This window comes from Phalacrocorax aristotelis, chromosome 1 (genome assembly GCF_949628215.1).
Source record: "Phalacrocorax aristotelis chromosome 1, bGulAri2.1, whole genome shotgun sequence".
In the NCBI taxonomy this organism is placed as follows: Eukaryota; Metazoa; Chordata; class Aves; order Suliformes; family Phalacrocoracidae; genus Phalacrocorax; species Phalacrocorax aristotelis.
The window spans coordinates 20,579,597-20,867,954 of NC_134276.1; the positions used below are offsets into that span (position 1 = coordinate 20,579,597).

Consider the following 288,358-nt stretch of genomic DNA (forward strand, 5'->3'; position numbering starts at 1 on the left):
CCTGGGAAGTCAAATCCTGCAAATGGCAGCAAGGCTGAGTCATTCCCTTTGGTAATAAAACGATGATATGCTATAACTTAATGTAGATTAAAAACTGTACAATGCTATCCAGGCTACCACAAAAGGAAGTTAATAAAAGCTGAGGGTGAACTCTAATAGGCTTCTGGTTCTCTTGTCTTGTATTAGGTGTGCCAGAAATCAACATTTTAAGCCAAATGCTGTTGGTTATATTAGAGGTGAACTGAGAGAGCTTTTTGTTTTTTATATATAGTGTGGACTCATAACTCTTTTTTCTTCTTTATGATGTATACAGAAACCTCAGAGGTGAATATATTTTTATGATTTTTTTTCCCCTTGCTCAGGCTGAGAGAGTTGGGGTTGTTCAGCCTGGAGAAGAGAAGGCTGCGGGGAGACCTTATTGCGGCCTTTCAGTACTTAAAGGGGGACTATAGGAAGGATGACGACAATCTCTTTAGCAAGGCCTGTTGTGACAGGACAAGGGATGATGGTTTTACACTAGAGGAGGGTAGATTTAGACTGGATATAAGGAAAAAATTTTTTACAATGAGGGTGGTGAAACATTGGAACAGGTTGCCCAGACAGGTTGTGGAGGCCCCATCCCTGGAAAGTTTCAAGGTCAGGCTGGACGGGGCTCTGAGCAGCCTGATCTAGTTGGGGATGTCCCTGCTCACTGCAGGGGGGTTGGACTAGATGACCTCTAAAAGTCCCTTCCAACCCAAACCATTCTATGATTCTGTATTTTTAAAATAAATAATACATTGGAAAGATAAATCTACAGTGTTTGGAAATGTGAAACCAAACCCCGACATCACCCTTAGAGCCCAGGTATTTCAACCATTACAATATCTCATCAAGCATATGCTTTTTTCACAGTGCAGAATTTATTGTATTTATTTCTCTCTGACACTATACTTGAGAAAGCAATCCAGTGCAGATGTAAATTCACTGTGGATCTCCTTACTCAGAGAAGTACACCGCAGAACAGGGACCTGGAGATGCAGCTTTGGTGGCATGTAGTTCTGTCTTGTACTCTGCTCCAAGCATCAACAGAAAATTATACGAGCGGTACAGGAACCCTATGACAATATAGCATCAAATAGAGCTTAATGGGATGGTTGAGGGACAGGAGCATGTCACATGAGGACAGGCTGAGAGAGCTGAGACTGTTCAGCCTTGGGAGAGACAGCTCCTATCACTGCATCTGGCAGGAGGGAGTAAAGACAGCCAGGCTTCTCAGCGGTGCCCAGTGACAGGAGAAGAGGCAACGGGCACATACTGAGATACCAGAAATTTAATTTAAATATAAGAAGAAAAATAAGCTGACTTTTATGTCTTTGGGTGAGGGCAACTGAGCACTGGAGCAGGCTGCCCAGAGAGGTCTCTATCCTTGGATGTACTCAAAACCCGGCCAGACCTGGCCCTGAGCAACCTGCCCTGGCTGATGCTGCTTTGAGCAGGGGTTTGGACTAGGCAGTCTCTTCCAGAGCTCCCTGCCAGCCTCAGCAATTCTATCAGTCCCTTATTTTGTACCCGCAAGCATATACATTTCTGCATCGCTTTACAGAAGAATTTGTTTTACTCTTGAAATGAGAAATAAATTCACAGCACTTGAGGAAATAATGTAAATTCTGTGAAAACAAATGAACAGCCACTGATTCCAATATGAGTAACAACTCTCATCATTTAAAAAAAGTTATCACAGCAGAAACACAGATCTCTCTCCTACTTATTCTGTAAGACACAACCACAGACTCAAATATAACCTAATACGAGGCTTTATTATCGGAAAAACAAGACTATAAATGGAAAGCATTTGATGTTTGCTCAATGTAATATTAAGGGAATCTAAATTCTAAATATCATTTACCCTTTTCTAACTTATTTTTATCTACTGCTAGTTACAGTGGTTGATGATAGTATTTACTTATGTTAGACATGTTTAAACTTGTCTCCAAAGAGAAAGAGGTGGCTTTTTTCCAAGAGACATCAGTACCAGTAGCTTATTAAAAGCTTTTCTAGGTATTAGAAAACACAGGCAACAAATAAGGGAATACGCAAGCATCACACTGCACAGAACAAGGAGAGAAGCTGACAGCAGCGCATCCTAAACCCTGCCGCTCAGAGTCTGAAGCGTGCAATACTCTGCTCAAACCAGCAACTCCATGCCAGACGTTTACAGGTTTTTGGAAGAATTACGTAAAACCCTGTGAGGCAACTCCCAAGCACCACGGTGCCCCACAGTAAGGCAGCCGCCAGACCTGGGTCCCCAGACCCGACTCAGGCAGCCCATTGTGGAACAGGAGCGGGAGCTGCCCTGCTCTGGCAGGTTCACCTCAGGGGCAATGCGGAGGCAGGCGGCAGAGACAGGCACCCCGGTAGCTACCCCCCTCCCGCGGGCGCCGGGCTGAGGGCCGCCCCGAGCAGGGCCGCCCCGCTTCCCCTCAGGCCCTCCTGAGAGCCGCCCCTTCACCCGGTGTCCGCCCGCCCGCCCAGTCCCTCTCTCGGGCTCAGATGACACCGCCCTCCTTCCTGCCTCCCCTCACACCTCTCCCGCCCTGCCCGCCCGCGCCGCGAACGGCCTGAGCCGCGGCGTGCGCGCGCCCAGCCCGGTTCCGGCCCTCCCTCCCTGCCTCCTCTCGCGAGCTCCGCGGCGCTCGGCGGGACATCCGGGGCCGTTGGTTGTTTGTGCGGCGGGACAAGATGGCGGTGGAGTCGCGCGTCACGCAGGAGGAGATCAAGAAGGAGCCGGAGAAGCCGATCGACCGGGAGAAGGTGGCGGGGGTGGTGCCGTGAGCCCTCTACCGCCGCTTCTGGGCGCGGCAGGACGGGCACCGGGGGGCTGGCTGGGGCGGGGGGAAGGGTACGGCGAGGCCGTGAGGCCTCGGTGGGGGGTTGGCGAGGGGCGCCTCACCTCGCCTCACCCCCGCCTCGCTCCGCAGACGTGCCCGCTGCTGCTTCGCGTCTTCACCACCAACAACGGACGGCACCACCGCATGGACGAGTTCTCCCGCGGCAACGTGCCCTCCAGCGAGCTGCAGATCTACACCTGGTGAGTGGGGCGGGGGCGCCCCCGGCCCCTCCGCCCGGCCCTCGGGCGCGGAGGCCAGCAGGCCCGCGGGCGGCAGCTGCGGGCGCTGTCAGGGAGCTCGGCTGTCTTGAGCTCCTCGTCTGGTACTTGGCTGCGAGGGGTAGCTCGACAGGCGCATAGAATCATTTAGGTTGGAAGAGACCTCTAAGATCACCAAGTCAGTCCGTCAACCCAGCACCCCCATGCCTCATAAACCATGTCCCGAAGTGCTACATCTACACTTTTTTTGAACACCTCCAGGGATGGTGACTCCACCACCTCTCTGGGCAGCCTGTTCCAGTGCCTGACCACTCTTTCAGTAAAGAAATTTTTTCCTAATATCCAATCTAAACTTCCCCTGGCACAGCTTGAGGCCATTTTCTCTCGTCCTATCGCTTGTTACTTGGGAGGAGAGACCGACACCCACCTCACTACATAGACCTCGTTTAAAGCAGGAAACGTGGGGAAGCTTTCCTGGGGGCAGTTGTGCTGCTCCGCTGTGGTGGCAGCTGCATGGGGAAAGCAGTTGCCGCTGAAATAAATACAGCTCCTCTGCCTGTAGACATGGGAGCTTAGACGTGGCATTCATGGAAGCAGATCTTCAGCTAAGTGCTGGTTGCTACACACTGAAACTTACTGTGGTTTAATTGCCCAATGACTGACGCACGCCGAGGCTTGTGTTGTGCATGTCTTTGGTTATCACAACACATCTGTTCAACACAGAGATTCTTCTTTAACTGATGCTTAAATTTTGTTCCAACAGCCCTGTTTTTTCAGTAGTTGTTCCAGAAAGCTTGAGCTGTTGTGTGAGTGGTGGTATGTTTTGGTTCAGAGCCTCTTGAGGGTGGAGTAGTGTGTTTCTTTTTGTGTGGTCAGGTAGCAGTGCTCTAACAGAGAGGTGCTTTTTATTGCTTTCAAATTTAGTTTGGAGAACTGCTTTAGTCTGTGTTGTAAGCATGTTAGGTTTTGTTTATAATATCTTGAAGAATGCTTTTGAAAGTGAATTATGCTAGTTCGCAAATCTTGTTTTTACCTCACGGTGCCTGTTAGATTTATTCAACCATATGACATACAAGTTATAACCCTATCTTTGTGACTAGTAAAATGCAGTTCTAATTTAGTTCTTAATGGGATTTATGGACTCGGTCCAGGCTGTTGATGGTGTCTGAGCTGTTTGCCATCTGCAGAAGTCAGAATGGGCATTGTCTGTTAACACACTGCTCCTTGGTTGCTCAAAGCTTGGAGTGATTGTTCAGTTTGTGTAATTAGAGCTGCTTTAGCTGCGATGATTGAGTCTTTTTGTTCTTGGCATTCTGGAAATCAGCTTTAGCTCTGGTCTGGTTGACAGCTGGGAAAAGGAGTGCTGCCTGTTAGGGCAGTAGTGGAAATCTTGATGGAAATAGAAAACTACTCATGATATATATATTTTTTTTTATTTCTGCATTTCCTCTAGTATTCAGGAAGTTATTTTAACATAGACACTGACTTAGGGGAGAAAATGCTTATGGTATTCACTGTATAAACAACATTAATGCATTAAAAAAAAAACCCTGCTGTTTAAATAGTAACTCTGTTGAGAGACATGGAAGAGCAGATGTTGAAATGTATAGAGGGGTGAAGAGACTTGTCTAATATTGCAATAAATTAGAAGTTACTACAGCTAGAATCACATTCACATTAGACTGCTTTGTCTCCAGGGTACAGTAAGTGGTAGATTCTCCCAGGTGTTACAATCCATAACTAGAGCAACTTCTTGTCACTTAATCATTAGACCAAAACATACTGTTTGGAATGCCATGTAGTTGTGAAACCAGTGGTCACTGTGTAGTTGAAATACAGGATCTTAACCATCTTCAGGTGTCAACAGAAATTATGCAAAGGTAAGGAAATGTGTGGTTAAGTTGTAGCAATATATTGATTCCACCTTAAATGGGTTTTGAGAAGCTTGTTTTATTGTTGTTGCTTTCAAGAACATGGACCGCTTTGGTTTGTTTGTTTAATCCAGGATGGATGCGACTCTGAAGGAGCTGACCAGCTTAGTGAAAGAAGTCTACCCAGAAGCACGGAAGAAGGGGACGCACTTCAATTTTGCGATTGTTTTTACAGATCTCAAGAGGCCTGGATATAGGTAAATGGCATTTCTTCTCTGAGTTAGAAGAATTGAGGCCCTGGAGCAGAGAATTATTTTTCATTAACACTGATTTTAAAGTTCAGAACCCACAAATCAAAATTATAAAGTTCTTGATAACAGACTATATGATAACCACAGCAAACTCTGAATTTTGCTTGGCGACAGCCATCGTTAATGTGTTCCCAAAACAAATTGTTTTGGATTTTTCTGTTCCCAAAACAATGAACTTGTGTGCGTGAAGGCTTCAGTGGCTGTATTGGCATCCAACCAGAACATGGACCTACAGCCTGAGATAAAGGTTTGTTTCTGGTGTTACGAGGCGTGGTAGATCTTGTATGAGAGTGCATTTGCATTTTAACAGTGATCTTGTTGAAGGTATCTGTTGTTCAAAACAATATGGGCTAAGCTTTGTCAGCAACCTCTAGATAAATCCTGCTCTGTGATCTGCAGGGTCTTGTTCTGTCTGTGTCTGGAAGGGGGCAAGGGGTTCTCTCTAGTATTTAACTTCACATGGTAGCAGGTTCCCCTGCCCCTCTGCCCCATCAGAAGGAGGATTTGGTGTAGCTTCTCTCGATGCACCTGGTACTGGAGGGAAAAACCCCCTGCACCCTATGTATGTAGTGAAATGCTAAATAGAGTGCAGTGTGTCACAGGGAGGTGGTCGTGAGCTGATACAGCCCCTGTTTTGGACATCTAGAGAGATTTGCCTCTGATAACTGCCTTGCCTTTTTCTCTCCTGTGTGCAGGGTGAAGGAGATCGGCAGTACCATGTCGGGCAGGAAGGGCACAGATGATTCCATGACATTGCAGTCTCAGAAATTCCAGATAGGAGACTACTTGGATATAGCAATCACTCCTCCAAATCGTGCACCGCCCCCATCAAGCCGCATGAGACCGTACTAAACTACAGCTTCTTTGTGTGATTACACCTTCTTTTTATTCCTACTTGCTGTTCTAAAGCAGGCTTTTTTTTTTGGCTTTTGTTGCTAAGCAAGAACACCTGATGACAAAGCTAAGCAGCATCAGAAATGACAGTTAACTTTTAAACCTTACCTTTTAGTTTGTTTAGAAGAAACGTGTCTTTAGCAGTGCCGTCATCCTATCCCTGATTGTTAGAGTTTGAACAGTAAGTCAGTGTGTCCAGTGTTTCAAGATTTCTGTAAAATATGACCAGAAGGATTACAGTTGTTCTGTAGTTCTGTCTTGTTTGGAATAAAGATTGATGTTATTAATCTCTGATAGTGTGGTGGTGTTCGGTGTGGTTTTTTTTACAGTGGATTTCTGCAGAGAAATTTGGAAGTTGGCTTTTAAGCAGAAGCTGAAATTGGAAGGAGGGCCAAAGCCTTTATCTGGTAACTTTTGGGCTTGTTAAGCAGAGGTAGATGGCCTGTCAGGCGCCTCACAGGGATTCCTTGTACAGGAGGATTTCTTAAACCACTTTTGGCTGAATTTTGGAGGATGAGCATGTGCACGGTGTGGTTGAAGGCAGGCAAACTCTGTGTTGTGCTCCCTGCTGAGGGAGTGTGGGGAGCCCAGGTGGGCCACTGAGGCTTCCAGGGGCTGCTCCATCTTGCGCAGGCGATGCCAGTCCATGGGCAGGGCATGGTCTCAGTGACACCAGCATATCCCAGGAGACTAAGGAGCTGCTGAGTGTATGTGAGGAAGATGTGGTTCAGCACATGTGCGCATCAGCCTTACCTGAGTTCTGAAGGCACTGGTGTCTTCAAGGTATAAAACTGTCTTTGAAGGTCTGGCTTTTCTTAGAACAGTGGTCTCCAAACTTTATTTTGATCGCACGCCCCTATCAGTAACAAATTTTTGAGTGCATGCTCCTGAAATTGTTTATAAAATACATACATCTATTACTCTACTAATATATTGCATTTTAAAACTAGACAAAAATAGGAATCTAAAAAGAAAGGTGAAATACTTTAATAAATACAATTGAAAAATATTTTTAATGGTACAAAACCCCATTTTCTTCCTTCACCCCACTTTTGCTTCTACCACTTTGGAGATTGTCCTGTCCTTGGCTTGTCTTGTGCACCCCGCTTTGGAGACCACTGTCACAGCAGACGGGAGTGTCTGCAGAGTCCTGGTCAGAAGAAATCTAGTGTTTTCGGATCGAGGTGGGCTAATGTGCTCATTTCCTAATGAACACATAATGGCAGGTGCTCTGGCTGGAGATGCTCCTGCCTGCAGCTCAGATGAACTGGGAGGAGGTGAGGGAGCAAGTCTGCACTGGCAGTACCTGTGGGAGTCCTGACCCTGGCCAACCGCTTCTTCCCGGCCAAGCGAGCCTGCAGGCTGGAGGCAGCTGTCTCGCCTGCCTGAGTGGCAGGCGATATATTGTCAGTGTACGCTGACCAAGAGGAAAACATGCAATTTTGGCTTCCAGAACTCGTAGAAAGGTGAATGCTGTAGCCTCTTTTCCTTAGTTATCTTCATCTAATGAATACGTATGATTTTGGACACTACACTGGCCAGTCTGAGCTGGGTAATTCTTGCTGCTTAGCCCTCTGTAAGATGATTTTTCACAAATACTTGCAGCTTGTACTGAGCACCAGTTTCTGAATTTCCTGTAACCCTTGGGTGTCAGGGCGAAGCCAGGGACCAGTAAGCTGTCAAGGTTCAAGGTTGTTCTGTGTTAAAAGCTGCTGATGAAGCTGGAGGTCATTGGGGGTGGCTAGTAGTGAGCTTCCAGAATCTCAAAAAGGAGGAAGGGATAGCGAATGGGTCTCAGCTGTCCATGGGGAAACTGGAATGCTGGTCTATGTGATGGATGCTACTTTCTGGGAAGCAGCTGATGTTGCCTGGGACCTTCTTAAGGAGCAGGAGAAAGAAGGGGTGACCTAGCAAATGGGGATGGGGCCTGTGGCTTCCCAGAGCTCAGTGGTTGCTTCGGACACATGCGTGCCTCTGGCCTTACAGCATGCTCCTGTTGTCCCTGGGCTGGGTGCCTCTGCTGGCTGACCCTGAGCATCCAGCTGGTCTGGAGAGAGCCAGGCACTTGTTTTCTGCACGTTGTGCCCCGTGTGCTGAGGAAAAGGCAAAAGCAGAAGTAGGAGCTGTAGGTGCTCCTTAAAGCCTTCAACTTCCTCACTTAAGGCCTTAGAGCAGAGGCTAAGACTGAAGTGTTTCTGTCTGCTGAGGACAAGGCATGTCTTCTTTCATAAGCTGTGATTTGTGCTTTTTTTTCTCTGCAGTACAGCCTGAGGGATTTCAGGTTCAGTTCTGCCTACGGTTCACTCTCTTCTGTCCCCACTTCTCTGGCTTCTAAGTTAGGGAGTTGCGATTTGAGCCTTCATATTCACCCTCATTGCAACGACCTGCATCTCAGTCACTTTTTCCCCTAAGACTGAGGAGGTTGAAAAGTGCTCCCCACCCTTTTTTAAAGACAGCTCAAGAAAAGACAATATAAATGCTGCTTTATAAAGGACTGTGAGCCTGGAAGTGGCAATGGAGCTGGTCTAGCATGGCCAGAGGTGGGATGTTTTGCCAGGGTGAAGGCAGTCACCTCTGGTGTGAGGGGGAGGCTCCCCGCGGTACTGCTGCTGCAAGGAGCCCGTGTGTTGTAACAGATCAGTGACTTCCGTGTCACCAGGGGCGGGTTTGGTCAGGCCTGGGACCCCCTGCCGCCTGCGCACTGGGTCTTGGCTGGCAGATCAGCCATCTTGTTTTTGACACCTTATAGACTTGGGCCGACAGAAAAGTGAAGGCCACTGCTGAGTGGCCTGCTTGCCACAGGGCATCGTCCATGCTGCGAAATGAGTGAGGTGAGGCCTGCAGTAACCAGTGTGCAATTACAGCGTTGCACAGCCTCCCACCAAAGGCAAGGACAGACCTGCCATTAGAGGCACACAGGAATACGGGCATTTCCTCATTTTTGTGCCCTGGTTTTTGCTTTAATTGCATTTAAGGATAATTCTCAAAATTAAATGTAGTTAGTATATAAGGCAACAGCAACAAGTGAGTCTGTGTCTGTGACTCAACTGCTCTGGCAGGCGGCTTGGCTTTGCTGCTGGAGCAGGAGACAGGGCCCAGTGAGCCCAGTGAGGGCTTGTGCCTGCCCAGCCTGGGGCAGGTCTTCACATACTTCAGAGAAAAAGAGGAGCAACCTATTGGTTTTGTATTTGGTGGCCCATGAAGCAAAAGCACCGGGAAATGAACATGCAGAACTGCCTTCAGCAGCAAATACTTCAGCTCAACTGCTTGGGTGTGGAGTTCACCTTCACATGACTGCCATGGAAGTATAAGCTTCAGCTGACCTCTTCTCCATCTGCTTCAAGCTAAACAGCTCTTGAGAAAGAGATTTGCCCTCAAACGCAAGTACTTCACACAGAAAAGTAATGCAAAAGTGAGGAGAGTTCAACTTTCTGTACCCATTTTTATGGGAAAAGACACTTGAGAGAGCAATGCAATTAGGGTTGGGTTACATCAAAAATCTACTCCTACTCAATCAAGGCCAATGACAGCTGTTTTGAACGCAGACACTGGGATACACTGAGCAGCTGTGAAAGCAGACAGCACCAGGGTACAACCATCCAGATGGTGCAAGAGGTGGAATGGTAAGTGAAAGTTGTCACCTGCTGAGCTCCTACTGCACAGGAGGGAATTTACTCACAGTAACGAGGTTGTGTGTGTATCTTCTGAAGCTAATATAAAAGCTGAGGAAGGCTGTCAGCCCCTAAAAAGAGCAAAATATGTACAGCACCATGGTTGGGTGAAATTAAAATATGGTCTCAAAACTCGACAAAAGTGAACACTACATCCAGAGCTGTCGATCTACAGGACTCGCTTTGTATGCAGCAGTTTCATAAGGAATTTTTGTCTCTCATCAAGGCAGCTGGATGAGGTGGGGTTATTTTTCTCTTTTTTGATGCATTTAGCCCTAACAGCCGCAACTCTCATATGTCTGCTTTCACCAGCAGCCAACCCTCCAAAGTGCTTTTTATCTCCTGGTTGCATAAGGCAAAGAACTAGGATAGGAAGTAAGGTGATGATTGTTTTCAAAAAAAGGTTTCCAGTCTTTGTAACTTCTTAGAGGTAACCCCTCCCCCCCCAGCACTGCAGCCATCAGGCAGCTCTTACCTCCTGCCCCGGCCCCTCCAGGGATACCACACCTACCCCACTGCCCCTCGCAGGTGTCCCTCCAGGCCTCACCTTGCCTCTCTTCCTCAGAGGGGCTCAGTTTTTCTCTGCCTTTAGCTGGTGACAAACACCTGGGCCACCTGTGCAGGTCTCCAGCCTCTGCAATCCCCAGCCCCTCTGGCTGCAGCAGTGAGCTGGGTGTGCTGGGCTCCCTGGCAGCACAGCCAAATGGACCCAGCTACAAAACTGAGGCAACTTCCCCTAATTTCTCTTTTCACCCTCAGTAGCAGCTATGATGGGCTGCTCTGCTCCTATAGATTTGGCTTCATGTGTCTGTGTTCTTTCTGGTGTGTCTTTCCTGCCTGCCTGCCCAGGTTTGCAGGTTTGCATGTCATCTACCGAGTTCCTGGAATGTATAGAGGACTGTTTCCTGATACAAATGCTAGACGTGCCAACCAGGAAGGAGGCGCTGCTGGACTTGCTATTCACAAACCGAGAAAGCCTGCTTTGTAATATCTCGGTTAGTGATAGCCTTGGCTGCAGTGACCACAATATTGTGGAGTTCGGGATCCTGCTGAGTGTGCTGAAGGTCACCTCTAAGACAAGGGGTTTGGATTTTAGAAGAGCAAACTTCAGAGGTCACTCAGGGCTCACTTGGGAGGGATTTGATGGGAGGCTTCCATGGAATACAAAGGAGCTAGTGAGAGCTGGGAATTCTTCAAGAACTCTCTATTTGGAAGCACAAAAACAGTTTATCCCCTACAAAGGAAAAGGAAGTAAGCGGAGCAAGAGGCCCCCGTGGCTCAACCATGACCTCCTGGGTCTTCTCAAATCCAAAAGGGAAGCATACCAGAGATGGAGAAGTGGAGGATTGTCCACCGAGAACTACAAGGGCATAGCCAGAGAGTGCAGAGATGCAGTCAGAAAAGCAAAAGCCCAATTTGAATTGAAACTGGCTGTAGATGTAAAAAATAACAAGAAAGGGGTCTTCAGGCATGTCAATCATAAGCAGAAAAAGAAGGAAAACATAGGCCCACTGTTAAACGGAAGAGGAGAATCAATCACGAATGATGCAGAAAAGGCAGAGGTCCTCAACACCTCCTTCACCTCGGTCTTTACCAGCACTGTAGGGTCCCAGGCTTGGGGAACAAAATTGCCAATTGAACCAAACACCGACCCACCATCGGTGAAGGAGGAGTTAGTATATGAACTACTACAGGAGCTTGACCCCCACAAATCAATGGGCCCTGATGCCATCCACCCGAGGGTGTTGAGAGAGCTGGCTGACATCATCGCAAGGCCGCTCTCCATAATCTTTGAGAAGTCGTGGAGAACAGGGGATGTCCCAGAGGACTGGAGAAAGGCAAATGTTACCCCTATCTACAAGAAGGGCTCAAGGGAGGATCCGGGTAGCTATAGACCCATCAGCCTTACTTCAATCCCTGGGAAAGTTTGGAACAAATCCTCCTGGGGGCCATCACAAGTCAAATGAAGCACGTGATTGGGAAAAGCCAACATGGCTTCACTAAAGGCAGATTGTGCTTGACAAACCTGGTGGCCTTCTATGACAAAGTGACTTGCCTGGTTGACATGGGGCGGGCAGTGGACGTTGTCTACCTGGACTTCTCCAAGGCCTTTGATACGGTCCCCCACAGTCTCCTCCTGGAGAAATTGATGTGTTATGGCCTAGACAAGTGGTCTGTGCAGTGGGTGGGGAACTGGCTGACAGGCCGCACCCAAAGGGTGGTGGCAAATAGCTCTCTCTCAAACTGGCAACCTGTCACTAGTGGAGTCCCCCAGGGATCGATATTGGGCCCAATGTTATTCAGCATCTTTATAAGTGATCTGGATACCGGCATCAAGTGTAGCCTGATGAAGTTTGCTGATGACACCAAGTTGAGTGGGGAAGTAGACACTCCAGAAGGGAGAGCTGCTTTGCAGGGAGATCTGGATAGGCTGGAGGAGTGGGCCAGCAAGAACCTTATGAAGTTCAACAAGGAGAAGTGTAAGGTCATGCACCTGGGAAAACATAATCCAGGAGCGCAGCATAGACTGGGATCCACCTGGCTGGAGAGCAGCTCTGTGGAAAGGGACCTGGGTGTCCTGGTGGACAGAAAGCTCAACATGAGCGAACAGTGTGCTGCTGCGGCCAAGAAGGCCAACAGGATGCTGGGTTGCATCAAAAAGGACATCGCCAGCAGAGAGAAAGAAGTCATTACCCCACTCTACTCAGCGCTTGTCAGGCCACACCTGGAGTACTGTGTCCAGTTCTGGTCCCCGCTGTACAAAAAGGATGTGGACAGGCTGGAAGGGGTCCAGACAAGGGCCACCAAGATGATCCAAGGACTGGGAAGCCTGCCATACCAGGATAGGCTGGGAGAATTGGGTTTGTTCAGCCTTGCGAAAAGGAGGCTCAGAGGGGATCTCATCCCCATGTACCAGTACTTAAGGGGCAGCTACAAAGAAGATGGAGACTCCCTTTTTACAAGGAGTCACATGGAGAGGACAAGGGGGAATGGACACAAATTGCTCTTGGGGAGATTCCAATTGGACACCAGAGGGAAATTTTTCACAGTGAGGACAGTCACCCATTGGAATAATCTCCCCAGGGAAGTGGTTGACGGGCCACGTTGGACACCTTTAAGAGTCGTCTGGACAGGGTGCTGGGCCACCTTGTTTAGCCTCTGCTCTTCCTAGAAAGGTTGGACTAGATGAACCCTGAGGTCCCTTCCAACCTGTGATTCTGTGATTCTGTGTGATTCTGTGGTTTGTCCTGAAGGACTCCCTGCTCTGCTTCCCCAAGGAAACTTGGGTCTTAGAACTAAATTTTTTTCTTCCTCACTTTATCCACTTAAACCAACGCTTTTTTCAACTTAATAAATAAATAAATAAAGGTATATAAAAGCTTTTTTTTTTTTCAAGCCAAGAACTCCCCCATTACCTCGTTAGCCTTACATAACTATTGCTGCTGCTGTTGAGCATTAGCCAGGCCTTCATTTAACATGGTGGGGGAGGCAGGGAGGGGAGATTCCTCTTTGACCTGCTCAGGCCTTAAATGAAGGGGTCTGTTTTTGGTCCCCCCTTTGAGTTCAACCCTGCTCCACTACAGGTTCATGCATTTGTGTGTACACACATACAGGTGCATGTACAGGAGCAGAAGCCATGGCCTTGCAAGAGCTGCCATTTCCTGCCCTGCAATGGCAGCACGATGTGTATAAAAAAATTTCTTCTGCACTGCTTTTGGGAGAGGTTGCCTGCATCTCTGGTGGAGGACCTGGTGTCTGGGTTAATTCCCTCCCTAGTTAAGCAGAGAGGACAAAGCTCATATGCACACTTTGTCAATAGCCTGGGCTGCATCAGACATGCTCCTTGCTCTGGCACCATGGTCACCACCTGACTGCAGCAATGGTGGAGGCTTAAGTTTTGCGTTACAGCTCTGGCCAAAAGCAGAACCAGTTGTGATGCAGCAGGAGGACAAAGATCCATTGGTGATGAAGGGGACGGCCTGGCTGTCATACCTAGGCAAGGTGGTGGAGATGGAAAATGGCTAAGGGCTGGGTTCAGAGGGGTCGGGGTGTTCAGGACCCTCCCTCTGGGGTATTTCTAGGCTCCCAGAACTGACAGGCTTAAGGAGAGACACTCTGCCCAAAACCTCACTTGACCTCTTCAACACAGCAAGAAAAAGCCAGTGAATGCTGCAAGTGACAGCTTCAAGGCCATCTCTGGGCAAGCTTCTCTTAGCGCTGGCTGAGGCATGGCTTCCCCACCCCATCCTTCAGTCATGCAGACAAATGTAAGTTAGTGTTGTCATGCTTTAAGAGGCTTGGGGGGGGCTTTAACAGGGCCTAAAACTACACCTGGCCCAGACACCCACGCCGTGTATGCTGTTTGACTCCAAGTGTTCCTTTCCTTGAGTCATCAGTGAACATTTGGGAGATACAGAAGACCTCCCAGCGCTCCACTGCTGAACAACAGATAGGACCCAGCACAGCTGACCCCTTTCCTCCTAGGCTTCTGCTGAGGTCTTGTAGCCAAAAGCCATGAAGCACATACCCCAGGATCTGCGGACAAGAGGGGAGAGCCCCAGCAGCAGTTCCAGGCGGGGCATTTGAAGAACAGCCCCAGGCATGCGGCTTCCCACACCAAACCCGCTCACTGCCTGCCTGCTCAGCTGGGCTGTGCACCCTCCCACAGGCACGCCACGCTCCTGCTGCCTTGGGTTTAGGACTGCACTGGAGAGCAGGAGGCTTATGCTTGGAAGGGGAAGGGAAGCACATGCATTTAGAAGTACTAAAGCTTTGAAATACAGTCCCACTGGCACCACACCACAACAGCCTACATGGCCAGTAATGGCCACCACCCTGCATCTATAGGACCCTCTTCCTTGGGTGAGGTTTGCCCTGGTAGCTTTGGCCCCTCCAGACTAATTCATGCACAAGCACCTGAAGGAGGGTGGTGGGGTGAAGAAGAAGAATTGCTTCAGCTGCCATGGAGGCGCTCACAGAACAGCCTCAGGGAATCTTACCAAAGCAGACAGACAGGCTACAATTCCCCAAGCAACTTAAACTGCCAGTGAAGGAGGATGTCCTGGCTCCCACCCTTCCACCCATTCCCTTCTCGTCTGTCAACACCCCTCAGTGCCCTTGCAGGTGGGCAGTGATTTGGGTCCACACACAGAGTCCATGAATAATTTAACCTTGGAAAACAATAATTAGTTCCTGGTGGCTGGGCAAGCAGGAATGGCTTCCCATGCAGCCACAACTACGGTGACACAACCGAGGGCGTGGGACCTGCAGCTGGGAGAGAGGAAAGGCAGGGCCGAGGGGCAAGGCCTTAGATTGGTTTACAACAATTGCGTCAGCAGTCGTTACGGAACGGAACAGCAGGGCTTTAAGCCAGGAACACATTATACCAAAAATGATGAAAGTATTTGAACACCTTCCTGCTGGGTATTCTGCAGACTATCCTTTGCTTGGCCTCGCCCCAGGAGAAACACTCATGTAGCAGAGCGTCTTCTTCCATGGAGCATTTCCTGTGTGCATGTGTGGTCCGAAAAGCAGCTCCGGCGCCCAGTGTCCAATGAGCCAATAACCACACGCTCAGGAGAGATGTTGCTTATTTACTTCAGGGTTGCGCAAACCTGGGTGCTCGGTGGTTTCCCCCAAATCAAGCACACCAGGTGAAAACCGCAGTAGGTTTTTATACCGTTAAGTGTGTCCACAGCCCCCAGCTTAGTCATTGGTCAGTTTCTTTCTCACTTCAGCTTAAAGGTACAGCTCCTTTTATATTTACTATGCATGCTCAGAGAGGAAGTGGCTTATTTGATTAGCGGGCTTGCTGACCTATGGGCATGATTTTTAGTATTATAATGAGGATAGTTCATCCAAAGGACACTTTGTTCTTACCAAGTTGGCAACATCCATAAAACATGTTCTCCTTTAGGTCTAATTGTCCCAGAATTTCCTTGGTTAAAGGATACTGACTTCCTACTTTACCACCCATCTGAAGTGGGAGTTTTCTCAGTCCTTCTCCAAGGATACTGAATGTTTGTTGCTCTAATCAGAGATAATTAAGTGTCCTTTACTTGTTAGCTTAACAGATGCAAAGAACATCTTTGCCTAATACGATGTTAGCTAAGTTTCTTCAACGTGTGCATATTTGTGCTTATTGTTTTTTAAACTCTTCAACTTGAATTAGACAAGATCAAAGAAATTCATGGGTCTGGTCAGCTCCCTACTATGATATCAGCTGCCCCTTCTGTAAAAGTGGATATTACCGTAAGAACAGCATGAGGTTTCACATTTAAGTTGATAGATAATATAGCCAGCAGTGACTGATGTCTTCCCCGTAGAAAGCTATATTCCTGTGGACTAATGTACATGTGATTCCATAGCACGGCCACTGGATGTTGTCATTGCTCCTTATAAATGCTATAAATCTCTATTACTGTCCCATGGGGAAACAAGGTGCTCCCAAAACACAAGGAGCTCCAACATCAGCTACAGCTGTTGATGGAGCACCTGCAACCACCGCAAGTACTGGAACATCTGAATAGTGACAACAGGGAACAAAGCAAATATCACATCTTACAGAAAATTTAAAGCATCACAGATGCTTTAAATAACCAAAGCAGCCTGGACTCCAGTGATTTATAAAAACATCCATAAAAGCGCAACGGGAGGCACTAAAAGCAATGCTTGTTATTTATCCATTTGACAGCCATCTGGGAAGTCTCGTTTCACTGTGAGATCTATATTTGTATTTAACCTCAGGCAAAATATTTCCAAGATAAGGAAGCACAGACCACCTTAAGGGGCTTCCTAGGCAGAACAACAGAGACACTGCTTTGACAATAAATGGGATTATGGAGAGAAGCTTGTTAGCTTTTGATGTACACATTTGATGTACTTTAAAAGAATGGAAAAAATATTAAGAACCACAGCAAAAGAAGGGAAGCTAAAGGCTATACTTTTTTGGTTGCTTCCCAGATGTCCCTAAATACTGAAGTGCAATTTTGTGCTGGGTTCAATCTTTTCTGACCGCAGGCTACTGCTAGGAGATGTGACCCGATACTCACCCTGCCCTTACACCTGATCTAGTGCTCACACAGGCAGAAGCTGAGTTTGAGATTGCTATTGGGGAGGGCAATCTGGAGGAGAAACCAGAATTAATTAGCCTTTCAGTGGCTCAGCAAATGGAAGGAATCCATCATAAAGCTGTAAAACCCCTGTATTCTGTGCAAAAGAAAACAGCCTCTAGTGGAAGCAGCCTCCAGTTAAACTAAATTAAGCACAACACAGAACCATCCTCTGAGTCGATTTTGCCTGTTTTCGGGTGATGACTGTTCGTTACAGAATGACTGCATTTACTACTTATTTAGCTACTGTTTATCCAAACTATGCTTTCTGACAGGCCAATGCTGGTATCAGATTCACCCCAAAACAAACCAACATGTAACTTAAGTTCTTTTGCGTTATTCCTACTCTGACACATTATATTACTTCAGCGCACAGCAGGATGAGCCTTTCTTCAGCAGCAACACTGGCTTAAGTGGAGTGTTACCCTATTCCACCCCCATGGCTACATCCTTGGTTGGTCCAGTATTTGAACTTGTGCAGTTTATCAGATGGCCCCACAACCACCTGCCTGAGAGAACTGATGGGGGGGGGGGGGAAGACAAAACGCAACCTTCCCTCTCCAGCTTATTTTGAACGCAGATCAGTTTCCAACACTGCTTCTGCTTCTGCCAGCTTTGTCCTCCTCCACCCCAAATACTCAAACTACTACTTAAGCCTTACTGAAACCTAAAAGGTTTTAAAGGTAAAGCACTACAAACTAAAACTAGTTTTTGTTTTGCTGCTTTGATTATATCCATCTCAGAGCAATGGTCCCGCTATAAAGGATATAAGTACAAACAGCAATATTACTTGTATTAGGGTAAAATTGTAGGCAAGAAAAAACTAAGTAGAAAAACTTAATTTCTAGTGTCTAAAAAATCTCATGCCAGCATCATGTCGTAATAGCTCGGGTAGATCAGTTTTTAAGATTTCAAGTTGTCATCTTGAAGATAAGTTGTATCTCAAAATAATAACTGAATTGCTTTCATGTTAGTTAATGGAATGGCTATGAAATGTAGCAGCAAACATTATTTAATAGGCAAGAAAAATGATGCAAGTGGCTTACGCTGAGAACCCCAGCACTGCTAGGTACAACTCTGCAGTTCCCCAGTGGAGGAAAGGACAGTGGAGTGTAGAGTTGTTCTCAAGTTTAGGGAAAAGACATTCATAAGCCCTTTTAGGAATTTCAGTAGTTGAAGGGGCAGGGGGAGGCATACAGTAAGGCCCAGGACAGTATGTTCCATTTCATGTTAAATGGAGTCTTTCAGGATATCTGGCTTCCTTCAGAGCAAGAAAGTAGCCATGAAGTAGTGTGGATGGAGAATGCAGGCTGCGAAACCCCTCCTTCTCAGTGCTGGTAAATCTGTCTGATTTTTGCACTGTGGCAGAATACTTTGTACCTTTTTAAGACCATGAAATTCTATGACTAGCACCCAGCCCATTAAGTGGTCTTGGTCTGTGAAGAGGGCAGAAACAGGTCTGGCCTTCACTCCCCAAAGAGTTGGGTAGAACAAGTAAGTGCTTTTATAGCAGCAGATAATTAGTTTTCCAAGCAGCCACCAAGCATCTGAGACAGATTTATTTAGTATTCAGAAGTGTTGATCAAGCTCAAAGACTGACATGTAATAATACATACATATTTTTAAACAGGAACTAGCACAGAAAAGTGACAGTGTAGCCAGGCCGGAGCTAGTAGAAAATCAGCTTCTCCACTTAATTTGATGTGCACTTATTCTGGAGAATGACTGGAACAGCAGGGAAAAAGGTACCTTTAATTGCTAGGTTTTAGCCAGGATAAGTCCCTCTAAGCAACTGGAGAAATACTTTTGGGCATCTCTAGATGTTTGCATATCCTGAGGATGTAAAAAAAAAAACATGTGGAGCTGTGTTAAGAAAAGCACACACTTCTCCCCATCTCCTGGGACGGTCTCTCCCTTCTCATGTGTTGCACATGTTGCCTGCCCGCATATAAATTGACAGAATTTTAGCCATCAACAGGAAGACCACGTACCGCTGGTAAGAGCAATCCTGCAGTCACTCAGAGGACTAGCTGACACTAGAAACAGCAAACTGGTTCCAAACAAGGATATGTAGCTGGGATTTCTTGCAGACAAAAGTAGAATTTCTGGTAGAAAAAAAATTCCTAATTACTATGACTACCAGGTACCAAAAAAGTGCCCAACAACTCTGAGAACTTAAGCTTGGCCAGCTATTACAGGGATAGATGTGCACGTTTAGAAGTGACACCACAGCTCACAGAATGCACATAGCAGCAGCGGAGAAGAGCAGGCAACCACCTACAAGCCTGCCAGCAAACCAGTACTAATTGCACAATATATTTTAAAATAATTTATATTTGAGCCAGAGTCACCTTTTAGGGCTAGAGATTAGACTGTCAAAAGGAAAACAGATGTATAGCACCTAATACAATGTCAATGTAAGAAAACTATAGTAAGAAAGAAGGAGCAGCATAAGAAATACCTGCCCTTCAGAGAGGTAACAGAGAGCCCGATGGAGAAATGTGTGTGATGTGTCTTAGTATTGCAGACGTGACTAATAGCATAGAAGTGCTTTAAACAGTAAAGCAGGAATTACTCTTCATAGAAAAGATGACTTCTGTTGAAGATGCCAAATACTGTTAAATACTACACTTCAAACTCAGCCCTGAAAAGGTGTACAGTGTCACCAGAACAGCCAGAGATAGCCACTTTCTGGGGCAATATACTGGACTTTCCCTTTATTGCAACTTAACTGCACTTCTCTACAGCCTACTGCAAACACAAGCACACACAACAAACATGAGAATCAGGCGAGACAACTGAAGTACTACTTCATACATGACCCCAGTCCTCTCTGGAGCATATATACATTTATATATATTTTGCCAAGCACAAGTTGTTAGTTGAAACAAGTTTATCCTCATCAAACTTTCTCCATTAAAAAGAACTTTTCCTTTGGATGTCTCTTTCCTCCCACCAGTTTTTTTTCTTTTGCTTTTTGAGCTAGTTATGATTTGGTGATAAGATCCATGAATATGAAACAGTCTCAACGTGGTCTTCACCTTGATTTCAGATGTTTGTCTTGAAAAATCCAGGATATCCTCTGCAAATATATCCAGAATAGTTAATGAACTTATTATCTCAATCATATTTCAAATTAGCAGAAGACACAAAATTGAGAACCTTTTTTTTTTAAATTACCTTGACAAGAAAAAAAAAGTCAGCTAAACAGCTTTATTCTATTTGATTACTCAAATGGATTCCAACTCCAAGTATATTAAGATGCCTACTTTTATCAATGTCATTCTGGGTTGTTGTGATTCTTATCTGGCTCCGTACATGCTCCTTGTACCTCTTACCTAAATAATCTGTACTGACCTCAAGTTGACTGATCATCAACAGGTGTAATATACATTACATTGAATCAGGAATACCTATACTTGATCAAGTTGTCACAAAAATTTCTTTCTATTCAAATCTATCAAGTTCTTTTTAAAGCTCGTATTCCATTGTTCAAAAGATTACTCATACTTATTATAGACTAATTTCATCTCACATATTGTTCATAAGGTGCCTTTGCATTTGAAAGAACTTTGTCTTTGCTAAAATGACCGTGAAATTGGTCATGTCACTTATATAGTTTTCTACAGTTCCTTAGTTTTATTGCCTATATGTACTCAGAAGAAAGTATTCACTGGTGCTTTGATTGCTGCAAAGTGAAATATACCTACAGATAAAAATAGTAACACTCTACTTTCATTTATTTTTTTTTGAAGTTGGGAGGATTCAAACACACAGCCAATTATAATATTTTACTGTAAAGAACAAGGCAGACAGATACCAAAGAACAGTTATTTAGTCACAGCAACAAGATCTATTTTGGTAGCTGAAGAGCAAGCAGCTGCATGGATTTCTAAAGGTGTTAAAGCCTCTTCGTAGCTCCTCCAAATTATATTACTTAACCAAATTTGTAAAATTTAATCATACCTGTTCTCTTTGTTGCAGTAATCATTGAAATCACTTTCATGTTTTATAGTATTTCCTGCCTTGGTCCCCATTTCCTTGGCTTTAGAAGGGTCTACTTTATGATTATACTTGGACAGAATCTAGAGGAAATATTAAAAAGTAATAAAAAGAATTATCTATGAACTCAAACTAGAATACACTTCATACCTTTTTAATAAGTAGCAGAGAATTCTTATTGAAGAACAAACTTTCATAGAACTAAGCCCTTTTAATTTTACTATTTTGATATTAAAACTATTTAGGAGAAAAAAGTATATTAGCTGACCTGTAGAACATCATCTGGTATCCTTGTTATTTCTGGAGGTGGAGGAGTATTGAGTAACTGGTCATAGTGTTTTATTTTGGGAGGAGAAGGGTCTCCAAAATGTTTAAGGTACTCATCAGAGTTCACAGCAAAAGGAATGCTATCTTCAGTGTATTGCTTATCTGTTGCATTGTTCATTGTCACCGACTCAATTTTTCCCACCTGCTTTATCTGCTGCAAAAGAAGTATTAAATGCCTTCAGTTAATTTACTTACCTTAGGTAAAGTATTTAATAAATGTTCTTACAAAATTACCATTAGAAATATCTTCTACAACAACAAAATGGAAAATAATCCCAAACTGACATTAGAAAAACTGCTTATGGCAAGAAGCGTATGAAAATGTACGTAACTGCTATTTACTACCTTAGCTTCCGTTTTTAGCCACCTTGTTTCAAAATCTGGAAACCGTGGTGTTCCTGTGTGACTTGGAGGAGGTGGGTCATTTGTTTCTGGTGACCTTGATAATACTGTGCTATTTGTTCTGGAAGGGACTTTCACATCAGGAGTACAGAGCACAAATACCATAGGAGAAGCCATCCAGTCAGCTAATACAATTAAGCAGCGGGGAGAGGGGAAATAAAAATAAATATATATACATACAAACACACACAGAGAAATATTATCAGTTCCAGTGCCCCAGTTTAGTTTTATTAAAGTCTATTAGCTTTTAATAGATTTACATATTCTAACACACCTGTATCATTTTAGCCAATATTTTTAGTATCAAGAACCATCCAAATTACAGAATCCCATAAAAGCAGCAAATACAACTGTAAAAACATCCAAAGTAATAAATCTAGTCCCACTACTGAATATCACTGAAAAAGCCCAACTTAAATCGACATTGCCTTAGCTTCTCATATATTCAATTGTCACTATGTTTGCCCCAAGATCTTCACACATTTTCAAGGGAACATGTTTTATCTCCTCTCAAAGAAGTTTTAGCACTGCTCTTGAAAGACCTAAGTTACTGTCTTGTAAGACTCTTTCAAAGCTGTTTCTTTCCTATCTTTAAATGATCTAATCGGTGCTGTCAGGGAAAAAACAAAGGTAAGTTGACAAAACAGTATTTTTATTTAAAATAAGAATAAACTGCATTTACAAAATTATAGAATCCTCTGCATAATTCTAGATGGATATGAGTAGCAGAATGAACAAAAATTTATACCGAAGTGAGAAACTTTCCCACAGAAGCTATCAACATTTCATTTTCTAGACATTAGTACTCATACAGTGACTGAAGTAACTATATTTGACAAGGAACACAGTTTACAAGTTTACCATGTGTCTACAATGCATTTACACATACATTATGTGAAAATGCATATGTATATTTATTTCACATATTTTTAACTTACCATTCCTGGCTGTCACTTTTGGTCTTGGACCAGGAGTAACCATGATTTCCCTGGATGTCATTTGTGGTACGTTCACTTCATGATCATCTTTTTTAACCAACCTGAAAAACAAACCCCTCAATTAGCTCTCAAGTAATACAAAGAAATCAAATTAAAGGAATAATGTCAACCCAATCACTATTCTAGTATTTGTTCATCAACATGCAAGTCAAAAATTCATTTCCCCAAAGACGATTTTTTTCGTAGATTTTTCATCTAGGGTTCTACTGCATCAATTTGTAGCATGCAAGTGTTCAGTCCATCCACAAATTATCAAATACACTGATACTTCAATCCAAGGCATAACCCCCCCCCAAAACAACAACACAGGCAGACAAGCAACCCAAACAACAACAAAAAAGCATCCAGGGTAGGATCAATTTTCTTTGACTCAGATGATCAGTTCTGTGTTAGGGGTAAAATATATTTTATTTTTAATTGCCCGTTGACTAAAAAATTCTAAACAAGAGGAAATCTTTTTAGCTCTTAACCTAACATTGTTGTTAACACTAGAAAATCTTTAATTCAATTTTTAAGTTTGAATAAGATTACTTATGTTAATTACTAGCTGACTTCAGAGCAAAAAGCCATTTAATATCAATTCTACAAAACTAGAAACTGAAATTATTAAAGTTATTTTTTCATATCAACACATTCTAGTGGAAGAAGGGTGTAGACAGCTAAAAAACAATACGAGACAAGAAGTGGAAGCTTACCTAAACCCTACACAAAAGTGTGCCTATAAGAAAATTATTTTAAATCTTTAAAAAGTTATCTTGATCATAAGAACAAGATATAGAGCTTCTCTACAAAAAGCCTAAGCTCAAAAAAAAATAATTGAGGCAGTGTAATTTACTTAGATGAACACACCTACAATTTTGAGGTGTTTTTTTTAAAAAAGTAATTTCAAGTCAGTTTTGCCTTGGAAGTATTATAGATACCTGAAACCATATTATTTTTAGTTTTTAAAATGGAAAAAGAACAAGTATAACAAAAACCAGTTTGGTTCAGGCACCTTCCTCTTTTTTTTCCTTTTCTAATTATTTTTGGTTTCAGTTTTGTAGTAGGTGCACCGAAGTATATAATTCTTTTCACCTGCTTCAAAACTGAAAACCTGAAAAACAAAGTTGGAGGAGTTGAGGTCTACTAAATATTTTTACAAACTCTGAGATGAACTTTTAAAATGGTTTTCACACAAGGCACAGCTCCTACACAGATTTCAGCTAGATACAAGACCTGGCTGGCACAAGCAAGGGATATGAAAGGGCAGGGCTGCCTCCAAGAAAGTAAAAATTATGACTGTTCTTTGTACCTGGAAACTAGAGGTATAGGTTAGCTCATTTGTACTAGGTTTTTTGCTTATCTGATCCTCAGGGAAGAGATTCTGTGCATTATCCAGTTAAAAAAAAAACCCAACAAAATCATCCTTTTAAAATTAATTTTCTTTCGCCCAGTTTGCTAGCTTAGTGGTCTGCCCATTTAACACACGCTTCTCACCGAGAGGTGAGATCAGTGCTTTTCAGAGGTAACAAGCTCTTTGTTTAAACCTTTCCGATTAAACCTCAAGCTAACTCTAACTTAATATTGCAAAATAAACAAAACAAGCTAAAAGAGGGTTAAACAACATTTTAACTCTAATGACTTAATGCCACGACCTTCTACATATGCCACTAATTCTGATTCCATATGCAGCTTTAACTTTAGTCACAATTAGCGTGTGTCCATCTGTTTTGGTCATTAATAATGACGTTAAGAGCAATCATGCTGTAACTAATTCTAATTCTAGTAGAATTTTAATGTCATCATTGGTGGTATGGAAGACTGCTAGCGTCATTTTGGGTTTTTTGTATTATATATAAATATCACTAGCAGACTGTCTAACCATGTCACTAGAAGCCACAGAAATAGAATCTACATTTGTGGATGTATCCACCTATAAATTAAGCCATAATTGAATCTGAAGATCACGTTTAAAACATTTTTCATTAAATAGAAAAAGTAGTACAAAATGACAAAGTGTTATAGATATCAGAAGAACTTTGTGCGATAAGCTGAAACTATTTTCAAAATATTGAGAGGGAACGATTTTTCAATTAATATCTTTTTAAGGATTCAGTAACAGCTTTCCTGTTGCTACAATTCCAATACTATAAAGCTTTATAGACATTACAGTATTTACATAACTATTCAAGAGAAGAGATCCCAAAACTATTTTAAAAGTAAAAGTATCTTTTCACTTTCACTTCCCCCCCCAGTAATCTTAAAATAAAAAAAACAAAACCTCTCGGCATTTAAGCATTGCAGTAAACTGGACCTTTGAGGGACAAAGTCACTGAAGGTGGCATGGTTATCAGGAACTTCACACCTGTGCCTATATTGTAAATATTAGGGGGGGGAAGTGGAATTATTACTTCCATAACTTATTTTGAATATGGTTCTTGGTTTTTTGAATAATTTAGCTAAATACCAAATACTTAGCTGCAGAACAGTGAGTTTCTTTTAAATACTGCCAGCTTTTAAAATTGAACATGTTGCTAATACTAACTATAAAAACATGATCTAACAACCTTTACATTACCTTAGGATAGAAAAATACTTCTACTGCTAAGGTGTTCCACACCTCACAGCTGCAAATTCTTTAATTTTAATTAGAATAGTGAAAATCTGGAAGTGTCTTTTCAACAGAAGACTGGAACAAAGGGAGCGAACTGAGGTGGGGCTGGATAACATAAAAGATAACTCACTGTTTCTACAATGAAGCATTTTACTGAATGCTTCAGAAGTTTTTTTCCTGGTCTATATTCCTAAAGCTTTTGAAACCTTTAAATTGACTATGTAATATCTACTGCGGGCAACATGTCCTCAAATCCAAATCCAAGGTTAAAAAAAGCAGAAGTTCACAGATCTACCGTGCATTTTCCCTTTGTAAATAGATTGTGTATGAAAGATTCTTATTGTGGTGCAGTCTAGTGAAGGAGCATGTCAGAACCGTGTTTCGTGGCACTGTTTGGCACTGCGAAGAGTACTTGAAAAGACATGTAAAGAGGTGAATAAAGACACAGAACTAACCAGCTGGCAGGTGATAACATATCACCTGCTTGAAGAAAAAGAGAAGGGCAGTAACAGCAAGAAATTAGTACAGTAAGAAGAAACTACAGAAAATTCAATAGAGAAACAATCTGAACTTAAGTAATTTACTCACTTCTTGCTTGCCTGAGCAGTTTTACGTATAAGTGACATTGTATAATCTTCATTCATACACATGGTATGTTCACTAATGCCGAAGTGTTCGAGCTTTGGTGTTATACACTCATAATCATCCATCTTCAACATACATTTTGGTGTTTTGGGCAAAATACTGGGGGTCTGTGTTTTTAGTGGAGTCCTGTTCTTTGAATTTTCTTGATGTGCATTTGTTACATGTTGCCCTTTCACTGCACTCCAAGGCCTGGAGAATGCATATTGTGAAAGACCAAAATCAGCAAGCTGGGGGTTACGCAGGGGGTCTTTGGGCGTCAGTGGCTTCTCAGTACAAGCAGGAAGATGAGGTACATCATCTGCTTTTTCTTCATCAGATTTATTCTGGACAGACATTGTTGAATCACTGTTAATTTCTTCCTCTTCTGTTTGAGAAAAGTAATAATAATTTAAGAAGTCAGAAGTTTCCATTAACAATTTATGAAATAAATTGGTATGTCCAACCCAATTAATTTTTTTTATTATTGTAGAAAAAAAATATCCTTCTTTAATTTTAAAATACTGAACCTGAAGCTACAACAGATCCAAAAGCTCATATCAGAGGAAGCTATATTTAGAATATATTAGAAATAAAATGTTAATGTTATAACATCATAAAACACATATGTTAATGCAACATATAATGTCATATTATAACATTAATTTCATTAATAAATAGCCTATTATATATATTTAATATATTTATAATATAGGTCACATTTACTGAATTTCGCTTTATTGGTAAATAGTATTTCTAGGAAAAACAAAATTGAAAGATTTTTACACAAATGTATTTTTAATAGAATTCATCTCGCTGCATAAAGCGGGCAGGAAGCGCTGATCTTAAATATATTTCTGTGTTTTTATTTCAGTGCAAGAGTTGAAATTCATTAAAAATGTACAACATAAATGACAGTGAAAACAAAATTCATATAGAATGAAAATGTTTTTGGGGAAAGAGCAAAGGCCGCGCACTGCACATTCATTCTTCAGAAAAACAGTATTGAAGAAAGGCTATGAAGCAGCAGCTAAAAACTTGTGAAAGACGGTCACTTTTTAGATAACAATAAGAGTCCACTGCAGAAATAAGGAAATGTGTAATTTGTACATTTCTGTAATTAGATAAACTGAAACACTCCAAAATATTTGTAAATTTCTGCATGTCAGAAGTGGGGGGGGGGGGGAGTGCTTTTTAAAATAACATGGCAGAGGCATTACCTTTTTATTGGTATTGGTGTTACACACTCAGATACACTTAGCTTAAAAATATATCTTACAAAAATAAATTATCTCTGTACCTCTGTTTGGAGTGTTCTTTAAAGGCAGAGAGGGGACAGGGAGGAAGGTGCTATAAAATCAGAGCCTTCTGCCCTATCTTTGTAAATGAGTCGTAATAGCTTAACTTGGAGATCAATACAGTCCACGACAATTGTTTTGTGTAATGAATGGATAACGCTCAGGGGAAGGTTAAGGCATGCCCTGCCAAAGGCTTCTCTAAGATTGATTAGGCCCTTGATACCAAAAAGGGTATGTGTAGTACTGACATATGCAGTTATTTTAAACCCATTTGGAATATCTAGATTTTTCACACAGGTGAGAGTGCACTTTGACTGGATTAATGGCCCTTCCCCCTCCAATGATCAAGGCACTACCCCCTCATAGATGGCCAGTGTCACCTGATCCCTGTACGTGCTTCTCTTGTCCCATCTGTGCTATGGAGCACATTATTTTAAGATTTTCTCTACAGTGATTTAAGTTAATGGAATCATCACATATGAATACGAACTAGTTTAGATGCATCTACAATAGTTTCCCAATGCATGAGAAGCTGAAGCAGCATAATTCTCTGGGTTATGAAAACACGTTTGCTACCATGGTTTCTGAATATAACGATTACTGGAGGAAGAAAAACCCCACACGCTAACTTAAAATCATGCCACGAGATCTAACTCAAAGTTTTTGTATTTTGGTTTATTTTTATGGCACCAATCACAACAGAATCTATTACCCTCTGGATATTATTATAAAGCAAAAAACATAGAGGTAATTGATCTCTTAATAGAAATATACACATAGCTGGAGAAACATTTGTCTTCACATACTGTATTGCCAAGAAATATTACCTGTAGAGTCTTTCACATGTGGTTTGTAGCCATATTTCTGGAACAGCTCTCTTATTTTTCCAAGATCTGCTGCATTTCTTTGCATCAATATTTCACTTGCCTTCATAAAGTCATGAATCGCTTGTTTTTCAGAGCAGCTCTTACTGAGGCTGGCATTGACGTCTTCCTTTGGGGGTGGAGCAGGGGAAGGAAATGCAGAAATATTGGTTTTCAAATCACCACATGGTAGTTGTTTATACATTATTCCAAGTGTTTTGGGAATAAGTATTGAACTTCAATTCAGATGAGGATAAGCAGCAAATTTAGGTCTTACCTACACCTGAAAACTAGGTTACAAAATATCAGGAATATATAGGGCATGAGAGTACAAAAACTTATAAAAGTTAAACTAAGATGACAGTTCACATTATAATAACTACTTACTGGTAAGCATCAGACAAAAATATATGCTTTTACTGCATAAAAATATGAGATAACAGCAATTAGTTTGGATTCTTCCTCCCTATGTACAAAGAATTAGTGCAGACCAGATGGTAAACCTCAAGTTTATATCCTAGCTTACCTCTCAATTATTTCTATAGCTCATTTTTCCTACTTGTATTAAAGAAATAAAGAACATTCTTGACAAGTTTACCTGAATGGTTGAAGGTACTGAAACTTTTTGTGAATATTTTCTTTATTCTAAGCAGTAGCCATTGAACACAAGCAAGCATACCTCTTCTGTAGGAAGCTGCTGCTCCTGAATCCTTCTCCCCTATATCCATTCCTTGGCACAGCTACGACTTCCCTGTTACCTTTGTCCCCTGCTGATCTGGGCAACCACAGTGACTGCAAACTAATAAACACTGCTAAATCTACTTTAAGTCACCCACAAGTTTTTGGGCACTACCCTGACATCCACAGTCAGTATGAGGACTTGGAGGTAAATGAGTAAAAATAAGGGTCAGAACTACTGACTAACAAAGATTTATTGTGGCTTAATGATCAAAAGTGTGTCCAGAGCAGGGCAGGACATTGGAGCATGTCCACAGAAGGGCAACGAAGCTGGTGAAGGGTCTGGAGAACAAGTCTCACAAAAAGTGGCTTGGGGAACTGGGCGTGTATAGCCTGGAAAAGAGGCTAAGGGGAGACCTTATCACTCTCTACAAGGAGGTTGTAGTGATGTGGGTGTTGGTCTCTTCCCTCAAGTTACTAGTAATAGAACAAGAGGGAATGGCTTCAAGCTGTGCCAGGGAAGGTTTAGATTGGATATTAGGAAAAATGTCTTTACTGAAAGCATGGTCAGGCACTGGAACAGGCTGCCCAGAGAGGTGGTGGAGTCACCATCCCTGGAGGTGTTCAAAAAACGTGTAGATGTAGCACTTCGGGACATGGTTTATGAGGCATGGGGGTGCTGGGTTGATGGTTGGACTTGATGATCTTAGAGGTCATGTCCAACCTTAATGATTCTATGAAAACAGAACCATAAGTTTACGGAACTTCCCCACCTCAATTTTTCCAGAAGGAAGAGTTAAGATGTTACCTTGAGAGACCTGAGTTCACAATGGAGGTCATGCAAGACTCTTATTGGAGATTCTTCTTCATAATCTTCGATACACATGTTCACATAAAAGGTTTTGGAAAGAAAAAAGGGGGATTAGTATTTTAGCATGCAAATACATTCTACATCAGAACATAGTCTCCGATATTAGAGATGCCAGAGTCATGTTAGAGAAAGACAGTCAGGATAGAGAACACCAAAGAGAAACTAGTTCACAGCAGGTACCTTGCACAGCATGAGGCTGCAATTTGCACAGAATGTTAGACTACACAGAGAAACTGCACAGGCTTCCATTTTACTGTTGCATCTAATACTGTAAAAACTAATATATAGCAAGTGTTGGTACAATAGGTAGGTCCCTGGGCTATCAAAGATTATTTATGCTAAATTTTTACCCTTAAAAGAACTTCAAGTCAAAATAATAATAAATATTGAAAAATGTAGACACCACTGAAAAACACACACCAACAAAAAGCTGAATTATTCCACCTTATTTGCATGCGGGCAGATGTTAGCATTGTTCACTTACACATGCAGCAGTCATTACTCCTTTCACTAGCAATCAGGGTTAATGCAAATAGTGTAAAAAAGGACACCTGCTACGTGGCAAGACAGCACAGCAACAAATCCAACAAGGAGCTTGAGCTATCTGTGCAGAGAACAAGCCCTGCAAATGTGTTTTTCTGTCTGCATCCATAAAAAGAGTAAAGGCAAGAATGTGACTCCTTGTTCATCCCATTTTTCCCCGTGATAAAGGCTCACCTACACATCCACAAAGGAGCTCTGAGACAATGATAAGAGGGGCACCCTAAATAATTCCCTGCCGAGCTACTCCCAGGCCCATCCCTGGAGTCATCAGCCCACCAACGGCCTACCTCCCCGTGCCCTGAGGGACACAACGGCAGGCGGGAACCTAGACCAAGGACATCCCCCAACCCCCGGGCCATCCCAGCAGAGCCATCAGCCTCAGCGCCCAGGCGCGACACCCACCACCATCGGGAGCAACAACCCAGGTCACCTCCCGGGCTCGGGGCGGTGCTGCCCGGGTACTGGGACGGACACGCCGGCGGGAGCCCCAAAGCCGGGCCGCGGCCCCGGGAAGGAGCCGAGGGGAGGCCCGCACTTACCCGCGTCCTCCCCGCGCAGGGCCCGCTCCAGGTGCCTCGCCTCCTTCTCCAACGTGAGGGCCAGGGCGCGCAGCCTGGCGAAGAACTCCCTCGACACGTCCATGGCCCGCCGGGAAGGGGACAGCGCCAGCGACACCCGCGAGAGCAGCCCGAGCCCCGCTCCCCCCGGCTGGCTCCGGACCACGCCAACGGCCGTTAACGGCTGACCGGGAGCTGGGGCCGCTGGTGCGCGCTAGGAGCGGCCCTAAGGAAAGGAAAGGAAAGAAGAGGATGGGAGAACCGAGCCAAGCCGAACCGAGCCCAAATAGGCCGCACGCTACCTAAGGAGGACAGTTACTGCCCGCCAGCAGCTTCGAAACGCGGGCAGCGCGCGCGCTATTGGCGCCGCCGGGACCCGCCCGCCGCGCGCTCTCGCGAGACGTGCAGCCCCCCGCCGCCGCCATCTTGCTTCCCGCGGCGGGGCTGGAGCCGTCAGCGGTGTCGGTGTGTGAGGGCTGAGCGGTCCGGTTGTTACAGGGTTCGGAGCGCTGCCGTGGCCTCTCGTGGCGTGTCTTCACCTGGAGCGCGAGGTGTGCCCTGGGGGGTTGGCCCTGGTGTCGCTCGGCTGGCCTGGCCCCGGGAGGCAGCCCTGGTGGTGAAGGGCAGGGGATCCCTCTCCCAGGCAGTAGCGCTCCGCCGTGCGGGCCGAACTCGCCGGGAGCTGTCGGGTACCTAGCGGCTCGGCCGCCGCCTGGGGCACTGGAGAGCCCCGGTGGGCGGTTGTGCTGTGGCGGCTTCGCTCCCGGCCGAGGCCTGAGCGGCCGCGGGCCCGGGCCCGAGAGCGAGCAGCCGGCACTGCGGTGCCCTGCTCTGTCGTGCGGGGGAGGGTAACCCGAGGCTGAGGCATCGGTGGCGCCGCGAGGCCCCACGGCCTCGTCTCTGAATTGATCAGAAGGGAATATCAGCATGCAATCGCACAATGGGAGCGGCTGGCTCCTCTCAGCAGCGGTGCTCGTTTATGCTGTGTTCAAGTGCCTGGCTGACTTACTGATGAAGATACTGCATAATGAGAGACCTGGGAGTTAGGCATGCTTAGGAGTAAGAAACATGTGTGTCAAATATAAACGTAGCTTGGCCTTTCTTGCCTCTTTGTTACACTGTATTGTCTCAGAAACTGCATTCTTTCTTTCTACATACCCTAGTTGTTCTAATGTAGTATATTGTTTCTCTCTACAAACCTGATTTCCCATAGTTAAAATACAAGATCGGGTAACTGTACTAATAAGTTTATGGAGAGACTATAGCTCAAAACTCGATACTGAGGAAAGGCCAGATCTAGAAGACAGACCTGGAAACAATGCGGTTAGCTGTTTGAAGAAGGAATGAATGAATCCTTTGTTTAGTAGTATTTGGGACTGGATCTTTCATAAATAATTTATGGAGGACATGCTTTAATCTCAGTATAAAGATAACTGAGTAAACTCATTAACGAAATAAATGTTTCCGTTTCTCTTTTCTGGTCTTAAGCTTCTAATATGTCTGTCATTGTACTGTCTATGCTGTGTGGTTGGTCGTGAGTATCAGGTTCTGAACTTAAAGCTTCAAAACAGCCAGCTAAGAGGCAGTGCAGCATGTGCAGATTTTAAATTTCTTGTTAAATTTTTAAATTTTATCCCTAACAAGTATTTTATATTTTTGCCTATATTTTAAGGCATAATGTTTTTAACAATGATATTACTCCGAAAGAGAATTCCTGGAAACCAGTGGATTGGGAAATACAGGCGACCAAGAATGATTACCCTTTCCATGAAGCAAGGCATGATCCGAAGGTTGGAAATTGAAGCTGAGAATGAATATTGGCTGAGTCGACCATACCTGACACGGGAACAGGAGTACAAGCATAACACAGAAGGGAGGCGTGCAAGATGGGAAGCTTTCAAAAGCCTGACGAAAGCGAAGTTTCCTGAGCATAGATATATGAGTGATCATTTAAACCACTTAAATGTGACAAGAAACTGGACATCTTGAACAATATGGTGTATTTATATTTGGCATGTATTCTGCACTACCATGGGATCTGCTGTTGTACCCATTATGGTTTGTAATTCAGTATAACAAGGGTAGATGACAAATGAAACTTTGCTACGATATACAAAATCTTGCATTAAAAGTAGTCTTAGAGAGCAGACTGTTTTCTTATTGTCTCTTTAGAAAAAGACAGTTCTGTGGCTTTCTACCACCTGCCTGCCTTCTGTTCTTCAGGGGTTTTGCAGAGCACAACGTGAGTTACCAGGTACAGTGGTGACTATTTGAACCAGATCTATAGCTTCACTCATTTCCTTTTGAAAGCCAGAACACACGTGCCTTGTGGAAAGGGACTATCTGCTGGCACTGACCAGACGGCTCACACGGGTCGCTCTCCCTTCCGATACATCAATACTGGAGACACAACTGACGCTACTTACATAGTGCTCGCTTCATCAGGCACACACGGACCGAGATGAACTAGAATTACAGTCAGGTGAACGAGGCTGGAACTCATGGAAGATTGTAAAAGGTTCCAGTTTTTCTAAACTTTCTGGAAAGAACTGTTAAATGTAAATGCCAGTGTGATTGTCATGTCAGTGTTGGCTTGGGTGTTATCTAATGGGAACACGGCTGATTCCTGTTTGAGTGGCAATCTGATCTCTAAGTCATCTGTAGTGTCCCAAAGGAATATGTAGTCATCCACAGGCCAAGAGGGTTTTTTTTATTTCTCCTCTGAAGACCAAGTGACCCAAAGATGTGTCAAGAGTATAATCTTAGGTTTGTTGCAGCTGGAGTGTAAAAACCATGGGACAGTTACAAAGCATTGCCTAGGTAGGCAGTTCTTCGCACTGGTCTAATACACACATGCTACAGCTAAGCAATTTTCAGATTCTTTCACATACCTTTATTAAGCTGAGATTGCATTTACTGATGAATTAAAGTGTCAAATCCATCCATATTTTATCACTTTGGAAAAGAGACCTAAAATGATACAATTTTTTTTTTTTATTTAAATGTGAACTATACTTCAGAGAAGCACGAACAGGTCTGAACACTGATGTACAAAACCTTGAATGCACTTCCAATGGTTGTAAATGGCTTAAGATAACATTTATGGAAAAGTACACGTATAGAGAAATTGCACAATACAATCAAAACATGAAGGAACTTCCAGGCAAAGTAATGTGATTTTATATTTAATTCATTTATAAAAGCCCATTTAAAAAAGTTACTTCAAGTATTAAACTATAAATGGCAACATGTTTTCTCTGTGCATAGGACTAGTCCTATCTGTAACATACAAAAAATAAAATAAATGTGTTATTACATAGATCTTTTGCACTTCACCTCAAACTTAAATACAGCTCATTACAAGTTTAGGCAGCACAATTAAAAATAACTCTGTGTCACAATTAATGCTTTGGCGCCAATAAAGGTGATCTCAACACATCATCCTCCACACATCCTGACTGCTGAGCACGTGCTCTCTGTTTGTTGGGGCAGGGGTTGGGAAGAAAGATGGGGAACCCCTCCAAAAACAAAGCAAGCGATCCTGTAAACATTGTCAGACTTACTACCTAATGGAAACAAGATTCAAGTAATTGCTGCAGAAAACCAACAGCCAAACACCAGTTTTAATCAACATTAGAACTAACTAAACCTGCAGCTTTGTGACGTTTCATGACAGTTACATAATTAAGAAAAATGCATATAAAAAGCTGTCTATATATACAAAATAAATTGATAGAAATGAGTGTAGTAAATGTGTTCAGTATAAATCACTTCATATGCAGCTGCTCTCTTTGGTGCCATTTAGGGATAGCAGAGCCTCTGATGTTGCATACCTAGCTATTTTTTAGGTACTGTCAAAGATGTGTCCTCAATCTGCACTTAAAGTAGCCGCTATCTGGAGCCTCTGTAAATGCATACCCAAATCCCCCAATCCTGTACAATTTTAGATCGGTGTCCTCAGAGAACATACACTATGAACCTCAAAGTTGGGTTTTTTTAGTTTGTTTTTTAGTTTTTAATAACTGTGGTCAGTCAGTGCCCCAGATCTAGGCAGATCTGGTTAATCTATGTCAGAGTCAAGACACCGCTTGGTAAATCTGCCAGACACTAATGCTGTGGCAGACGCTCCTTTTTTTCCCTCGTCTTGGGGCTCTGGTGAGCTACAACTGGACCATGCTTCAAACAGATCAAGAAGTTCTTGAGTGGATATCGAATGGTATTGAACTTGACCAAACCCTCCAAACCCCAAAAGATTGTTTACAATACAGACGAGCAACACAAGATCAAACGAGGAAGAAATGGTACCTGCAAACTGCAGGCATTTAGCATTCTGGAGGCCAGGACCAGCTTCCAACAGCAGCATGCCAAAACCAGCTTGGTACTTGCGAATTGCACACCCAAGGGCCAGCTTTAACAAAAGTGTTACCATAATTTCTACTCAAGTCACTATAAGTGCCCAAACTCCCTCTAAAATAACCCTCTGAATATTTTAAGTGGAAGTCTTCAATCAAAGAATGCATCTAACTTGTGATGTTGCAATCTCAGGGTAATACTGTAGGAAATCATTTACAGCAGAAACCTACGCCTCTTCCTGCCCTCCTCCCATAACATGCCTTCAGTAGGAGCAGCAATGATGTGCACGTTCTAGTGTCTCTGAATAAATTGCTGTAAGAAAAAAATAGTATCAGCTGTGTAGTTTTAAGTATTCTTTTCTATTTATGGCTCTCCTTGCCGCATCTTTACAGGGACAGGTTTATCATCCCAAGACATTTCAGAAATCTCGAGGAGATACCACACTGAAATCTTGCCCTGCTTCAGGCTTCTGTCCTCACACTGGGAGTTCAGTGTCATTTTGTGTGCATGACTCGTGTGTGGATTCTTCTAAAAGAAAAGAGTAGTAAGAAATATAGAATCACAGAATCACAGGTTGGAAGGGACCTCAGGGATCATCTAGTCCAACCTTTCTAGGAAGAGAAGAGTCTAAACAAGATGGCCCAGCACCCTGTTCAGACGACTCTTGAAGGTGTCCAACGTGGCCGAGTCAACCACTTCCCTGGGGAAAATACTAAAGCACAGTTCCTAATTCCAGCCAATGTCATCTATCCTATGGTAACTACAATATTATTTATGGCTTGCAACACTATTTTGATGGATTTAAAACCTTAAGGGCTGTTATTTTTAGTGACAATCTAGGTATTTTCAAGATTTGCCGATACAGAGTAGGTTAAAGCACAAATGCAGCACGTACCACGTGACCCAGCACCCGAAGCAGTTGTTTTCTCAGGATCCGTCTCCCTTCTGACCTCCTGAGCAGGCAGGTCTGCTCTTCTCACTGCACTCTCCTGAAGTTTTCAGCTCTTCAAGTGCATTGGCCAAAAGGACCTATATCCTGGAGCAGCCCTACAGCCCCCCTGCCTCTGCTGGCAGTGACACCCAAGCCTGCCTGCAACTCAACAGCCAAACAGCTCTTTGTCCTCACCAACTTTTTAATTCCTGGCTTGCTCCCTCATTTGGCCTATCCTACTCTTTGATAGAGCACAGAATGCCCTTGTTTATGGCTAGGGAGCTGTCACGACAGAACTCTGAAAGACAGAAGACGTCATCCTGCCGCCTTACATGTGGTACCTCCACAGCCAAAGCCTGCCAGGAAAACCTGAGCCCCCCATCCCACTCACCAGCGGGCCCTTAGAGTTCACTCCCTTGGAGAACATAATTCCTTTGTAGCAGCCTGGCGTTTCTCTTAGTAACCAGTTCCTGGGGCAGGGAGGGTTGGGGGCGGGAAATATTCAAATCGTTTTACTACATTTCATATTTGTCAAAGTGACTTCTCAGTAATGCCTGCTTTTATACCAACAGTAACTCTGGCCTCAAGAGTATCTTAAGCTCACTGCTCTCTTCCTTTCCTCATCTGAAACATGAGAGAAATGTGGGACAAAATGCACCTGTGATCTGCATAAACACGTCAGAAACATCAGCTCTTCATGAAAAGCCACAAAAACGTCCATCAGATTATGCAAAAAACTGCTTTCAGAAGACCAGCACTTGCCAGAGAACACACATGGACTTAGCCCAGTCTCTTTACATGCAGTTTTTCCTGACTTAAGAAATCAAACAAGTTATACTGATGTTAGCCTACAGTATATATACATTCATATGGGGGTATATTGAGTACTTTGGGGGTGGGGGTGAGCAGAGACCATATTGCTGAATCAGTGATATTCACCATATTAGAGCCATAGATTTTTGCTTATAGTTCTGCCAGACAATGACTGTGCATGTATGCGTTACTGCAGCTGTAATACGCTGATGCAGTAAACGCCAGATGATATCCTGGGCCCTCCATTACAGTTCCACCAGTGTTTGGGGCTGCAGATTTTGATATACGGAATGAGCCATTTCAACTTGCAGTCTTCTGTCTCTGTTGTCTTCCCCAAGAAATTTTGCTGGTGCAGTCCTGCTGAGAGCTTGTATTCAGATGAGTACTTCTCACTTGATGTTTGAGAAGAAAAAGCTAAACCTTTCAGATTAATATGTAGCAAATGTTTTTGTTAAGTTTTGAACTTGGCAAATGCAAAATTTCTTGTACAAAGTTTGAAGAAACATTCTGCAACTTTCGTAAAACATGCAGCTTTGCACCATTACTTCTGTCCCAAGAACATCCAACAGGGACCAAATCATGTTCATACATTCTCAGAGTGTTCTTGTTCTAGCAGATTAATTTTAAAGAAAAATTTATTCTTTCCAAAGACAAAAAATACTGGTTCTAAACCTTACACTATGTTTGTTACCTTATTATTTCCATCATAAATGTACTTAAGTAGCAATCACTCTGGGAGAGAGACCAAAGAGGTTCTTTTGGTCCAGATCATCAGCTCGGCTACAACCTTCAGTCTGCATCAAAGGGGCTTTGTAGGGGCTTTGCTGATGTAATCAGCATCAGCTGAACATCAGAAAAATTACAGACAGGAAAACAGTCTTTATCACTTTTTCCAGGTGCAGAATTCCAATACCACCCAAGGATGAGTCAGCAATCTTCTCTACAGAGGACACAGGGGAAAAAAACCCCATGTTGTTTGCTGTAGGTCTTGAGCTTAGGATGGACTTTATTCCTCACACAGGAAACAGATTTTGCCTTTTGTGCACAGGTACATCACTGCACAAAGCATTAAATCTTTAGCAATTTCAGCATCACTTAAACTGGACTTGAAATTGGCAGGCTAAAGCATACAGATTTTCAGTGTGTTAACACAGATGTATGATCCAACACTAATTTTCTCGTAAGTACTCATAAGTACTTGGTATTTGTTTAAATGGTACTTTAGAACCAATAAAAACTTGTGCCTTTATTAAAAAGATAAAACAAAAGTATAAAATAGTATTTATAAACCATCAAGAGTCCCACAGAAAAAGCAGTACTCCTCCAGTTCCATCTTCTAACAACACACAAATGCAATAAGGTTTTTCTCGGGGTACTTTATCATTTTGTTATTGCCTCATACAGAACACTGCAGACATTAACAGAAAATGTAACAATTGTTAATTCCTTTTTGGACTGGCTTTTCTTTGCATGCTGACAGACAATTGCTGGAGAGTAATAATCCATGTTTTTTCAACTAAACCAGAGTTCCCTTCTCTGAGCTCTGTTCTCGATATAGTTAAATAAATCAAATTAAAATTGTGAGGGGGCTCAATCCTATAGCAGAAAAAGCAACACCCAAGTAAAAGGCTTTTATGTTGTTGGCACTGCCTTGCTCCAAAGCACAGCTAGTAGAAGGAATCCTCAGTCTCAAAAGACTTGGAGAGCTATGATCATGGGGCAGGTTAATAGGAAGAGGGGAGAAGACATCATCCAGTCACTTCCCCATTACCTGGTATTTGAACTATGTATAGTCACACTTCAGACTCACTAGCCGTGCTCTATGTTGATTTTACCACACACCCCCACCCCCCACCTTTTTTTTTTTCTTTTCCTTTTTTCTTTCCTTCTGTACCCTGGAGACCTGCAATGGAAGTGACTTCTGCAGTGCCTAAGGTATGAAGTTTGCCCATGGGGAGGCAGGAGTCTCTGCAATCTACCCCCACCACTGCAGCATAACAGAAATGCATAGTTCCCACTCTGGACCTTTGGACCTTGTGCATCCAAGCAGGGCACTTCAGGATTTGGCCCTTTGGTAGCAGTATATAATTCAGTGTTGCATAAAATGCACATTAAGAATCTTAAGGCATCTGTCTTAACTTCCCTGCTCTGCAATAGTGCTTACAAGAATCCATTGTACTGTGCAGAAACTTGAATTTCTTGTCTCTTCCTAAAATGTTCATGTTCCATTTTTTACTAATCAACTTCTTCCAAACAAAACTAAGTAATATTCAAGCACAAAATGTGTTGCAGAAACCTAGTGAAACAAAAAGGGTAGTTAGTGGAATTGTACCATTAGCTTTGAAAACAGATCATAGTGCATTACAAGAATGCAGTTAGGTAACAGGTAATTTACAGACTCCTGATTCAGGACAGCTGTTATTTAGCCTTCTGGCAGGTATGGTTTTTTTTGTTTTGTTTTGTTTTTAAACCTCATATGTTTTAGAAGATTATCTTCACAAAAATGTCAATCACCACTTCATTCACCACTGACCTGTGCCTGAAGTCTCTTGGATGCCTGACTGGCAAGAATTGCTCATTTTGAATTAAATTGATAGATGTGGGGACACAAATGATATTTGCCTAGGTGAGGCTGGGGGAGTGGTGGCTGGGGCATTGGCCACCTTTTGCAAATCATGCTCTTTTCTCTAGAATAATCTGAGAATTTTATTAGTCAGCCATAACTTTGCTTCTTCTGCATGTTATAGCCATACAATTGAAAAATACAACTATCAGTCTGTTACAGGGTACACAAAAGTGCACAGAACAGATGCTGGTACTCACGGCTATTGCATAGTTGCTTACAATTGCAGAGGGACTGGAATTTACCACCTTGGCCTGCAGAAATTGTAACCAAACCCAACTGAACTCAGAATGGCTGAAACAGCATCCTACTGAGTTAATCATTATATGAGATAACACATACCAAAATGCTTTTTGTGTTGGATGCAATTATGCACTATTTATTTACGGAACTTTTAAAACTATGGCAGTTTGGGCAAGTGCAACACAAAGTACACAATCTTCCTTTATTAATTTTGGCTTGACTTCAGGAAGAGAGGGAGGATAAAAGGGAATTCAACCCAAACTATTATCAGTTAATTGTTGAGCCTAAGCCAGTCACTTCTGGTTCCTTTCTAGGTCAGTGGAAAGAAAGATTAAGACCTTCCTATAATACCCTATCAAAGGCTGCTGGGATGAACTGCTCTGAGAAGATATCTATTCCTGTGTATGAAGAATAGAAAAGCCTTAGTAACCTGTTTAGATCAGATTAGTTTTTATATAGCTAGAGTCTGAAAGGAGCCTCTTGCTGGGACATTCATTTGCACATTTATATAAAGTGTCAAGAAAAACTGCAAAGGATAACTCATCATTGGTGGGTTCTCATGGTTGAGTAGGTTTTTCAGAAGGACCAGTAACTAGTTTAATTTTTGTTTTAAAGTTTACACTGAGCAGTCTGACCAACATCAGTTGAAGCATCACACCATCCCCACAAAGACAGTTGAGCTGTTCCTTAGGAACAGTGCTTCCTCAAGACAGCGCTTCATCTTGAAATTGCCTATTTAGCAAATTAAGGTACTTCTCCCCAGTCAGGTAACAAATCCAGCACTACCCACTTCAATCTCAGTTACAGGATTAGTCTGACTCATCTCAGATCTAGCCAGCCCATGCTTCCTGTGCCGCAGCGTTACTCCCATTCTTGTCTTCTGGACATTCTGAGTTTTATTTAAACTTTTCTATTACTCATCCAACATCAGAGGACTCCTCTGCATTCCATGACTAGTGACTTTTGACTCCAAGATGTCTATTTTAGTTTACTCATACATACACAGAAATGGCAATCAGTTATGTTGGTCTTACCTGTTTCTCATTGAGATGGTTGGTTGGTAATAAGCTGAGATCAGCTTTCCAAGGAAACTATAATATGCTTTTTTGCACCTAAAATATGAGAGAATCTCAATTATGTGTTTTTGCAGATTTGCACAGCAAATAGCAAAGACTTCAAACCAGACAGCACATTTATCGTATTGTGCCTATTTTTAAAAAATATTTTCTTCCTGCTAATCAAACATAAAAAGATCCAAAATCTCAGAATAGGAAGTGCAAAAGCGAGAATTATCTATCCATTACCTTAGTGTAATAACTCGTTTTGGAGCAGAGCATGAGACACAAGTTAGCCTTAACTTCTAAACATGCTGACTTGATTCTGTGGAACAAATTTTCTTCTACTTGACTCCAACCAATTCCTAAACACTATTTAGGCCTAAACAAAAAATGGAAAAACCCACCACAAACAAAACCAGAGAGTCATCAAAGTGTTATGGTGCAGGCTACCTGATTTAACATTTTCCTCTTCAGGGCCACTTTCCACCCACTGACTGTCGCTGGCTAGCAATCGATTTTGTGATTCACTGAGTGGTCGAGTAGGAAAGGACTGATTGGTTCCAGAGCTGAAAAGTAAGCAAAGTCAACAGGAATTCTGTAATAGTGGTAGCTGCTTGTTTCAGACATTTGTAGAGTAGTGAAGTTAACTTAAGAGTAAAGCAAACAAAAAACCCTACACTGCCAACTAAAAATGGCCCACGGCCCTCAACCCCAATCCTCCTATAGGCTTGCTCCAGTCATCAGTCTAAACCCTTACCTGACACAGGCCACTCACAGTTTTAATGGGGAAAAAAATAAAAAGCACAGACTGGTAGACAAGAAATGGCATACTGACAACAATTCTACTGCCACAGAGTTTAAAAGAAAACCTAACCAGTACTGTCTGGAAGAACAACCTAATGCCATCTTATCCCATCAGTAAATGCTATGGCCTTATGTTGAACATACTCCTAATGCAGAAGGATACTCTGCTGTTTGCACAAGGGTGCTGCTCTTGTGTAAATTCCACAGGTTATGTTGCACTGGAAGCAACTTCTCAGTTTGCCTTTGGACCCCCCCTAATGCCTGATAACTCACGTGACTACTGTTGTCAACAACCTTCAGCTACAAATTCACCAAACTATACAAAAGACTTCTAAAATGGCAAATGTAAACACCCCCAGAAGTTTCACATACTCCTGTGTCTTTGAATCTAAAGTAGGCTTCCTGAAAATACAAAACATGCAAATTTGGAGGGATAAAAATTAATGAGCTAAAACCCCTCCAGTGCTAAAATCCAGCAATAGACACAGTGATCTACCTCTCTGGTAAACTGTGTCTCAGCATCCCTTATTTAAGCATGCTAGAGGAGGTGAAATATAAATAATACCTTGCCCTTCTCTCATTCAAAAAATATGTTAAATTTTATTTTTTCCATGGACCAATATTCAGTCTTCTCTAGGACTTTGTGATTGTTGTTAAGAGCCAGTAAGCTCTATTACTTTCTGTACTGTTTTCTTAGAGCCATACCCTCTCTTATAGGTCAAAACCAAGAAACAGACTTTCTGCATCAAGCAGCACCATTTTTCAGTCAAGACTGTCCATTCTGTCCTTCTCTGAAGTCTTACAAACTCACTCTGAAGATGACATGAAAAATAATAAAAAAAAAAAATAATTTTGACAAATTTTTTTCTCCAGATGAAGTATAGAACAGTACAAAATCAGTGTCCTAAATGCTATACTTACCTTTTGGCAGGTTCATTTTGGCTTGAGGCAGTAAGTTGCTCTGGATCCATAATCACCAGACGAGTTGGAAAATTACACCCGTCACCCAAACTAAACCAGAAACAAAGATTTAAATCACTGTAGTTGACTTAAACGAACTGAACAAGTACCCATGCAAAAGGCAAATGCTACAAGCTCAAATCAATTACTTCAGTGCAGTGTTGAACTCCAGACTTGAGCAAGGTAGTTCTACCACTAAGCTGGATGATCAGTTAATTAAATCTTGGAGCTCAAATGATTCCCACCCTGCCACTCCATATGGATTGTTGAGCACAGCACTGGTCTACGTATTTCAGAAACATCGCTGTGTTTCTATAGACAGTAGCTTTAGTCTTCCTCCAAACTACTGTGCACATGTAGTCAGACCTTCTGGTATTTACAACCCCAGAAGCTGTAGCATAAATAATGTTCTGGTGGCCATGCTTTCCCTTCTGCCCATCATTCTGAGGTTAGCTAAGCTTTCTTTTAAAGCAAGTTTAATCAGAATAAAATGTGGTAGCAAAAGAGACTGATCCATCTACAATACAGCTTCTGTCTTTAATCACATGAAAAGTCATGGTAGTTGAGCAAACAGCTGAGGCAATTTAAGATCTTGTTATTACCTCTGCTATTTGCTACCAGACCTTCACAAACGTGTTCACCAATATTTTAAACTGATACACAACCCCCCCAAAGCAGTGTTGAAACACGGCTCCTACTTTGTTCTGCTGACTTTTGGGAGTGGTGGGAGTGAGCAGCAGGTCAGTCTTGCTTCAACAAGCTTGTCTGATACTTGTGTGCAACTCGGTAACACTGGCTCAGCTGAAGTTTTAAAACCAGTATTTTGCATTGTATCAGGTTTTTTTCTACTGCTGCTTATTTACATGTACTTTCTCAGGTGACTTTCAACACTGAAACTGTCATCTACAGCAAAAGGAAAGCTGTCAAGCATTTTCAGGGCAAGAGGGGGTGTTTTTAAACTGATGTTGTTTCAATGCAGCTGAAGTTCAAAAGCATTTGGATCTCCTCTCAGTTCCTGCTATATAATCAGACACTAATACTACCACCAAAAGGTGTACAATTTTTGAAATATGCTTCTCAAAGCTTTCCAAACTCTGTATTTAGAAGGCCCTTGTCAATGAAACCCTTGTCTTTGAATGAAAATTCTGTGCAGTTTGCTCAGTTTCCTCCTGCATGTTTTCCCAACACCAGTATTCATTATGTAGGATTTACAAGCTGGCTTTCCAGTTGTGCTTTATTTTTTAGGAGAAGGGGAAGCAAGGTGAAAGTCATGGAATCAATTTATTCCCTAATTCATTCCCATTCAGACTGAATACCTGGTAAAAACAGGGAGTAGCCAATACTTCTTTTCATCTCCGAAAACCTCCCTCAGATTTTTGCTGCATCCAAGAGAAAACCCATTTTTATCAGGGCCATTTCGAAATGTGGGTGCACGGAATGTTTCTGTAAAAGAAAAACATGCGGTATCTCTAAAGTGATAAGGAGTTATGGAAGATGAATAAACACACTCAAAATTCTCTATTGTGAAAACAGTGTTGGGCAAGCTGAGACAATCCTGATGCGTATTATGGGCAAACAAAAGTCACCTCAATAATCAGCATTAAAAAAAATCACAGGGTTAATGACAAAAATAGAAATGAAAGGTAAGAACGTCACGTAAGCAGAACAGTTATCTTTCTTTACATTTAACATAAGGTCTGAGACAGAGCTGTGTACCATCAGCATGCCAGAGATACCACATCCCTTATTCACTGATGGCTAGCTCTCTCTTTGGCCTGTGAAGCCTTCTTTGAGCAGATTTCCTCTTCTAGAAGCAATTTCCCAAAAGCACTACTGGACCTAACTCATACAGGATAGTTTTTTCCACTTCTGCCAAGGTCTGAAGTTGAATTAAGAGCATCCCATGGTATCAGAGAAAGATGAGAGCTGTTACGTTAGAAACACAGACACATCACGAACTGTAGCAAACCACCACCATTTTTCTAGTCAGTCCGATTACACCCTTGGCCAAGAACTGAGAGGACTCATACCAACAGCTTGTCTTTTTACAAGCATGATCCAGAAAGTAAATAAAGTACTGACTCTGTTGCCAATTATGACCACTGACTTTTGGGCGAGGAACGTGCTAAAATTTTCTTCACAGCTAAAAAAGAGACTGTGAATATTCGTTAGCTTTAGATATGTCAACAGGACTCAAACAACCCTCCTGTCAAGCAATCAGAAAAAAATCCTTTTCCTCCATAAAAAAATTCTAGCTAGCTGAAAATTATTTCACTTTTAATCAACTCACTTCTGAGGATAAAAATTTAACTTCCACTGAAAGGTATAAGATTTTGACTTACGGAAGTGTGGGAAATACCCACCAGTCCCCATCCCCCCCACCCCGCAAGTAAGACTTTCAAAAATGCTTTAGCAAGAACTTCAGATATTTTAACTAATGCATGTAACTTGCTTATGCTGGTCAATGCCATTTAAAACATTTAGGCATAGAAATTATGGGGGTCTCTTTTATTATTTAGGAAAAGTGCATCAGTGTTTCCATTTTTATTGCACTGCTTTTATAAGCCACTTCCTAACAGTGAGGTTCATTTTATTTCATGATTTAAGAACACTCTTTTGGATCTAGTTCAAAATATACTATGTTCATATACAATAGAGCCTTCACCTAGGCTGGGGCCACCCAGCTACTCAAAGTATTAGAACAGCAGCGTTACTGGCAAGTAGCAATTGTGGTACATAATTAACACTATATAATAACACAACCAAAATGCAGTGCCTCAGAGATCTCAAAAATACAAACACAAGAAATTAACATTCATCATGAATCTGAATGCTTTGCTCCGGCAGAGGACCCCTACACATACTTGATTTCCCCATATGTTTCATCCTTAATTACTTTCACCAAATGTGCTTCTTATTGCACAATATTTAAGAATTCCGTTTATATGTGATGGTATATCCTGTAGGTCTCACATTCGCATCGACTTGTTGGTTTTCTGGACAAGAAATAGTTCCGTATTCCATTTAACTGACCTATGGTTGATCTGTTTTTGCCAACTAGCCAGCAGTGGTAGCTGAAGAGTGAGAGTATGCTGATGAAGAACATGGCTGCCACAAAGAAAAGGAATAGTACGTGGAATTTTGCGTGGGTATCTGGCAATTCATTCTGAGGAGAAAGAAAGAGATTAATACGTTAACAGTTTTTAGCAACTAATGCAGCATTGTCACTAAACATTTTCTGCCCCACCCATTCTGCTATATGTCTTTCACCTCACTTTTCACAAACAAGCACAAGCCCAGCTTTCATTTCATGTCACGTTAAACTGGTATACAACAGCATTTAAAGCTGATGGGTACCCCTTCCACCTGAGTTTAGTAGCATGAGTGGATATGTTCATCTGTTAGTTTTTAAATGCACAGTAAGGGGCAAGGAAAAAAAAATTCCTACACTCAAAAATGTTAACTGGGCAGCCACAGCCAAAGAGACACAGGGAAAACATGTCCAAAATCACTTTACTTGAAGATAAGAAAATACAACCAAAAAGTCCAAACCCATTGCTGGCAGGGTAATAATACTGAACCTACTTCTGAACTGATGTAAGGAACGTAAAAGGGGAATGGCTCTCATATTGTGTTTCCAAGGCTGAACAACTCCTTGATAAGACCTGGGACAGATCTTCAATTTTTGATGACCTCTAAGATTTAGGCAACAACCAACATGTACCTAGCAAAACAAATTTGCCATGTCTGACTAGGTAGAAGTGATTCACCAGATGATCTACATGAAAAACAACAATTTCAGTACAACCACCATGTAAAAAATAACCTCCCACCTATATCGGATAGTCAATTCCACCCCCAACCCCAACTATTTTTAGGCTTGCACTTTCAAGCAGCCAATGGAATTTGTAACAATACTATTCCAGTTCTATATCCTCAAAATTACTGTACTTTTAAGTAGTTGACCTTTAACAGCACTATGGAAGCAGATAGGCTATTTTTATTCAGGTAGCATTATTGTCATTACTTTTTCCATTAGCTCATTCAGTATACCCACTTATCTAATGCTGATTTTTTCTTAGACTAGAACACATTTCCATTAAGATCAAGTACACATAGGTGCATCTGTACCCCTGTACACTGCCTATATTCATAGGCAAGAGATTACAAGTCTCCCTCCTCCTCTGCTGAGGTAAGTAGCTACCATGAATGACTGAAAAATTATAGTAGGAACAGTACTTAAATAATTACAGCAATATTGGATTTTACCTTTGGACAATTCTCTGCAGCTTTCCTGCGGCAAAGCTTTGCGCAAACAAAGACAATTTATTAAACACTAGTATTATGTTAAGATGAAGTGTCTGAAAACAGCACAGGCTTTGTTAATAATGGATGGTTGGTGTGCACACGTGCTCTCGGACATGCCGAGTTCCAACACCCATCAGCAGCCTTAGCCCTCATTCTCCAAGAGAATGGAGGAGAGAGTACATAAGAGCACGCTAACTTCCAAGGCATGACATTTTCTACCGAAGCATAGAAGTACTGCTATTCAGATTGTGGCTGGATCACTTTCCAGTGGTTCGTCACCTTGAACAGCATGACTACACCACGTGCGTTCCTTGCTAGTTGTTCCCATAACAAGTAAGGTTTATGTGAATATTCTGTACGATGAAACCATTCATAAAGGTCTGAAAAGCTCAGAATACTCCAGAAATATAAAGCAATGGTTTATAAATTACAAAATCTTTATAACTTCAGAACATATCTATTACCATTAGATGTAGTTTCAGGCAAAACCATAAAAAATCTTGCCATTCTTTGCACAAGTTTCTTTGTTTAAAAAAAGAACCCATAGCACATCAGTACAGTTTCTCTTCCTCCCAATATCCTTCAATACTGAGATATGTTTGTGGGATGTATCTTTAGCATAACATCTGAAATTGAGTGAGTATTTAAGAAAAAAGAGCAAGAAACAGGAAAGCTTGGTTTAAATTAGCTTTTAAATTCCAAACTTTATACCTGAAGAGTGGTATTAGCTGTCTTAGCTAAGATGCTAGCATTTAACAAATCTGTTGTAGGCAAGATGTATGGCTTTTAAGTTACACTAATCTGTGCAGAAAGCCTAGGGAGAGCCCAAGCATTCCCCTTGGAGTCAGGCAGATACACGCAGCATTTTCAAAAATCCTGGCATCAGATCATGCTACAGTAAGCAAATTATAGCAGAGTCCAGCTCTCTGACTGCCATCTAAGTTGTTTCCTTATTTACTGCCTTTTTTTTTTTTTAATGCAGTTTTGCTTACACAATTTGTGCAACAGTCCTTCTTCCCCCTTCTGTAGGGATACGTTGTGTTTTCTAATCCCTTGAAATCAAAGCTAGCAAAATACATACTCCAATTGCTGCTTAATCCTAAGCTTCGTGTTAAAGCTTTTCCTACCTCAGAGCATGCTGCAGTGTGCCCCACTTTCCTAATTAATTTTTGCAACTTCTATTTCTATGACTTTTTTGGAATTGCATATTTAAACAAAATAGTTCTATACAGAGAACTCTCAGGCCAGTTGATTCTGAAGCTCAAAGAGCAGTAGCAGCTTAGTCTTTGTGTCTTCTGTGGGCCAGAAAATATAGTTTTTTGAATTATGCATGATTAATCTGCATGATCCCCAGGGAGCGTTTACCTCTTCTGACTACCCAGTTTCAGCCACTGGTATTAAGTTCTTGAATGACAGCTGCAGAACTGAAGCACCTTTCAGAAAAGGCCAATTCCTTCCTGGAGAGAAGCATGCAGGCTTTGAGTGCATATAACAGGCTTATTCACAGTTGTGTTCTAGCAGCAGTCTGCATGCTGCAGCATGTGAAAAGAGAGTGAAACTTCAGACATTATTTAAAATCATTATGCTCAGCAGCAGCAGCACCGAAGCAGAGACTTGCAAGTGAGAGAGCTGCAGACCTTACAAAGGGAAGCAATTTGCACAATAAAATTTGGGCTATTTAGTACACGTAATAGAATGAACCCAGTCACTATTCTAAAGAGTCCCCTACAAACTCCTTCACAAGCATAGAGTCACTCGAGCATATATCAAGTCACAAAAAAACCCCAAACAAAACCCACAACAAAAAAAGTGCTGCCAGGGCTTGACTCACTACTCATCTATGAGTAGTTAGGTCTAGCTTAAATCTGGAAAAATCTCAGAAGATCTTGTATGTGTCCTTATGTGTATATGCAGGAGGAATGAGTTCTAACTAAGGATCTGGAATCACTCTATTTTTTCCTGAGGGTTTTTTTTTCAATTTTTGTTTGTGTGTTTGTTTTGTGAATACAACCAATGTTTTGCAGAGGTGTGTCCCATCTACCCAGAACACATATCACATCCTTGAATTAGCTGCACTCAGGATTGCCAAAATAATTTGGAGGACAACGAAAGACACTGAAAACAGCTGGAAAACATACAGGTTTCAAGGGGGAGGGAGTGCAGCAAGAATTAGAGTAGATGCAAACATACACTGGGAAGTACCACCATGCACTATGTAAACAAGGCATCGAGGACTGGGCGTTCAGCCAGTGCTGGTGTTTGTGTCAAATACATTTGGTTAAACTGAGGTTTTATCTGCTCATCTTTAACAACTTCCTAGGTAGAAATAAAAAATTTCATCAACACAGAAAAAGTAGTTATGAGTGAAAAAAAAAGTCATTCACATTCCCTTGATCTACAAAACATTTTAACATCCACATCAGCATGTAAGTCTGTGGTAGACATTTACAGCCAGTGTGGTTGATCCACCACTGTATGAACAGTATCAAGATCTTCCTTCAGCACTTCTGCATAGAGCATGAAAGATGCTATGTAAAAGACTTGCATGTGCAAGCAGGAAACACAAAGACTTTCTTCAACAGAATAGTTAGGTAGGTGTGTATGTCTTGCAATGTCTGCAAGTATCTGCGTGTGTCGTGTCTCTATGCAAGAATTATCAACAGTGCAAAACAATGGATTGCTAACATTTGTGTAGTTAGCACATACACGTTACAACCTCATCACTGCAAGTTCTGAAGTGACCAAGGCTACATTCCCCAAGAAGCAGTTCACCTTTCATCCCGAAACTGGATATACAGAACAGTTTGTTGCACACTTCCCTGAAAAACATCTCTGAGGAAGCAAAAAAGAAACGCTACATTTTGAAGGTATACTGTAACATTTCTGATAGTCAAGCTTGGGAGGAAAAAACCAACATCTAGAGAGCCTTAACAGAAAACGTCAAAACAGTCATCTGTCTGATGCTGTGAGAGTCAAAGCTGAGCATTAGCAATATACTGAAGCAGTCTACAGGCAGCATGTGTCAGCAGTGCTCTGCTCTGATCTGGATACAGATGTAGAAAGAAGCTTCCAGGACTCTATTTTGCAGTCAACAGCACTTGCCTAAAAGCGTACATACTAGAGACATACTAAATTTTGCAAGCCCATATGATTATAGTGCTGCCACCTCCTTCTGAAAGTGTACTTTAATCGGGCTATTATAGGATCAGAGGAATATTAGCTTTGTGGAATGAGTGATTTAATATGAGTAAAGTGAGTCAGAGACCTACTCTAATGGTAAGATCATGGCATCGCCAGATTCTGTCTCGGAAGTAACCAGAAAAGAAGGAAAGACGTGCAAGCACAGCACTACATTGTCTCTTGTTACATTTCACAAGTAGCTCATTCTTGCAGGAAGCATTTTTAACAAATAAATAATTTAAAAAAATCCCTCTTAAGTTTACTTTCTCGTCTCAAGGGTCCACTTCAATATCATGACCAATGGGCTTTGGAAGAGCCTTGCTGCAAATGCTGGTATTAAATGTTCATTGTGTTCAGATATCCTATGGACTTTTGTTGCACTCACACTTACGAAGTGAGGTGACAAAACAAATTCATTGTTTTTGCTCAAGCACTGACTGGTAAATATGTAAGAGCGCATCTACAGTTTAATTAGAAATTGCATACAAAGCACTGGAAAGCAGCCAGGCAGATGTTTGGGAGTGGCACATTCACAAATTAAAAATTTAACTATTCACAGTCAAGCAAGACTGAACAGCAGAATCAGACCATTCCATCTGAAATATCTGTCAATCCGCAGCTATGACTGACAAATACATTTATGACTTTCATCTCACACAATACTGACAGCTCAATTCCCACACAGTTCCTTGCCCTCCAGTGACAGGCTGCTGTACAGAACTGACAGAATAAGAGAAACATAATACTTCGGCAGATCAGACCCATACACTTAGATGAACACAAACAAACATACTTCTTGCACCATTTATCTTACCTGTCTAATGCCAACTGTCTCTAAGTACAACTATTCTGAATACATGATCAAGCTTCTCTTACCGACATGGCAACATCTTTTTGCTCCAATAAAGATTTCTACAGCTACAGATAGTGTCTGCTTTTCCCAGTTACTCTGACAGCAGCTAGCATCTAAGAAATACGTGCTGTTATTTACTTATAAAGGTGTGATGGAGAGCCTTCCATTACGGTGAGTTTTCCCATGCTAGTTAATGGAAACTGATAAAGGGAATTCTGATGCTAGCTCTTCTGCCTAGAGACGGGCAGGCATAGTACAAGGTTTTGGAGATGCAAGGGAACAACACCAGAAGACACTCTGTTCAGCCTGTAATGTGACTGGAACAAAACTGATAGGAGGAATACAACACTGATGTGTAAGGATGATTGCCCTTCACATAAATGTTATTAAACCTACTAAGATGCGTGTACATACGTTCATCATTTGACAACTGATAAGTTGCAAGGAAGATCTATACCATTAACACTGTACATATCTTAGCATTCTACCCATATCAGATCGATAAAAGCCACTAGTATGAAGTTCAGCCATGCCCATGAGGGACTCCAAAATAGAGCTCGGTCAGTTCCCAATAAATTAATCTGCCTTATCTGGTAGTAGATTATCCATAGACAAGTCTAGGAAGATACACAATTTTTATTTATATTTCACTTTTGTCAGTATTTTCATATATATGTGTGTGTGTATACAGACACGCACTCATATATATAATTGTTGGATACAGCCAGTTATTTCTATATCTACATATCTATAATCCAGTAGCGTCAAAAAAACCTGAGCTGTGCCACTGAATTTTGATGGAGCAGAGAAATTGCAGTGTCCTCATCAGAACTTCTTCCCCCAATTACTCATCCTGGGCAGTGTAATACATTTAATTTATTAATATTTGGAAGGTTCTCCTGCTTCAGTCACTTCGATTAATGCTGTTAACGGTAATGAACTATGGAACAGAGTAAATGGTGAGTGACAACATGCTGATGCAGCCTCCAATAACACATGCAGGATTAAACAAATCAACAACAACAAAAAAAAGCGTTAGAACTTACTGTCCAAAACTTTATGAAGTACTGCAAGACTGTAGCAGCAACAAACAGACAGTACAGTAAGGAATACATTAAAAACAGGAGGAAGAATTTGTAGTTAGAAAATCCCACACAATTATTCACCCTAGAAGGAGGGGAAAGAGAAAGAGGTTACTATGATATACCAAAAAACCCCAAAAAACCCACCCAATACATTCAGCTTTTGCAGAGCATAACATGTGTATGATGTCAGTGTTATGTCCAAAACAGTCTGGCACTAGCGTTTCAGAAGCATTTAATGCCACCATTTTGAATGAAGTCTCTTTCCTCAGGCCAAATGATTGGGGCCCCTCATATATTTTGCCCCCCCGGAAGTTCAACAGGACAGGACATGACCTGGCAAAGCATACATGACACATACAGTCTGTATAGGAAGCGTCTCACACACTATGAACTAACTGCAGTCATCGTAGAAGGTACTAAAAGCCTCTCCATCAGTTTTGGTGGATGGTCACAAAACCACCTTCGAGTGAACTACTGATAGCAGTATACTTATAGTGACAGCAGGTAATATTTTTATTGACTACCAGTGAATACACACTGCAGAAGAGCAACTGTCTGAGTGAGTATCATTTAGAATCAAGAACTGATTTTCACAGCGTAGTGGGTATCTCCTCTCCTGGTAACAATACCAAACTAAACAGAAGAAATCTGATTTCTCATAGGTCTCGTTAACACCAGGTTTTCTCCATATAAGGAGAAACTGCATGATTTGGGCTACTGGGCCCACAACTCTATGTTGTGACATGTATTAGGAACAAGATTTATTTTCACATATTAAAGCCTCAAGAAATTCTGTGAAAATTAAGTTTTACTTCAAAGTTGCATTTTTGAAGCAGCATCTTATTCATCATGTAGTATCTAATTCATTATTATTTAACCAATTTTTTTGTTTTTATAAACTTACCATGGACAGTGGTGATCCATTTTTAATACACATCTGAAAGAGATAATTTCCAGTAAGTTAAAGCAAAAAACCACTTTTTTTTTTCCCAAAACACATACCTTTAGCTTCTACAGGTCCAGGGATTGCTTTTTATTTACTATTTTTTTTTAAAAAGTATTTTGCCCCACTGTACCTTTTTCAAGTTCTTCTCAATCATGCCAATTCTCCATATTACAGCAATCATCCTTTCACCCAAAAGGACCAAGTGAGATTCAGAAAAGTGATGAAGAGAGTCTCTTAAATTAACATGGGGAGCATTACTGAGCAACACCATGTAATAGTTCATTAAGCCAAGCTATTTTTATGAGCACATTGAGAGGAAACAAATCCAAAGGACCCTTCAGAGTTGTGTGGATAACGTCCGTTAGCCTGGCATTCACTTCAGCTAAGTCTTCCTCAGGGCTATTTTTGCTACCTTTTTTTGTTTGCTGCTTGCTTGCTTGTTTTTTAAAGCTAATTGAGGAAAAGAGTAGCACAGTGGGTAATTTGAATACCCCACATGCCATTTTCATCCAGTTTTAGTATAAGGACAGACGCTAGACATTTCAGACACACAGACATTCACTCTGTTTGCTAATAAATTTGATTTTAGCCAAAAGATGTGTTCTTCAGTTAACTAGATTTCCTCAAGCTCAGCCTACTGAAGTCTCACTCATAGCTCAGTCTTCAGTGCCCTTACAGACTTCTCTGATGGTTCAGAATGAGGCTAGGGAATAGCAGCAATGTCTTTGAAATGGTTAAGGCATCTCATTGCACTGTCGATCTTTGAGATAAAGGTTTTTAGCGTTATTAGTAGCACGCATCTGTTTCAAGGCTGCAGAAGCAAGATATAATAAGCATTTGCTGTGCTGGTATCTCAGACCTGCCTTTCCTTACTTACAACTGCTGACTTTTTAATTAGTTCTGCCACTTCGGACAATGGGGCTGCAATAATAATATTGCACCAACAGGAGGAACTTTGCTTTTTCATGAAATCCAGGTACTGAGAGTCTGAGAGAGGAACAAATAGTAAATTCTGCTGTTATACAAGGACTGACACACTGAAGACATGAACACACTAAAGCGATGCTTGCAGGAGAGACAAAATCGATCATTTCAGATTCAGTAACTTACATGTCACATGCAGAACAGTGGTGGCAGCGGTCAGGTTTGATTAGCTGGCATCGATCACAGTATCTGATTGCTGCATTCAGGTAGCAAGGGTCAAGTCATTAGAACTCATTTAATGTTACAATGGTTTTCCCCCTTAATATGAACTGAATCTTCAAGAGCTTTCTGCCCTCCCTTGCCACACCTGTTCTCACAGACCTTCATGTGCCTGCTCTCATATGAGATGTACTTCTCAGTTTTTTAAGAAATGTAACATATGAAAGTGTTTAAAACACTTTATTACTACTGTACTAAGTCTGTTTCCATTTACTGTTTGGCTCCCCAGTCTTCCCATCCTTCATCCTCCGGCACTGATCCCCTACCACTTGGGGTTTTTTTTTTGCCTCTGGACAGGGTACTCAGGCATCCCACTGTGAAACTATACTCTTTCAGCAAGCCAACTTTCTGCATTAGCTTTCTCTATCCTCCTCAGCAAATAGTGATCTAGCAGACTGTTCAGTAAATTAGCTCTTCTTCATCTTTCCTGGATATTTTTAAACTAGCCTTCAGGCTCTTCTCAGTGGAAATAAGACACCAGCACAGGCAGTTTGAAAGGAGGAAAGCCAACACCTACAGCTAAGCAAAACTGCTAGGAGCTGGCAAGAGCTTCCCAGACCACTTCAGGAACTTAAGACTGGGATTCCCTGAAAGGGAGGCTTGTATTCAAAAAAGCCAGGTGTCCTTAGACTTTGTTTGGAAAGTCACAGTGAACTTTGATAACAGTTATTCTCAGTAGTTTATGTTTCCAGAAAACTCTACAGCATTGCTAGTTTCAAGAAAGAGAAACAGTTATATTCACATATAAAAGCTAGACTTTTAAAGAATATACATATGTATAAGACAGCAGTTTTGCAGATCATTCATGTATAAGTTGGAATAAAAATGGGTACACGTATTAAAGGCAAATACAGAAATAGTCCATGACTAGCTTTGTACTGAATTACTGATGGGAATGAAACAACATTAATTCTTAAATTCTAGCCTGAAGTATCATGTTTCTCCTCCTGCTGAACTGATACAGCTCAGAAAAAGAAGTTATAAAATTGAGTTAAATGTTGAATTTTCTCTATTTCTAGCTGTATTTATTTGCTGTAATTATTTTTATAGCCACAATTAGAGATATATGTTGTCATCTATCTGCTTGCTAAAAGAGGATTTTTTTTTTTAGTTATTCCAAATACTGGCTACATGTTAAGATCCCTAGATGAAGGACTCCAGTTTCTCTTGGGGGAAAAAAAACCCAGCCCAAAATAATAACAAAACAAGGTCATGGCCTTTGCAATATGTGCTTAACAGATTGTTCATGACATCAAATGAATTTCACTGAATTAAACTAGCAGCTTCAGGAGCACAAATTTATTTTTGTATCTCACCTCTCGACGCTGTTGTCGTATAGATAGGCAAGTCTTTAGCAGCTCTTCTCAAAATCTCCTGCTGGGATTCTGGTCTCTCTTCTTTTTCATATTGTTCTTTATCAGCTTTTGACAAGCAGAACTAGGAGGGAGGGAGAAAACGGAATGAAGAGATTAATTATGACTTTGTGTTCTAGTCAAGCTCCATGGAAAAGACCCTATGTATCTTAATCCTGTGCCTTTGGACAACCTCTACCCACTGACCCAAAAAGCCCCACACAAAGGAAAACAGAACACTACAGGAATTACAGGGGATCCTCAAAACTTCATAATGGTCCTGGAGATATTTTAAAAGAAAATAATCTTTATCTCTGTTCCATTATCTATGGCATTTTCCCATCAACATGAAGCCAGAGACTCAGGGGAGTTTTAAGAAGGCGTAACCTTTCCTTTATGCTTAATCAGGAGTTAAATTTGAGTGATCTGTGAGCAAGAGGAACATGCAACAGTCCTTTGCTGCTACAGGGCACTAAAGTTCTCTTGTCCCAGTTCCTCTTTCTGACCTAGAGAGTAGTACAGGCAGGGCCGGGGTGGGGTCCAGAGCGAGGAAGGGGGATGGCTTCATGGCTTCAGCACAGAAGTTGGAAGATTTTAACTGGAATTTTTACTTGGGAGTAGTCAGCACTAGTCTCAAAATCTATGAGCTGTATTGAAAGCGACTTCAGCAAAGCCTGTACAGTTTCAGAGAGAATTACAATTCTGAGTAAAGCATGAGAAGCATTCCTGCTGAAGCCTCACTGAAATGTAAAGCTTTACCACAACCTGGAGAACTTTTACTCGCTTATGAAACATTTAGTTTGGTATCTACTGAAATTATGAGCTTTACCATTAAGCCCCACAAAACTCAGTGGGCTGACAAGCCCCTGCGGAGTTGGGGCTGAGCTCACTATTTCCTTTGGTATTTTTCTGTTATGAAGCACTTTTAAATTCTGAGATTCCTGAATGGACTACTACAGCCCTTTTTATGAGCACAGACAAAGTATTCATGGTAGTGAGTGGAAAATGCTGTGTGCAACTGGAATAAAAATTGGCTTAGTGTGGTTTAATATGACCATATTTTCCTACCAAGAACACGTATATAATTATTTCACATGGATTTTCCTCTCATCCTGTACTTTTTCCTCTTTTGGATTACAGTCAGTTGGCAAGCAACAATGAAGGCTTCACTTACAGAAAGGAGGAAGCAGTAAGACATTGCTGCAATTTTTCGGCATTATTTCCTAACCCAGAATGCAAATAAATTGCCTCATATCCCACAGAATCTAGTTAAGTCTCCTGTTACATATAGTATCATCCCAGTTATTGAGCCTACCCACCATTCAAGGGTGAAACATGAAACATAATCCACTTTTAAATAGCCAGAAACTAGGATCAATCTATGCAGAGAGGGAAATTGAAGTTTAACGTTTCAGTCATCACCAAGAGTTTGACCTCATTTTTTTAATATCCATCTCTAAGCTAGATATTTACTCAAATATGAAGACTGGAGATGCTCACATAAAAAATTTAAGACAGATATGAAGCATCATGCTAGCAAACAGCAGTGCAATATGCCTTCCTCCCTATTGCTCTTGCGAGTCTGCTAGGTGACCAAATGCCCGTCTCCATGACCTGCAATCAAGCAGAGGTGGCATTCAACATGAAATACTACTTCTAGATGACATTTCTATGGCAAACCATTAATGCACAGAAAAGGAACTAAATAATAAGATTTACAAGTTTTTTAATTACTCCAAGTAACATTGTAATATTACTCCAAAAACCCTGGACAGGATTTTGGTTTTCCAAACAGCTACATTTCTGTTCTAATTTCAGAAATTAATAGGGCCATGAGACCACAGCCTCTTTGGACAATGGCAGGATATGTTCAAAGGCATCAAAAGTTGTCTGTTACCACATAGCTAACAGAATTTCCAATGAGGTTCCAGCAGTTCTTATTGAAAACAGAAAGAATCCCTTTGTTTCCTTCCTCTTTCTGGATCTTGAATAATGTTGATTGTTCTTTCTTATGACAAATGTACAGCGATTACACCAAGACAACAGCAGCTGCAGAATCTTTTTTTTAGTTCAATAGTAAGATCACAGGATGTTATTTGTTTTGCAAGAATGGCTAATTTGAATGACTGAAAATATATCTGATTACACTCTCATACAATGGGGAGATTCTGAAGTCAGGTTTTGTTTTAAGTAAAACCAGCATAAATTATTCACTGGTACATGAACAGAAGGGACTTGCCCAGAGAGAGAAAAAGTGGTGGTGGGTCTTTTTTGTTTGGTTGGTTTTTGTAGTTTTCTTTGGCATGTGGTTTTTGTTGTTTGTTGTTTTCTTTTTTTCTTTGTAAAGTTAGCTGTAGAAGAAAATTGTACTAAATCTGATCTACCCCCGCCCTTGATACAGGAAATATTAATGACATGCCATATGCTCAAACCATCCCTTTCACTTACCAAATATGAAAAGTTTTCTACAACATTACTGTAAATACAGGATAAGTACTGTCAGAAGTTTTCTATTATTGAAGAATCCAAGAAGACGGTAAAAGTTACTAGGCACTAGCTTTATGAGCAGCTCTAATTCATATACCTTTACAAAACCTGGAATAACACGGTTTCAACCACATTTTAATTAGCTAAACTGCTTAACTTTATCATTAACTGCAGAACCATCACAGATAAAGACAACACAAACCATCCTGGTAACAAGCCCCTTTGAATATTTAGGTTTAACAATTCAGTACTACTCCTTTTGCCTCACTAAACATCAGAGTCGTCTTTAGCTTTTTTCAGTTTATATTCTGTAGCTTTCTAAGATACAGATCTCTAAGCCATGATTATGCACTGCAGAACAGTGTTTGCTTTTCCTTAGAAGAATGGTTTTAACTCTTTTCAAAAATGTTTAAGGTTGACATTAGCACTGAAAGTCAGTCCTGCCAAAAATAGAATAAAAATTCAATCCCCACAGAGCAACCAAAACCTCAAACAGTTCAGCCAATTTAAAAGCTTTATAAAACCAAGGAAAGGTAGGAAAGTATTTTAAATTTGGTGCCAGTATTTAATCCTTACATACACACACCTTAGAGAAAATAGGAAAAAAGGTAATCCATCTCAGAGTTCCTGCAATTAATACTGTTTTTCAAAACAAAACTTCTTACAGTCATCATGCATTCTCTTGCCATTATGTAAAGCTCCTTTATGTATTTACTTCTCAATTGTCACTAAACCTTAACCCTTGACTTAGCAGTAAGTGGTTCAGTCCTCCATGTTATGAGTATACATTGCATTGCTACTTTTTTCTTACCCAAAGGTCAAAACTGTCTAAAATGGAAATATAAAAATGTTGTCACTGTATTTGATTTATCCATTTTAAAAATTGCAGGTTTCAAGCAAGCTACTTCATAGCAAAGCACTGTGCATAACTGTCAAACTTGTGATGAATTAAATGTGCATTTCATATAAGGAAATGTCATTACACAAAGTATACAGTATTTTAAGAGTAATTTGATAATTTTCATTCATGATACACTGTCATGCTGTTCTATTTTAGATAATGAGAAGTGAAAGGTGAATCATGCAGTACTGCAAACAAGTTTCATCACCAAAAACAGTTCAGCTATTTATAAAAAAGGCATTGACATTTTTCTAACATTTTATTTACCTCATTAGAGGGGGATGCAGGAGATGTGAAAATTGTCTTCCAATAGGACCATACAAACATGACAAATGACAGATGAAAAACCACAAGGTAGACAACTGCAATAAAATACAAATAAGAGTTTGGTCAATATAGCTGAAAAGGATACAAAATAAAATCCCTGATCTTTGATGATGGCTAAACTACTACACTATGAATCACCTGATAAAATTAAGTTATATTAAACCCTCTTCCCTGGGCAGACTTAGCACTCTAGGAGTGCTCACTTGAAAAAAAAATAATCACCAAATGTGCTGGTTGCTATTCCTCAAGGAAATAATATGCTTTCATGTATGGCTCCAGAACAGACTTTGAAGGGAAAAAAACAAACCAAACAAAACCCCCTCCATTTCACCTGTGACACGTAACTAACCCTTTTGTATATAGATGATGCTACAGTTCAGCTCTGGATTAAAGTGTTTGATAACTGACTTAACATAACTCAATTTAATTTCTCCTTCTAATAAAACCAGCACAGTATTGTGCCACTGTAGAAGGCACTGGTCATCAATGACAGTAAAAACTTCAAACCAGGGGTTTGAAGAGGACTGCACTCTGACAGCTGTATGTGAGTTAAAAATTGCCTGGGTATGTCCTTTCAAATCATCTGGAAGAGTCCTGCTATTATTGTCACGGTGGTAACAAAATGTAGGTGGCTTTAGTAGGGAGTTCAATCAATTTATGAACATGTCTGTGAGATATAGTTGCCTTAAACACCAGAGGCCCAGCCCTTATGACCTAGGAAGCTTCTTCTGACCTTGTTTCCTCTAACAGCTTCTTTTACCACTCGTCAAGAGGAAACAGAGCAGTTGTCCCAGAACAGCAAGACTTAGAAAAGAAGTCATACTAAATATTTACATTAGCTTCACTTATATTCTCTTCAGTTGCAGGAAGAAGGAAACTTGACCTACTTTCCCGTGCACATAAATAGTGTCCTTTAAGAAGCCGTAAGACATACTTCATGGATGGCATGATGGCTCGAAATGTTGGGAACTTCCAAACAGCTCAGAAAATTCATGTGCACAGTCACATCACAGATAATGTGGTCTTAATTAATTGTCTTTCAGGATTTTCAGCACTTGTTACATTAAAAAACCCACACAAACTGTATTTGAGCTTTCCTCAGAGAATTATGCTTTTTACCTTTGCCTCTGACTCCTCCAACCTTACAGACAGATTTGGCAAATCTTCAGCTGTGGAGCTAACTGAAATGCAAGAAGCAAAACCTTTTGCTAAAGCCATCCTAAAACTGTCATCGTGATAGGAAAGAACTCGTGTTATCACTGTACTAGGCACTGCATAATTAGAAATTGTCTTTTATTAAAAACATACTATACACATTCAAACAAAATGCAGTTAAGCAATTAAAGCATGAGAAATGGTTTGGAAAAAAGGAGAAATGGACATAAAATTGCAGTGGAATCAGCTGCACAGACCAGAGCTTTGGGAGAGAAGAAGGTGAGAGGAGTTGAATAGAAGGAAAGAGGAAATGAGATACAGGGGAGGGCAAGGCACAGCAAAGCTAACTTACACAGTAAACAGTTCTATTCTGCCCATAAAAATCACCGCTAAAATTCAAATTCTTTTGAAGGATTATTTTTAGTGTGCACACAATACTTCAAACAGCAGAACCTCAAAAGTCTTGTCACAGGCTGTAAAGGCCCAGACAACACACAGAATAACAGGCACCAAGGCTGGCGGCAGCAGAGGTACAGATCTGTGGCAGTGCTACCAGCATTTACTAGAAAGGGGCAGCTGTTAAAGTGCTTTTGCACTCTTGCAATAACTGAGATCTTGCAATATGTCACCATCGTTAAAAGCCAAGGACCTGTCCTCAGCAGCCAAACTGGGGCAACTCACAGAGAAGCAAAACTTTCACAGCTGTTCTAGTGATGGGCACCACCCAGTCTAGAGGAGAAAGAGTCTGCAATCAGCAGTCTATACTGCCCCAGCACTGAGTAAATTCTTGCTTCTTTCCCACTCCTGTGCTACCAATCCTACTGCGATTTCAGGTATCTGCCCTGTCAGTGCTCCCAAGAAATGAGAGGGAGGGAAGATACCATTTTTGACGGCTTTACTTCAGCAGTGCCACTTAGGAAGACTACTTCCTGAAGCATCTTGCATCAGTTTCCAGTACAAATATAAACCAGCTTCATTCCTCTTCAGCTAATTTTCTTGTAATTATGAGCTAGATGGAAAATATGACAAAAACCTTAAACCCCAATATCTGCCAATTTAGCCAGACTCAGAGTCATGAGGAAGTCCCAGCTAAACTAAGGAAATCCGGAATTCTTGGTGCCATGCTGTGATCAAGTGAAGTCACTTCTCTTTAAAGTCACTGATGCATATTAGACCATAATTTATGCCCTCCGGAGGACAATGTCTTAAGACATGCTTTTAGTATCCTCCTAAAATATGCTAAGCTCTCCTAAGATTTGTCCTTAACATCATTTTCTGAATTATTCTTAACACTACTTCCAAGACAGGTTACAAAGAGGTAATAATATATAACAGAAGTATATTATATCATTAAGAGAGGTTCAGAGTTGACTTTATTCCCCTATCCTAATGGATATAAATCTACACAAGAATATGAAATCACAAAGAAACAATTAGCCTTAATGGGGTGAAGAAATCACCACTAATTTAATCAAAAGTTGTAATTAAGTACTGGAGTAAAAGGATTTGGACACAGTACACTGAAATATGGAGCAAAATATATTTACTAAGATGTACGTTATTGATTTACATAGCAACATTACTGGTACTTTGGCCTTGTGACTCTTCTGATGTTATTTCCTGGCTATTGCGAATTAGCTTGTAAGAACTTTATAAAACTTACAACATCTTCAGTTTCAAATGAAAAAAAGACTTCACATATCATTTTAAGAACAACCTCCATGGTAAAGAAATTCATGCATGCAGGGTGCCTGTGACATGGTTTAGAATTGAAGGTGCAAAAAGTGTGCAGGTGACAGCTATTAAAAGCCTAATAGCCAGGTTCCAACTATACTGTCAGTCTCAATTAATTTTTCTTCTCTGACAGATTTGCACCTGCTTCAGTCAGACAGGCACCACATTTGTATTAAAGTCAGTGATCTGCCTATGCAACTCCAACATCATTGCTCTGCCAGGCTTCCTGAACTGACACATGGATCTTGCCTTTTCAGAAGAAACCAGGAAGTAAAACTTACTCATATACAGGTCAACAATAAAGTACAACAGCAATCTGCAGAATTTTGTGAAGTCTAGGTGAAGCCCAGCTATGCAATGTGATGTAAAAAACCAGGGTAAGACACAGCTCCCATTCTGAACAGCTTAAGAGTTTGTTTTGGAAGTTTTCCCACCCTTTCACCGCTTCATTAGAAGATGAAAGAAGATGGAATGCATCAAGGTTTCTTGCTTTCACAGTGTTCTCCCGGATGTTCCCCACCAGGAAGAAAACTGCTAGATTAGCTCCAAATCCTATGCTGTTTTGCAAAAATATTTAAGAGAGCCTCTCACCCAGGGTCTTACACTCTGAAGACAGCCCTGTGTGGATAGTAAAAATGCAAATCTATGCTTAATCTAACATGTCCCCCTGTAAACTGAGATAACTCTGAAACAAATATCCCATCAATCATTTGTATTTCTATGGGGTGGGGGTGGAAGGAGTTTTATTTAAAAAAAACTGTATTTTGAACTTCTAGAATTGAATCATTCTTAGACTAGTTTTTCTTCACAGTTAAAAGAAGTGGCAGAGCAAGAATGCTGGCATTTTTCTGGTCAGTTTGTATCTCTGTAAGTACTACCCACCATGGCATATACTTGCCAAAGCCAATACCAAGACTTAAGTGATCAAGGCCTTAATGTGCAGCCGCCTTTGAAATGGTTGTTTTGCACAGTTCTAACCAGCCCGAAAGAATGGAGTTCTGAAGGATCGGGTAAGCTGTTTGGAAAATAGCAAGCAGTAGAGCAACAATTCTTCCTCTTCCAGGAGTTGTTCAGGTCACAGGGTATGTTCAGGAATAAACAGAAAATGGACTTGTGGATCTGCTGCTGTTCATTCTCTCCTCTCCTTTTCCTGTTCTTAGAAGGTACCCATTTAAAAATACTTGCAAACCTAAATCATAGTAGCATTGCTCACAGGTCTTGTCATCATCCCAAGCTTGTGGTACTAGAAGCTAAACAGACTCAACCTCACAATATTTACCTTGTTTCTTAGCACTGATCTACTCACTATACAGAGCTTAAACATAAAGGAGTACATTTAAATTCTATGTCCCATAAGACTCGTGTGCAACAAAACTATTCACATCTTCAAAAAAAAAAAATTACCTTTTTCTGCAGTTGAAGAAATAGTAACTGGAAAAGAAGAAAAAACGATATATGGTAAGTAAATCGGTATTGAATCACGTTTGGCTAGAAGTGAGATATGAGATAGCTGATTTGTTCCAAAACATACTTCAGGTGTTAGTAGAGCCTCCCTACCCCACTCTGGGCTAAAACAGGAGTTAGTATTCCTCCTGCCAGCCCCTGAGGCTTGGTGAGTCAGTGGAAGAGCTGAAGAGTTCCAGTTCCCTGCACAAACCAAGCAAGCACACTCCTTTTCACAGACAATAATTATATCATAATTTATGCATGTTCCTCTTCAGATATGCACCTAGCAAAGTCTTCTGAGGCATGACAACAACTAGGTCAACAGGTGTACCATTGGAAAGCAGAAAATGAAATAGAAGTTCTTACAGAGGTCCCTGTGAAACTGTGTGACGTAACCTACTTCCCTCTCTCAGTTTTTTCCTACCACTTCTCTCTTCCCATCACATGCTATGTTTTTACTTTTCTTCCCTGACCTGAATGCTTCAGGCATAGTTAAAACCTTTCCACTTCCTTCTCTCCTACATCCTCATCTCCTTTTATCCCAACAGCAAATTCTACTGTTCAAATCTACCTTGTGTACTGCCTGACTAGTACATCCTCCTGCCCTTGGGCTTCTCCAAAACCTTCACACTTCATTCATCAGTTCAGGTAAGACGCTGAACAGACAGCTGCTGTACCTAGTGGGTGGCTTTGTTTGTATTATTCCACTTGCTGGATTTCTTCCTTAGACACTGAATTCCTGAAATTCAATGAGGGAAGGATATTCTCCCGCCTCTTTATCTTATACAGCAAATTTAAGCTTCTGGTCATCAGCATGAGCAAAAGGTTAACAGAACACACCCTGCCTACTGCAGTTCACCTCACTCCACACAGTCTCCTCTCTCTCAGCTCTGGCATTTCTAGAGTCATAAATGTGTGTGCCAGCTCAAAAGAGCTTCTTCCTGATGAACACTAGAGTCTTAAATCTGCCAGGCTTTAGTATGCATTGCAGACTTCCTTCTGAAGGGTTACTTTGGTCACAGAGGAGGCATGTGTCTCACTTAACTGCAGATATCTATAGTAAAAGGGCTGCAACTGTATTACGCAACCATGCCTCTTTACAGTCAACAAGAGACATAATGAGGTGATATCTCAATGTACAGATGACCTCTTTTTGTTCAGGTATGTGTTTTTTGTTTGGTGTTCCTCCCCACCTGCCTTCCCCCCCTCCAACTTCCTGAAAATATTCACTCAGCACTGTCTATCCATCCACGGAAGCCCCTGCAGAGTTAATGGAAGAGGTTCTGGTTCCTTCCACCTAAAGAGGGAAGAAATTACCATTTAGAATAGAACAAGGTTGGCTTTAAACTAAAGGAAGTAAATCCTAAACAATAGCTTAATTTCATATTTTTTATGCATACTTGCACATCCTCCTCCCACCTTTCTGTCTGAAACAGGGACACAATCCACACACAAAACCAGCCCTGAAGCACACAATTACCTGCAAAGTACACATGTAAATATAAGAACAGGCCCAGTCGTGTCATGATACAGTCTCAGTACTACTTCATTGCATGCTACAGGAGTCTCAATATTTTTAAAGTAAATCCTATGAGTGTTTTTGCTTTAAGTTTTACTACTACATTATTTCTCCAGTTAAAACTTTTTCAACAATACAAGGAAAAGATAAAATAATTAAAAGGTGAAAATTAAAACAAGCTTGCTGAGTAGGGTTGTTTGCTCAACTTCAAAAAAATACTAAAAGCACTTTAGATTAAGCTTTGTCTTTGGTTTCTCATATATCTTAAGTAAACACCTTTTGCACACAGCTGGACAAACACAGAATCTTAGAATCATTTTGGCTGGAAAAGACCTTTAAAAACAAATCCAACTGTTATCCTAGCACTGCCAAGTCCATCAATAAACCATGTCCCTAAGCACCACATCCAAAAGTCTTTTAAATACCTCCAGGAATAGTGACTCAACCACCTCTCTTGGCAGCCTGTTCCAATGCCTGACAACCCTTTTGGTGAAGAAATTTTTCCTAATATCCAATCTAAACCTCCCCTGACATGACTTGAGGCCATTTCCTCTTGCCCTATTGCTAGTGACCTGGGAGAAGAGACCAACACCCACCTCACTGCAGCCTCCTTTCGGGCAGTTGTAGAGAGCGATAAAGTCTCCCCTCAGCCTCCTTTTCTCCAGGCTATACACCCCCAGTTCCCCCAGCTGCTCCTCGGAAGACTTGTTCTCCAGACCCTTCACCAGCTTTGTTGCCCTTCTCTGGACATGCTCCGGCAACTCAATGTCCTTCTTGTACTGAGGGTCCCCAAACTGCACGCAGTATTGGAGGTGTGGCCTCACCAGTGCCAAGTAGAGGGGCACAATCACCTCCCTACTCCTGCTGGCCACACTATTCCTCATAAGAGCCAGGATGCTGTTGGCCTTCTTGGCCGCCTGGGCACACTGCTGGCTCACGTTCAGCTGCCTGTCAACCAACAAACACCCCCAGGTCCTCTTCCACTGGGAGCTTTCCAGCCACTCTTCCTCAAGCCTGTAGTGCTGCATGGGGTTGCTGTGACCCAAGTGTTAAACCTTATACAGTTGGCCTCAGCCCATCGATACAGCCTGTCCAGATCCCTCTGCAGAACCCTTCTACCCTTAAGCAGATCAACACTCCTGCCCAACTTGGTGTCATCTGCAAACTTATTGAGAGTGCACTTGGTTCCCCCCACCCAGATCATTGATAAAAGACGTTAAACAGAACTGGCCCTAACACTGAGCCCTGGGGAACGCCACTTGTGACCGGCCGTGAACTGGATTTAACTCCATTCACCTCAGTTCTTTGGGCTCAGCAGTCCAGACAGCTTTTTACCCAGTGAAGAGCATGCTTGTCCAAGCCATGGACAGCCAGTATCTCCAGGAGAATGCTGTGGGAAATGGTGTCAAACAGTGTCAAATACTTATTTCCCTAGACAAGAAATATAAAAAAGTTCTTAATTAGCCTCTAACAAGATGGGAAAGCGTAATTATCTATAGAACTACAGGAGATTTTTGTATGTAATTCTGGTTAAAGTTCCCCAGAATCTGTAGCATCATTTCTGCTCTCTGTACAAAACAAAATTGTGAGCCAAATTTGATGTTTGAAGACTCAAAATAATAAACAGTCTTTACACACAGAAAAGCAGCTTAAGATTATATTACCTGTGAGACTTCATCGAAAAGATTCCTAAATAAACTTCATAAAAATTAATTAAAGCTTCACAGCACCAGGAAGATAATTTTATCTTTCATACCTAGGTCCCTTAGGTCAGAATGCAGTTAGATGTGCAGAACAATTTTAGTTTGGCAAACTCCTGCAGTTTGAGGTAAAAGCCAATGCTGAAACACTTCTGATTTTCATCCTGTCTTATGATCCTCAAATGAAATATAAAAGATGGCTAGTTCTCTTCTGCCTCAGAAGTTTGTGCAAATTATGTGTTTCCTCTTCTATCTCTTTCACTATTGTTATTCCCATCGTCAGATAGATTAAACGAACAACAGTCCTACTACTTGTCCAAATTCACTAAGCAAAGGGCAAATGAACAGATCTTTATACTACAAATCAAAGCCTTCCTTTAAATAAATTAATATTTAACCTTTAAATAGAACAGACCTGTAAGTATTTGCTAGGCTGGCAGTGTAACAAGCACCTTTATATCATAAAGAAGTCAATTCTAGCTTTTGAACTTTGGTTCAGGTAAAAACACCCACAGAACAAGACATTACCATTGTGGCCCACCATCCCTGGCCTGTAGTTTAAGTTACAAGCTTAGCTTTCTATTGCTTTTTTCTTCTACTGCCTCTACTTAGAGACACTGCCATCACCTTCCACTAAATTAATATCATTTTAACTTTAAAAATTTCTAAAACACAGTTTCTTGTTTGGGGGGTGGGATGGGGGAAAAAGCAGGGCTGCCTTTTTGCCCTTTTTTTTTTTTTTTAAAGAAAATAAGCACTGCATATGATTTGTATGCTAACCTCAGGGTGCAACAGTACTATACACTAGATTAGATGCATCAGCACAAGTTAGTGTCTTCAGCACTGCAGTCATCACAAACCTGTCCATATTTCAGAAATGTAAGCATTGTAAAACAGCTGTTCTTTTGACGATTTTAAAATATATCCCCATATCAGTCTACTGCTCAGCGACAGAAGGAAAAATAAGAGCAAAAATATTCTTAGGATTGGCTTCTTAACATTAAATTTCTGTTTTCTCAAGAAGACTTAAGAAGTTCTAGCAAGATATTGCTAGGGAAGGATAAAAATATGACTCAACAGTGAAAGCTGCAGTTCACTTCATTGCAAAGAGCTCAGAAGTAGGCATTTATGCGCACAGTGAGTTTCCACTATGGCCTCATAATTTCAAAGGATTCAATATGTCAGCGTTACAGCACTGAGCAAGTCGAACAAAGTGAACGAGTCCTGTCTGTCTGACTGCAATGCAGAGCTTTACCTTGGCTACCTCAGGGTTTCCAAAATTGTCCCGACTAAGGAAGGAGCTCAGCAAAGCCTGCCTGTGAAGAGATGTAAACGGGCCTATGCTGAACTTCATGCTGCTGCAGCTTGTCCAGGGATGTACAGGCCAGATATGCTTTGCTAGCCGGCCCTGCACCACTGAGCAGCTTACACACTGGACCTCCCAGCGCTTTGGGGTCACTGCAATATGAAGCACACAAAACTAAGTATGTGGTTTTACTTTCTACAGACTACTACCTCCAAAATACAGAATACAGCCTTTTATTAGGCTGTTTTCAAATGTAGTTTTTAACTTGGTCGGCCTAGAGGACAAGCAGAAATTCCAGGTTTGGCTTTAACAGAGGGAAAAGTTGTCTTTGTTTTGATTTAGACTCCTAGCATCACCCCTGGCAGATCACCTCTTTCTAGATACTCTTACTTACATTGCTGTCAGTTATCTTTCATCTCACCTATGTCACAGGAATGAAAGAGGCGGAAGCCTATAGATAATCACAGGAAACAATCCTGCAGGCAGAGGGACATCATTATTGTGTAACAAATGAGACTGGGGGGGGAAGTGTCAATTGTTGGAAGCATTCTTCTTGGAGTATGAACTGACAGAGGTGCAAATTTCAGACGGCTTTGGACAATTTTTGAAGCTGCCTCAAGGAAATGCCCCAGAACATCTTGGAAGAACAAGTATGTTTAGGGAGCTGGTTTGCTTTGAGTTTGAGGCTTTCTGGATTGCTATGAAGCATTCAAGCACCTTCCAAATCACTGCATAATACGAAAAAACCCAGATCTCTCTATTCTGAGGCAAGGAGGTGGAGTGATCTGCCAAGACCTTGCAAGAGGCATGCTAAAATACAACACGTTTGCCTTCAACCTTGCAAGAAAGAAACCCCACCACTCTACAAAACCCACACACCACATCTCCCTACTCCCCTAAAAAGCATATTCCAATCAAAGCCAGATAATGCTCCTTGCAGAGCAAGAAATTCAACTGCAACTAATGTAGAGGTATAGAAAAGAACTAATCTTGTTACTGATATGCTATGTTTATTTCCCCCTGTCCCCTCCCACGATGGCTCCTCGCAGGAGTCATACTTCGGGTATTACAGCCTTTTGACGAATCTCAAGAGTAACATTAACATTTTGGCTGACATTCCTCATGGGTGGGAAGAAAGAGTGACAAATGTGCAATTGCATTCCTTCACCAGATGTACAGCCTTAACTTTTCTCAGTTTTTAAGGAAAAGGGTTAAGAGATATATATACACACATAGGCATACACACACATATACATATTTCCAGAAGTTACCAGTACTGAAACTCAACAGAAACTCCCCAGAGGCACTCCCCTATCTGCAAAGACAAGCACCACTGACATTATCCCAAGTTCTTCATTTGTTCAGAGAATGGCATTTAATTGGAAGTATAACTTATATTTATGGTAACATAATTCCCATTTGCAAATGCAAACCTTAATCACTAACAAGATGATGGTAGAAACATCACTTACTGACACAAGTGGGACAGACAATGAGAGAATTTCCTTGAGCAAACACTCATTTTGACTTCTGTTACAGGGCAGTGCCAGAGCATGAAGACCGTAGCACCTCTCAACTGTTCTCTAAATGCCATAAATCTGTGACCTTTTCACACTGAGCTATTTCTTATTTCCTGATTGCCAGGCACCCACTAGGTGCTTTCCTCCCTAAGCAGCAGGGAGTTGTTTTTAGACAAATGACTCAAGAAGACTGAGTTGACAGCATCACGTAGCCAAAAGCCAACGCAGGAAGATGCTGCCAGGTCCCTGACAAAAGGCTACGGGACCCAGGAATTGCACACATGACTTGCCACCAGCTGGAATGAATGTCCTCTGCAGAAATTTGAGCCATATGAACCTATAACTGTTTTATCTTCATATAGTACTACATTGATGTATTTTTTTTACTCCATATCTCCAGGAATAGGACACATTTCTCTCCAGTACAGTGCTAGGCAATTCAGAAGGTAACGTTTTATAGAACGGTGAGGCAGGAGAGGTGGCTCCCCAGGCCGTTATGCTGCACCGGCATGAAGAAACTCGCGTTGCCACACTGCATGCCCCAGCAGTAGCACTGCCTGGGGCTGCTCTGCAGCATGGGTGTGCCATTGCCCAGGTCTAACACAATGCTTGTCTTGGAGGCACAACCTGCAGCGGACAACTCTTGCTGCAGGGGTGTATGAAGTTACCCGTCTTCACCATGTACCTGTTCCCCTATGGCAGACAAACATAGCAACAGCGAGCACTTGCCTTCCCAGACACTTCAGGTCAGGTTTGAGCTACTAATGAAGGCTAGTTTGAGTGACCACAAACAGCAGGGAATTGCAGCGATGAAGGGTGAATGACAGTGAATGGCCTCTCGATGTCCTGGGTTACGCACAGTCAGTCATGAGAGGGAAAAGAAAGCCTGCCAGGGCCACCAATGCCTTAAAGCAGCGCAGCCACTTCCACAAGCACATGCGCTTGAGTTCAAACTCCTCACACACGCAGTGTACAACAACATCACTTGAGTGAGCTACTTTGTGACTTCAAGTGATCACAAAATGATGCTTTCAAAGGCACTGCAGGGCATGGGGGGAGAAGGGGGGAAAATCTGGGGTGGGAGGAGCAGGGTGGAAGAAAATGAAGCCAAGGAAGAGACACCTTGCTGCAAGGGGGATGCTGTGTTGTTTATAGCCACCAGATTTTCTGTGTTCATGATCGCCATGCCCATTGCTACAGGATTCAAAGAAGCATTATCACAGGGACAGCTAAAATGAATTAATATTCAATTCAAGCTGCACTGCAGACCTCTTCTGTTATTTGTTACCAGTCATTGTTATGATTTGTCTTATGGTTAAAACAATATTAACATAATTCTTTCACTATAACAATTTAGAGCAGCCAGAGGCTTGCTGCCCAGAAAACATTCCCTTATCACAATAATAAAGGAGTTTTTTATTTAGGCAAGGTCTTTTCAGCCTCAGTGCAGACAGTATGTGCATAGATACAAACAGGGCTACAGCAGAAATTAGCATAATCAATGCAAGATACTCCTTGGGTACTAAGTTACATTTAGCGATGAATTAAACTATGACAACTGAAAGGATTTCTGCCACGTATTCTGGGAACAGTGAATTCTGTGCCACCACTTCCACAGTTCAAAAACACAGCTATGAAGGCAGCTGACTTCTGGAACCCACAAAATCCTGCAGACGGCTCCTTACCTCTACAAAATATTCCAAAAAGTTATACCAAAGGTCCCCTCATGGTTTCCTCACCAAGGGTGCCTCACGTTTTAAATTATTTCAAAACCAAATATTACACTTGCAGGACACCTTACCAGGTCTTTACAGTCCCACACCTGAGATGGCACTAAGAACCATAATGTAATAAGAGATATATCAGTCCAAATGACTAAAGGCTTTTTCTGCACGTGAAGTTAGCATTCAGCTGCAGCAATGTACCAGGTTTGCTGTCCCTGAAAAGCCCTATTCCCTGAGAAGCACTATTCACTTTCAATTTACCATAAGTGCCCAAAGAATCCTTATGTAACTTGATGTTGTTCAGCTATTTAATCACTATTGCCACTGCTAATTCTATTTGCATTTTGATGGATTTTAAGCCCTAGCATTATTTCTGCATGCTTTCCTCAGCTGCTTACTTGAATTATTGGACTGTCTTCATTCAGTTCTTTCCCAAAAATTCTACTTTATCGTAACAATAACAGCTTTATCACTCAGTTGTTTGGAAGTGCTGCACATAAGTCGTTTCCAATATTGCCTTTAAGCTATCAGATCCAGCCAAAAGAAAGCACGTTTCTTCCTGAAAGACAAAGAGAGCTCTTACTTGCACGAGTCAGTGAGCTCTGCTCCCTCTGGCACATCAGGGAATAGGAAAAAACAGAATCGGCAGAAAGGCATGGAAACTCAGAAGCATCCAAGTAGAGCTAGCTTATATCCACACCACTAATTAATTATATTTACATTTGAAGGAGGGATATTTACACTCGGACTGGCCAGATCAAGTTTGTAGTAACACTATACTCTAGTATCTAAATACATGAAAGGGCTTTTTGTGTTAGGAGTAACTCCAGTGGTTCTGTAGTTAAGACACTACTAGGACACTTGCAAGAGATAGGAGAGACAAACAGGATAATCAGCTAGTGTTGACAGAGTGCTAGTATTGCATGTTGTACGGAGTTGTCTTATACACCCTGTACAAGATAAGGTGTTCTGCAGGTAATACTAGAAGCCATCAATATATTTAAAGTAAAAAAACCAAAACAAACAAAAAACACCACCTAACCAAAACAACAACAACAACAACAACAACATACAATTCATGCTCGTAACAGAATTTTTCAGGTAATTAAGGAGTTACCATTTCTTTTCAAAGAAGAACACTCTTCACTAATTCACCATTGTAACTGCCAGTCGATACCTGCCTTGAATATTAAGGTCACTCAAAGCTAGCGTCTTATGGCTCAGGATGCTACTAGTAAATCCATTTACTTCCACTCTAGCCAGATGAAAATAGAGCAACAGTCTTTCCATGCAGCTGTGAAGTATGATGGCGGGAGAGCAGAGGTGTCACTTCGTGGGGAACAAAAATTCCAGACACAGCTGCTGTGGACTGCAGACATGAACCATCGCCAAGTGGCAAGAACCATCAGCAGACTGTAGGGATCCACTTTGTTAATCACGTACCCTTCTCTGCATTTGGCCTCGGACTCTGCCAAAATCAGTTGTCTCCTTACTTACTTACTGACCCTGTTTGCAACAAGTGTTTCCTCAAATACTAGGATAAAATCTCCTTCCAAAACTCTGTGGATAAAAATCTCCTTGTAAATCTCATTACAAAGTATTAGGCACTCTGTTTTCTGAGAGAAGGATTTTGCTGCTGCCAAGTTCATCAGGTAATGGGAGAAATTAAACTGCCCAGCAAGGTGACCTCCTCTCATGCATTAGGTCACTGGATTCCTCAAATCAAGTTCAACTTTTCTGTAGCGCTGGTCTGGTTCAATTGGTATTTGCCACCTGAGATTAAATACAGAACTACCTATGATGAGAAGAGCTAGTTTCTGCCAGCAACACAATAACGACATAGCAGCCAGCGATGTAATTTACACGAACTCCCATCAAGACGTTAGTAAGCCAAGCTTTTGAATAGAGCCCATTAAGGAAGCCTTGTTTTGAAAAACATGTCATTTAAAAACATGTCTATTAATAGTGGAAAAGTTTAATGGTGGGGAATTCATGCCTTCAACATACCTAACTTGTAAATATGAATAAATATTTAATACTTTATTATTTTTATTATTAAAATATTTACAGAATAAATAAAGGTTCAAAGACTTCTCATGGCGATTTAGGGACTCTGTCCACATATGACTTATCAGATCGGTTGATAACAAATGCTGCCATCTTTTGATGCTGGAAGCTTTCCCGCTTGTTCTTCTTGCAAAACAAGATGTCACCCATTAAACCCTACTTGGACTGAAATACCTCAGGACAAACCTTGACTACAGCTAAAGCTACTTCCTCTAGTTTCTTTGCAAAATGGAAGAAATAACCAGTGACTCCCCAGGAACATAACAAAAGAACCAGGTGCTGCAGAGGCAAAAATACCCAGAAAGCTTTAGCTAGAGGACAGGATCAGAAGGACACGTTTTTGTTGCACCAGGTCTCATTTAGCTACCAGACCACTTAGGCACATAAAAAAGTAACAGCGCAAAGATTGCACAAGCCACTGCACATGGATTTTTGGATACTCCAGAAGTCCTATACTAAAACTTAGAAAGTACTGCAGAGTAAACAGAGATGCAAGCATACAAAACAGCATAGCCTATCATCCATATAGCTCTCACTCAGTAAATACTGCTTCTGATAAATAAATAAATAAAATCTTCAGAGTTCACCTGCCTGCTGACAGTTCACCACCTATTCTTGGAAAGCATTAACGCAGGACTCTGTACAAAGGTCAGCTGAAGTTCTACAAATCCTAATGCAATGTGCACCAAGGGAAGAAAAAGCATGCCTACTACATGTCAGAGATGCATTAAGGCTCCCATGGCAAAGCACTGGATGTAACACAGCAGGCCTGGCAAACTGCCTAGCAAGAAACGAGTAGAGTTTGATGTATGCATGACACCTACTAAGAGAACTAACTTTTGCTGTCATCTTCCCAGGATATCGTGTTTTGTAATACAGTTGCACAAATATCTGCATTTGCAGGTGAAATACTGGAGAGTGGTACGCTGGTGGGAAATAATGTTTGTGAAGAACGAGAAATTATTGTCACTGGTTAACACAAGTCAGGAACCACACAGAGTTATGGACAGTTAAATCAGGAAAGCAATTACTTCTAAACATCTACAACTAAATTCAAGGTGACCCAGACCCTTAAACTTGCTATCTCCTGAGAAGCCACACAGAAACATAAACCAGGATGGGATAAGGAGGTGCAGCTACTTGTCTGAAAGACTCCAGAGAAGCCGTGCAGCATGAAAGAGAGCACTGTCACACTGAAGGAGACTACCACAAAACCAGGCAGCTGAGGCATGGCAGCACAGCTCCTGATGCCCTCTATGTGCCTAACAGCTCTCCCAGACATTCGTTTCTGCTCACAGATTCCTTTTTCCACTCCTAATGGCTCCTTGGCAATAGGGTTTCCCAAGTGGCTCTGCAAGTGTGGGAAGAAGGGAGAAACATAGGATCTTCGCAAGTTTGAGAATGTCAGTAGAAAAAAGCCACACAAAAAGAGAGAAAATGACTGAATCTAGTGCTCAATGGTCTTTAAGCTTCTCTTTGGCTAAATTAATAATTTTTCTAAGTTATGAATTATTAAAAAAGTTCAAGCCTACCCTCTGTACCAGTTCCTGCTTTAGCTTTATCTCAGCAGGTATCTAACCCACAACACAGCAAGCAGTATCTCTGTATGCAATTACCAGGCAGAACTCAAGCTTTTTTATATATAAAATTATTTTTAAAAACCCACATGAAACTTGAGGAGCAATAGATTAAACTGATAAAAATATACACACACAAGATCCCACAAAAATCCTATGCAAAACTTGCAACCTTTTCCAGATACTATAAAAAAAGATCTGCATGTTAGTTACATAGGATTTTTCAAGACAGAACAGAAACCAAATTTTGCTCTGCTTTGCGCTCCTTTGCAACATTCAGGTAAATCTGCATGTCCCAAACTGATAGACGTGAAAGCCAGCAAGTCCCATCAATCCCAGCATTGTGGAAATACACTTCACTTCTCTGTTTTTTTTTAATCCAAACTTGACAAACCTAAAAGCAATGACTACTTGTCAAGAAGAATGGTACAATAACAGGTTCTCTGCATTCACACTATGACAAGGCAGTAGCTGAGGCACCTAATGTAAGTTTTAAGTCAACCACAGACAACTGCAAACCAGCTTATAAAATAACTGTTTAGGTTGCTTCAAACAAATCATGGCTGTCCTCTTAATGTTACTTAGATTTAATCTAAATTTTGTTTCATTTTCTCTGCAGGAGCAGCTTGTCTAATTGATGAATTCTTACTTCCATCTCTAAAATTTTTTTTAAAAAAAGGCAAGGGAAAAAAAAAAAAGAGCTGTCTCCCTGCTTAGTCCTTCAGAATGCATAAGATATTCCCTGCTCTGGAGACAAACACACATCAGGATGCACAACTGAAATACCACAAACAAAAAAACCCTGCATAAAACCCTCACTTGATCTTTCTGTAAATCATATAATTAAAATGGTTCCACGCTTCACATTTAAGACAATGCTGCACCATATATAGCATCAGAGTGTGTGCTGCAGAGACTGCAAAGGCAAAGCATGCTGTTCTTGTGATCCGGTTCTCTTCCACAATCTCATAAGACAATTTTAATAGTCAAAAGGGAACATGAATAAGGAACGGATGAGCCATTTGGTCTTTTGAAAAAAAGGAAAAGCAGAGGCTTGAAATGCTGCAGAGGAGGAACTCAATTTTTAGCACAGATAAGAGAAGAAAGTCAAAGGTTATGTAGGAGGCACTTCACTGAAGATGGGGGGGGGAGACGGACAGGGAGCAGAAAAGGGGGAAAAGTCTGGGTTTTTTCTTGACCCAGGACAGGAGTTGTTAAGCACATTCTACAGGAAGCAATTAAGTGACAGCAGAAGGATGTAATACTGGGGAAGCGGCTAAAAGAGCAAATGTATTTATTGTGGTCTCATTATCCCTTTTACATCTGATTTACCTTGGTGGAGATTTAGCTGACACAGAAGAGTAGCCTGTGATTACTTCTCAAATGTTTGAATTAAATTCCGTACATACTAATGAGACAAAAATGGATACTCTTGTCCTGTTACAGGAAGAATATGCACCGGGTGCAGAGGAGTTAACGACTGAGTTGAAAAGTCCATAAAAGCTGTTTCAGGAAACCCAGAAACCTATAGTTTAAACAGTTGTGTGGAAAGTACATGTTAAACCAGCACAAACTCTTACCATTGTAGTAGACTGTTGAACAATAAGAGTTGGATAAACACTGACGTATTGAACGGGTGAAAAATTAACCCCATGAACCCTCAGTATTAACAGGCACAATTTTAGACAGGCAACTAGGACTTCTACTCCCGTTTTTCCACCACAGGCACTCTCAAGTAAGTCTCAAGCTTTTACTCAAAAGTAAAAGCAGGTACAGTGCCATCCAAGTGTTTCACCTGCTGCAGGTGAATGAGAACTCAGCTCAGATACCCATCTTTTTAACACTGTAAATTCTTTGGTTATGGAAAGCACATGCACATCTACATTAACTCATAAAAATAGGAGCTGCTAGAGAAGAAAGTTTTAATTATTTAAATGTCAATAGACAGCGAACCTAAAATGTGCAGTAGGCAGAGGGTCAATGGCCTCAAAGTAATGTCTACTGAAAACATACACTTGACATGCTGGTCCTTTTACCCATAGCATCTTGTAGGAAAACTGGGAGACTAGTAAGTGATAAAGTAACATAAAACTCCTGATTAAAAATGGAAGTAACTTTTTAGTTCACTGTTCTAATTCTAAAGGCACACATAAAGCCTCTGCTGTTGTTACCACAGAAAAATCTGAGAGTAGAAAGATTTGAGAGAAGTTATTTTTCATAACATTAAATACTCATATTATCTAAGCCCTTTTCAAGTTTTATAGTCCACATCTAAAAGGCAATCAGGAAGTGTTGCAGCAATGAGTGATCACGGCTACAAAAAAAGAGTAACACCATAAGCGGGGTTCCTGCTTCGGCTCAGGTACCCATGCTCAGCTCCCTGCCGTTCCTTCCCTCTCCTACTCCATGGACTGGTTTCAGCCAAGCTTTGAAGCTCTGAGGAGGTCTCATGCTAAGTATATGTCAGCAAGTTTCACCAAAGCTTTTGTACAGGTAGAAGAGACAAGCTCATGCTCCCTGTTAGGAAACAGGTACTCATTTTCTGCCTGGACCCTGGCAAGCTAAACAACGCCAAACTGGCCACCGCAACACACTTCTTTCTGACCAAATGGTAACTAGGGATCAAGGAAAGGTGCTGACTGCTGCAGAGTTGTCAGGTTTAGCAGATACAGGGGAAAACTGATGAGAGGGTTGGGGAGGGCACTGCAGAAAGAGGGCTGGGAGGGAAAAGAGAGATGGAGTCCTCTTGCTGGCAGAAGGGTAGGAAGACCAGACACAAGACAACTCCCCAAGAAACCAAGCTGACTAGTTCTGTTGCTCTTGGAACATTTTTCATTAGAGGACTGCCAAGAGATCAGATTTCATGCCATATAAAGGGCATGTGCCTACCCATCGTTATAAACGAATATGACCAATACAGTGCAAAGTACCATATAAGAAGGTAGAGATTTTTCTACTCAAGCCAAGCATCTAGCTTTCCAATACATTTGTATCCAGTCTGAGCACCTGAACAGGAATTCTATTTATTTATAACAGAAAAGGTTCTTATTTAAGATGATAATATGCATGCTTGAGCTGAGACACCAAAACACAACTAAGTGCATCCAAAGCGGATCAACTTCTTTATTTTGAGATTAATGAGGCATATAAATATAGTTAACTGTTTAATTTGCTGTCCTTTTCTTGAAAGGTAACCCTATTTTCCTACGGCAATGCTTTTTGCATGCTTGACATGCAAACATTGTACTTTAGTGCTTATAATTTAGCTTCTTCTGTAGCTCCAAATCAGAAGTTACTGACATACTGCTGTTAATACCACCTTGCCTTTGATTGATAGCTACTGCATTAGCATTTTCAGTAGAGATTTCTGCTGGAGGAGGCAGATGGAGCTACCTTATCTCTGTTTATGCAACAGACTCTTCAAATGGGAGCATTACAACAGATCACCACATGCTTCTCACGTGGACTGTGCTTTTGGGGAACCAGAGCTATCTCCCTACTGACAAGAGCTACGGCAGTCCCTTGGAAGAGAAACAAGTTCAATTTGTACGACTAACATGAAGTTATGTATTTTAAATTACAAACTGCTTCATTTGCCCGGATTGTGATGTGTAATGTGAGACATTACACTATTAAAAAAAGCAAACCCTTCTGCAAGTAGATGCAGCATGGACAACAAACAGGAGGAGCTGGAAGCCACTATGCAGCAGGATAGCTATGACTCAGTCACCATCACAGAAACATGGTGGGCTGACTCTCATGACTGGAGTGCTGCAATGGATGGCTACAAGCTCTTCAGAAGGGATAGGCAAGGAAGGAGAGGCGGTGGTGGGGCTCTGTATGTTAGGGAGTGCTTCAATTGTATAGAGCTTAATGACGGTGATGACAGGGTAGAATGTTTATGGGTAAGGATGAGGGGGAAGGCCAACAAGGCAGATATCCTGCTGGGGGCCTGTTATAGACTGCCCAACCGGGATGAAGAGGTAGATGAAGTGTTCTACAAGTGGCTGGCTGAAGTCTTACAATCACTAGTAGTTGTTCTCGTGGGGGACTTCAACTTACCAGATGTCTGCTGGAAATACAACACAGCAGAGAAGAAACAATCTAGGAGGTTCCTGGAGTGGGTGGAAGACAAATTACTGACACAGCTGGTAAGTGAGCCAACTAGGGGAGGTGCCTCGCTTGACCTCCTGTTTACAAACAGAGAACGACTGGTGGGAGATGTGGTGGTCAGAGGCCATCTTGGGCTTAGCACCCATGAGGTGAGAGAGTTCTTGATTCTTGGGGAAATAAGGAGGGGGAATCAGCAAAACCACTACCGTGGACTTCAGAGGGCAGACTTTGGCCTGTTCAGGACACTGGTTGACAGACTCCTTTGGGAGGCAGTCCTGAAGGGCAACAGAGTCTGAGAAGGCTGGATACTCTTCAAGACAGAAGTCTTAAAGGCAGGCCCTCCCCATGTGCCACAAGATGAACCTGCAGGGAAGATGACTGGCCTGGCTGAACAGGGAGCTTTTGCTGGGACTCAGGAAAAAAAGGAGAGTTTACCATGTTTGAAAGAAAGGGCAGGCTACTCAAGAGTACAGGGATCTTGTTAGGTCATGCAGAGAGAAAATTAGAAAGGCAAAAGCCCAGCTAGAACTCAGTCTGGCAAATGTTGTAAGGGATTACAAAAATGTTTTTACAAATACTTCAACAACAAAAAGAGAGCCAAGGAGAATCTCCATCCTTTATTGGATGTGGGGAGGAACATTGCCACCAAGGATGAGGAAACGGCTGAGGTACTTAAAGCCTTGTTTACCTCAGCCTTTAATAATCAGACCAGTTATCCCCAGAGTATTCAGCCCCCTGAGCAGGAAGGCAGAGATGGGGAGCAGAATTGAGCCCCCAAAATCCAGGAGGAAGCAGTTTAGGACCTGCTGCTCTACCCGGACACTCACAAGTCTATGGGGCTGGATGTGATCCACCCAAGGGTACTGAGGGAGTTGGCGGAAGAGCTCGCCAAGCCACTCTTCATCACTTATCAGCAGTCCTGGTTAACAGCAGAGGTCCAGGATCACTGGAGGCTTGCCAATGCGACGCCCATTTACAAGAAGGGCCGGAAGGAGGATCTGGGGAACTACAGGCATGTCAGCATGACCTCAGTGCTAGGGAAGATTATGGAGCAGCTCATCTTGAGTGCGCTCACCAGGCATGTGCAGGACAACCAAGGGATCAGGCCCAAAAAGCATGGCTTCATGAAAGGGAGGTCCTGCCTGACCAACCTGATCTCCTCCTATGACCGGGTGACCCGCCTAGAGGATGAGGGAAAGGCTGTGGACGTTATCTACCTGGACTTTAGTAAAGCCTTTGATACTGTCTCCCACAGCATTCTCCTGGAGATACTGGCTGTTCATGGCTTGGACAAGCATGCTCTTCACTGGGTAAAAAACTGTCTGGACTGCTGAGCCCAAAGAACTGAGGTGAATGGAGTTAAATCCAGTTCACGGCCGGTCACAAGTGGCGTTCCCCAGGGCTCAGCGTTAGGGCCAGTTCTGTTTAACGTCTTTTATCAATGATCTGGGTGGGGGGAACCAAGTGCACTCTCAATAAGTTTGCAGATGACACCAAGTTGGGCAGGAGTGTTGATCTGCTTAAGGGTAGAAGGGTTCTGCAGAGGGATCTGGACAGGCTGTATCGATGGGCTGAGGCCAACTGTATAAGGTTTAACACTTGGGTCACAGCAACCCCATGCAACACTACAGGCTTGAGGAAGAGTGGCTGGAAAGCTCCCAGTGGAAGAGGACCTGGGGGTGTTTGTTGGTCGACAGGCAGCTGAACGTGAGCCAGCAGTGTGCCCAGGCGGCCAAGAAGGCCAACAGCATCCTGGCTCGTATGAGGAATAGTGTGGCCAGCAGGAGTAGGGAGGTGATTGTGCCCCTCTACTTGGCACTGGTGAGGCCACACCTCCAATACTGCGTGCAGTTTGGGGACCCTCAGTACAAGAAGGACATTGAGTTGCCGGAGCATGTCCAGAGAAGGGCAACAAAGCTGGTGAAGGGTCTGGAGAACAAGTCTTCTGAGGAGCAGCTGGGGGAACTGGGGGTGTATAGCCTGGAGAAAAGGAGGCTGAGGGGAGACTTTATCGCTCTCTACAACTGCCCGAAAGGAGGCTGCAGTGAGGTGGGTGTTGGTCTCTTCTCCCAGGTCACTAGCAATAGGGCAAGAGGAAATGGCCTCAAGTCATGTCAGGGGAGGTTTAGATTGGATATTAGGAAAAATTTCTTCACCAAAAGGGTTGTCAGGCATTGGAACAGGCTGCCAAGAGAGGTAGTTGAGTCACTATTCCTGAAGGTGTTCAAAAAATGTGTAGATGTAGCACAGCTTATGAGGCATGGGGGTGTTGGGTTGATGGTTGCACTTGATTTTAGACGTCTTTTCCAACTTTAATAAATTCCATGAAAAGAACACAGAACTAGTTACTCCTGTAGCTTTCAAAAATCACATTTTTCCATACTTTGCAGAGTTTGATGCATGAAAACACTCACTCATACATTTACATGACTAGTAAACCTAGAAAACCAGCCATTGTCCTTATAACTCTCAGCCCAGGAGAAGAGCCAGCACTATGCTTTTCAGAACATACAGTTCTCGCTATTGAAGTAAAACCCAAACCTGAAAGGATTTAAAATTATTTTTTTATGTTGTAAAAATAAAACCAGACAATACACCTTAGTTATGATCTGCAAGCAGCTCAGCTAAAGTTAACTTCTTTCTCTTTTTCTCAGTGCAGACCACACTACCAGATTCTGATAATGTTTTAGCAAAAAGGTTGCCAGTAGGAAACAAGCTGGCTTCACCCACCAACTCCTACCACGGGGTCAGAACAGTATCTTCTGACCATCTTCTAGCCAGTGTGTGTTACAGCTGATCGCCTACAAAAATGTTTGGGATAGGTAATAAGGTAAAAGTCAGCGTAAGTGAAAACAAACCACAGGAGAAGAGCTCCACTCTTTCTAATCTTCTGAGGGATGTGGTAAGCAGACACAGTCAGCTCAATTCACTAACAGCATAATACAGTCATTGTTTACAAAAGCAATGTTAAAAGCAAAACATGTGTTGATAACAAGAAAGAACATATGAAATGGTTTTAAACTAATGAAAAATTATTTTACAACATCCTTCATGTATTTCTAGGTGTGCTTCCTTGCAAGCAGAGCTCTGGGCAAGTTATATGTGAAAAGAAGAACTAATCTAGTAAGAAAGTGTTTATTGATGTTTTTCTACCTCAAAACATTAAAAAAATATGAATGAGATGTTGCCTCCAGTCTTTTAAAGTTTCTTCAGTTACACATTTGTGTTCAGTTACACATTTGGTGAGAAACTGCTATTTTCATCTTTCCAATTAGCTGAATAGCTAAATTACTTAACAGATCACAACTACATAGCAATAGTGATCTAAATAAGCCACTGTTCACCAGCACACAACATCAGTGCTTCAGAGAAATACAACGATGCTGGCAGTTTCCACGGGAGGAAAACAATACACTAGCTCATGAATCTCCTTTCATCTTATCCATACTAGTCCTCCTGTGTTCACAGCCAGTACATAAGTAATATAATTTAGGGTTATAGGAGAGGCATAAGCAAGTAAATACATACTAGCAGTGAATTACAGAGTAAGACTGAGTCCAGACACCAAAAGCAAGACATTGAGCAACACGTGAGCAGAGGAAGGTGGGGCAAGCAGTACAGAGAAGCAAAACCGAAATGAAAACGATGACGTGACGAAAGAAGCAGCCCCAACTTTACCATCTTCTCCTTTGATTATTAGGAATGTTTGATGATACTACATTAAGCTTGGCTTCGCACTTCATCTACTAGTTGTATACATATATTTAACCTTTAATACATGAGCAAGGACTACAAGGAATGAAGAAAAAAAATAGGAAGAAATAGTTGGGGGAATGAAGGCTTTCTCTCTTCCTGTTTCTGTGTTAGCTTTACATTTTAACAGTTATCTAATGTTTAAGAATAACCTTTGAGAAAACACTGGTGTCTGTGGGGTTTCAACTTCTCTTTTACATTCAGCATTTACTTGAAGTTTTCTACTGTGTTTCCTCTTTTCTAAAGCTTCCCTTCCTCCATCTGTCTTACCTTTACCCAGGCACACATCAGCTGCATATTGTGCCCTTTGCCAAAGCCACAGAAGTGCAACAAGCCATAATCCCCGCTCCTGCACCCACTGTATGTGAACATCTGCAGAGACCAGAGTCACCTCATTCATTAGATGCGAGCTAAAGGCACATCCTTGCTCTTCTTCATAGTACACAGTGCGGTGGTTCTCAAACCAGAATAAAATATAAGAAGGGAGAAAATGTAACTACAAGTGGGAGAAAGTAAACATACCTGCCAAGAGAAACAGAAAATCCTGTATTTTGCTACAAATCCTCCCTATGCCAGTTTGAACTCAACTGCAGTGTAAAAGAAAAGCACATGAAGAAAAAAAAAAACAACCCAAAACTCCAGACACAAACCCCCTTTCCTCTCCATTAATGAGCTGACCTTTCATCAAGAGTGTAAACAAAATTCAGCAAGTTAAACCCAACCAAACACAACCCCCAAAAACCAAAACCCACAACAGAAAAAACTCATAGGAAAATAAAATCCTTGGTCACCAGGTATGATTTAGACAGGTAACAACTGTAGAATTCAGTGACTCCAATAAAAATCAGTAATTTCCTTATTAAACAACTGCTTTTTCTTACTAGTCTGTATGTTCAGACGTTAAGAATGAAGCTGATTTGTGAGCAAAAAGTGCCAGACACCTAGAAACCAAATTTATAGATGTGAAAGTTCTCGCACAAACAGGAGCCAACCTTTTCAATAATTTTCACACAAAGGAAACCCTAATGAACCCAGAAGGACTCTCTGCAGCTTCTCTGTGCCTGCGAAGGTGAAATAATTCACTAGCACCCAGCCCTGGCCCACTCTGTGATCAAGACACAGAGTGTCTTGACTGAGTGTCTTGATTTGGGAGGTTGAGGTTCTGTTCCCATTTCAGCCAGAGACCACCTGTGCTACTCTGGGCAAGTCTCTTCATCTCTGGTTTTTGTTCTTTACTTAAGAGAAGAAATGCATAGCCCTAATCTGCCTTTTGTCATACCAGTCAGACTGTAAAGGTACAGACAACCTTAATGTCACACCTGTAAAATGTGAGTCTATAACCACACGATTTTCCCAGAAAACCAGTACTAATTAATCACACAAACAGACTGCTAAACCATAGCAATCTCACAAGTTTGGATAGGCTGACATATTTGAAACTCTCTCATGTCAACATTTCATGTAACACCTCAACAAGCGTTATTTTACAACTATAGTTCTACTACTTTAAGTCCAAATAACTTTTTGCCTGTGGTTTATGCTCATCCACATATGTAAAGCTAACACAAAAGGCTGTGAAATACCATGGGCATTCAGAAAAGTTACCCAAAAACCTAAGTCCTGCAGAAAAAAATATAAAGTAGCCGATTATTTCTAATGGAAGTATGTCTTTACAAGTTTGCCCAGATATGAAGTATATGCAAGCCTTTTATTTCTAGCTAGGGATATCGAAGCACATATTTTACACAAACAACAAGAAGTGCAAGGAGCTACAAACACTAGGCAGACCTATATGTAGCTTAAAATAGTTTGTTGTACTTCTTTTTTCTTTTTTTTTTTTCATTTCAGATTCTTTACTTAAACATGCCAAACGCTTGGTAATGCATTCCTTAGTTTTCCTACACTGCTTCCAAGTTTTACCAAGTCTGGCAAATACAGCGCATCACTGTGCTGCTCTGTTTACCCTGCCCAGAGAAAGCCCACATCCTCCTGGACTGAAATTTCCTCCTGAAGACAGAAAAAGGGCAAATATAATCCTGACCGACACTGTCTGCAAGTCAGATTTACATAACCCTGAACCCTCGTCCAGAAAGCCTTGACGCGGTCTGACAAAACCCCATAAGCCCTAAATCCTTTACCCTGCCTGTTTAAGCAGGATGTTTTCAGCCTTATTATTCTTCAGTGATAGAGGACTTCTTAATTAGAAGGGGGTGGGGGAATAAGTGCACCCATAAGGTGGTCAAGGAGTCAGGGAGTTATGGATACATCAGGAAGACAGATGAACAACAGAAAAATAAAGAGGAGACCTCACTCGGGGAGACACGAGGGGCAGAGACCCCACGAAGGCTCTGGCAGCCCCTCGTGGGATCTCTGCCCCTCGCCGCCTCTCTGAGGGGCCTGTCCCCAAACGAACCGCCCCGGACACCTCGCCTGGGCCTCCTCTCCCCCATCCCCGTCCCTCGCTTCGCCACAGGCGACTCCGGACCGGGACCCCGCCGCCCTGAGACGCCCGAGGACGGGCTCCCGCCGTCCGCGCCCGCGGCCCCAGGGGGGCGCCTGAGGAGGAGGACAACAGGTAAACCCGGCCCTGGCGGGAGCGCCTGCGGGTGGGGGGTGTCTCCTCTCGCCCGCCCGAAGGAAAGCCTAAGGCGGGCGAAGGGAAAGGAGACCTCACCGGGGCGCCGGGAAGAAGGTGGCCCCGGGGAAGGCGGGTGGTGAGGAGTCCTCCCCGCCCGGCTGGCAGTTCCCGGCTCCCGCAACCCTCGCCGTCTACTCACACACACACAGCTCCACCACGTAGGCGTAGTAAGACCAGGCCACGACCAGGGCGATGAAGGCCACGGGCACCCAGGCCAACACCTTCTGGCAACACTTGAGGACGTGGGACGGCGCCATCTTCCCTGCCGGGCAGCCGCAGGAGGCATCGGCGCCGGCGCTGCAACGGGCGGCGGCGGCTGCAGCTACAGCCGCCGCTGCGGAGCCGGAGCCGGAGCCGGTCCCGGGCGGGCGTGCGGGCAGGCCCTGGGCGGGCCGCAGTGGGCGGGAGAGGGGCGGCCCCGGCGTCCGCCACCGCCTCCTTCCCGCGGGCGCCCAAACGCCTGAACGTCCAGCCGCCTTCCGCCGCCCTTCGTCCTCCGCCGGGCAGGAGAGAGGGGAGCCGGCCTCCGTCTCACGGCACCGGCCGGTCACAGAGGTTTCACCCTGCACCGGCGGGGCTGTTTCTGGGCTGGATCTTCCTCCAGCCCTAAAAAATGGCCTCAAACCTCAGCGTTGCTCTTTCGCGGTGCTGAGCGGGAGGGCGGGCGGGCGGGCCGGTGCCGGCCGTTCTGGGCGTAAAGGCGCTGGACGGCTCCGGGCAACTATAACGGGGCCCTGCCGGGCCCTTGCCTGCTCCTGCTCATCAACTCTGTGTACGTACAGGGCTCAAATAGCTTGTTGTATGCAGCAATGTTTATTTATTTATAACAACTTACTGCGCTGCTGTTTGAACTTCAGTTAATGCCCGACAACCGCAGGCAGCACCACGACCTTCCGGAAAGGCGCATCGCCACAGGCGCCGCTTTGCGGGGCTGATCCTCTTTAACGCGGACGTTTTTAACGCTTGACATTTTTAGCCGTACGATAGCGTTACTATCGCCTGGGATCGCGGCGTTGGAACGGCCCGCGGCATGACAAAAATCCCCATTTTTCTTCAAAATCAGAGGACGCTTGTGCGGGGGGGGGGGGGGAGGCTTCCCCCCATCGCGAGGCGGTGGCGGCGGCTCCCGCGGGGTTGCGGCGCCCCCTGGCGGCGGCGGGAGGGGCGGCGGGGCCGGCCGAGGCTGAGCCGGGCCAAGGAGCCGGAGCTGACCTGCCGTGCCGGCGGCCGCGGCGGTGGGGAGGGAGGGAGGCTCTCCGGCCCCGGGAGCGGCCGAAAAGATAAAATCCATAGGGCGAGGGGCAAGGCTTTAACGGCCGAGAAGTGCGGCGTGGGGAGAGGGGCGCCCCGAAAGGAGAAGGTTCGGAAAAAATGGCAAGGGGGCCGGCTGGTGTGGGTGGGCAAGCCCCGGACTTGGGGGCCGCGTAGTCCTTTGGAGTACGAAGAGGCCCAGTGGGTGGTGACGACGATAGGGTTGCCTTGATAGAAGGTGGGGGCAGTTATTACGGCCTTGCCTGCTGATGGAAAAAGTAGTAAGTGGGTGATGAGTAATTCAGAAGGCTGTGCGCCCCTAACAGCTAGTAGGGAGGGATGCCCTGGACAAATGCCCAGGCATGGGAATGTGTGCGCGCGCACGTTCATTGGGGTGTTAAAGCAGGGGAAGGAAGCAATGACCTCTGATCTTGACATACACGGAATAACGGTGGAGCAGGGAGATGTGCCCAGGGACTGTAGAAAGGTGGTGATCAGTTTGGGATCAACTCTAACTGTACGGGCATACTAGAACATCGGAGCAGGTCAGGGTGGTAAGGAAAGGGGTTGCGAAATTGTATGTGGTAATGAAAGGGCTGTTAAAGAAGAGGATTATAGGGGTGGGAGAGACCTGGTGGAACTTCTTGGTCTGGCCCATTCCTAATGGAGAGCTGGAAGGCATGGGAGGAGTGACTGATTACATGGATGGCATCTTGGTTATGGGCACTAGTCACTCTAGAGAAGTGCTGATGAGGATAGAACAGTTTGGATTTAAGCCGAGCTAGGAAAATCTTGGGCTGATGTGCTTGTTAACACATCAGGGATATTGTTAAAGTATTCCATCTCGTCTAATTGTCATTCTATTTGTTAAAGGTGTACAAACATGCAACAGCTGCTGGCATGTGCTTTCTCTCAAGGGAGTTTTAAAACTTAGTCTCAAGACAATGGGAACAAATTTAAATGCTTAGTGTCCTAGTAGTGAATATTTGTCAATAGGCCTCTCAGAAGTAACCAATTTTACCTTTGAAGAGGTGTGGAATGAATAAAATATGGAACAAATAAATTAGTTTTTTGGACTGGCGCACAATATGGGGCAGGCGCAGAAGTTGCATGGAGCCTGCATGGTACCTTTGCAACCAGAGTGATACTAGAGGGATGCAGTTATATCAGGCTATGTATGCTGCAGGTTAGTTTGGGCCACTGAGCATATCCAAACAAAATCTGGTATTAATTCTGTCAATTATGGGATGAAATGAGGAATGTCAGAAATAGGGAATGATATATGGAATGCCAGAAATTAATTATTCTGGACTACATTCACAGTGTGCCTCTTCTGTACTGCCTGCCAGGCAAAACTTGCCTGGCATACTGGCTCCTGGCAAGCATCATGGAAACAATACAGAAGGTATGGGCACATCTGATATTTAACAGTCCTAAATTCCATTGATGTTGAAATCTTCTCAGCTAAACTCAGGAAGATGGGGGCGGGGCATGGAATTCCAAATCCCATACAAAGTAATTCAGTAACAAACTTGGGATAGTTATCTGATACAGTGACAAAGATAACCACCTGGGATAGCCAAATGTGGCATGTGGCTAAAAGGACTGCCAATTTAATGGAGAATACCTCTGAGGTGTTCACCTGAGCAGTATCTCTGGCTATTTATTGTACCAAGCACAACTGCTGGCAACTGAAAGAGTGAACCAGTGGTTAGATGCTTGTTGTAAGGAGTTAATTCCTTTCTCATGGGTTATACAGCAGAGACATCCTGTGTCTGGAGGGTCACCAGATGAGTGGTGCCAATTTTTGTCTTGGGGGAGGGATGGATCTTCGATGATGGGAGGGTGGCTTGGGGATTTACTAAAGGAGGGGCATGAGCAGTGGGATGTAAAACCTTGCGTTCGCCTACTGACAGTCATGGGTATGAGGATGTAGGAACCTGAGTTGTAAGGGAATGTGTACATATAATAAGACCTTAAGTCTAACCAACCACTGTTGGAAGTGAACAACTTCACAGCACATATGTTCTGCACCACCTATCAAACTCTGTGGGGCACCATGGGTGCCACCATGTATGGCTGGGAAGGAGGCAGAACGGGAATTCCACAGGTGGTTGGTAGGAGCAAGGGTTGTATGCGCGCTGCCTCACTGCTAGCAGTAGTGTGGGAGGATAACACAAGTGTTTGTTTGGGAGGAGCTTGAGTGGAGAAAGGATGGTACAAGGGCAGTGAAAAAGTGCGTCCAGACATAGATGAAGTGTGGAAAGGTAAGAACAATGGAGGGGGATCTTCTGAATTGTCAGAAGATTCTGACAATCTTCTGATTGTGGATGCCTCTATGCTGCAGGGATGCTGGCCTGCAGAGCCGAACCCACCAGGACACTGGGGGGAACCCCCTCGGACAGCCCTGCTGGACTGTCCATCAGCTCTCTCCCACATGACTTGGTGTGGGAGGGTGGAGTTAGGAGGGGTAGGCTTGCACCCTGATACTCAGCAGCAGGGGTGCAATGCGGGTAGGATTGTAATGCAATATCATTGTGTGTAATTTGCAAGTTTTAAGAATGATAATTAGTTTTAGAGTTCTGTGTGCTTTTAATCATTTTATCGCTGTTAGTTTCTCAGTAGCGTATTTAGTGAATAAACTGTACTCTCAAGCCTGCAGTTGAAAGGGAAGGGAACTGGACCTGGGAAGCAAAGCTACAGCTTTTACCAAGTTGTCCTGTGTGTGGCTGGCTGTTACTGTGCACTGACCCTCCTCTCGTCCCTGCTCCCTCCAACTTTCATAACAAAGTCCCATGACCTTTCACAATAAGCGCAATTCCTAACATGAAGACCAAGAAGGACAGCCATGTGTAAAAATAGGCTTAACTAGTAAACGAGTCATCGTCCTAGGAAAGATGTGATGTGATCCAACACGACTCCCCCTATCCCGGCCTTCATTGCTGATGCTGACTACAGCTTTACCTGCGGGAGTATCGGCAGGGCCACGCGCATGTTGACATGACACCCTTTTAGCACGTGTCGGTACTGAGCTGCAGGAACAGCCACTGCGTGTGGTTTGGAAGGAGTCTGATGCTGCCAAAGTGGGAAGCTGTGACATGGTCAGTATTTCTGTTCTGGGTCAGATGGGTGCCTTGGGTAGGACAGAAAGCCAGTGACAGCTGCATAAATCCAGGACAGATGATTTTTGACCAGCTATTGTCCAGTAACATTTCTGTGCAATGTTTCCATACTGACAGGAATTGAAGTGAAACTGGATTAAACAAGGACAGCTTCAAGTTTGGCAGGTGTCAGAGAGGGACTATTCATCCCCAGATAGCCCCCCCGAGGAGTTACACTGCATGAGGTGCCCCATGGCACAGCTGGCAGGAATTAACATCTTCTACTTCTCAAAGCCATCTGGGATGTCTCTACAAGGACCTCTTGAGAAGAAACGAGCTCCTTGAATAGAAGCCGAGCAGGATGGAAGAAAGCTGTGCTAGAAATCACCGAGCACCTGTTTGGCTTCAAACAGCCGCGCTGCAGCTTATGCAAACTCCCTGCCTCTGGTGTGGGGAGGGACAAGTGATGACACATGGAGCAGACCATGGGAAGCTGAACTGCAACCAAGAATGCCATGTCATGGGAATGGCTGCTTACCTCACTAACATCTGATCCTGTAACTGTAAAATAGTGGAAAAAAAGGTGACCCCTGTCCATTTTCACATTTCACACCTCCATTTCTGGCTGCCCACCTGCTTTAGCCACAGGAAGAACCGCATGAGAGAAGCGAAACATTTCCCCTTGCAGACTCTGCATCGGTTAGGGTCTATTGCAATCTTCCAGACGTTTGTTGGTCTATTTGCAATAAATAGTTCGTGCAGGTTGGCAAGAACAGGTGGCAAAATTTACTGCACTGTAAATTACTGTATCATCACTTTAAACTTTTTTTTTTAACATCAAAAATACAGCTGCCAACATTTGCTGTGCTTTTGGAAAAGTATCTTAGAGCAAGACACTGCAAACACTCCATTTTTTCAGAATTTCTATCTGTACTATTTAGACCTCATAATCTACAACAATTTCATCTCCATTTTGCTGTATTTTTTCCTCTCAGAATAGCTCATCTTAAATTCCAGGAGTGTGCCATCCCCAGGCAGAAGCATCCCAAGAAGCTCTTAGATGAAGGCTGATGCAGAATGATAATTTGTCTCATTAGGAATCTTATTTGCTCCTGGTAATATCAGACAATTTTTTTTGGAGGCTTCATGGTTCTGATATACACATAAGCCCAACTGAGGCTGTGTAAGGATTTGCTCTTTGCATTCCAGTACAGCTCATAGAATCTTGTATGCACCAACTGTGAGTGATCGGTTGCCCTTGTTTGTGTTAGGGCACATTTCTAAATTGTGAAGACACGCTTTTGCTCAAACAGCACCTTGAAAGATTTAATTTCAGCCATATTGATTTATTCCTTGCTTTCATAGTGTCCTTTTGTTCAGTGATATTCATGTCTCCTAAATTATAATTTCTTCCAATAGCATTTAAAACAGCTTTTGTTTCTTTTAACTTTAGGACCTATCATTTAATTAGTTTCCTTTTTTTTTTTTTTTAAATCAGCTTTTCTAAAGATTAGTGGCAAAGCATCACATTTTGATATCGTCCCTTTTCAACAGTGAATATAATTGTCCTGTGACTCAGCTACCGTTGCTCTAGGAATTACGTTCTGTGCATTGAGATGCACACAATGTTTTAGTGATGTTCACTCATTCTAAGAGTATCAATTTCAAAGTAGATTAAAATACAGTAAGATGCCACATAATTAAGAAAATCTGTATCCAAAGAAAAAGAAGAGCATTTTAAAACACATTTACAAGTATTAAGAAGAATTGGTTTTCCTGGGGGTGATTTAGAGCTCCTAGTTGCTCCATGGGGTAATATTAAAATTGACAAATTTCCCCTAAAGTAGGGGACCCGAGGCATACAGGTTTGCAGTACAGCACCCCTGAAGTATTTTCTTTCTCCAGGAAATTGCTCATTGGATGGTTCTGATTTCAGAATCTACTTCCTTTAGGTCCAAATTTATAAAGGTTTTAAAACAGCTCCTCTCCAAGTTTTCACCCTTCACATAAAAAGCACATCTATTTAATAAATAATATCCAAATGCAAGTACTTGTATTCAGGGGCTGTTAAAGACGATGAAGAAACATGACATTCACAAAGCACAAGTTTAGTTCAGTGAAGCTCAGCTTCCGTGCGCCCTTTGCAGTTCCTGGAGAGAGGCCAGGTCCTCCAGAGGATGTTTCAGAGCAGCTACCTGGTGTCTGAAATCGCATGAGGAAAAACCCAGACCTTTCTCTGCATTAATTACAGGATACCCCTCCTCCCAGCTTTTCAAACCTGTGTGTCTGAATTGGGGCCAACATAAAGCCTACATTTGCAAGGTGCAGTGTCTGTGCTCCCACAGCCTGCTGCCTTCCCTCTTACTTCCACCACCTGGTCAGCGTGGTAAGGCAGGCCACCCTCAGCCAGGGGCAGAAGAGGAAAGGACAAGCTTCCCATCGGCTACGTGGGTGTGGAAAAACACGGCTTTTTGCTTTTCAGGACATGAAGATTTCTTTCAAAATCATGCAGGTGGGTGCACTGTTAAGCAGCTTCCCTGCGGAGGCCGGTGTGCAGGAGCAGCAGCGTGGCTCCCGAGGATGGCGAGCAGAGCTCTGTGCTAGGGCACTCCAGTTAATGACCTGAAAACGTTACAAACTAAGCCAATACCAGCCTAATGGGAAATCAGTCTCTGCATATGTTGCATAATTTTTATATTATTAAACCAACTAGGAACTGTTTAATCAACAAAGCCAGCAGGAAACCTTCAAATAGCAGGAGAGCTGAGAGACATGCACTTGTTTGCCGATTAATTTTGTGCATGCCAAAGGCTCTCAGGTTCCCTGTCCTGAACAGGGCTTTCCATTTCTTGTCGGGCAACATCTTCAGTTTCTCTAGGAGGAGTTTCTGTGGTCAGCTGGGGGCTAAGTGTGCCTACATCCATTGCTTTCATCTTCATGCTTCCCTTGTGACCAGCCGCGTTACAGGAGCAGCTTGCACTTGTACTTACCCTTGTGTATCCTTTTTGAGACATGTTAAATCCATTTTTGAGACTTCTGCAATGTGCAATGTATTCATCTTTATTCCACATAAGATTCAGACGTGATGTTGGAGATTTTTAGAAAAATGAATTTTATTTAGTTTTTGTATATATTTCTGTTCGGAGGAAGAGTTAAAAAAAGTCAGAACTGCTAAGTTTAACTGATAGATTGGCAGCAGATTAACTAAACTGTGTGTGAGTAATGCTGACAGGCAGGTTGCAAATACCATACAGCTACTAAAAGAAACTAAACCTTCTAATGATAAAACTACAATGGATTCCTTAAAAGACAAGGTCAATCTAAACATGTAAACAGCTCTTTCCACCTAAGGTTGAGAAATCAGAACATGAGAAATTATTTAAGACAGTTTTGTAAAGCCTTTAAGTTAAGACAAACAAAAACAGACTATAAAATTGAAGAGGCTGATTCTTCAACCCTGATGGACAAGTCTTCCCTGGTCTTCAGAGTAGTTCTTCCCAGCTATACTTTCAGGATAGCTTGTGAGAATGTTTCATAACTGTATTTTAACTCCTATTCAATAATTTAATTTCTTTTTTTTTACTACAAAGTTAATTTAAAAATGCGCGTATCTCTTCTCATTTTCCTCTGAACTTGACACCAAAGCTCTTGCTAAAAAATAAAACCTGAAATCCCATTTTTAGTAACTTGCTGCCAAAAGCAGATACTGCTGATTGCACAAACCCAGATACAAATGAGCAATGAGGAATTAAACTTCTAGATACACTAAAGCTAAATGAATTGATTCTTCCAAAAGAAAACCAAACAGCTTGTAGGAAGCAAGTAATTCGTAAATGAAAGAAACCACAAAAGCAATAAAGAACATCACAAACCCATTAACATTACACAGGATAAAAATGTTAAAGAATAATCTCCATTCCAAAGTAAAAATGATTTGCCAAAATATTAACAGCAACAAGTAAAGGCAGCCTTGCATTAAAGGCAGAGCTGGAACTAAGCACATGTCGGGTGAACACAGACTTTTGTGATACAGATGCATCTTGCTCGATTGTGTCCTTTACTATTTGGTGTTGTGAAGCTGGCTGGGGTACTTTGATGCCAGTCCCACCACCCCGCCTTTGCTCCCGTTAGCTCTTTCTCATAGCTCCCATCACCAGAAGCAGCAAGCAACTTCCAAACACACAAAGTAAACCAGCTACCTGATTTCCTGGTGCCCCCTGAGTGGGGCATATGTTAAGTTTGATGGGGCGAGGCTGAGGCACTTATTGCATTTTATTTTATTCTGATGGTTTCCTGGGGAACTAAAGGATCCTTGGTGGTTACCAGTGCCTGATCTTCTAGACAGGTCTCAGGACACCTGCATAGACATGCTCTTGTTCTGGTGGGTGACTCTGGGTGCACTCCACAGATGACGAGTACAAGCATTTTCTCTATAACACAATTTAAAGCTGCAAGTGAAGGCCGTGGAGGGAAGAGTGGCACAGTGCTGCTTTGCTACCTTCTCACTCTATTTCCCTACATGAGACCACCGGACTGAGGCTCAGGTGGGAGGACCCCTCCTCAGCACAAGCTTGCCTGGCAAGTACTGACATACCAAATACATTCTCTGTAATCTCAGTACTCCTTAGGTGGCATCCTTATGGCTTCCTAATGCAGTGTCTCCTGTCCCTCATCTGAGTGAGGGCTGCTCTGGTATCTATCATGGAAGGTTCCCCTCTTCTCAAGGCTCCCCCATTCAAACCCCAAAGAAATGACAACCAAACGCCTCCTGTTGAGCTTGTATACAACTTTGAGAATAACACGGCTAGTGTCATGCTTAAAAGGGATGGATACTTCCTCACAGAGTGGTGAGGTTTCTTAGAGACATTTCCCCAGTCCCTCTTGAGTCTGTTATCACAAACCCATCTTGGAAGGTCAAGCTTTCACCACAGCCAAGACAAGTCAGACAACTGGGAGGGGGAAAGAGGAAGAATCTTGAGAGCTTTATGGGTAAGTCTATCTCCTGTATAAAATGGCCAGCCAGGAAGACTGATCTGGACCTGGGACTATCAGCTCCTAAGGCTGTAAGAAAGAAAAAACATGTAACATGCACACGTGTATATACACAGATGTGCACTGTGTTATAGCTAAAAAATATTAATCTATAATTGCTAAATGTTAATTTTGATGTGTTCCTTGCTTTACTGTTTAAGATCTTATGTCTAACTTTAAAGTTTGGAATAATAAACATTTTTATTTACTTTTCATTGGACTTATTTTTCCCCAACACTTATTATGATCTTGAATTCCTGAGATACTGCAGCATTCCCTGTCACAACCTTTACTAAGATAAAGAAACTATTTGTTACACATTCACCTTCTGCAGTACAATTAAAGCAACACAGTTATGATTCAAATTGTAGTTACTGCTGTTTATGATAGAATGAGGATTTCTGCTTCTCACTTATACTCTTTGTTGAAGAGGTCTGAGAGACTCTGCACATTCATAGATCCATGTACAACTTTTAAAGATTATATCAACAGTCTTATATTTCCAGTTTAATATTATCATCATGAAGGTAGACAAACCAAACATCCACACAGGATCTGGTGGAATCATCCACCAGGAACTAGCACATGAGCAGTTCACAGTAATGAGGGCACAGACCACGTGAATTTTCCTTTCTGATTTAGGATAACTTGATTTGCATGGATTGTGCAAGTGGTTTTGTGTTTTGGACCTCTGTCCCTGCCAGGGAAAGAGAACTGCCGTGTTAGTGGCTAACACGGCTAAGAGCGGACATCTCAGATGCCCGCTCTTCCAACAGGAGATGATATTGCTGTGACGTTCCTGCCAGTGGCCACTATTAAGCCTGGTGTATCCTGTACGCTACAGTGCAGGGTCAGACTCCACAGAGGAGTAAACAACACTATTCCCTAGAACAAAAGTACTTCTGTATGGAGGTCAAAAGCGATAACAGTTCTGTAAACCAAACTGATTGCACTAGAACGATATAAAATTATTGCATTAGAAACTGGGTTCATTAAAGTTTAACGATAGTAAAAAAAAGTCTTTTTGATTTAGCTCTTATGTAAACAGGACAGACAAACTCCTCTAAATAACAACATTTATAGCAAAAGAACAATGGACTGCTTTAAAAAGGACTTTTCCCAGTTTGCTTCCACACTTCTTTGGCTCCTTTAATGCTTTCTCTTTTCACACATTTCCAGTAACCTTGAATGCCTTGCTGTTGTGGTACCTGTTAATAAAGTTAAAGTATGTTTAGTAATTACACAAAAAAGACTCTTAGTCACAGACTGTGTAAATATAATACGTAATGCAGTGCTGCTGCTCCCATAGTTCACATGCATAATAACAAGTTCTTGGTGGCAACACTCCTCCCAGGTTCATAAGCAGTAAGGAATCTTCAGTTTAAAATATAACTTGTTTCTATTTATTATCTCTATTTGTGTTTCTACAAGCATTAACAAGACGGTTGTAGCAATCATCTGTGGTATTTAAAAACAGTGATGTCAGCTTGTTACCCTCAAACCTCGATGAATTCGGTTCCTCAGGACTCCAAGAAACTCGCCATGGCTCAGGCAGTCATCTCCATCTAGATCAAAAATCTTGAAGATGGTATCCAGAACATTATCTGAGAGCTCCTGCCCTGTTGCCACCTTCACTGCTCTCTTGAACTCAGCTAGTAAAGACATAATATTGCATCATAAGTGACTGTGAATTTGTGAAGAAATTGGAAAGCACATAAATAGCAGGGTTCTGTACAATTTACAATGTCTCATGGGTATCCTAACTGGAGAATTTGGGATGTGTGAACTAGTAAACTATTAGGAGGCCTCAGTTCATGTGTTCTTGAGCTTACTTCATCTTTCGTAACACAATTTTTATTAATTGTATGATAAACTTTTGAAATGCATCACTTCTCAAGCAACAGTAAAAGTGATAATTTTTGTGAGAAATAGCTGCATGCTGAAAACTTACATACTTCTGGCTGATGTCTGTACAGATGAAAGGTAAGTGTTTGCCTCACTACAGTCTCATAAAAATATTACCGTTTTATCTCAAACCAGTTTCATGTCAATTCATTCTACAAGAAAACCCCTCTCCTCAGAGATCAGCATTTTATGATATACTCCACCTCAACCAACAATCCCCTCAGCAACTCAGAAACACAGATGATCAAATACTCAATACACGCTTTACAGCACATGGCTTTATATACCTGTAGCTCTGATTTTTAAAGAAACAGGCTACCTTATCATGATTTTGTGAGGATTTATGGCAGAAAAAGCTGTCATACCTCTCTGGAGATCTACTTTCCTCTTCAGCTTTTTGGCCTTCTCTCTTTACAGTACCATGTGCATTATAGTAATACTTACTATCCGCGCTTTTGGTCTTGTGGTATAAAGAATTTGGAGTTTTGACTCAAGGAAGATGAGGAAATGTGTGGGGTTGCCATAAACCAGCAGATACTAAGAGTGAAATGATTATTGTTTATTTTAGCAAGCACAATCACAACACAGGAATTGGATGCATTTTTGAATGTATGTAGAGATGTCATACGGTACAGTGTATGTATGTATGTCTCAGAATACTGCAGCCTTTCAGTACTTAAAGGGGGCTTATAAGAAAGATGGGGATGAACTTTTTAGCAGGGCCTGTAGCGACAGGACAATGGGTGATGGTTTTAAACTAAAAAAGGGTAGATTTAGACTGGATATAAGGAAGAAATTTTTCACGATGAGGGTGGTGAAACACTGGAACAGGTTGCCCACAGAAGTTGTGGATGCCCCATCATTGGAAGTGTTCAAGGTCAGGCTGGATAGGGCTTTGAGCAGTTAATGAAAGATGTCCCTGTCCATGGCAGGGGGGTTGGACTAGGTGATCTTTAAAGGTCCCTTCCAACCCAAACCATTCTATGATTCTATGGTTTAGTCTGCTGTGAGCATTTCAGCATATGATAGCAGATTAGAACTTAGAACATTTTGGGAACTTTATATTACTATTTTTTTAATGAAATAGAATTAATTTAGAATAAAGAGCAGTATACTAGTTTTGGACTTCATAGTGCTACTTTGGCATACTTTGGGATAACTTATTTACATTAATTCTGTAACGAAAATGCATTTTTCTCTTAAAAAAAAAACATAGGAAAGGTGTGCAGTACTTACCCCGTTTAACAGGACGATTGGCTACAGTAAACATCTGCATGGCAATAGAAAAGTCTTCCAGGTTGTTTGTAAACTTGCAGAAAGTCTTGAATTCTTCCAAACTGATATTCTAGAGTATCACAGAATTCAGATGATATATAGTGAATGATAAATTAAAACCCCAATAAATCTATTTCAGTAAATCTGGTGGGACCTAGTGTTTAGGTGTGATTGCTTACTCATCATCAACAGTCACATTTCTCAGATGGCAAATTATAATTTTTCTTATTTGCATAAAATTCAAAAGCTGCAATAATTCACTTGGAAACTAGTTACATTATTAGATACTTAATAATCAAATGAAAACCTGTACATTCAAATGAGGAAGCAAAACAAAGCATGCTTTATGTACCAACCTCTCCAGCTTCAATTCTGTCTTTCACATTCTGCCAGTAAATTTCATTGTTTTCCTCATCGGTGAAGTACAGTAACCACTCTGCAAAGTCTTCTTTTCTCATGACATTCAAACCCTTTGAAAACTTTATGAATTCCATTTCTTGGACTTCTGTTTGCAGATCTTCCATGAATCTAAGAGTAAACAGATATTATCCAACAGCTGATACTTGCATCACTGTATCACTACTGCTACCTTAGCTACTAAATGCAGCAGACACTAACTCTTACTCACAGATACTATCAACATTATTGTTTAAATTGTCACTGGTTTAATTTTACCTGTGTGTGCAGATGTTTCCACAGCTGCATTTCAAGAATGACACCAGCAGGGTGCTCTCTAAGCCTGCATTCATGGGTTGCTGCTGCTAAGACAATTTACAGATATACTTGGCATGTAATTTTTACTAACGTTTAAAAATGTGTAGATAATGAGATAAAATGATTGGTAAGGCAGTATTACAATAAATGAATGAATGAAAAAGGATATGGTAACTAAAGCCCTGACACATGATTTATGACATTTCATATTAATAAGAGAAGAATGACAAGCTTGGAAAGTGCCTAGAAAGCGAGGCCCTAATAATCACAAAGGTGAAAGAAAAGAGGAAACTTGAAATCATCACTGCAGGAAAAGATGACTAAAAACCTCAAAGATTATAACTGCAAAGAGGGGTTTGGCAAATCAGTTCTGCACTCACTAGAGGATGGATTAGAGAGGATTATGATTGACACGTACAGAGTTCAGAAGAGCACAGAAAATTATGTTGCAGGTGTTAAGGAAGGTATGAAGAGAGCTGTCTCAAAAAGGAAGGGTGAACATTAAGGTTTTTAGGAGACACCCATTCTTTTCGGAAGAAAAAAAAAGTAGCATGAGAAGCAAGTAACAACCCGCAGGTACAGGAGCTAGAACTGTAAGCAGAGTTGCAGCTTTCAGTTTCCCCAGTTGGGCCCATGTGGCCAAAATAATTTCTTCTGGCCTGAAATGAATTTTGAGAAAAATAAAAAGACAATACTGTGTGATCCATTTGGTAATTTCCATTTCAGAAATGGGACAATCCAAAAAGTCAAAAATTTTAAATATAAATGAAGGATAAAACATGCTGATGCTTGCCAGAATCCCTTTTTAGTACCTGAGTTGCAAAACTTATTGACAGGAGAGAATGAAATACTCAGTTGGTGAGGCACGCAGCTGTGGCAATGGTAAGTTCTGGGGCCGGGTCAAGATCAGAGGGGTCATCTCCAAGGGGGATCTTACAGTAGACATCTGCTACTGACCTCCAAACCAAAATGATAAGGCCAACGAAGCAATATTTGGGTCACTTAAGCAAGCTTCAGGTCAACAGAACCTGGATTTTATGGGTGACTTCAACTACCCAGACGTTTGTTGGAAGAACAATACAGCAGCTCACGTCATCCATCAAGTTCCTGGAGTGCGTAGAGGACTGCTTCCTCATACAAATGTTAGATGTGCCAACCAGGAATGAGGCACTGCTGGACTTGCTAATGACAAACCAAGAAAACCTGCTTTGTAATATCTCAGCTAGTGATAGCCTTGGCTGCTGTGACCACAATATTGTGGAGTTTGGGATGCTGCTGAGCATGCTGAAGGTTAGTACTAAGACAAAGGTTTTCGATTTTAGAATAGCAAACTTCAAAGGTCAGCTGGGAGGGGTTCTGTGGGAAGCTTCCATGGAGGATAAAGGAGCTAGTGAATGCTGGGAGTTTTTCATGAACACTCTCCTGGAAGCACAAAACCAATTCATCCCCTTTAAAGGTAAGGGAAGTAGGCAGAGCAAGAGCCCCCCTTGGCTTAACTGCAAGCTTCTGAGTCTGCTCAAAACCAAGAGAAGTGTACCAGAGATGGAAAAGCAAACACCCGTTGAGAACTACAAGGGTATTGCCAGGGTGTGCAGAGATGCAGTTAGAAAAGCAAAAGCTCAGCTCAGATTGAAACTGGCCAGAGATGTGAAAAACTACAAGAAACAGTTCTTCAGGTACATCAACAAGCAGAAACAGAAAAAAAATACTGGCCCACTATTAAACAGGAGAGGTGAATTAGTCACCAACAACACTGAAGAGGTAGCAGTTCTCAACACCTTCTTCAACTCTGTCTTCACCAGCACTGTTGAGCCTCAGCTCTTGGGAACAAGAATCCAGGTTGATGCAAACATAGACCCACCTGGAATACTGGAATACTGTGTTCAGTTTTGGTCCCTGCCATGCAGAAAAGATATGGACAGGCTGCAGAGGGTCCAGAGAAGGGCCACAAAGATGGTCAAAGGACTGGGAAGTCTGCCATGTGAAATGCTTAGGGGAGACCTGCTCACCATGTTGCAGTATTTAAAGGGTGGGTACAAAGAAGATGGAGACTCCCTTTTTACAAGTAGTCACATGGAAAAGAGGGAGGGTAATGGGTCAAGTTACTCCTGGGTAGATTCTGATTGGACACAAGAGGAAAATTTTTCACAGTGAGAACAATCAGCCATTAGAATAATCTCCTCAGGGAAGTGGTAGATCCCCAACATTGGATGCTTTTAAGATTCAGCTGGACAGGCTGCTTGGCCCTCTTGTCTAGATTGTGCTTTTACCAAGAAAGGTTGGACTAGATGACCCATAAGGTCCCTTCCAACCTGGTATTCTATGATTAGGACAAAGCAATCATCTGGAGAAGAGGACAGCTAAGGGTCTATGTAGCATATATCAGTAGAGACTCATTTGCTCATCAGTGTGTTTGCAAGGCCTCACTGGGTTTGAATTCTTTCCCCTGAAATTATGGCATTTTAGTCCGCACAGCTATCTTTAGTTCTTTAATGAGATCACTTGGACAATTAGTAGCTTGAAGCTCTGTGAAGTCTATAAGGGGATAGCTGAAGATTGCTGTTGCAGCATAAGCTCTCTCTTGTATTTCTTCCTCTAATAATTAGGGCTGCACACACAAATAAAGGGCCAACAAATGTTCCATGGCTCAGGACGTGCAGGTGGATGAAAGCCTGACAGGGGAAGTGATATTAAGTTTCAGGCTAGAGTTTTATTAGGGTAATACTGAGGAAGGGTATGATATGCTCTCACATTTTATATGGGCATTTTTCTTGTCCAGTAAAGGGGGTTACCAGGCTTCCACAGCATAGTCAAACACTGAGGTATCTTCCTCCACAGCACACCTTAAGACCTGGCTCGCTTTCAAGTCCCCCGACTCTCCCTCTCACAAGCGGATGAAACACCAAAGGACCTGTTTGTGCCACCAGTGTGAAGGGGAGGCCCCTTGTCTTACAGACCAGCAAGAACTTACTTGCACAGCTTGCAAACCACTCTTCAGTTTTCAGACACAGCTCCTGTCCTTGTAACTCGTGAGATGACTGCTGCCTCTGGACAGCCCAGCAGTCACCATGTGCCAGGGGGACTGGCCAGCGCGGGCTGGCAGGAGTAACAGACTTAAGGTCTATTATTGAAAGTATGAGTTATTTATCTTGGGGAGCTAATGCTCAGTCATTTGCTGTACTGGTCAGTAGCCACAGGTTATGACAAACTACATATTCTTCCATCTTTTCTAAATATTGTATTTCCTGAAGCAGAAGACCCTCAGTGACCTGCCCCCCAGCCACACCCAGCAAAGGCAGGACAGCTAAAGACCAAGCACTTCTACGTGCTGAGGAAGGAGCAGGTGGCCCACCTAGCCACACACATCAGCCAGCTGAAAGGTGCAGCGAAGCCAAAGAGGAAGGTGAAGGGTTTGGCTGTGGCATTTTTGATGTGTTCTTGCTTCTGCACCCTCTTCTAGTTGGTCAGCAAATGAAGCGTTATATGTCCCCGGCCCCACTGTGGGTTTTCCACTGCCTTTTCTCAGGCCTAGGTTCTTGCCCTCTCCAGTTGCTTTCGGGCAATGGCACTGCACCCTTCCTGCAGCACAAGAGCTGTGCATCTTGCTGCACTGCGCAGATTAGGGAGGGGAGTGGGAATTACTTATTTAGGTGCAAAAAAATTTAATGGATATTTTATCTCAAATTGTAGGCTTGCTCCTGGCAAGCCAGAGTGGGAAGATTTCCTGCTGTACCAAATAATACTTGGAGCAGCAGCTGAAATGTGCAATTTAAAATTTATATGTGGTAGTCTCCCGTATTACAAAAATTAAAATACTATGAATCATCACATCAGCATTCTAGGTCACTCTTATTCCCAGATGTGAGAGTTAAAAATCCTAATGAGTTTTTTTAAAGTGAAAGTTATTAAAAGTTATTAAAAATAACTTTCTGGTTAGGAAGTAAAACTTGATATTTAAATGCCAAGACACCACTAGGGATACTTGCTTTTGTATCTTCTGGATCACGGTGTGATGAGTTTCAGCTGGAAATTCCTTAAAAATTTATCCAGATATTAGGAAAAACAAGCATAGGAATGAAAATCCTGCTCTCCCAAAGTCAGAGGAGCTTGGCTGGGGACTTTGAAGGGAGCCATAATTCAACTACGGCAACAGGATTCTGACTGTAGATGTGCTCTACAACTCAAAAATAATTACACTGGGAATACTCTTATGCTACAGTAGCTTGAGAATAAAAGCAAGCCCAAGTTTCCAAATAACAAAAAGAAAAGGTAAATCATAAATTTATAGATGGGAAAAAGGCTGGGAACAGATAGTACTTTCTTTAAGATAGCCTGTTCTGTCCACACTCTCTAACACACCCATGTTGAAGGCCAACGGCCGAATCTGTTATCATGTTACAACAGCATCCAGAAACCTTATCAGGATTTATCCCTCATTTTGTAATGCGCTTTACAGATCTATGGCAAGAGGGAGTCTCTCAAGACTTTTTGGCCATTCAGCTTTAATAGAAGTGAAAATGTAATAAAAGTGGGGAGACCTCAGGAATGCAGCTATATCCCCTCCAACCTGAGGTGTTGCAATGAAGTGCTAGGAACACAAAATGATAGACTGAAACACAGAAAGAGAAGGTTAGGGAGTTTTCCTTCCTATACCTCTACAACAGACTGAAAGTCTTGTAGAGCTTTAATATGCTAATACAGAACTGACTCTTTCTTGTTGCACTGATTTATAGGAAGGAAACTTAACAACAGAGACGGTGGATATACCACCCTGGCATCTGTACTCTGCTTTGGCTCCTCTTTAGACAATGAAGTCCTTCTGAAGACCTGATAATCCACTGTGCACCAAAGGACTGTTGCAAACCAGCTGCAAGGTTGCCTTTTTGCAATCTGACTTTCCAACCAGAATACAGAAAATCTAACAGGGGTTTTTGACCATTAACCTCTAGAGAACATCTACATCTATGCTTGGAAATTCGATTTTGCAACTGGTAGGACAGTTAATCAATCTTACCATTTTCAGAATTACAGGCAAAACCCCCTTTGATTTACTGTCCTCAGTGTTTCCAAGCCAAACATAACAAAACCACTCACTTTCATTTATAAGCATTCTGTATAAACTAATCAATCTATTTCTTCGCTAAGTATATAGGAAAGGAAGAAACAGAGATTCTTCTCAACATCACTACTAAATATATGGGAAATATTCAGATTCAGTTCCGATAGGAATATATAGTCACGAAGCCAGATTTTGTTCCCATCTTTACCTCCTGACTGTCTGATCCTGGTTGCATGAGCTGTAATCTCCACATGTATTAGGGGTCTATATATACACACACATGCATAGATGCAAGTGTAGGTACAGAGACAAATAAGTAGGCAACCATATTCTATTTCTGCAAAGCAGTTCAAAATCCCTAGATGAAAATCACTGAAAATGTGCAAGCTATCATCACAGCAAAAGCACTCCTAGTTGATGATGCTATCTGAAAGGGATCCTGCATCTGTGTGTTGGCACAAACATAGAACAGCCCCAGATGAATGTCAGCACTAGCAGTGTGGTTCAGCCCGGATCATTCCGGTTTCTTAAATGCAAGTTTTCATATGAAATGTACCATGGAATTCAAAATACCAAAGGAAAGAAACAGGACAGGTAGGGAAAATGCATGTTTTGTGTATGGTTATACAATTTGTGACCTTCAAGCTAAAGCAGAAAATAAAAAAGAAACCATGATTACAGAATATTTCTGGTGCAAAATTCTATTAACTGATGAGAAATTTGGAAGAAACAAATCAGATAAGAAAATGCCATAAACTGGATTTGAAATGCTAATTTTCCTTATATGATTAAAATATGCCCGTTGTTTAACCATACCAGGGAGTACTTTTTTTAAGCCATCTCAGAAAAAAAATAAAACAATCAGAAAGTTTTTTGAATATCCCATCCATACTCTCTGCCTTTTTCTTTTTTTTCCCTTCAAGAAGATTGTGAGAGATTTAAGCTTGCTTGGGGACAGATTAGAGAAAAAAATAATAGCAGTTGTAAACTGTTTAGGGGGTGAATTACTGTCTCCTCTTTTACTTGGGATTAGCCATACTTAAACAAGATCAGTAAGGGACTTTTTCAGGGGAAAAAACGGTGGCTGTGAAGAAGAAAAAATTTGCTATAGCTAAAAAACTAAATAGTTTTCTACTCAGAATAAAAAATAGTACATACAATATAGGTGGAAATTAAAGCACAAGTGAAACATTTTTTGGAAGGAAAAGACCAAAAATAATTTGTTTCCAAAACCAAGGGAAACTGCTCTGCATAAGAAAAAAAAAAAGCCTGGAATCCCAAGAAACTTCTGTCTTAATGTTTGAAATCTGACATTCTATAAGATGGGGCCTGGTATTAGAAGATGACATTATTATTGAGGTGCAAAACTCAGTGGTGGTCATCTGAAACAGAAATTTTTTCAGGTCTTCTGAGAAGAAAGTCTCACCTGGTTACAGCTTCTTGTATTAAATTTACTCACCTTTGTTACATGACTTTGGGTTTGCTCCATATTTTTCTATGTTTTCTTAAACTGATAAAGGATAAAAATTATTCCAGCTGCATTTGACCAGGAGGCACCACCTTTGCTAGTGATGTACATAAATATAATCCAGAACAATTTAAATTCCTAACCTTTGCCAGTGAAACAAGCTGTCGCTTTTGAAGTTGTGAATTAGTATTAATAATTAGCATATTGTTCTTACATCAAGGACAATACAACTGGGAAGGAAACATGTAGCAGTCTGGAGCTGAACATGTGCTCCCTGAGTCCCACCTTAAGATCCCTGAAACCACCTTGTTACTATGGGAAAGACATACGATGGTGTGCTTCCTGGACTGCTTCCACTACTTCTCCGCAGTCCTTGCAGAACGAAGTGGGAGCCCCACCACTGCTGCTCAGCAGAGAATGAAAAGGAGCAGCTTTGGTTGCTGTTTTGACAAAATACCTATGAAAAGGTTACTCCTTTACTTTCATGCTCCTAGCAGCCCAAGAAAGGTTGAAAAGGGATCTGACATTCTGTTTTGTAGTCTCATTCCTTATGTCCAGTAAAGAACAGCCTGAGGATTGTCCTTGTGTGTATCGCCTACCTATGATTTCCAAAGAACCATGCACCAGGTGGAGACAGATGGAGCACCGCACGCTTAACCGTTTTCCCTGCCTATAATCAGTGTGCCTCCTGTGCTCGGGGCAGTAGGAAGGGAGGCACAAGTGCTGGCTTACATCAGCTCCACATTACCTCAAGAGATGTAGATGGTTTCTGTTTTCTGTGTGCCATCTGAATGCAAAGAAAGGAGAACAAGGCAAATTAATTGCCTTGATATATTGACTGTGGCTGTCCAACACGTTTTAGATGTTTCGACTGTGGGCCAGAGGGTTGGACATCACTAGCGTACATGTAGATATAGACGGTTGTACACTTACAAAAGGATTTTTTAACATCAGCCAAACTGAAAAGGAGGAAGCATGAGGAAAATATATGTAAGTAATGAGGTAAGAACACTAGTCTCAGCTTTCTAAATTCCCATGTAAGTACAGTGAAATTTCACAAAGAAAGCATTCCTGCCTTTTCTTTTTTTTTTTCTTAGTTTCAAGGACTCTACAGCACAGCAATACCTGTGTATTTAACTAATGTGACAAGTTTCAGTGTGTCCTAATCAAACCTAATCACCCCTACTTTCTACTAGGTACTACACTGATCAATGGAAAAGCTTTCTAGGCAAGAACTTGGAAAATGATAAAAGCATTTGCCATCATTATTTTCTGCTTTTGACAATGATCTATGTCTGTACAGCTCATCAGTCATCTCTTATAAAAACAGTGTGGCACTTTGATCAAACAGCCAACAATAGCTTCCCGCGTAAGGTAAAACGTTATGAGAGGCCATCAGATAGAAACCACATTTTCTCTGAACAATAGGAACCTAGAAATGATGTGCTTGATTTACTTGCAAATAAAATAATGTGAAAGGTGATATCTTCACACAGGTTAAAAAGACAGTGATCCTTTTATTCACCTTTCTGCATGTTAAACAAACTTCACTATCACGTTGCAACTGAGATGGAGTGTCTACTCAGTGATAAAGAGGCACATTCCAGCTCTACGAAACATAACTGCCACTGTTGAAAAATTACCTGCATTAAACCTTACACTTACACACAAATTTTAAGAGCAACATGTGGGAGTTTGATTTTGATTACAGGCCTCTATCTGTGTGGCAGGCAAAGGTCTTTAACCTACGCGTTCTGAATGTACTAGGTACATAGTTTCATCAATGTCATGCCTCATTGTGTCAATGTAGGATTTTATCTAAAACCTGAGGCTTTTCAGTTTACACTGTATATGCAAACACAACCTTTTACTGGTGCTCTCTGCCTTCTGTTTCACTGAAAGGATCTATGGTATTTACAGAAAAGGGAGCTGGCGACATCTTGAACTTACTTTACTCACTTAGATTCCTATTGAGTTGAGGTCTTCAGAAGAGAAATTTTGTTTATTTGAAGACCAGTGTGTGCCAGAGCCAGTGGAGCCAAACACATTTTAGTGTTAGAAAAATTGTCACTCTTCCTTTTCTACTCTGACTTTCCCCAGACCTCTACTGATTGCAACAACATTCATTTTTAAGAAGGCTGACGCAGATTCCCCTGCTTCTGAACATAAATTGAGGTAAAACATATTATCCCAAATTTTTTTTTGCAATCTGTAATTGACTGATTGTATTTGTAGAAAAGGTAATACCGATATAGATAATCTTCTCTTGATATGGTGCTACAAGACACGCGTCAAGATTCACACAGGTGTTTAGACACTTAACTCCCATTTATCTCAAAGGCAGACTGTGCATTTGGATTCTGGGCTCAAGTTCACATAGCAAGATGTGTCTGGAGTTCATACTAACAGGAGAAATTGATCTCCCAAGTAACACAGAGTTTAAACCAATTAAGTTGTGATGCTGTGTAGGTGGTGGTCATCATTACTGATTGAAATAAACATTGGAAGAAAGAATCTCATCCAATTAAAACACTAATCGCTGATACCTGTTTGGGTTTTCAAGTTGAAAACAACCACAGCAGAACTTCCTACTCTGACGCAGACAAGGATTACACCGTCTTTCTGACATGTATATGACACATAAACTAGAACCATTCCCTACACCAGTTTTAGAACATTCTATTAATCTCTGATTTTGCGAAGCTTACAGTGAAATAGATGACTATCCAATGTTATGTTTCTGGGAGTAATGGCCACTTGGTATTCCACTGTAGTTTCAGTCTGATGTGTTGTTTGCCATGACTTAATTCCCAGTTCTGACATAAGTGCCACGAAGTATCTGCATAGTCCCATTGCAAAAGTAGTTCAAAGGGTAAAGGCAAAGGCACAGGTAAAGTTTCAACAGAAGCTGGAATTTGAAACAAGCAGAGAAGTTGCCTGTAGCCTACCATGACAGTTGTAATGGGGATGGGGGTGTCTCAGCTCAGAAAAACTTTTTAAATTGATTAGCACTCCCTTTTTTGGTGATTTGATCAAGAAGAAGAAAAATACTCATGAATCATATTGTCTAAAGGCATGCTATCGCACAGCTGCCAAGAATGGTAGTCTGAACCCTCACGGCCTCCAGGTCCATTGCTGCTTTGGAGTTTTCATGTTGCTCAACTCCTGTAGAGAGCAGACTCAAAGAGCTAAACCAGAAATTTAAACATGCAAAATCATTAATAATCTTCTGCTTGATCACCTGATTAACTTTCTGAAACAGCTCGGTGTGAGGTCAGATTAATATGCCAGTGCTGGTGCAAAGTAGAGGGGATAGGAACAGGACTGGTTGCTGTTAGGCTTCCCTAGCTGAAAGAAATACCTGAAAAATTCAGAATAGCGAAGTTTTTCTTTTCCTTCTTTTCCAAAGAAATGTACCAGCAACATGGTATTAACACCAGAGCCTTCCAGTTCTGATCCCTATAAAACAAAAAAATTGCATGATTAATTATTATGCATTGTATGATTAATAATATATATTCACCACAAATCTGGAAACATTTATTTTAACTAGAATTTCACAAGACACAGTTGCAATTTAATTACTGTTCCCAAAGCTATCACACCGGATCTCACAGCTGAATAATTATTTCACACCAACTGGTAACAGCGTGTTATATGTTCTGCTTCTAAATATTCTGTATGAAAGATGAGTACAATTTACAACCACCTTCAGTGAATTTTATGATTAGAACTGAGAAGGTTGTTAGTTAGATCTTTAAAAATCTTTATGCTTAGGTCCACAGAGGCTTTAAATAAAGTTAACATCTTAGTAAAAAAGTTTTTGGTCAGATATTTCTAATCTGATACAGCCATTTAAAAACATTCACGATAGTCTAAGAAACAAAACTAGAAAAATACATTCAGAGTGCTCTGTTACGGTCTTACAAGGCTTCTTGCAAATTTTCAATGTTAGTGACTTTTCTGTATATTTTTAAATCTGATTAAGAGATTTCTGCAGAAAAAGGATGCACATTATTTCAACTCAACAGCATCTTTAACAAGCCTAAAACCACACATAACACTGGATTTCTTTCCTATTCTTCTTTCAGCACTAGCATGCTGGCATTTCTTTGAACACAGCAAAACACTAAGCAACATGAAGAGAGTTTTTTTTTTTTTGTAAGTCCAGAGGGATTTCAACTAACTATTCTTATGACATCTAAATAGCTTCTGTGTCTTTTATCTAGTTGAAGAGGTAAGATGAAAGACAAGAGTCTATTCATAAGATTTAATACTAATGGTTATTTAGCTTTCAGCATCATCAATAACAAGTCCCATTAGTCCACTGTGTTTCATGCTTACTGCATATGTGACACAGCTATTTTATAGTTAAAGTGGTAACATTCCCCATTTCTACTGCAAGCTACAATTCACTAAATGCCAGTGATGTGAGTTATGTATGAGAGAACCTAGAAAAAAAACTTTTCAAGCCATACACAAACTGTACTTATTGAACTTTATCATTTAACTGCAGGCAAAGAATATTTAAATACCCACAAGATCCATCCTTCTAAAGTTTAAACACTTCAGATTACTGTGAAGACTAATGCATAAACATTGGTATATGCTTTTTTGAAAGTCAAAAGTCAAACATTCATGTATGCTTATTTGAAATTCAAACCCAAACTATTTATGTCAGAACGCAAAGTTTTCTAAGAAGAAACACAGAAGAATCCACATACTTCTCACCGCAGTGAGACTCTAATCTGCTTTTTCTGTTTTTGTTTGCTTACATGTTTAATAGACTTGAAAAATGCAAGAAATAAATTTGCTGATGCAAGTTTTAAAACTGAACTCATGATTATGCAATTTAGAGCTTCCAATTTAATTACTCCATATTAAAATCAGTGTTGTATTGAAAACAAACTGAAAAACAAGGTGTAAAATAACCTTTAAAAAACTAAGTCTGTGATAGAAAAAGTTTTTTTTCTTCTATTCATGTTTCTCTAGCTATAAGCTAGAAGATGACAATCAAACAATACCTATCTCATCTTATCTAAGATGACAAAGCCTATCCCTGGATTTATAACAAATATGCACCTACTTGTTGGCTACCCTTTTTATCAGTTGAAATTCCAAGTGGAATTGGCAGATGTCCAAACACCATGTTAGTGAGAGTTAAATGTATTTTAAAACTACAAAACACACATTTCTTTAAAACAGAATGTGCAATAGCAGACCACAGAGACTACAGCTTAAGGGTAAAATGAAAAAAAAAAGGCTTTTCCTAGAGTTAATGCTATTAAAGTACACGTTAGTACATAATTCCTTTTTGTCCACAGAATCATTAGGAGCTTTTGCTGCTGAGCTGTATAAATTAGTACCGACATGACAAATCTTTGTTAGAAGATAATGAGAGGTCTATTAATATTTCCAACACCTCACCCTCCTGAGCTTAGGTAAAAGAATAACTTACGTTTGGAATGTCTCTCTTGGCAATGAGAATGAAATGGTAACCTAATCCTGGAGCTGTAAAAAGGACCAGACTGGTAGCTTTGAGTAACAGAGCTACTATCTAAATGAGTGAAAGTTTGCATTCTGGTGTATCTGGTGCCTTGAGCCTGGGGAGGGTGCAGCACAGCACTCTCTTGAGCTGTGTGCTTTACAGAAAGCTGAGGTGCAGAGTGGAGAAGGGATGGTGATGCTCTGAGTCTCATTTTGGTACAAGCATGGGATGGGGCAGGGACATGTATCTCAACTGGGGACATGTTCCTGGGACTGCTGGTTCACACAAAGAATCCCAAAGGCCAAGGTCTGATGGCACACCAGTCTATATGAACTAATGAACATGTGTGTACATATTACAAACATAAGCTTATGTTCCCAGAGTAATGCTAACACCTCGTACACTTTTCAAAAGCACCATGAACTGCTGAATTATTCAATTATTCCTTTTTAAGCAAGATCAGATAACACGACATTTATTTCCTTATTACATTACACAGACTGTTAACATAGAAGCCTGATGCTGCAAACACTGAGTCATGGGCACAGACCTACCTAATCCTGTAGCTCCCCACTGAGCTTTTGACATTTAGGACCTGATACTGCAGCAAGTAGCAACAAGTACCACTGAGAAGCAACTTATCACAGTGAGACAGGATTTTCAGAATAATGTACCTAACTGATTTTTAAAACTCATCTGAAATGTTAATAGACTTACTGTCTCTAGATTCTTACCACCTTTCATTGCAGAATTTGCCTGAGGCATGACTGGAAAGCATTCATCATGATTAAAATCTGTAATATGTTCCTTGTTCTCTTACTTGCTTCCTGGGAGATGGTACTTGCTGTGCAATGCCTTATTGTGATAGAAATTGTAAAAATAATACATATTTTGGATTCGAAATTTTTTTTGGTTAAGATAGAAGGAGAGTGAATAGATGAAGAACAGGGGCAGAGAAGAGAGGAGGGTCAAGGAGAACAATATCTTAGCTTGTTTGCTAGTGATGTCCCAAATCTTTCCAAAGGTAAGACTAAATCTTTGCAAATTTTTCTGAGTCCACTTCTCTGAAACGCTCTTAGTTTTTCAGCTGCTAGGTCAGTAAATTCATCATGCCAGGCTCCTATCCCCGGAGGCAATGTAAACTTCCATCTAAGCAGCCTAGCCTCAAACACTGCTCAAAAGCATCAACCCTTCTGTCATTTTGAGAGTCTCCAAGATGTTGGGATATATCCTACAACTCAGTTCTGGGAAGAAGGTTTAAAAGATATATTCATTATGAAATTAATCCTGCCAGGTACAGCTAGCCAAAAGAACTGTGAACAAGTAAGGCAAGCTAGTGAGACCAGGAGACCCAGATCTCCAAAAGCAGTCTTTTTTGGCAAAGCCCAGACAGCCTCAAGTAGATGCCAGAATACACAATATATACTTTTATGATGAATCAGCTTTAATCATGTAAACCCATACCAAAGTTTTTAATGTTTTGCAAGACACTTCCTTATGAGGTAGGATTCAAGAATACTCAGGTCTGATACAGACAGGGCAAACGGCACTTTTTTTAACTGCAGAGGATGTAATAGACAATAGCAGAGAAGAAACCCAATGGAGCATTTTCTAAGCAACAAACAGCTTACATCTGGCATTTGACAACATCCAGAATTTCCATTACCTGGGGATTAGTTGTTTTTTAATGACAGCTAACACCATGGAATTGCTATGCTGTACCATTAGTGCCTTCAGCAAGAAGATGATGTAACTTCATGGATGTCCTCAGCTTTCAGTGCGTTACCCCTGGTTCTGCATCAGTTCACAAGGTACAGAATCAATCAGTTTCCAGCCAAATGGGCTAAAGCTAATCTGGGAGCAGACATCGTAGGAGATACTTTATGAAAAAAATAGGAACAGGTTGAAACTAGTCTTGTTGCCAGCAGGTTGAGAGCGACCAAAGCCTGCTGTGTCAAGCAGTCAGGGAATGGCACTGTTGCACTGCGAAGCCTGAGGCTGCCTGAGGCATGCACTGCTGGCAGCTGGGAAAAGCAGCTTCAGTACGCAGCTGGGGACAGCCCCTCACATGAATTCAGGCCCTGCCTCTCTGTCATGCCATACTTTAAAAATACTAATTTCTGTAAAAAGTCGAGAATCCGCACTGAGGACCCCCCTCAGGAGCTATGACGTTCAGTGAAGTGCGCTCTTTTGATAAACATGGACTTGGCCTCAAAGGCAGAGCACACCCATGCTCAGCATGTGTAAACCAACTTGTTCTTGGTGATAAAACCAACTCCTGATAGACTGTGTCCGATTCCCCACCCTGCTGTTCGAATATGTCCCCGGACAGTCCATGTTCAGGCTGCCATCCCAAGTTTCAGTTCTCACAAAATGCCAAGTGAGCATGCTTACACGCACCATTTCCAGTTTATTCCAATTAATTTTATAGGCAAATGCACTAGGTAGCGTTCAGATATTATGACCAGATTCTTACTGTTTTGAATCAAGGACTAGAGCTATTAGTGTAAAGCCGAATCGTGTGTTTCCCTGGCCTGTCAGGAGCCCACACTGCTATTTGGCTTCTCTAGCTATATAATTTAAAGCGCTTCAGACTAGGTTAAGTAGCAGAGACTAAAGGGGTAGCTGTGTCTCACACATCTGTGCAATGGAAAGCAATGCTACTGTGACCACAACCGGCTTCCAGATGAATTCCCTGGGGGAGAGACTTTTCCTATCCAAGCCAAATTCAACGTACTAGCAAAATAGGGACCTAGAAAGATGTCGGAAAGCATGTTTCTTTGTCTCTCTTGAGGTTATAATGCCATCAGATCATGTGGAAAAATAATTTCTTTGTTCATGAGGTAAACAATGACCCAGCAGTGTTTTAATAGCTTAATATTTTGATGCCACATGGCTTGGTTCTTTATGGAGTTTACCTGCCTGGAGAGCTTCCTTTAAAGCACACAGGTACACTGCAGTACTCCTTGGTTTAAAGTATCTAAAAGCTTTTCAACAGAATTAAATGTTAATCTGCTGATATAAAACATACACATTTATGTTGGGGAAGACAGGTCAGGAAAAAAATGTGCATTCCTTATGAACTGAGAGGCGACAAAATTAATGACACACTGTTTTGGGGAGGGATATTAATTTTAGTCTTGGATCAGATTCTGGCAAAATTCAGTGTGCTGCACAGATATGCTGCATCTCTGTTACAGAGTATTCCTGCACTAGAAGAGCATAGCTGTCAACCACCATCTTCCTCCCTTCAGTTTAGGCAGTCTTTAGTTATTCTGGGCCCAGGGCTTTACAGACTTTGAAGCTGTAGGTAGAAAACTTTAAATTAATTAGAAATTCTAGGGAGCAGATGGGCAGGTTACAACAGCCTGCAGAGTCTCTGTGGCTGAGGAGACGCGTCACAATGCTGCAAAGTCTGAAGGTCCAAGTGTAAAACCTTGTGCTGACCAGCTAAGTGGTGATAAATGTGTGAATCACAGAATCACAGAATGGTAGGGGTTGGAAGGGACCTCTGGAGATCATCCAGTCTACACGCTGGACAGGGAACATACCTGGATACACCTGGTGGTTAAATAAAGTTGCAGACTACCATTTACACCTTATTTTCGTAAGTCAGTGACATTTTCCATCTGGTATCAGAGACTGGGATTACTTTGAAAAACCAGAAAACTTAAATGCAAATTGTAGAAGTGTTGTGGAAATAAAGAACTAGCCCAAACACCATACTGCTGTTGCAGTATCTCAGTTTTCAAAGAACACAGTCAATTTAAAAATAATATTTTTATGCTTTATCTGCTTTGCTTGAAAGTAATACTATGACTGCCATAATTATTAAAAATGAGGGGTAAAAACATATGCATTGGCTACATCATATAGTCAGACTGTTTTTAAAGATAATCAACTTCTTTTGTGACAGACACAGACAGGAAAGAAAATAAAAACTAAAAGAAAAGTGATAATTTGGACTTTGCCAAGTAGAAATATAGGGACCAGAAGAATTTCAAGATAGCTATACTCCCCAAAGCTGTTTAATTCTTCTTTTGAACAGACTGTAATTCCATCTATTATCTGCTAACAAACAGTATTAAATAATATTTTCTGGTTACAATTACTTCAGATTCTTCTCAGTGGAGATTTCTGAAGACAAAATGTGAAGCAAGACAAAAAGCAAAACAGACACATTCAGGCTCAGGTATTTAATTAGCTCCCAATAAGCTTATGCGTTTATAACTAAATCTGTCCAACTGTATCAAAGTTTCTCTGGAAATTTTATACTATAGCTGTGCGTTCATGCAGAATAAAGATCCTTTTTCTTTCACTCTCATGGCAGTTAAGTCTCAATTGAAATTGGTTTTGAGGGGCAGACAACCCTATTAGTCTTAACTATTTTAATCTGGTGACTGATGAAAAGATTCAAGAAAGGAGACGATTGTTAGTCAAACAATTTTAAACTGAACTCCGGATGCATATTGAGGTAGAAAAACCTTTGTGCATCAGAAGACAGTTTTTGTTTATGCCTAGGAAATATTAAAGGTGTTAGCAATACTGCCACTTCCATTTTTTTCCCCAGGCAGGTGAAAAAGAACACAAGCTGGACCAACTCTTTGTAGAAACTGCTGATGCATGACAGGTTTATAAAGCAGAGCCCTGTATAAATTTCTTACTGAATGCTTCCAACATGAGCAGTCACTGCCCCATGCCTAATTACCCATTTTCAGTTTACAACTGAAAGCAAGTTTGTGGTGAGAAAAATATCCTTCAGCTACACTATCCAATTTAAGCACGCAAGAAAAGTTATGCTGCTGATGCAAGCAGCACCTTATAGTAATAGCTGGAGATAATCCATCTGCACTCTCCCCCTCCTTCACCCTGGTTCATCAGCTGCTTCTGAGGTGTTTTCAGTATGCTCAGGACTTTCCCCTCTCGGTTTCAGTCTCATTCAATCTCATCTAGGCTACAGAATAACTTGTCTCTGTGCTAACTAGAGACTGAAGAAGAGACGGTAGCTAGCAAAGACTTCACTTAGGGAAGAAGACAGGTTACACTCGCAGGATTCAGGGCAAAACAGCCAAAAGAGAGCAAGAATTTACCTGCTCCTTTCATTCACAAGCTGTATTTGCCATTTGCTAATGGTCTCCAATCCAGTGAAACTTCTAACCCAGTTGGAGGATCATACTCTAAGTTTCTTCTTCTGGTCTGCATCTAAGCCATTTCCTTCTGTGAGTGGACCTAACTAAAGTAGTCCTTGCCTTTGTCACCTCAATGACAGCAATTACATTTCAAACCAACTCAGAATAAGCTGATATTACTGCAACAGTAGCACTTAGGTAAATTTAAGGTATCAGTTTCTATTTGGAAAACCATATTTTCTCATATGGCACTACAGAGCTTTTTCTGTGTTTCTCATAAACAGAAGAGAGTTACTTTGAAACAGAGGCTTACAGAAACTAAATAACAGAGAGACCACACAGTAATAAAATACATTAATTGCATACATTTCATCAGGAGATTCAGAAATTACAAACATTTTTCTTTTCCAGTTAGAAAGCAGTTGACAAATCATGCGCTTCATTTAATTAAAGCACTAATACTGATGCTTACATACTTAACTAAAAACTCTGAAAAAATAACAGTTCACAGGAAATATAATGATGCTTTTGTAAAGAAAAATGTATCTCTATTTCATACCCGAAATACTGTTTCGTCTCCAGCTATTTTCAAATCATCTTCCTTCCCAATGATTCTCTGTAGCTGTATTTATTGAAACATAAAAAACACAGGAAAATTACAAACTTGGTATTATAAGAGTCTAATTTTTCAGAAACTTGCATTAATTTCACTTTTTCTTAATTATAAAGTCATATTTCTGCAAGGTTCTCTATTCATGACCAAATATTTGCATACTTAAGGATATTTTGGTATTCAGACACACTTTTTCCCAGGAATGTCTTATCTACTGTGGTTAATACAGCCAAGCAAAGCATATGGATCTCTCTTGCAACCCAGCACTTACTCTATTTTTAGAAGAGGTTTTCTTGCACTGCAAGCTTAGTATTCACTCCGTAAGATTTTGAAACTCAGGGGTATAACATCAAGGGTAATTCGGGAAATACCATAACTTCCACTGCCCCAAGGAGAACTTTAAGGTAATATGGAAAGTGCATTAATTTGCAGCACCTCAGGTATATCTCAGCTGCACAGTTTGTTTGACTGTATTTTAGCCTGGGAGGTCAACACTGCCACAAGAATGATTTAACATAGCACAAGGTATACCTACCTTTCACAGACATTTGCATGAATCCTCATAAGGACAGCAAAAATGAAAGAACAAGGGACTTATTACATTTCAGGTACAGATAAGGACTTACACTGAGTACTCTGGATTTGGAGACTTAGGAAAGATGCTTTTAAAACTCAGGGTTTTCGAAGCTGCTGGTTTGCTTCTCAAACATTTCTGAGTGATTCCTCACCCTGCCCATTAAAACTGGGAAATAAATCCATGACCAAATTTACATAGCTACTATTTTGTGGGGTTTTCAAATATCTTCTTAGGGCTTAATTTTTTCCTTTTTTTGTTATGTTGTTCAGAGAAGCAATATGGGCTTTTAAGTAGTGAGTAGGAAAAAAACTGCTCACTGTTCGTGTTGCCAGAAGTCTTCCCTTGGCCTTCAAATTTTGACTAATTCACCTGTCCTGTTTTTTTAACAGCCTCAGTTTTTGAGTTCCTCAGGACAGTTACTATTATTATTTTTAAATGCATGCCTTGATAGTATTTATCAAAATAAATACTGTAGCAAGACAATTGAACAGTACCAGTTCTTCCAAGTTTCTCCAAATTCTTTTTATTTTTGATCACTTACAAAAAAATTGACCAGGACAGTAAAAGCGTTATGAATTTCTTCATGGCAAAATATCAATATAGAGCTCTGGATAAAAACACCACTACTTGTCTGTATTCTCACTGAAAAACTAAATTTTCTTCTTACCTGAAAAATCCATCTTTTGCTCATACACAAGAAATACAACTGCAAATACTTTCTGAACAAGAGAAAATATTTTTTTTCCTTTTGGATTTTATTTTTAAATGGCTCTTAAAAAAAATCTGCAGAGACTACTAAAGAACACAGACATGCAATATAATTTTTTTTTCACAAGTGTTCTGGAAGATTTAGTTTATTGTTTTCATACACTGTATGTAAATCCTTATAGTGCTTGAAACTATTTCCAGTAGTTCGCCGATTTATTCCAGGACACTGCAGCAGCTACTCACAGAGGGAGAATTCTGCCCTTGAGAAATGGACTCCAATACTCAACTGCTCCATGTAACATTTATCTGTATTTAATATTTATATCTGTTAATCACTGGAACTCACTAATGGCTAATTCAACGATAATGAGACCTATTATGCACAACTGATGCCTCTTTACTAAAGACATATTAAGAAATATTTTTTTCCAAAGAAGAGCTGGCAGAAGGGCTGTGTCAGTCTTAAAAAAAAAAAAAAAAGGTGAATTCACATCTTCCAGTTGTTTAAGAGAAGTCAGTGCTTGTGTATGTTCTAGGTCTGCAGAGATATTTCGTACCAACCAACCACAACTGCTGGCAGTGTTGGCTGCTGGTTCATTCAGCCCTAGATGAACCTCTATGTTTTTTGTGATAACTGCTGTCCAGGACAAGTGTATAAAGAGAGTCTATTTAGAAGTCTAAATCACATAGGTCTTGCATGTGCCATCAGAGTTGCCCTACCTCCATTCCCAATAGTGTTGAACTGCCATTAATTTTACTCAGAAATCTTTCATCAGGACAGTTAGGGAAATTCCTTGCTTGCTGGGGATTTTGGTATCTTTGGTGGCCTTATTCTTGATGGGAGGTCTCAGGTTAATGTGCATGGGTAATTATGTGCACATGTCTGGAAATCCCCCTCATCAAGTCTCATGTGAATGTCTTAGAAGTGCAGAGCTCACACAAGTACCTTACTGTCCTCAAAAAAGTGCAGATAATATGGCTCTGAGAAACAATTCTTTGCACTCTGGTAGGGGCTGATTAAAGGCTGGCAGTTAACATCTGTGAACACTGCCATTTCCATCACGTCTTCTTCACCCTGGAGTTGCAGGGCAAAGCAACAAATCCTTGTGGATGCCCACCTCAAAACACAGACTGCTGTGATTCTGGGCCCTAATACTGAAATGTATCTTGTATTGTGAATGTTTACCACTGAAACATGGATGAAGCAGAAATTAAAAATAGACTGGCTTGAATACAAAGAAGCAGGGAGGAGAGACAACTTTTTACTGCTACTGGAAAGGAGGAAAACGTGCACAGAATTGGAAAGGCTGTGGAGGACAAGATAAACTCTCTCCTTCAAAACTTGGAATTGCATTCAAAATCTCCTTTCCTGAACATTCATTTATGTTGGTGAAGAGCACTGAATATACTGGGAAATCCTGCATCTGGCACTCGTTCAGTGTCTGATCCAGGCAGGTCTGAACAGCCTATCTACAACATGTGCTGCAGGCACCATGGACTTGGGTTGTAGCATTTGCTTGTCACCCTTCTTTCTTTCCTGAACGATTCATGTGATACATCTTTTGTCTGTTTATCCAGTAACACATGAGAGTTGAGATACACACAATTCAAAGAATGATGGACGTGCAAACGAAAAGGCCAAGTTCTTACCTCAAAGAATTCACAGACTAGATCAACGGATAATGGAGACATACACAGATGTGTAATCAGTAGGCAATGGATGGGAAGTAGGTCGAAGAAGAGGTGACAAAGAACGAGAATGAAGCAGCAGTGAAATTTCTTTTCCCATCACATCCTACTTATAGTAATTGCCTCCTAATTACTGATTACTCGCTACTCTTTTCCACCGCCCTTTCCTTACACGTTTCGTGATATTATTGTCAAATATACTGTAGAAATAACTAACAGAATAGTTCAGACATATTTTTCTGAGATGTGAACTGGGACAAGACAAGAGACAGATCAGCCACAAAATTTACTGATTATATACATATGATATGTAGTATCATGCATATGTATGTATATGCATAGTTTGTAGAAGGTATGATATCATATATACATGATAGTAGATATATAGAAGCTTTCTATCATGCATACAGAACTACAGTATACAGAGATTAATGCACACACATTTTTCCAGATTCTTACATTCCAGAAGTTTTCTTTTAAAACCTAACCTATAAAAATCAAGTTTTGCTTTAAAATAGTCACCACTTATAAATGTAAACAGTCATGTGAGAAAACTCATCTCCTGACTAGCTTGCATCCTGCACGACTTCTTTGAATTTAGTGATTCTTGTGAGTTGACATTGAAATTTATAGGGGTTTATTTTACCACTTTATATTAATTTATCAATACAGCCAATAAAGGAAATGCAAAGTAACAACCTAACTAGAATAATTTTCATTTAATTTGACTGCCTCTACAAGAATCAAATTATTTTTAATGATTTGTATAAAGTTTTAACCTCTACTTTTGATGACTTTCTGTTGTTCATACTGGATAATTCAATTAGATTTACCTGAAATAGGTAATGGATGTTAAAGATATGACATACTGTACATCTCCCAAAGAGAGTTGTGCTGTATTTCTGCAATAAACTCCTTACTTGTTTAACTGACAGAGCAAGTTAATTAAAGGAAGTACTGCTGACATGGCATTTTGTTGCACAGGCACTACAGGCTGAACACGTTCACTTGTGTTCATGGACTTACTTTCTTTCCCCTGTAACATACTGTTTTGTAGATGAACAATACAGCCGTAACAGACATATTTCAGTGATCAGGACACTGCTGCTCTGGTAAAAATTCTCTAGGATTATACCAGTTTTAGTAGGTTAAAAATAGAGGCTTTAGTTAGAATTTCTTTTTAATCAGCAGAATAATTAACACTTTAAAAGGCAAATTCTTCAAGCGTAGAAGACTGTGTAGCAACAAATGAGTGCAGGGTATCTGCAGGCTCAGGGGCTTCTGGGAACACTGTATTGGGAAATGGTCTAATTTCAAGTATTATTTTCAAATAGTACTACTATTTTAAAGTATGACTCATCAATTGTAATCTTGCTAAGAGACAATTCTCTGAAAAAATGGCTATCAGTGCAGAACACATGCTAACAGCTATTGTATCAGAGTTTAAGGCTACGAAAGTTCACATAAATAGTTTTGTGGCAATTTCTCTACCAACAGGTACGTGTTTGTAAGTTTTAGATTCTATGGCTCTCTGGAGTTGTTGCATTAATGATTATCTTTATCCTACTTACAGAAAATGATATGCATTGTGGTAGCCATTTCAGCTTCTTATAAAATTGTCTCTCTAGTCACCTCCAATATGAATGAAGGATCTAAATCAAGCTGAGGGAGTCTATTAAAAACTACATTTGTTAATTTTACATTCAACTTTTGACAAGAAACATTTAGTTAACAGTCTTCTGTTAAATACTTAAAAGTTGAATAAGTTATATAACAAAGCCTATTCTTTAAAACATCAGAGCCAGATTTTCTTCATTTTTTAAGCATCTGCCTTTCTCCTCCATATTTTATACAAAATATGGGAAAAACTGCTGTTACTCTTCAAAGTGTGAATTGGTAAAAAACCTGTGCAACAGCAAACAAAATTAATAAAAACCAAGAGAGGACGGTGAATTTCAAAAATTATTCAAATTATTTAGAAAATAAAAGACTTTCCCAGCTAATTATTTAAATCAGCTCATGGGATTAAGGGATGTACACCACCTCCTACCTTCCCAGTAACGGATTTTTAGACACAAGTCAAAGGTAACGTTTATGAAAGATTGTTCAAATATAAGAAGTACTTCTATGGCAATGCCTTGGTACGTGATCCTTTCATATCAAGTATTTTAGTAAGTATGTGATCATAGATTGGACTGAAAACAGGCTTGAAGATTTTAATGAATCTTAATTTAGCAGCTATAACCCATGGAGCTATTTAAATACTTTAAAATTAATATGCATATAAATACACATACCTTAAAGAATTCTTTCTTTTCAACTTGTTCATTGCCATCTGTATCCAACATTTTAAAAGCAATCTGAAATCCAGTCTGGGGTTCTGCAACAAATTGCGAAAGAACTTTATTGTAAACACACACACACAAGTATTTAAATATTTAATGCAAAAGAAATATTGCCTGTGGTTCAGTTCTCCATTGTTATGCATGCACATGATATTTCCAGTAAACCATACGTACCTCCTCCAATATAAGCAAACTTTTAAAACACCTTTTTACTACCATTTCAAGGGATAATTAATGCAATGGCAAGAAATGCCAGCAGTGCCTAAGTACAGCCACGAATGTCCATCTGATCCAATGACTGTAAAAATGTTGTATGTCCTACTGTCCTGGTCTTAGGTATTCTATTTAGATGTCTCAATAATCCCATGCCACTTCTGAAGTCTAGCTCTCCCTTGTTTATTAGAGCTCCTTTTCAGGTGAGAAGACTGGAAAGTGCCTTGAGAAACCAATAATTATTCCCAAACTGCATGAAAGAGCTAGTGTACTCCTCAGGTACTTCTTGCATGCATAACTGTATGCCAGTATTTGCAGTCTTCCCTAGTCTTCCCTAGCAAACAGACTGATCCTGTAATCATGGCCAGCTCTCTTGGTTCCTGCTCCGGCTGTGTTAGCCCCCAGGCCTTTTTTTTTTTTCTTCCCTTCTCCTCCCTCCCTAAACAATGTACTCAAATGTTACTGAGAAGTAATAAACCACTCTTTCTGGCCTTTTTGGACAAAAGCATGTTTTGTATGACCCCCATCAAGCTGATTTTTTCAGGAATTTTACACAATTTTACCCTGCATTTCTTTCACTGAGTGGATGTTTCTTTTCAACACAAAAAATGTAATAAGTTCTGAGTCTTGCAGGCGCTATAAAAACACAGTGTGTTTTGAGCTCCTTCCCACAATTTCATGATCTTACTTTGCTTACAGGAGGCGGCCTTGCTCATTAGCAAGCCCACACAGGAGCAGCATGCTGCTGAAAGGTACTTACAGTTCACTGCAGCGGCAAGCACTTATCCCAGTAATTTCTGGAGCAGGTGAATTAATTCCACAACCCAATCAAGTCAGGCATTAATATGAAAGCCATGGACTTATCATCTCTAGAATATATTCATGTTTCCAAGAACAATGTTGGACTCATGAGGGCAGTGAAGCAGTATCTCTAAAAAACTCTAATGTCTTCAGGGTTTTTCTTTTGGAAATATATTCTTCCAGCTCCATCTTGTAAAGTTTTAAGTCTTACTTTTTTTTTTTTTTTAAGAATCTTTCTGCAAAGGGAACAAGTTAAAGAAATATCCCATTCCTTTTAAGTGATAACAAGATGGTTAAAGAAAGTACTATTTTTACATTTTAGAAATTATCCTCAGCAGCCAACTAACGTTCTCTGTGGAACAACCTTGTGATGCAGGGAGAGTTTATAAATACCATTGCAATCTGCGTAGCAGAGCCCTTCCCCAGCAACTGGGTTGTAACAATCAAAACTGGCTTCCCTTCCGTGGAAATGCCACGTACTAAATTTGTGCTACTAGTACAAACGCAAGAAGAGCCTATCCTATAACATTTTTAGAGAACAAAAGCAATTGATGTATTTAATGGTAATTCATACCATCTGTGTTGCAATTTTCAGATAAGAGAGCTGTTACTGAAAATATAGAACCTAAAGCTGCTTATACTCTTCAGAGATGATACTTATCTGATATGATGTAACCCCAAAGGTATGTGTTCGTAAAATAAGCATAGTTCAAAGACTACCTCAGATATACTTGTATTTAATTAGAATTGGGCAAAATTCCAAAATCTGAACAGAAGAGCTTCATCTTAGCTCTGAGTGCAGGTTAGACTTAGGTGCTTCCCCTGCAGTCATTCCTACACTGACCAAGCTATCAACTTGTGTGACTGGCTAACTGAAATGAAGCTTTGAGTCAAGGTGACAATTTCAGTTCCTTGGGCTCCTTCAGAAGAAGCTCCATTAGCCAATTGCTGGAAATGAAATTCAGTACAGCACCGAAAGAAAGAAGATAATGATGATACAAGGCACAGAGAAAAGGGGTCACAGGGGACAAAATAAAGCCTTTGCCACAAAATTACATTTCAAGTCAGGGTTGTTATAGATGGTGCTTTTATACCTCAGGCAGCGTGGTCTGGCCAGCAGTTTCCTGGAACCAGGACTCTGGAAAGCTGGTGACTCTTTTTCTGTTTGCCTATTGCTCTGTTGGTGACTTAGAAGTCGTCATTTAAATATTAATTTCACATTAATTCTCACTAGTGAGAGAGACAGGTTGTGTACCTGGGGGCTGGCTGACATGGGGTACTTGTTAGGCAAAGATAGACGCACTAACACTTGTTGACGTTTGCTTTCCAACTGATAGGCATGAAAGCAGTGACATTAGCACTGCATTTTTATCCTGCACCAAAAGATGCCTTTGTTTTTGCAGTTCAATACATTCCTATGTAAATTCTGTAAAAAATGTTGTCTGGAGGAATGGAACAACTTGGTCTGATACTGCTTCAATTTTCTAATTGCTTCAGCCAATAAATCAGCATGAATTTACTTTCAGCTGCCACAGATTTTTAAAGAAATTAAATCTTTGTCACCTATTTCTGCAACTTTAATTAAGGTATTCTTCTGAAGTTATAATGTGGTTGTGCTTTCTTAAAAAAAAAAATCCCTCTTCTTTGAGTTGCAACAAATATTTTAAAATCAGCTTTCTAACTTGGCCGGACTCTTATTTCTGATTTTAAAAACGCACTTGAACACATGTTCAAGCTGTGTGTAGCACAACTTTATTTCAGAGGAAATAAAGTCAAAAGGAACCGGGGGAAAAAAAGGATTAAAAGGTCAAACAAAAAAACACCGCAGAAGCCTGCTGTTTATGTATATCACGCATTACAGATCAGAACACATGAGTAATAGACAACAACCTTTCTGACACAACAGCTTTTTATACCACTGCATAAGCTCTATTGTTAACATCTCATTGTCCAAAATTACTAAAACTACTATCCAGAAGACAAATTATCTTCTCCTTATTATGTGTCCTGTAACCAATGTCTCCCCTCTCTCAAAGTCTCTAGAAGGACTTTACTGATCCCATGGTGCAGAGATTATCATGATTTTTGAAGTACTGCTACGGACCAGGGATGACACTATGGAAGCAAGTTGCAATCAATTAAAGCTATCTCCACTTATATTAATGCTTTATCACTCTATACACAATAGTTCTTGATGCTTTACTACAATGTACAAATTTAGAAGTTAAAAAATACCAGAAAAAGTTCCTGGAAAGATGTTAGTAGCTGAGTATTTACGCATAAGTATTTTAAATATATAATACTTACTCGTAAGGATTGTGAGTAAAAATAGGTACTCTGCATAAGATATCATCCCTGAAACAAAAGAATTAAAAAATTACTTGAAAAAAGAAAATACACTTATAGCAAGATTTGAGAGTTTGAATCTTATAAATATAAAAAATGTAGTTTAACATCTTATTACACAGGTTATTAAAGTAAGCCACATTATTTTTCAATAAAGTTTTTACTTCTGTTTTCAGTGCTCTTAAGGTAAAATTCCCTGTCCAGAGACTCATCAATGTTCATGTCTAATCAAGAAAGTAAGGTTTATTTGGTATTAATATAAGGCCTACACTAAATCTTCAGATTCTCACTCAAAACATTCAATGTTTATATAAAAGGCAAATAAATTAAATCCGCTTTGTCACATTTAGTACCTGGGAGGAGAACTACTCTAATGTTACCCTGAAGGATCAAAGCCCTCCATCCTTTGGCAGGCTCGTGAAGGTGGAGAATAGCTTCCCTCTAATTCTCAGGGGGAACATGGCAACATGCAAAGCTGCCAAGCTGCTAGATTGTGCTGATAGTACCGCTAGGCTGGGTGCCAAGAGGAGGCTTCTATTTTTTTTTAAATAGGAACATGTCCTTTCTACAAGGTGAAAGTATTTTCCCCCCTTTTGAAGGAAAATTCCAGAGTTTTCCTTTGAAATACCGCCTTAAGTGAAAAGCCTGAACAAACACAAAGATGTGACAGCGTCAAAATAGTGTACAAGCTAAAGATGGAGAACGCATAACAAGGGTGGTTAAACAACAGAATCTGAACCATCTGCCCTGCAATAATGTTTGGAGAAAAAATGCAAAGGGCTTTTTTATAAATCACTTTTCAAAATAACTGAGTTACTTTTAACCTGTGAGCTAAACATAGTATAATGCCGAAGCTGCTTAAAATAATTAAGTTCAAACGTGCCTCTTTGTGCAAAGATAAACTATTTTTTATCATTTATATTTAGTTAATTGATAGATAAGGAATCTACTTAAGCTTCAGTGATAAACAATTAACTTCTGATAAATTACTATGCAGAGCCAACAGCATTTGTATTTGACCTCAGATAGTGACTTAACACTTTCAGAGTTTAGAAATATTGAATTGCTGAATATAAAAGTCTGAAAATCCAAAAACAAGTCTTAGCTAAAGACAGGTCTAATGCTGATCCTGTTGCCAGCTCCCTCTGGTTCTATATCTCAGTTTTCCTCTCCACCAAAATAGGGCTATTCACCCTATTATCCAGCATGCATCACGTATAAATCAGCACAGCACTACAGTCATACAGTACATTGTGGAAATAAAAAATACTTTCAACTCAAAGATTTAGTTTTGCTTACAAGTTTTACAGTTCCTGCCACTGCAAGAATGTAAATTATTATTTGCATTGCTGTAAAAGCTGGAATCATGTTCCTAGACAAAGTGTCCAGGATTTCTACAAATTTGAAACTAAACAAACAGAAAGAACTCCTACCCACTTTTTTAGCTTATACACCTAAGCGTAATACAAGATAAAAAAATGGATCAATCAAATAGGGGAGGAAAAGAAATCAAGCAAATAGTGTGATGGGCAGTGATCAAGATTCCTGCTCTCTAATTTTGTTTTGTGTGTGTCGCACAGTAAAAGAACGTTTAAAGGAAGAATATAAAGAAAGACAAGGAGGTAACTTTTCAGCTCTGTATAGAAAGCACCTCCCAGTTGTGGACTGCAATAGTATCAGCACAAAGATCCCTGCCTGAAAATTTAACCATCAAGCGATGAAGGCCAGCATCACTGGCCAAGATGAAGTGGGAGTCTGCCCCTCAGCTGTCTGGAGATGTGCTGCACAGGGATAGTCTAGGGAAGACCTGGAAGGTGAAGACAAGCAGCTTATGCTAGATAAAACAGAACAAGGAGAGTCCAGTGTTGGGATACAAAAGAAGAGATGACACACTCAAAGGTGTAACGTAAAAAAAAAATCTTTATCCAAGCTTTTGAAAGGATATTAACATGGCAGATTATGTTTGTTAAATTCTGAGGAAAAAAAAGTGGGATAAAAATGCTGAGCGCCTAGAGTGTTTTAGCTATATGGGTAGATGGGGAACATTGTACCTTATAAAATTTTGCGGAAAAAATCTGAAAACTTTATATGGAGATGGTAGGATGTAAAGAAAAGACCCATTTAAAGACAACACTCTGCTTATTGGCTCAAGCGAGAAGCATGATGGCTCTATTCCCTCGAATTGCAGAGGGCTGGAAAGAAGAGCCTTGCAAAAAACAGCAGGGGTGTGACACAGACTCTGTTTTCATCATCTTATTGTAAGCCGACCGAAAAGTCACTATAATGGAATAGGTAAAAGGGTAAATATAATAAATATATGTAAAAAAAGTTATTGATTGTACTTTAAAATATGTCTCAGTGCCTTAAAGCAAATCCACAGCCTGTCTGACATTTTCTGGCAGACTGATTATTCTAAAATAATTTAAGTTTTTTTAACTTGTGGACTCATTTCCATAGAAATTCTTCTTTTAATTTTATTTTCCTTTTACTGCCTGTAGTGAATGGCCAATTTACCTTATCCATAAAGTAAATTATATATTTTGACAATTTTCTTTTTATTCTACAGCATTCATTACAAAGTTACTCAAAAGATGCAATGCAACAAATTAAAAAAACCCAGAAAATTATATTAATGTTCAAGCAAAGTTTAAAAGATAAAAGCTTCACATACTGTTGAACGACTCAACATACTTGCAGTCAAGTATTTGCAGTTAGCATTGGCAAAATACTATCATTTTCTAACACTAAATAAGCCTTCTCTGTCCTCACCTGGAAATCTCTACCCTCAAACTTCATAGCAAATGCTGACAGTACAATATTCTTATTGCTGAATAAATAATAAGTACAGCCACAAAATATGATATGAGTTTTAAAACTGCCCACTAGAAGGCAGAATTCCCTAGTGTTACATTTTACAAACTGGACTGATGACAGTTTTCCCTCTACTTGGTATTTAAAAAACAATTTGAAGGCGGTTAAAATAATCTCAGCTAAACTGTGGAACAGGTGTAGATTCGTTATTTTGGTACTCATGAAAGTAGTATCTAATACATAAATATTTACATTTAAAAATGTAATAATAATGCATCTCAAAGCAAAAGCATCAAAGTCACTAAAGCGGCACCATAACCAAAAACTGTAAAAACTCTGTTTGTGTGGAGACATATGGATGGCTGCACTGCATCATCCTGCGTCATCTCAGACTCCTACCTGACCTTTGGAGGACAGAGTATATGGACCTGCAGTCCTAAGCACAGGACATCAATGCCTTGCCTAGAATGCAAAAGGTGCCAGGCTGGGCATACCACCAAGCTACTTTCTGCCAAGCAGTCAGCTGGGAGAGGTGCAGGAAAGGAGGCTGTGCTGATTTGCTATGTTTTCACTTTCTGTTGGTGGATTCCCAGTTTTCCCAGGCAGAGGGATTTGGGGATTTGCAATTTCAACCACTAGAAAAAGAAAGGCTCTGAAAAAGCAGGGATAGAGAAAGAATATCCAAGAATTAAAGACTGGGAATCCTATAAACCCAATCCTGGGAAAGCACATGATGATGAGTAATTTGAAAAGGCAGGGAATGACTATTCAATACAAAATGCAGACTTACCTAGGATAGAAAAAAATTGTTCAACTTGCTCAGAGATGTTTCAGGGCTGCTGGGGTATGCTGGGGCTTGCAGGAGTGGACTGACAAGCAAGACACCCAGCTGAAGACCCTTCCATGTCTGCACAAGAATGCAAGAAATGAACTGTATGCAGAAGAGGACATGAGGCCAAAAGGGCAGGTGAAACTCTACAGGCTGAGATTGAGGGCTGCACTCTTGCACAAGCTGCCAGCCATGCCCAGGCATTTGCTGTGCATGGAGAAAGTGTGACTCATGCCTGCCAAGGAACGGCAGCAGTGCAAAGGCAGCTTTGTTTTCCAGAGACATCCATGGGATAAGGGACTCAGGCTGAACACGATGATACAGAAAGTTTGTGAATAGATGCTGTCAGTCTTTCTCATTAGTTTGGGGATTTCAGTCTTTGTTACTGGTGAAATGGTTAATTACTCATCTATTTGGTTTTCTTGATCCTCTTGTTTGTTTTCTCCCTTCAATTAATTTATGCTAACGAGGTGTTTATTTGGTGTTCTTTAATTCCCTGTTGTTATACAAACAATAACCCGGCTCTCAGAGTTTTCTCTTTATGTAGCCTGATATAAGGTGGAAATGCTGAGTGAAAAGAAACCAAAGCACATCGGTGCTGTGAAGGACCACCAAGCTCCTGAAGAGGGAGAAATAAGTTCAACTGCTCTTGGAATCAGGGATGCCACTTTACATAACTAGACACAAATTTTATTTTTATTCTTAGTTTCCATGTGTTTAAGTTATAAAGTGAAACGGCAGCTTATCAAGTCTTAAGTCCATTTTGTGCTGAAGTCATCCCTTTAGCCTCTTTCTCTTCTCCAAGTAGGTTTTCTGATTTCTTTCACATCTCCTGCACCTCAGAAGACTTTCAATTCCCAGCCCTGCCTCTTTACTCTCTCTTGCATAACTGAGAAATTGGCCAAGGAGGCAGTTACTGGCTAGATGGGGATGAAGTCAAATCCATGAAACCTTCTATAAAAATACATTTGATTCATACCATATAATGACATAAAAAACAAGGTGTATTTTTCAGTATCAAAAGTGCTCATTACCTTTATCACCAAGCTCTCTAAAAAAGGTCGGTCCTGGTTTAGCTTTGGCAACACACAGCAGTGCAGCATCTACCTCCTTTAAAGACACAAACAAGAAAATATAAAGACAGTTTGGAAAGAGAAGTCTATTCAGCTGAGTAACAAAAAGAATGCAAGTTCTTTTGAAGAAGGAAGGGAACATTTTGCTTACCTTTTTTGTCAGTTTCTTGGCTGAGGCTTTACCTATAATTAAAAAAATCATCATTCAATAACAAACTGACTTTAAACTTTGATCAGGTTCTGCGGCATTTCTTCAGATTTTTATGGGAAAATGCCAAGTAATATGAAACAGAATATTTTGCAACAAGCAGTTTGTTTCTAATGCCCACAGCGATCAAGAAAGGACAACATTTAAAAATAATATGAGCAGTCTTTTCAACTGTTCTTACAACATAGATGAAACCACAGACCACTTCAGTATCTATGACTGACTTACTAGTGTGATTTTGCGTACTGTGAGCTACAAAGGTAGTAAAGATTCCAAAGCAAAATTCTACAGTAAGAACAACTGTAGTATTTATAAAGGGATCTGCATGCATGCATAGTGCAGGCTGAGTACACAAGGGTTAAGAAATACTAAAAAAGAGAAAAAAGAATGAAAATGTTCATGTTTCTATTAAGCAGAAGTAAACTGAACAACTCTGCCTCCTGAAACAGCATCAGATGAAAACATGCAAACTAAGTGTTTATTACTAGGTTCAAGTTTGTACACTTGAATAGGGGAGGCACTGTCAGCAGTATAGTTTGTATTCCTGTGCAAATCACCCATTTGAGGAGCTGTGATGTACTACTGTCAGTGGAACGTTTCAGCTGGTTAGGCAGGGACCACAGAAATCCTGCAGTCATGGACTGGCAGGAGCTGTGCTCCATCCTTGCTCAGTTTATCTGCGCTGTCACACACTCTCCGCCTCAGCATTCCTCCTCATACAGTTCTTAAAACCCTGTGCCCTTCGCTCTTACCACTCTCAGCCCATCACTCCCTTCCTTCATCACCAGTTCCTCTGGATTCCAGCCAGCCATTCCCTCCTATTTATTCATGCTATGCAAGCATAAGCCGATCTGCTTGCATTTGCTCTGAGGACCAGTGCCCCTGTGTGCAGCAGTCTGCTTTGCTCCATACTCAGACTCCAAGGCTTACTTTGCGGCTTCATGGGCACCTTGCATCTGAAGAGCATCCGAACAGCACAGCACGGCTGTTTGGAAACAGACATGATGGAGGCAGCCTGGTGGGCAGCTGTCAACAAACTTCTACCAAGCATTTCGCAGACCCATAATTTAGCCAGACAGATGTGCATTCTCAGTAAAACAGTTAATTTCCATAACGCTGGCAAAAGACATGCCCAGCTTCAGGGGTTCTCCACTGGCAACTTTCGGCTTCAGACAAGGGTAGCTGCTGGAACATCTCAAACAGCAATAGTTCATTTTCAGCACAGGCAAACCAGTGCCCTGGCCTCTGCTCCCTGAACCGGCAGTAACAGTTTTGCTGATAAATTCCCCTCCCCACACCCCTCCCCCAAATCAGCCTAAGGCAGACACCTGGCACATAACATTGCAACCCAAATGTTTAAGTTTGACAAAAGTTATAAGCAACTAAAATTAGGGTTTTAATACCAGAGTGTTGAGTGACCCCAGCAACAGGTGTTGCCAGCACCACCTGCTCCTGTGGATGAATACATTTTTGTGCAGTGTGTACATATATTTACACACACACACACATACATATATAAAGCTACACAGATAGATACCTTGTAGCTCAAAGGAAGTATGAAATCCTCTACTTTGCCTCATTTGAGATAAAAGAAATCAGACTAATAACAGTCCGGGAGAGCAAGTAAAAATCCCTATATCCAGCAAGACTGAGTCCTGGGCAGGTGATGTCACACCACAGTTCAACACTGTTCACTGCTGAAGAGCATTTTAATGAATGGTTATTTAGAAAATTATGTGATTCAGATCTCAGCTTTGAAATGTCACCTCCTCTGTACAGCACATTTCAATGTGGAATTAAACTACAGAAGCTTTTTGGGCTCACAGCAAGAAGCCTTACAAGAGGGAATGAGTCAGGCTGTAGGTCTGCAAAAAACAGTATCTGAAAGAAGAAAGGGAAAACCATGCTGCAGTGATTTTCACTGTAAATGCTCTCCATAGCTGTCTGTTTTGAAGCCAGCCACGCACTTTTATTTGGTTAACAACAGCTCCATTCATTCCTTTCTCCTGGTGGCCCCAAGAGCACCACATCTGGGTCAGCAACTGCTACCGCAGCAGTAGCCTTTTGCCAGCATCAAGGAGGATGATGAAGGGAGACAAGCTGAACTCTGCAAGCTAGAACAGTAAAGGCATGAATAGTTAGTTGATGTAAGGTAAGGAGAAAGCACCAGGAGCTACAGCCAATACACTAGCTGGCCAAGTTTGTGAGGCTCTACACTTGGTTAAGTCCATGTTTCTCTTCTTCATGTTGTATTCAGCACAGTAACTCTGAAACACTTCAGCTACCCAGTTCTGAGGAACATATCCTCAATGAGAATTACCCTACTGTGACAAAAATTAAGAAAGGGAAAGAAAATCTGTTGCAGCCACATGGACCCTCTTTTCACCAGCCTGTAGCCGCAACTGCAACTGTCTAGAGCTTATACAAATGGCTGCGGCAGCCATCAATATCTGCTCTCTTGCATTCAGCTATGGCCACCCTCCAGAGGACATTTAAGACGCTGACATGCCAACTGACCTGTTTCAGAGATGAAAAGACAGTAACAACAATGATACAGAGGTGCTCTTGCTATCCTTAACTGGGGTATCTTGGCACGGGTGAAAGGACTAGTGCAGGAGAGGAAGCCTTTGCTGTGTGGCAGAAAAGGAGGAGGACAGTCCCATCACACTAGGACGTGGTGAGGGGCAGAATGAGGTGGGTGAGAGCTGGTCCCTACCACAGCTGACTGCACAAGGGGCTGCTGCTACCATAAAAGAGGAAAAAAAGCAGCAAGGAAAGGGACAGATGGAGAGATAAACAAAAACACTTCCACTTTTCAAAGTAGTAAATACAGCAGAGTAGTAACTGTGGACACTTTTAATGGTGCTCTTCTCAAATGGCCTTCAAAATAAAAAGACATAATAACCTAGTCAAATGAAAATGGCACACAGATGTCAGCAAGCATGTGTACCAGTAGGCCAGGATTTTTTTTCAAAAAACCTGACATTTGGGACACTAGTGTTATTTTTTGTATTGCTGTTTGTGTGAAGTATTAGAATACAATCTTATCAAAACAAAATAATTTAAACTGTAGAAGGAGTTTCCTCCACTACTTAGTTGAATATTTTCTAAGAATTAAATCCAGTTACATTCTATTAGTACTGTCACCATACAAAATCACCTGTGAAGACTCAAATCTCAGTTTCCACTTGGAAACATTAGCTACTTTTATTGTAGCACTCATAATATTCCTTGAATACTAATTTCAGTCTTGGTGCTTATTCTCTCCATTTATTCACTTCCTAACAATGAGATCCCTTTAAACACCAACAACGAAAGCTCTGTTAATATTGCCCACTACAATATCGAATGTGCAGCCCTCTGAGGAACCAGGTCTTTTAAGGCCTTGTCTACAATAATTAGGAAAAGAAGGTTAACTCCTCTTTGCAGAAAATGCACTGCAAAGGTATGAACAGTTTTCTTAACCAGTTTGGACACTGAAAAAAAAAAAAGCCTCTTCCTTTCTATCAATTAAATCTTGATGCTGTCATTCCTGACACATGACTATAAATATATCAGGATCTAAGTCTCTCTCTGAGGAATACAGGCAATGGTTATAATTATTAAGAACTATTTCATTTAATAAGTAAAAGAACTGTACGAGGCACTTTTCTGTGGTTTTATTCTTTCACCTGATAGATTCTTACTAACAGGTAAATTAATGACATATTAGAAAACTTGTCAGTAGTAGTAACAGCCTTACTTTGGTATCAGAAAAAGAGACTTGGAATTTTTATTGTTTCGAACTTGAATGGATGAAAACAACTTCCCCCCCCCCCCGACCTGCCAAGACTCTGATGGAATTCTGGCTTAAAGGACAATGAATATTTTCATGGGTCTCTACATATTTTACAGATGCTATCATCTAATTTTCACCATCTATAGCAGATCCATGAAACAACATCGAGGTACACACACACCTTTCACAGACTAAAAGCCATTTTAGCTTTTTAAGTTGAATAAATACGGAGTCTACTTAGAAGCACACAAATTCTGTGCTGTTAGCCCAGAAAGTTAGCTGACAACTGTAATTAAGAAAGCACTGGCAAGAGCAGCTACATCAGCCTTAATCTGCTGTCGGCAAACCTGGATATTTTGTGACATATATTTCTTACAATAGAAGTGTTTCCATCATCTATCAATTTTTCACACCAAGATGTAGAATGGACCTGACATCAGTGTTAGGATTAATATTAGGAAAAGGCTGAATTAAACAAGTACCCACTTGCACTCAGTAACAGCCTTTTACACCTGTACGGCTAAGGAAAGGCTTAGATCTGACAAAAGATGTTTAGAGCTAAAGAATGAACAAAATCACTAACTAATGACACCATTATAACAATAATCAAATCCCAAAGCAAAAGTAGAGAAGTTGCTACTATGTGCAAGAAAGCATACTTTTACATGTCTGCAAGACTGCTCTATTTTTGTAATATGGAAATGAAAATTAATTTTTGAAACAACCTTTCTCTACAGCCTTAACTTCAAATGAGAACAGTATAAAATAGCTATCGTTTCCCAGGAGGACAATGAATACCCGTCACTTTTATCAGCAAAGTTACTGAGATGGTTTGACCAGGATCTCTTTTTAGCGCCATTTCAAATTGACACAGTGATAAACAAGTAAAAAAAAAATAGTCCTCCCAGTTTTTAAATTTTAGACGGCAATCATTGCTATATTTGCTGAAATACTGGGGTACTAGGAAACCATTTTTTTTTCCTGAAAAATTAAGAAGAGAACAGCATTTGGTATGACACATTTCAACCAAACTCTGATTTCACAAAATGATGAGTGAAACAAACTTTTAAAGCTGGATGGGATTTCAGCACAGTTGTAATCTGAGGATCAGGGCATTTAAAAACCCAAACCCACTGTGTGCAGCTCATGCTGTGGCCTTTACAGCAGAGCCCACCGTGCAAGCCTTGCCTGCCACGGGAACAAGAATTTGTATTTCTCCCTTTTAGCTGGCTGCCAGCTTTCACACAAGCTGCACTCAGAATCCTGTCCCTGTGCCCTGGTGAGCTGGGTTAGATAAGAATCGTGTATGTCAATTTCCTCGGGGAAACCCCGTTAAAAATTTTGTTTATATTACCCTAAAATAGAAGATCATTGAAATTCATTGTGTTTCATTCCCAGCTCTCTCTCAGATATTTTCTATGATACTGGAAAAGGACCTTATCTCAAGAAGGTGTCCTTTGTTTACTTGCCTTATTTACATTCTCAGCTCTTTAAAGCTCTTCTATGTATTTATAAAGTACTTACTGCTAATGAAATCAATAATGTAAAGGGCAAAAATTCAAGCCAGTAATTAGTTCTTTAAGGGCTCCTTTTGAAATAATGGTGATATTGGAGATAAATCGAGGACAGCAAAAAAATTAAAGCTTTCTGAAAGCATGACAAACCAAGCGGTCAGATCCTGGCAGCTCCTGGCAAACCAATATCTGAATAATAAATGAGCGTGCCATTTAAATGAATTAAGAATCCACTTCAGCTAGAAAGCTTTTACTGAACTAGTGCATTGCTCCATTGAAAGACAATTGATAAAAGTAATTCCAATCACACGAATTAGTGAATTGAACCACCTGAATTAAAATCCAAGTATGCCCAGCAGAAAAAGGCAATTTGCGATAATAGAAGCTTCTGATATGCTTTACAAAACAAGCTTTGCATCTGTCCTTCTTTATTTAGAGCAACCATTCCTCTGAGGAAATGAGAAATATACAGTCCTGGGCCAAGGCCAGTGCTGGCAAATCTCCATTTCAGAAGAGCAGTTGCATCAGAGCCAGTCAATACCAGAAGGTTTCTCTGTGAGTAAGGCAGCCCAGGGTAAAAAGCGTGGGATGCTGATGTGGGGAGAAAACATCAAAGGATGACACAGTCCTTCAGGAAACTGAAACAGACTGAAAAATTAAGATAATCCAGTTTTAAAAACCTATTAAAGAGACATTGGCACCAAGTTACCATTGGTGCCAGGAGTGCCAAAATAACCAAAGGCATCAGGATAAAGCAGATTGTGTGGCGCACTCTATAGAGCATGGGAGCAGCTCAGTCCTCACTGGGACCACAGCAGCACACTGGGGATGGCAGGGAGAGCAGGGGAACAACTTTTCCTTAGGTATTATCCAGGAAAAGTGACTTGCTCCCAGATCTTTCTAATAACATGTCCAAACTGCAGGAAAAGCTGATAATAGGGTCAAACTTCCAAGCTTACATACCGCAAGGTAGTGCATTGCAAGCACTGCAATGATATATGGCATACAAAAAGTTATTTCTTCCAAAACACCAGGAAAGTCCAACAGGCATATGATGGCAGCCCTTGGCTGCAAAAGGAGCATGTGATCCAAGTTAAGACTCCATGTATAACACTCAAGCAGCAAGAAGCCAAGCAGAGAGAACAACTGCAGATGAGCATCTCCCCAGCAGGAGAGGCTGCCAGCCCCCTGGGCTGGTTCTGAGCTCAGGACTGGAGGGAACATCCAGAGGAAAAATGTGCCACATAAAATGAAGTCCTCAAACTCCCAAATAAGCACCTCATGGTTGATTCCTCTGGCTTCATTTAGATGTCTAAAAATTAGATGCCTAAATCTGAGTTAGTGATTTCTGTGGTGCTTTGCTGTAACTACGATGGTATAAGGACATACGCAGAAAAGGGTTTATAATTAACTTTGAAACCTGCTGCTCCTATTTCAGATCTGAAGAAGAGCTCATATGCCCAAAAGCTTGTCTAATTTTTTCCAACTTACAGCAGCTGGTCTAATAAAGGATATTATCTCTGTCTACAACCCTCATCCTGACTAATGACCTTAGGCTCCCTTTATAGTCAAGGGAGAGAAACAGACAGCAAAAGAACAATTTATTCCAGGTTGAGATAAGTGTCTAATACAGGCCTTGGACATACCTGTTTCCTTCCATTAAAGAGGTCTAAAATCACTCACTCTGACCTGACATTCAGCTTTTATATATCTAAATTGAGTAGATGAATCCTTCTGCATGCAACCAGGTAACTCACACCATGACTGCTTTTTCTATTTGTTGTATCTGTAATCTGTTTTTTCCAAACTCCTATCTATCAGCCGGATGTTAGCAGTGCTAAGGGCATGTATTCTGTTTTATTAAGAACTTAAGCAGATAAAAGGGCAAAGTGTACTGCAGTTCAATGGGCAGAGTGGCTGCACAGTTGGAGCAATAAAGTTATTATGAAGGACAGTCAAGATTACCTAGAAGGAGCTCTATCCATAACACACGTTTCTGAGACCAGAAGGGTGGAGAATGACTCCTACCAACCTAGAGAGAACATTACACAGTTCAGACTTCTGGGATGGATGGCATCTCCTGAATCTGCACCAAACCATGGACTTTCCACAAAGAGTCGGCAGGCAGAGCATCAGCTCAAGAAAAATTCCTAGGATTAGGCTTGAGATGGTAGTCAGTCTCATCTAGCAAAAAGAACAGCATAAACTAGACTAAGCCTTCAAGAAGATTCAATTAATAAACTTTGATCCTACCCTGAAATAAAGAAGAGAGGATTTCTATAGCATTGCTGTCCTTTATGTTGTCATCTCCTATTGCTAACAAAGACTAGGTTTTAAAATGCTATAGTGCCGGGGCACATGCTAGGTTAAGGTACTAGCTAGCAACGGATGAAGATAAACCATTGTGATAGCATTATAGCACTAGAGGTTTAATTCTGTTCCTCTACCAGACAGTGTTAGAAGTCATGATCCCTGGCCTAAGGGCTCTGTAATCTACTTTACGCCTGGAGAAGATAAGTATAACAAAAATTAGGAGAACAAATAAATTAGGATAAGAACAACAACAATTAAATGGCACAGTTAAAAATCTAACTGGCATGCACAACTTTAGAAAACTGCATCTTAATTGCTAGCAGAGATTAATTTGGATTTGGAATGAAAGTGTGCAAATTAATCATCCGACAATCAAATGAAGGAGGAAAAGGTCAGCACCTTAACAGCATCAGAAACTGATTCTGACCTCACTGTATAAGACTTGATTTAAGCTTATGTGCTCAATACAAAGCCACCATCACCACTGCAGCAACTATCCCTATCATATCTCATTCAGCCACTTCCTTTACAATTTATATTCTTCCATATATCTGAAGATCTTCCCTACCATGACAAACTGTTACTTTTGCCATGCATCTTACAAACTGCAAAAAAAAAAAAATACAGTTAAAGTCAAAGCACAAGAATATTAAAGACTGTTAATTATTACAAATTGGATTAACTTGCTGGCAAACATAACTGAGGTGCCAGGTGAAGAATTCATCCTTTGTGTGGGAATTTACCACTAGCATATGGCTACCTTACTAACCCTGGAAAAAGGAGAAAGAGGGTGTCAGGGAGGACTATCATTTTCACCTTCTTTCTTTGATGCAATTTATCCCCTAAGCAGGAATCATAGCAAACTGTGTGAAACTATATGGCAGTGCTAGGTTAGCAGTTGGACTCGATGATCTTAAGGGTCTTTTCCAACCTTAAAGATTCTATGAAGTAACTGTATGGTTTACTGATAAGTATTGATACTGATATTGGTATTGATATTGATAAGTACTGTGAGATGTAACGAACACCCCAACATGCAAGAACTACAGATGATAAAGCCAGAAATGACCACGTAGGTCACCTACTTTGTCCTATTGCTTCCAACAGACATTTGCTCATGCATTATCTCACCAGTTTATGTGCACACAAATACACGTTCACACATTTGAAAGATAGTATTAATACTAAACTGTAGCTTGGGGTTCAAAAGACAATAGTGACGTTAATTCAACTGGGGTTTTTTATTAAATAGTTTGCTTTTTCTTAGACTTACTCATCCAAGTACAAACTTCAGGGTACTGTTGATATTGCTTATTCCTAGTGGAACAGAAACAAAAAAATGTAATACCTTGATACAAGTTAAAAATTAAAACTGGAAATATTTTGTGAAGAAACTGAAGTTATTCATGGTATCAGCATGAAAAACACAGTGCTGTTACCATAAATCTGTTCAGATGTAGGGCATTTATAGTACTTGTGTCCAAGCAGTAAATAGCTGACATATTAGTGCATCAAGCCAATTTAAATTAATGTAGAGGATAAATAACTGGGAGCACTGACATTTCACATAAATTGAGTTCTCAAGAGTCCAGTAAATACAAAAAGCTATTTAGATCCAGTTTATATAGTAGCTCACTTTTTTCCCTGTTTCATCCTATCACATATCAAAATTATTTACACCACCACTAATGCTTTCTTTTTTGTTAAAACAGTATTTTTCTTTTAAAGATTAATTTACTTCCACTACAGCAACATGCAGTAAAAGTTCTTAGTAGTATTGCAAAAAATGTTCCAAGAGGTGACAGCTGATTGGAAAACTACAATGGAATTTTGCAAGAAGTATCAGTTTGGGAAAATTTTGTTCATCATATCCCAGCAACCCCTAAGCAACCCCTAGCCAGACCTTTGAGGGGGTGGGGGAAGGGAGAGGGGGGGAGAGAGAGAGAGATGGCTGATGTCCTTCTGCACTACTATTTTTAAATCTGGAAATCTGCTGGTGAGATTTCTATTGCTGCACTATTCTAATGATGGTGGTAACTGTTGCTCCTGTTCCATTCTCCTAGTGCCTCATCTTTCCATCAAATGTCTAGAATTTGACTCCATTTAGGGCTGCCCTACATCCTCCACAAACTGAACACCTGCTTTCTAACACCTTATTGTTCTTATTTCCTTCCCAGTAGTAACAATTCTAGGGAAAATAGCACAAATAGCACCTTTTTGGTGATTGCGAAAGATGGTCTCAGGAGTTTCAGAGAACCCATTTCAGGGGTTTCCCCTGTGGTTAAGGGAAATTGCCTCATTCACCAAATAGCTGAATTTGGAAGGAAGCTCTGGAAGTCATCGTGGTAATTAGAATGTCCTTCTCTTCTCACAGTGACAACTGGAAAAAGCTCAAAGCAGGCTCAGTTGCAGGTTGCCCAAGACCATATCCAGTTGGGTTTTGAATATGCTTGCAGACATGTGTTTCTAGAAGGGCTATGAACACAAGACATCTCTCTAATACAGTCACCTGACCAACTTTACAATGGGAAAGTATCAGTTTAGGTGCTTTTGTAAGCTACACTAACACCAAAAAAGAAAAGCAATAGTTGGCATTTTCATATGGAGTTTTAAGATTTCCCCCTTTGCTTATATCAAAAGCAAAAACATTCTTATGCAGCTGAAGACTGTATCCTGGCTTCAGTTCTCACCGACGACCTATGAAGGAACAGACAGCATTCTTGCCTTATTTGTCAAGATGTAAGAGCACTAAGTACTAGATTTAACAGTGAATTTGGCCATTTTATTAAAAGGAAAAAATTCTATGTTGATAATTTCATTAATCAGAGCTTTGTGTTTAAACTCAAGGGCAGGGAAATTTTGTCTTGCTGTCCAGAGCACAGTAAATGCCAAAAGAATTCAAAACCTTATTACGCTTATCTGCTAGAACCTAAGCCCCATTTATGAAGATGCAATTTACAGTGACTAGATGTCTGAGGGCATTGCTATTGAGTTTACAGAACAGTTAATTTGTAAATTATAAACAATATAAATTCTCTTAGGAATGAAAGGATTAAGTGAACACCCACTAGATGGTGTTCAGTTACTGCATGGGATGACCTGGGCTACTTACAGCTCTAGCTCCTATTCACTTCTGCTTTGCAGCAGACTTTTCTTGAAGAAACAATAAATACATTTGTATAAGAGGACAAAAAGGGATGAAATAATCCTCTTTACAAGAAATTTGGAAATGCTTTAGTAAATTACCACCTGTGTTGAATGTGGGTAAGTGGAATTTCTAAAACACATGACAAATCTAAACAAAAGAAAGTACACAAGATTGTTTTGGATCTACTTGCTAATATTCTATGGTTTTACTCAAGAAACTTGTGTTTTTGCAGTTGGTGATATTATCCATCTGCTCCTCATCCTCCCAAACTCTCCTTACATCATACACTGAAAGAAAAGGGTGAATGAACACTCGCCAAAGAAACATATCCATTTTGCAATTAGTTTTATTAAAAGGATGATCTGAATTACCGGATGTCTATTTTAGTGGAACCTAATGTATCACTTTCCTTTTCAACAGAATTGTTAATAATTGCGACTAATTCCCACTAATGATTACTGAATCAGCATAAGGAAAAAAATGTTAAAAAGTAAAAAGAATAATTAAAAATGCTGTTTTAGGGGAAGAGACTTTTGGCATAGGTGCCATACTTTAGCACTTAACCTCAGATATTTTAGATTCCTGGAGATTACAAGGATGATTAATGATAAAGGGAATTGCTATTAGAGCTGACTTAAGCTGATCTTGTCATGTCAGAATTTCCAGAAGGAACCTCTTCCCTTTATAAGGCTCTGAAGTGCAACCTTATATGAAAATTTCAGGAAGGCCATTTTAATGCAGATGACCCCAGTGATTACATTACTTTTTCCAATTGCCACCATGAGAAGATAAGGACATTCTAATAACCATGTTTGGGAATTTTCCTACAGACGACTCTGCCTACTGCTTTAGGCATTTTACTGATCCTGCGCAGCCCTACTTCATTATTTCCATAACTCTCCAGGTTCAGGCATTATTGAAATCTCTAACTTTTCTTTCTTTCTTCCTCCTCATGCCTAATCAGAGTTCCTTTCAGTGGCTGACTTGCTTTCCTTCGGTTGATGGTCCACGTCATTCTCGCTTTTACCTTTAAATTAGCCAGGAGTTTCTTTCTACTTCTAAGATTAGCTCATTCCATTATTAGCACATACAGAAGCTCTGAGCAAACCAGTAACAGTCCCCGCTGAGCCTGACTTGTTTATACATCATTAACATCTGTCACATAGCAATTAACAGATGTTTGGGAAATTTTCCTACAGCAGGAGCTCCAAGGGTATGTAAATGATAACAGAATGCTCCTATATTTTAAGCTAGGAAAGGTTTATCATATTTTTGCCACACAAAAAAACTACTGGAGCAATCTAGCTTCAGCTAGTTTCTGAGAGTACCAGAATGAAGAAAGTTACATAAACCTAATTTGAAACATTGTCTTTATTGAGAAGATAAGATGGTAATGGAAAGAGAAGCTGGATCATGAAAAGTCCGAGAAATCCCCTAAAAGATCAGAGAGAACTAAAGTAATGAGAAAACATAGAAGAGCTTAAAAAGAGATGTTAATTGCGCCTTATTGCAGTGGCCAAAATGTTTTGGTTAATTTGCAAGTTATATAAAAAAATGCTGCCAATAGTATGTTTAATAATAAACTACTGACAAGACATCCATCAGCCTTTCCTACTAGTAGAAAAGAAAGTCTTGTGGACCAACTACAATACGTCCTCCACTCTAAGGGGTGACTTTGGTGACTGAATAAAAGAAGATAAGTCATCTCTTGACCTTGTGACTTCAAACTCCTCACATTCTAAAGAAAAAAAAAAATCTAGACAAAGAAGATCAATAGTCTCTTTTAAAAAAAAATGAAGTTATTCTTTTCTAGAATTGTCTTATTCCCCCAGGGAACGAAAGCTTTCTCCCCTGAATTCAAATCATCTGATGAAGCAAACCTCAAAAAGACATTTGGCTTCACTCTGGCTTTGATTTTATATTCAGATTTTCTGAAGAATTCTGACCTTATTAAACACTGGAAGAATCACCGTATTAGGTCTGTCAAAACAGAAATAGGACATAAATATTTGTTCAGAGAGGAGGAGGAGACAAATCTAAAAGCATAAATGCACTTTACATCAAAATTCCCACCAACGTCTTCTCATTTAACTTGTAGCAGCATCAGAAGCTCAGGGCTTCTGTGTCTATGGACTGTAATTCTCCTTGCATCATCTCCTCCCTGCCACACTCAGCTACTCTGACAAAACTAATTTCTCCTCCAAGAGCAATTTTGGACTAAAAAATGAACAATTTTTCCTGTTCCTGTGCAAGGGTGTACATTACCTGGCCGCATCAAGCCCTTAACCTCCCAAAAGGATATTCTTTGCCAGATCTCTCTTTCCTTGTCTTAATCACGATTCTGTGATTACATTAAAACTTTCTTCACCTAAGAACAGAGAAAATAATTTGCTTTACCGTACTATCCTTAGCCTAGCAGACACATGGAGCTACAAGTAAGGACCAAAGCACCTATGGTGCTGGAAGCTGTTCTGCATGTAGCAACTGCGAATAAAGCACAGGCTAAATAAGTTTAAGCGTCTTCCTCTAGTGAGCATTGCTTTGTACCATTTTTATCTCTCACTGAAGCTGCAGTTTGACAATTCAGATGTTTCAGTAACAGTATTAATTTAAAAAGTCCCTGACTTCAATCTGTGTTCCATCCCTTAGGCCGTAGTGATTGCTAGCGGATTCTGCTGTGAGCCAGGGAATGAAGCTGACTTTATAAAAAGAAATCAAATTCGGAAAAGCATGGAATAAAACTACCTACATGAAGCTGTGGAATGGATGGCCTCACCTAGCCAGAGGAGATAAAAATAAGCTTGGGTTTGCTTAACCTAACAAGACCAGCGCTGAGTGGTAATATAATATATAACGTATCATGGGGTTAAGATTCAAAAGAAACCCCCCTTATTTTAGGTAATGGGAAATGTTGGCACAAGAGCAAGTGGGTTTAAACAGTGATTAATTTTAGGTTGGATATCAGAAGCGTGTTCTAGCAGCAGAGGAGATGCTGTGTCACTGTTTTCCAATATAAGCAGTGGTTACTAATGATTTTAAATTGAGCATGAAAAACATATAAAAGGTCTATACTTTAAGTTTTTTAACTGCTAAAATAGGAGCTGACTTTTAGAATATATATGGTAAATTTGGACATACTTAGCCATGAAATGCTAAAAACAAGTGCTAAGCCATTACGTATCACCCTAATAGAGGATACAAATCCTTAAAAACACATTGCAAGATATTACATGTTAACTTAGGTGAGCTGTGGTAATAAATACAAGTGTTCTTACAACGGTATGACTAAGCAGATATCCTTTTTCTCCTTACAGTGGTACTGGGCATAAGGAATAGGGACTGTCCTCCTGAAATAAGCATTTATTTTAGCTGCAGAGGAAAGAGATTGAATTGAAATTTGAATCAAATTTCAAGTAGGCTTTTTACAATTCTCAGAGTGGGTGCAAATGAAAAGCAAACAATAGATGGCTTTCTTTTAGTGAAAGAATAAAGTAATTTTATGTTACCCACTGTACTTCTAAATTGACCATAATGGTTTAAAAGCCCCTCTTACTTTTTCAGCAGCAGAGGCTGCCTTTGCCACCATACACACCACAAAAAAGTTGCTCTTTTCTGCTAACAGTTGCTCTCTTTTGCCAATTCAAACAAAACCAGAGAAGCAGATTAAATTTTTGAACATTAGGTTTCGTGTTTTCTCCCAAGAAAGTGACAGTAAAACAGAAGTGAGCTCTCACATTCTCTATCACCAAAAAGTCCACAGAGAAGAAATATTTGCTATGTCAGGGTGCGGGTGACTGTTCAGAAGTTGCCAGAAACATTAAATACAGTCCCAATAGAAAAGCAGATGTCCATCCACATGAGACAAAATGACTAATTTTAGTGTTCTCTATTATAAGAATCTGCTCTGTCAGGCTCACAACTGTTTGGATCCAGTCCACAGCTAAGAAGAAACACACCTCACTCTTCCCCAGGAAAAACAAAAACAAAACCAAAAAACATTTGGAGCGGAACAAAAGACGACAGAAGTCTTCTGTTTTCTGGAACTGGCAGCTTCTCTGGTGGGATACGTGACTTAGCACTTGCCAATACCAGTGCAGCAGCAAGACTCTACTGTCCCAGCAATTCCAGCAGTATCAGAGGTATTGGCACAAAGGACATGAATTCGAGGCTTGAAAAGAAGGCTAGCACTTGGGAAAACGAGCTGTATTGTACTGAAGACTTCAAACGTCAGCTCCTCTGAAAGACAACTAAAATAGTCTGGATAAAGTCAAATGGCAGCTGACTTGGCCATGTTTTATATTCAAATTCCATACAAGGAACCCATTTTTTAATTTTTATTAAGCCAGGTAGGATCGCAGCTCTTGGTAAACAAAGTCCCAGGATACTGGCATTTTCTATATACTGATAAGGTAACTAGAAAAACCAGGAATGGCCAGTAAGGATGCATTTGGACCTAGTAATGATGCTGAATTATCTCTCATCTGGTAAGAATAAAGGCAGGATTTGTTGGAAAACATGGTATCTTTTGTTAGCAATAGCTGAAAAATCCTTATGCTTTCAGGTGCACAAGCCTTTTCCAGGTCTGAGAGGAAAGATATTTAGCTAAAGATGTAGCCAGCAGAATGACCAGGTACTTGCCAGCATTATGGATGGTGGTGTGAAGACCAGCGCTCTGTGATGGACTGGACAATTCTGGAAGATTTGATTCGACTACTTAGAAAGTGTTGGTGCTCAGCTGTACTCTCCTCTGCAGTAACAAAGCTGGTAAGCCCAAGAGAGGGCACTGCCATGTAAACAGGTGGTTCTAACAAGAGAAACCTGTTTGTTTTACACATGGAAAAAAGTCTTTGAGTCCAGTATTTGCTTTTGTTTCACAGTAGACGAGAAAGGCTACTGAGTGCAATCTGTGCTATAACCCCCTGCAGGTGCAGGGCTGGGGAGTAAAAAAGAGTGCATAACCTGGGTAATTTCTCCCTTAGGAAATTGATGCCAGTGTTTTCCAAACATGGAGCAGTGGAACTTCTTAAAGATCTCCCTGGAGACCCCAGCCATTTGGCAAGCAAAGACAGCTCCTCTCATCTACCAAAACAGGCTGCACACCTTGCCTGCTATTATTGCCTAGAAGGAAAGTAATTGGTACTTGATGGTTCTACCTTAGATATTTAAAAAAAAACCAAAACCATATTGTAACATTTTTTATGAGAACGTGCAGGGGGAAAAAAAATCAGCCTATATCAAGATGACTCAAAAAAAGGTCAAATCATATGACTAATATAATAAAAATTCAGTGTTGGCCTAAGGAAAAGCACAGAACTATCAGCACCGAAAGAGTTACAAACAACTGAAAATGTGAGGCTAGAACACATGCTAGATTTTGGCAAAAGCCTGACCTGCACTCCTGGCACCCGCTATCGTCCACCAAGGGTCCGCCAGATCCTCATCAGTTCTAAATATCTGAATTCAACCCAAAGAATTTTAAAAACAGATTGTACTTCTTACGTACAAACCAATACCTGTCTGTGTTAAGGACATGTGTTGCAAGAAATTAAAATACATTTAGGCGTGATAAAAATTCATTGAGTCTGATTTTCACACTACATCTGTTAAGACTTAATTGTCAGTTAAACAGGATGTTTCAGAACTGATTAAATTCCACTGAATTTATTAAAAAAAAATACTGAAGTAATCTGTCAAAAAGTAGTCAGAACTCGTGGCAGAAAAAATCCCAGAGATATTTTCTGTGGCATGCCAACAGTATGTTATAAATGTATTGAAATAGTGTGTGGTGTTCTACAAAAATAAAAAATCTTTACTAATAGGAAAAATATTCAGAGACCCAGAATGACTGTACAGGTTCTTGGAATTTGCTTGTATGTACAAAAAAAAGGTGACTTCTTTGTTAAGTATTTTAAATATCACAGTAGTATGTCACAAAACTGGAACACTTGACTAAAGCAGAAACTGCAGTAAGTCTTCTGAAATTCTAAGGCAGCTGATGTTGATACAACAAGTAGGCTCCTGTTATTAATAACCAGATCTTTCCATTACTTGTACTACAAGTATTCTGTATGCACACAATATATTTTCATTTGTTTCAAGGAATCTGTTTTCCATTCAGATGCCATTAAATAACCAATAACTTTCACACTTTAAATAACTAAATCCTTCAAGATGTGTGTTGAGACCACTTGCCTCTTGCTCACAACTCTGCTGAAGCCTCATCAGTTTTTATTGGTACTATTTTTGTGCTGAGTTTTAAAAAATTGCTTTCATTCGTTGAAAAATTGCAATATATCTTCTCACTAACAATTGATTTTCAGAAAGCTAAATAGCTAGTAGTGTATTTTCAAAATGTATCATCTTGCCAAAGTCTTTACCTAATCAGTAAGCACTGCAGTCAGTTGAGATAAGAACTCTGATTCTGCATCATTCTCCAGCTAGTCAGCAATGCCACAAAGGGGAAAAATAAGAATTAATCACAACAAAGCCATGAGCTTATTATAACCTAACTGTTGTCTCATGCAGCCATAACCACAAAAATACAAATGTAATTAACACAATGTCAGTATGATTTTACAGATCAAAAATATATTTTCCTATTTGACCTCACAAGGAATGTATCCCAGGTACCTTCAGCACTGTCTCATAACATGGTTCAAGGCATGGAAATGGAACAGGAGGAAAAAAAGGACACCTTCTCCCTGTGCAATGATATCCTAAAACCTGCTTCTTCTTAAGTGATTCTGCTCCATGGTTCCCTTTCCTCTCAACACCACTGCTCAATCCTTCCTCCTGCTCCCCCATCCAACCGTGCATGCTTTCTTGCTGCTGCAGCTGCAGGAGCTACAGCACTGGAAGCCAGCTGTCACCTAACACCTCTGCACTAGTTGCAGTGACTCTTGCATCTACTTTTTGGACTCTCAACCTAATAAGTTTTTCTGAAAAAAAGAGACGGAACAAATAACTCAGTGCAGTGGCCAGTGGTTAATACACCAAAAAAGCAGTCTGGCCAAGAGACCCGATTAGATTGCTGCAGGGTGGAAGACCTTGTTTCCCCATAAGAATCCCATCTCTGATTCTGTTACGCAGTGCCTCATGACACAACCACTACAGACATACATTAGTCTTTATTTTGATTTCACAACAAACCTTATATCCAGTCATAAATACACATTATCAAGATTATAGGAATTTCTGCAGTATTTCTACTGTTTCTAGATAAAGAACTATTTCCCCTCAAATTAAGGCATCTGAACTCCCACTAGAGGCAAAAACTTAAGATCCAGAAACAGACAGACTGCCTCAGCTCGTTCTGAAGTGCCCACCTACCGGCTGGTCCCTCTTGGCTCTCCAAACTGTACCAACTGCACCAGCACTGATCTCCAGTAAGGTCAATGGAGAACTCAATTTTCTAGCTATTGCAGCCTTGCACTGTGTCCTTTCCTCAGATTATTCACAGTCATGACCACACTGATGCTGTGACAACATGAAGCCACACATCATATCAAACCTGCAAGCATACCACAACCATGCACCAAACATGTTTTCACAGAAAGCTTAACTATCTCAAACAACTTCTCCCAGAAAACTTATAACATACTACTACTCACTGACAGATAGGACTCAACCGTGGAAACACCGCCTCTGGCACCCTGGTGCTACAGAACACAGGAAGATCTCTTTTACTGCAGATAAAGGAGTGGTTCAGGATGTGAAGATGCTATGACACATTAAATCTGGACTGAGTATATACAGAAGGATCAGGATCTTTATTTACCAGGTATCAACTGTTATCAGGCAAGCTAACCTGACTGTCTTCAACTTGAAAGAGAAAGGTATTTCTGGAATAGCATAATCTTCTCCACAAAAATGAATATAAACACAGTCCAGATTTAATATACTGCAAAATAGTAATTTTCTGAAGGATTCTTGTATCTGTAGTCCTTTTCAAAATTTAATACAGGTTTTCTTATATGGTCTACAACAACAGCGCACCAGAGATGCTATTTCCACGAAGGCACTCTAACACAATATTGGCTGTATAATCTGGAATATGAGCCTAAGTATGCACAACTGTTTAAGACGCCAAGTTTTACATGAAGCTGGAAAGATCTTTTAAATATACTCCTGCACTGCAATGAAAATTCAGTGTAGTTGGATGAGCTTTATCCTTCTTATACCTGATATCTTAAAAACGCTAGAATTTCTGATGCAACACAGCAAGTTCATATTTTTCCTATTAGATACTACTAGACATTGAGAAGATTTTACATGATAAGAAGAGTAACAGAAAATGCTTTTTCACTAAACTATCATTGCATCAGATATGGCGGTTTACATGAACATCCCAGACTACCCAGAAGAACTTGATTGGTTTTGCAATGGTTTGCCACGCATACCTGTTGTAACACTGTTTTAACATGAGATTACGTGGCATATAGCCATGAATCCAAAAATCCCAATGGTGCATTTAGCATGCACTGTGTTAACTGGTGCAAAACGCTGTCGTAGGTGTTTTGTACCGGCACAAACACTGTGCCACACTACCACGTCTCAGTTACTGTTTGCTACTGTTTATAAAGAAGTGGCTGCTTCCTTCCATAAAATAACTAACGATAATAGAATTAGGCAAATATTTACAAAGGTAATCCAGTGTGAAACACTGCATCTAAAAGCAAGCAATTTTGTTTTGGACGGTGCCTTTCTTCCGTTATAGATATCTTTGCTTGGTCAATATGCGGAACAAAATAAGTCTGTCAGGAAACCCTGCATTTGTTATCAGCTCATTCTCTTTAGATGGCAGGACTGTAAATATTTTTCTTCATTATCACCCTGACAGTAAATAACTTTGCAGGTGTGATTTAATCAACAGGAATGCCAAGATTTCACAACTTCTGGCCTACCTTAAAGAAAATGAGTAATAGAGAAACCCATGCAGCAGGAAACAAACGAGCAGAATTAGTGAACTAAGGTCTATCAAGCAGGGTTCAAGATCACTTGTGTTGGATGACAGTTGATATATTTGCACTACAGTTCATCTGTTTTCTTATCTGGGAAAGTGTTCTATAATAAATCATAATTTATTGCATGTTTTGCAACGTTATCAAAGGGCACACCTAAGATTTTTGCTTCAGTAATAAATTCCACCCAACCGTGCACAGGAATTCACTTGACAATCTGGATGTAGCTAAACTATTTTGGTATTTTCTAAGGTCAGCACTTTTGATCTAGCACCAACAACTCATCTGGTTTACAAAACACCACATTTACTTTCTTCTAAATTTAATTATGCTTAAAAACTAACAGGAGATTTCAAAGTAATTCTCCAATGACAATCACCCATGAGCAAAAAACCCCGAAGCTGTTGTAGACAAGGACCCCTATTCCCAACCCATAACTGCTTCTCATCCCCTTTTCAGTTGCCTTTTTCCCCTTTGGGTGTATTTATCTCTGAATAGGAACAAAGCAACAGAATGTTGTGATCAATCTCAGCAATATTTCTTGATATACACAGCTAAATTGCTTGTGAGGCTGGTTATATTCCTGCCTATTACCTGTAAAACAGAGAGCAGAAAGAAAACTTTAGAACAGCCCTAAACCTTCCATATTATTATATACAGCAACCAATTGGCAAACTCCAAGCAAACATTTCTGAAGATGAATGGTTACTGCCAGGGTGCTTAAAATTTTTCTGAGATCTGGGGTTTTTTTAATTAGTGATTAACCAAAAATAGGTGGAGAATAACCAAATCATTACAGCTTTAAGTTCGGCATTATAAGACTCACCATTTGTATGCAGTATCACCATGTTAAAATTGCATTTCAGTATGTCAGTAAGTGAAGGGCTTTCTAGGATTAGTGGTGGTGTGCCTGTCTTCCTTTCAAAAACCACTGTGTAAGGGAATTAATTTCATGATGTAAGCTGAAAGTGTCCAAACATAATTGCTGCTTTGCTATGACGTTCACCAGCTTGATCTACTCTGAATATACCTGCACAGACACTTGAGATAGATCTGTTTATTTTCCTTATATGAAAATTATTCTAAACACAATGAACAAACTGCTGCCTTTAAAATACTTAAAACACCATATTTCTCTGCTAACAAATACTATGTCTGTTTACAGGTACCAGAAAACCTAGAATCCCAAGCAATATGACTTGAAAATAATTGCTTACCATTATGTTTATGCTACTGGCAAAGAACCCACACCAATGATGGTTAAAAAAATGATTAGGAGCATTCGTTTCAAGTATTAACATTTCTCTATGAATTGTCTGTGATGTTATTGTTGTAAGCCTGACCTCAATTTTAAATGCTAAATATGCATTAGTGCAAAGATCTTTTTTCGTCCATGTGTTTTTTCTTGTCATTATTTTTTCTTTTCTGTTTAATGCTATTTCCTACTCATATTAGCGAAGTAACTGAAATTAACATGGTTGCATTACAAATAAATCTTACCCACATACCACTTCATTAAAAATCTGCACATGTACTACTATAGTTGGAGTAACCAATTAATATGTATGAACTGCTAAGACTGAAAAACACTTATTTCTCTAATCTTGCTTTCACAGACAACTGTCTGAAACCCACACCTTCAAAACTGAAAATTTTAGTATTCACTGTCTTTCAGTGTTTCAGGCTGGAAAACTTGAACGAAAATCTCTTCTAGGTTTTTAACTTAATGACCTAAGTTTTGAAGGGGAAAGAACACTTTGTTAGCTATACATTAAAAAAAAAAGTTATTTTGAGAGTCTCCATGACTCTCAAGATCATAAAGTCCTTCTAAGGATTTATATTCAGATTTGTATAATATTAGAAGTTGTGTGTCAGCAGTGAAGCCATGTATCCTTATCACCTATTGATTTTTGTCAGACACAAGAAAACTTCTTTTATTACAGATTCTTGTGTCCTATTCTGTGACCACTTGCAGCTCAGTAAACTCTGTTCTGCCCCAGGTTTCCCACAGGCTCGATCGAAGTCCATTCAGGTCTCCTTCTTCCTCCCTGTCTCTCAAGCCTTTCACAGTACCTTAAGTCCCCTTCTGTATTTCCTGTTCAATACCCCCAAGTCACTTGGACATCCGCTGCTAGCTGGGCAGAGCATCCCAGGCTATGAATGACTTTCACTAGACAACGTGCTCCCCTGGTCAGTACGGGCAGACTCAAGAAACCATGATTAAAGCTGAGATTTCCCCCTCTTTCCCTCAGCAGATGTACTAAGAGAGTATTTGTCCTCTGAGTGACAACCTTCTCTGAAACTTGGAGAACTTAACCTTTCTAAAGCAAAATTTATCAGAAAAGCTGTAAAAGTCATATTTTTGGAGAAAAAAACATATATAATTTTTAAATAGTACTGTAATATAGATATTACAGAAGATGATACAAAGACAGATCAAAGAAGCTTAAGGAACGGGGCAGAGCTAATGAGAAAACCAGGAGGAAAAGAGGACAACCACCTTTGCATTTTTCATTTGTGTGCTGGTCCTATCTTCTCCTCAGAAAGCATGCTTTTAAAAGTACTTTTTAAAAAGCATGCATACATTTTGATTTACTCTTAACTAGGTTTTGTATAAACCAGAGATTTGGAAACAGAAACCTAGAGCTGAGCTCAATGCTTCATTACACTCATTCAAGTCACTCCCATCACTGCCTTTTCTAAGAAAAAAGGTCACAGTGTACTTACTGGTGAAGTGGACAGGCAGATAACAGGGCCAGGAATGGTATGAACACTATTATATTACAGTCTTACTATTTTCTGTGGCATCTAAGTAATTGAGGAACTACATACTTATCAGACATGCAAATTATGCAGAGCTATAATGTCATCATCAAGTTACCAGATTTCTAAATCATCAGCCTCACTTCACTGGTGTAAAGGGTAGTGGTGCCTGTGAGAATCCACATGCACAACATTTATAAATTGGCTTCTGCTGATTTATGTCAAATAAAGGATCTTATCCCACTGGGTTGCAAATTACATCTTTAAGGGGCCTTCAAATTTCTTTTCCTTCAAAAATACAATGATGAGAAAACAACTTACGTTCAACTTGATCAAACATTACTGAGAACAAGAAATCTCTTGGTGTCATGTAATATTCTCCTTCATATTCCAATGATGCAAAATGCATGAAACGATGCTTCCGAAGAGACAGTCTTTCGTCCCTTTCTGCATTAATAACATCTTCCTTCTGAAACAGAAAAAAAATTCATGCAGAAAGATGGTTGCATTTGTAGACCAACTCTGTAATTAGAAAGAATCCTATACCTGATCTTGATTAACCTCAGCATTTTGTGAGTAGCCACAATAAGAGACTCTCAGGAATTAAAGCTTTTATGTCACGGTTTTAATGAATGACATGCTTATATGACAAAGTAGTTTTTGGCTTCACTGAGAGCACGTCTTAACATCACAGCTGAGCCAAACTAATGGCTTGTTGTCACCAAAGGCTGCATTTGCTTCCCAATCCCCTGCTCTTGGCCATAGGTCCTGCACCTCCTTGCTTGCCAGCTCTGCTACTTGAACTCTTGCCGAGCCAAATTCAGCACGCTAACTCAACAAAAAACTGAAGTGACCAAACAGCAAATAGTATTTTGCCAGGTTAGTGACTGGCTCAGTGAAGGTTGAAATATGCTCTGCATCTGTGCAAATGATCCACTCCTGAAGTTACTTGTCAAGTTGTGGAGTGACTCCTAAGATGGGAGAATAATGATGTTCCAGTTTAAGTATGGGCCTACCTTTCAGAGAAGTTAGAAAAATGGGAAAAGCAATGAAAACACCAACAAAAGAGTCAGAGGTCATATCATCAGCGCCAAAGATTCAACCAGTCAAGCAAACAAAAACCTTCCAAGCCCCCCCTTAAATACTGAGAGACTCGTGATCGAAATCATACCAGTTGACAACACTCTGATGAGTAGTAACAGCACTTACTGTCAGCAAGAGAGGACACAGACACAGTGAAACAGAGACATTTACATTTTAGTATTTCAGAGATAGTAAGTGGCAACAGGAAAATGAGACACTGTGTGTATTTGAACATTAAGCATGGAACAATTTTACCACCAGCAGCATCCCACAATTTTAGGACTGTTCATATACATGAGAAAGTGAAGGAAAAGCAAGAAAATCCAAGGCTAAGTATCAAGACCCCAACTTGAACATACTTGAAATAATCAGTAAACAGCAAAATGGATCTGCAGCTAGGTCAGTGCCCATGGCATTACTAGGTGCATGATGCAGATGAGCGGGTACAGCCTAGGGCATGGCCTACCAAGGTGCTGCATCACATCTTCGAGAAAACAATCACTATTCGTTTATGCTTTTCAGTTTCTCATCATTCTTATGGACTGCTTGGCATTTGAGCAGTCCAGTATAGTGCTGGATACTGCATTTTGCAAATTGGGTTACTCCTGAGACAGGGCAGTGTAGGCGGCTCCTGGTTACACTCAGACCAGCTGCACGTGCAGCAAGGGCCTCACCAGTCGATGTTAAAACACAGGGCCTGCTGTGCTCATTGTGTTCATGGGGCAAACTGTGGGACAGAGACGGGAAGACAGTATGTGAATGGAGGAGTGAGGAGGTCAGTGGGAAGACCTTGCTTGGTTTTGCTGAAGTCAGCACTGGTTATAGCAACATGCAAGGTAACAGGCACCTAGATGCATGGGAGGTTGTTATGAAAATTCGAAATATGCACATATATTTGCAAATAGCATAGTAGGGAATGGGGTGTCTGTGTATTTGTGTACACACATCCAGGGAGTGGGCAAGCAAGAAGGGAGTAGGACCCTCTGAACCACTTAAAAGCTGCGATCAGATTTCTGACACTTCAGTTTTAACTTGCTATTCCTCCAGGATGAGGACCACTAATTCAGTCTTCTCTGCTGAGTTCAAACAATTGCAGAATCAAGTGCTGGCAGTTACATTTCCTCCACCCAGCTGACAACAGGCCAGGACTTTGGTATGAAGTGGCAAAGACAGCAGAGGAGCATGGTGTGATGAACACACAAGTTGTTTTGGGACAATAGCTTCTAGCCCTCAGACAGGGCTCTGAAGTTAAAATAAAAAACATTAGGTCTAGTGTCAGGTTTACAAGGTAGAGGAAAGAGATGGAGGACTGACATTGATACAGGCAGCTCCAAATAATGGGACCCAGCGTGGTCTGAGAGTAACGACCAACTCCCTCAAAGTCAAGTTCCCTCAGACGAGGAGGGTGGGCCTCAAGCTGTAGCCAATAACCAGTCCATTGAAGAAAGCATGAAAAGACAGTTCAGTGGCCAATGACACATCAGAGAAGAGGATGGAGCATTTCAACTTTATGTCACGGAGTCACAGAATCTCAGGTTGGAAGGGAGACCTCAGGGATCATCTAGTCCAACCTTTCTAGGAAGAGCAGAGGCTAAACAAGGTGGCCCAGCACCCTGTCCAGGCAACTATTAAAGGTGTCCAACGTGGCCCAGTCAACCACTTCCCTGGAGAGATTATTCCAATGGGTGACTGTCCTCACTGTGAAAAATTTCCCTCTCGTGTCCAATCGGAATCTCCCCAAGAGCAATTTGTGTCCATTCCCCCTTGTCCTCTCCATGCGACTCATGTGTAAAAAGGGAGTCTCCATCTTCTTTGTAGCTGCCCCTCAAGTACTGGTACACGGTGATGAGATGCCCTCTGAGCCTCCTTTTCTCAAGGCCGAATAAAACCAGCCTATCCTCATATGGCAGGCTTCCCAGTCCTTGGATCATCTTGGTGGCCCTTCTCTGAACCCCTTCCAGCCTGTCCACATCCTTTTTGTATAGCAGGGACCAGAACTGGACACAGGACTCCACATGTGGCCTGACAAGCACTGAGTAGAGTGGGATGATTACTTCTTTTTCTCTGCTGACGATGCCCTTTTTGATGCAACCCAGCATCCTGTTGGCCTTCTTGGCCACAGCAGCACACTGTTCGCTCATGTTGAGCTTTCTGTCCACCAGGACCCCCAGGTCCCTTTCCACAGAGCTGCTCTCCAGCCAGGTGGATCCCAGTCTATGCTGCACTCCTAGATTATGTTTTCCCAGGTGCATGACCTTACACTTCTCCTTGTTGCACTTCATAAGGTTCTTGCTGGCCCACTCCTCCAGTCTATCCAGATCTCCCTGCAAAGCAGCTCTCCCTTCTGGAGTGTCTACTTCCCCACTCAAATTGGTGTCGTCCGCAAACTTCATCAGGCTACACTTGATGCCGGTATCCAGATCACCTATAAAGATGCTGAATAACATTGGGCCCAATATTGATCCCTGGGGGACTCCACTAGTGACAGGTTGCCACTTGGAAAAGGAGCTATTTATCACCACCCTTTGGGTGTGGCCTGTCAGCCAGTTCCCCACCCACTGCACAGACCACTTGTCTAGGCCATAACACATCAATTTCTCCAGGAGGAGACTGTGGGGGACCGTATCAAAGGCCTTGGAGAAGTCCAGGTAGACAGTGTCCACCATCTGCCCCATGTCAACCAGGCAAGTCACTTTGTCATAGAAGGCCACCAGGTTTGTCAAGCACAATCTGCCTTTAGTGAAGCCATGTTGGCTTTTCCCAATCACGTGCTTCATTTGACTTGTGATGGCCCCCAGGAGGATTCGTTCCATAACTTTCCCAGGGATTGAAGTAAGGCTGATGGGTCTATAGCTACCCAGATCCTCCCTCGAGCCCTTCTTGTAGATAGGGGTAACATTTGCCTTTCTCCAGTCCTCTGGGACATCCCCTGTTCTCCACGACTTCTTGAAGATTATGGAGAGTGGCCTTGCGATGATGTCAGCCAGCTCTCTCAACACCCTCGGGCAGATGGCATCAGGGCCCATTGATTTGTAGGGGTGAAGCTCCTGTAGTAGTTCATATACTAACTCCTCCTTCACCGATGGTGGGTCGGTGTTTGGTTCAATTGGAAATTTTGTTCCCCAAGCCTGGGACCCTACAGTGCTGATAAAGACCGAGGTGAAGGAGGTGTTGAGGACCTCTGCCTTTTCTGCATCATTCGTGATTGATTCTCCTTTTCCATTTAACAGTGGGCCTATGTTTTCCTTCTTTTTCTGCTTATGATTGACATGCCTGAAGACCCCTTTCTTGTTATTTTTTACATCTACAGCCAGTTTCAATTCAAATTGGGCTTTTGCTTTTCTGACTGCATCTCTGCACTCTCTGGCTATGCCCTTGTAGTTCTCGGTGGACAATCCTCCACTTCTCCATCTCTGGTATGCTTCCCTTTTGGATTTGAGTAGGCCCAGGTGGTCATGATTGAGCCATGGGGTCTTCTTGCTCCGCTTACTTCCCTTTCCTTTGTAGGGAATAAATTGGCTTTGTACTTCCAATAGAGAGTTCTTGAAGAATTCCCAGCACTCACTAGCTCCTTTGTCTTCCATGGAAGACTCCCATCGAACCCCTCCCAAGTGAGCCCTGAGTGGCCTCTGAAGTTTGCTCTCCTAAAATCCAAACTCCTTGTCTTAGAGCTGACCTTCAGCACACTCAGCAAGATCCCGAACTCCACAATATTGTGGTCACTGCAGCCAAGGCTATCACCAACAGAGATATTACAAAGCAGGTTTTCTTGGTTTGTGAATAGCAAGTCCAGCAGTGCCTCCTTCCTGGTTGGCACAGGCTCAGCACAAGCTATACTAGAGCTCAGCAGCTCATGTGTAACTGCTTGCTACCTCTGAACAGCATGTGGCCCTCAGACTGAAAATTCATGGCACTCTGATGGCAGTAAAACAATTTATACCAGCTACAAGGCTGACCCGCGACCTTTATGATGACAAGTATCCTTATTTCTGCTTTCCCTCCACATTTTAGTATGGTTACTGTGACAGTCTCTACAGCAAATCCAAGTATATTAAAGGGAATAAAAGACTGCGCAACAATCAGGAGTATGGAAGAATAACACAAAAGCAAAATGTTTGCAATTATCTCATATCCCATTATTCTGCAGTTTAATTTATGGAGGAGCACAAGGCATACCTCAGTGAAGGCCTGAAATAGAGACATGTACAGACAAATTAAAAAGCCTATCAAAATATTTCAAATACACTAAGTTTTACCACCCTCGACAGTTATGAGAATAAAGACTGAAATTTCCCCAAATGGCTCTGCAATCTGCACAAAACGTAAGAAAAAAATAATCTGAAAGTTTTTATGAAGATCCTTTTTGCTACAGAACATCTGGAAGCTGAGGGAACTGGGCTTTTTCAGCTCGGAGAAGAGAAAGCTTCGGGGGGACCTAACAGCAACCCACCAGTGCCTATACAGAAGTTATCAAGATGACTGAGCTGGGCTCTCCACTGGAGCTTCATACAGCTCCACCACCAGCACCTCCATTAAATGTGCTTAATCCAGGCAAGAATGGCAGTTCTGGAGTGCAGTTACAGGGACTTTTTTTAGCTGTCTGGACAGACAGTTCAGAAGATGCAAGGTGGAATACAGCACCACAAAAAATCTGACCTTCCTTCCCACCAAACACATTTGCACAATTTTATTGCATGAGAGACTGAAAATCTGGGCAGCCGTACCAGAGGGTGGAAGCTCAGAGGAGAGGTGGCAGCAGGGTTTACACATGTCAGCCAGAACAGAAAGTATGTAAAGAATATGGAGATCTTTACTGTCCAGAGTGAAGGCAATGGCCATCAGTGGCCACTGACTCAAACAGTACATCATGATGATGTAAGGCCTTAAATTGCCATCTTTCTCAATGTTTTCCAAAACCAACAATAATACTGTTCAAATTGCTTTAATACCAGTTAAGGACCTGAACCTGCTACATTTGGCATCAGAGGCTAGAAATTCACAATCAAGTTGTAATGGCACAGAAAAAGTGATGACTTTTCAGGTGTAAGCCATATAATTTTTAAATTGACAAAAATAGTCAATACAATCATTTCTGCAATTTTAATTAAATTGAATTGAATGTAGCTGGATGTTTACCCTTTAAATATCAGTACTGCTGATCTTATTCTTATTCTTCTTAATTTCTTCCTTAAACATACTGCCAGCATTTAATTAAGCTTTGAGCGATATCTTTCTCAGATTTTGGACATAACACTTTTTGTTAGCCACACTGCCAACTACAACCCTCATACTGCCTCAGTTCTTCTCCATTTCACCACACAAAACGACTCTCATAACCTAAATAAATGAGCATAACACTTTACTGTGATTATTCTCCAAATCAAAATAATAATTTCAGAAGGTGTTCTGGAGCATAATTACAAAACTCTTTGCTTTAACTGTATCACTTCTTTCCATCAAATTGTTTGTTGTTTCTGGACTACTATTGCCAGTGATCAAGATATTCCTGAAACTATGGTTTAGCATGGTCCCTAATCCTGAGCAAAAGCAGATGTACTGTCTCTAAAAAGGGGACATGGGCATCCTGAAGCAGGGACTGGCCATGAGATGTGGCTAAGTGTAAAATATAGACAAGTCTACAGCAGCAGCTTACATGCTCTTTTAAAAGCTGTATCCCCCTCCTTCACCATTGTTCTCTTCAGCAATACCTATCTGTCCATGTCTTCAGCAAGCAGGGATGCCAGACCCACCGAAGACGGTTGGTAAAGAATGGAAAATACATGGGAGGAAGTATAACTCTCATTTGCTCTGAGGGGGGATATATGACCAAATAACTAGTCTAATCACTATTCCAAACACTTAATCAAAGATTGAATATAAATTATGTTTTGAAGAAAAGACTGATTCAATCACTTAAAAGTAAGATTGATCTTCTTTTAAAGTACCAATCCAAAGCATGCTTAGGGGAGCAAGCTCGCTCTCAACAATTCAGTACCCTTCCCACTTCAATTAAGTCCTGACTAATTTCCAAGTACTTTTTCCTGAGTCATCCAAGCAGTCCTTCAGATAAAGTTGACATTCCTGACATTTCTAAAAAGACTGCCAAAGCTCATTTTGCTCATAAAAATGCATGTACAGGGCAAAAAGCAGAGTTTTCCTCTTTAATTCTATTCCACAAAATGAGTTTCAAGTAAAGACAGGTATACTGTAGGAAACAATGATGTATTTAAGGCTGGATTTCAGATATTAAGGTATCTGTAATCTAACACCTCAGCAGTTTCCAACAGTGCAAACTCAAAGCAAGCAGGATACAGAAATTCAAATTTACTGAGAGGCAACGGGTGAGAAGAATCTATTATTACTACTGCTGCACAAGATTCCTATAAACATAATTTAAAATGACTCTGTGATTGACTTGGGCTTGTTTTTGTCTTTAACAGTGCCATATAAGAAGAAATCAAACCAGAAAGAGCTATGCTGCATTAATGTTAAGGCTCAGGCTGAAATTCCATCCTTAACTCATTCTATTGTGTGTGGATACAGCCGGGGCTTCAAACACTGGGTGTTCCCAGATGCTCCACAGCACCCTGCACAACCAAGTGAATTAAGAATGAAGTTTCAGCTTTAACTTGGAATTTAGTTGCCTTTGTGGTTTTATGTCAAGCCTCCAACGCCAATTTGAGCATTTCCATGGTAAAGCTATGATAGTTGATGGTAAATTAGAATTGAATGACATAAAAAGGGCTCTAGAATGATGCAAGTGTTTTCCTCTGCAGTCAACATGGCAAGGGATCAGCAGCTGATCAGCCACTGGCGTCTGTAAGCATTACCAAAGACTATGGTTTCCTTCTTGCTTCCTGCACTGAGAAATGCCTAAGGGCAACAACATTACTTCTTACAATTAATTTTCAGATTGATGTAGTAAATCTGTTTATCAGTCTCTTAATTTAGGATGCTAATAAAGAATTCATGGTGTTCAAATTTTAGCTTTAATTTTTTTTTTGTATGAAAAATAGCAAGCTTAAGTAAAAACCTTATATTTACTGTATCTTTGAACTTCTTTTAAAAATACATTAAAAAAATGAAAGGTTACATAAATAAAACCTTGATAACCCTTACCTGTGATTTTTGTAACACTGCTGATCACTGTGATGTGATTTTGGTAACACTGGTAAGCAAATTCTGCATCCATTCAAAATGTAAGTACTTGCGTACAAACTCAAATATTTGCAGCTGATGATGAGTCAGAAATTACTTAAAATAAGCACATACACTTATCCCTCCCTTAAATTTAAAATGATATCTTCCACTTTCTTTCATTTTACTTTTTATCCCTTTGCACAGAATTTAGTGGTTTGATGTGCCTGCACCTTTTATGTTTTCCATTTTATTTTTTTCTGCTTAAAAAATAGTCTACATTTTCCAGTTAATTTTTTCCCCAACATAATTTTTCCTTCTTCACTCTACTCCTTTCCATATAATTTACTTATTTTGCCTCTTAGTATCCTTTCATTGCCTTTCCTCCATCATCTACACACCTTCTTCCACTTTCCCTCTCCCTTGGAAAAAATATTAAGCTATAAAACCTTTTTTTTCCCCCCTTCTCTGAAGAGGATCAATGCTTTTTTTTTTTCTTCCCTGATCTGGAAGAGTTAACTTGCACCACTCATTTTACCTGCTATAAGGGTAACTAAACCAATGTGTGGGATGTAATTAAAATCCAGTTGGTGCCAGCAGGCTCTCTGGGAGACTTAGGTTTGGATCCATTAATTCACACTAGATCTACAGATGGACTTAGCAACTCTGTATCAAATTTCTGTAAGACTGATGAAAACTTTGCAGTTCACTTGTGTCATTATTGTATCTCAATTTCAGCTCAACCCAATTTGAAATTATCAAAATAACAGAAACTTAACCTCAGAGCCTCCTGCACATGTTAACACACCCAGCATGCATGCTGAATGCACACAGGATAATGCTTGGAGCTCAAGGTTTGAAAGTCTCATATGATGCAATAATTTATAGATGAAAAATGGTTCTGACAAGAAATCCATTTGGTATAAATATGTGACTTAAATATTACAATCTTGAGCTTTCTGTAAGAAAGCTTGTATAAGTATGTGCAAAAGTAGTTTGTGCTTTCACAATAAAGAATGTGAGCCACGTATTATGCAGAGTCTCGATCAAATGCGTCAGTTACCAAAACCAACATCAAGTTGAAGACTTCAGGTCATGAGCAAAATGTTCTTATGAAGTGAATTCATCTGTATTACTTTTTTCAATGTTATATTTTTTGAGCTTGCAGATCAAACTGCAAGCCTGGACATAAAGTAAGCCAGGAAAGAAGATTTTAAGAAGTACTGATTTCTGTTTGGAAATAATTTCTAAAGTATTTGAATGAATGTTTAGCAATGTGAAACTACAATAAACAGCTAAGTTACTGAAAGTTCTAACAGCCTTGAAATCCCTAAATATGAAAGGAACAAAAGATTAAAATACTTTCTCAGGAGCTACTTCTGAGACAGAGAACAGACTGCTAAAAGGAGGACAACCAGAGAATGAGAATGCAATAGCCTCATGTCTGGCTACTCTTAAAACTGCTGAATATAAATACTCCAAAATTAGATGAAGCCCTTTCCATGCACTAACAGGTGCCACTCCCCTTCTTCCTTTGAAATAGCTGCTCAGACAATTCTGCTGTGTCTGTACTAGTTAGTGATGGTTACGTTTGAAGCAGCAGCTGAACAGTTTATTTGCATCTAAACCTCCGATATTTTGGGGTTTAATTTTTCTCTCACCCTATTTGTATTTCACTGTGTTCAGACTAAACTGCTGCACACAGAGCAGGTCTTCCACTGTTACTAGAACCCATACCAAATGGAGAATTAAACCAAATACAAAGATAATACAGAAAACAGTCTCAGTTTATAAGGTTTTTTAAATTCACTATTCAATTCTAGAAATTTCAGCCTTAGCAGAGCTTGTTTTTAAACATAAACCTAAAAAGAAGTTGGAAACTAACACATTTCCACTAACAGGCTATAACAAGGTACAAGGTGCCCAAGCTCTAACAAGCCAGAGAACCAGTTCATTTAACAAACCATACATTTACACCTCAACTTGCGAGTTATCACACCGCCCTGCTTACATGTTCCCCTACCGAGGCTGACATACTGCTCAAACACCCTGGTGCAGAAGTACTAAATACATACAGAGTGGCAGGGGGACCACAGAGACACCTCAAAAGCAATGCACCCAGGAAACAGGTTCAGACAGCTTTCTCTGAAAGCTCATCACGCTGCTATTGTATTTGACAGTCAGTGGATTTAAGTGAAAAATGTGTTGTACCTACTTCACACTGATCTTTTCCAGTCAATCATTGCACATTAAAGTGCAGTTAAAATGTGAAGACACAAATACATTTATCTTTAAAGGTAAGAAGAGCTAGCTATTTTTGAAAGATCCTATGTGCAGATGTGTAATCAATACATGGAGCTTAACTATTTGCCTCTAAAATGCTGTAATATCTTTATTTTCCTCCCCCTTCTCAATTCAAATGATGTATGGAGCATGTCTTGGCACACCTTCTCAGAGGAGCTGGGAGAGGCTCTAAGCTATCTGAGCTTTTTACTTACCCTGGGCTTGCAAATCTTTAGGACTTTTCAAGTGAATAGGAGTTTACCTCTTACGTGTGCTTGTGCCGTAGAAGGAAACCATATGCCCTTCTCAAATAGCTTCTCGCTTTGTTTGGGTAACTCAGATAGTAGGTCTACTTGATCTGTTCTGAACTACATCAAGAGATAATATATTTATTACATGGCTGTTCAGTTTAACTGAATGCCCTTCAAAATGGGAGTATATATGTCTGAGTTTGAGAAGCACAACTTCAAACTGTGGGAACTTTTGCAGTCCAACTTATGCCAACTGCACGGTGCTATGTATTTACCTGATGCTTCACAGCTTTAAAAGCTTTTTACTGTTATGGTGCTTGGTCTGCTAACAACTGTACAGACATGGAAAAAAGTTAACGGCTTTAACAGTAGGTAGTTGAATGCTAGACTAGCTTTTGTTCTGAACCAGAAGACAAATGAATTCTGGACTCAATACTTATAAGCAAAGAATTAGAAAATAAACTGTTTAATGGTAGATGTAGTAGACTGACCAAAGCACAAGGACCTAAGAAAATGCATATCCAAAACCAAGACTGGGAGAAGATGAAAAAAAAGAAGATGACTTTCCAATAGGTGAAGCAAGCAGTACAGGTTCAAAAGAAAATTAAAGATATGAAAAGCTGACAATAAAGGAGCTAGATTTCATGTAGCAGTATGCAAGAATACACTCAGGAGTTACATAATAAACCCCCGAAGTTGTTAAATTTTCAAGAAAATTTTCTTTGTAATTAAACAGATGCATTATGTTAGCATTTAATGGTTGTGCAGATTTAAACATACCCATGTCCATGTATGGATAAAAGAGACTAGACAGAAGATGGCTACCATAACCTGTGAAGGGCTGAGCAAGAAGTGGTAAATACAATGGAGTGGGAATTAAGATAGCAGGGAGTTTAGTGATAATAGAAAGAGAAAAGTTTAAAAAAAAAAAAAAAACCAAACAAAAAATGAATACCAGAAATGTAACAGAATCGGTGTTATAAGCTTTTTAAAACAACTTCAAAGTGCTTTGTCAATGGTTACATACACTTCCAATAGTTATACACACACTATGTTTGCAACAACATGCCAAAAGCACTCCTGAAAAGGCATTACACTGGCATGGTATTTTACAGACAATGTTATGTGCTTCAAGGGAAACACTCCAAAAGAAACTGCCTCCCTGTCATCAGACAAGACTGTCGCTCTCTTGTTTTCGAAACACGTTTCAGAATACCAATCTTGTTTAAGTGCTATTGTTAACATGTTTGCACATCCAAAATGTTTTAAACAGTGGCTGAATGCACAGTGCCTTCCATAAAAGTAGATGTAGAACACCCTTAGATTGCAGTATCACTCATTGAAACACACTGCATGCCAAATATAATTACACATTAAAATGCGAATCCTGTTAATTTTTAACCTAGGTACTTTGGACTTGCCCTGCCAGAGAATTTTCATCACAATACTGGCATTGCATTACAAGAAATACACTGTGTCGCAGTTGCCAACCAGGCTAACACAGCACTGATCAAAACCAACCATACAGTGGCAGACCCTATGGTCTTAACAACTTCTTCTCTACCAAGGGCGAGAACCCCCAAAACAGAAATATCTGTGATTTCATCTTCCTGGACTAAGAACGATGTTCCTCTATAGAAGAGTAAATACAACTCAAATGAAGCCAAACAGAATGCCTACGTGAGGCTTAAAAATGCTTCCATTATACTATCAGAGAATGAAGAAAGAAGATGACAATCCTAAATATGCAAGCATCATATGTGCTAGCTGTCATCAGTCTCTGTAAATGAGTGCTTCTATTTAGTCAGCCTAAAAATACTTTAAAAAAAAACTTGTTATGAGTTTATCCAAATTTCAGTGTCTCCCTTTTTGAAGGCTTTGACATAAAGAAAACTCAGATAGTTAAAAAATGTGGTGAATTTTGGAAGAAATTTCTGTTGGTTGGTGCTCAACTGAGACAGGAGCCCTGAAATTATTCGTCATGGAAAAAGAGATCTCCTTGGTCACTAGATCTGCAAGGTGGTACTTTAAGGCTCTTGTTTTAATCCACACATGTATGTAACAGTATCACAGTTCTCCATACCAATGTACATGTCAGCTGTACACTGGTATGATGGCTTTACACAGCATAGCTACATAAAAACATTTACTGGTAAAGGAATTAGGAATTTTTCAGTTTGTGGTTGTTTTTTGGGGTGGGTTTATTTTTTGGTTTTTGGGGTTTGTTAGGGTTTGGGTTTTTTGTTTGGTTTGGTTTGGGTTTTTTTGTTTATGTTTTTTAAATCCAAAACCAAAACACAACAAAGGAGGGCATGCAACTACACACGCGCTTGCTAGAAATATTCTGAAATTTTGAAAATTAAAACTAAAAAATTAACTGTTTAAAATAAAGAAAAGCCAAAATAGTAGGCAATACTCAAAACATATTATTCCCTTAAGAACAAATATATAAGAACCCTAGATGTGACCGATTCCTGGAAAGACAGGAAAACTGTGTTCAGAAAAAGTACTTCATTTATATTACTGAACAGTATTCCCTTCAGTGATAATGTGAACATTACAGAACTAATCACATTACTACTCCCCCAGAAGCTTGAAAATTTCCAGGGTGGTGGTGGTGAAATGTTTTTTAAGCTTTTCTCCAGCCCTTTTGTAACAACATTTTCCAAGTTAAAGCCACATGCAAATGGCAAAAAGAAACGAGAGAATGGCGGGGGTCGGGGGCAGATATGCTCCCGGTTCGTGCATAAGCAACCAAACTGAAAATAAAATAAACAAATAAACACTTAGCTGAATTTCACTGTACACTCTTAACTCTACAGAAAGTCTATCAGATTTAAACCCCATTATTACCTAGGTTACACCAAGACGTTTTCTCAGTTCTCAGAGAGCCTGGTGCTTAAAAAGGTGCTGTAAGTGACGGGGAGTTAACTGATTAGGTTACCATAGAAAGACTACCAGAACCAAACCTCCCAAAGAATTGAACAGCATCTGGGAAGTGTGAAATTCTTCACTTTTAAATACTGTGAACTAACACTATTACATAAAACTTCCACAGAGGTGAATTAATCATACAATAACAACATGTAAAAGAAAGAAAACAGAATCTCTTTAAAGCTTTCCTTTTTTCTCTTATTTATTAAAGGTTTAGTCACATAGATGAAAAATGGCTAACAAGTTAAGCTCTTTAGAAGAGGGGTCAGAGTTACACTCAGAGGATTTAGCAGGTCCCAGGAGAGACCTGAAACAAACATCCATATGTCCTGTAAGATTAATACAACAATAACAACAAAGTAATTGCAACCACAAGCAATGTTTATACTGTAATTATGTTGTAAAATTATATTTATTTCTCCATAAAGCTGCTGACTTCACTTCTAAACAAATGATTTGTCTTCTGTAGGAGTCAATGATCTTGTGACAATGTTACGTGTAAAACTTACGTGTCTTAAAACACAATATATTTACCAATGACCAGACGTATATTTCCTAGTCCTGCTTATTTTTTTAAACTTTCTACCTATGCAGAATTTTTCTTCTAAAGCATTTTCGTTTGACAGAGATCAAACATGGAAAGACTGGATGAAGAGAGACAGCTAAGAAACCTGTATAATGCACGGTTCTGCTGTGCCACTTATTGTCTATAAAACAAGGAACCACAATGAAAGTTTTACCTTAATTTTGATATTCCCATTTTCTAATTGAACACTTTCATCAGTATCCTTTTCCAAAACTAAAACATTCACAATAAACTCAAAGTACTCCAAACAAGAATTCAGAAATCTAGAATTCTGCTTATTCAAAAACAACATATTTACTTTGAACGAAGCATGCATTATTTACTCAAAGATTTGTGTAGTATTTTAAGTTTTCAGTATACTGTAAAATGCATCATACTCAAAAGTGGTAAGAATGGTCTTAAAAGTTCCAGCAGATTGCTTTGTAGATCAGAACTTTTAAAATCAGTTTTTTACAGCCTTTTACAGAAAACCCACAGAAAACAGGACAGATAAGAAAAAGTTAAGGGCACCAACAGCAGGCAACAGAAGCCTGAATTCATTAATTTGTACACACACTTTATTTGCGAAGAGAAAAGTGTTCCTACCTCTAAACTGGGCATCAAGGAGATGATTGTCCAGGACATTAGATTTACAACAGAGGAATTTTAAAAATCCCTTTTACATTTAGTTCTTTCAATAACAGTTATCCTGAAAGTTGAAATGTATTCAATATGAAACACTGTGAATAAGGTAACACTGACAAACAGTTATTTTAACTGGAGCCATTACAGCGCATAAAACCAGTGTATTCCTGATTACAGCAGAGTTGTAACAACCCTTCATTTTTTACTAGTGTTTATAAATTCCACCCTCTAATTTTGAACCTTCCTTCTGTAATTAAAGTTCAAGTATGTTTTCTCAAACCTGCCTTCAAAGCCCATCACTGCTGCACCTTCAGCGAGACTGCAAGGTCACAGTGCCGCACTGCAACTTTCTTCTGTTCAGCATCTGAATCTAGGAAAAACCTGTACCTGGTAGGTCATCCATTTTTCTGTGCTACATTCCTCTGTGCCAGAGATAAAGTTGTTTTCAGTCATCCTGGCTGCACCTAAAATGGCTGTTGTAGAGGTTGTAGTACCATTTAAGCAGGTCATCAAACATCTGCTGATTTTCTTTTTGAAGACCTCCGTGGTTATCATTGTTGCTTCATTTATCAAAGCTGCCATATTCTTGGAAGCAGACTATTAGGACAAACATGAAATTTCTTTGGGAGGTCCAGAGCTCCATCTGATGTAATTCTCTCTTCTCCTCCTCTTCGAAGTTTTTAAGATTATCTTTATCTTGGACTTCTTTTGTGAAATTTTTTTACTACAGCATTTAATTCAAGAGGGATAAAAATGAGATTGAGTCAAATGAATGCTATATTCCAACTCTAATGCTAGACTCCAACCTCTTTTAACAAAAAAATAATTTTCAGACATCCTAAGACCTCAGGAACACCTACATTTTTCAAAGACAGACCGCTTAGTTGTAAATGTTTACAGTAATTACTAAAAATAATGCATATTAATTTTCCCCTGCTCTGCTTGAGAAGATTCACTAGTGAGCACTGTAATTCACAATTTAGAAGTACAAATAGATGACTAGATTTCTAGCTAGTACTAACCATCATCCTCAAAAAACAGATTCATTCTGGATCTATAGCTAGACACCTATTCGAACATGCACTAAATAAAAGAACATATTGAATCTTCCACTGATTTGTTAAAGTCTTAGAAAACTTACACTGGAAATAACTCACACAACCAATGAAGACAGAATATTTACCATGCTAAACATATCTGTTAATTCAAGAGACTGCTGAAATTCTCCGCAATACCTTTTCAGAGAGAATGACTTTCGTGTGCTAATTCACCGTTTGCCACAAAACTTCAGGACGACAGAGAAGGAGCCCAGAAGAGGTTAAAAGCAAATACCAGGCTAGCTGGAACAACCATAAAAATGCAGAATAGGCTTAATGTTAAAAATAGGGATATTATACATTTATCCAAGCCAGTAATACCATCTCTTTTTCACAATACTAAAATGTGATAATGCAATCAGTATGTTATTAACAACACCACCAAACAGTTCCTCAAATCCAACTCTGGCTTTTGTTAATTGTCTTATTACTAAGGGAGGAATTAATTTTGGACAGATGGAACACCTTAGCTAAAGGTTTTACAATGTAACTCACTTCAAGTAAGTTTATTTCTCCGCACCACTCTCTTCCCTGTTTTCCCAACCATCTACTTACTGGAAAAAAATAAATGAAGGGAGGTAAGGCTAACTGGTGCTCAATCTCACATTCCACGACAGATTTGTCTTTTTAAGATTTAAAATAGGAAGCCAAATGCTCCTCCATTAAGGTCATCAATAAATACAGTCTCAGTCTGCACAAGAACTTGAGGCAAATATCATCAAACACTAGGCTCTTGAGACCAACTGGCAGAGATGCTCGTTCTGTTAAATCTGCTGGTCTGCCACATTTGCCAGGCAACTGAATGGAAGAAGAAAGGAAAAAAGAGGACGATATACCCAGTTTTGTCATGTCCTTCCCTCTGCCCACCTAAGACTCCTGCTTCTTAATGTCAGAAGATCAAAGGTGCCTCATATTGGCCAAGAATAGGGAGATGCTGTTTGTTCTGCAGGCACCAAACCTGAAAACAGTTTGGGGGTGGGGGTGGTGTCAGAAATCAGCATTGAAGCCACTAGTGAGATGGGTAGAAACTAGTTGCAGGGTTGTTCTTGCTGGGCTTAGGAAACACCTTGTTCATTTTGAATGACAATGAAAGAGAAACGCACATTGCTTACGTCTGTTTCTATGGTATTGTCTCAGACAAGCTCAAACTGTCCTTGCCAGCACTTGCATTTAGGCAGGTGACCTCTGGGGAAGAACTGCAAGGAAGAACAGGGTCCCAGGGTACCCCTTACTGCAAGCAGATATACAGGGCTGCATAAACTCCATAGCTAGCCTGGATGTCACCGTGTCTTAACGTTATTGCTTGTAAAAATGAGAGTAAGAATAGAAGTCAGCCCAAATAAAAACTGGTTGGTAAATTGAGTAATATTTAGATTTTTTTTTTTAATGGGGAAATCTATGTCTAGCCCTATCTTGAAAGTATTTAGAAAGCATTTAAATGCCTTTCTGAATTTGGTCAGAGGTGGTCTCAGAAGAATGGAGGAATGACTGCAGTGGGTCAGACCAAAGGTCCACCGCATCCAACATCCCTTCTCCTTCCTCCTGGTCTGTGGCTGCAAGGTTAGAGCATCTGAATGAGTCAGATGTTTTACTTAAAATCTAATGGCAGTGTGTCTTCATCAATTCAAACATTGGCCATAAGCAAATACTCAGGAAGGAATAAAAATATTCTCTCAGTATTAATCTACTTTGAGCTCAGGGACATCCTGAGCTAGATGTGGTTTCTGTGTGTTTAACAGTCTTCGGTTATATCACTTTCTGGCACTTACCCAACATCTCCTTGAGTCCATGCAAACTTTTAGTGACTTTAATGACTTTTGGCATGAAGTTTCACTCATCTATTGCCTATTGTGAAGAATTGCACAACGGATAATAGACCCTGGGAATGTCAAGTTCATGTCAAGTTATATGCCAGTTTTGTGACTGAGGTAAAACGTTGAGTTGATTATTTCTCTCTCCAGGATAGATGTTTAACAACACATAAGTTTTTCAGCTTCACAGTAGAGGTGAAAAAAACCCTCCATAAGTACAGTTTCCATACCACTTCACAAACTGTACTAAATAATAAGATGATATCACCAAAATCTTTTTCATTAATGACCTACCCAGGGACATAAAACTTTACTTCTAGGAGAAAATGCTGTTTCTTTATTCCACTAGCCAGTCCTTTAAAAATTCTCTTTTACAGGCCACCTCTTAAGTCCTTTCTTATCCATTTTAATAAACATTACTTAATAGCTCTGTACACTGCCAAAATCCATTATCTTAAACTGTAAATTGATAGCTGGAGAAAAAATGCTTGAAGTTTAAGCTGAATAAAAGCATTGTGCTTGCTATATATTTTGTTTTCTCCAAAACTGCAGCTGCACATTTCAGATTAAACTAACATGGTTTTACTCAAAACTGATCTATTTTCTCACACGTCATTGATCTCATTGATCCAGCTAGAACAGTTTTATGATTGCCAAACTGTTTTAAAGTAACATCTGATGCTCTTCAGACCTGGGTCTAATGATTATGTATGCCACTCTTCTCTAGCTCTTGGAAACAATCTGAAGTGACATTGCTTTCAAAAGTAGGTCAAAAGCAACGTGGTTGAAAATGGGGCTTCTTATATTTAATTATTCAAGATTAACATTTTAAAAGATATCTTTGATTTAGATTTTTTCCTGAATTCAACCACTAATTGGGAAGGGTTTAATAACAAAATACATTTTTGGTATCTAAACTGCAGAGACCCTCAGCAGGAGACTGCTTCTTCCCACTGATGTCAGAGTGACTTACAAGTTCCTCAGTTAGGTATCTAAAGGTATGTAAATGCAGATGAGTATAGCAGCATGAGTCTCTCACACAGTACCAGTTTATAGTAGACTTCTGCAAGGCTTCAACTACATTCTGGGGTACCAAGACACTCTCACCAGGGGAACTTTAGATAAAAAAGCAGTTTCAGCACTGTGCCTCCAACAGCATGAACAGAATAACACTTTTCCAGAAGGGCTCAACTCTTCATGTAGGAAATTCTTGCTGGCCAGAGACATTTTGAAGTGTAGTTAGAGTAGTGCAAAACAGCATGGATATTGCCATTTGGATAGACCTTCCTCAGGACTAAGGAGAGAAGAGGCAGAGCTTGCTGCCCCTTGGTAATAAAGCTTGTTGAAAGCAAGGACCCATTTTCAAGGACCCAGAAGACAGACATCTGTGTACAAATACCTTTGTTTTGTCTCCCCTAGTTGCTTGCATTTTCTGTATTTAAGTTTCTAGCTTTTATTCAAATAAAGCCAGTTGGCTCTTTTTGTGGAGCCTCCTACAGGAGATGTTGCAGGCAATTCCCTCTCAGACCATGCCTGATTCGCTGTCCCATCATTACAAACCATTAAAGACACTGACCAATTAAAAAAGGTAGCACTGGCTTGACTTTGCTTCTGGCAAGTCACATAGCTTTTAATGACCTGCTTTAAAGTGATTTTGCCTGTACTTAGAAATCCGTATTGTAAAAGTTGCTAGTCTAAAGAATGAGAGGAGAAAATGTAGCAGGAATTTGGTTAATATTAATTCAATCCCCAAATGAAATATTTGTATATATGAAGCCTCTGTAAATACGATCTGGTTATCGAGACTGTCTTAATATGCAGCACCAAGTTTTTCCCATTGACAAACTAATCTGCTGACAGGTCCTGGTCAGATGATTAAAAGCAGATTGCCAACATAGCAGACGAACAACACTGGGAAGCAAACTGCTCAGCCTATAGGAAAGTCAAAATCAGCTTTTTACTGCAGAAGTGACACCTTGCTTATGATACAGATGATAATGTCACAAAGAACCTTCTTTATGACATACACGAAGTGAGTGTCTGCGTCAGCATTAAGCACAAAAGGGCAATATATTTGGGTTATCTTTGAGGACTATGCTGGCAGTTTAGGAGCTATCACACACATGCCCTAAGCCCTGTTCTAACCAATATTTTCATCAGTGACTTGGATGATGGAAACGGAAAGGGAAATAAAACTGAATGTAATAAGTATGTCTAGAAACCACGACCTATGAGGAAAATCTGAAGAGAGGCCTTTATACTGCAGATGGCAAGATTGCTATTTTATTTCTGAAGTCCTTCATGTTCTGTTTGTGCATGCTGTTAGGAGCCACCTAAATTTGCCTTGCCATAAACAAGTCAATGTCTGTGCCTATGCCACTCCACCCCAACTGAGACAAGTGAAGAGGCATTGTCACACCCCAGCAATCAGAGCAGCACCCAGTCAGATCTTTGCTGACACACATGGCAGGACTTGCATAATACTGTGGGATGAGGCTGCTCCATGACCCCACATGATCTCTTTTAACACGCACACATACTGCTACATGTCAGCAGTATGTGTACGGCAGGCTCTTTGGGGGTCTGGAAGTCAGGGGGAGCTGAGAAGAAAGGGTCAGCTGCCTTTCACAGAAGTATGATACTAACCAACGTTCAGCGACTTGCTTTAATGAGAGGCTACCTTCCAACTTGCACTAAATTATCATTCAGAATTAACAGGCAGAAACCCTACTGCCATTCACACTGGTTTAATTTTCCAGTCTACAAAGCTCCCGGGCTTTGTAATTCACCTTCTGAGCTCCTCCACTCCCTTCGTAATGTATATGTAATGTATATGGAATTTGGGTGCCTGCCTTGGAGGTAGTCTATTCCAGTCTCATGAGTATCTACCTAAAAAGTAGAATCACAACACCAAATATTGAGTGCTGGGCTGTTTTTACCTCCACAGAAGTCTTGAGAGAGAAATGGCCCCAGCACATTGAACACAAAGACTGCAGGAGAACTGTCATTGCCACAGCCCTATGACAACAGAGAAGCAGCTGGGACCAAATAACTCCAACATTTTCAAAGCAGGGTATCAAAATGGAAAAGGTTCCCAGGAGGAGTTAACAATTTACACCAAGTTTGACAAGTTGCTTTCTCAAACGTCAGCCCAGTGACCCACTGCATTCGGTTTAGATCCAAAGATGCAGATAGGCAAGTTCAGATCTGTGGAGCAATTTTCTCCACAGAACTGACATCTATGGAGTTATCCCTTATATTATTCACATGGTGTCCTTCTGCTCCTGCAACAGCTAGCTAAGCATTAAGGGGGGAAAAAAAAAAAAAAAAAAAGAGCTAAGCACCCCACCCAGCCAAGTGCCAAATCCTGAAAAAAAAAAGGGAGTTTTATTACTTAAAATGGCTTAATTACTTTAGCATATTTTCTCATCTTAACTATAATTTTACCACTTGCATAAGCTCTGAACGCCATATTCTTTAATATGCTTGGCTTTCTCGCCCCCAATTTTTTTTAATGGAAGAAGCAAGGTGACAAAACAGCAAACGCTCTAAAACACATTTCCAAACCTATGGCATACTGTGTAAGTGCATCATTATCCTGAAATGGTGTTGCAGTGGCACTAAACAGTCAGCCTTAACTTCTAGTTGCAGGACCTTGAAATAGAGAAAATCACAGGCAGAATGAACATGATATTCCTAATACACAGCATGAAGAATCTGGGTGCTCCCAATGTACTTATAAACAGTCTTAGCAGACACAGAAGCGTAATTCATAGATACAAACTGTGTGTTCCCCTCCCAGTTACAAGCTGTAATAAGTCTGAAAACTATGGTCAACCAAGTCACAAACCTTTAAGAGGGGAGGGAAGGAAAAACATCTTAACATGCCTGCCTTCAAATTTAAAAACTCAATCACAGCTTTATCACTGTCATTCCCTTTAATTCTCTTTACGAAGTCTATAGAATTTATGTATATTCTGTAGACCAACACACTTTCTGAAATTATTTATTTATAGATCCTTACCACTCTTTCTATGCAGTTCTACGTTGTCCATTTTTATTTCCTCATTTTTAAGATTACTCCTAATTTTTAATCTTGCACAAAGAAAAGGATATATATATCCATTTTACTAGATTATCTTCCCTAATCTTTACACATAAAATACTTACCTTTGTTACTGCTTTTGCACTCTTTCTCAGACAATATCTTCCCTGTGTGGCACAGCGACCAATACTATATACAGTATTTCAGATGGAGCCTAATGCTTCTGTAACTGTATCGCCTCTTATTTTGTATTTTATCCCTCTGATACAACCTAGTAACTTACGTTCTTGCAGCTGTGCACAAGCCTCATGGTTTCAATGATTTTTCCACAATAACCTTCAAATCCTTTCCTAGTCAGTGTGCTGAATGATTGTTCCATTGCAGCACACACTGTGTTTCCTTTGGTTTCTTGCTCCCAGACTAATTATTTTACATTTTTCCACAGTGAACTGCATTTGCCAGCTGTTGGCCCAGTCACCTAAACAGTTCTAAATCCTTTTATATCTATTATATCGTTCCTAATTCACTGCTCTGAATTTTACTACCAAAAAAAAAGGTGGTGGGGAGGATAAATCTCTGTGCACAAATATATATTACTTATATGGGGGCCATATGCATGTGATCAGTATAATTTATCATATGGTTTTGCAATCTCTCAGGCAGCTTTGCCCACCTCACTTGCATTTTTCCAATAATCCATCTCTGCTGGGACTACTTCGAACACTCCACGCTTCTGAGCAGCTTCATACAGCTGCCATGAAAAAAACCTGCCACAAAAAAAAACCCCTTTTATATTCCCAAATGTAATCCTGCCACTTCAAATCACACTTACCTGAAGTTCAATATGCAGTCTTGAATAGTCAGCAATATTCTGTCTGGGATCTGTGACACATTCGTGGTTTGTTCTTGTGAACCCTTGAGGTGGGAACTAGGTTCACCAAACATCCACACACTCTACCTATTTAAGATATACCCAACAGCTGTTTCCAGATTCTAGTTGCAAGAAAACTATCAGAACTTAAAACAACAACACTGTGTGTTATAAGGCAACTTTTAGTAATATTTAATATATTTTAATTTCCTTCCTAATTATGCTACTGATGTAATGTTAAAGGAGTCTCTGCTCATCTGACACCAACAGCAACTCAGAATATTGACCAGCTCAGTGTGTATAAGCAGGAAGAGCAGATAAATCACAAATTGCTAGCACTCATACAGCCCAATCTGCCTGTACATTTGCTCCTCCTCTAAAGAAAATCCTAAACTGCCACTTCCTCATGAATTTTAAACTCTGGAAGCTTGATGCAGAACTCTGTATTGCATTAGTGCAACAAATGTGCTTGCAGAGTTACAACTCCTATTTTAAATGATGCTCTACCACATTCTACCTCAATGGGTAGGTCTACTGAACTCAGTAGCTAAAAGCCTCCAGCATCACTATATAATCACCCTTTTCTTCCAGCATAAAAGAACAAAGCTGACACACCTGCTACTCTTCAGGCTATCAAGTCAGGGAACATTTTACCAGTGCTACAGCACCTGTTACTTGCTGTGCTATCAGCTCAGAGAAAGCTTTAACAGAACTTACAGGTTTCCATGATTTCTTCCATCCAATCCCTGTTCTTTGCCATTAATTCCTCTTTCATAAAACAATATCACTGTTGTAGTTTTACACTTGAGACTATCAAAGATACGTTTTAAAGAACCATAACTGATATGTCTGCATTGCCATTCTTGTGGCATTACAAGAAAATGATTTTAAAAGAACAAATACTAGTTAATTGGAAACTTAATATAAACTTGTACTGATGTGCTGACAAAAACGGTGCGGGATATTAGCTTTGAAGACTGCATGCAGTGGAGCATCAGTATTTGGCAACACGCTAGTTCTAACTACCCTGCAAAAATGCTGCAGCATAGTAATCTTCAACTCCCAAATTAAATGCGCTCTGCTTTTATTTATAGAAATTTAAAATAGCAGTCTGTGCTTAAACAGACTGAATAAAATAACTTCAGAGGCTTTTTTCTTTAATTATTACTTATGGTTTCTGCCAGAAATCCATTAAGGCTACAGAATCTGAGCCACCTGACTATAATTCTTGTCAATTGCCTGATATTTGATGAAGGAGTTCTCTCCTGCATTTTTTTTTTTTATTTCAAGTAGGGGTTTTTTGGTCTTGTTTTTTAAATACAAGCCAACACTTCAGTGTTTTATTAGAAACCATTAAGTATAAGTTATCTCCAAATAGATGAAGTTCAACCATCCTTTATAATACAGAACACCAATGAACAGAGTAGTTGACTGGTTAACATCTCCTTTTCTCTCCCTCTCAGTTTACAAAACTGCAAAGACCATTTCCTCTGGCAGGGGCACTGAAGTGTTGCATTAGTCCCACTTTTAAAATGAATTATGGTGCTAAATAAAAGTGCAAGAATTCCCAAAAAGGAGCTGAAAGCCATACTGAGGCAGAAGCCTTACTAGAGAAAGGTAGATATAAATTTCTTTCTCGGAAAATTAAGTGTAAGGAGAGGAGGTAGAGCCAGTCATTTCTGTCCACTGCAGCAAAAAAGGAAAAGTTAATTAGTCTGAGATTAGATTAAATTTCTCTTTGGATGTTGAACGATAATTAAGCAAGGTATGACTGGGATGACAGACCGGTCCTAAGCTCAAAGACCCCAGAACACCGTCCACAGACTGCTGCCCATGTCGCCATGATATTCCCAGATCCAGCCTAAAGAGTGAGAACACTGTTACCTTACACTCTTCCTGCTTCAGGAAAGAAAAATGTGTCTCCTCATAGTATTCAGACACCTAAAATCTGATTTACCCTCTCATCAATCTATGTCTGTCTTAACTCCTTGCTAACCAGGTGTAGTAAAGAATGGGACAGAGCACAGAGGTTGGCAATAACATTCATATGTAGCTTACGGCTCACATGAATAACTCCAACTGCTGGGAAAGGCAGGAAGACTTCGTTGAGGAAAATAAGAATCACAAGCGCCATCACTTTCTTGACATAACTCAGGAAAAAGCCTAGAATACCGAGTTCACAGCAACCACAGCAGTTGTAGCTCTGCAGGCAGAGAATAAAATGAGAAATGCCTATTCCAACCTGCTCCCACATTAAAAACTAGTTTTGCTTTTCTTTATGGAAGTGTACATTAAGGATGCATCCTAGAAGCAAGCACTACTCAATTAGGGATCAGTTTGGTCAAAAAACAAAGGAATTATATCAGGAATTAATGTTGTCCTCTACTTTTCTAATCCCAAAGTTATCAAAAACCATCAGAAAATCTTGCATTCATTCCTACATTCATTATCCAGAGAAAAACAGTTTCGATTTTTCGGAAAGGTTTGTTTTGTTTTACTATTAAGATCATATACATGCTCTATTTTCTACAAGTCTAAAATAAATCATAGTGGTCAAGATATAATTTTTTTTTTCTTCAAATGAAATAGTAGGTCATTTGCTCTTTTGTAATTCTTTTCCCTCAGATGCTTGCTCATAAATATTCCCAGTCTTGGACTAAAATGTTGTCGTTATTTTTATTATTTTACCTGATTTGTCTGGAACTCAGAGTAAACACAACTCTCTATCACGGCCATCAGCTGCAACTCTAAGCAATGTGCTTGATGACTAAATGTTTTGGTTTTGACTGGGTAGCTGGAAGTGTGAATATGACCCATTATACCACTGTAAAAACACATCTCAGCAGAATACACAGATGATGATGATGATTGTCCTTCCAAATTTGAAGATATCAGTGGACTGACACAATCACAGCCTGCCATTGCACTCAAGATCACTGCACCCCAGGGGCCCAGGCAATGAAAGGAAGGGAGACCCACTGGCAGACAGGTGGTACCACTGCTCACTGTCCAGTGGGACTTACAGTCTAACCTGTAGTAGAAACCATGCAAAGTGCAGACACTGGGTTGCACCCGCTGTTTCACACTGTGATTTTGTAACTACGAACAAAGTCACTGTACAGATTTCCAGCTTCACTTATGACTGACTTAAGGGATTTTTCAGGCCCAGCTATTGAGTGAGAGCACTCCAATGGTATCTGAAAATGCAGTGACAACATTTTGCTGTTACACCTATGTCACTACCAAAATAGATGCACTAACGGCTTATTTGGTAAGGAATCAACTGCTTTAAATAGGATGCTGTTGAAAGCAAAAAACTGGATTTGAAACACCTCACTTAGCAGGACATTGCCATCTACCAAGCCTCTAAAAGTACAACCAACTTCATCAAAGCATACTTCCTATGTAAGTGCTTTTTCATTGGAGAGCATGTATTACGATGATTACGATGCACCATAATGATTATTGTGAATAGCATATTTTGTTTCCTTTTTAGTTAATTTTTGATAATGACAATGCATTTTCCTATTTTAAAATCTGACAGGCTGTGCGTAGTGCAGAAAGCATATCATCTTCCAAAGTCCCAAGGGACAGAGCTAAGACTGACACGCTCATTGGGTTAAAATTCTTTTCTGTAGCCAATTAACATTTTATAATGGGTGAAAAACTGGAGAGGAACTCCTTCTTTGTTTAGCATAATGATTTGCAAGCACATCTCTGCCTTAACCACCCTCCCACCCCTACCCTCCCCCGACCCCCCCGCAAAGAACCCAAGGAGCTCAGTTAGGTAAGAACAGGGAGGGGAAGGGGAATCTCCATTCGATCTGAGGCATTTCTAGCAAAGGAGGAAAAAAAAGAAAAATGTAACAGTGGAGAGAAACAGAACAATAAGGAACATATAGGACTGGAAACGACCTCTTCGATCATCAAGCCTAGTCCTTTGCTTATCTTTTCATGAACCACTAGGTGCATCTGAAAAAAAGTCAAAATGGAAAACACAGGGGGAATTTACACGTGTTCAAAGTACAATTATCTTGCATGATTAAGCCTGGGGCTCCTGGGGACTTTATAACAAAAACCCACCTGAATCATTACAGGACTTGCACTCTCTCTACTCACTTTGATCAGCAACCACATACTTATCACCCACACGTGTATTTTCAGCATTCAGCACTTCATTTAAATGAACATAAAAGAACAACCATTCCTGCAGATTTATGGTTTCAGAAAATCTAGAAAAATGAAAGATAAGCAGACCATTGCTTATGTTTATATTTTGAGACTTTCTTCACACTCATAAGAGATAGAAATGAATACTATAGAGTTCCTGTGTGATCTATGGAAAAGGTGCTTTGACTCTTCAGCTGAAAAGATTGAGACAGTGTTATATCATGTCCTTTGCAACAAATTGCTACTTAAAATGTAATAAACGTTTTACTGTTTGAACACACTAACAAGCTGTGACAATACAGCTTTGAAACTTCATTTCAAAGAACTTTATCTGGAGCTGTAAACAATACTTTACACACTCAAATGGTATCAGTACTTGAAAATAAATCTTGGGTAACCCTCACACTATAAGATACAAGAAGCTGCTAGGGTAAAGGAAACATGCTGAGGAGGAAATAAAGATCAGCTACAAGAAGTGGTATCGAGACGTTTTCAGGAAGAGATGTACTATCATAAGCCTCTCTGTCTGCATCCACTTGCAACTTAGGGCAGTGCTAGGGAGTGAGACTTCTAACAGAAAGTGAGCTATATATTTGAAATCTGTTGGCATCATGGTAAAATCTTTAAATGCCGAATCAACTCATTTACCTCAGCATAGGCCCAACCTGACAGGCATACAGCACAAGTGGTAGGTCGACCATCTGAAGTACGTAGGTGAAGCTTTTTCACAATGGCAGCTACCACCCATCAACAAATCAGGGTAAATACAGGCATATGAGTTTGTAGTCCTGAATTTGAAGGGTAGGTTGCTGATGACATGGAGCAACAAGTTCCCCTTGCGGATGCTCACACACCAGCACAAAGCCAGAACCTCCTCCTAAGGCTACTGGTATCAGGGTTTCCACTGGTATGAATTTTGAGAATCCTTCATATAGTGGAGTATATATTACAAGACACTGGCAGGTCATTACTTGATTGTTTTATTACAGCAAAAAGGAAAGCAAACATTTCTCATAAACTTCAACAAGGAAAATTTCACTCTGTCATAGGAAAGGTAAGAACAGACCATGTCTGATAGATACGACCCCGAGCATGAGTGCTGAGAACGTGAAAATGAATGTTGCTGAGTTTTGCATCTAGTACTTTGAGAGTGGGCATACATGTCAGGCAGCTATTTCAGTTCTTCTAAACTGGGGAGATTCTGCTACATCATCAGTCATATATTATGTTTCTCTAAAACAGCTTTTTTATTAAATTGTTGTGCAACCAAAGCAGAAAAGTGTAAATTTTATTGCTGCAAAGAGTTAAGTCTTCAATTACAAAACTGACAATGCAGTTACAATGCACAAAGTCTGAAATAAGAAAGCATAATCTGGAAATAAATTTGAAGCTAATCCCTCCTCTGAGCATCTGTTAAACTAGAAGAGCTGAGATCCTGCCTCAAAAGGTGGTCCGCTCTGGAAAGACAAGAAGATCAAAGTCCCTTTTGTCCCAATTATACCTGATGGCTATCACGATGCTATACTGTGTGCGAGCAAAACTTCAAAGCAGTCTTAAGGGCTCTTACTTTTTTCTAATAAATTTAACAAAACTCATTGTGTTAGCAGTTTTGATCACCTCTGGGTTTCTCTCAGAATACAAATGAAACAGTTTCATGTTACACATTATCTGCACAATCCTTTAAAATGCCCAGACCCTGTGCTATGCTGAGTTTTTTCTCTATCCATCTTCCTGCTTAGGAAATGAAGGGGCCTATCCTGTCATCTCACTTCTCCAAGTAGGGTTTCTCTCTGGTGTCTTAGAAAGCTTTATCTCAGCTTCCCTATTACACAAAACATTATCTGTGTAATTTCTGTTAACTATGGAAAAGTTGCTGCATGTCTTTTTGACCTACTAGAAAAACAGGAATATACTATGCTGGGATACTAAAGAGAGTCCACTTTACTTGAGAGAAAAGAAGACAAATATATATGTATCTGTTATACTGAACACAGAATCTCTTTTTATGTATCTCATATGTTAAATATTAAATTGAAAAATGAAAACGAAAATCCACGTTGCTGGATTAATTTAGCTTCTATTACTGTTACATTACAAAAGAGCCAGCATGCTTTATCAGCTTCTAAGGGCCTGGTCACCAACTGTGAATTACTCCAAATGACTGTATAGTTCGACTAATTAAAATTTGAATTTTTTTTTAAAAAAACCTATCAAACCAGCATAATATCCTGCCCGAAAGATTAATTTTTTAAAAATTCAAGTAAGTGAACTTCATACATAGTGGCATAGTAAAGAAGGCAGCGCACCTCCATGTGCCCCTTGGAAATGTGGAAATCTGCCTGTGCAGCTGACCAGTGAGAGCTCACACCAACACTCTCATGCCACTGGTTTCAGCTGTGGCGGGACAGCAGATTTTACAAGCATTGCAGGCCCCACTTTGATCATTCTCCTGTTCTGTGACAAGAAACTGATCCCAGTCTACCAGCGGTTCACAGAAGATGCAGGCAAATACTGTGTATCAGAAACTCCATAACGTATTTTCTTCTATTTTATTAATTTCATTCCTCCCAAGGAATTACTTGCCCAATAGGCTTTCTCATCTATAACACTGAAGATCTCATGACATTTGCAGTTTCTCCTAAATTTGTGAACAGAAATATAAAAAGTTATTGTCGTAACATCCTAAGACAGAATGTTTTGTTTATAAAACAAGAGGGAAAAAACCTCTCAGGGATGGATTGAACCCTGTTAGTAAGAGATACTGTAAGAACTGAGAAGGCCCCTCTCCTCTTGCACACTTATCTTAAGGCTTTCCAAATCCTGGATCAGAGTTAGGCAGGAGATGGTCTTATGTGGAAGCAGGCAATGAGGATGGGCAGAAGCATGAGGCTAACTGCCCAAGGTGGGGGAGAGGGGCTCTGTGATGAAAAGGGGCTCTGGAGGAGTCAGAGAAGCAGCACACCTCACAGGCACAGTGCCTCTCCCAGATGAGCTCGAAACATTTTCAATCTCCTGCAAGCAGAAAAAAATTACTAAAAAAATAAGTTCTGATGGTCACATACCAGTGTGCTGCCTCTGAAGAATATAAGAAGCTAAGGTAAGTATAAGTGAATAATAATAGCTATTTTTCAAACACACTATGAGAGGAAAATTGACATGCAGACAAAGCCCCAGCTTGGAAAATTAAAAATAAAAATCAGACTCGTGCCTGACAGACACTACTGTGATTCCTTGAACATATCAAAAACCATAGTGTAATTTCAAATAAAGAACCCCAAGCTATTCACATCCTTTCCTCCCTTCCTTGCAAATAATTTTTTACCTGGAGTTGTTAAGACTCTTTTCACACACTACCACTATCTATAAGAATAATAGACTGTGCTCTAGCAGAACAGAAACTTATAAAACTACAAAACCTGGCAATTAATCACACTGCATATGCTATATATTCTTTTGTAAAACAAAGGAAAAAAAATTCTGCTTGTCATCAACAGTAGAGTGACTCTGCACTGATTGATCAGTTCCCATGCTCAATATTGAAAGTTGGCTTTCTGAATGTTTGATAGGAAGTATTTAATTTAAATATTAAAATGTCCACTTGACACTGCATTAGTTTGAAAAGGAAAGAGTGTCTAATGGTGTGGAACACTTCTACAAATTTAAGATCTCTAAGAATCAGGACAAAATATATCTCACCACAGCAGAAGCTATTTCATAAGTTGATGTTTTGGAACAACAGCTTGTGAGAAGTGGATGCAAACTTCCTACAAACATATCATCTCACTTTTAGTGAACCAAAAAAGGACACTGGTTAAAGTCAGTTTCTTTAAGTAGTTTTGTGAATTAGTTCATCTTAGCAGGAGTTGTCTAAAGACCAGAAGCCAACCATGTAAGCCCACACAACCGGCTCTCTAAAGACAAATTTCAGTACAGGAAAAAGCCACCGAGCTGTCTTTATAATTCACTCAAATTACTAATGGCATATTGTAGCTTCCATTATTTTCAGTACCCTACAGCAACACTTGCTTCCAAAGGAAGTTTACTTAATTATTGAGTTACATGGCAAGTTAAAAACATACAAGATCCCTCAATTACAAGAACTTTTTTTAAGACATCAAAGCACACTTTCAAACATACACACTTTATTTTTAGACAGAGGGAAAGAAGCTGCATGTCCCAGATCATCTCCCTCTCCTCAGAAGCAACGTTCTCCAGCACAGACCCATCAACTGGTGAACAAACTGGAACAACATTTGTTTTATGACAATGAAGGTGTGTGAGATTCTTTCTGTGTCTGAGACAAGGAGACCTGGGTTTTAATCTACAATATAAAATATCCAAATGCATGCTAAAAAAGCCTTTTACTCACACTAACATTTATGTCTGTATCATGTTTTATTTTAAAATAAAATTGTGTCAGTGAAGTTCTTTGATCCTTCTGTTATTAAGAGTTAAACTTTTGGGCTGATGCCTTGCATACATTTCAAGCATGTTATGACTACTGTGCTATTTAACTACACAGGGATTATATGGGAATTATTACAGGAAGTTTGATCTTTAAAGGAAAAGCACAAACTCAATCACCTTTGTAAAATTGATTTCTAAGGTTCACATGGATTTCTTTTCTTTAGACAATTTTCAACCTACAGATCTTGACTTAGATACACAGAAACGATCTGACAAACTTTATTAAAAGTTTGCCAAGATTGAGGTGTAGTGAAAATTACAGTGTAGACTTTTGTACCAAACCAAACATTTATGAAACAGAACTAAAGGGAATGCCAACGTACAAATTTGTAAAATTAAGTATTTTACACTTCAGCTTATAGTAAAAATTGCATTAGAAAATAAGTATTTTGTTTTGTTTATGGTGAAACAGCAGATGCAACACACTAAATGAAATAGGTGTTCTCATTTTACAGCCTGTTGATGATTCAGTTTATGCTACCAAGTTGTAAAAATTAGTGGATGGAACACGAATGCTATATATATACATTTCATCTTTAAAACAATGTTAGCCTAATTGTCATCTGTAACAAAAAAAGGAAATAATAAAAAAGGACAAGTGCATTTAAATTCACCAATAACAAGGCTCCTCAGAAACAACTTCTTGCATACTACAGTCCCAAATTATGGGGGTTGGTTTACTGTAAATTTTTTCTTGCAACCGTTGGTCAGTTACTCCATCCATTGCATTAACATATCGTGAGAATGATGGGATTATGTAAAAAGAACCCTTGGCCCCAGCTAGAGATTAAGTAGTCATGTCACACTCTTTCTATTCTGCCACCTTGAAAACTATTTCAAAGCCATTCTAAATCCATGCTAGGGTTTTAAATACAGAGTGTTTTCAAAAGCCATCTGCAAAAGAAAGCATGCCAGAAATAAGCCAGCTAGCTATTTTAAAAATTTCTGTGATTATTAGTCTTTAGACACTCACAAAAGGTTTCAGAAAAGCTCAACTCTAACAGCTATTTACAAAGTAATTAAAAAAAAAAAATCAGTACTTGATCTAAAGCTATAAAAGCATTAATCTAATTTGATAGCTGAAAAAAGTAAAATATCTGTTAATAAAGTTCACCTGTTCTGAGCTTCATAGTTACCAGTATTTAAATCTTTATTAGAGGTTACTTCATACCTGAAACTATACAAGAGCAGAATCAGTGGCTGTAATCTTGTTCAATACTGATTAATTGGAAAGCAATGCTAGAAGTAAGAGAAGCCTTGCAACTTAACCTAACCTTCACTGAATAGACAGGAAACAAAAGGTAGACCTTCAGAGTTAGCAAGAAAGGGATTATGCTAAAGGCATTTCAAACAACAGCAGAGTACGCAACTGATGGGAAATACACTGCCATTTTTTCTTTTAATTTCAGATTTTAATAAAATAAACTGCTACACAGCTTATCTCCAGCAGGGCTCAGAAAATTGGAGTTATTTTATGGTTTCCACTGCATTAGTGCAAGTGCAACTCATGGGTGGGAGTCACCTTCTTGGCATCCAAGCCTTCCTGCCAAGCCATTGTCCTCTTCTATTATCACATCTGCAAAAGCCATTTTTCACATCCCCTAAGGCAGAGAAATCAGTAGTCCAATCAAAGATTAACAACAGTCTTTTTCATTAAACCACAGACTCCTGAACAAACCTGCAATATGCTTTTTCTTGATGGATAACATCAAGAATGACTTTCTAGGTAACTGCACTAGCAAAATTACACTATAGCGAGTACACACAAAATGACACTCTCCATCACCTGAATCAAAACCACAAACCTCCTCATGGTTTTCTACTGCAAAGACATCAACCTCCTACCTTCACCAAATCATGCTCTGATACAGTCCTGCTCTAAGATGAGCTTCCTAGTCACCAAACCAGACACGCAAAATACAACAGCTTGCTACCACAAGCAAAGAGCCCACAGCCCAACACACTTGCTTACGTAAAACTAGCAACTTTATCACTTCTGCTCTGAGTAGAGCCACTCACTACACCCTAACCAGCCCTATGATAAGTTCTGCCCAACAAAAATAATCCCAGCAGGAAAAGATCTTGTATTTGAAGAGGACACAGATATTGCATAGTAACATCCTGCAGTACAAGAAGATTTCTGCCTCATGTTCTGCAAACGTGTCCCTACCTGTCAAACTGCCCCATGCTGGAAACCATACAGGGCAAAAAGCATCAGAGAACAACCAATACATACTTGGAAAAGGGTGTATAATGAAAGGTGTGTTTTCCAAACCCCATTCTTATGACTTCTTTAGCCTTACCTAACTCATTATCGGTAGCAAATCTCCAGTGGTTTGTGGAATGGAACAAGACCTTGCAAGAAATAACCATCCTTGTCACTGTCTACACAATAACTATAAATACCTCCCAGTACAGTCCTATATAAGTACATAACAAATGCAACAACTGATTTCATGGAGACCATAAAATAAAATCACTAACCAATGCACAGGAGAACAAACTCACACAAATGAAAATAGAGACAGCCAGTTGCCAGCACACCATTTCTCAAAACAAAAAAATCCTAACGCAGAGCCCCTCCATCCCTGACCGTTCAGTCTTGAACTTCAAAGGACACTTATAAAATATTTCCAGAAGATGAGCTCGCAAACTAAAGCTTATAATTTCACTGTACACTAAATAGAACAATGTTAATATCAACACTTATGATTCTTACAGTCCTCCACACATCTGTGGTTGTGTTAGCCATAGGTGTAACTCACTGCTTGCTTCTCTGTTCAAAGCCAGCCAGTAACACTCTCCCTGTCAAGATGTCCCTCTGCCCTGCAGGTACCAACCACCCTTTTATCTTAATTTGTCTAACTGACATTTTAACATTCTGTTCAGAGCAACTACTCTTCAGTCATCCTTCATTTTCATGAGATCTGAGGAACACCTTGTGTGATCAAGATGTCACATGAAAAAGCGGACAAAACACAGCTATACCCTCAGCTAATACACCAGTAAGTACCTACTATCGTAGGCAAAATTATATTTAGGAAGAAAATGGTAAAATCTTTCTGTACGTGTCAACAGAAAAACTGTTTGTCAATTATGTTATCCGTGTAAGATGAAACTATCACTGTAATGAAGAATCCGTATATCCCTGACACAGATTACGCTCCTCTGCTCATAGACGAAAGTAATCCTAAAGACAACTAAATCAATCTCCAGTCAGGATGAAAAAGCAACAAATGAGGCTCCCAAAAGTTTTCTTTTAGTGTGGCAAGCCTAACCTACAACTTTTGCCTTAAGAACAAGCAGAATCAACAACCTAGCAGAGTTACTCACAGGTCTTTAACTGGAAGGACTAAATGAAAGAGTAGGGACTGAACACAGCTTACAATGGAACAAAGGATTTTTAAGCATAGTATTTAAGAACTGGAATCTGTCTTCTCATTTGATTTGAACATTTAGATTCTCTTACGCAAGGATCTGGTCATAGCCTAAAATTGCCTTTTGTCTAAAACAGTGTACTAACGCATGGAAAATACAGGTTTGTAGTGTGATGCTTCAACAAAAAGAATTAAGCTGCCAAAACTAAACAGAATGCAATTATCATAACAAAGTATTCTTGAAAGAGAAATGTGGGTTTTAATAGACTGGTTACTCTTTGGAGATACAAATCATATCCCAAAAGGCAGCAAGACACACAACCAATGAAAAGGTTTCTTAACTGAATCTTAACATGAAGTGGCCTTTTTTCCTAAACACTGCTTTTACCACACAACTATTTTCATATCAATGATGCATTAACATTTTTGACAAAGCAGGATAGGTGGACAAGGTACAGAGTGATAAAAAGCTACATAAATAATGGCTGTTCTGTAAGCAAAGGCCAAGTTGGGGGGCTTGGAAAAGTCTCAGAGTTCGAAATGCCTTGCTCAGTACTAACTGGGCCTGCAGCACGTGGTAAGCTCTGTTTGATACAGGCAAGGCAGGCACTTCCTCTCCTCTGTCACTGCAGAATTACCAGGTCCCTCCACTCTTATTTTGTTAAAAGCTCGAGCTGCTCTTTCTCTATTGTGTCTTCAAACATCACGGTATACTGATGATGCATAAATTACCTTTCTGCCACTGGCCTTGACTAATTCAACCAACAGCTCAGTCCCAGTCTCTGATAGCCACTCTTGGATGTCGACCCATCTTCTTATACCTGAAATGACTCAGACACAGCTCCTCTTTTTATATGAACCCTACTCCCATTCTTTGCACTATTGTTATCAATCACACTGTTCAAACTTTCAAACGAGGAGACATCCTCTAGACTTGTCTTTCATATCAGGCAACTACCTTTCCTCCTTTTTTTTTTTTTTTATTTACATAGATACAGTTTAGGAAGGACTTTATCCTTTAACATTCAGAGCTGCCCAACTTCCCTCCAGGTGAATGACAGCTAAGATCGTGAATTGTGCTGAATGTTTTGTTTAGCGTCATCTCCTCAACTCTTCAGCTTTGCACTCAATTTCTAGCATTTGGGCTACTTTGCCTTTCTAATAACTACATTTTATAGTGTAAATATTTTTCATCCTTCCAGTGGCAATATTTTCAAACAGTCCAGTTTGTTGAACATTAAAGCCACAAAATCAGACTCAGAAAATTGCCTGAATTATAACTACTAGTCAGTCATAACTTAGACTTCCCTTATACGTATATAATGTAGTGATATGACTCTAAAAGTTCTTTCAGTTGTTTCAGGACACTGAAATGCACAATAAAACCCCCAAGTTCTGTTATACAACACCATCTTTATTCTGTAATTGCACTTAGTTCTCACCACAGCACGTGCCTCTACCATTTTTGCGGAGAGGTTAATTGGTAGATTCAATAGGATCTTATCTTGATTGACTGAGGGGAATAAAACCCCACACCTCATATTTTACAGACAGCAAAAGAATGTACCAAAACCAGACTTCCCAGAACCCGTACTTGGCAGAGACTGTTCTGCCCCAGTTACTGTCCCATCCCCACTGCCCAGTCCGTCAGCTGTTCAGTTTCCCCTTTGCTAATCCCTGTACCAACCCTGCAGCTACCACCTCAGCAGCAGGTTTTATCTTCCATCTCCTAATCTGAGTCTGCCCCATTCCTGTCTCATTAACCAAAGACACTTCCCTGACAATGCCTGTACCTTCCATCTCATCTTCACTGAACAGTTTCAGAAAAATTCAGCCTAAGGCTGACTCCTGGCACACAGAATTTCAGAGTGAGCCATTACATTTTGACACTTGTGAACAACTGGAAATAAGCTTGTAAAGAAAAATGTTGAGTAATCTTATGTATCAGCAAAGCCACTGGAGCTACCTGGGAACTTTAAGTATCTGTGACTTCAGGAGCCCATTGACTTTTACGTTGCCCTTACAAGTGTTGGGACACAACTGTTGCCTCAGCTCCTAAAAGCACACATACATGTGTGTGCAAGTATCTGTATGCATGTAGATGCATAAATAGAATTTCACAACTTCTGTCCTCTAAGGTAAACATTTATTGGCAGAAAACATCAAGTATTTTACCATGCTGTATCAGAACACCAGGGTTTAACCATGGAAGCACTAAAAGTGCATCCCATTCCCGTTTCTGTAGGGTTTGATATGAAGCAAAATCAATAAATTGCTAATAAATAGTTATCAGCAGATGAGGATACAATGCTTTGACAAACTAACTTTTTGCTTCAGCAAAACATGGTTTTGTGGGGAAACACTTCTTTAGTGGAAAGCTGCAAACATTATGGTGAATATTTCAAGATGTGGTAAGAGTTGTCCACGCAGACTCCTCCTCTAGTAACTGCCAACACACAACATAAGTGGTTATTACAGTCTCTTCCAGGAATCTCTGAAGAACACTGTAAGTATAATGATTTAAAACTCCATACAACACTGTCTTAGCTACCTTACTTGATTAGTTGATAATACAACTACATTAACAGCAGCTTTACAAAATAATTTAAATGAAGACCATGCCTCTCAGAAGTATTTGCTTGCTTTTTACATTTGCCCTTGCTGTTTCTTGGACTGCCACCGTGCACGCCGACAGAAGGCAGTTTCAGAAACATCAGTGATAAAGAGGCAGTTTCAAAATAACACAGGTGAAACACAATGTGTTTACTTGCTCCAGCAAGTAAGTTTATTTGTGAAACCCAGGATGCTGAAAATAAGCAAGACTTCTACCCTTGTCTCTGAGGGGAGGGCCTGTTTTGGGAGGCCAAAAGTAGTTTGCAGTTGGTCTAGCTTTGAAAAGCAAAGCCTCTACCCCAAAAGGGTGTCCAAATACATCTTTTGCAGCAATACACAATATGCAATGGCTCACCACTGCCACAGGGTGTCACAAGTTTAATAATGTTTAACAGAATTCAAAATGTTGCAAGTGAAGATGACAGGGAGAGTCCAATTACAGCTTAACACAGGCTATTACCTTAGTTAACTCATCAACAGCAGCTGTGAAATTTGTTACAAATTTTAATGATCAACAGCAGCTCCAAGCAGGACAGAAGGCAGTGAAGCTACCACGTTTAGCAATATGTATCCACTTGGATCAGTTACTTCTAGTAAAATATTCTAAATGTCTTGCTCCTAGCTGAGCTTTTGCTCCTATTGAGTCTGGAAAATGCTATCATTAAAAATAAAAGTTTAGAATTTAGAGTAACCACCATTTCTTAATTTCAAAGGTCAAAAATAAGTAACTAACTGATATACTCCACAAATTATTAATACTTTTGACAGTTATGTTACTTTTGCAGAGCAACCATCGTTGGTTTCTGCACTTGCCCTTTCTGGGATTAGATACATTTCATTTGGTGATACCGAAGCATGAAAATACTTGGGGGGGAGGGAAGAAGGAGATCAAATGGACTCAGAAGAGTGAATTTTAATTATTGGAAGAAAATCCCCACATATCCAGTTTGGGATTTTAATAGATGTGTGTGTATACACAAACACACTACTGCATGTGTACTGTATTTTACATATGTATCTATACACACACATATAGATAGAGAAAGAGGGTGGACATTGAATACACGGCATCATTTTATCAGTTCATTATTTGAAGGAATAGTATAATTCACCTGAATTTCAAATTAATACAGTTTTTCAAGTTTCTTATGAATGTGCTCCCAATTCCATGGCAACCCTTCACCCCATTTCTTGAAGCAATTCAGCAGGACCATTTGCCCACATCAGGCTTCACCAACAACTCTAATGCTTGTGGGCAATCAAGCCTCCCTAAATTTTCTTTCACAGAAGGCTTTAAATGTCTAAGAGGCTGAAAATGGATATTTAATTGTTCTTTTTCACTAAATAACTTATTTTGTACTTAGCTCTGTAAATACTGTTGTTTGGTCATGATAATTCAATTGACAAGTGTTGAGCGCAGCAGTTTACAGGAATACCACACACTTTGACAAATTTCCATTTCTGCGCTTTTTAATACTACAAAGGCAGGCTACTGCTACAGGTTGTGAAGAGAACATAAGACATTAAAGCCAAACATCTTTGACCCTACATCTCTAACCTAACAGACCATGTTTTTATTAGGGTCAGGAATACAGGTACTCACTCAGTAGATCATGGCAGCTCAGAATATTTAAACACTTGCAAAACTTGTTTAAGTTTCTTTGCGTTTGACAAAACACTTAAACCTGTGCTCAGCTTTATGGATGTATTTATACTTAGTTACTTTAACCAGGATTTAAACAGGGGATTAAGCATAATTTGAAGATCTCTTTTTCAAAAGTCTTTTAGCCTGCTTTCTGAGCTGTTTTACCACATTTGAAAACTAAGTATAAAAATGATACTCTGTTTATACACATGTATTGGTCTTCTCTGACTGACATAGCCCAGAGAAATTCCTAGGACATTTTTGCATTTTCCCCATATTCCGCATTCCGAGGTTAGGTCAGGGAGCATGATTTCCCAACTCAACTGTCTGCTTTTCTATATTTGATCTGCAAAGTGACTGTAGGACATTTTCATTTTGTCCCACCTGCCTTCTCCCACTTTTTGCTATCTAGTCTCTGATTAATTTTTCTCTTTGGTAAACCAGGTGACGCTAGTACAGATCGGAAAACTCAGATGAAGTCAGTGGATTTATCCTGATTACAGATCAGATAATCTATTTTATTTTTATTAATGTATAAAAAAATTACAAACCTGACTGATTTTGAAGTAGTACTCTGAGATTACTAAGTACCAGCCTTAGCTACAACATACACATTTGGACAAGCAATGATGCTTTTAATATATATACACACACACACATATATACACACACATACATAGATACACACTATTAAGGGAAGAGAGAAAAATAATCCTAATAGTCATAAAAAAATGAACACATGGTAAATTAATTGTGGATTTTTAAACAGTTTGAATTAAGGAGGGGTTTTTTGCTTATATATTCCACAATTAAACTATTCAATTACCTCTAAACTCTAAACCCATTTCTTCATTAATGCCAAAAATATGGGAGAAATTGTAAGATTTTTCATAGCGTCTGTCATAGGTTTTTGTTGCTCTATGAGAGCTTTCTGCAGATAAGGTAAGCTATTTCACTCTGTGAAATTATAACTAAATTCTCTTCCCTTGGTACAGTTTTGAACAAGCCAGTGATGTGATCAGACCTGTCGCACTAAGCTTTTCTTAAAAAGAAAATACACGAGGGTTTTCTTTTTTGGTTTAAAACAGATTTAGGACAAGTATTGCACATTCATGGAACAAGAAAAACACTTGTTACCATGCAGTAAAAAACTCTTCTACCCTTCACCATTAGGACTAAGAAAAGCAACACAACAAGAAGCTCCTTGGAAGCTGAGAATACGTACCAAAGCTATGTGAATCACAGACAAACTTCACATCTCTACTGTCAGAGACATGGGATCTCTGTCTTTTTAGCTTTAGTTCTTGGGGGGGTGGGGATGGAAAATCATAGAGAGGAAAATGCTGTAACAAAACCTGTTTGCAGCATGGTCAGAAAAAAATAGATTCTCTCTTCCCTAACAATAAATCCTCTCTTCCCACAAATCATAACCCTAATCAAAATATTGGACTGACAGCTTTCACAAAGAAGGAAGAACAGATGCACAATAATGAATTTCTAATCTCCTAGGAAGCACAACACAACTGAAGAAAGCCAAAAATAGAAAGTCAGGCCATCAAGGTATCACCAGAGATGGTTACTGTTCACATTTATAGCAATCTTTCCCCAGATTCTGTAAAGCACTGAAGTTAATGGAACACAAGCGATGGCCTATTAAATTAAAAATAACTCAGTGATAAAGCATTTAGTGACTTGCATGGCCAATGTAAATGCAAAACTTGTGGAAATCTTTTTTCTTCCCTCAAATTTAGACTTCCTAGAGACAGTTTATTTTCTATAATGTTTCTAGATTTGTCTCAACTTCAAGGCTCTAATTTCTCATGCTCATTGAAAAGCTTTTATAACACAAACCACCTCCAGGTGGGCATAGGAAGGCATATATTGGCCTTTTTTTCTTTCCTTCTCTGAGAACTGCCACTTTTCCATGAAGATGAGAATGCAACTACACCATTGTCATTTTCTAATTAACATTATGGCATCTAAAGCTTTTAATAATCAAGCTGATACAGGAATGCTCAGAGAAGGGAAATAATTGCAACTTCTACAGTGCATGCTAAACAGTAATATGATCATAAGTTCCTACTTCAAATCAGCAGAAAAGCTTTGGCATTCACTTAAAAAGAAAGTATAATAAATTGAAAAGCCCTCTCATCCATTAGTTCATCTAAACAAAATATGTTAAATTAAGATTGTGTATTAACTGTTCTGAATTCAACATTTACTTCAAACTGGAACAACATCCATGAACCAGCACAAATAATGCAGTAATTGTTTACACGATATTTTAATAGAGAAAGCCAAGGTATTAAGAGTCTTTTGTGACAGTAAGGATTTAATGCACTTCCTTTTAAGAACTATTTTTTTTATAAAATAAAAGCATAAATAAGAAATCCCTCACAAATAAACCACTGAAGAGATTCCAGCTCCCCACCCCAAAGCATTCTTGCTCTCAAGTCAGACAGCATTTTACAGGGAAGATACAGAGCTTCCCTTTGAGTAAAAAGGAAAGAATGCCAATAATTAGCCACCCAGGAGGCATTTGTTTCACAATATTTTTGTTACTCCATGGCTTCCATTGTGATAGGATTTGTGAAGACTTACAAGCAGGCTTGCAATATAGCTTCTAATTCAACAATGCTGGCTTGCCATAAGTAACCCTCATTTGTTTGTCAGAAATCATCAAGGTCATTATGTTTTCCTCTACACTTTCAATGGCCACAGAAAAGCTAGGATTTTATTTGTGGTGCACTCCAGAAAATTTAGCTAAAAACAACAGCAATTATATAATGCTGTTCTCACTTCCATTTAAAGGGACAACATTTTTTATTGTTTTAAAAAGCAAAATAGAACGCTTATGGCCTACTTAATACTGGCAGATACAAGTAACCCAATAAAATGCTAATTCCGAAAACTGATTTTAAAAAGACCTAAGTATCATAACCTCAGATGCAAAAATCTCAGAAGAAATTACCAGGATTCTATCCAAAGACACTGGAAAATATAAATTACAGAACTATAATAGGTGAAATGACAGGGATGAATAGAGGTGCTTTCCTTCTAGAATGAGGAAACATATTTTATCATAACCAAAACAAATAAAAGGTTCTCTGAAAGGACTATTATCACTACGTTTTTACTGTGTTCAGGGTCACAGTCTGGAAGCAGATAACACTGACATCAAAGCATGAGAAAGCCAAGTTATAGCCTACTAAAAAAAACATGGTACAATTTTCATGCAAGTTGATGTTTCTAAGACAGGGCAGGATTTTTATTTAAACAAAGAAAACCTAGCCCTTTTGTTAACATTCTCAACAGGAAAGGCAGAGATGGAGCGGGTAAGACAACCACAACAACCGATCTATCCTCAGTTAGGTAGGTACTTCCTACGTGGCAGGCACATTACAGGAACAATGCAAAAATGCCATGTGAAGTTTCTTGCCTTTTTTCTCAGCAGGTTTCGATGTGGAAGCATCAACAGGTAGATACGTACACATACATGTGTGAATATATATTTATTGATTTTGCTGAATTGTCTAATATAGTACTCAAACACTTCAGTATATGAATGTTAGGAAATAAATCACATCTTGGTTTCGCACAATTTAATTTCAAATCTAATTTTATTAAAAATTAAAAAACTGCAACACATTTTGGAAAAATCCTTCACACAACCCAAAAATTCTCAATAGTATTTGCTAGATAGTTTCAAAAATGTTTATCTGCCCAGAAAAAGTATTTTGATTTTTTTTTAAATCAGTACACTGAAGAAAAACTAAACTATATCTCAACTGTAAAACTCCATATCTATAACTTTAAGAGGATTCAAGCAAACTTTTGCTGCACTTTCTCTACAATCAATCTGTAATGCAAGTGCACACCTAGCATTACAGAAAAGATAAAGTGAAAAGAAAAAACACATTAAGTTATCCTAACAAAACTTTTAACTTAATCAGTAGACATTAAATTTTACTCATCAAATCCTTAGCTATCTGAAGTGGTAGAAGTTACTAGCAAGACAAAATCAGTAAGTCAACCACACGTCTGCAACTCCTGCTAGTCTCAAGCACACACCTTCCATTCTTGGGCCTGAACCAGTTACGGCTTCTTGGCAAAGAATAACTTAATTCCTTACGCTGGGCCAGGGACTGCAGTCCCCATCTATTTGATATGATGACCTAGGCAGGCCTGATTTACAGCAATCACCATCTTTTGGAGGGAACTGATTTACTATGTCGATTGCAGTCACTGACCTAACCGTGCTCTGAAAGTACTATTTGGAACAAGTCATTATCATTTGGAACAAAAGCACGTTAGAGAACACAAATCTGTCTTCTGTCATTTCCAGATGATAACATCCCCATACGTTCTCAAATAAAGATGTTATTACACTTTAAACAAAGGCAAGGCTTTGACAGCCATCAAATTAATGGCTCAAAAAAACAGACCACCAAAGAGACACAAAGAACTCCAGAACTGATACAGACTCCAGAGAGAGAACAAGTAGAAAGAAATAATCTTTTATCTGTAAATCTAACGTAATTATAGTTAAATATTTGAAAAAGAATAATTTTTCCATTATTCTAGTTTTAATCTACATATACTTTTTCCAATCATTATAGGAAAAAAAACTTTGTAACCACACATCTAGATGAATCTTATAATTTTTTTTAAAAGAACATTAACCTAAGTCTCTAAGCAAAGCTACAATTCTGCACACAGGGAGTGCAATTCTCCTTTCACCTTAAGGCATCTTCCCAGTTCTCAATAAGTAGCATTACCTCAACAGAGTAAGAGGACAATGGAAAGAATCAGTTTTAAGAGAGTACATTACCACCCTACTGCATATATACTAATTTAGGAAGAAACCACACGAAAATTTTACAGCTGTCATATACCACCACTTCAGATGTAAATACTAGCTTTTTATCCAAACAGCGGAAGTCATACTAAAGTATACTTCTAAATTCCCACTCCACACCCTCATTTTTGAAAGAAAACAACTCTCAATTCAAAACTAATTATGCTCTAATTTGAAATGGCTCCACTCAAAAACAAGCAAAAAGTTGTTTCATATACTGGAGTTAGAGAAAAATCTCACAAACTCATTCACCTCAAACAGACAGAAAACTTAGGGGAATAAAAACCTGTTTTCACATTTTTTTCTACAATATAATGAATTTGGGCAATTGACAGGCAAATCAAAATCTCTACAGTAAGACTACTTGGAAGTCCCCAATAAATTATTAGTCATTCCTCCAAAGTCATATAGACATGCTGGGTTTGAACTGAAGAGTTGCGGAGCAATGGTGTCTGGCTAGGAAGCCACACTCCCTGCATTTCTATCCTTCTGCAAACCAGACCCTCTCGACACAAAGGTGGCAGCTGGCATGACTGGTGGGTTGCGGCTTTGCTCAGGCTCAGAGGAGGTCCATGTGCTGCCTGCCTCATATCTCCACCCCTGTTGGCTTGTGTGGGAGGTGGTTCAGGTGAAAACTGAACTGGCTTGGGATAGTCCAGAGGAGCAAGAACCTCAGTTCTGACACATCTGGAAAGTTAAGAGCAATGAAAGAAGTTTATAAGTAACTGGGAGGAAAGGGGAAGCAAGAGAGAAAATCAAATAATGATCAGAAACAGAGGAAAAGACCGACCCTAAGCTAGGGCACACTGTTATGACTATAGACTGTGGGCTTAAGAAAACTTAGAATTGATTTTGTTAACTAAATGTGAGTTATCATCTGGTTAGGAGTGAACAGTGCCAGCAGTTCAGAATTCATGACAGTTTCCAACAAGTGACGGCGCTTCAAGAATAGCAACAACTGTGAGCAGATATTTGGGCCCAAGAAACAGATTTAAACAAGTCTGTCTGGGAAAGCTTAACTCACAATGTTAGCAGGAGAAAAAACAATGAGCTGAGCCATTTGGATCATGGCTCTACCACTTGACTTACGAGAGAACTACAGGTCACGTCTTTTCATTCCACTGCAGTTAGAAAACGCAGCTTAAAAGAAACAGATAAAATTAAAAAGTGAATCTCAGTGGGAAGAAAAGAGGAAAACAAAAAGTCTTTAAGTAACTGATCAGCAGGAACCACACTCACAGAACTCTCCTGGAGATCAGCATTTTCTAACGTCTGAGATGATATAAGAAATGTTTATACACGTCACTAACATTTATCAGAAAAAATGAACCCAGTAATAATCAGAACACATTTAAAAGACAGTGATTTTTACAGGTAAGGTAAAAAACAGTGTATCTTTGGCACTTGTTGAACATACACAACATACAGGGTTTTCTAAATTTCCCTTAAAGTTTTAAGGCTGCAGAAATCCTGTGGAATGTGGAAAACCAGTTTAAAACCTGTCTACAGGCATCTACTTTTATAACTACTAAATGACTGGACTGCTATTCAATTTCTATTGAAAGTTCTGCTTTCATCACATCCCACGGGGGTTTGGAATTCTACTGAATCCCACCCCATCTTGACAGAGGAGCTGAAGTTTCTTCAGTAGCATCCTATTCATATACTATGACTATTCACTTAAAGCTTCTGAAGATATTTTGAAGTGCTGACAGTATGGGCAGAAGCTGAAATAATACTGTTTGAAAATTTGTGGTTTTTTATTTATTTATTTAAATAATATCCCAAATAGGCTTCCAGAAATTTTAGCCAACTTTTTTAGCTTACCAAAATATGACCTCCGAAATGAAACACTTACATAAATGGTTTTGCAATAAGATTATTCCTTTAACACCCAAAGAAGTTACAGGCTTGCCAAATCCTTTTCCCCAATATAGCCCATAGCAGTTCTGGAGGGGGGCATGACACTGGCAGGAAGAGAGGAAGACGGAATCCCTCACCCTTCAGTGAGCACAGACCCCCAAGAAGGGAAACTGCAGCGCCCCTGGCCCAAACAGAAAGGAAACGTCTGAATCATCAGAGACCCCTTTTCCCTACCAGGGAGTTTGTCCTTCAAGGTAGAATTCATGAAAAAGGCTTCATGAACTGGAAAGGAAGGGGTAGATTTATGCACTGCAGTATAAGCACACACCCTTTCAAGGATGTACCAGAAGACAGAAGGATACCCACAGGAGGCGGAGGGCCACCTCACACCACCAGCATGCCACCACCGACCATTGTCATTGACTGTGCAGCTACGCTGCAGCATTCACCAAAATCATTTGAGAACTTCTGCACATGTCAGACTCAAATTCCAAACAAAAAAGGAGACATTGAAAACAAAGTAAAAGTATATTTAGGTCAAGATAAAAGGGAATCATATTCAATTTTCATTTCGTTTCATGCGTTTTCATGTATAAGAGAAACATAAGCTTCGGCAAGTGGCTCTGCACTGCTGGGGTGGTCAATTCTTGTGTTCCATATCATGGGTGCACAACCTGAAACGTAACGCAGCTAACCGAGAGGTGCTCTGTGAGGATATTTCACATCCCACCAAATGAGAGTTGTGAATGTCACATCAGAGACTAAAACTACACATCAGTATCAAACCTTGTAATGTCATAAAGACAATTTAGTATGCCTAAAATGACAGTAGTTAGTCCTAAACAGAAAAATTTAAAAACGGATACCTGTACAGATATATAGCCATTAGTAAAATCTGCTGTTTTCCCTGAATCGATAGACTTTTCCCGTTTCTTTGCAACATAAAAGGCAGAAGAAAAGATTTCTTGTAAATTTTCACGGTGCATGGCAGAAAGAGATGGTTGTAAAATAGGCTTCATGTCTCATGCAGAGATACCATGAAACAAAGACAGGAATAAATTTATTTAATTAATAGCAATTTGTTTTAAACAGGAGTTTAAAATATGGATGAAGACAGCCAATTATGCAGCTGCTAAACAGAACTACTCATTAAATAATTTAATTGGATTATTAATTTTCTAGTTTTGATGTAATTTACTTGTACAACATATAAGTCTGATTTATACACAAGGTAGAAACTAATTTTCTGATTTGGTTGCATTTTTCTAAAATTATTACTTTGTTTCTAGCTGTAGGTGTTTTATAAACACTCAGCTTATGATTATTTTCAAGTACCAGGAAGGGCAAACCGACTACAGTACTCACATAAGGGGATCAATATGCATGCTGCTTTCAAATACTTCTTGAAAAAAAACCTAGGGAGGTTTGAAGTGGGATGTGACCATACTGCAATTCTATTATACAGGGACAAGAAAACATAAGGCAACCTTTCATTCATGCAGGACAAATAGCTGTGCCAAAAGCACAAATTACACCTAATTACAGGGTATAACTCTGTCATCTTTCTTTTTATAACCTAGCCGTTTACACACTTTGATTTTTGACTTCCATTTGGGTTTATTAACATCAAAGCTTTATCATCACTTATCTGTTTCTACAGACTTTTTTACCTCAGGCAATAAATAAAAACTTCTTTGCATTTCAGCTTTTCGGATGCAAGGAAGGTTTAGTCTACATTGTTCTTATGATGTTTCATGCTTATTAAACTTTTTTATGTTGTTGAAAAGTTTATTGTCCTTGGCATACCAATCTTAAATGTACTATAATTAAATCTGGTCTCGTTGCATATAAATGCATTAGCACTATCCTATGATAGATTTTATTCTTACTGTTCAGGCTATTTTTCATGTAATTACACCGTCTTGCATAAAAGTATAATGGACAATTTAGTCTAATGCATTGTTTAGCTTTTTGTCAAACAGAAAATGGCAATGAATTTTTAATTAAGCTATATGGGGCTTCTTCTGTATATACAGATTACAGCAAAAAAAACCCCACGCAGACGACCATCCTTGAAGACATGGAGAAAGTAAAGCTAGTGTCAGAAGGCTAAAATAATCTTGACAGTCATGTTGAAATGATTCCTCTCAAACTCAAATCAGAGAAAGGTGAGGGACAGGCTCCTGCCTGAAAGCTACGATTATAGAAACACAGATATATTGTCTAAAACTAATCTGAAGATATCAACTGCTAGAATTCAAATTCCTACTAGATTCCTACTACAGCATTAAAAGGATATTTAAAAATAAAATGTCCTTTGAATATTATGTTTTAATAAAGAGAAACGTTTACCAGCTCGATTGGCCAATACAAATAAAAATATTCCTGAAAGAAACATTGCTGCAGTTTGGAATGACTTTTTTTTTTTTAAATCCCATCCCTCCAGACTACAGTGAAGAAGAGGTTTCCTCACTTTCCTACTGAAAAAAGGTGAATTCAAGCAAGGGTCCATGTAAATGTAACTGCTGATGTTATCTTGCCTCAACCTAAATACTTCTGTTGCAGGCAGTTATTGTCAGAAACTTTTAGAAAAATACAGGTTAAAGAAACAATTACAACAAAACAAAACAAAAGACCCATTTCAACCTTACTCTCAAAAGTAGGTAAAAATTTAGCTACACACATCTTTACCCACTCTTCAGTGCCCAGCAGTGATAAAAATTCAAAGCCTTCTCATGCAATCTGCTTTATTACTTCATTTATCTGACATTTAGAAACATTTCTCTAATATCTCCTTTGAGTCTTTCTTGGTCGAGTTTGGACCTTTTTTACTTATCATGGTCATCACTGACACAAGAGATTCCTTTCTTTCTTCTGCAACGGCATTTTACATATTATAATATCACACTCTCCTACGTCTTCTCCTCTGCGGGCTAAACAAATGAAAATGATTTACTCTTCATCCAAGGTATGCTTCCTATACTTCTGATCAGCTGTGATGCCTTCGTTCAGCCTTGAAGGGGTCCAAGTCTTCCTTGAAATGTGACTCCCCAAGTGGAATACAGCCTTCCAGCAGAGACTCTGATAATGCTGAATTAAGAATAAAGTTGACTTTGCTCATTTTACTGGCTACACTTATATCTGTACATCCCAGTGGAAGGGTTACCTTTTAAATACACTACAGTGCTATCAAATAAAAAAAAATTCAAAACCTTTTCTGAAGGAGTGCTACGATTTATTAATGAGTAACTGCCATGTCCATAAGCATCCTCTCATCTCCACTGCATTTCACCTACTGGTTTGCAGATTATTTTTCCTGTTTTGCAAGATCGTTCTGAAATGTGATCTTGTTCTCCAGCGCAGTCCTTCCCCAGTTTTGTGTCACCTGCAGAATGACTCCAGTTATTCTCTATTTTATCTTTCAGTTCACTAGGTAAAAACCAGAAAGAACCACCAGACACCAGGGAGGTCTCTAAAGAAAAACCCTGCTCAATATATGTTTTCATTTTGAGAGCAATTCGTTGACAATTAATAAATAGCAATACTAACCCAATCAGTTTTGCACTTACTGTACACTAGTTTCTCCTAGATCATAAGTAATGTGGAGAAATGTGAAAGTGTCACAAAAGACAGGCTTATGAAAGCCTTTAAATAAAGTCAAAATACATGACAGCCACTGCTTTGTTTCTAATCACAGGTTCAATGGTTTTAACAGAGAGAGAAATTAAACTAGTTTGACATTATTTATTCTTGATAATCCCATGCTGGCAATTATTTATCTCTTCATTGCCTTGCACGTAAATAAAAACAGCTTGATAAAGTTGGTTTGTTTTTTTGTTTGGGGTTTGTTTTTTTTTTTTGGGGGGGGGGGGGGGGGCGGTGGTGGCGGTGGGGTGGGGGTGGAACACGTGTCAATATTAGGATGACTGTACTCTCTCTCTTTGACTCCTCTCCCTGCCTCTCCCCCCACCCCTTGACAACTGGTACATTTATCCTTTCCAGTCCTCCAGTATTTAATCCATCCTGCACCATTTCTCAAAGATAAGGCTGCTATTAGATGACTTAGGAGGTGATCTGGTTAACTCAAGTAGCAAATGTTGGCAGCACTGCCCCCAGATGAGTTAATATGGCTTTATCCTTCCTTCTCATATTTCTTAACCTGGCACCAACTGGAAATCTCAAGAAAGGGAATTTGGAAACCAGAACTTTTCCAAGGAGCCGTCTATTTGCCTCTGTAGCCCCAATAAAACCACTGTAAAAGTACTGCATTAGTCTGAAGCCATCTAAATACAGTAAGTTCCTTGTATTTTGTTGTGTGTCTTACCTGCACCTATATTCTTAAAGACTTTTTTCCACTAAAGTATCTTCTGAAAATAATAAACAGGTGAGGCAAATCCAACAGCATTATAACCACCTGCACCACTTTTCCCAGTTACATTCCAGCATTAGGAGCGTACGGTCAGGTAGCAGGGGCATTCAGATACCGACCATTCTGGCAGGAGCATATCGAGATCTGAAGTCTGCTTCCACTTTGAAAGTGCTCATACACACAGAGGCCTGCCTTCTCTATCACGTCTTACTGTATTTTTCTAATCTAAAGGTGAGAGAAAACTTTTCACTTCAGTTTAAGCCAATTGTTTCATTTCAACATCATAAATATCTAACACCAGACTTTTCATTGTCTTCAGACAGAAGAATCTTTAAATACTTTTCATAAAGCTTAATTTGCTTGACTTCTATCCCCTCTGACCTTCTATGTAGAGACTTCTTCTCTATTCTTCCGGTTTTTGAGGTGCTTACATATTCCCTTATGTTTGCAGTCCTTCCCTGGAAGTTTCTCTTTTTTGTTTGGTGTTAAAATTCTTACTATTTTCTGTGCTTCCTCCATAACCAAGCTCCTATGCTCTTACATCACTGCTTTATTTAATTTCTCAAAGTTTGTGTTTGAATTTGAAACTAAATCAAATGAAAACTGTTATGCATTTTTAATTTTGCTATTATTTTTCCATTCAAACCTATTTTTACATCTATTACTGTTAGTCAAGCTTCTACAATGTCCTCACTGAACAAGATGTAGTCTACAATTAGCATACTCCTTTGCAGGCACACAGCTATGCTGTGAAAAAACGTGGCAGCTGTTACACCCAGGAACACACAGGCTTAACCATTATTATTAGCATTTGTTTGCCACTTTATAATTGGGGGTATTGATTCTACCGTGATTTCTGTTAGTACCTCTTTTTTAAAGAGGTATTTCCATCCAAATCCAAATAAAATCCTGAAGTAAGTCTAAACCACACTTTCTAATGTTATAGGTGATGAGCTGTGCTATTAGTAAGATCAGGAGAACAAAGAATGTATTGACAGAGGAATACATTAAAGAAGTTTGGCTTCCTTGGCCTAGCAAAATGCAAGCTAAAAATCACAAAACTGTTTCAGATAAAAATATGAAGTAGTGAGGGAAAGGTATCAGTTATTTAAAACTATAATAATTCTTCTTAAAAATGTTTATGTGAGGGCAAAACACTGACCAGAAATAAAGGTAGCTTAAAAATAAGATGGTCCTGAAGAACATGAAATTCTGGAACAAGTCTTCCAATTAAAAGATTAGGAAAACAAAACCTATAAGTCATAATGAGTTCAAATGGAGGTTGAGCAATTCATGACTTGAATTATACAGGATATGATTTCCTGCTGCAGAAGGGTTTTAAATTTGAGGTCCCAAAGGACCCTACCCAGCTTACAGCTTCCTGAAGATCACAGAATAGTTTGGGCAGGAAGGGACCGTAAAGGTCATCTAGTCCAACCCCCCTGCAATGAGCAGGGACATCTTCAACTAGATCAACTTCAACTAGGTTGCTCAGAGCCCTGTCCAAACTGACCTTGAATGTTTCCAGGGATGGGGCATCTACCACCTCTCTGGGCAGCCTGTGCCAGTGTTTCACCACCCTTTTTTTCTGCCATTCCCTTTCCCTCTCCCCAGTTTGTGCCTCATACACAAAAGATTAATTCACTGTGTACCATTAGAATCTCTTTACCTGATCAAGCACTTGTAGTTCTATTTTCTTGACTCCATGCTTTGGCCTATGGATATTTCAGGTCTCTCTTTCAAAACTGACACAGTGCCCTTTCATTAAGATCACAGGCATCCACTCTGCAAACAGATGTTTCAGCTAAAGGAGGCTACTTTCCTTCCCTCTTTTCCACTGTTCATTACTGGTTTATCACCAGTGATATGCACTAATGTAGTCAATTTTGCCTGAAGCAGGATGAGGAATGCTCACACAGTTTTATCTGTAGGGAGAGCAATCACCAGCTGATGAATGGTGAAAAAAAATTATTAGAGGTGGTCACATTTCCAACAAACTTAGTACAGAAGAGAAAGTATGCCCATAAAGTAAATCTTACCTACTTATTGCTTCTATATTCTCCTTTCTTTCTGCCATTTGTGCCCTACTCTCATCTCTTCCTTTACAGCTATATTCTCATTTGTTTTACTCCTTCCTCCAGAGTACAAAGACCAGGCAAAGAAATTTCTGTCATTCTCTCAAATTTTCAACTTCTTCCTTGCTCAGTTTATATTGGATCTTCTGTCCCAGAACCATGAAGCAATTTGCCTCAGGCATTTAGTTGGGACACATCTATCAAAGAGTCATCTTCCTTCAACTACTTTCCAATGACTGAAGTGCCCCAAATATTCATCATTACCACCAATGACTTCCTAATTTTATAATCTTTGCCTTCCTTCTCTAAGATGTAGGAAGAGGACAGAAAGTCACAAGAACAGCTGCCTCTGACCATCGTCCACAACGTGTACTCGACTTGCATCACCACTTCAGCAGAAATTTGGCAGTGTCACCTGTTACTGCAAAATGTAACTAAGACTTCCACACACACACCCCCAGTACAATGCTTTTTTTCATCTTGTGTCCACTTATATTATTTTCCTTCTGCGCAAGCCCTATACCTTTCTGATTTTAAGTTTTAGGTCCATTCACTTCTTCATATCTCACACTGAAAGGTTTCTTGGCCAGGATTTTTATTATAGATACTTTGCTGAACATTATAAATTTAAGATTTTCTGCCTATGGGAAGTAAACAAGAAAAATCCTGACTAGGAGTATGAATATCATGTTGCTTTCACACATGAGCTCATGAAGCCACAAACCCTTGAGTTTAATTCTGGAACTCATTAAAAACAAAAAAAAGCAGCAGATAAGGTTCAAAGATGAGCTACAAGAATGATTCAATCTTGTAAAACACACCTAGAGCTGAATCTGTTTCTCCCATCTAAAAAGATCAGAGCACAATTTATTTTACTGTTGTCTTACCTAGAAAAATATTAAAGCCTTGTTGTTTTGAAATGTATAATCTACAGGCATGACAAGGCTAAACAAGAAGATGCAGGTTTCAGATTGGGGAGGGAGCATAAACAACAGTAAACAGATGAACTGATGATATCTGTAAGAGCAATGAAGATGGCTTTCTCAGCCTCTACGAAAGCAAGTAAAAAAAATGGCAAAGTGTTTAAGATGGCAGTATATACCTTGCTCTGCTCTTTCATGCCTTGCAGGAATAATTTCAGAGAGAAAACACTGGAAAAGACCATCACTGGTTAAAGTGCTAAAATTCCTATAAATCCAGAAGGCTAATGCACACTAACTGCCCAGGACTAGGAGCCTGAAACATCAAGCTTCATGTACATGAGCTGATCACTGTACGTAACGCTGATGTTAGGCGCACTATGTCACAGACAGCTTGAAGGCTGAACGCACACAGCTGGAACCACACCAAGCAGACGCTGTAAGCTGTGAACTACCTCACCCAGGAGTACGCCTCTCACCCTCCCACAAACCATTCATAAGGGATTTTTTTGGTGATAAAAATCACTTATCTTATTTTTGAGGACTTAAATACAGCCAGACACTCTGTGTGTACACACACAAACAAGCACACTTACACAAAGAGCTATATATAAACAGCTGTACACAGCATTATGTTAATTGGAAAATAATGACAATGGTATAAACAAGCAGCTTATAAAGTACATAGTGTTAAGTACTTATGTGTGTGATTTTTTTCCTCATTTTAATGGAAAATTTAAAAAACTGATATTTAAAAACATCTACCTGCCTTCTAACTATCCCTTGAATCAGAGCAGTAAAATTCTATTAGAAATAAAAACTGTAGCAAAAAAGTCCAGAAATAGAGAGGTTATATCGATACAATTCTTTTTAAGTGACATTTGGCAAAATGTCACTTGAATTTTAAATGGAATCTATGTATATTGCTTTGGCATACACAGACAAGCAAATTGCATACATTTTTTCCACCCCTTTTAGTCAAGGAAACCATCAATTTCTTACTCCCAGGCAATTTATGTTTGAGAATATTTCAAGCTTAGAACAGCAACATACCTCCAAGCACCAGTATACACACAATCCCACAGAAACCGCTAACCTGGAGATCTCTTTGTACAGTTTATATGTATTGTCTTCTCCACTTCACTGTAGGACCAGGCAACTTAGACATTTTAACTGCTACAAAACTGCTATAATCTTACATCCCACGCTATAGACTTACATATCATTTTCTCCAGAGATATATACACTGAAAATAGCAAATCTGCAAGAAAATGTGTTTGAAACATTATTACTTTTGTTGAGTCATCTGTTCACAACAGATGAGGGTCTGGAAAACCACCACAGTAACAATGACAGGATAAATGTACTTAAGGACCATAAAATATTAAATGAAGACACTAAACTGTATTTTCTTTCTTTAACTGCTAACAATGGGAGTGCACCTATCAACGTTATCCACTTTAATTTGATTAAACCATTGTCATTGTTGAGCAGGAACTGCTGGAGCACAGAATTAACAATGGCAATAACAATTCCAAAAGCTATAAAGAAAGGCAGTAAATCAGACCAAACGATACTAGAAAGAGAAGACAAGGGGAAAGATTAGAAGTCATTGAGGAACAAAATATGCCAAAATAAGAGAACAGATCTTCAGAAATGTTAGGACAGATCCTGAGGGAAATACAAGGGGGAAATTAAGTAATTGGACATCCAAAGTAATACGAGTAATCGGAATAAGTGAACAGTAAGATTCTATGTAGGTAGAAAAGTAGAATAGAAATACAGGAACAGTGATACACATTTTTCCATAAAAATTTAAACACAATAGCTTTAAACTATAAATAAAAAACAACTGCAAAAACCATTGTATGGCACAAGAGGGATAGCAGAAAAATAATCTGCAGGTAGTGGGGTGGCATTCATGGTTAAAGAATGTGACTAGAGATATAAATGTCTAAAATTGTGCAGGTCATAACCCTTACCAGCAATGTAAGTTCAGCCAGGTTCTTCATCTTGGATAATTTTGGCAAAAAGTAAGCTCCACACCAGACTGCAATAAGCATAAAGGATTTTGAGACATGAATTTTCTAATGTGCCCCACAAGCTAGGTCTAACTGTACATCAAGTGAAAAAAAAGCTTCTAACAGCTGAAATGTAAATTAACTAAGGAGGATGGAAGGAAATCATGTATAAAACCAGACAGAAATAAAAAAAGATCAAAGAAAATTAGATGCTAAGTGATATGAAAGAACAAAGAGAAGGTTCACTAGTGGTCACCAAGAATACAAATTGCTAAACAGTGTACCAAGGACTGATTTTAACTAAAAAATTTAACACAGGTAGAAAATTAAATCCTTTTGTTTACTCCTCCATTTAAACAGAATAGAGATACAATACATTATGAAAGTTGTATGCTACCAATTAATCAGGATCCACAAACTGACCAGAACTACTGCAGCACAGCCATGCTCCCACCTCAAAAGTTGACTGCTTCAGTGAGCTGTGAATCCTTTCCCCACTTCTGATCAAAAGACCCCCTAAGTTGAAACAAATCATCCCAAGACATATCTGGTTTTGAAGAGCACCCGGTTTTATTCTGCAACAAACTGTAGCATAGCAGCACCTCACAGCTTTAACATTGAACAAAATGGTGCAAGCAATACCACTAACAAAATAACAGAAAAAAAATCCAGGAAAATTAAATAGAAGAAGTTGCACAGAATCATGCACAGTCCTAGAGAGGTAAGCCTGAGTGTAGTTCCTTCCCTTCACAGTTACGCCTTGGAATGTGACTGATAATCAGCAAATGCCAGACCAAGGAGTGCCACTGAAAGGGGAAAAAAAGAGCAACTCAAAAAGCATGCTTCAGGACACAGAAAAGACACTTTACAAAAAAACGGAATGCATGGGCTGGAAAAAAAGAATTTAATGCATTCTGCAAAACCACTAAGACTGCTGGGTATTGAAGTAACGGCAGGTAAGTTTATAGATGTGTCTATAGACAATGATAGAGAAGTTCTTTTAGTAGAAAAGCTGTTTAAAGGCAGGGATCTTTTTCATTCTTATAATCATTTTCTAGCATAGATTAGATGGCCCTAATCCCTATGAGGTTTTTTTTATATATAGATTGTGACAAACTGAAGAAAAGAAGAAACCCTAACATTAGAATATAACTTTTAACATTAGAGAACATTCATTTCTTAACAAAATGAGAAAACTGCTCACAGAAATTTATGGAGAAAGACCATTTATTCAACAACATGAAACTATTACTGACACTTAGCAACGTAAGACCATTATATGGAACAGAGAAACCTCAAATTCTAAGACACCCTTAAGAATATATTTCCTAATGCCCAGCACAGCTTGATAGAATTGGGACCCCTCAGATTCAGGAAAGCAGCAGATCATGGGCCACATAAATTTTCAAAATTGGATTAGGATTTATAATATATCCTTCTTCACCTGACAACACAGAAATAATAATTTTTGCTTTCCCTGCAAGTGCAGGTGTATTAGCAAGGCTACAACTTAGCTGACAAAGCTTACGGATTAGGTCTTGTTAACTTGACTTTAACAAAGGATTAGGTGAACTATGCTGTACTGCAGGTAAATGCAATCCTTCCTGGCTTTGAGATCTTTACCAAATTTAAGAATTATTTGAGCACGACTGTTAAAATTACAATAGAAAGTAGGCATAATACTTATAGTACTCCCCAATTCCAATGCAGCTGTTTCTTCATTTGTTAAATGCAATTAAAGACAATTCAAACTTCCCTCTAGTGTATCTTTTGCAGAAGGTTCTCAGCATGACCAAACAGTCATGCTGTGGCGATAAACATGCTACTGATTATGGGCCACCAGTAAGCCAGTTTAAACTTTGCTTCTGCATCTCTTGTGATCCCAAAATTGCAGGCTAAACAATGTAGAACAACCTCAAGAAATTGATTATTTTCTCTGTGCTGTGTAAGGAACACAAGAAATGACCATGTCTTGCGGTGGCAATCTGTGTTATTTCTTGCTCTAAGACAACTGGTGAAGACAGGATGAACATCATTATGTACAACCAACCCATATGGAACAAGTATATTCACAAACAGAACAGAATGTTGTATTAACATCTGCTGTTGCATATTTCTGCAATCAGTTGTGCTAGATTCCTGTATTCACAATTCCATTAGTTATTACAAATAGGATTCATTATGAAAGGTAACATTCTGGTTACAAAGAAGCTTTTAATTTAACTTCATACTTTTTAATTATACACTTGAGATACTTTGCACTGTATTCAGCTGCAAATACAGAATTTGGATAAAACATTAAAGTCTATTTCTAGCTTCTATTTTGACTTACACCTGAAACATCAAAAAGAGGTAGCTGTCTTGGATACCAAATGAAAAACCAATACGAGATGGTTCATGACATAACTGGCTGTTAAATGCCACCATTTTATGCTGTAGACACAAAACATTCAAGTGAAATCTGGATATGTACATTGAAAACAACAACAGCAAAATGCTGAAAGCCAGTAAATCATGAGCCAAAGATGGTTTCTTCTTAGGCTGCCAAACCACAAACGGCACTTTTTCTAGTATTCTGGCCATATACACTTGCCCAATTCCTCTGTTCTTCCTTGGCTGAGCCTGTATGGCTTCTCATGTTTTTATGAGAAAAGGATCACTTCTCAACTGTGAAATCAGAAATGTGACGGAGTTCAGTTAGCAGAGCATAAATTTTTTAAAAAGCTTTGATATACGTTAGCTATATGAGTCACTTTCTTAAAATTATGAATTATCAAAATATGTTTTAGAGATAATTTCAGGTGATAGACTTTTGTTAAGGCAACCAAGAACAACAGTAAAACCCATCTTTTTTTATTCCAAGTTTAAGAAAATAAGGCTACCATCTAGTGCAAGTATAAACAGAGGTTAAGAGAGCTTCCTCAGGAGGCTCTATCGTATAGTACCAAATTCCAATGGAAATATGTGTTTGAGCATATAGTGGAGGAAATAATACTGCCTCTACAAGTTAAGAACAGTTCAGACAGCAAGTTTTCACTAATAGTCTGGATAAAGTTGCTCTATTAAAGATTAAATATTACGTGATTTTCCTCAACAAATAAAGGTAGGGCTCCTGTGTATTTGACGTCTCCAAGTTAGTTACTTAGATCTAATGATATTTTTCATCACTTTTACAAGTCTGGAAGTGCCTGAAAGGAATTGGTTTTATCTATACATATTTTCTGTTAAGATTTTGTTTTCATGTCTGTATTCATAACTCTAAATCTATTTTCTGAATAGCTGGAACATTAACACTGAAATAACAACAGCCTGTGGGTTCCATAATTCTAGATGTTATTACTTTACATCAAGACAGATAAGTTGCAAAAACCAAACCCAAAAACCACAGGACCATATACAGTCCAACAACACTATTCGATTGTACATCTTGAACAGCATTCTAACCAGACACTGTGGAACGGGAACCCCATCTAATTGCAACAGCAGCAGCCCAAAGCACTCCTGTCTTTTCCCAGTACCTGTTCCTTTCATTTTAGGAAATACAATGTTAAAAGAATTACCATGTCAACAAGTACAAAGTTAAAGGTGCCAAAAACTCAACATTAATGCAAGAGCCATAAAATCCCACTGTGTGCTTCCACTATACTTGTTACTTCCCCCGCCCCTCCCCCAATATCCAGCTAAATCTTCTTTATTTCAATTTATGCCCACTGTGTCTTGTTTTCTCCACCATTCACCACTGTGAAGAACCTGGCTCTACCTTCTTGATGCACTCCTTCTAGGCACTGGAAGGATGCTAACAGGTCCTCTTGAAATTGCCTCTCCTCCAGGTTTAAGAAGCCCAGACCCCCTCAGCCTCTCTTCACAGAGCAAGTGTTCCAGTTCCCAACCATCTTGGTGGCTCTCCACTAAACTCACTCCAGCTTGTCAGCGCCTTTTTTGTACTGGAGAGTCGAAGACTAAAAGTGGTGTTCTAGATATGGTTTAAAGAATAGAATGCCAAGTTAAGGGGGTTAATCCTTTCCCTTCCCCCTCAGTCTACTATTAATACAGTCCAGGATACTTCACCCTATTTGCAGCCAAGGCACACTGCTAACTTACTGTCAGGTTGCTGGCCACCAAAACCCTTAGACCCCTTTCCATAGAGCTGCTCGTCGGACAGTATTGCTGCAGGGAATTCTTCCTTTCCAGATGTAGAAATTTGCATTTGTTTTTAGAATTTCATGAGGTTCCTGTTGTCTTGTTCCTCCAGCCTATCTAGGTCTCTCCAAATGGCAGCTCTGCGTATGAACTGGGTCCCCTCAATCTGGTGTTGCCTGCAAACTTGACAAGTGAACCCTGTCACCTCCTCTGGTTCATTGGAAAAAATATTAAACACAACAGGTCCCAGGACAGACCTCTGCAGTACTCCACTTTCACTGGCCTCCAGGTCAAGTATGACTCATTAACCATTACCCTCTGAGGGTGATAATTCAACCATTTCTTCACTCATCTTGTCCACCCCATTCAGACCACAGTATCTTAACTTGGAGGCAAGAATATTGTCAGAGACAGTGCTGAAGGCCTCACAAAAATTTGAAGTAAATGGCTCCCATTGTTCTCCCCTTATCCACAAATCCACAGGAAAGCCAACAGGTCTGTAAGCACAGCATTCTCCAAGCATAAAATTAAGAGCTCTATTATAAACCATGTGACCAAGAGTTAATATAATAGTACACACTAACAAAAACTGCAGAAGTTATGAAAGCAGAAAAGCAACTACTCAGTAGCTGAAATCTCTCACTGTTAGATATGTAAATACAACAAAACTGTGAGAACTGTAGTGCTTTAAACACCATAAATCACTACTTCCGTAAGCTGCCATAAAAAGTAGAAACAATTTTTGATGCAGGAGTAAACAGTTCACAAAGCCAGTTACATCTTGAATCAAAGAGCCACAAGTAGTAACTGTAACATATTCTTATTAAACTTCTTTGGAATAACAAAAAAAATTTCCATTCTTATGAAGTTAAATTTCACAAAAACAATCTACATGAAAATGAAGAGGCTAGTTAAAAGCAGCACCTCGAAGTGTAAATGCTTGCATGTGACAGGGATCACCTGCAAAACGCTTAGAAGCTCACAGTAAACAGACATCACTTTTTAAAAACAAGCAAGCAAAAATAACAAAAAAGCCCCAGAAAAGCCAGCCTGATTAAAAACAACATTGGAGAAGGCTATTTTAGGTACAAAAGCATATTTTTAAAATTGGATGTTACTCCTAAACAGTGAAAACGGGGTGGGGGAGGACTCTCAAACTTCAGCTAGTTAACTAGAAACTGTAAAAAAGTAGAACAAAAATAAGTTTTAAAATCAACTTTCTAATAACTCTCTCAATTTGCAATGAAAACCTGTTCCAAGAACAAGCATGAAGATAAGAAACAATCAGTAGGCCATATATGTGATTGACTGAGACATGAAGGAGGAGCTCAAACAAAAGTACCAGAAAAACGACATTCTTTTTTTTTTTCTCCTGATGCTCACTATAGAAGAGCCGATGAAAGTGGCCACAACAGAGTCTTTCTCCTGAGGGGCAGAACAGAGAAAGCATTTTAAGCAATCATCAGCAGAAGATAATCTAGATAAAGCCATCAACAACAAGTTGTCAGGATCAGACAACAGACAGTATTTACTCAAAATTTCCACAGTAAAATATAAAACTGATGATCTAACAACTGTGGTGTGAAATTTATTCCTTAAAACTACGCTATAAGACAGCAATGACAGAGTCTAATATGGTATCATTTAAACAAAAAAATTAGCTTTTGGGACCATTTAGGGAATTTTGGTACAGATAAATCAGGCCTGCACCAAAGCAAACAGTATAAACTATAAGGAAAACAGCAAGACTAAGCATATAGATAAATATATGGGAAGAATCAACAACTTTTGTAGAGGGAAGTCATTACTACTAGCAGTAGCTGAAGGATTGATAAGCAGCTGCATAAGTGTTATTTTAGTGACAGAATAGATTTGAGTTTTCAAGAAGTTTGGACAAGCTACCTAACAGTAGGTAAGGAATCTCCTAAACAAACTGTGAAGGTCCTCACAGAATTAAATAGCTTTTTAAAACAAAGCAAAGCAAGAGTGGAAATAAACAGTTTTTCATATGGGAGATTTTGCCAGTAGAGTTCCTAAACGGTCAATGTGGTTCAGCGCATCTAAGATCTAGAAAGTTAATGAAAAAAAAAAAAAGTCAAAAGGTTTACTAATTTTACAAAATTATTTTGTGTGATCAAAAATAAATCTGATCAAAAGGCATAAATGATTGAATGATAAAATTCCATGTAAATGCAAAAGAAAGCACATAGAAAAAAAATACATATGATAAATGATACCAGTTCTGCTACTAGTTGGGGGACAGGGAATGGAATCATCATACATGGTTTTCTGAACACATCAGCTAAAATCCCAATAGTGATCAAAAAGACAAATCTAAGGTTAGGATCATCAGGAAATGATGAAAGAATTAAAAAAAAAAATCACTGTGCCACTAGTGCACCCACAGTTTTGAATACTGTACACAATTCTCATCATTCTTCAACACCTTAGAAATGTGAACACAGAGCCAGAAAAGATACAGAGAAGACAAAGGTATGGGTTAGCTTCTAGATACAGAACAAATAAACCAAACAGAGCAACACAGAAACAGGTAGGTTAACTAGATTTACTGTTCGTAGCTCTGAACCTACGATTAAAAGAATCAGTAGACTTTCAAAAGCTGCAGCCTCAAAATGAGAACATTAACTTCTACTAACAACCAAAACCAACTCAACTGGAAATGCCAAAAAAGAGAAATCATTAGATTGGACATGTCTCCCACTTTAGTGATACAGCAAAACTGACTGGACTGATATGCTCTGAGGAAAGGTTAAAGTTTAAGTCCATGGAGCAGAAAGCCAGTGGATCCAGTTATCAGGATACCCTCAAAATACGTGTGTGGCAGGAGGAAAGAAAAGCACAGCTTTCTCCTCATGGTAACATTACAACTTTCAAAAGTTTATAACAAATATTTTCATTTATTTGATGCCAACTCAAGAGTTTTGCTAATGTATTTTACAAAATGGCATTGTCTGGTATATACCAGGAGTTGTGCTGTGTCAAATACACTAACACCTCCATGGACAGAAAAAAATCATAGAACGTGTCTTTTCAAGTTACTAACCAGAGCATATAGTATACAACAGGCTCTAAACATGGCTTAGGACTTGTTAGGCAAGACACTTTTTTTAAATATAGATAACTTGAAAAAGGGATTTGAATATCGATATTTAATAAATATATACAAGATAAAGCACAATTCTATTGAAAACAGTATAATCAGGCAGCCAAGCAATTAATATGGGAAATTAAGTGTATTTGCACAGTTCTGCTCAAAGTGTAAGTCTTTCCCATTTTCTAATGCTTACATATTAATACATCTGAAAAATAGTTCTTGCAGCTGGTATGTTGATATCTTTATTGCTACACAGCAGGGCACTAGGCTCTTGCAAAGGAAGACTTCTAGTAAATAGCTGTCGACAAGTCTGTGCATGACTGCAGTCAAATTACAAATAGTAAAGGAACAGGTTTTTGAACTTAATGCCAACAAAATATCATGTATCTAATCCATGAAAGAAATACAGACCTCAAGACTGCTATTATTTTATTATCCATACCATTTACTTTTTGGTCTGCTCCATGGCTTTTTTTGAACTTACTAATCAATGGTACTTACCATTGGTACTTTACCACTAACAAGTCTCTACATATATACAATAGGAAACATTTTTAAATCATCTATGTATTTTATTACATCTGCAAAAATTATAAATACCTAGAAATGTTACTAGCAAAATTAAATACACCTTTAGTAGGAAGCAACTTTAAGTCCTCTGAAATCTCTGCATCTAATTTTTACAGTTGCTCATCAAGCACAGGTCTTTTTTGTCAATGAGAAGAGATATGAATGACCGGAATTGCTTCCTAAAAGTAATACTAGGAGTAAAAGCCCTTGCATTAAAGAAAAAAAAAAACAAAACCAAAACAACAAAACAAACCCAAACCCATTCCACAACACAAGTACAACCCCAATTTCACATTCTATGCTCTGCATAAGAAAGGTCTTGCTCACTCCCAAGCACACAAAACAACAGCATCAATGCTTCTGGTCGTCCTCTGGAATGATAGGCAGCACCAATTTTGGTCATCTTTCTGCCATACCAGTTTAAAGCGCTCTAATTTTATTCATAATTAAAATGGAACTACATATATATTAATATTTGTTTACATTACTTAAGCTACTAACAATCTTAAGAAAACAATCTACACAGTTAAAGGTACTGAAAAAGGCACGTACTACAAAAGGTATGTACTATGATAAAAAGTAATATTTTCATAAAAGCACTATTACACAGAAAACAATTTCTTGTCTAACACAGTAAGGTATTTGATCAAGGAACACTACAGAAACAGTACTAATGATAAAGATATCGATATATTAATTATTCCATATTTAATCATAAGCACAGATTATTCTTTCCCATCTCCTAGTGGTTTTGAATGGATGAGGAACAGATGTAGAAAAATTACCAATCACTTAACAGATTCCAATGAAATCCATTAACTGTTGCTAGGAGAGTGAAGCAGAACAAGTGACTGTAAAAACAACAGAGATTTGGGTGTTTGTTTTTTTTTTTAATACTCACAAACCTGATAATAATCACTGTACTTTCATAAATAGTTTTATAGATGATGTCTAGAAAGACTGCAATTATTTGTGACTTTATGTGAAAAACTAGGACATAGAATTTGACCGTCTGGTCTGAAAAAACAATCAAATGATTAAGATGAAAAACCCAGATTAAAAGGAACTAAGAGTGCTGCATTAATCCTCTCTGGGCACCACATTACTCACAAATTCCACATTCCTTATATTTAAATATGGACTCCAAGTAAGGAATGATCACAGGCAAAAGATTTGAAGAAAGTATGACATGGAGGATTAATGGTAAGTAATGAAGACTATGTGAATGGTCTGTGAATGGCCTGGCATAACACAGGATTAATGTGTCAGAGAACAGTATCTTTTCTCACAACTGCTACATGCCATCACATCACATCACAATGCTAATAAAATGTTAGTAATCATCAAGCCTTATCCTTTTCAAGACGCAGGCATCAAGTACAAACACATATGGATAGAGTAATTCAAGAAAAGCAAGAACTTTTAGTTTATCCCTGAAGTAAAAACATGAACAACATAGTAAAAACTCACTAATTTTTTTTATTTAGAAGCATGACAATACTTAAAAAGATTAATGGAAAAAACCCAAAACCCTGGTAATTGACTTCATTTATACATAGGTATTAAAACAATTCTACTATTTAAACAACTTCAAATGGTCAATATATTGTTAGGGATGGAAAAGAGGTATCCCCAAATAAACACTCAAGAACCTGCCATACCCAGAAGTATTCAAGAAGCATAATTGGCTTATAACCAGAAGCACCTCATTCAGACGTGTAGCACAAAATTTGTTTTGCTAGTGAAACACCAGTGAGCTCCTACTACACAGCGTTGGCCATTACTAAGCTGGTTCATAGTTTTGTTTCCTCTTTGGTTAGAAGAAAGTATAGAAAGGAAAGCAATTAGCTGGCCTGAGCAGTAGCCTCAGCAATTCACTGATAATTATAAAGTATCAATTCTTATGGTCTCTACCCAGGCTTTAGATAATATAGTAATTTTGATTACAATCTCTATGTATAATAGAGATCATTTAGCATCAGTTAACATCAGTTAGCAATGTCCATTTTTTATAACGATTTGGAAGACCAGAAACGAACTTCCCAAGTACAATTATGAATTTGGAGGGATAGCAGACTACAAAAAGTTAGGTACAATGTACGTGCTTAAAATACCTGTTGTGCTCCTACTTTTTCTCAGGTATTAATATTTTCAACTTATTTCAATTCGAACATCAACAGAGCGTGGCAACCATGATGCAAGCATTTGATGTCCGAGTTAAAGGGGTTTTTTTCCACCCTTGTGAGGAACTGGTTTTGGCACAAAACTGAACTCAAAAGCCCATCTAAAAGCCCATCTCTCTCTTCCCTTCCCCTGCTCCTCTCCACTACACACTAAAAGGTGAAATATTTACTTCTCATAAACCCAGGCAAATCCAATCATAAAACAAAATGAAATTTCAGGGGTTTTAAAATAAGCAGTACCAAACGAGGTTTTTTGAACCTCTAGTGTATCTGATTAGAGAAAAGAGTAAATTATTAATCCAGGCTTGATTTTAATGAAGTGTCACGTCAAATGCAGCCCACAAAAATTACAGCAATATTTTTCCATATCCTGTTCATGAAATAAAACCAATTTAGCATTTTTATTAGCAAAAACCTTTAAAGCAAGCTTTAAAAGTTGATATTAGGCAATGCAAATTACAGCCCTTGCAATTTTATTCATTAATTATTCTAAACCTGTTAATTACCCCCATAGCTAATATTTTGTCTAAATATCAATTCCTTAAAAGAAAATGGCTTCAAGCTAGTCATTAAAGCTTCTACTGAGGGAAGCCCAAGCTATTTTTAATATGGTAGCTAAAAAATCCTAATGCATTAGAGAAGGCAACTAAACAGAATGTATATAATTACTTTCAGTGTCAACACAAAGTAGCTCTTAAAAAATAACATTTCTTTCCAATTAATATTTTGTGTATATTTTGATTATTTATATTAAACATTTTTGCACCTATTTACTAAGGTACACAAGTGCTCATTATTCATTCTCTAATAAAAGAAGTTTGAAGTTTATGGTTCTGTATACTTTCTGACCTGTAAATCACATAATGCTACCTTCTGGTTGATATGGCAGTATCTGTACAAACTAGTTGCAAGAATTTTTAAAGAGTTAACTGCTTTGGTTACTACATGGACAACTCAAAGCACATATTTTGGCTCTTTAAAATGATATTCAGCTATACTACTTACTGCAGAAAGAAAGCAATTTCATTGTCTCTAACTCACTTTTCAGTTACTTTTTAATTTCAGAATAGGATACTGCTCTTCATTCTTCCTCAAATAAATGCTTGTTTTAAATCAAAATGCACAAAGAGAGACTAGAAGTTCAAAGAGGGAAGAAAGAATTAGAAAATTCTTACCTGGGAAGAGAAAACAGTAGGTCAGAAGTTCCAGTGGGCCATTTTCCCACTCTACACTACACAAGAGCAGCAACATAAGATTCAGATATTTATTTTCTTATCTTTATTTTGATAGAATTATGTAATGAATAGATAAGAGTTGAGAAAGAGATGACAAGCTATTTCTCAGTGTTATGTTTTTTTCTCTTAATATAAACACTACTGCCTTTAGTCTAGCTTCATATTAATTTCTCTTTAGATACCCAATACTCTAAATGCTTGGGAAAGCTCAGTAAAAGTTACTAGAAAAGTATAGTTAAACAGCTGGCACAGAGTAGTTCAACTACAATAACAAAAAATGTCTACTATCAGAACCAGAGGAATTTGCCAAAAATAAAGCATGACTCTCCTGTTTGTACAGCAGACTATCTAGTGAAAGGCATATTTTATACCATTTTATACTACTATTGCTGAATTACATTTATTTGTTCTTAAAAACTCTTTGTCTTCTCAAGTGCTTTTGGCTCCCCATATTTAACAGAGATGAGCTTAATATCAGTTCTCCTAAATGGGTGGAACAGGAACAGGGTTAGACAAGGGCTCTAACCAAGAAACACAGTGTTCATCAAAGCACTATATTTAAAAGAAGTCTCTCCAGTGTTAGGGTGAGGAGCTATAACCATCACCAGGGTATAAGCTGGCAGCAGCTGTGAACAGCTATTTAGGTCCCACGTGTAAATAGCTTTGTTCCATAAGCATGGAGAATGTTAAATGACAGCATCAAATTAAACATACGTTTTTTTGGACCTTGGATTCTTTTTGAGCAAGGTTGTGGGAATAGAGGAGAATGGACATCAGTGCACTATGTTCCCAATGCTAAAGAAGGAAAATGCCTTCCCTTCCTATATGGCTTTCCACTGTCCAGTGTTTCTAGTTATTTGCATCCACTTAAAATATGAAGATTTTCTAAGAAGGCAGGAGACATGAAAGGCAAGTCAAACAGTTTAATTTAACAAGCTTAGCTTGTATCAGTACATCTTTGAATAAGGATTAATTGCAATCAACATGTCAGAAAAAACAAGCTATTCTAAAAATAGATTTTAGCCATTTGGCTCTTAAAAAGTGAATATAAACACTCATGCTAGAAATGCAGGTCATATTAGATTTTCAAGGCACAGCATCTCAAGAAAGTGCTGATCACATTTACCTTGGGCATATTAATATTTTTAGATTAATCTCAGCCCAGCTTCACATTAAATATTTATCTGAAACTTCTTGTCACAAAACAGTTTTTCAATAACAATGACAACTAATCATAGCTGTTAGCACAAAACATTGATATTAAAAGCTTAAAAGCTATAATATTATAAACATTTATATTTTGTTAAATGCTTTCATAACATTTCTTTTTTATAAATGGGTTGCAAACAATCAAACGTACAAAGCTACAGTCTCTACATTTAGGCTTGCTCTGGTCATTCCATAAAACAAATGGCCAAATAATCCTGGTAGTCAAAGACAACCTCGGGGGAATTCATCTCACAAAATGGTGTATGCTTGTCATCAGAAGATCTGAGGTAACCCATCCCTCTGAGCATAGGAAGGAGCAGGAGGCCAACCCTGCGAACATTTCTGAATGTCTTTAAAGTTTTTACTCTAGGAGACATAACAGGGAGTTGTATGTCTAATTCATCTTGCTTTTATATGGCCAAGAAAATAGATAAAGGTGGAAAATTAGGCTGGTGGGGAAAATGGGAATGATGCTTCTCAAAGGTTGGAGGATGTAAACTTCCATCTTGGACACCTTTAGGGAGTGAGTTTTACTGCAGCCCTTGATTACTTGTTGAAATATACAGGTGCCTTCCATTGAGGAAAAATTCCTTTTTCCTTCTGTTCTTCCTCTTTGTGTTCACAGAAGTGGATGATACAGTTTCTTCCTCCAGTGTTGCTGTAAGGCAGCAAACAGCTGTAGTATCAGAATAAGCTGCTAACATGACAGAGAGGTTACAAGGAAATCCCACCACCACTTAATTTTGCATGCTAACACCAACAGTGCTTATAAATTAAAATAAAGTAGATTAAAAAGCCATCATCTTAAGACAATTTGCTTACAACCAGAAATTTAGAGCAGAAACAAGGCTCCAATACCCTGTTCAAAATAACAGCGAGTTGAAAGACAGTGCCTGCATAGTAGATTCAAACTGAGCTACCCACGTCTAAGTATTCCAAAGTCAAACACTGCCCTGAGTTGAAAAAGTGACTACCAAGAAGTTGTACTGGTAATGAAACTGGCTAAGCTGTATGTCCAGCCCCTGGCAGAGTGGACAGCAGGAAAGATGAATTACGCAGAGGCCTCAGCACGCTCAGAGAAAGGATTGCACTTAATGCCCCGGAATGTGCCTCGGCAGAATGCCCGCGTCCGGCAGTGCTGGCTGGAATCCAAGCAGATCCATTACCTTCCCTTTATACATCAGCTTACCACATGCCTCGCTGACACCACAGATATGCCTTTCCTCCTCCCCTTTATTTTTAACTTCTGTATCTTTAACACAACTGAGATACATACTTCAGGCTATACCATTAAGGAGGATTTTAACCCAGTTTAGCACTTGGTAAATTATTGTGCTATCTTTCGAACTCTAATCTAATACTGTTTTTAAAACAGGCAAATCAAATTAATGATACAGTTCACACAGATGTTTACATGAGTTACATTGAACCAACTATACTTGGAATACCAAGTTATCCATGCATGTACCTTTTAAACACTCCACAAAAACAATTGACTCATTAAAAAAATTTATTTGACTCTAAGCCTCCAAAAAAACTTAAGTCCTTTTTCAGGAAGTTCTTGGTAAAGTGAGAGGATAGAGAAAAGCTGATGATACATTTTCTTTCTAAATTGTTTTTGTCTTCAATTGTATTTGCTGTATTCACTTATATCCAAATCTGGCTGAGAAATAGCGTACCTTTGAAATTCTATGCCTCTCTTTCACTCTGGCTCTAAAAGAATATTTTTATCACAGATAAGCAATATAGTAAGAATCTAAATATTTTTACCTAAAAAAAAAAAAAAAAGACGACAACTCCCCAGAAAGCTTTTTCTTTTTATAAACAGGCTTTATATATACTTTATCTAAGACTATTTTTAAGTCCTGAAGTATCTGGACTGGCAGGAAAAGATCATCACCATTTCAGTACATCTGAGAATTTTTTTTTGTTGCTGTCCAACTTTGAAAACAATAACCATCCTAGAACACCTAGTGAGTTGGTTGGTAAGACACCTACCTGCAATATGAAATATGCAGACTGAGCTTTGTGTTGTGCTCTATTTGGATCATGGATTTGAGCCTAAATATTTCATATCCCAACTTTCAGACACTCATTATTCTGAAAAGTTACCTCTCCTCTCTCTTCTTTTGTCTTATCCAGTAGAAATCTTCCCAACATTGTTGAAACAGACCTTCTCTTATGTTGTAGGCTACAACAACCTGATTGTTTTCAATGGGGAAAAAATTTAATTGAAAAAACCTCTGCCAGTTCTCCAGCTAACTTACTACTACAGGAAAGCCTGAAGCTTTCTGTACTCAAATGCAGATGCCCAGGATTTCCTAGCACAGTTATCGTTATGCTCAAGTGCAGCCCTGTTACTTTTAACACAAGGCTGCTAAAATTCCACACCAAACTCGGCATTATGAACACAGCTCAGGTAACATATGCTTATATCTGTTTTGCTGCAGTGCATGAGGACCCTGTCATTAACAATGATCTCAACACAGAAGACACCGTTTGAAAGCAACAGTCACAAAAGATAATCCAAGGTTATATTTGTTAAATGATTTTCATGTAATGAAAATCTCCCCCCCTTTTTTTTTTTTTTTGAGACTTAGAATTTTCTCAAATTTCTTCTGTGTAGGAAGTGATCCTTTGTCCCTTTCCATCTGGAAGACCTTGAAGGTCACTAGCCCTCAGCTTAACAGAACAAGAAAATAAGCCATACAGAGCAAACTTATAGTATAAGAAAAGCAGATGGCATACGAAATAAATAACAACTAGGAATTCCACAAGATGAAAGCAGTCATCAGTTTTTACAGCCATTTTTCTATCATTAAAGGCTTGTTTTTCACTGTGGTAAGCAGTGCAACTTGACATTTCAATAAAGTTTCTCACCTCTAGATTTAACAAATGCCACCAAAGAACTCATCAAGACTCTTGCTACTCTTCATTCTCAAGTCAAAGGTATACAAAGTATACACCCGCATTGATCCTGCCACTTTGTTTCATCACGAATACTAGCAAAGCATTTGATATCGTTAAAGTCACACTGTTGTCCGTAACACTGAGAAAGAATCTCAGCCTTCACTGAAAAACTTCTAGCCCATACAATTCAGAAATTTCAAGCCTGAAGGTTCAAAAACAATAAAAAGAATCCACATGATCTTAAATAAAAACCTTGCATTTTCAGCCAGTTCAGTTTTAAGGCTTGATTTACAATTTCTGAACACTTATGACCACTACATCACCCTACCATGAAGTTCAACTTAGTCTCTTGTCAAAGCATTGCTTTACCAGTACCAGGTTGGTTATGTGGCAGGTAAATTGTTTATAAATAGATATATATAACAGCAATTTAATTTCTTTGAATGTCAAACATTTCATGGACACTTATGTTATAAATGATGGAAAATTAATTATGCTATTGTATATACTTATTGCATATAATAACATTTTTTGAGACAACTACAAGAACACATGGTGCTTTACTCAGTGCCTTATGCATACAACAGTTCCAAAAACATAGTCGAGCAAACTTTGGAGGAGAGCAAATCCACTTTCTCCTCCCCTGCTTCCCCTACTATAAAAGCATTATATTAAATAGAAAGATTGCAGGACCAAAACTGAATAAAGGGCATTTTTACTGCAAAAGCAGAACTGCTACTTTTTATGAACTGCCTCCAGGGGAAGTGTCTCACATTCAGCAAAGTATCTGAACATGAGAAATTATTCAGCTGCTGTATAGGCATGAGTGTTGCTAGCATGTTAACTTCAAATTCTTATGAAATTGTTCATGGACTCTGCTCTTTACAACGTATGGCCCCCAGGACTGACACCCTATCCACAATCAAAAGCACGTTGTTATTGACTCATGGCTACCTCAACATAACCTGATCATTGTCAGTAACTCATTATATGTCTATTCAAAGTTTACTGACAGAGAACACACATTCTACAGCTTGGTGTGGTGAGCAAAAGCTTGTGTAATCTTCCCAGACACTGCAGCTGGTCTAATAAAGGATATTGCCTCCATGAACTTTGCTCTGCCAAACACATTCACAGGGACACTAAATGGGCTAAAAGTGTCCCTCAGGCATGCAGTGATGGGAAGTTTGACAATCTCCAAGCCTGAAGTGGCAAAATAACAGCCCAGATATGACCTCCACGATGACAAGGAACACTGTATGCATGAAGTGTAACACTTTAAAAAAACTGCGACGGACTTTTAAATCCACTCGTGGTGGTCTAGTCAGATCAACTGAGTATTTCTGATGGCTGGAAGCAGGTGTACATAACGTGAATTTATAGAGGTGATACGCAATCACACACCCTCTAGTGAGCCATACGGAAGGGTCTGATTCCATCATATTAACACCACATCCAGAATTTAATCCCTACACAGCCTGGCCCAGAGCCACTGTGTCTACTTTCCACCACCTTCTAACTCTGTATTTAAAGCTGAGCCCAGCCCCACTGCTTCAGCAATGGAGGGTGTAGAAGCAAGCACTGCTTCCTGCTGGCAAGTGGCAGTGCAGAGAAGTCCCACATGCAGAGTCTGCTGGTGCTGGAAGTGATGGAGGGAGAGTGACCCAACCCACAGGCTACACAAAGGAGGGAGGACCCAGGACCCTCTGCACAACTTCATCCTGCAGTGTCTGCGGTGATAAAGTCTTCCTGCAAGGAAGACTCCCAGACCCCCACAAAGATCTAATTAACAAGCAATTAGGGCATGAAGAAGCAAGAAAGATGCCCTCCCTATTACTCCCACAACTACAGTCTCACAAATCCTTCCCCCAAAGGATTCAGCCATATGACGACTCAGGATAAGCACTCCCTGTTTGCTGTCAGTATGAGTAGTCTGCAACACTGGAAGTGGTCCCTGCTATCACTGCCACAGAACACGAGCGTACAGTCCAAATAAAAGCTATTTGTAGTGGAACATTATATACTGCTTTAAGAGTTTTACACCAAGGAATCTGACTCCGAATCACTATTTCTGACAATACATCTTGATTGCATTGCTGTGACTTCAAGAAGCAGTACTGCCGAGGGAGCTCTTCATCACAAATTATAAAATTAGGTACCCATGATAAACATTCAGTAAACAGATGGCATATTAACAGATGAAAGTGTATTAATTTTTATAGAGGTGTTGGCATAAAGAATCCTGGATCTATTGCTATACAAAGACTCCTTAATTAACACATGCAACATTTCTGGTGCACCTAAATCTTTAGATTTTTCTTTATATTTTTTCACTTTTGAGGCTAAAGAGAAGTAAGAACATAGGTCTTTAATTTTAAGCATAACAATGCAACACCATTTGGCAACATGACATTGTCAGTTTTCCAAATTTAACAGCAGCTGGGAAAAAAGTATGTCAGCAATTTCCCCTACTATGTTTTTCTGGGAGATTGAGTAGGAACGTTCCATAGAACAGGCATATTCAGAATAAAAGAAAACATTGTGTTCTAGGAAAAGTAATTTTATACACTTTACACTCTTTGTTGTCCATGATGGCTCTTCAGCTAAGCTGAAAATTAAAGTTCTAATGGATTTTTTTAAAATCCAGAAACAGAAGAGTTGCTTTAGTTTTTGCCATTCTTGTTTTTCATGTTGAGTCCCTCCCATAGGTCACAGCCTAAATGCTGTTACTTATGAGTTTTAGGTCTTTAGTACTCTTTCCAAGAAAGTTCCTGGAGAGCTCTGAAGCACAAATTTCTTTACAAAAGTGCTTAACTTCTGTGAAAAAAATGAACAATTATTTTCCCAGAAGAAGAAATACTGCAGCAGTAACAAACACACATGCAATAACCACCAAGACATAAAACCATTAAAAAAAAGTCTTCCTCTAAATTACATTAGTAGCACAAAAATTTCAGGAAGACAAACCAGATCTTGCACTTGTCTGAAGCACTGAAAAAAAATGTTTGTCTCTGATCTATGCATGTTAGTAACAAAACTGGGGGTTTTTTTGTTTGGTTTTTGTTTTGTTTTAAATTCCCCAGGATGTCCAGTTGTGGACATAACTTACCGCAAAAAGTAGAAAAGCTACTCTTGCGTGGAGACAGATCTCATGAAGAACAGTTATGCGTTAAGAACCAGAAGTCCATCTAATGTGAACAACTAAATCAAGTATAAATTCTCCTCATTTGTTCCCTACTGAAGAGTACAGATTTTGTATTAATGCATCTAAATTTCCCTGGGAAACCCTGGTTTTAAATTGATGCTTTTTTTTTTTTTTGTCTGCTGGAGATTACAATGCTTATTCCTGCTGTTTCACATCTTCAGCAGAAGCCTGTCATTTCTTACTCATTCTCAAATACAGCAGTAATACTACTGTATTCCCTTACACCTAAGACCATCAAGCGTATTTTTTCAGTACAAAAGGGTGCCAGATATTTTATGAATTGGCTTTACTGCATTCCTAAGTAAGAACCATACCCTTATGCCTTCCCCTCAGGTAAATGAGCAAGGGAAAACATTTCATTTTGTGACAACTCAACACTACGACTTTATCACCATCCCTGGAGGTGTTAAAAAAACATGTAGACATGGCACTTCAGGGCATGGTTTAGGAGACACGGGGGTGTTGGGTTGACAGTTGGACTTGATGATCCTAGAGGTCTTTACCAACCTTAACGATTCTATGATTCTATACTGAGACCACTGTCACTTTGCATTTATACAATTTAAGGTTATAAAGGTAAAAAGCAGTATCTTAGTCTCCATGCCAAGTATGATTTTGATTTTGCATTTCCTTAAAAAACATGAAATTACCAGACAAGTTGACAGTTGCTTCAGAAACAAATGTAGAGATAACTGGTACAGAAGCTGTACCACAGCCCTAAACCCATTCTTCTATCAGTTATGGCATCAAGCTCTGGTGTCTTCTAATTTTCAAGGTTTTAGAAAAGGAGAAGCAGGCTGTGGCTAATACATAACTGTAATAATGTGGTCAGTACATAATTGTCAAGACTTTTGTGCTGAAAAATAAGTTCATTTTGGCAACTTTGTGAGAGAACATAACACCAAGCCCATTTCACCACGGTGAGCAATACAACAGCACAGAACTTTCTACTTTTCTCCGTGGTAAGATGCCACATCAGCATGTGCATGCAGTCACATTCAAAGCCCAGCCTGACCTGGCGGTACTCAGCTGTCTGAGTCTTACAGGGCCACCAGAAGGAACCTTTGATGGAACTTCAGGCAGAATCTACCCTTTAAATTCTGGGCATATCTGACAATTTACATTAGAATCTTTCAGAATAAATCCCATTACTTCATTATTAACACAGTATTATATTTATTTTTTGTTACTGCATTTGCACAGCCTGTATTTTAAGTATATTTTATACATATGTATACTATATGATTACTTATATATAAAATACAAATTTACATTATAAATATATATGTGTATAGCTTTATATGCAGTTCTATGTCTTTTATTTTAATATTGCACTATAAGTTGTTAATAGATTATTAATGGCAGTATCTCCAATAATAGGCATTATGCCTACTTTTAAAAAAAGAAAGATTAAGAAAAAAATTAATTCTGGAAACACTGATTTCCTTCATTTCATGTAAATTTTTTATCTGTGCTAGAGTTAGTCTCTGCAGTTTTTGGAGGCAGATGAAGGAGTTTCTCTGCTGATTTGGCAAAGGTGCTGGGAAGATAGCAGTGCTAATAAAATAGTACTTGTCAGCCACATCTGCTATAGCTGTTTTTTATAGACTCTGTCAGTGCAAGACAGTCACTCCTGAAATTTCTCCTACCCTGAAAGGGACATAAACCTTGAGGAACTACTTTAAAGCCTGTTTGGTGTTTAAAGCTGACAAGACTCCCTTCTCTTATCTTTCAGTTCACAGCATAATGAAAACCTTCAAGAGTAGCAGTAAGGACATATAGTATTCTGAACAGTAAGGAGACATGTATTCTGAATGAGCATTTCTCAAAGTTTTACCTGTCATTTATTGGTGATTATTTTAGCTAGTGTCTTTCTGGAATATTGCTCAAACAAAATTCAGCCCAGTTATGTTAAATAACCTTATTATAGGAACCATAGTAAAAAGAAAGTTAGACAACATTAAATGTACCAAAATTTAGTGACCTAAAAGTACCCATGCAGAAAATCAGGAGATGAGATATATAGTCCTAATGCTATTGTTATAGCTACCACCAGTGAAGTCTATGTAAGTTTTTCCGCAGCACAAATTAAACTAGATTCTGAGTTATTTCTTCCCTTTCTGGCTACCTTATATTTCCAAGATGCTGACCTGCTTGTTAGGAATAGCCATATTTAGCCAGCCGCACTCTTTACACAAAGGCCCGCAAGGAAGTACAATACAGAGCTCTCATGCTAATCCAGCAAACTCCTGTGAAAAACAGTACAAAACAGCATCAAGGGGAGAATAGATGCTACTGCCTGTACATAACACATCATTCCTTACAAAAAAAGGCTAGTTATCACTATGTACAAACTTCTTAGAAAAAAACCCAACACAGCTTCCATCTAAGAAAGCAGATAAAAAAAGAAACATTATAATATCTATTTTGAAACCATCTAGAGCATTTACTGGAGGAAAAGTCTTGTACCCCCAATAAACATTAGTTTCTTCTCTAGGATCTTTGTTAAAAATCACAATATTATTTTGTACAATTTCTTCTATTGAAAAGGGTATTTTTTTATTTTCAGGCAAGCTATTTTCTTATCTGTTTGTTTGTCAACTAACAAACAGCCAAAGACTCTCAAATACTAACCTTTTATTACATTACAATTAAAACAGTAGCTAAAGAACCATGCAGTTTAACTCACCCCATCTGTCCATATGTATAAAATTGCCTAGAAAGAATATTAGTTAGATTTTATTTAATCACTGAAGTAAGATAGCATGAGTGGATTCAAGCAAAAGATGACAAATCAGATGAAAGTTAAATTTTAACCTTGACCCTAAGATTACATCTGACATCATGTTGTTTTAGTATCAATGAAGACACCTGCACAAAGAATCTCCATGCTCACAGAGAAGGGAATAAATGTTAATATTTTCAAAGCAAAAAACCTTCAGGATATAAATATCTCACATTCAAAAAGCTGAAAACGATACCATATATTTAAAGTTAAGAAACAAATGCTCATCCATAAGTAATATTTAAGTCTATAATTAATTACAACATCATGGTCCTACAGATTCCATACTCTCTATACCACATTCTATTTTAGGCACACATGACAATGTCTGTATGTCACTAATGTCGAGAATGATGTTTGTGATATATTTAATATCTCAGTTATTGATTTAAACTTCTTGGTGGATACCTGATACATACAGTATTTCCATAACACAGTGAAATACAGATTTAAACAAGAGGTAGCTAAGGTTACCCTGGCTGGCTGCACAAGAGGAACAGTTTCAGAAAGACTTAAGTGTATTTAAGGAAAAAAGATTAGGGTAGGCTGAGCTGGCAATCTAATTCCAAAGAGCTCTTCTTGCAGGGGAGATTCATTTTTACTGATGCTTAAAAACTAGAAGAATGTTGTTTTAAAATGCATTTTTTTAACACATACTATTTCATAGTATTTTGGGACTACTAACTGAAACTGATTAATTCTGGATTAATTAGGAGGCAACAACGTTATTAACGTATTTAAACACACAGAACCAAATTCAGTCATGTAATAAAAAATTGCCTACTCATTTCCTGTTCAAAAATAGGAAGTATTTAATGCATCTACCCACAAAGCCAACTGCCTTGTCATGATCTAAGACAAAATGTTTTCATAATATTTATCAAGACGGTAAATATAGCAGTAAAGATACAGCAAAAAGTAAAACACAAAGTTGGCACAGGGATGCTACCTCATGCTGACAAGAGCACTGCCTGCGGCTCACTACCTCAACAACGAGCCTCTCCTATGCTGGGCACTCCTGTACAGAAACATCATGGGTTCAAGGCACCTTGAATCAAACTGGCCCTCCCGACAGCTGCCAGTTTTGCAGGTTCTTCAGCAGGAAGAAGATTTAAAGGCACCATCTTGCAGATGGTTCAGGGACTCAACCTGAAGGTGCAGCAAGGAATCCTTTGACTCCTTTCCGACCATGCTACAACCAGAACAGAAAACTAACGGTGTGCAGGGCACCACTGCCTGGCTCTGTGCGCTGTGTCCTGGTCCACTCCATACAGTGTAACAAGTCTGTCACACAGAGAGAACAACAGTCAGCAGCAAAATGAGAAGCAAAAAATGGAATGTCAACATTTTAAGGAAGGGACAAGGTAAAGCAGAGAAGAGATTTTTTTAAAAAAAATTAGAATCCTTAAAGATGCTCTAATCCACAGCTGCAATGGTAATTTTAATGATTTCTACGTGCCCTTGTTTTACTACATAAATTTGAAGCATTAATGATCTGATCATGTGGTCAGGTTTGCACCAGCTGATTTCAAATATGAGGTTCCTCTGAGGCCTGCAAGCTATCACTGAGTAGCACGTTTGATGTGGATTAAAAACATTTGCATTAAGTTTCAAAAGCCTGCTAAAGCATTATGCTGCAGACTTATTTTATACATGCTTAATTTTACTTTGTGAGCATCCTAGTAATCTATCATATGTGCTACTACCTTTGCATTCTCAATTAATTTCTAATCAAATAAAGGCTCAGAGATAAATACTTTAAGATATTACTTAGGACACAAAAACTATTCTAGAATTTTTGATCCAACAAAAGCAGGCAATGTTTTTATGACAGAGTAAGCACAAGAATCTTCCTGTATATTTCTCAGATCAGACTGCATATATTTTTTCTGGTTTTATTTTTGAAACACATCCCTCCCTCCAGGAGATTCCATACATCACTACAAATCCTTATGCAATTTTATCCTGGGTTCTATATTTATCAAGACACCTCATCTTAACAGCAATGTTCTTCCCTCAGCATGAACCAGGCTTTTAAAACAGACTGCATAGAAACCCACACAAAAATCCCCATTCTAACAAGATTCGCCGATGTGTCACTATTTAAAGCACTTACATGTAGTACACATAGGAAACTTATACTCCCTAGATTATCCTATGAACTGTGGCACTTTCCGAGTTCTCTGACTCCTAGGATTCATGAAGAGGTCTGCCAGTGGATTATTTTGCCTTTTTTGTAGTGCCAGAACTAAAAGGGTCTTCCCTGAACAAAACTGCTGTTTGGGGAACCCTTTACAGTTTTCTGGGTTCTTTAAACAGTGTTGGGCAATAGTTCCAAAATTATATCTTTTTAAAATAAATTTTTGTGGTCATTACACACGTAACCCCAGAAAACTAATTTAAGCCCCAGTTTTGATCATTAGAAGTATTTTATGCACAGTTGCTTGGAATAACATTTTTCATATCATTGCGACACACAAAGTCACCAATACCACGTGTGGCTATCTTTACTTCCCTTAAGAGTCGTTAACGTTGGAAAACTGGAAAAGGGCGAAACATTCAATGTAGTTCAGGGTGAAATGAAACTCTTAACACAGTCCAAAAGAGGACTGTTTCAATAAACTCATAAGAAATAAAACAATTTCAGAAATATCAGACACACACACTAAAAATGGTGCAAATTGTTTGTTAACCGTTGTTAGAAGCATTAATATTTTCAGTGTTATCAAATCCAATTTATGTATTTGTTTAAGACCTCCAGGACAGGAATCTAGTCTCTTCTTATCTGGAAGAATTGTAGCACATTGCTGATGCAACACAAACAGTAGTAGAAAAGGTAAGATAAAGAGAACCAATTGGACTACAATGATGTAACAGAAAGTATTCATAAGAACAGACAAAAAAAATGCTGGTAGTAATTTGTGTTTTCCTTTTTACCTGAAGTAAGCAGTATCAAATATTTAAGTACCAACTAATGCTCCCACAATCCTAGAAAAAGAATGCTGAAACAAAATCATGTTTATTGGCACCAAACAGACAGGGCTTTGCACATCTGTAACTTCATACATGTGCTAGTAGCAACTCCAGTCAGTCTCATTTGGAAAACAGTGACTTAGACTCAACACTCCGCAATGATGGCAACTTTTCAAGGGCGAATCAAATTATATTCTTCTTTCTAAAGCCAGTGACTAAACATGTCCATAAAAAACTCAGCAGGGGCAGGAGATGCCTCTGGCAGCTTGCTGCTTCTCAGAGTTTTCTTAACGTTTACAGTTTGTGCGCATACGGGATCAACGCTACGGTCACTTGGCAAGTTCCAAATTTAGTTGGAGTTGGGAGGCAGGAGTCATCCCGATGTGTGCCATTTCAAATTGACTTGCAGGTTCTTTGGCAATCACATACTTGATTTGTGACCCTGATAAAGGTAACCTGACTGACTGCAAAGCTGACTCGCGATAAACAGCACGCTTTGACCACAGAATTCCAACAGCTTTCGACCACATAATGCCACCTTAGTACTGCAAACTACAAGCTTCAAGAGAATAAAGACACAGTAGATAATACTGCAAGTCTGATCGAGGTTACAAATTATATACCATCGCATCATTTGAGTTACAGTACTAAAGAAGAAAAGCAGCCTGTATGGTATCACTGCAGTGTGTACATTTTTACCTGCTGTGTTGGTTTGGATAACAGAAGAAACACTTTTAGTGATCTTCAATATAAATTCCTATACTAAGTTACACTGGTAGAACAAAAGCACCCTGCTTTTTTCCCCCCTTTATACAAGCTGACTAGCTCATTTCATTTGAAAAAAATTATCTAGTTTTTCCCGGCTTAGGTTACATCTGGTCTAGGATATTGTCAATGTAGCTTCAACGGTAAATAACAAGTGCAGATGAGAACTAAAACCTGGTATCTATAAAAAGTAAAAAAGTTTATGTTAATTTTGCTATAAAAATCTTTGCACAGTAGAGATTTAAAATCAGCACTAAGGACTTATTCCAATATATATTAGTTGCACATTTCTAAACAGTAGGTCAGCAAATTAAGACAGAGAATGAAAATAACTCATAAATCACTTACTGAAGCTCTAAAGAGACAGTTAGTATGAAAGATTACATCTGAGGTAATCTTACATTAAATATAGTTTTATTATTAATATGCTATCCACTTAATGTAAGCTGTGAGAACAGATAAGTGGCAGTGAAAATGCTGATAAAAACCGGGCCAAAAAAAGATTAATATCCCCCAGCCCCAAACAAAAACTTATTGCCAGAGTAAACAACAATTGTATTAGAACACAATAACCAAACATAAGCCACTACAAAATCAAACAGATAGCATCTGTGCTAATCACAAAAGGAAAACAGATTAACTGACCCTGCAGGACCTTTGATTCTGCAAAGACTTGTAGACAGGCTTGATTTCATTTACACTCTGAGCAGAAATCAGAAGTGCCAACAACCAACGTGAGCAGGATTAAACAAACCCATTGCAGTAGCACACAAGGACTGGAATTAAACAAAGATTTAAGAAATTAGGTGCCAAAGTCTTTGATTTTAAAATAACAAATAGCTTTAGAAGGAAAAAGGGAATAAATACTGAATTTACAGAACTTTAGCTTCAACGTATTATTTGCCAGCTTAAACAGCAACTGGCATCTCTAAAGTTGTCTAAAACAAGGCATAGGTGAAAAATTTATGACTAGTTTGATAGACACTAGTTTTATTGAGACTTGAAAATCTATTTGACCTATGATAACTCTATTGAGTTATCAAATTCAACTACTTAAACTAAACAAACAGCAAGTATTTACAATGAAGACTGATTCTGCAACAAAGCTATTAATGGTTGTTACATCTCACTTAGGACAAGAATGAGAATTTACTCAGTGGCTCAGATTATGCTTACACCAGAGTCCCATACATATGTGAAATTGGTCTTAATGACAGGACTTTTTAAACACAATGCAATGCTGCTGAAAAATGTCACATAACATAAAATCATATTGTGTTGGCTCTTTACAGCATGGAGATACAGTCACTTTGTCAGCTTCACTTTGTCAAGTATTTTAAATAAGTACCTCCCATTTTGCAGCAATTCATTCTTATGATTCAACAGTAAAGACTACATTACCAGGGAAAACTGGGAAGCACTGTAGCATAATCTCATTGCATTCTCAAAAGCAAACGCTAGGCCTGGTTGATGAGATAGAATTATAAATATTTCTACTACATATTCTTTTATTACCACAATGATACTGAAAATTATGCTGTTTAATGTCAAAATACTTGCCTTAACCTGTAATATTTCACATACCTGCGCTGCAAACATTTCCACTACATAACATGCTGCAATGTGAACAAACAGTTCAGAATTGTTCGCCAGCAACATCTCGAGCAAGGCTGGCTAAGATTAATTATAATGAAAAGGAATAATAGAAAGTAAAGTTACCCACTGTTAGAACATGAGAAGTATCTCCCTTTAACAGGACTGTGCAAGCGCTAAACTCCAAAACATAAAATAAAGGTGATATAATTGTTTCAACACACTCTTGCTTTTGAGTATTTCCTATTTCTGTCAGTAAGAAGCCACAGGTAGCATCTAAACTGCTTAGAAGACTCACAGCATGCTACTTCAGCTCTATCACTATGTTCCTCATAGCTTTTACAATCCAGTTCCACTTTCAGTTTATTAGCCTTAGTGTCACGCTCAGCACGGCTGGTTCTTATGTAGTTTTAAAAAGCTCAATACATTAACTGCAGCAACATGGAGTATAAGACATATGGAGAACTTCTGTCTTTAACTGCATTTCCAACAGTCTTTACTAGAAAACCTAAAAAGTTTAAAGTGGATAAACTACTTAAGATTTGCAGAGTCCAGCAATTTACTGTCTCCAAAAATGAATCAATTAAATACACTAAACTTCTGGCATTCCCCCAGGGAATTAAAAAGTGTACGTGCAGGACTGTCCATACATTACATGGAAGCTACTCCATGAACACATCAGCACCAGAACTAGATCGCTCCACCCAAGGCCCTTTAGAAGTGATTACTTCCTGCATTTAATACTTTTTATATATAACTACATACATGTCTACTTAAGCAAGAGTCCCGTACATGTATGAAATTGGTCTCAATTACAGGACTTTTTAAACATAATACAATGCTACTGAAAAACGTCACATAACTAAAAGTAAAAACATATTCCGTTGGCTCTTTATTACAAGCAGATACATATCCAGTATGATTTCTAGTGGAATAATGGATGTCTTCCTCACGAGGAGCTGCATACAGGAAAGCAAAGTTTTAACATGCGCTGTCCAAGGAATCAGGACTAATAGTTAATCTATTTAGAAACATGCTTATTCAAAAAAAAAATATCGGAGCTTCCTAAGGAGACGCAGCTTAGAAATTCTCCAAGATTAAGACTAATATATATACACATCATTCTTTGTTCTTGACTCAAGAGTAAGGGTTGCTATTTACCCACCTGCAGTTCACAGTCTGTTCAATATCTGTTAAGAGACAAGACATTGAAGCATACAAACTGTTGAATACTTCCAAAATTTCCTAGATGTAAGCAGATGAACAGTACTGCAAGCACACACTGACCTCTTCCCCACATCCCACCTAAACCCTCTGGCCTAAAAAACATTTAGGTCTTCCACTCTTGAAATACCTAACTCTAATTGACAGTAATTTATTCTCCAAAGGAAGAATGGGATTAAGTTCACTACCTCCATGAACAGAATAAAGCTGGGAAGTGTAACTGTATTTTGGAAATTGTGATGATTATTTTGTAAGTAACGACTCTCTGTCCTTGAACATAACCTTCTGAGTGCACACTGATGCTCCAAGGCAAGCCACATTTTAACATCCATAGCATACACTTTGAACATACCAAGAGGAAGTCCTCCTAACTCTTACGAGTGCTGTATTTCAGACAAAGTGTGAGCTATAAAAGCACTATCTTCATTAAATATTCTTTTTTAAGGGAAAAAAAGGTGCACAACTGTCCAACAGCACCAGACACATAGACCAGGCACCGCGGAAGGAAGGCAAGCTCTGGAAGTTACCAGTGAAACGAGGAGCTCGGTACAGGCCGTGTGCTCGTGCAAACCACGCAGGTTCATCAGGCTGCACAACCAGAGCTGTCAAGCGACGACGAGGGGAAGCGCTCGGCGCCAAGGCCACCCTCTGCTTTCTTCCACTGAATAAAACAGCAAAGCTCCCGTCGATGAGGTGAGGCAGGATTAGTTTAAGGGACTCGGCGCTGATCGCGGCTGCTGCCACGGGCGCCGGGGACGCGCGTTACCTGTCGGACGACCCGAGTGATGGGGGCTCCCGCAGCCGGGTCCCGCCTCACGGCCCTGAGACACAGAGGCCCTGACGGCCACGGGCCCGGGCCCGGGCCCCGGCCCGCCCTCAGGCCGCTCCGCCGCGCCCGCCAACAGCCGCCCCCCCGGCACCCGCCTTTGGCGCCAGGCCCCGGCCCTCCCTCGCGGCCCGCCCGGCCCTGCCCGCCGGCGAGAGGCGACGCCGCTAGAGCGGGACCGCTGCCGTCTTACCTGAGCCAGGACCGCGGGGAACACGCCCGGCCGCCCGCTGTAACACGCCGCCAGAGAGCCTCCCCCAACGAGGGCGGCGGCGAGCCTCCAGCTGGGCGGGCGCTGCTGGCTCCGCGGGGGCCGCAGCCCGGCGAGCCGCCCCCTCAGCGGAGCGCGGGCCCCCGCCGCCAGCGCCACCCTCCACGCCGCCATCTTCCCGGAAGCCTCTGTGGCGCCGCCGACATCGAACAGGCCCCTCCACCGCCGCCGCCAGCCACAGGACGCATGCGCAAGGCCGAGCGGAGACCGCTGGGGCGGGGCGGGCCCGCGCCGGGCCCGGTGCCCCCCGTCGAGATGGCGCTGTACCCTGCGAGAGCGCAGCGCACTGGCCCCGCTCCGCAAGCGGGAGGGAAGCTATCCGCAAGTCAGAGGTGACAGTCCCGGCCGAGAGGTAACGCAGGGTCTGACAGCAGCGACCGGCTCCGCAGGGCCGCCTTCCCGTCTTGGAAACGTGCCCGGCGGCCGGCCCCGGGCCGGGCAGCCCCCTCGGCGTGAGGGGAGGCGGCACGGCCCCCGCTGCAAGCGTTTCGCCGAAAACACCTCAAATGGAGGGACGGGCAGGGGCTCCCCGGGAAGGGGAGAGGGCCTGGCCGTGGATCGGGCTCGCCCAGCGCGTTCCTGGCGGAGATGGAAGGCGCTGGCAGGGGTCGGGGGTTGTTTGTGTCAGGGGAGGAAGGGAGGGACCACAGCAGGCCTTGCTTGTGTGGTGGGGAGTGAGGTGTGGCGAGGCTTGCACCGGTCCTGCGGTCCCGGGGGTGCCCCTCGCTGCCGGCCGGAGCTCAGCTGCGCTCCGTTCGCTGGTGGGACTCTTCTCCCAGAGCCTTAAGGCACTGCTGAGTATGTGAAGAGCAGTGGGTCGTGAACTGGGCTGGACCCCGCGGGAAGGCCAGTGCACAGAGCAAGGCAGGTCTGGTGAGCCTGCGCTAGCAGGGCTGACCTGGCACCTTGTGCTGTGCAGTTGGGGTTTTCTAGAGTGTTGCGTATGGAAGCATTCCTCTGTCTATGCTCCAGTCGAGAAACAACAAAAGTATAAGTAAGTTTAGAACATCCTTTTCAAAGGCAGAGCAGAGCTTCTCATGAAATATAGATGACAGAAGATACTGGTTACAGAAACTGTCATGGCAGAGGTGATCACTGAAGAGCATTACAGATTGACTTGACCAGCAGTAATCACTTGTGTCAAAGACAACTATTCACTGTGAACGCTTCGAAGGAGTTCTTTGTCCATTATCATAGTTCTAACAAAGCTCTCTAGCCCTTGGTTAGATTTAGTTGATCACACTCAAACATTAGTTAGTTGATCTCGTTCAAACTTTGGCCCATTTGGGAATTAATGTAACAGTCACATGAAGTAAAATGGAGAGAAAGCTAAATGACATTTTTAGGTTGGCTGTGCCAGCATCCATGTTTTCAGAGTAGTTCACCTGGTGGCTCCATGTGAGTGTGGGAAGAGGCTGGGGAGAGAATTGCTGCATACAATTTCCCAATATTTTGCTTTTTGGTTAATGGCCTTCAGAAGGTACTCAGTCCATTTTAGCTAACTGTATCTTTCACCTCTTTCTGATACGACAGGCGGCACTGTGTTGTCAGCATTACAAATGCTAGGGTGCAGGCTCTGAAACATGGAAATGCCTTTTTGCCCTCTATCCACTGACAAACAATGATCACCCATCAGTGCTACTAAAGTAATTTTAGTTCGCTCTCCTTCCCTGACCTGAGTTCAGAGTCATTAATTCAGTTTCACAGATGCTAATTTCAGTCATCTAACTAACGGCATCTCAGAATTTATCCAGTCTTCCATTAGCATGTGTTGTTCACTGAGTGGCATTCAGTGAAGTGTTTGGGACATCTTCAGCAATGTGCCACCTGAGTCCTTAGCAGGATACAAACCCTTCAAAAACACCTTCTCTGGGGAACACAAATAGCTGCTCATTGCAAAATCACCCAAGAGTGCAACGTGCAGAGTGAATGGCTTCCATCTCCACAGCCTAACGTACGCTGCAAAATCTTTTTCCTATCCCCAGAGACCTAGAAAGTTACTCATACAGGAAGATCTTTTCTAATCCCCAGATACTGTAAAACACAGCAGCAAAATCCCTCTCATCACACACAAACACACACAGCAAAATGCTAGTTCTGCTGTAGAGATGTAAAACTTGCAGCAAATTCTTGTCCCCTATTTCTACTTCCCTCTAGACAGACAAAACATTTTGCATCCCAGTCTTATAGATATGACAAAATACTTGCACAAACACATTAAGAGCACTTCATGAATGCTGGCAACATCCCAGAAACATTGTAAAGGGTGGCTGAGAGGTCAGAATTCTGAATGCCAGATCCCTTGTTGTTGAACACACAACTACAACACAGGTAAGCAGGTTTAGTTCAGCACTCTGCCAGGCATTTTCAGTTTTTATTTGAGTAAGAGCAAATTAAGTAGGTCATTTGTCTTTCCTCAGATGGCATTCCTCACTGGAACAGATACAACTGCAATGTGAATGGAGAGCTATTCTCATATGACTGTAAGCACGCAATGTGTATGGGGAAGTTGAGTGTCCTTAGCCACCCCTTCTCTCCCTGCAGTAAATTCACCCATGTATGCAGTGTCCGGGAGCACAAAGCTACTGCTGCGCTAACATGGCTCACACCTGTATTGCAGTAACCAGGCTGGTATGTTTGTGGGTGCTAGAATGTATGACTAAGTAGCTAGAAAACCCTTGGCTATTAAGGTATAGTTCTGTTTCACCTCATGCAGTATCACTGCAGGGTAATTTATGACAGAAAGCAAAGATCACTGTAGTCTGTCGAAATGACACTGAAAGTTTGCTAAATATAACAGGAGTTTCATCAGAAAAATTGAGCTACATGGTGACAAATGTCATCAACTACTATGCCCTGTGGCACTAAAATGTGAGTTCAGAGGCTCCCTTTCCCATCCTGCACAGTCTGCTCTTCCTTGCCTCTTGTAAGCAAAAATCATTGCATTTAGTAAGCTGACATACCTCCTTTTTTAACAAGTGCATTCTACATGTTGACTTCAGACTTCATTCTAGAGGTGTTTGCATTGCTGAAAATTTGCAAAAGCAAATGAAAAGCCTAATAAAATATTTTTTTATATGTTTAAGAATGTAATTTTCATGTAAGATTCAATACTTAACAATACTTAAATGCAGTCATTTCTTGTTAGGCATAATGAACATAATAATGTGAAGTCACATCAAAAGACAAAAACACACTACCATGAAATAAAACCTTTGTGGCTCCTGTAATTCCTAGGAAATCATGTTTGGCAGAAACTTGATTTCTTCCAAGTTTTGTTACAAAGTCAAAAGCAAAAATAAAAAATACTATGTAAACGTACAGTTCCACATGCCTGAAGGTCTGCTTCCACGTCTCAGTGTCTGTTAAGAGTGTTAGGCCAGGTTCCAACAGGGATTCACTCACCGTTAGAACTCCAGTCCCCTCAAAAGCATTAGGTTTAGTGTCAGCATTCATTTACTCTTGTATCAGCTTAAATTAACTCCTGTTACATTCAATCTAAACCCTTTGTTACTATTTTAGATAGAATAAGAGTTGAGAGATGGATTCAGTCATCCAGTCTGAGGGCCACCTATCATGCTTGTCTGTCTTTCAGGACTTCAAATTCTGTGTAAACTGGACTGGGGAAGGCAATGACCAACCAGTTGTGAATTGAGGGAGGGGCTGGCAAGCCACCTTTTATATACATGACCCCATTTCACGAGAAATGGGGGTGGTCTGACTTATTTACCATATGTACATTTGACAGTAAGCTCCAACCAAAAGCAAGATTTTAGTGGGCTAGGCACTGTGCTAACAATATTTCGGATATTTTCCTGGAGGAGCAGAACAAACAAGCTAATCAAAAGACAGGAAGTTATCACTGGTTTTGTAGGTGAAGAGCTGGACCATAGATTAAATTCTGCCCAGAGTCAGACAGAAGATTGAAACAGAAGGTCTTACAAAGCCAGGCCTTCTTTAGCCCCTTCAAAATTACATTGGTCCCCTTAAGAATAGCACTTGTTTTTTACTTTAACAGAAGTGAGAGCAATCTGTCTGCCAATGATTACAAGGAAAACACTCTGAAGCAGATAAGGATATAAGCACAAGGAAGGCAAGTTCTTTGAAAAGTGATAAAACTAAATAATCCTAGTGCACTTTAAAAATTACAGGGTGATTGGATAAGTCTGGACAGTCATTAAAGTTGGCCGGCTGATACCTTGATCTCTATCCAGAGTCTCAAAGGTCCTGTACCAAGGTTGTTTATGGTGAAGGTTGGGAGTTGACTTCAGGGATTTCCAAAGCTGCCTAATATGCTAGAGAGACTATTAGTAATGGCATCATAGAATCCTAGAAGTGGGGTTGGAAGGGACCTTTAAAGGTCATCTAGTCCAACCCCTCTGCAATGAGCAAGTACGTTTTCAACTAGATTAGGTTGCTCAGAGCCCAGTCCAACCTGACCTTGAATGTTTCCATAATTTCTACCCATCCTCCTCCACAATTAAAAAAAAACAAAGAACAAACAGGTAAGAGATCAGTTTCAAGGAAGCTGAAATACCTTCTTCTGATGAAGAAGCATTGAGATGACAATGTGCTGTTAGTTTACAGAAAGTCCATTTATTTTATAAGCTTTGGAGATGATGGAAATGGAACTAATTACCAGACAGTCAACATTCATCCACTAGTAAGACTGAAAATAAATGTGAACATTTTGTGGCTAGATAACACTGTTCAGCTCATAAATAAGAGTTCACAGCAATCTTTGCGTTTAGGACATAGGCCATAAATACACTTTATCTTCAAATATTTTCAACTTGCTAAAGTTACTTGAAAGCTTATCATGATGGATTCCGTTTAAAAGGAAAAGAATTAAAATTTATCTAAGATATGTGTCCCCAAATACCTCTCATAGCATTAATTTATATTGACCTTTCTAACACACAGACTGTCTTCCCACACTGTTGCTATGCAGTTAGCTGAAAATCACCTTGCTGGCATATGTAACAAGTTCTCTCAAACTTCAGAAGAATTACTGTTCAGGTCAAGCTGAAAAATCAGAGAAAAAAGTTGAAAGCCAAATTTTTATTAAAAAAAAAATTTGAGAATTGAAGATACTAGTAATGTAACTGGAAAGATGTTATAATACAGTTTCTGAGATGACGGTGACCTTTTTGTGATAAATATTTGATTCATAAAAGAAATGGCAAGCAGACTGTTGAAATACTGCTTTTATGTGAACAAAAAAATGCAGGTCAAAGCTGATTCTCGCTTGTGAAGGAACATGCATGTTTTTTAATTTGAAAAACATATTCGTTATGGCTCTCCAAGTTAGGCTGTAGGTCTCAGTTCTGTGAAGATGCCTAATTTTAAGCATTTGCAAAAGTTCTGTGGTCTGAAGCAAGACTACTCCTAGTGCATAAAATTAACTGTATACATAAATCTTTGAAGACTGGGGACTTCCTTGCTTTTAGATGAGAACTGTGGTTCAGCTGCTGGTTTATCTTAATGATAAGATCCCAGGGCACTTTTGCAACAATAAAAGAGGTCCCATGGTTCCCTGAAAACGTTTTAAATAATGGAATTACACTATGTGCTTTAGTGGTTAATATTTTCATCGTGGTTCCAGCTGAATAAGTTATACTTCATTTTTCTTCCCTTCCAAACATTCTTCTGTAGTGTTACTAGCACTGATTAAAAAGATAGACCCATACCTAAGTGAAATCCTATCATTTTGACTTTTTACCTATATGTTTATATACATACATGTATATACATTTTTATACATATTTTGCCTGTAATATATTACATGTAGGATTTCCTGAAATCTTATTACTAGTGCTTCCTATGTAAATATAACATTTTATTGTGGGGACCTTACTGTATTTCAGGGAGCATTTCTTTTCTTTCATTCTCTGAAATCAGTGTGAGCATTGCCATCAATTTTAATTATACCAGCATTTCACCCTAAGTTTTATAGGAAGAGTTGGCAGCAATAACTATAGTTAAGGTTGCCTAACACTTTCCACTGTACAGATTCTGCACTTAAAAAGAGAGGGATATAAATTGTATGTAAGGGTACAATAAAACAAGTCAAGATTAGCAAAGTTAATTTTATCTGTGTTACTTGAAAAACCAGAAGGATTTATTAGGGACTCAGACTCTATATTATTAAATACAATGTGACTGATACAATTTTAAATAATTATTGTTATGTAGTTCAAAAAATACAATAAAGATGGCAGAGATATTACTTCACAGTATTACTAAGAAACTAATATAGAATTATCAGTATTTTAACCTGTAAAATATTTTTAAAATATATGTTTTCTGGAAATATTTAAGTAGAAGCAGCATCATGTACCTTTGTTGTTGTTTCTTCTCCCAGACTGCTGTCTAAAGCTCCTATTAATAAGACTTTGTAGTACTACTGTGATTATTAATGAAAGTTATCCTAAAGTATAACATCTTTAATACTGCTGAAGATGGTGAAGTGTATATAATTATTTCTTTAAACTCTAAATTACTGCTTTCTGTAATGTATTCCATTATTTTAAGTAGTGTTTACTTCTTTTGCTCAGAATACCATTTATGATCTTTGATTGTACCTATTTTTGTATAAGCAGGGGACAGCATGATTATTTTGAAAATATGTGTGTTCAGTAACTAAAGTTAGTGTAGGGTCTGATCTAAGCTAATAGCACGAGTGTGAGGTGGACACATACCTTCACTACAAAAAGTTCTGTGCTCCTTTCATAAAAAAGTTGAAAGTCATAATACAAAGTTCATTGTGGTCAGCAGGATCCTTCTGTTCCCATTGATGTCTGCATTTGGCTCTTACAGAGTTCAAAAACAGCTATACCATTTGTGTAAATATTGTGGACAGTCTTGGTATATTTGCTAAGGAGGAGTTCCTTAGTCTGTAGCTACATCAAAACGGACTGTTGGAGCTGCTCACAAAGGCATAGTAACAATAGCACTAATAAAAATCCCTGAAGAAACTGGACAAAGCTGCTCTTTGGGGAATGGTCCCCACTTGGCACCATTCAGGCAGAAGCTGTTGGCTGAGTACACCCAGAGAGGATCTCCAGTCTATTGCAGGACCCTCCTCTAGAAAAGAGAAGGTTCTTGAGGGAACTTGAGGGAGCTGGTACTCTGCAATATTCGTATTGTAAGTGTCCAAGGAGGCACAAGCTATACCAAGAGCAGAAAGTCAGGATACAGAGACTGGCTCATGTTCACAAGGCTTAGGCTGTCTCCTGTTTACATGCCATTCACCGCATCTATGGGTCTTCATGTTCACACAGCTCAGGTATGGCCTCTCTGTATTCGTCTGTAGTGGAGACATTTAGCTGGAGCAGGCCAGAGCGCAGCCAGGACACTTGTATGGTGCTGGTTCTGGTCTCTGAGCTCAGTCCCTCTCTTCTATGTTGCGCAGAAGGTGTACCCATACAGTATTAGTTAGGATCCACATCAAATCAGCTGTAACTTAATTTCTGAGGAAAGGGGACTGGTGAGACTAAACCATGCATAACATAGGTTTGTGCAGAATGGCAAGGTATATAAGAAATGGCTAGGATTCGTCTGGCTGAAAATAAATGTCTATACAGAGGTGTCTACACCTGAATTAATTGCCTTACGCTCTTGCTTAGTCAATAGGGAGAAGTATGCACCTCTGCATCATGATTCATCTCAATCTAAGACAGATGTTTAAAGTGGCTCAGATGAATCTCAACCAAAGAAATACCCATTTCACACTTCCTGGCTGTGAGGGGAACTGAGATTATTTTAGTTTAGCAGTAAATATCTACACTGGAAGCTGCTTTTATTTACTGCTTACTGTTGCTGCAGATATTCTTGAAAAGGAACGTGCAGATCTGGATATCAAACTTGGGCACACATGCTGTCAGGGTTAGCAACAAAGGAGATAGTCAGATGCAGTTTGATTATGGGGTGCCACCCTGATGACAGGCGGAAGGACAGGTGTGTTACTTCAAGGTGCAGCTGAGGGAAGAATGTCTTATTGCTGTTGCATGTGAGAAGTTGTGATACCCTACCTAAGTCCTACCTAGGCTTATAAAATCTGTATTTGGAAACACTGGAATTTACATCTCTTATGTCTTGCCTTGTATGAAAAATATGCATATCCTCTGTTGATTCAGACATCACTCCTATGATCTGCTACAGAGGGAGCTCACAAAGGCAGATGATGAAGTGTTGCAGGGGCTACCTGCCTACTTGCCTGTGGTTGTTGAAGGCACTTAGGAGTGCTAGGGTTTCCATGCTGGGCTGCCTCTAAGCTTAGCTGGGTGGGGCTCTGTGAGTAGGGAGAGGGCAACTGATGAAAGCAAGCTGTCTCTTGTTCTCCACAGCAGCAAGAGAGACTGCCATTTTGACTCACAGGACCTGAGGTCAGCCTGGAGCCTCCCAGTCCGTAAGCCCTGAGAATCTCCAGGAAGCTGCGGCAGCAGTGGAGGACTGAGGACCAGCACGGCCCTATGGGCCACCTGCTGGAAGGAAAACAGGGCCTGTCCATGGTGTGACCTTACCCCAAATCTACCCATGACAGCTGTGTGTTACACCTGATAACATCCCAGCATCCAAATGAGCCTACTACTCTTACCAAACCTGGATGGATGAAGCGGAAGGCAAGTTTGAGGGATAAGTATTGCATTTTTATATTGAATAAATTGTAGCTTAGCAGTTGCTATTACAGACTAAGTAGGATCTAAATGACTTAACACCCATGCAATCTGTGTCTGTTCTGTTCTCTTTTTAGTCTACTCTTCTCCTTAATCTCTTTTTATATAATCTCTATTTTAAGTCATACTGTGCATATTCAGTAACTACATTTTCTTGCTGATCACCAAAACCTCAGCTACCGCTAGTTGCTGGGGAGGTACCAGACTCCCTGCAGGGAGAGCAACAGGGGACTGCGTTACTCTGAAGGGTTAGGGTACCTCATCAAGAACTAGGTATTACAGCATCTGTGGAGGGTCACCAGAGGCTGATGGCCTTCTTGTCATACTATGAAGTGCAGTAGGCTGAAATGACTTGTCTAACCTCCTAAAGCAAGGCAGTGACAGAGCTGGAAATAACCTCTGAAGGCAAAAGCTATTTGTAACATATTTTCTGCAAATATTGCATTATTTGGATGGTTTCCAGTTGATTATTGCAAATATAAAAAAATAAAATTTCTGCGTTACTGAGCTTCCAGGGTCCACATTTGATTTTAAATCCAAGGATGTCTGTGTCTGTTTTATGCTACTATACATCTACTGTCTTATATCCACCTTACAAGTAATTTTTAAATTTTCCTAGCTGTAACTCCACTGATTCTAATTTGTTGTAACTTACATTCGAAAGAGAAAGGACAGACTATGGTCCAATAAAAGCAAGTAACATGAAGATATAAGAAGGCAATGACTAAAGCATGGTGGGAACTTCTACCATTAATTTTATACCTTATTTAGTGCACCTTATTCTAGTTCCTTGGTATCTAAATGACAGAAGTTAAAAGTCCCTTATACTCCCCAAGACTCTGAGGCAATGTCTAAGATTTTAATCTGCTTGAAGTCACTGGCAAAACTACTCTGGACTTCAGTCCAGAACTTATCTTTTGTACTTCTGTGTACACTTGATAGCCTAAAACTTAACCCGCATTATTCATCATCTTTGTTTTTCCCCTAGCCTTAGAAATGGCTTAGCCAGAACAAACAGTGAATGTCCTGCAGAGTGGTTTTAGATTCCATTAAGTTATTCTCCCCTTTCTGCAAAAACAGTATCATCCTGTCATGATCTGAATCATGTTTTGACCCCAAACTAGCAAAGCCCTAGATCACTACACAGCTGCATTAAAACCAAATTACTAGGTTGCAATTACCTCTTAAGGATTATGTTACACATTTTATTTAGTTAGCATTTCCTTTGGTAACTTTTTTCAAAGCTGTAAACATGTTCATTAGCCAGCATACCACATATCTGGCTAATTTGGATGTCTGCCTGTAATAAATATTAGGGATATCATGCAGACAAACCAAAATTTCTAACACTTCTCAAATGCCAGACTGTCTTCAAAACTCAGAAGAAAGGTTACTGCTGTCTGGACATTTAACAAAATAATTTTTAAGAAAGAGAAGATGCTTGGGTAAGATGGATATATTCACATTTCCTGCATCTACCTTCTGAAGTAATTCAGGAACTAGCCTAAGCAAGCACTGAATCGTTTCCAGGTATTTCAGGTATCTTTGAAAACTCATGAAGGACAGTGGAAACAGTAGACTGAAAAAAGGAAACATAACAGCTTTTAGGAAAAAATGATAGAAGAGAACCCAAGGTAGCCTAACTAACTTCCACCCCTGGATTCTGGAACAAATTATTTAATAAGCAGTTTCTAAAGGCCTAGAACATGATAAGGTGATAAAAACTTGCTGACATGCCTCTTCCAAGAACAGACCATGTCAAACCAAACTAATTTTCTTCTTCCATGTATTGCCTACTAGATACAGATGAAGCTGGAAAAATGACTCGCGTAGATTTTAGTAAGGCTTCTGAGTCTGTTGGTTTATATAAGTAACTAAAGAAGTATGGCCTAGATGAAATCCCTAGAAGGTAAGGATAGATGAGGGCAACGGATCAAAAAATACTGCGTTGGAAAGTGGTTATTGGTTATTGACTCAAACAGTCAATTTGAGATGGCATTTTATGGATGCTTTAGGAATTTGGGACAGTTCTCCTCAATGTGATGGGATGAGTGACTAGACTGTATGTTTATAAATTTCAAAATTTATGTTAAGTTGGAAGAAGTTGGAAATACACTGGAAAAAGGGATCGGAATGGTAAAATGGTCAAATTTTCAGACATGGCTTAAAATGAACAAGTACAATAAATGCAGGTTCTTATGCTGATGAAGGAAGAATCTATTGCACAGAAGCAAAACAGACAAAAAAAACACAGATGGGACAGGAAGACTCCAGAGGAGACTTCATAGATCTAAAGAGATCTGTAAATGTGATCATGTGACCTAAAGCCAGTTCTCATGTATGGTATGTACTGTCAGGGAGATAGAAAGCTTGAATACTCCACTACAAATGATAGAACACCTCACATTGGAAAGGACCTTGAAAGATCATCTGGTTCAACCTCTCACAGGAAAGGAAGCCTCAATGAGATGCTTTCCAGGGGCCTGGACTGGTTTACTGTCTCCAGTTTGGGACATTAAACTTTAAAAAATATAAATAAAAAGAAGTGAGTTCAGCACAGTGTAACAGTATAAGACAAAAGGAAAATTGCAATTTAGTTTAGATAGTGGAAAATTGAGGAAGGAAGTACTGACATCTCCCAGTATGGAAAAGACTTTTCTAAGAAGAATAGTGATCAGTTGTTCTTCAGTGGCAATTCAGGGAAAAGCAAGGAGAATCAGCTCAATTTCCAAGTTAGAAAAATCCTTTTTGTTATGAATATAGGGAAGCAGTGGAACAAGCTGTGCAGAAGGGCTGCAGAATACCCTTCATGGGAAATCTTTTTCTGGACAAATTAAATAACTATCTCTTGGGACTGTTCTTTACATGTTTCATTCTGCCCCAGTGCTGTGGTTTGAGAAAGTGATCTCTTGAGATCCCTCCAGCCCTAAATTTCTGTGATTCTGTGAAATTTGTACATAGATGTGCAAATGATACCAAATGGATCTTTAAAGTTTTCTTTCCCTATGAAAATGGAATGGGAAAATTCTGGATGAGTCTGGCCCTTAGTTTAATTTCTTATATTAAATCTTGAAGTATGACGATTGTAATATTTTTTTGTTGCTAGACATAGTTGATTTTTTTAATCTCAGGCTTTCTATCTAATGGGCATAAATAAAAATTTGCTCCCCTTAGATGTGCTGATGTATGGATATCCATAAACAGAAGTGATGCAGCTTGGTTCAGGTGATTGAGTTCTGAGCCAAAGGACAAGAATGCCATTATTTGTACTTACATTTCCACTGGTTTCTCTGAGTCCTTTAATGTGTCATTGAAGTCGTCTGCCCTGCCTTCTCCTATGAATTCTGGAGTTATAATACTGATACTGTACAATACACAACCCTATTGTCGTATAGGTAATAATATTATGTGTTAGGTTTATGAATATGAAGTAAGGGTTTACTGTCAACCACATCCTTATTCTAGCAAACCAGGAAAATGGTAAGATGTTTACTCACAAAAGGGATCTTGCCTGGTTTCTTCACACTTGGTATTACCTTGGCAGTTGTGAAAGCAGAAATTACTGCTATTGTTTTACACAAAAACAGAGATTCTGCAAGAGAAAATTTAAGGTAATTTGGAACACTTTGTACTCTTCAGAATTGGCCACATTTTCCCTGCCACCCAAATTATTGTAAATTGTAAGTAGTTTTGCAATGCTGTTAGCATTATTTTCTGAGCTCACCCAAATTTTTTTCGCAAGACATTTTATCTATGATGAATCACAGCATCTTTTATTAAAATAGTTATAAGAGCATTAAAGCTGTCAGGTATAATTTGCAGCTTTTTCTCCTTTAGATTCAGCACTCTTCCTGAAACAAAGTTAATTTAATAACTAGGGAATCTAAGATACAATCAAATTTATTATATTTACCAGACTTGAATTTCAGATGAGATACCATTAAAATGTACTTGAAGAGGAAAGAGCAGAACTGCCAGTGGGCATTGAATTAGCAGACTAAAAATGTCTAATAATGTTGTGATCAAGTGTGTTATGATGATGAGAAAAAGAGGAAGATTAATTCTGTTTTTCTTCCTCTGTATCTTTTACATGTTCTGCAAGCTGAAATGAAGGCTAAAATGTCAGCCCAAAGCTTTAGTTGAGGGGAAGGAGTATTTTTAGATTTTTCTGTGACTTACAGTATGCCTTTTTAACCTAGCACTGCAATTCTGCCTGAAAATGTCTAAATTACGGCTAGAGAAGTAGATGCTGTTGCTTATGTGCATATATGAGCACTTGCCACTGTACGCTGCATACCAGATGTCATCCCGTGAGTTCTGCATCTGCAGAATTTCTGCTGAATTCTGAGTGAGGTTTGTGCTTGGAAGACTTCTGGATCAAGGTTTTCCCGTCAGAAAGAGCTCAGTAAAAGGCCTGTTCAAAAAAACAAACAAAAAAACGCAACCAAAGAAAGAAACAAACCACCCAAAAGCAGTCTTTTCCTGTTGCTGACATTAGTCTCCTCTGAGTCTCAGTCTCCCAACCCCCTTAACCAAGCTTGTGATATTTTATTTGGTAATATGGCCTGCTATTTTGTGATCACATTAGTTGCATTTGTACTGTGGAGATTGTTAATTCCAAAAGGTGCTGCTGGCTTTTGTGTATACTATTTAAGCTTAAGCAGAGTTTTTGCTTTTCCCAAGGACTTCCACTGACTTTCATATATTTGAAATCTGAAGTTGTGGTTCTCTGATTTATTGTCTGTTAAAGAATGTTGGCTGTACTAAAAGTAGCAAGGGGATTAAACAAGAATAAAAAAGCAGTATTCCAGAGAACCAGGATACCGTAAAATATTTCTTTCCTGAAGGTACGTTGCCACCTAGCAAACACTGAGAATAATGGTCCCACAAATAGAAAAAAAGAAAATCCAAAAGGCCTAGGAAATTTTGCTTGACTTTCAAAAGCTTAATTGAAGAAAGAACTTGAGGTTTGAGCATTCCTGCTGAGCTTTTTGCACAAAGGGATTGTCCTCTGTATGGCACATCATCGGCAGGACAGAATAAGTCACCTGGCTCTGCTGTAGCTCTAACCCTCCATAGCTGAGAATGTTCATATCAGGAAGGGGAGGAGGAGGAGGATGCATTAACTCCTTCTGGCATTTCAGAAGATATGTATGCTACAATGCAGAGCCCTCCATGCTGAAGGTAGCTTTGACAAAGAGGTTAGGGCACAGGGGCCGTAGGTAGGTAAGATACAGGGCCTCGCTCTAGAATGCCATAGTCTTTTAGTGTCTGTTTTACACACATAGTTCCTTGAGGAATCTCATAGTTTGAGGATGACAAATTTGATAAAAAAAATGAAAGAGGATCAGACTGTTACACAAGAAGAACCAAATGAACTTTTAGTAGGATTAGATGAAATGTTGTAATACCCAGTGCAAGGTCACTGGGTATTATTATTAAGGGCAAAATACTAGAATTTCTGCTCTAAAAATGCTTAGTGATTAAGACCTTGAGGACTCCATACATGAATGAGTATTTCCTGCTTCAGTCATCAAACAGCCACACCAAAGCATGACTAAGATGAAAGGCAAGGCTGTGGTGGAATGTGGAGCTGATGAGATAGCTCCATACCGAGAACAGAACTGGAGATGAAATCTCAGGTGACTGAATTGGATTGATTGCACCTTCCTGAAAAGGTAAAAAACCAGGGAAGGGTAAGAGCCTTTCAATAATTATAAGAAATAAGAAGGAAAAAACAAAACCCAGAAGACAAGACGTGAAAACAGCTCACATGACATTGCAATCTTACAGCTTATGCTGTCAGCAAAAAGAGATTGGATGGATTTCTGCACATTCAACAGTAATTGCCATACAGCAGCAGTTAGTACTATTGAAATGCTGGAACTGATGGGAACCAACTAGGCTGTAGTGACTGGGAACAGATGTCTTCAGAAGAGCGTGAGACAGCATTCTGCGATGTGAAAGAAATCCTTGTCTGTCAGTCTAAACTGATAGTTTGATTTGTGGACTGGGACATGTATCTCTCATTAGATAGGAATTTTAGCTTTTCCCTTCTTTTGTGTCAACAGGTACCCAGTCTGGTACTCAGTGAAGCTGGAACGGTCTTTTTTGTAAATGCAGCCTAATGGCTGTTAATTTTCAGCAGTTACATACGTTCTAAATGCCAGCACTAGGGCTAGCAGGGGTGCCTGCACTTGTGAATGAATATATTCAAGGAGTGCAATGTCAGGCACGGTTCCTCTCCAGCCCAGTGTGAATTCACGTTTTGTCATGATCTAGGTGTAAGAGACCTTGAGCTGAGCTGTTTACATTCCCCCTTGGAGTAAGACTGGAAATCGGTACGCTTATGCAGTTCTATACCATCAAGCACTTGCAACTGGAGCCACTTGTGTGAAGCTGCCCTCCAGGAGGTTTGAGGTTGCTGCCTCGTTATTTGCCTAGTGGACAGAAGCAGGATTTGAATTTGCAGCCTGCCAAGTGTGGCTGAAGCCCTGAGGGTCAAAGCACGCACATTCAGCCCCAGTCAGGAAGAGTCCCTGAATATGCAATAGCTGCAAGCTTTATGCCCATGCTGCCCGTCTAAAGTGAGGGGGGAGGAGGCAGACTGCTCTGTGTTTAATAGGGAAAGGAGTAAAGACTGTGATCTCTGTGCATAAATGCTGTTCAAAAGATGGGGAAAAAAAAGTCATTTTACAACCTTCTGCTCAGAAGTAGTTTATCTAAGGACTACTCTTTAAAGGAATTGCTGGTAAGGTCAGGCTGGAAGGCCAGTTACAGGCAAAATTTAGTATTAAACTAATGTTCTTTGTCTCGTGGTGTATATTGCATACAGGCTTGCTGCTGTCTTGTTGCTTGCACGAGCTTTTCTTCTCAGTTTGCTTGAGAAGAATCATGTGAATGAAAAGGTACCATGAATAAAAAAGTACCATGCTTATCAGCCTTCTTGGCAGCTCGTGTCTGTTCTCCATAACCTGGCAGGACTACCCCAATACTCTAAAGCAAAGATCGTAGCTGTATATCCTATGAAATAGGAAACCTTTGGTGATTTACACTTGGTTGACATAATTTTCAGAGGTCTAAGGAGGTATGAAGTGATGTAAAGCAAGTATTTTAAATTACCGCATGTGAAGAAAATGCCACAGATTAATGAAAGTGTAACCTCACTACAGATGGATGAGGCCAGGAATTTTAAACAGCAGGAGCTTAAAATCAGGCACTGAAATCCTTATCCTTACTTAGGATGTAAGTAAGTAAATAGTTAAAGACATTGAAGAGATCTTAATGGACCTAATTTCCTGTATGTGCTTTCTGAAGTTTACTTACTGAACACTCACATGAGGCATCTTCAGAGTTTTTGAATGTAATTGCCCAAGAGACACCAAAGAGCTGTTCTGAGAATCTTAGCTTTTCAGTCTTAATTTAGGCTCTGTTTTTTGAATATTTGCCCTTGACCTTATAGAACGCATAAATTCAAATCATTTCAGTAATGGAAGTTATTTGAGTCTCTGTTCCTGAAGAGAGACTGCACTTGTAAAGCATCCTTATAAATGACCTACTCTTTTCAAGCATATTACCAGTATGCTGTTATTTTTCAAGCGTGGCATTTGTGTGTCTTACAGATTTATTTTTACCTTTCAGAAATGCTAAGAAATAAGCTTCATTCTCACTATTAATAGACAACTGTAATGCCTCAACTTTTTAATAGCTTTGGAATGCAATAAATTTGAAATATTTGGTAGACTTTGTGTTATATAGACTTTGCTTACACCCAGGGGAAACTGCAAATATAGTAATAGCTACAAGATTCACTCTTGTCGTCTCAGTACTAAACAGAGATGTTTAAAATGACTAGACAAAAAATTATGAAAGCAGCATATGACTCATATTATAAATAAAGTATGGGGACTAGTGGACCAAAATCTGCATGCAGGAAGAACTTCGTGACAGCCAAATCTACAGAGAGGGTTATTCAAGAACATTTACTAAGGACTCAGTCCTCATACTTTCACAGTTGAGAGTTAAGCATTTTGAGCAGCTGGACTGCAAACAGTCTTTCCAGAAATTCACTGAGTGACTCTGTAAATGTTTAAGGAGTTTTTAGGTCTTTTGTTCATTTCCCTGTGCTTGGTGTACGGGGCTTTGCTTTCATCTACCTTCTATGGTGACTTCCACAGTTTTCGATAATTATGGAAGCTGTGACCAAGAATGGCCCACAAGTTTTGAGGGTTTGCAATTGAGAGGGTTTTTTACCTGAGGGAATAAGAGACCCAAATGTACTTATCTTCTGTTCATATCAATTGTCAGAGCTCCAGCAATGGGGTGGTGCTGTGACAGTTTGTCTAAACTGAGAATCTGCTCCAGTTTTTTTGTGGGATGGGGTTTGCAGTGTCATCACCATTACCCTACTGGAAGACACAACCAGAAAACATGTACTCTAAGGAAGGGAGCAAGCCTACAAGCTCTGTATATCATAGTTCTCCTTAGCAGCCCTCAGCAGGGCGGCAGAACCAGGTTCCCAGATACAGAGCTGGAGCTACCAGATGATTACAAGAATACAAGGTATGAATTCCAGACAGTTCAAGCAAATTCCTTCTGCTTGTTCGTATCAAGATTTACACAAATAGCATAACATGAGGCTTGGCAAGATAATTTTCCTTCAGTTTTGCCATGTGTTTCTTCACAAGCCTGTCCCCCATTAAAAAAAGCAGGATAGCTAATACTAGAAGCCTGCCTGATGTCTCAACATTTGCATGCGTAGTTCTGCTGGCTGCAGTGCTACTGCAGTAAGGGCAAGGTAGTCAGAGCCAATTTGTCCGTATCTGCAGAAGTGAGTTCTCAGTGCTTTGTTGTGCTATAAAGCCAGTCCCTGAGAATCCCTGATGGTAATTGTAATTTTCCTCCACAAACATAGAGCAATGCTTAAAGCGGAGGAAGCACAGGAACCTCCTGAATGGTTTCTTCCCCCGTTGCCTGTCAGTGATTTCACTGCAATGCCTAGAAAAAGTAAAGCAGTTCAGACAGCATCTATTTCTGATGTGAAATCCTAGTTGTGGATTCCCAGCGCTGATGTGTTTTTCAGAGCCTCTCGTGAATTTGTAAGCTCTCTTGGAATAACAGCTGCTGGGAGGGGACTGGAATCCCCATGGTGGATTTCAGGTTCACACACTTTGATGAAATCTCTAAACAACAGGGTGGGAAAGCTGTTTTTTATCAAGAGCAGCTATGAAGGCAGAGAAGCAAACTCTTGTCAGCAAAGAGCTTTTAATCTCCTTGTCCCATTTTTCTGAGAAATTAAGGGGGGTAGAATGTGGAAACCCAGTATGAATTCTGAGGGGTGGGGGCAGAGGAGTAGCAACTTTTCTGCTCAGCCTCTCTGTGGGGAGGTATCCCGGCTAGGGGTGAACATACAGCCTGGTACTCAGAAGCAGGTTGGTGACCCTCATAAAAGCAGTGCCTTAAGAGCCAGAGAGAGGGAGAGGAAGTCACATTGAGGGCTGTGTAGTAGCTGAGAACCAGTGTTATTGGTTTCTTTTTCCTTTTCTTGAAAGCCTATTTTTCACATATTTTAAACCTAGAAGAGACGTCTGTTACCATTGGTTAACTCCCTGTGTAACATCAAACAGGTTGCAGCTGTACATGGCAAAGATCTGGAAGAGAAAAACTCCTTGTCTGAAACACCTTAGTAGTTGCTAGGCCACAGGCACTTCCAGTTCTTCACCAGCACACAGGATAATATATAAAATGCTTTTGGTGGCTCACAACAGCATGTGGAAAGATTACACCGATGGCAGTTTGTACAGTGCAGTCCTTTCTCTCCCCCTTCACCTTGTCAGCGTAGTTCACTAAGAGTTGGCAGTGTTAGGACTATAGTCTTGCCACTGATGAAAGAGCACTAAATGCCTTAAGATGGTGAATGCCATCAAATGTAAAAAGTCTAACCTATGTCATTTAATGGTGTGTGATGTTGCTGTAGTCTGAGGATCAGCACTTCACCATGTTAATATCTTGACTGCCACTGAATTTTCTACTGGGGTCGAACCTAAATATTTTCAGTTGCACGCAGCATTAGCACAGTTAGCCAAGCAATCAAGATTTGAGATGAGCTTCTAATACAGTTTCCATGGTTAAAACTATGTTCAGCAGAGCCATTGCAAATATTGTTAAGGAATTTAGAATAATAGAATAGTTTGGGTAGGAAGGGACATTTAGAGATCATCTAGTCCAACCCCCTGAAACTGACATCTTCAACTAGATCAGGTTGCTCAGAGCCCCGTCCAACCTGACCTTGAATGTTTCCAGGGATGGAGCATCTACCACCTCTCTGGGCAACCTGTGCCAGTGTTTCACCACCCTCATCGTGAAAAATGTCTTCCTTATATCTAGCCTAAATCTACCCTCTTTTAGTTTAAAACCATTACGCCTCGTCCTATCACAACAGGCCCTGCTAAAAAGTTTGTTCCCATCTTTCTTATGAGCCCCCTTTAAGTACTGAAAGGCTGCTGTGAGGTCTCCATGGAGCATTGATTGGTTTCACAGAACATTTGACATACTGTACACAAAACAGGTTCCTTGACCAGTTCCTGGAGAACTGACCTGACAGTAAGCAAATGAAAGCATGTCCCTGGGATTCTTCTGGCTGAAGTTACTCTGATAATCTGCCTCATGTGAGCTGCGCATAGCACATCACATAAGCCCGCTCACTGAGCCCATTCCCTATCATCCCTTAGTTTAGCTTGATATTGTGTAAGTTTCCAGTAATGTTTATAAAGTTTATTGTCTCCTCAAGGGAAAGTAAGACCCTTGCACCTCCTGGGTGCATGATGAGAGGCTACATAACCTGGGATACTTCAGTCTGGAGAGGAGAAGGCTGAGAGCAAAGAGTTAAGATTTACAAAATCATGAAGGGAATGTATCAGGTGAATAAGTAACTATTATTCATCTGTTACTCAACAGTTACAGCACAAGGATTAGGAGATATTCAATGAAACTAATAGGAGATTGGTTTGAAACTGATAGAAGAAAGTTATTTTTTACACAGAGAGTAATGAACTTCTAGATTCTGTTGTCATAGGAGACTGTGGAGGCAGGGTCAAAGCGGGGTTAGGCAAATTCAGGGACGGCAGGTCTATAAGCAGATACTAAAGGCAGGGTAGTACCTTCTAACATCCCTAATCCAGTGATTGTGGTTGGACTGCACAAGGTGGCCAGGAATACATGTACTCCCTAAGCTCCCCACTGCAACTGTCATAGAGAAGGTAGTGGCATAGCTGTACCCCGGTCTGCTATAACCATGTTCTTAAGCGGAGAATCGAACAGGTCAGACATTGTCTCTCAAACCCAAAAGATGGCGTGAGTTTTCCATGACCTTCCACTCTCTCCAAATTGTAAAGCATTCATTTTCATACTTTTGCCTAGTTCCTTTATAAACTTCTTCAGATTGGGCAAACAGAAATATCTTAAACAGAAGATGGCAGTCATAGAACTGCCTTATGGGGAATGCCTTGGTAATCTTACAGTCCCTCAGCTCCCCACACTACTGACTTTTCCCAAGCAGCCCCTTCCTCCCTGCACAAGAGGAAAGGGTCTCCGGTCTTGCAAAAGCAGGAAGTTCAGGAGAAACAAGCCGAGATTCTAGTCAGAGATGCTTTTGTCTTGGCCAGTTAAAAGGAAAACATTAGTACATACCCTGGGTAATTATTTGAAGAAAATGGTTCCGCTATGTTCTGTCCCTTCACATCACTGAATCAAGAATGCAGTTACATACTATTATTGGTGAAATAGCAGCAGGATGATTAAGGAAATCAACTGGCAAAACCATGCAAAATATGTTAGTTATCAACAAAGTAACTGGATAGCGCTTAAGCGAACGAAACAGACACAGGCATGCAAAATATTACAAAGGATTATAATAACTGTAGCAGAGAGTGGTGGTTTCCAAGTGACTACATTCCCAACTACATTCAGTACCGGCAAACAGAGGACTTTCTCATCACTACCCATTTTCAAGGAACCACAGTGAGAGGGGACGGTCACCCCAGAGGTATCAGGGTTTCCGAAAGAATGGGAGATTATTCATGAGAGTGAGAGGAGGAAAGCCTTAGAGAGGAAGAAAACAAACACAAATTCTGCAGTCTGTTAAATGGCTAACAAGCCGTATTTCATAAAAAGGATAACTTTTAAGCCTGTTGTGGTTCAGTGGTTACAACAGCAGTCAGAGCAAAAATGCAATATACAATACTGAAAATAATTTTTAAAATGGGGAGGGAGAAAAAGTATAAAATTGATTTACAAAAAAAATGGGGAAAAGTGAAGACTACAGGAAGAAAGTCAATCACTGACGGGTTGACTACAGGAGGAAAGTCAGTCAGTGACAGGTTTAAAAAGAAATGCAAATTTTCTAAAATATTTGTAAAGCAAGAATTATTAGTGATTATTTGCTAGATGGAGATAGTACATTTAAAATAATGTAGGAAAGGACAAAGTTTTTACTGATTTAGATCTGGGAAGGAAGAAGATAATGGAGATGGTGATGGCGATACTGAAATATTTTCTAGTTCATTAGCAAAAAAGGAGACTTTTTAGTAAACACAGGCTAGACAACTTAAAGAACTGGTCTTCCTATAGTACACCAGGACACCCCACACGAGCCCGCACATCCTCCCGTCCCCAAGCACAGCCTCCAGCTCCACTTCCATCCCTGTTCAGCTGTGTGCTCACTGCAGAGCCGCCTCCCGGTCCCTGCGTGGCAGCGCCATGCCGGGGGCACCCTCGTCCTCAGCGACTGCTCCCTTCCTCAGCAGCAGCAGCAGGCACCTGATGTCTGCCCGGCAACCAGGGGTGCATAGTCCCCCGCTCCCCTTGGGGCCCACCCATTGCTCAGCCGGCTCTGGTCCTAGCGATGGGGACATGGTCAGCCACCATCACCAGCTGAGGGGATCACACCCGTCAAAGACGAATGGTGCCTCCGACTGCCCCATCGTGGTCTTGTTCATCAGCTCTTCGTGCTGCTTGTTGGGGCCGTGGTGCTGGATCCCTCTCCCCGCTGCTGGCTCAGTGGTGGTGGTGGCATCTCGGACAGGCGCTCTTCATGGCGCGCTCCTCTCGCCGCGCTCCCCAGCCAGGCCGGCCACCACCGCAGCGCACCCGCCCATGAGCCCGGGGACCAGCACGCCCGGGGCTGGGCTCGGCCCCGGCCTCCCGCCCGCCGGAGCGGGGCGGCGGGGCTGGCCCCGGTGCGGGCGCCGCGGCTCCCGGGCGGGCCCCGAGCTCCGGCGTCGCACGGGGAGCGCCGGCCCCGGGTGGCGGCGGCGGGGGGCACGGCGGGGCCGCCCCGCTTGCTTTGCCCGCTAGAGGGCAAGAGAGCCCCGCACAAGCGCGGCGGGGCGGCTGCCCCTGCCCCGCAGCCCCCGGCGCCCGCCTCGCCCGGCCCCGCTCCCGCCAGCGGGGCTTCGGCGGCCAGGCCGGCCCCGCGGGAGCCGCCCGGGTGGCCGCTGCGGGCCAGGGCGCACCACGCAGGCAACACGAACATGATGCAGGCATCGTGAGCATGACGCAAGCAACACGAGCATGATGCGTGCTCGGACCCGGAGCCTCCGCGGAGGCGCCACCTGCCTCCTCGAGAGCCAGTGAGCCTGAGGCCTTCGCCTGGGCTCTGGGCGATGCAGGAGGAAATGTCTCGGATGGCCACGGTGCCGTTGATGGAGAGGTAACCAGTTCCATCAGGAAAGCTATCGAGGCCTTTGGCTGTTCCAGAAGGTGGGCATGGAGCCATCATGGAGCTGGCATGGACCACCTTCTCCATCGGGGCGAAGGCATGCCAGGCTGCTGCGCCCGCAGAATGGTAAGTGGGGGCACATACCCAGCTCCTGCCGAGCTGGGCAAGTGCAGAGAAGCACCTGCCCCCAGGGAGGCGACGACAAACTGGTCGCTGGCCACAGCTCCGGTCTAGCACTGGTAAGTAGTGTCCAGCTGATGGTCTGGGTATGAAGAAGTATGAGGAAGAACGTCGGGGACACCCTGCAGCCTACTGGCAAAGCCTGCCGAGCCTGAAGTCACAAATGAGCACCAACACTAGGGGAGCATGAAGAAGGCAGAAACCTCTTTGATCAAACATGGTGTGTACTCGGGCAGGAAAGGTGCGCTAGGCAAAGGGAGGGCAGTGGCAGACCTGTTCTCACAGAGAGCAGTCCTGTGAGCTGTGCCGCACAAATGACTTTCCATGAGGAGGCATCATCTGCACACATGGCAACTCTGATTTCTTCCCATTTTCTCCTGCCCATCAATGGCACTTTGGCTCTTGAGCTGGACAGACTTGCAGCATCATCAACAATCAATGCATTACTAAAAACAGCAGATACAAGGCATGTACAAATACATGCATTGGAGAAATTTCAAACATATTTGGCAGCTTTCACGCTTACATCACTCTATCTACCCTCAAGTATCACCAACAAGGGCACACATTCCAAAAGACTGTATCAACACCTGTGTCAATGCACTTGACTGTATCTGACCAATAATGACATTATTACTTTTGTTCTTAGGATCTCTTAAAACATGTAACAACTCCCTCCCTAGGACAATCACAAAGATCATGTTCTGCCAATGCTTATTTAACATAGGTTCACTAATTCCTGTATGCAGCCAAATATCATAATGCCATAAGAAATCCATGTCTGATATCCTGCAGTGGCTGTGTATCACATGCTGACACTGATGCTGATGTTCTTGGAGTTTTCCATCTAAATTTCTTGTTTGACACTCCTCTGGTCTGAAAATTCGGTGAACTGGGAAACAGGCCCTTTCATCTTGTGTTCTGGGACTCTTACAGGTAATTTTGTTTGTCATAAATACTGTTATTTTGTCTACAGTTTCTGAAGTGAGAACGCAAATGCATTCCTCTAGCTCAAGTTTTCTAAACTCTTAGGCCGTTCTTATATTACTCCCGTTAACCTGAATCACATGGTTAATAGGTTTTCACAAATATTTTATTTATTTCCAGGCAATCTAATGTTTCATAATCATTACTTTCAGTAACTTTTTGTTGCTGAGATGACATGAGTTTTCTTTGGAGGATTAATATGTGCAGCTATATTAATAGTTTAGTGCCCTCACCAACCATTCTGGGGAAACGCTGAATCACATGTATAGCACAGCAGGTGGGATCCACCCAGTCCTATCTAGACCTCTGTCATGTAGAAGTCCACATCTAATATAGGCTCACTTCATACACGAGGAAGAATTAAGCATCTTTAGAGCATGAGTCATATCATCCTAAAGTAGACGCCTAGAATAGGTCAGATGATTTGTGCCCTAAAATTGCTCCTATTTCTCTGTGTTAAAGAACAGTAGTTTAGATCTCGATGTCTCCATTGTAGCAGCCTCAAGGGAGGTGAGATGAATTAATACCCTTATATCCAGGTTATATCATGCTTCAAACTACCCTAAAAATTCTTATTTGTAAAAGAAACTGAAAATAGCATTACTTTCTGTATTATTCTCAATTTATAAAAAAGCAGCTTTTCAAAGTTTGCTGACTCAAGATGTTTTAGTAAAAATGGCAAATGCTGTGTGTTTCACGGGAAAGCTGTAGCACCTCTCTTTTTAATAATATAAATCTTCCAGTTCTCTGTCTGCAAGATCAGGAAATAAATGGGTTAGATACAGTGTAGGTCCAGAATAGGATTCTGCACTTTTGGTGAAATTATGCAATCTCTGGGAATGCAAAAAAATCCCCACCAAATATTTTCTTATGGCAGGCTGATTCTTTTTTTTTAAATGACTCTCAAAAATTGATATGTGAGAAGTCAATGTAAAGCTGAAGTGGTTGGCAGAGTACAGGCGAAACAGTTTTTTTTAAAAAAAAAGTCGTCATGTCTAAGACTTGCCAGAGGTGTCACATTAGTGTGGTACGTGTGAGGAGAACAGATGCAAGGAACTCCTCAAGAAATGCAGGATCCTTCTGACCCGCTCTGCTTGCAGGAGTTAAAATCCTGCATAAAGTGGATGAGTAAGCTCTTGATGACTCACTGTGGCAGATGCAGTCTTTAATTCCAGGAGGGTATAAGGGAAGTGGGTGTGAATCTCAAGTAGAGGGGAGCTAGGGATGTTCCTGCCTCAGTGTCTTGGGGATAAAAGTGTAGGTTTTTAATACAGCCCCAGCTATCAGTAAAGCCAAACTTCTGTAAGGGGTAAGTTTGACATTACACATCACACATAGATTTTATGTGAAGCAGGGTTGGAACACCACCTACTCACAGATGGGTATAATTTTGGGGATGTCCTGCATAATTCATGTGTGGCTTTGATACTTATGAGTAATTCAGACATCAAAGCCACAACTTAGATAACACTTTTATAACACTAAATGTCCTATAGCCAATAATCTGTGGGCTTTCATTTAAGTATCTTTTAAAAAAACAGCAACTATACCAATACTTTCTTCTTTACCTTCAGATATTTTTCATAAGGTATGCTGGTGTGAAGTACAAGATAGAAAATACTGAATCCTGGACTAGAGAAAAAATTAAAATTCCATATAATACTCTTCACTGGGACCAGAAATGTAAATTTTAAAGCACTGGGAAGGAGCTGGGATCCTCTTTCCCAGTTGTTTCTAGACTGAGAGCACACCAGATGCCAGACCCTTCAGTCACTCTGCAATGTTCCCTCTGCTTTGAAAGTGGCACAAACCTTCACTTTTCAGCAGTCCAATTTCCTAACGAGCAATTTTATGTTCCGTTCCAAGTTAACCATTACACATGGAAAAACCTTCCCATTAATAACCATAAAGCTCCTTTATTGTTCTCCTTCAAATCTCCTTAAAACTTCCTTCTGACACCAAACACTTGTCATTGGCTAGGCCGGTTGCTTTTTATTCTCAAGGCTGCTTTTCCCTTATCCTTCCCCCATGGGTCTGTAGTATACACCTGTTGTCTTTCATCATGGGTTAAGATCATAAGCTCTTTGGGCATAGACCATCTCTCTTATTACATGTGTCTACAGAATCCGACACAATGGGACTGTGAGCCCTTGACGGGGCCTCTCAGTACTGCCATGATCCAGTTGATAAAGAATAATGATTTTTGACATGGTGAGTTCTGCAGTTTTTCCCAAGTCATTCTGCAGTTGTTCACGCTGATATAACCAGTGTGCATGTGTGAACAGTGTCCTTAAACCCGATATACAGGGTAAATGCTATTGAAATATTTACCAGAGGGCGCTGACTTTCCTGCTTTGGGGCTGGGGGGCTCGTCGGCTCTTGCACATCAAAACACACGGACTCACACGCAGCAACTGTTTCTTTTTGTGGGTCTGTACCGAACTAGTGTGATGGGACCCTGCCCTGAAGCTTCTGCATCCCTAATAGTAATAAAGTAATTTATTACTCTAACAGTAATTTATTACTGTAATAGTAATAAAGACCAATGGATTCAAATGAAAGGGAGGTGGCTCATGCGCCACTGGCATGGAGTGTGTCAGTCCCCTAAAGGTCCGTGGGGATTCAGGACACAGCCTTTCCCTACAGCAGTTTCCCCACTAGACGTGGAAACTAGATGTCTCTTTCCCTCCTCTCAAGTGTTAAGTCATGGTGGCAAGTGGAGGGATGCAGAAAGGTTGTGCCAGTCAGAGCTGGGCTGCTGGCTTTTGTGGTGGGGAAGGAAGGGAGAGCCGCCCCCTTCACCACATCCCCACCAAGCAGGGGGACATGCAGAGAGTCGATTATTTTTAATTCACCCTCTTGAAAAATTCTCCTCCGGAGTTCTGTTTCCAGCCTCCACCAGTGACCTTCCTGGGCCCCACCACCTCAGTGATGCACATCATCATTCACACCCTGCAATCTCTCCCCCCAGCCCCCAAGATATTATGTTTCTCCTTTTCTCCTTGCCTCTCTCCCCCACCACCCCCAAAAGAGCCTGTCTTCAGGTTTTGCATTTAATTTAAAGGGCTGCCGGAGCCGTCCTCTCCCTCATGCAAGCCTCTGGATCGTGCCCTGTCCTTGAGCTTTGCCCAAGCAACCCTTCTGCAAAGGCAGGAGAGCTTTCTGTCCCTTTGCTAATTAGTGCAGCTATATCGTAGCGCGGCAAAACCACAATAACATCGATTCTCGGCATCATAAGAAGAAAATAACCCCCCCCGCTCGCCGGGTCTTTCGGGCCGGTTTGAAGTAACTTCTTTTTTTGTTGGGGTGGGGGGGGAACACGCACTTAGCATCACACCGCCGCCTCCCGCCGCCACCTCCTGCCCGCCTCGCCCTTCCCTCCACCGCGCTCTGAAAAACTTGGGCCAAGGCCGGGCGCGGGGAGCCCCGGTTCGCCTCCGGAGCTCCCGGGGAGGCGGCAGGGGGACCCCGGCGCTGCCTGCTCCCGCCGCGGCACCCCCGAAACTGCCCCCCCACCCCCGCCTCGGGCACCCGGCGGCCGCCCCGGCAGCGCAGGGGCAGAGCGGGGAGGGCTGCGGGCTGCCGGCCCCGGGGCGGAGAAGGAAAAAAATGCTGCGTGGACGATAACGACACCCCCCCCCTCCCGGCTCCCAAACTTCCCGCCGCCCCGCCGGTTTGCCTTCCGAAGCTGAGTTTCAACCCCGGCTTGGGACAGCGGCAGCCCGGTTACCTGCGGCGGGGCCGGGGCCCGCTGGCGGGGCGCTGCCCGCCCCTCTCCCCCCGCCAATGTCACGGGGGACTTGGGCTATGCGGGCATCTCCCGAGGAGCACGCCGCCCGCAGCGGGCGGGATCGGTATATTTAGCATCGCGCCGCTTTTTTTTCCTCCCCCAAAGTTTCGCCCACTTATTTATTTATTTGCCTGCGTGCGCCGCGCTGCCGCAGAGCAGTAAGAGCCGCTCCACGCCGTGCCTGGCGTTGGAAGCGGCTCTGTATTGCAGCAGGTAGGGCGGAGCGCTAGGACCTCGGAGAATCCTTCCAGCAGCAATCAGGACTACCTTAAACCCAGCCCAATGCCTCTTCCTGCGCCACTCTGCGTGCTGGATGGAGATCCACAGTCAAGAGCTGCAGCTCAGTGCTGGAGTACAACATTTCACAGGGAGCCCTGCAGAAGCAACACCTGTTTCGAGCCAGCCAAGAAAGACACAAGCACTTGTATGTTGCTGCTTTGCTTGTGGATCGTCAAAATTCCCAAACCAGTGGACATCTGCTGAGCCTCCCGAGAATTCTGGATAATAGATTTGGACGTCAAAAGTTTTTTTTCTCCTTTTTCTTTTTTCTTTTTTTTTTTTTTTTTTTTTTTTTTTGGATTTATCTCAGCCAACAACGTGAGATTTCCCCCCTCCCCCTTTGCAGGATTCATGCTGATGTATGCAGTCTGTTATAGAGTAAAAACAGCGCATGCCTTTCTGGAGTCAGAATCCATAAATCCTGACGTAGCCTGTGCATCTTAAAAAAAAAAATCCCTATAACGCCTAGGTATTTAAGTTGCTATGGTCATTCTTATCTTAAACCAAATGGAGAAACTACGGATTTTTTTCTTTATTACAGTTGGATGGGCTGAAGACCGTATTGCTTGCTAAGAGCTGGGGATATATGCATTTATATAGATATACACATCTATATGTTTATAAATATGTCAGTGTGTGAGTATAAAGTGGTGGTTTCTTAGACTAACTGGTTTGACCTTGAACCTGTACCAGTCAAAACAGAATATTACTTTTATTTATGCATTTAATGGATTGAAGAAAGAACATTTTCTCTGTAACTGCGCTAGGGAGGGGAGAGGAGTGGAATATACCTAATCTTATATCTCCTGGGTTTGGCACCATCATTATTGTTTATTCTTATTCTCTAAAAGCAGAATCTTCTGATGGCTCCCTTAGGTGAAGTTGGGAACTATTTCGGTGTGCAGGATGCAGTACCCTTTGGGAATGTGCCCGTTTTGCCGGTGGATAGTCCGGTTTTGTTAAGTGACCACCTGGGTCAGTCTGAGGCAGGTGGGCTACCCAGGGGGCCTGCGGTCACGGACTTGGACCATTTAAAGGGGATCCTCAGGCGGAGGCAGCTATACTGCAGGACTGGATTTCATTTAGAAATCTTCCCCAATGGTACTATCCAGGGAACCAGGCAAGACCACAGCAGATTTGGTAGGTATTATCCTTAACCCTTTAGTGGTCATGTGATGAAATAATGGGGCAGAACTGCGGGCGGGGGGGGGGGGTGCGAGGCGGGCGGGGAGGGGGGTTTGTGCTGATGGCTGATCCGCCGAGGGGAAGAATGACCTGTCCGGGGCCGCAGATGTACACGGGCGGCACCACCGCAGCGGAGCAGGAGCCCTCGCCGAAGTCGCCGGGTGTTTGGTAGCGATGTTTGTGTGGCCCCAAGTTCTGCTTAAGAGCAGAAACGTACTGGGAGGTGGTGGCGGCGGTGGTGGAATTTTTGCTCAGGACGTTTCTGATGAATGATTTGATTTCGCGAGTTTAAAGGGTTTTTAATCATTAACCACTACAATTTAAAATTCACCGAGTTTCCTGAAGGGAGTGGCCGTCGTCCTGTACGCAAATTAACGAGGGCTTTTCTTTCGTTTTCTCTGCCGATTACCTGCCCTAGTAACTGCTTGCATTGCAAACCCAGCCTATTTCCCTCCTCGGCGAGGATCCACCGGCAGCGCCCGCCGATGGGCACCGGCGGCCCCCGCCGCCCCGGGCGGGAGCGCAGGTGGGGTCCCCGCTCCCCCCGGAACCCGCCGGCGAGCCTGCACCAAAACCTGCCTTCCCCGAGCTGTGTCAAGCTGGCAGTGAATTTGCAAGAGCGTTCCCTGGATTTCATTTCCAGGGGACGCTATTTGTGACTCAGCAGCGAGGGCTGGAGGGCTCCTGGCTCCGGCCGCTCGTGTGCAGGCGCACACGCGAGTCAAGTGGGCCTGGAGCTTCGCGGCTGCCGGGGAGACCGTGAAAAGGCCCGGCAGACTGAATGTGCGAAAGTAACTAAAACAGCCTGGAAGAGCTGATTCTTGGGGTTTTTTAAGGAGGGGTAAGGAAAATACGCCAGGTTAGCTCGCCACGCTCCCAGCTGTTGGAAGGAGTTAACTTGTGAGTGAACCAACCTGACAGCACTTAAATTCGGTCGTAAAAACAAAGTCCTGTGGTGATTTTTTCTCTCTCTCTCTCTTCGTATTTTAATGCCAGATGTTGAACGATATCTAAACTGTATTTTATTGCTTTGTGAAGCTGTTTAGATAATGCCGGTGTTGCAGCAGATGATCTCCAAAGGGCGCAGCAGGGAAGGGGGGGGAGGGAGACGGCTGAGGCTCGCATGGTCGCAGGTTTATCCTCCATCCCCCGCCAGCCGCTGCTCCGTGACACCCTCACGCTGCTTCCAGGCTCTGCCTTCCCTCCACGCCGCCCGCCCGGGGTCCCCGGGAAGTTTGGGGGCGGGGGGGTGAGGGAGCGTTGCGCCTCTCCCGGGGGCGCAACATCCACGCTCGCTGGGGAGAAAAAGTGCGGAAAGTGTTTTAGGCAGCCGCGCAGCGAGGGGAACGCGGGAGCTGTGCATCTCGGCGTTTTCCTTAGCAGAGGCAGCGCCGTGCGTAGCTGCTTCAACTACCGCTGCAGGTTTCCCCCTGTCCGCTGCGGGCGCGGTGCGGGCCTGACGGGGGGGGGGGGGGGGGAGCGCGGTGCGGGCCTGGCGGGCGGGGGGGCGGGGGGCGCAGTGCGGGGCCGGCGGCAGGTGTAGGGTGGCCGCGCCGCGAAGCGCACCGGCAGCCGGGGCTGCGGGGGGCCGGCACTCCGCGGGGCCCCGCCGCCCCCGGAGGAGGGCCGCCAGCTGTTCCTTTCGCAAGGCGACGGTGACCACATTATTCGCGGCGTCTATTTTTAAAAATGGCTTTCCAGCCGCAGTTGTAGAAAGCTGACGATTCCGAAGGGCAGCTCTTCCAGCGCCTTGGCTTTAGATAGGTTTATGTTTCCCTTCTCGGATTGATCGCCCCCTCCTCCCCAGGATACACCCTCGTGATGGCTCCTCTCCCACGGAGCGCGCCGGTGATGCCCCGGCTCGGTCCGGGGTCGGGCAGAGCGGGCAGGGCAAAGCCTTGGGATGCGTCGGGGCTCTCGGCTTATTTAGGGGCGGGGAAGGGATCTTGGCGCTTTTGTATCGGTGCCGTGACATTGCTGTTCTGTTTGTAGGGAGGTCACCGAATAGCAGATGCTATCTGGGTTTTGGTGACTGTAAAGTCTTTTGATTATCCTGGGAAGGTCTGAAACCTAACTCGGGAGCTGCCCGGGGGAGGGCGGGCTAACTTCGTGTCCTCCGAGCGTGTGAGGGAAACCTGCGTGTGCGTGGATGTGGGGAACGAGTCAGAAGGAAGTTTTCCTCCAGGAAAAGGAGGACAAAGAGAAGACCCTGGGGGCTGCGCGAAAACTCCTTTCTGGGCTCTGCCCTGTGGGAATCCCCCTCCCCGCACACACACACACCTCTGGAGAGACATCAGATAAGAGTAATTCTTTTGTGATGCTATGTTGGATGTGTGCCTATTGCATACAATAAGCCGAGCCATATTGTGTGTCTATACTCGCCCGGTTCTGGGAGCCCGGGCATTTCGCAATTCCTGAAGCAAGATGTCCATCTCTAAAAGAAAAGCTCCCCGGGAGAGCCCGGCTTCTTGGTCCTCCCGTAACGCGATCCCAGGTGATCAAAGCCTTATCTCTCCTGGGTGACAGAAGGATTTTTTTTTTTTTTTTTTGTGATGCAGTCTCCTTTAGGCTAGGGCATTTGCTAGACAGTGGAGTCATTGAAAATTCAGGAACTCTGTAACAGCGGAGAGGCGTGCCTCTGTGCGTCAGCACAAGTACTGCATGCACAGCATTAAAAAAATAGGAGCATGCAGGAAAAGGAAAAAAAAAAAGCATGTCAGCAGGTGACCTCCGCTCCCCGGGACCTGCTTCTACAAGGAACCGCTGCGTTCATCATCTGCGGCAGCCGCGCAGCCGCCCGCCCTCCCGCCTCTCCGCCTCGCCCTGCCAGCTCCGGCTCCCGGGCTGGCGAGGCGGGTTCAGCCCCGCGGGGGGCAGCTGCGTGGTGGAGGGGGGCCCTGCGGCCGGCCACCGCTTCTGCTGCTGGATGCGGGGGGCCGGCTGCACCCCCAGCCCCGTGCTGTCTCCGGGGGAAGCTGGCAGACCGGGGCGGGTTTGGAGGGGGGGGGTGGTGGTGATGCATGCGGAGGGCTCTGCCCCTCCGGGAGTGGAAACTGGGGGCTGGGTTTTAGGGGGAGGGAAGGGCCCCGAGCAGCCCCCGCAGTATCACTCGCTGTTGAGCGTTGCAGCGGCGAGGGGATGCGGGGCGGCTATGGGGGGGGGGGGGGGGCGGCAAGGGCGCTGTAAGAGCCTGAAACTGAAGCAGGGCCCCGCTGCCTCCTGGGGAGCTGTGGCTGTCTGCGCTCCCGTCTCTTAATTGGCATCATGTGGGGGAGCGGGCGGAGCGGTGACAGCTGCGACAGGCGGGACGCATCCCGGCGGAGCGCTCCGCTCCGCCAGCGCCGCAGCCCCGGCCGGGCGGGGGGCGCCGGGGCAGCCCCTGCCCTCGCCCCATCACCGCGCTGACCTCCCGGCACCTTCTTGGCCACGGAGGGCTCTGCTTTCCTCGCCCCTCTGCTCTTCCCTGGGCGAATGATCGCTCGCTGCAGCTCCAGCGACCTGCGCTCTGCCTGCGGGTCCTCCGCCGCTTCCCTTCTCTCTGCTTCCCCGGGAAGGCGTACAGAGACGTGGCCGGCAGACATGCTGCTTTGCCGTGTTCGTTGATGGTGTGTTGGGGTGCTAAGTGGAAGCGAAACAATCCAGCAATACAAGGAGAACCTATATATAGCCGAAGACAAAAATGTGCGAAGGGCGGAGCACCAGCAACAAAAAGATCTGTAGTTGCAAAGATTTTCATTGCTTAAAGCTAAGGCAAACGCTCTGTGAGTCTGTTCTTCACTAAACTAGATGAAAGTTAAAACTTCACTTTGTGTGAACGACCCACCTCCTCTCTCCTGTGAGCCTGGCAGGAGAGCAGGACTGGCCTTCATGGTCAGGCTGGTGTCCTGCTGCCATTCAGCACGGTCAAAGTTGGACCATGTTGAAGAATGTGCATGAAGGGCTGATGTGGACATGTATGAAATAACTTTCCCCAAAACTTTCTTCCTAACCTCTTAGTGGAGGAGTGGGTCTTTGCTTTGAAGTGGTTTCATTAAAGAAAATGTTCAATGTCTGACAAGAAGGTTTTCAGCATCACATGTACTGAGACAGTTAACTCCTCTCTCCTTTCCTTCTCTTCCCCCATTTTTATCTGTAAATAGGACCCTAACTTTTAAAGTTTGGAGCTGTCCTGATTTTCGTTTCATCCAGCCTAATTCTGAAGGGAAATATCTTTTTCAATATCTGGTTCAGGTCCTAAGTACTATCTGTATATTATAGAAACTATACAGTGAAAATATTCACAGGCATGTTGGGCCAAATCATGCAATCCTTAAACTGGCAAGACTTGTGTAAGACTGCATGCCTGGCCCCAGATAATCTCTTGAAGAACTTAACAGCATGGTACATAAAACTTGCTGTGAGAAGGCTTCTGAATATTTCAGATGAACAAGCCTCTGTTCTGATCTCAGATATGTGGATGTGCTTTGCCAAGTACCTTAAATTCATGTTCTGCACTTACAATAGGATGTGACAGTGCTTTTTTTGTTCTTTTGACACACTAAGCAGCATGCACCCAAATATTTGAAATGAGGACAGCAATTAAAGTCTACATTTATACTGATGAGAAAGATGCCAGACTTACTAACTTAGCTGTAGTATGCCATATTACACATTTAATTAAAGGTTTAACCTCAGTTAAAATTGCGTGGTAATATGTATCAGGTAATGTAATAATTTGGTAAAAGCTTTACAAAAGAAGCCTTAGTAGGAAATCTGGAAGTATTTCATGTCCAGATATAATGGGAATATTTAAATTGTTTCAATGGATCAATTGTATCTGAGATACTACATATACCAGATAAACAGCACGCTACCATTTTTTATTACTTAAAAAAAAATCCATGATTACTAACAATTTCCTCGCAGTATTTTTGATTTGTGCATATGTAGAGAATAATTTAAGATGCCCAGGCCTTAAAACAGGGTTATCAAAACAATAAGACTATGGTGTTTGTAGTACTGAATAATATATAAGGTAATGATCAATAGTCCCTTACAGGGAATACATTTCATCTTTACATTAGCTTGGCTATAATTTTTCCCTGTTGGCTTCAACTTGTGCTGTGTTAGGTTTGTGTGATTCAGGCCTGTTATTGATTAGCGCTCAACTATTTTGCGGGAGCTGCCAAATTAATTGTTCAAAAAATCCATGAAAGTGCTTTTTTATTGGCCACGTGAGGCTCAACACATACTATACTGTTATTTTATTATTTCACATAGATATATTTTCCAATAAACTTTAAAAATAGTTACGTGGTGTGCTTAGACTTATATTGGAATTGCTGCTCTGTGCTTTATTTTGTGGCTCAGAAAGTAGCATAACGCAGCAGTGTGCTTCTGAACATTGCTGGATAACTCCTGTGAGATCATTGCCGTCTTACACGAATGCTTTCAAATAGGAAGCAATTTCCATTTTTTGACACGAGACTTCTAGGTTTATGCAAGGTTTGGCTCGTAACATCCTCATTGAAGGAGGTAAGCAATTTGCAGTGAAGGCTGCCAAAGAAAACCCCAAACCCTCAGAACTGGATGAGCTGATATTTGATACAGACACTTGCTGTACCGTGCACATTGCTGCTGAACCTAGGAGCTTTGTAGAAGCAGTGCTTCTCTGCAAAATGTGCTTATCTCTAGTGCACAAATGTCTGTGTGAGCTTGCTGTTATGTACACAGGAAGAGTTAATAATTTATACACTGTTACTTAGGTTTAGAATACGTTGATTTTCAAATCTGAGATGAGTAAAAATAACACGCCAGATAGGTGGTTAATATCTAGGCAGAAATGTGTGAGACTCTGGACTATACTAAGGATTTCCGTTTCTCAAGCCTCTGGAAGATCATGCTGTGAGTAAATCTTTCCACGTATTCCTGATTCACTGATGCCTGGATGTAGATCTTTTGGTTCCACGTCTAACGTTGTCATCTCATTCTGATTCAAATGTATTTTTGCAGAATTTGTTCTGCAAGACAAATTTCATAGGTTCTTTAATACTGCTAATTTTGGCAATCTAAAAACTTGTGTTTTTTTCTTTGAATGTATTATTTATTGTGCAAATCAGAATACGATGGCTTTAGGTTTGTGTTTAGAAATTATGAGAAAGATTGAGAGTAATCTTTTAATTTGGTATCTTAATGCTGTCTACAATGCATCGTTCCAGCAGAGACCCTGTTCAAGTATCATGCTTTAAGATATATTTTGTTCCTCATCTTCCTCCAAACAACTCTGAAAATGGGAGAACACCTTTGAAAATAGCCCCTTGTTGCCCAGGGATCAGTCATGTCTGAAAAAAAAAATCTTTCAATGGAAACAACATGTACATTGTTTTTTTCCTGCATTTTATAGGTATACTGGAATTTATCAGTATAGCAGTGGGCTTGGTCAGCATCCGAGGAGTTGACAGTGGACTCTACCTTGGAATGAATGAGAAAGGGGAACTGTACGGCTCGGTAAGTTCTCACTTGTCTTGGGCAGTTGTGATCCTTATGTTTTGTGGGAAAAATACTTGATAGCTCCTACAAGCCCCTGTTGCACTAGGTGCTGTACAAGCACTCTTTCTGCTTTGTGACTTGCAGTCTAATTAGAAACAAGACCCTGTGGGTGGGATAATCAATGTGGGAGAGGGAGAAGGTGACAAAATCAGGAATGAGTAATAATGCGGACAGATGACAATTTAGATACAAGCAATGGAGATTGATGGCCAGAGCTCATCACTGAAGACTAAAGGGTGTACTGTAAGATTTGTAAACCTGTCCTTTCAGTAGAGACCTAAAGCGAGGGAAAAGTCACTGCCTTTTGTGCATAGGCAGAGAGCTTTCTAGGAATTGACAAAAGAAAGTAGAGGTGGGGATAAAGGGTGGCATATATGGATGAGAAAATGAGAAATAGGAGTGGATAAAAGTTATAAAAAATATAGGAATGAGGGCAAGAGGCCTGGTGGTCTTGTCCTGAAACTTCAGCTGGTGCTCCCTGCAGGATGGCAGCAGGAGTGAGTAACGGGCGTGAGGGAGGAGTAAAACTTGGTATTTCAGATGTGGGTTAGACTGGTAAACCAGCCTACCTGAATGTGTGTGTGTGCGATGTGACCTTTACCTGGGAATACTTGAGACATATACTGCACATTGGGGCTCATACCCTCAGTAGATCATAGGCGGGGGAATCTGAAATGGAGCAAATAGTAGAAGGCAACCTCTTCTAAAATATTCTGAAGTATCAACCTCCAAAGTTGACAAGGACTGGAGAAGCAGTTGTATTTGAAGAAGATGGTGACAGGTTTGAAGGGTAAGCAAATGTCTAAAGTGAAGGGAGGCTGTGTATTTACTGGCGTTCATTAGAAGCACAGAGGAGCCGTCGTGGTGTGGCAGTGGTTGACTGATGGTGTAAATGTTGCGAAGAGAGACACTCAAAAAGGAGTTAAAGTGATAGAGAGTGTCTTTGGGTGTAGCTGAAGGTACTTGTGTCAGAGGGGCGTAAGGGTAACTGGGAAAAGGGTGGGGAGGGAACTGAATGGGACAGCAGTGAGACTGGGAGGAAACACGGGATGACAGTGATGAGTGGGCAGGTGAAAACAGAAGGAGTAAGAGGGAAGTTCAGCTTCCAAATACATCATCCATGGAGAAAGCGAGACCAGGAAGGTCCAGCAGAAGTGTTTTTATGGGAGTGACCAGGTTCACTGATTCCTTTCTAAGAAACATTTTGTGTGAGAGAAGGAAGGTAGAGAGGGGAAGGGGACTGTCTTCTAAGCAAAGAGCAGACTATGGGAGGAAGACAGAAGGTACAGATAATGACAGCGTGTGTGGGAGGCGGAAAAAGGGGTTGTAGAATAAGGGGCAAGGCTGGGATAGAGAATGTGTTGACATGGGAGAAGGAGAGGTGCAGAGACGGTGAGAACCAGTAAGTGGGAAAGGCCAAAGAAAAGGGATTTAGCATAAACGGCAATATGGAGAATGAAAAGGTTGGAAGGATGGAGAGGAAGAGAGAAAGGGAATGGCTGCAATGACAGATGTAAACAAGTTGCATGTGAGGAATGAGTAAGTTGTCATAAGTCACAATCCTTGTGCAGCTGATGAATGGGATAAAGAACTGGCAAAGTCATGAGTACTGTTATGGTTCAGTTAGGCAGCAAAAAGGCGGAACAGTAGTAATATGAATCAGTAATGTTGATGATAATCGCTAAGAGCAATCGTTTAAACAGATAAACATAGTGAATCAGTTACTCTACACTTCAGATACTCAGAAAATTGGTAGAGCTTAAAAGCATAGACCTGGGAAAGGAACTGTTACATCACTTTTCTGTGCAATTTATATTTTGTGTTTGCAATATGTTTGGCTGTCAGAGTGAATTACTCAAAACATTCTTTGGTGAAGAAATATGCACAAGAAATTATTTGTATATCACTAAGCACTCTACGTTAAAAAATAGTTCCAAGAACCACAGTTCTAAAGGAACTTGCTTTTCTAGGGGTTTGTGTCTCTCAGTCAAAGACATGGGTCTCCCTGACCTTCTGTCCCTGCAGTAACACAAATTCCCCAGCCTTTTGTGTTTCTTGCATGGAGAAAGAGACAGTGTTAGCTGTTCATGCTCACTGGATTGTCAGTTTGCAGGGATTACATAGCTCACCACTCCCAAGTGGGACGTGCAAATGATTTCTTTTCTTTACCCTGCCTCTGATTAGTCGCAAAACTGATAGGAACTTAATTTTCTAGAAGACCTTTGCCTCCTGATTGAAACTGGTTGAAAAGTTAAGGAAGGACAGGCAGGCAGGCAGATGGATGTACAATATAATTGGATAACCTCTTTTCCCTAAGAAATGACACTAAAAATATGAAGCCATTCATAATGAAGACCTGGCAATCTATAGGGCCAGAATGCAAAGTTCAGGTTAAAATCTGATGGATGATATAGCTTATTGTCAGTCTCTAGAGAAGGGACATACTAAAGAGTGATGGTAATTGAATTACATTACTTCCAATGAAATATAACCTCTAATGGCTACTCAGTGTGATGATGCTTTAAAGCCATGTCAACACTAGCAATCTTAGTGCCTATATTTCAGCAACTGTCAGCTTTCGTAGAAACACTGAGATAAGCAGGCCTCGGAGAAGATTTTCATGTAGAAATGGCTGGGCATTTTTAAGTGACAGTGTTTTGCTTTTGGTTTTGGTCAAAAAAATGCAATTAATTTAAAATGAAGTTCTCTGTTGGGAATAAATGTTGCAGTTTGAACCAGAAGCAAGGCACAATCCAGCACAGAATTATCCTTCTGATGAGAGAGACGATCAGTTTAACTGGAAATAGTTTCGAGACTGAAATGTGTTAGACTGAAGTTCAAGTTTTTCACCTGAATTAAGCGGAGTGGTCACTTGAGTTGAAGCGTTCTGTAGTCTTCTGCTGCCTGTGCTGGCAAGTGGGTCCCTCTGTCTTGGTTTCTTCACTAAGGGCTGTGAATAGCACCAGCTTTGTCATGGAGCAGGTACAATTACAAGGCTTCAAACTTATTTTTTAAGGTGGGAAAACTGTTTCCCATGCACAACTGCTTAGCAACCTAAGAAATACCTGGTACTGCTCTACATTGGCATTGTAGATCTAAGCAGGTGTGTTTCTGCAGGCATTCAGTACTGCAGCACTTGCAACTGCCAGAATAGACACCCTGTCTCTATGACATGATCATATTTTTATTCAGATTACTGCATTAAAAATATATTAGGTGTGAATCAAATCACCAACCTAGAAGACTTCTATCATTCTATATTTGTATTTGAAACATTTGGCACAGGAAGATTTTTCTCAGCATATTTGTGGTGCCACTGGAGATGGGACATATGGCGAAGCAGAGCAGCCAGGATGGGTGTTCGCTGCCAATTTTCATGAAAGGCAACAGTAAAGGCAGTTTCAGCATATCTTGATCCAGACATGAGTCTTCTCAAAGTGCTGTTTTCCTCCTAGATTAGCTGCCTGACAAACTCTTCCCAACTTGCCATCATTACAGGGGGTAGTTCCTACTGCATCTTCTGGTTAAAAGAACACAGTGGCTTTCATGCTGCTCTCAAGCAGCAATGTATAACATAAGGTGGCTAGCTATTCTCAAGTTCCTCTGCATCCCATGGATTTAGCCAGGGGAAGCTGAAGATGTACGTATGTGGTACTGCAGAGAAGCCGGTGGCAGCTATGTAGTGATGGCTTGGAGGCTGGTTGGTGACAGCAGCTTTCCCTCCCATTTCACTCTGTTCCTGCTCTCCCTTTACCTTGTCTTCCCCTTGCAGCCTGCAGCTATGACTCATCATGTTTCACAACAGCTACTGTGCTTGTCACTGGAGAGGAGGAAAAATCCAAACTACAGATAGGACCCGAAGGGTGTTAAGACGAGACAAGAAGACCTTTTTCCTTCCCAAGTGCCAAAGAGATTTTGCCAACGCCTCTGACAAGAGTGTTAGCAAATAGGTCTTAGCTGTGCTCCTTGGTGCCACGCTATGGAGTGGGGGTTTTTCGGATCAGTCCCATGACCTTAATGCCTTCACGGGCTGTCCCCACCCTCATGCTGCACTGCACTGCTGCCCTTGGGAATATCAACAGTTGGCACCCACATGGCAGGAAGTGATGAGAACCCACACCATGGGGTGCACATCGTTCACACTGCAACGCTGTCCTCTGAGGCAGTCCTGTGCTACCTCAAGCACAGCAGGACCATGGGACACCCTCACCTCAGCTGCCCTTGTTGTCCCGGACCCTCCTGCACTAAAGAGCTATGCTACTGCTGGCATCCCTGGCCCACTGATCTCCCATGTACACGGACCTGCCTCACTCCTCTGACTAGATATAAGAAAGAAATTTTTCATGATGAGGATGGTGAAACACTGGGACAGGTTGCCCAGAGACGTGGTAGATGCCCCATGCTTGGAAAAATTCAAGGTCAGGTTGGACGGGGCTCTGAGCAACCTGATCTAGTTGAAGATGTCCCTGCTCATTGCAGGAGGGTTGGACTAGATGATCTCTAAAAGTCCTTTCCAACCCAAACTATTCTATGGTTCTATGAAATGCTGGTGTTTCCGTTGCTCATTGTGTCCTTGGCAGGTGGCAAAAAGCAGCTGAGATTGAATATGAGGAAGATCATGAGTAGGAAGATTTTGAGCAGCTACAAGGGGAGCTGTGCAGGGGGGAGGGAGAAGGGGGGAGTGGAAATGGTGGAGTTGTTGGGGAAGGGGGAGAGGGCTAGGAGTGCTTCGAAGGAGAGGGGAGAGGAGAGTAGAGAGAGTGAGGCTTCATGTGCCCGCATTGCAGCTGGGACGGAGCTGAAGAGCCCAGATCTGGAGCCAGGGCAGGAGGCTCTTCACCTCTGGGTTTCAGACTTACAGGGCGTGTGCAGCAAAGTGAGATTTAGGACTGCTTATAACAGGGCAATAAATGTCTGTCCTTCAAAAAATTAACTGAAAACTTTTTTGTACCAATGTCTTTGGAACACTAAACTTGCCTTTTCCTCCTAAAACTGCTGGGGAGACAGTGGAGGAGGGAGAGAGAGAGAGAGAGTGAGAGAGAAAGAAAGTGTGCGCTGTCCTTGAAGAAACATGTTTTCCCAGTAAGTGTGTGGGGAGGTGACGATATGCCTTTTTATTGTCCCAGCAGGGCTGCACCTGCACTGTTTTGTGCTTTTGTTTGGGTCCCCACAGTCCTGGAAGGACTATGCAGCTACAAAAATGGGTGAACAGAAATTTTTTTTACAAAAAGGGCAATTTTTCATAGTTTACTGAAAATTGCTTGGTGTAGGTAAGGATTTGTTTTGTTGCATTCTAAAAATATCTTTTATGTTCCCATGCAAATAAGGGAAGGGAATTGTTCAGCCCTTCACATGGTAGGTCAAGGTGCACAGAAACAAAGTGAACTAAAAAACAGGTTGAAGGTGCACGTTGGGAACAGCGTTTGGGCCAAATATATGGTCCCTACAGATATGTAAGAGTAGGATAGACAAATAAATTACCCTGCAGTATCATTCACACTTTCCTGTTAAACACACCTCCAACCTAAAGCAATTCCATATGCTTCAGATTGGTTGATTTATTATTTTTTTTAAAAAATAATCTGGATTATCTATCTGTCAGTGTACATGCAGGGGCCTGTGGCTGAGGCCAGCCTGGAAACAGGACAGTTGCAGTGCACACAATTTTTGGAGAGATAATTAAATCAATTTCCCTGAGTGAAGGTGCAGACTTCTAGGCTGAGAGTGGTCAAATCCCAAGAGGAATAATGGCTATGGCAGCAGGTTTAACACCCTTCTGCTTGTGAATAAAATAATCAAGTGCCTTTTGGCAAATGGTACAAATGGTGGAGAGGCAGAGAGCAGTTCCTGGGGTGGCTGAGTTGTGAGGAATGGTTAAGATTTTTGCACGAGTACCATTGCTCAGGAAAGCCTGTCACTCCCATGATCAAAATCCCAATGGTATCTTTTAGCAGTAACAGCAACTAATGTCTTCCTGAGTAAATCTGCTTTAAGCAGAAGAGCTGCAAGAAGCAGGTCTGTAGTGAATTTGAAAGGGCAAACTTTGAGATCTGAAGAGGGTAAGTTCAAAAAGGTACTTATGGCTCTGAACGTGAAGGAGACTTGAAACTTTGTCAGAGGCGCAGAAATCCTGTGAAAACGCTATCTCAGCAAGAGTGAAACTACCAGGAAGGATTTAGAGGCTAATAGGCTGTGGGTGCTTGGCAGAGGGTCTGCGAGGAATGGGAAAAGGGCAGGCTGCAGAAAGGCACATGCCTTAGAAGTGTAGAAGCGCAGGGATAAAATGGAAATTGCTGCAATAAAGCTGACCAGGGCCCTGAAACACATACTAAAATATAAGGCACAAACTTTTTAAGCTATATAAATGAAAAGGGAACAGAAGTCTTTACAAACATGGTGTATTCAGGTGGGAGTGTAAATGCAATATTGTTTGAATGTGGCTGCTAACTGAGCTAGCCAATATTTCTCATAGACTCCTTGGCGTGGTAACATGAGGCTGGGGGATTCCCTGTCGTGTGATGAACAAAGGGAGCAGGGGCAGCTGACACCACTGCTAAAAGTGGCTATTTTCCCTCCAGCCATCCATCCCCTCCCTTTTGCTGGCACAAGTGTGTCTGTTGCTGCCTGCTGAATTGAAGTGGGGATCTGAAAAACAATCTGGCCAAGCAGAAGGGCTGTCTTCAGTCACAGTGGTTCCCCTCGGGGTCACTGCAAGATGTGGTGCAAAGGTGGGAGCAAGCCCAGGTGAGGAAGGGATTGCTTCTTTCCAAGGCAACGCAGGTGTTTGCCATCATTGAGTATTTGTGGAACTCCAGCTGCATGGTTTGTGTTTGGCCAGGAGCATGGCCTAGGAAGCTGCAGGGCTGTCAGTCTGACCTGGGTTGTGCTTGGGGTGTAAGAACACACTTCTGAATGAAGGAATAGGGGAGAGTCTGAAAGTACATGTAAGATGAGCGTGCTGAAGTTGGATGAATAGTTTCAGGCAAGCCTAGTATTTTATTTTTGGTAGGAAATTATTTTTCTAGGAATGGGAATTATGGTTGTGCTGATCTGCAGGGCTGTGTTGACCTGTGGCCTGTTGACCAAGTATGATCCAGCAGAAGAAAGCATTTGCTACAGTATGTAAAATGGGTGTTAGGAGACTTGTATGATAGATGGTGAAAGAACTGAAGAGAAGACAGCAGTGGGGAGTGTTGAAAAGTATCAGACTGGAATGAAGCTATTAGTGGAGTTTTTAAGAATTGGTACTTGGGCCGGTTTTATTCCCCGTTTTTATTAGGGACATTAAATATCTTGTCATAAAAAGTGTGTTATTGAAATTTGTAGATGTTGCAAACTTGGAAAGTATTTTCAGCACAGAAGGCTGCCTCACAGAAGGGACTTGGTGACCTAAAGTGCCCAAAATATTTACATGTGGGGCTCATGGAGAACTCTATCGGTGCCACTGTGTACAGCATTGGTAGGATCCATTCTAAATGCAAAGTGCAGTTATGGTTACTTGTGTTAAAGAAGATGAACTGAAACCAGAACAGGTGGAGAAAGGGCTTATTGGGATGATGAGAGGGATGAAAAGACTATCAAATGAGAGGGTCTAAAGATCTTGGCTTATTTAGCCTGCAGGATGAAAACTGAGAGGGTATGCTCTTGGCCTGTGTAAATACACTGAGGTTTAACGCCAAGGAGAGAAAAAAAAAAATCCTTGAAATAGAGGACAAGAACAAATTGGTTTGAATGGGTCACAAGAAAGCTTAGGATAATGAGGAAGTTTCAGCTCATGAGGAATTGAGATTTTGAGCTGGCCTGAGGAATTTTTTCAGGGAGGTCTGAGATGAAGCATAAACTGATTTTTCTCTGCACTGTACGGTAGGAAACAGCTTTGTAATCTGTAATTGCAGACATTTTCTTTGTGGAAGGCATAGGTCTGAGAAAAGCCCTGAACTTTAGTTACTTGGGAAGATTTGTCTACAACCTCATCTACTTCACCATTGTAGATAGCCTCTCTCTGAATTTGGATATGCAGCCTTGCTGAAAGCTGGGTACTGTGAAATGGAGTTCTTTGCAGGTACCAGAAACTACAACTCAGTCAGCAAAATGATGGTAAGATATGAAGGACTCTGTATAAAATGTCTTTTGAGATGTGGGTACTGGTATAGGAAGAATTGATAGGTGAATCCTTATACTTAACACAGGGTAACCTGGGAGAAAGCTCTGTGTGAAACTGAAACTACTGTGGTTCTTATTAATTTAAGACTTCAGTCTGTTTTTTTTAAATCAGAATTTCAGAGATTGCAACGCCTGTCACAAAAGAGGGATACCTTCTAGTAGTGTTCTATGGGATAGATACTATACTTTTCATCAGGTCTTTGATTTCCTCAGAGGACTTCATTCCGGATGCTTACTATGTCTGAGGATACTTTTATATGAGAGAAAACCCTCGGTGACCTCCTTACCTTGGTCTGCAATTCTGTGCTCAACTTGGGTTCTCAGTGTATGCCTGGGACAAGAAAGTGTTAGAATATCTCCTACACAGATTTTATATATATATATATATCTGTATGTGTATATAAAGCTAGATAAAGCAAGATCCTCCTCAAACCTTAATTTAATGATTTGCTTTCCCCTGAATAAAGATGTCTGGAATTTTGTATTCTTACAAAAACAGGAGATTAGAGGTGCTGCTTGAGGTGATATAACACCTAGCAGAAACCCCCTTCCAGAAAGGGCAGTCCTGGTTCCCTGCCTCCACTGCGTGCTTCTGCTTCCTTCCTTGCTCCAACACCAGCACTCATCTAACCTGTCAGGAGGCTAATATAGGGATCTAAAGCCACAGAAGAAAGCTTGCTTTTTTTTTGGTACGGTTGCTTCTCTGCTGATTTAGCTCTCTGAACTGCCTTGTTGCCTGTTTGAGTAAGGACTAGTACTCAGTGGAGGAATCAGCTGCACAGCCAGATAGGAGAGGGGTTGAGTACGGCGCTGTTGGCTACAGGTAGTTGTTAGAGTGGCATAACTACATCGCAAACCCAAGTCCTATCCAGTGAGCAAATGCTGGGCATGTTGAGTTTGAATGTCTTCAGACTCACTTCTTTGCAGTTGTGTAGCTTGCCAGTTGCTGCAGCCCTGAATGTTTCTGGAGCCAGCCGTGTTAACGACATGAAGGTGTGAAAAGGTTCAGCACAGTCTTCAGCTGATCTGAGAATACTATGTTGAAGTGACACGCGAAAAGAGCATCATCAGCAGTGACATACTGAGATATGCTTGGGGATTATTTGCTGTGTCAGATAAAGACCTGATATGCTCCATTTCTGACACAGGAGCCAGTGGGATGTGAACGCAGCACTCTTTCCCGCTTTACCATTCATCATTTTCAAAGACAGTAGAAAAAGTCTGCCCTGCATGATTTTGTCTTCATTAGGGATTTAGTCTAGGTTGAGATTTGCTTTGCAGTTTGGATGTGCTTAGGTTGATTTGGTGATGTGCAGTAACACAGTTCATTTGTGTCACATTCAAAAGGCTTAAGAAATAAAGCTTGTTACAGTGCAAATAAGTTTTTTCCCTTTTATAAAGCCCTTTGGTTTCTTTTTCATTCCTTTTATAAAGGCAGGCCTCTGCTGTTACTTTTGATTTGAAGGTCAGATTTTATATCTGTGTTCCACCACTGTTGCTGAGGAAAAACTTGGCTTCTGGTGTGGATGCTGCATGCTTTTGAGGTCTGGCCCAGGCTGTGCATCTTTAATCTGCTAAACTTTACTCTTCAAATTTAACACAATTATGGAGGCACTGTAACTGTGACTCAGGAAAAAGTTTGATTTGAAATGCCATTTACTTTAATGGAAGCAGGATTAGACCTGCTTGTGTGAAACCACTGATTAACTTTATGGTTGCGTCAGCAGATGCTGATCAAGGTAAGAGCTCTACTGTATTCATAATTTTTAAAAACTAAATCTAGACAGGGTTCCTGCCTGTAAGAGTCTGCAGTCTAAAGACAGTTTTTTAACATGTAAATGTTTATTGCCTTTGAATAGGAAGGGAATTTTGGCCTGCTGATGCCTTCATTAGGACAGCATCTATGTATAACCTGGACTCAGAACATGAAGCCTTTTGGGGAAGACTTCAGGAAAATCCTTTGGGTCATTTGAGAAAATACAAATGTCGTAAAACTTAAACAAAATAATCAGGTTTTTTCCTCTATACTTTAAAAAATCTCTATTCTTTGGAAGGTCTGTGTGCTGCTGGTACCTGGTAGACCAACCGCCTGATCTTTGAGCTCTTCAATCACCAATTCTGTTGAAACTGTTATTTTATATATATATATATTATTTTTCTTTAAAGACAGATTGACAACTTCTTTCATCAAAGCTGAAATTAACTGCATGGCTAAAGTCTGACCCACTGAAAGACAGGCTCCACTGATGTGTGTGTGAGGAGTAGGGGGATTGCGGAGGAGCTGAGCCACCTGACTTCCTCCAGCAGTTTCCAAAGGCTGGGTCAGCTGTATCACTGAGAACCTAAAGCAGGGCCTACCAGCACCAAACATATGTGGATTTTCTCAGAAATCTCAGGGAAATCTTTTCTTGGTCCTACCAGAGAGTGAAATACTAAAAATTGTGTATCTAGGGCCATTACTTTATGGTGGGATTGTCTCTAGGAAAAGGAATGGGGGAAGTGTCCAAAGAGTCATCTCTAGAGAGACTACTTGGGAGAAATGCTTGCCAATGGAGGAGCACCGCTGTCTAAAAGGGCAAACATGACATGTTTTCTTCAGGAGCAGCTCTTTGAAATGCTGGCCTTCCTTGGTGTCCAAAAAAGGTGGGAAATTAAAAGGCCTCATTTTTAAGCAACCTAAACGGAATATGCAATCAAATCCTGGTGGGTAAAGATCTTAGAGTACCACCAGCCCTTTGCTGCACTGCCCACCAAAGCACTGTAGATTTTTAAAATCTCTCTGGCAAATTTATTGGTTTTGAAGAGTCCAGTGGATGTTTGGCAGTTCAGTGAGGAGGACTGAATCTTTTCAAAATGCCTGTGATGCTTTGTTTGTTTGATGATCCCCATCCAGAATGACACTGTGGTCAGTAACGTCCCTGTCCTTTGAGCTAGAACCGAGCAGGTAGCTTTATATTAAATCAATAACAAAATATAGAGACAGGCTTTTGTTCATCAGTCCTTGACCAAATAACATTGCTGAAAGAATAAAACATGAAGGACTTTATAGTGTACATTTTTATCACTATATATGTATTATAATTATTTGGTCCCTGTGGCAAAGTGTTTTATGAAGTGCCTTGAGCATTCTGCTGGCTTTATGACATCTTGTAGCTGAGGGATAAGATGCTTTTCTAGCAATGGATCAATTCAGTTTGGGTGGTACCCAGTCTACACAGAGTGTAGAGACTCATGCAGATTAAGTACTTTTTATGACCCACTTTACAATGTCTTTCAGCGTGTGAGTTTGGCTGCTTGTCCTGGATTTGGCAGGGATAGAGTTAATTTTCTTCCTAGTAGCTGGTACAGTGCTGTGTTTTGGATTTAGGATGAGAATAATGTTGATAACACACTGATGTTTTAATTGTTGCTGAGCAGTGCTTACACTAAGTCAAGGACTTTTCAGTTCGTCATACTGCCCGGCCAGCGAGGAGGTGGGAGGTGCATAAGAAGCTGGGAGGGGACACAGCCAGGGCAGCTGACCCAAAGTGACTGAAGGGATGTTTCATACCATCTGATGTCATGCTGAACAAAAAAAACTGGGAGGAGTTGGCTGGGGGGCATGGCCTTTGCTCAGGAACTGGCTGGGCATCAGTCAGTGGATGGTGAGCAATTGCATTGTGCATCACTTGGTTTTGCAGTTCTTTTATAATTATTTTTATTTTCCCTTCCTTTTCTGTCCTATTAAATTGTTTTTATCTCAACCCATGAGTTTTACCTTTTTTCTGATTCTCTCCCCCATCCCACTGCAGGGGAGTGAGCGGACGGCTGTGTGGTGTTCAGCTGCCTGTTGGATTAAACTGTGACACTGCTCCTGCAAAAGGCAGTGCTTTCTGCTAAAGGAGGACCATCTTTCCTGTAACCCAGCATTCTGTGCTTAGAGAACCACAAAACAAACTAAAAAATACTGGCAAAACACTTTGATATGCTCCATCTTAGTTGTATTTAAAGAAAGCAGGTTTTAGTTAAAAACCTCTATTCTAGTATTTCAGGCTAAAGAGTGTGTGTATGGCTGTAGGATAACAGCCCTGGTTTGACATATACATTGTCTTTTGATAGAAGAGAATTTATGGAGTGGGGCACCAGGGTAGGTCAAGTTACAGCTTTCAGTAAATCTGAGCATGCCTGAAATGGTTCTTTCAGTGTTTTAAAATATTTGTTGCCTTTTTGTCATTGCAAGCCTGATCCAAGTTCCATTTAAGCTGATGGGAACTTTCCTCCTGTCTTCTTTAAAAATTGGCTCTGGCCTGCCGTATCAGATTGCATACCACCTTGCTTTCTGATTCTTGGAAGGGTTCAGCCAAGCGTTATGAATTAGATGCTTAGATAACATTGATGATTGCAGTTCTTGATTTTGCCAGGGGAACCAAAAATAAAATAGAGGTCAGAAGTGTGACTAGTAAATGGCACAGTGTGGGCCCGGTCCTGCTGGCGGGGAAGGGAGGGGAACACACCTGCTTGCTTGTTTGTTTTTTAAGAGTTGACTTCATCCTGGTCCTGCTCTGTTGTGGTGTGGGGAAGGAAGCTCTTCAGCTTTCAGAGAAACAGTGCTGTGACGGCTTACGTGGCCCATGGCCTGTCCCTGGAGCTTTGTCATGACTTTCAACAGCAGCATGGGCAGACCCTGGGTGTTTAGGTGAAAATGAGTTTTCATCTAATACACTTGGCTGGGCAGATCTAAATCAAACCTTTATGGACATAAGCATGGCTGCTGGTAGGCAGCCTGTGCTGGCAGATGCAAGCTCGGGCACAGTGGGGTTGCTCTTCCTATAATGATTTCATGTCCAGGGAGGGCACGCTTAAAGCTTGACAGATGCAAACTTGAAATCTCAAAGGAGTGGATATCAGTAAAAGCAAGAGCTGTGGATTTGGCAGTGGCAAAAATGGATGGAGGCTTAATTGGCATCTCATCCGCCTGCAGCTCATGTCAGAAGAGCTCTGTAAATAACCCTGTGATTGTGTAGTACTGATCTCACTCTGGTCCCTCCAGACGAGGCCCATGATGGTGTGGAGGGCATGGGAGCTGGAAAAGAGGGGAAATGGGGCAAAAGGGAGAAGCAATGAAATCCCTGCTGCACCGACAGTCTCCAGGGATTTTATTGTTGATGCTGAAGTCTGCTTGCTTTGTTCAGGAAGCTCTGCTTTTCTGTCGCCTTCACTGGGACACGGAAGCACCATGGTGTCTGTATCTGTGTAGCTACTGCGGCTTTTGATGATAACGCTCCCAAGGGGACCAGGTTCTGCCAGGTCTTGGGAATTTTACAAGCTTTTTGTATGAAAGATATTAACCTTTAAGCACTCTCATAACTGCTCCATGGCAGCAATACAGAACAGTCACATTTTTTTTTTAAGTGGCAATTTACATATAATAATTTTATACAAATTAATTAGAAGTTTAGGAGGAGAAACTAAGATGAATACTCCATCTCTGTGAAAGTACAAGGTGACCTCAGGTAGGGAGAATGCAATTGCCCAACTGTGGTTTTGCCAGGACACCTTGCCTAATTTCCCTCATCTTATAGAAAGTGCCATGGAATATGAAATACATGTGAGTGGCAGCATGGGTGCCTGGCTATTTGCTTGGTCTCTCTGTGGGCCTGCAGGGTTTTCTACTGTCTTTCTAAAGTGCTCATGGAGAAGCACTGACACAAACACACACAAAAAAGTCTGCTAGTCCATTTTGCAGACATTTTTTCTTCTTTTTTTCCCATGTTCTGTCAAATTATTAAGCAAACAGCATTCTGAAAAAAACACTGCTTGGAGAAGCTGTTCAAAGAAAACTGACATTCATCAAGTCAGACACTCAGTGTGTGGGGCTTACCTCGCACTGCTGTCTACCTTGGAAAGGAAAGTGGTGCTGCTCAGACACCGGCTTCTTGTTGTGGCTGGAGGTTGTCTACTCAGACAGAGACTAACAGGCTTAGCATGGAAGATCAGACAACACCACAGCAAATGCTAAACTACACCTTTATTTATGACAACTCTGGATGAATGTTAATTATTAGCTGAATGTAGTATGTTCTAGAGGCTGTTTGCATTACAGCATGGGAAGGCCCAACTGCAGGTAGAATGTGTGTGTTTGTAGGTGGAACAGCAAAGAAAACCACTTTGGAAGAGAGCAGGGTTTCTTTTTGTTGTTTCTCTTCACTACATATGCAGTTTTTATTAATGTCATATAGCCAAAATGAGGGATTTGCATGAACTTATTTAGGAGACTATATATTAAAACATGATTTTTTTAAGACAGTGTGGATTAATGCAGTGATAATGTGCATCAGGTATGTAGGAAGTGCTGACTACATCAGATATACTTGTTAATCTAGAAGTCGAAATAATTATTAGGTGTTTTCTTGTGATTTGTCTGTATTGAATCAGTGTAGCAGTTTGCAAAAGGGAAAACTACCCAAGGCACAGAATAGAATAGTTTGCTACACATGAAATGTATTTGTCGGGATTTTAGGAATGATGGTCTGAAGAGGTTTCCTTTTGTCAGGTTACAAAATAAATTGGAGTTTTAGCTCTGTAAGGTTATTTAAAAGAAAAAAGAATATTGATGTGTTTTATACAGGATCCTGTACTGTGCTTTCAACTACTAAGCAGCAAAAATGTCTTACCTTTCTTTAGAGTCAGGAAACCATTCTCTGGGCAGCGTACATATGTTTTTCCTATTTCCACTTATTTCCAAGTAGCTGCTTCACAGGGATATCTATTTTTAAGCAAGATGGCAAATCTTTTATTGTGATGGCTGTAGTTATCTACTTTATTAATTTACAATCTCACTTTTAATTGATCTACCTGGAAATAGGATAACATAATTCTTTTCCTCCCTGGTTAGATGGTGGAGAATGTAGGAAGAGAAAGGGATTCTGGACTTAATAACACTGACCAGGCATTAGCAGACTTCTGAATTAAATCTGCCTTGGGTGCATCTTTGCACAGTACAAATATTCGTAATTGTAGAATCACAGAATCGAATAATAGAATGGTTTGGCTTGGAAGAGACATTTAAAGGTCATCTAGTCTAACTTCTCCTGCAATAAGCAGGGGCATCATCAACTAGATCAGGTTGCTCAGAGCCCCATCCAACCTGACCTTGAAACTTTCCAGGGATGGGGCATCTACCATGTCTCTGGGCAACCTGTCCCAGTGTTTCACCACCCTCATCGTGAAAAATGTCTTCCTTATATCTAGCCTAAATCTACCCTCTTTTAGTTTAAAACCATTACGCCTTGTCCTATCACAACAGGCCCTGCTAAAAAGTTTGTCCCCATCTTTCTTATGAGCCCCCTTTAAGTACTGAAAGACAGCAATAAGGTCTCCGTGGAGCCTTCGCTTCTCGAGGCTGAACAACCCCAACCCTTTCAGCCTTTCTTCATAGGAGGGGTATTCCATCCCTCTGATCATTGTTGTGGCTCTCTTCTGGACCCACTCCAACAGGTCCATGTTTTTCCTGTGCTGAGGGCTCCAGAGCTGGACAAAGTACTCCAGGTGGGGTCTCACCAGAGCAGAGTAGAGGGGCAGAATCACCTCCCTCCACCTGCTGGCCATGCTTCTTTTGATATGGTTGGCTTTCTGGGCTGCAAGTGCATGTTGTTGGCTCATGTCCAGCTTTTTATCCACCAGTACCCCCAAGTTCTTCTCTGCAGGGCTGCTCTCAATCTCTTCATCCCCCAGCCTGTATCGATACTGGGGGTTGCTGCAACCCAGGTGCAGGACCTTGCAAGGTCCAATTTGAACATTCCAACTTAAATAACAGGTTAAAAAAACAGATGAAGTGTGGAAATGTAATAAAATGAGAATCAGCCACTTTGTAGTGGAATACTCTATGAACAATCCTCATAGAAAACATGTGGTATGTATGTGGTGCAACATCTGATTTATATAATTTTGAGGTCACCTCCTTATTTGGCCCTGAATTAAATGATTTGATCAAGGCAGGCAGCCTCCCCTTTCACAGGAATGCAGATTACTTTCCACAGCTGTTCCAGTTGGGTATGTTTGGTATTTGTGTCTGCCTTTGACAAAGATGTCTAGTGACATTAAGTATGGTGCAAGGAAATATTGGCACTGGAAAAACCATAGAGAAGTCAGTTGCTAGAATAACAGTGTGGAAAAAAATCCTGTTTTCTAAGGCTAAATCTTGCTTTTGACTGTGTGTACAGGGACTTTCTAAAAGTCACAGCCAGAAGGGGAAATGCAAGCCACTTGTGATCAGGAAA

General features: G+C 40.5%; 6 protein-coding genes across 13 annotated transcripts in view; 3 read left to right on the plus strand and 3 right to left on the minus strand.

The window, feature by feature from the left end:
* Positions 1-2,485: 2,485 nt before the first annotated feature.
* SAP18 (Sin3A associated protein 18) lies at positions 2,486-6,458 on the plus strand. Its single transcript, XM_075083350.1, has 4 exons — positions 2,486-2,793; positions 2,961-3,070; positions 5,094-5,216; positions 5,966-6,458. The coding sequence occupies exons 1-4, from the start codon at positions 2,722-2,724 to the stop codon at positions 6,120-6,122; spliced, it is 462 nt and encodes a 153-aa protein (XP_074939451.1). The 5' UTR covers positions 2,486-2,721; the 3' UTR covers positions 6,123-6,458.
* A 12,032-nt stretch (positions 6,459-18,490) lies between these two features.
* Positions 18,491-31,111, minus strand: SKA3 (spindle and kinetochore associated complex subunit 3). Of its 4 annotated transcripts, XM_075083376.1 has the most exons (10): positions 31,003-31,111; positions 30,683-30,926; positions 29,538-29,602; positions 28,016-28,181; positions 25,858-26,278; positions 22,617-22,717; positions 21,622-21,803; positions 21,218-21,430; positions 20,914-21,032; positions 18,491-20,029 (listed from the first exon to the last, which is right to left on the minus strand). In XM_075083376.1, exons 2-10 carry the CDS (start codon positions 30,783-30,785, stop codon positions 19,996-19,998), a joined length of 1,404 nt encoding a protein of 467 aa, XP_074939477.1. In that variant the 5' UTR covers positions 30,786-30,926; positions 31,003-31,111; the 3' UTR covers positions 18,491-19,995. The 4 variants fall into 4 exon arrangements, with proteins under 4 accessions (XP_074939477.1, XP_074939486.1, XP_074939501.1 ...); XM_075083385.1 differs by having other exon boundaries at positions 21,218-21,427; positions 30,683-31,052; XM_075083400.1 differs by lacking the exons at positions 30,683-30,926; positions 31,003-31,111 and having other exon boundaries at positions 28,016-28,177; positions 29,538-29,600.
* MRPL57 (mitochondrial ribosomal protein L57) lies at positions 31,031-32,847 on the plus strand. Its single transcript, XM_075083485.1, has 2 exons — positions 31,031-31,251; positions 32,373-32,847. The coding sequence occupies exon 2, from the start codon at positions 32,378-32,380 to the stop codon at positions 32,687-32,689; it is 312 nt and encodes a 103-aa protein (XP_074939586.1). The 5' UTR covers positions 31,031-31,251; positions 32,373-32,377; the 3' UTR covers positions 32,690-32,847.
* Positions 32,848-38,028: 5,181 nt separating this feature from the next.
* ZDHHC20 (zDHHC palmitoyltransferase 20) lies at positions 38,029-86,026 on the minus strand. 3 transcript variants are annotated; one of them, XM_075083449.1, is made up of 14 exons: positions 85,519-85,720; positions 63,421-63,447; positions 60,247-60,308; positions 59,068-59,162; positions 55,377-55,497; positions 53,968-54,037; positions 52,816-52,848; positions 51,873-51,993; positions 45,519-45,651; positions 43,802-43,928; positions 42,447-42,536; positions 41,172-41,287; positions 40,698-40,775; positions 38,029-39,093 (listed from the first exon to the last, which is right to left on the minus strand). In XM_075083449.1, the coding sequence occupies exons 4-13, from the start codon at positions 59,125-59,127 to the stop codon at positions 40,738-40,740; spliced, it is 909 nt and encodes a 302-aa protein (XP_074939550.1). In that variant the 5' UTR covers positions 59,128-59,162; positions 60,247-60,308; positions 63,421-63,447; positions 85,519-85,720; the 3' UTR covers positions 38,029-39,093; positions 40,698-40,737. The 3 variants fall into 3 exon arrangements, with proteins under 3 accessions (XP_074939550.1, XP_074939540.1, XP_074939560.1); XM_075083439.1 differs by lacking the exon at positions 60,247-60,308 and having other exon boundaries at positions 85,519-86,026; XM_075083459.1 differs by lacking the exons at positions 60,247-60,308; positions 85,519-85,720 and adding an exon at positions 85,416-85,498.
* Positions 86,027-92,826: 6,800 nt separating this feature from the next.
* On the minus strand, positions 92,827-236,776 carry MICU2 (mitochondrial calcium uptake 2). Of its 3 annotated transcripts, none has more exons than XM_075083411.1 (12): positions 236,516-236,776; positions 152,811-152,958; positions 129,957-129,988; positions 129,767-129,842; positions 125,054-125,101; positions 121,685-121,767; positions 116,360-116,422; positions 108,545-108,642; positions 98,299-98,470; positions 97,904-98,012; positions 96,257-96,414; positions 92,827-95,970 (listed from the first exon to the last, which is right to left on the minus strand). In XM_075083411.1, exons 1-12 carry the CDS (start codon positions 236,705-236,707, stop codon positions 95,866-95,868), a joined length of 1,284 nt encoding a protein of 427 aa, XP_074939512.1. In that variant the 5' UTR covers positions 236,708-236,776; the 3' UTR covers positions 92,827-95,865. The 3 variants fall into 3 exon arrangements, with proteins under 3 accessions (XP_074939512.1, XP_074939528.1, XP_074939518.1); XM_075083427.1 differs by lacking the exon at positions 236,516-236,776 and adding an exon at positions 236,024-236,389; XM_075083417.1 differs by lacking the exons at positions 129,767-129,842; positions 129,957-129,988 and having other exon boundaries at positions 236,516-236,773.
* A 28,206-nt stretch (positions 236,777-264,982) lies between these two features.
* The window catches only part of FGF9 (fibroblast growth factor 9), a 27,275-nt gene continuing 3,899 nt past the window's right edge, over positions 264,983-288,358 (plus strand). Inside the window, exons 1-2 of the mRNA XM_075083473.1 lie at positions 264,983-265,364; positions 271,792-271,895. Of these exons, the coding sequence (XP_074939574.1) occupies positions 265,088-265,364; positions 271,792-271,895 (381 nt within the window). The 5' untranslated portion in view covers positions 264,983-265,087. The remainder of the gene's footprint in view (positions 265,365-271,791; positions 271,896-288,358) is intronic.

Bases quoted from the DNA above. Each gene is read 5' to 3' on its own strand.
- SAP18 (XM_075083350.1), top strand. From the start codon at position 2,722: ATGGCGGTGGAGTCGCGCGTCACGCAGGAGGAGATCAAGAAGGAGCCG. The intron at 2,794-2,960 runs GTGGCGGGGGTG...CTCGCTCCGCAG, and splicing joins AGCCGATCGACCGGGAGAAG to ACGTGCCCGCTGCTGCTTCG. The intron at 3,071-5,093 runs GTGAGTGGGGCG...TGTTTAATCCAG, and splicing joins GAGCTGCAGATCTACACCTG to GATGGATGCGACTCTGAAGG.
- SKA3 (XM_075083376.1), bottom strand. From the start codon at position 30,785: ATGGACGTGTCGAGGGAGTTCTTCGCCAGGCTGCGCGCCCTGGCCCTC. The intron at 28,182-29,537 runs GTAACATCTTAA...CCACCCCCAAAG, and splicing joins GTGAACTCAGGTCTCTCAAG to GAAGACGTCAATGCCAGCCT. The intron at 21,431-21,621 runs GTAGTAAATAGC...CTTCTTTTGCAG, and splicing joins GGCTAAAAACGGAAGCTAAG to CAGATAAAGCAGGTGGGAAA.
- MRPL57 (XM_075083485.1), top strand. From the start codon at position 32,378: ATGTTTTTAACAATGATATTACTCCGAAAGAGAATTCCTGGAAACCAG.
- ZDHHC20 (XM_075083439.1), bottom strand. From the start codon at position 85,636: ATGGCGCCGTCCCACGTCCTCAAGTGTTGCCAGAAGGTGTTGGCCTGG. The intron at 59,163-63,420 runs GTAATTTTTTTT...ATTTTATTGCAG, and splicing joins TTCTTCAACTGCAGAAAAAG to TTGTCTACCTTGTGGTTTTT. The intron at 45,652-51,872 runs GTAAGTTCTAAC...CTTTCTCCTCAG, and splicing joins ACTTCATAAAGTTTTGGACA to AATGAATTGCCAGATACCCA.
- MICU2 (XM_075083411.1), bottom strand. From the start codon at position 236,707: ATGGCGGCGTGGAGGGTGGCGCTGGCGGCGGGGGCCCGCGCTCCGCTG. The intron at 116,423-121,684 runs GTATGTGTATTT...CAATAAATACAG, and splicing joins AAAAGAAAGAATTCTTTAAG to CTACAGAGAATCATTGGGAA. The intron at 98,013-98,298 runs GTTGGTACATAA...GTGATACTCTAG, and splicing joins ACAGAATTGAAGCTGGAGAG to AATATCAGTTTGGAAGAATT.